This window comes from Heloderma suspectum, chromosome 3, assembly GCF_057233095.1.
Source record: "Heloderma suspectum isolate Gila_16-S chromosome 3, 16-S_ref, whole genome shotgun sequence".
NCBI classification, from domain to species: domain Eukaryota; kingdom Metazoa; phylum Chordata; class Lepidosauria; order Squamata; family Helodermatidae; genus Heloderma; species Heloderma suspectum.
The window spans coordinates 34255933-34499725 of NC_139460.1; the positions used below are offsets into that span (position 1 = coordinate 34255933).

General features: G+C 42.8%; 3 protein-coding genes across 13 annotated transcripts; 1 reads left to right on the plus strand and 2 right to left on the minus strand.

Moving 5' to 3' along the window:
- The first annotated feature begins 5037 nt into the window (after nucleotides 1-5037).
- TNFRSF19 (TNF receptor superfamily member 19) lies at nucleotides 5038-86910 on the plus strand. 3 transcript variants are annotated; one of them, XM_084842881.1, is made up of 11 exons: nucleotides 5038-5082; nucleotides 37237-37359; nucleotides 40148-40246; nucleotides 43378-43488; nucleotides 54374-54552; nucleotides 57052-57137; nucleotides 79739-79903; nucleotides 80647-80772; nucleotides 82063-82165; nucleotides 82825-83219; nucleotides 84947-86910. In XM_084842881.1, the coding sequence occupies exons 3-10, from the start codon at nucleotides 40181-40183 to the stop codon at nucleotides 83210-83212; spliced, it is 1224 nt and encodes a 407-aa protein (XP_084699007.1). In that variant the 5' UTR covers nucleotides 5038-5082; nucleotides 37237-37359; nucleotides 40148-40180; the 3' UTR covers nucleotides 83213-83219; nucleotides 84947-86910. The 3 variants fall into 3 exon arrangements, with proteins under 3 accessions (XP_084699007.1, XP_084699009.1, XP_084699008.1); XM_084842883.1 differs by lacking the exons at nucleotides 5038-5082; nucleotides 37237-37359 and adding exons at nucleotides 22203-22463; nucleotides 22754-22867; XM_084842882.1 differs by lacking the exons at nucleotides 5038-5082; nucleotides 37237-37359 and adding an exon at nucleotides 22207-22867.
- A 56756-nt stretch (nucleotides 86911-143666) lies between these two features.
- MIPEP (mitochondrial intermediate peptidase) lies at nucleotides 143667-225228 on the minus strand. 9 transcript variants are annotated; one of them, XR_014789009.1, is made up of 21 exons: nucleotides 224886-225228; nucleotides 222010-222183; nucleotides 219360-219448; nucleotides 217621-217707; nucleotides 215995-216058; nucleotides 215295-215477; nucleotides 211336-211492; nucleotides 206739-206787; nucleotides 206230-206290; nucleotides 204250-204302; nucleotides 197176-197329; nucleotides 195208-195285; nucleotides 193218-193422; nucleotides 190361-190470; nucleotides 174339-174413; nucleotides 168863-168980; nucleotides 166712-166831; nucleotides 158796-159050; nucleotides 151807-151928; nucleotides 149707-149780; nucleotides 143667-144380 (listed from the first exon to the last, which is right to left on the minus strand). XR_014789009.1 is itself a non-coding variant. In XM_084842884.1 (19 exons), the coding sequence occupies exons 1-19, from the start codon at nucleotides 225078-225080 to the stop codon at nucleotides 144283-144285; spliced, it is 2148 nt and encodes a 715-aa protein (XP_084699010.1). In that variant the 5' UTR covers nucleotides 225081-225228; the 3' UTR covers nucleotides 143668-144282. The 9 variants fall into 9 exon arrangements, 5 of the variants coding, with proteins under 5 accessions (XP_084699010.1, XP_084699012.1, XP_084699011.1 ...); XR_014789007.1 differs by lacking the exon at nucleotides 168863-168980; XR_014789010.1 differs by lacking the exon at nucleotides 158796-159050 and having other exon boundaries at nucleotides 168897-168980.
- Nucleotides 225229-229765: 4537 nt separating this feature from the next.
- Nucleotides 229766-233833, minus strand: LOC146349525 (uncharacterized). The gene is made up of 3 exons (XM_084842890.1): nucleotides 233659-233833; nucleotides 231765-231827; nucleotides 229766-230819 (listed from the first exon to the last, which is right to left on the minus strand). Exons 1-3 carry the CDS (start codon nucleotides 233822-233824, stop codon nucleotides 230023-230025), a joined length of 1026 nt encoding a protein of 341 aa, XP_084699016.1. The 5' UTR covers nucleotides 233825-233833; the 3' UTR covers nucleotides 229766-230022.
- Nucleotides 233834-243793: the final 9960 nt, after the last annotated feature.

Sequence of the window (243793 nt, forward strand, 5' to 3'; positions counted from 1 at the left end):
GAAAACAGTGCCCCTGATGGCTGCAGAGTAATTGTATATGTGCTTCCTTCACTGATTAGATTAAAAGGAGTTGCTGCCATGGAACTAAGGAAACATGCAAAATGTCTACCAGACTGCCAAGTCACTGCCCAACCCACAGGAGTCCCTGTAAATTGGCCAGTCTGGAGCCTTGGCAGGAAATATGGCCTTCTGTACCATGGCTCTTGCAGTCCAAAGCTGGCTAGTCTTAACTCAGGGCCCCATCTACACGAGCCATTTACTCCGGGGCTGCTGCGATTCAAGGTCCTTCAGGACATATGACACAGTTGCCACTTCGCAGCCTAAACGTGGTTTTCACCTGGAAAATGCGGATTTCCAAAGACGCGTTTTGCTGCGATGTTTTTGGTTTGCTGCAGGTTTCCCATGGTTGGGAAGTGTCTTGTCTCTTCCCCGAACCAACTTCGCATTTTGTGGTGGGCGTGTGGTAGGCATGCCTAGTGCTTGTGTCACTCTGTGACGCCCCTTCACTCCTCCCCATTCCTTTGCGACTGCGCAGTTACAGAGGCACGGGGACGCGTGCTCATTTCTTCAACCACACCTTCGCACACCTTTGCAGCTTCGTATCCTCGCAATGGCTGCTTTGGAGCCAGTGGCCAAGGTCCGCAGGGTCTCAGGGGAGCAGAAGGTCTAAGACCAAAACAGCCACTAAAACCCAAAGTGTTGCACGCCCACCCTCACATGCCTGCACAGCGGTGCATTTAAATATAATGGGGGGGGAGGGCAGCGTGACTGCTGCAGTTTACTTCGCTTCAACAGCTATGTGTCAGGGCAGTGGATTTTCCTGTTGGAAAAGTCCGCAGTAAATCGCGCGTGTACTGCAATAGAGGCTAATTCGCAGCTGCAATGCTGCGCAGTTACGACAGAGTGACGTTTCAAAGTGGTGCCGTGTAGATGGCCCCTCAGTCTCATAGCCAGGGATCTTCTGGAGGTTGCCCTTCATTCCCCAGAGTCAACTTATTGTTCCCTTTTTTCTGCCCCATCTGAGTACAGCCCCAGAGCCATTGAGTGCTTTGTACTCTTTGTTCTGAAGCCAATAATTGCCCTTACCAGTTTGCTTTTTGCTTGGGCGCACAGCATGTTTGTGGGTTTTATCTCACCTCTAAGATTATCCTGGGGTTTGCATTGTCTCCAAGATCATTCCTCATGATCCTTTCCTAGCACTATGCCCACTCCACTCTGGTGCCTAACCCACATTTCCAGGGCCAGAGTTCTCCATTTCTTTTCTTGAACCACCTTGTTGCCTAAAGATACTGGGTTGCCTTGTACATCCAGAGAAAAACTCTTGCCCCCTGGTAAGGTGCCTGTTGAATCTATATTCAGACTCCATACATTGAAGTGACCCAGCATAACCTGTGAGTTCCTTACTTCCATTCTCAGTACCTAGCAGGGGACTTGCAACCTCCGTATAAGTTGCTGGGTTTTTAGTCCAATGGTAGTCAAGCTGGGAGTTTAGAGCAGCTGGAGCCAAAAGTCTTGAGTACAGTGCAACCATTTAGCCACCTTTTAAAACCCTTTTAGTAATTATTAAATAGTTCCCTCCCTTGACTCTTTTCCCCAGGTTTTCTCATCTCTCTCCCTGATCTTTTCTTTGGTGTAGTCAAGTCCAAGGAGAAGCCCATGTTTTAATGCTCTCCTTTCTATTTTTGTACCAAATCGTGGTACCTCTGGAGTTCCTAAGAACAGCTAATCCTCCATTCGGTCTCCTGATCATTGCTGTAATTGTGTCACAACCACCGATGGCTATATATCATCCATTAGCTGTCCCTGAACAACTTGGTACTCAAGGCTGCCTAAGCAGCTTGAGGCTTTCACCCCATCTGATTTGTAGCTAAACCTGGGACCTGAGGGTAGCCTGTGCGTGTGCCCACAGAATCCTCCTAACTGTCTGGGACCAAGTGGAGTCCTTTGGCTTCTCTTTACTCTGCTTCTGCTCTACTTCTTTTCCTTTTCTATTATAAATCTAGCCATTTTGCCACATACGCACACACACGCACGCAGCCCACCATATTCAACAGCACTCAAGCTTTATCCTTGGAGCCCCCCAATCTGTTGCCAGGCCATTTTCCAAACGCCTCTTTCCACTCCTTATATGTTAAACACTAACTTCTCCCAATCGCCACCATTCTCTATCTCTTTGTTAGAACTATTTGAACTAGGATACAAGTCAATGTTCTATGGATTTGGCATAACAACCAAGCTGGTGTTCTCTTTTGTAACACAAGTCATATCTCTGTGTTTAAAAATAAGGTCTGTAAAGTTTGACTTGAAAGGTTGTTTGAGCTATTTCCCCCCACTGTAGAAGTAGCTATTCCCCACTTTGTTGATGCACTAAGGGATGTATGAAACGACTTACCTGGTTCATTTCGTACATCCGAGGGGGGGGCGCACCATCCCTCCCCCTGAAATCCTCAATGGCTGGCTCCGCTCCGTGGCAACTCCACGGAGCGGACAGCTGGGGCAGCCCGCAGCGACATCCGGCTGCTGCTGGGCTGCGCAGGGACGCAAATGGTGGCCGCCATAGCCGCCGCCATTTGCGTTCCCCCTTTTTTCTTTTTTTTTTGCCGTGATAGGCTATGTAAATATTTACATAGCCTATCACGGCAAAAAAAAAAAAGGGGGGGGACGCAAATGGCGTCCCTGCGTTAGCTGTGATAGGCTACGTAAGTATTTACATAGCCTATAGCTAAAATGGTGAAGTGAATTCGCAGAGCAGCGCAAACGGCAGCAGGTGAGTGCTCCGTTTCGTGCGCCTTTCGCGGGGCGGGGGGGCGGGGAGTTTCGTTCCGTCACGGGTTTCGGGGGGCCGAATGCACTGGCATTCAGCATCACTGAGATCCATGGTGGAATTCTCCACCATCCCTACGGCACTATGCATAAATCTGCTGTTGTGTACACCACAACTTTGGAAAAGGTCCCTTCATGTATTATAATATATGCACATGTGAGTTCACCTATGTGTCTGAATGCAGGATGCAAAGCAACACTGTCCACTTTCTCTACAGAACTTTATAAATCTCTATCATGCCCTCAGCCATTTGTTTTAGCTAAAAAGCCCCAGATGCTTCAACTTTTCCTTGAAAGGAAATTCCCCGAATCATTTTTGTTGCTGTGTTCGGCCTCTTGTCTAGCTCTACAACATCCTTTTTGAGGTGGAACAAACAGAACTGTACATAGTATTCCAAATATGATCTTACTATAGATGTGTATATAAGGATACTACAACACCAACAGTTTTATTTCCAATCTCTTCTAATGATAGTGAGCATAGATCATACACTTGGTGTTCTCTTTATCTTCCCTCACACCTGGTGGGATGTGTTAGGCATGCTGAGAGGTAGGCCTACTTGGCAAGCCTCATGGCTAAACAGATATTACAATTGAGGGTTCCTAGTCCTACATCCAAATCCAACAGTCTTAAAGGACCATCAATTTATGCAACAGACTATGCCTCATTCTGTAGGCTATACTGTTTATTTAGAGCCTCGCATGTCCACTGTGTGGGAAGGAAAAGGTTTATTACTTAAATAATTTTTTCCCCCAAAGAAAGAGAAATAAGTGCAGCTTTTTTATGAGTTTCCTGTCCTTGGGCTTATTCATGTCGAAATGAGCACCTTCATGTCAACATGCTGTTCCTGGTGCAAGAAGGAACAGATGTGAAAATTCTATTCCACAGCACACATGGGAGAAACGCAGAGACAAAAAACATGAACTGGTACTTGCATCTCAATCACATGCAAAGCCACTCTCTGCAGGAAGGAGAGAAAATAAATCAGCATCTAGCCACAAGATCAGAAAGGACAGGCAGATTAGGGAAAAACTCAGTTCACGCAGAAGTATTAATTAACCTTCTTGCACAAGTATTGCCCCAGTAGCAGTGATAAACAAAACAATGCAATGATTCCTAGGATCCTGTTCTAACCATTATAGTTCATCCAGTTCATGTTAAGGCTGCATCTGTATGCATATTTACTTGGGAGCAAGTCCCAATTAAATCAATGGGACTTACTTCTGAGTAGATATACATAGGATTGGGCTGTAAGCTTCTCTTTTCGAACTTAACGATTTGTAGACTTACTAACACTTTTTTTTCTCTAAAGTTTCTTCAGTAGTTGAACTGAGTGTGGGAATGTGTGTGTTGTACGGGGGGGGTATTCTTTTTTTGGTTTAGGTGGTAATTTCTTGGCAGCTGTTACAAATCATCCTACAGGTTTATAATTTAAGTGTGTGGGGGAAATTTTGATTTTGATCAGACACAATGCTGGTAAATACCCTTACCCTTAACGTTATTGCACAAGAACATTTAAAAGGCACTGTCTCTCTTTCATGGCTTCACATGAAAATTCCAAATAACAGAAACTTTGAAAGGACTTTCTTGCAGTGTTTACAGCAGCTAACTCAATTAAAAACCACACAGACTCTTGTGCAGTTCAGCTGTGTTTCCCCACAGGCTGTATTACAGCTCTCCAACCAGTCCCACAGCATTGAATGATGTCATGGGATCAGTTCAGTGAGATGAAAGGCATAAAGCGGAACCCGCTGGCACTGGGGAAAGCGTCCAACACACAATCCGTGACGAGCACAGCTTGAGAACAAAAAAAAAAAAAAACAGAGAAAAGGCTACAGATCCAGCCATTCAACTCCAAGAATTATGTATTCCCCCCACTCATGACAAAACAAGGGGGTAGGTGGACCTATAGTGATGAGTTTTTATTAAACGTATTTGAGAAAAGGGGGAAGGAAGAGAACAGAGCACAACTACCTGCTAAAAAGAAAGTTCTTTCTCTCTCTAGTCTCCAAAGCACAGCCTTTGATGTATGGCAACAGATCACTGATCAGATTACAGGCATTTGGTCTCACTGCTCGTCTGCCTTTGATCTGCATGCTTAATTTTATTTTCCTGGATTTGAAGTTTGCCTGGGCTTGTGCTGACATACTTTTTTTTTTTTTTTAAGAGGAGATGAAGGCATTTAATACAGAAGCTCTGGCAGAGTGAAATTTAGTTGCAGAAAGAGTGGCTATTGGATAAGCGGCAGCATACACGAGGTACAGTATTTTTTATTATTTCATTTTAGTTTTACGGTGTACTGAAAGGCTATAGGGTATTGTTTTTAATGGAAAGGCTAGTTCGGGAGACTGATAGATTATATGAAACATCCACACAGATATTTGCAGCTTAAGATAGGTATCTATCTCAATGTAGGAAATATTTTAGCAGATTCTTATTTGCAGAATCTATTGTGCATTATTTTATTAAAACTACAGCTATTCAAAGCATGGTTCAGAAATCTAAATGAAACTACTGACAGTAGCTTTAGGATTCTTAGTAAGCTCTATGTTTTCATTACGCAGTTGGGGGTCCTTGTTCTTTCAAAAAATGACATAGCTAAATATGTATATCTTAAGATTTGTTTAGATTCACATAATGAGTATATAAGCAGCTCAGATCTTCAAATGTATGCACTCTTGTAACCTCTTTGAAATAAACTGAATGTTTTATATTGAAATTATTTGAGGATCATGGCCTATGGTTTCAACCCTGTGTCAGTTCTCTCAAACTATACTCCTAGGGTTCCATTATTATCAATGAAACTCACCTCTAAGCAAATGTGTTTAAAATTGAGCTGTTTGCCTCAGCGAAGTATAAAGTATATCTACAAGACAGAGTGCAGTACTATTCCAACACTGGTAACCATGTTCACTCTAAATCTTATTGAGTTTGATGGAGCTTACTCAGTAGTAAGTATGTTTAGGATTCCAGCCTACATTACATATGCTATATTTTGTTGTAGGATTGCTGTGGATTCAACCCAAATGTCTGTGTGTTCCCAAGTGTGCACAAGGTCAGGTTCTCCAACTGACTGAATTGTCAAGACAACACCACATGTAGATGGGGAAGCTGGAAACACTAAACTCAGTTGGAAAACCCTTGCATATATACAAAATCTGTGTGCACAGTGGTGTTCTTACGCGTGCAAGAAACTATGTGTGAAAATCTCTAGGATGTAATATGCATATAATCTGTCTAATTTATGGCCATGTTCAAATATGCATTCATTAAAAACCTGGCATTTGGGCATTAGCAGCACAATGCTATGCACATTTACTCAGAAGTAAGTCCCTCTGTGTCCATTTGGGCTTACTCCCTAGTACGTGTTTTTAGGATTACAGCCTAAGGATCCTCATAGATAGTAAAAAGTAATATTATGTGCCTTCTATTTGTAAAGAAGATTAACCCATGCTTTTAAAAAATCCACTATTTGGGGGGTAATGTTAAACAGGAAAAACTATGTATGCTGTATTATATGCTTGTTCATAACTTCATCAGGCAATGTGTATATATATCCACACATGCACTGAAGTTGTTTTAATAAGGGACTAACAAAAATTAAACAAATCCTAGTTTTTACAACCAGGGGGACAAAAATATTAAATTTCAATCGGTTCACAAACTCCTGTTTTAAAAAAAAAAAAAACCAGCTAATACCCAGAACATGTTAACTGAGGATTAGCTGATCTTAACATATTTTAGCATTGAACATCTGTTCAAGGGTTTTGGTTGTTATGTTTGAAAATCCAGCCTCTCAATATGAGATCATAGCCATATTTTTTAGGACCCATAATCTTCTACCATGAGACCTCTGACTAAACATCCAAATACTCTGAAGAATATTTATTAACTTAAAGGGAAGATTACGACTTTTCAGAAATTTGGTCTGTAGTGCTGGTGCTGCGTATACCTGAAAACCTGACACTAGTGGGTCAATATTCTAATGAACTCAGCACATACATTGAACTGGAATTTATTTACGTCCCCAAATATTTGTATAAGAAACCTAAAGTAATGACTGTCAACATTTAAAATGTCTTTTCTTCCCCCTTTTTCTTAGAATAAAGCCACAGCTTACAAAAGCGTGTTTTACTATTAAATCTCCAAATATTCCTTGCAATTTCTTCCATATCAGTTCTATTATCACAGTCATGTGATCAGCATAACTACTACCTTCAATTTATGCACTCATAATATTTACCAAAGTATTTATTGAAGGAAACAGTGTAATCAGTTCTAGAATATGTGGCATGGTGGTCTCTTTGGTAAGTTTATTGCTTCTATTTTGTGAAAGGATTATTCTTCATTTGTATAATAACCACAAGTGAAATTATTTAGGCATCTGTACATGACTTCCATCATGTTTTGATTTATCAACCTTAACTTACCCAGTGAAGTCATGTCAATCCACTCACCCACTTCTTAAATTAGTTTTCCGTAAGACTGCTTTTGGCTATGATTAGGGGTATGAATATGTGGGAAGGTGATCTTTACATTCCTATAGCTTTCTCTTTAACATCAAGAATCTACCCTTCTTAACTTTTATAAGATTTACAATGTCCAACAGTATGTGTCTAACTCCTATCACAATTTTTGTATTTTAGGTTTGTAGTGATACCTTATGTATTTCTTTATGTATTTCAATTTCCTTTAAGTATTTCAAATATTTCTATTTTTTTCCAAATAGAGATTTCTTGAAGAAAATAAATATTTTCCTCCTTCAACAACTTTGCCACTCTTCTCCTCTTAAGAGGTCTGTTAAAATTTGCCCCATTTCATGTCGTCTCTTTAAATTTGTTATTATTAAAAACATTTTAAACAGTTTTGCAGTCTCCTACAAAAACTAGCCATCAGAAGTATTGATATAATGAATAAAAATAATTATTATAAGATTGTATAATAATTTGTTAGGTTGCAACCCTAACACACACAATTGCTTCAGGGTCCTACAGCTATTCTAATACATATAAGACATCACGGTAAATTTTTGGCACTGCGAACATCATGGCCACAGCTCTATACAGAGTTGCGCACCCTCAAGTCTGTTAATTTTAATGGGCCTAAATGTACCTAACTCTGAGCTGAATTGTGGCCAGTAATTTTCATACATAAGTAGTCTCACTGCTATCACCAGAACTCTTATGTAATAAAAGCTACACAGTTATTGTCTTCAATATTAATCCTAACACTGGACACAAAGAGTTACAGATGTTTGATTTACAGGAAGAGATGCCTAAACTTGATGGAGATGAATCATGCCCTGCTTAAAATGGCTAAAAAGAGTGCCATTTTGTTGTACTGAATAGAGTGTTGGACCAAGAAAGCCTGATTTCAAATCTCCAATCAGACATGAAAGGTCACTGGGTGTCCATGGGCAAGTCACTCACGCTCACCTATTTTTTTAAAGATATGTATATACAGCCCTATAACCATTTCCTCAGGGTAGCTTATAACAAAGTTAAAACAAATTAAAATACTTGCAAAAACTCCATAATACATATTAGCACAGCATAAAAACAACACATTTAAATTTAGAACAGATTTAAAGCAAGGGCAACTTAGTAAACTAATAGATCCTCCTCTCTGTTTCCATAGTAGGAGTTCCATCACTGAAAAGGCCCTTTCTGCAGTAGTCCCTTGTCATACCTCACTTGGCAGTACCACTCAAGAGAAGATCTTAAGGTTTGGATAGGTGCATATGGAGACATCCAATCCTTCAGGTATCTTGTCCCAGGCCATGAAGGGTCTTAAAGGTCAAAACTAGCACTTTGAATTGGGCATGCAAACAGACAGAGTAAATGGAACTGGCAAAGCAGTGGTGTGATGAGCTCATACCACCCACCCAGTCCCAATCAGCAATTTTGCCTTGTCTACTTCACAGGGCTGTTGTGAGAATAAAATTGGATGAAGCCAGTATGAACCCTGAGTTCCTTGAAGGAAGGGCAGGATACAAATGTGATAGATATACCACTATGAGAACTGGATATGTATACAGAATGACCAGAAGCAATGCAAAAGGCAATATCAAAGAATAAAATAACTGCAGCATTCTGCCATATTAAAAAAATCCAGTGGTTTAGCCTTTAATGGGCCTGATTCATAAAGGATTTAATATTAATACCTGGCACTTATAATACTTCAGACTTTCAAAGCACTACACAAACATTCATTAATCCTCTGCATAAGGTTTTCAACAAAAATTACTTCAAGAGACACATGAACATATACTATTTATTTACTCAGCAGATGTGAGCAATTATTGATTCCTTTCTACAATCAAACTGTCTCAGGTAACACCATAAACATATTTTAGGACTAGTAGAAGTAAAGATTACTAAAAACACTTGGTAATATAATATTGTCATCAGTTTCCAACAGCTGTCATAACAAGTGCAGATCTGTCTTTAGAGCTGTCTCAGTCATCGAGCTATGGAGATGATATTCCAGATACTTTTGCTTTATTATAAGGTTCAGTTCACCTAACTTCCCAAACAGATCCTTTTATCTTTTTCACCGGTGATTAAAATTAGGCAATAAAGTGGAATAAGAGAGCATGTAAGCTTTGCTGTTACACAGAACTCTCTACCAGTCATAACAGAAAGGTAATTAATTTTCTGCAACTTATCTAGTGTTTTCACATCCACTGGTCTACCAGTGCACACTGTTCTGAATCTTAGGTAATCCCTCCATTTTCCAACTTCAGGGATGACTGCCATTATTTATGTTGCCAAAACAGCACCACACATATGTAAGAGCGAGGTATCAGCAGGCTGGAGAAAACTCAAAGGTTTGCAGAAGTACACAAAACATCTTTATGACCCCCAGCCCCTCCACCAAACATCCCAGTGAGGACTGAGCATGCTCAGTGGCCACACCATTGTTGAACAACTGTTGGGAGAAAGAAAACAGAAAGCCAGAGGAAATGGAATGGAGTATTTTGAAAAAAGGCCCAGCTGGCACCCTGAACAGGAGAACTGCACACTGTAACATTTTGTTGCAGGTCCCACTTAAAGAGGTTCTAAATCATAAATATTTGCTCTTGTGCATCTACCTGTGGCATATTTGCAGTGTCCCTGACTCATTAAAAATAACAAAATGGATTCAAAGAACTGTGAGTGGAATGAAAATAGTCGCTCGCATTCTTCTGCAAACTATTGCACAAGCACATCAGGACAGTAGCACAGTGCTGTAAGTAAGTTCTATAGCAGTTCTCATATTTGTTCAAGAGGAAGAATATGTTCAGATTTGATCCCACTTTCATTGCACAATGAGTAAAATAACAAATGCAAGACAACTTCCTCATGTGAAAGGGTACCTTTGGATCTATCCCACCCAATATGAGTTGGGGTCCTGCACTGACATATCTGTGGGTAACTTTGGGCACAAGCCTATGGGTTGCACCCTCATTAGACGGAAGCCTTCAATCTCAGGAGTGGGAGGAGGATGGAGGCTATTCTCGACTCTCCATCCTCCTTTGTACATTTTTTCCTATAGATGGGCCTTTGAGCCCATCTAGTGGAGGTGTGCTGGCAGGGGCTGGAGAGGCCTCAGGACTTCACATATCTAGGCCTCTCCTCTCCCCACCCGCCAGAACACCCCCTTTTCCCTCCCACTGAGGCTGCATTTGTGATCTCAAGAAGCAGCTGGTGTGGTTCTTTCCGTGGCAGTTGCAAGTGGGGGATGAGTGGGAGGGATTGGATTCAGAATCCCCCTTTCAAGGTCATAACAGTGTCTACAGCCTTGGAGGGGGGACTCTGCAGAATCTTATGGTCCTTGGGGCACTCCCCCAGAACCATAGGATTGTACTCTCCATGACCTAAATAGTTAGGAGACTTCAGCTTGGATTCTTAGCCTAATAGTATCTGCTCCAAGATTGTTACTTGTTACCTGAGCTCATTATTATTATTATTATTATTAAAGATCTATAAAAGCTTCTCTCCAAAACAGAAACATTCTTTTAACTTTGTTTAAGATTCATCATTTAAATAGGCATTGCCCTGAGATACTATTATGCCTGCTAATAAATTACTACATAAAAGGAAGTTGATAGTCAATTGCTAGGCATAAGAGTTAAAGTAGGGTTGACAAACTACAGGTTTGCAGGATGTACTGATTTTTTAATAAAATCCCACAGTCCATCAGGTGCAAAATAGATGCTGGGGGAGGCAGTGGTGTCAGACAGAGACCTAGAACTAAGGAACAATGTGCTTCTGTGTGCTTGCTCAGCCCAATAATTTCTTTTCAGTAGTAGAACTGAGCACACAATCCTTACACACAAAAATCCACTCCTGCTTTTCCCCCAAAACTTTTCATGCAGCCTAATTAGGGGAAGAAAAAATCCATTTGTTTTTTTGCTATTAAACCACTGGGAGTCAGAAACCCTGGCAATCTATTGCAAATCACCCAGAGATCTATCAGTAGATCCCAGTCTACTTCTTTCACACCCTGAGTTAAAATATTATTTGCTGGGCATAAAGACAAACTAAACTAAAGTATGTTTAATCTAATGTGTAGGTTTGTTTTTGCGTAGTCTCATATGTTAGAACCCATTCATTACTGCTTGTTCTGGAGAAAAATAGGAGATATGCATAAGGAAGCTATGAAGACAGTGCAAATGGTCAATCATTTTGGTAAAAATTGGTCATCAAGGGAGTGAGCTTGGCCTGTTACAGTTACTTATATTTAATCCTACAAATATAAAATGCATCATACCAGTGACCTGGTACTCAAAAGAAATCGTCTGTAGGTATGCAGTAAATGCATACATACCGATCATCAGAAAGTAAAAGAAATCAAGGTCATTACATTTAGGAAAGGGTAGAAAGAAGAAACTAATAATTGTTCCCAGGAAATATGCAGGTTAAGAAGTACAAGATATGGTGTTGTAAACTGGAATGAGGAAGTAAGGCACAGGAACAAGCAAGGCAGTCATGCCTGACACATCAATGATATTATCTGCAAGGAGAACATTTTTTAGATAAAGAATGTTACACACAGGGGAAGTTCTGTCTGAGCTATGAAGGGATTAGATTCTAATCATTAGAAGAAGTGACTGAAAATAATGGAAACAGACAGATTAGAAATAAAAACTGAAATCATATACCTAGGACACAACAGCCAGAACAAATTGAGACCCTTTTGCAGATATAGACAGATATAGACTTAGGTGCTAACAATCCAATCTTGCACAGTTAGTTGCAATTAATCTTATTACTTCAGTAGGTTAATGCTCCATTCCCACTTACTGGGGATAAGCCCCATTGAATTCAATGGGACTTTCTTCTGAGTGGATTGCACTGTAAGTCATGCCTAACTGCGTAGGATCAAGCTGTTAATGTGGAAGACAAAATAAATGCATATTCAATAAAAAATTTAGTTGTATTATCTAGAATTAAACACAAACTGATTAAAGTCATTATGTGTGAACAAATGCCATAAAAACATGCAGCTCATGCCTTCAGAATAGGGAAATTGACAGACAAGCATTGAAGTAATCAGAGAGAGATCAAAGAGATGAATTAAATGAGTGGTTTTTGTGCTGTCCTCCAGAGCAACCTGTGTGACCTTTGAAATGAAGCCTAACCAGAAGGGAGTACTGTGTGCATTCTAGGGCATATTCTCAGTTCACATGGAATAGTGGCAAGGCATAACTGAAAGTAGCATGTGATGGGGAGGGGCAGGGTGAGGCAGAGATGGTGATTTAGGGTGCATTGCCTTCTGCACTGTTCAGGGATTACATGGCAAGCAAGTACAGGTTCCTCAAAACACAAACAAAAGGAAGTACTTCTTCACACAGCACATAGTCAAGCTATGGAATTCCCTACCACAAGACGTAGTGATGGCCACTAATTTGGATGGCTTTAAAAGGGGGTTAGACAAATTCCTGGAGGAGGAGGCTATCAATGGCTACTAGTCCTGATGCCTCTGTGCTACCTCCAGTATCAGAGGCAGTAAGCCTATGTACACCAGTTGTTGGGGGAAATGGGCAGGAGGGTGCTGTTGCACCCAAGTCCTGCTTGTGGGTTTCCTGTGGGCAGCTGGTTGGCCACTGTGTGAACAGAATACTGGACTACATGGACCCTTGGTCTGATCCAGCAGGGCTCTTATTTATTTATTTAAAATATTTCTTGGCCGCCTTTCAGGGAAGAAGCCCTCCCAAGGCGGCTTACAATAAAATATATAAAAACAGTTAAAATACTAAAAGTTATAAAAACATAAAAACAATAAAACAATAAAAGCCAACAATAAAACCAACAACAATGTTAACAGCAACAATGTTAACAGCAACAATAGCAGTCATTTCAAGAGAAGGCCACGGTAAAATAATATGTTTTCAAGGCCTTCTTAAAGCCTTGAAAACCTCCTGATGACTTCCCCCAGCGGTTTCATGTAGATGTTAAAAAGCATGGGGGACAAGATACAACCTTGTGGCACCCCACAGGCTAATGGCCATGGGGTGGAACAGAAGTCCCCGAGCACCAACTTCTGAGACCACACCTCCAGAAAGGACCGGAACCACTTTAAAACTGTGTCTCCCAAGCCCAATCCAGATAGGTTATCCAGAAGGACACCATGATCAATGGTATCGAAAGCCACTGAGAGGTCCAGGAGAACCAACAAGATTGCACTCCCCCCATCCATTCCCTGGTGTAAGTCATCAACCAGCGTGACCAAGGCAGTTTCGGTCCCATAACCAGGCCTGAAACCTGAATGGAATGGATCTAAATAATCAGTTTCATCCAAAATGGCTTGGAGTTGTGAGGCCACCACACGTTCCAGCACCTTGCCCAAGAATGGCAAATTTGACACAGGGTGGTAATTATCTGGAAACATAGGAACTAAATTTGGTTTCTTCAGCAAGGGCCTCACCTCAGCTTCTTTCAAAGCTGTGGGGATCTCGCTGTCCCTCAAGGAGGCATTTACCATCTCAGAGGTACAGATATCCAGCCCAGCTCTGGCAGATTTCACAAGCAAGGATGGGCAAGGATCTAAAGGGCAAGTAGTAGGCCTCAGTCCTCCAAGCAGTTTGTCCCCATCCTGAGGTTGCACAAGCGAAAAGGTATCCATAACATGACTAGATGGTCCACCAGCCCGTTCCATATCAGACTCTGTCAGAAGAATGTCAGTCTTCTTACATTCTTACGACAAGTTAAAATGGAAAGGCTAGAGCATTTGAAAGCCATTAAATACAGGGTTTCAAGGCATTCCTATAGCAGCACGGAGTCCCATTTCTCAGGTTGAGACACTGGCAGTGCAATCAGAGCCACGTGGTTGCTGCTGCTCCATAATGAAAGGCCTCCTTCCAGTCCATTTCACCAAACACAGCAGGCGTGCAGAAACTCTTTTAGCTCAGGAGCCAAACTCTATTTCAGAGAAGGGGGTGCACAGTCCAGTAGAGGGCGGTGCTGAAAGCAAAATGGCAAAGGGCCAAAGACAAAAGGGGCAGGGCAAAAATAATAGCATAGTTTAGCTTGAAGTCCTTACTGCCAGTAACTAAGTCTCAAGGGGGGCATTTCAACCTTTCAGAATGGGGGGAAATTGCACAAAAGCCAGAAAACCACCGAATGATTGGTGGTTGGAGGGAAATGGTGGGGCCAGTGAAAGGGGGTGTAGGCCACTGAGGAACCCCAGAGGAGCAAATTAGGACCCCAAGAAGACTGGAGTGGAACCCTGGGCTTGATGTTCTGCACCCCTGAAATGGAGGGTCAGTGAATGCTCTTCTCTTGACACAGGGTTAGATCTGGATTAGCACACTGTCTCAGAGATTTTCTCAAATCACCTTAATGTCCATTTCCATGGGCTGGCTGACACTCAAACTGCAGTTTAATATATGATAATTCCCATATCATGCAACAAGAGCCATGGTGTATGATGGAAAAGATTCCTCAGTCAGGGTTGTTCCTAAGAAGATAATATTTATTTCAGCCATAAAATACTTGACAAAAACGTTGTAGATGGCCCTTTATTTCATGGCATTCAGACTGTTCCAGAAACATGAGAAAGCCTTCTGTACACAATAATTTGAAACAAGAATATCGTAGATTAAAATTAGAATGTCCTAGACAATCGGGGGCAGTATTTGTAGAAGGCAGATGGCATACCTAGTATTTGATGACTGTTACACTGCAGTTGTGGCGAAGGGGCTTGTGTAACTCAGTGAAGCCATAAGCCATGCCGTGCAGGTCCACCCAAGACAGACAGGTCATGGCAGAGAGTTCTGACAAAATGTGGTCCACTGGAGAAGGAAATGGCAACCCACTCCAGTATTCTTGCCAAGAAAACCCCATGGAACGTATCACAAAGCTAACAGATATGACACTGGAAGATGAGACCCTCAGGTCGGAAGGTGGCCAGTATACTACTGGGGAAGAGCAGAGGGTATTTCCAAGTAGCGCCAGAATGACTGAAGCGGCTGGGCCAAAGCCGAAAGGACACTCAGCTGTGGATGTGTCTGGTGGTGAAAAGAAAATCAGATGCTGTAAAGAACAATATTGTTTAGGAACCTGTTTAGGAACCTGGAATGTCAGATCAATGAATCAAGGTAAGCTGGAGGTGGTCAAACTTGAGATGGCAAGATTGAACATCGACAACTTGGGAATCAGCGAACTAAAATGGACAAGCATAGCCGAATTTAATTCAGGTGACCATTATATCTACTACTGTGGGCAAGAATCCCTTAGAAGAAATGGAGTAGCACTCATAGTCAACAAAAGGGTGGGAAAAGCAGTACTGGGGTACAATCTCAAAAAGGATAGAATGATCTCGTACGAATCCAAGGCAAACCATTCAACATCACAGTAATTCAAGTCTATGCCCCAACCACTGAGGCTGAAGAAGCTGAGGTTGACCGGTTCTATGAAGACCTACAACGCCTTCTAGAACTAACACCAAAAAAAGATGTCCTTTTCATCATAGGGGATTGGAATGCCAAAGCAGGAAGTCAAGAAATCACCGGGATAACAGGCAAGCATGGCCTTGGTGTACAAAATGAAGCAGGACAAAGGCTAATAGAGTTTTGCCAAGAGAACACGCTGATCATAGCAAACACTCTTTTCCAACAGCACAAGAGACGACTCTACACATGGACATCACCAGATGGTCAGCATCGAAATCAGATTGATTATGTCCTTTGCAGCCAAAGATGGAGAAGCTCCATACAGTCAGTCAAAACAAGACCTGGAGCTGACTGTGGCTCAGATCATGAGCTTCTTGTTGCAAAATTTCAGCTTAAATTGAAGAACGTAGGGAAAACCACTAAACCAGTCAGGTATGACCTAAATCATATTCCTTATGAATATAAAGTGGAGGTGAGGAATAGATTTAAGGGATTAGACCTGATAGACAGAGTGCCTGAGGAACTATGGACAGAGGTCCGTAACATTGTTCAGGAGGCAGCAACTCAATCCATCCCAAAGAAAAAGAAATGCAAGAAAGCAAAGTGGCTGTCTGATGAGGCTTTACAAGTAGGTGAGGAAAGAAGGGAAGCAAAAAGCAAGGGAGAAAGGGGAAGATATATCCAAGTGAATGCAGAGTTCTAGAGAATAGCAAGGAGAGACAAGAAGGCCTTCTTAAATGTACAATGCAAAGAAATTGAGGAAAACAACAGAATGGGAAAGACTAGAGATCTCTTCAAGAAAATCAGAGATATCAAGGGAACGTTTTGTGCAAAGACGGGCATGATAAAGGATAAAGAAGGCAGGGACCTAACAGAAGCAGATGAGATTAAGAGGTGGAAAGAATACACAGAGGAACTATACAGGAAAGATGTGAATGTCCCTGATAGCCATGATAGCGTGGTCACTGAACTTGAGCCGGACATCCTAGAGAGTGAAGTCAAGTGGGCCTTAGGAAGCATTCCTAACAACAAAGCTAGCAGAGATGACAGTATTCCAGCTGAGCTATTTAAAATCCTAAAAGATGATGCTGTTAAAGTGCTGCACTCAATATGCCAACACATTTGGAACACTCAACAGTGGCCACAAAACAGGAAAAGGTCAGTTTACATTCCAATTCCAAAGAAGGGCAATGCCAAAGAGTGTTCAAACTACCGCACAATTACACTCATTTCACATGCTAGCAAGGTTATGCTCAAAATCCTACAAGCTAGGCTTCAGCAGCATGTGAACCGAGAATTACCGGAAGTACAAGCTGGGTTTCGAAGAGGCAGAGGAACTAGAGATGAAATCACCAACATTTGCTGGATCATGGAGAAAGCAAGAGAATTCCAGAAAAACATCTATTTCTGCTTCATTGACTATGCTAAAGCCTTTGATTGTGTGGATCACAACAAACTGTGGCAAATTCTTAAAGAGATGGGAGTACCAGACCACCTTACCTGTCTCCTGAGAAACCTGCACGAGGGTCAAGAAGCAACAGTAAGAACCAGACATGGAACAACCAATTGGTTCCAAACTGGGAAAGGAGTACGACAAGGCTGCATACTGTCGCCCTGCTTATTTAACTTATATGCAGAGTACATCATCAGAAACACCGGGTTGGATGAATCACAGGTCGGAATAAAGATTGCCAGGAGAATTATCAACAACCTCCGATATGCAGACGATACCACCCTAATGGCAGAAAGCAAAGAGGATCTAAAGAGCCTCTTGTTGAGGGTGAAAGTGGAGAGTGCAAAAGCTGGTTTGAAACTGAACATTAAAAAAACTAAGATCATGGCATCTGGCCCCATCACTTCCTGGCATATAGAAGGGGAAGAAATGGAAGCAGTGACAGATTTTATTTTCTTGGGCTCCAAGATCACCGCAGATGGTGACTGTAGCCATGAAATTAAAAGACGCTTGCTCCTTGAGAGGAAAGCTATGGCAAACCTAGACAGCATAGTAAGAAGCAGAGACATCACCTTGCCGACAAAGGTCCGTATAATCAAAGCTATGGTTTTCCCAGTAGTAATGTATGGCTGTGAGAGCTGGACTATAAGGAAGGCTGAGCACCGAAGAATTGATGCTTTTGAACTGTGGTGCTGGAGAAGACTCTTACGAGTCCCCTGGACTGCAAGGCGGTCAAATCAGTCAATCCTAAAGGAAATCAACCCTGACTGCTCATTGGAAGGACAGATACTGAAACTGAAGCTCAAATATTTTGGCCACCTAATGCGAAGAGAAAACTCAATGGAAAAGACCCTGATGCTGGAAAGACTGAAGGCAAAAGGAGAAGGGGATGGCAGAGGATGAGATGGCTAGACAGCATCACCGATGCAATGAATATGAACTTGAGCATGCTTCGGGAGAGAGCGGAGGACAGGAAGGCCTGGTGTGCTATGGTCCATGGGGTCACGAAGAGTCGGACATGACTTAACGACTGAACAACAACACTGCAGAGCTACAGAATGCTATTCATCACTCCAGATAACCTGGCTTTGGCTCTTCATATTTCCTCTCAATTGTCTGCACTACAGTGAGCGAACAGCACCATTCAGGCCGTTCTCTGACCTTTAACATCTCACAGTAGGCTTATTATCACATATCCCAGCAAACTTCATGACTCCAAAGTGCATTAGTGTTAACTTAACAGCACTAAAGTGCACTGTGGCTTATTCATTAACACAAGCAAGTACAGCAAGAAACACTCTTGTTAAAAGCATAGCAGTCTTAGTGGTGATACCAAAAGTGTTTTTATTTAATATATTACAGCACAATTGTATGCAAAACTTACTCAGAGGTAAGCCTCACTCTTACTGTGTGCAGTGGGCCTTATCCCAGGTAAATTTGCATAGGCTTGCTGCATTAATTATACTTTACATTGGTTTTTATTTGGAAACTGCCTCAGAGCAAGGGAGGAGGGAGGGACTGGTAGTTAGCTAATACATAAACTATTTATAGTTAAAGCAGCCCACTTCATAAGAAAGACTTCCCTCATTACTTCTCCCCATTTCAGAGGAACTCTTATCAGCTATCTCCCAAACCTGTAAAAAAAAAAATTGAAATCTCTCAAGGGCGATCAATAGAAACAGCATCCTCATACCCAACTTAAATAAATCTGTGGTGCAACCACCCTTGCAATATTGTCTAGAGTTCTGGTCACCGCACTTAAGAAAGGATATTTTAGAGTTGGAAAAAGTGCAGAAAATGGTAACTAACATGACGAAGGCTTAAGAATCTCCCCTGAGGAAACATTACAATGTCTGTTTTAACTATTTTATTGTTTTAGATTTTTAAATTGGTATTAGCTTGCTTAATAGTTTAATATGTTTTAAAAGAGATGATGCCGGAAGATGAGCCCCTCAGGTCGGAAGGTGTCCAATATACTACTGGGGAAGAGCAGAGGGTATTTCCAAGTAGCGCCAGAAAGAGTGAAGCGGCTGGGCCAAACCCGAAAGGACACTCAGCTGTGGATGTGTCTGGTGGTGAAAAGAAAATCCGATGCTGTAAAGAACAATATTGTTTAGGAACCTGGAATGTCAGATCAATGAATCAAGGTAAGCTGGAGGTGGTCAAACATGAGATGGCCAAGATTGAACATCGACATCTTGGGAATCAGCGAACTAAAATGGACAGGAATGGGCGAATTTAATTCAGGTGACCATCATATCTACTATTGTGGCCAAGAATCCCTTAGAAGAAATGGAGTAGCACTCATAGTCAACAAAAGGGTGGGAAAAGCAGTACTGGGGTACAATCTCAAAAATGATAGAATGATCTCAGTACGAATCCAAGGCAAACCATTCAACATCACAGTAATTCAAGTCTATGCCCCAACCACTGATGCCGAAGAAGCTGAGGTTGATCGGTTCTATGAAGACCTCCAACACCTTCTAGAACTAACACCAAAAAAAGATGTCCTCTTCATCATAGGGGACTGGAATGCTAAAGTAGGAAGTCAAGAAATCACCGGGATAACAGGCAGGCATGGCCTTGGTGTACAAAATGAAGCAAGACAAAAGCTAATAGAGTTTTGCCAAGAGAACACGCTGATCATAGCAAACACTCTTTTCCAACAGCACAAGAGGCGACTCTACACATGGACGTCACCAGATGGTCAATATCGAAATCAGATTGATTATGTCCTTTGCAGCCAAAGATGGAGAAGCTCCATACAGTCAGTCAAAACAAGACCTGGAGCTGACTGCGGCTCAGATCATGAGCTGCTTCTTGCAAAATTTTGGCTGAAATTGAAGAACATAGGGAAAACCACTAAACCAGTCAGGTATGACCTAAATCATATCCCTTATGAATATACAGTGGAGGTGAGGAATAGATTTCAGGGATTAGACCTGATAGACAGAGTGCCTGAGGAACTATGGACGGAGGTCCGTAACGTTGTTCAGGAGGCAGCAACGAAATCCATCCCAAAGAAAAAGAAATGCAAGAAAGCCAAGTGGCTGTCTGATGAGGCTTTACAAGTAGGTGAGGAAAGAAGGGAAGCAAAAAGCAAGGGAGAAAGGGGAAGTTATATCCAACTGAATGCAGAGTTCTAGAGAATAGCAAGGAGAGACAAGAAGGCCTTCTTAAATGAACAATGCAAGGAAATCGAGGAAAACAACAGAATGGGAAAGACTAGAGATCTCTTCAAGAAAATTGGAGATCTCAAGGGAACAACAACAACAACAGCTGTTGGAGAGAGCAATCCTATGGGGATCGCAAACCAGGGGTGACCACCTATCCACTGCAGAGAGGGAGGAGCAGTGAGGAGTACAGCTCCTCCACGCTCCCGCTGCCCAGCTTTCGCGGCTAGGCAGACAGTTTCAGCTGTGTAGCCACAGGACCTCGGAGCATAGGGTGGGGAGGCTGGACCACACATTGGAAGTGTCATACTGGCATTTCTGACCTCCTTACCCTGCCCCACGCCCAGGAATGCCCCATTTCCGCTGCTCTGCTCTTACAAGCGCAGAACACAGGACTGATCCACACTGCCTACAAGGCAGTGCAGAAGGGGGTGGAGTTCAGTTCTCCTATGGCTGTCTAGCCACTGACTAGCAGCTACAGGATTGCACCCTAAATTATTTTTTATGCTGTTTAAATTGATTTTATCTGTACCCCACCCCGAGATCTTAATGATATAGGGCGGGATTTGTTTGTTGTTTATTCATTCAGTCGCTTCCGACTCTTCGTGACTTCACGGACCAGCCCATGCCGGAGCTTCCTGTCAGCCATCGCCACCCCCAGCTCCCCAAGGTCGAGTCCGTCACCTCCAGAATATCATCCATCCATCTTGCCCTTGGTCAGCCCCTCTTCCTTTCGCCTTCCACTTTCCCTAGCATCAATATCTTCTCCAGGGTGTCCTGTCTTCCCATTATGTGGCCAAAAAGTACTTCAGATTTGCCTTTAATATCATTCCTTCAAGTGAGCAGTCTGGCTTTATTTCCTGGATTATGGACTGGTTTGATCTTCTTGCAGTCCAAGGCACTCTCAGAATTTTCCTCCAACACCACAGTTCAAAAGCATCTATCTTCCTTCGCTCAGCCTTCCTTATGGTCCAGCTCTCGCAGCCATAGGTTACTACAGGGAATACCATTGCTTTAACTATGCGGATCTTTGTTGTCAGTGTGATGTCTCTGCTCTTCACTATTTTATCAAGATTTGTCATTGCTCTCCTCCCAAGAAGTAAACATCTTCTGATTTCATGGCTGCGGTCAGAGTCTGTAGTAATCTTTGCGCCTAGAAAGACAAAGTCTGCCACTGCCTCCACATTTTCTCCCTCTATTTGCCATTTCTCAATCAAGCTGGTTGCCATAACCTTGGTTTTTTGGAGGTTTAACTGCAACCCAGCTTTTGCTTTAAATAAATAAATAAAGTCTGGGACTGTTTAGCTTAGAAAAAAGCCAAGTAGGGAGAGATCTGATAAAGGCGCACAAAATTATGCACAGCGCAGAGAAAGTGGATAGGGAGACATTTTTCTCCCTCTCTCATAATACTGGAACCTGGGGTCATCCCATGAAACTGGACAAACTTATGGAGGAGGAGAAGGCTATCAGCAGCTACTAGTCCTGATGGCTACATGCTCCCTCCAGTATCAGAGCCAGTGAGCTTATGTACACTGCCCATCCTGGAGAACATGGGCAGGAGGGTGCTGTTGCACTCATGTCTTGCTTGTGGGCTCCCCATAGGCAGCTGCTTGGCCACCGTGCGAGCAGAACGCTAAACTAGACTGATCCCTGGCCTCAGTCATCCAGCACAGCTCTTCCTATGTTCCTAACGCTGCCTCCCGCTGAGGTACTTACAGGGCAAACAACCTCGACGACTTTCCCCCGCTGGGCCGTCGCCTCCTCGACTTTTGAGCGCGGCCGCCACCTGGGAGGATCACGTGCTGCGGCGGCCAGTGATTGGCTCGAGCTTCCCGGCCGGGATGGGTGGGGGAGCGGCGGATGGTTGCCTAGGTTACGCAGGGGTTGCGGGGCAGAAAGAGAGGCGGGGGGGGGCCGGATGGCTGGCGAGTGGCGAAACCGGAGACGCGGCGTCGGGCTGAGCGAGGGCTCTCCCAGCGGGGGGCTGGTGGGCGACTGAGCTTTTAACGGTCACGGCTACCTCACCAACTCTAAGCTTCCTCTCCCCTTCCCCACCTTTTTTTTTTCTGGGCGGGGTTCTTGTGCTGCTGTCCCCGCCGCCGCCGCCACTGGAGAGCCGAGTGACGGACCTGGACGGTGAGGCTGAGGGACGCCGCCTGGAGCTAAGCCGGGGAGAGCGGAGAGAGACGGGCCGTTTTGCTCTATGGGGCAACTGGCGAGGAGAGGGGTCGTCGGCGGGGATTGGGGCGGCTTAGGGGCAGGGGAAGGCGTGGGGGAGTTTTGCCCTGGCTGTGAGGAGGAGGAGGAGGCGAGCTATGCTGGGAAGAGAACGGGGCGCTGATGTTGGGATGCTGATACTGGCAGGAGAGGGATGGTTTGGGTACCAGGAGGAGGAGACGACTGAGGGCCGTTTCGACCTTGTTAAGCTCATCCGCTGAGAGACTTTTCTGTGGTGGCACCTGGCTTCAGAACTTCTACCCTTGGGAGATTCGCCTGGCCTCATCGTTATTAATGAACAGCAGCAACAACGGCTTTTTAAGGTCTTTATATGCTTTTCTGGATTCCACTTCGTGTTGCTGTTTTTATTCTTTATTTATATGGTTAGTGTAATGTTTTTGTTTTATGAGTTTTTAGTATGCTTTTATTCCACCACCCCCACATCCCATTTGTCTTGTAAGCTGCCTTAAGAGTTTATATATAATGGGAAAGTGGGGTATAAGAGTACGATGCTGTGCATGTTTACTTAGAATTGAGTATCCAGTGGGGCTTATTCCCAGGTAAGTGTGGATAGGCTTGCAGCCTGTAGCACTTTAACTAAAATGGCATACATTATGCAATTGCAAACCCTGATGTGTCAATAAGTGTACCCTCAAGGACTGTACGCTCATCTGGAACCTCCATAAGAAAAGGCTATATAGCTTCGAATAAGTGGAGGAGCTGTTGTTCTCATGCCTTGCTTCCTAGAAGCATTGGCAGGCTACTATTAGATACTTTGGATCTGGTCCAGCAAGGTTGTTCAATCTTAACTCCCTGATCTGTATGATCTGCATGTTTGTAAACATGTGTTCATTGCATTGCCGCATTATATTTTAGGTGTCTGCTTTAAAAGTTGTGCAGCCCAACCTTGTGCATATTTTCTCAGAAGTAAGACCCACTGTGTTTGCTGGGCCTTACATCCAGGTAAGTGCCCGTTGGATTGCAGACTTTGATGTACAAAGTGCAAATGTGAAAAGTGCAAATGTGAAAAGGGAGTGTATGAGAAGTTCAGGGTACATAATCAAGATACTTTCAGATGGATTAGTTACCTCTTAACTAATCCATGTTGTACTTACAGTAAGGTATTCAAAAGAGACTTAACAAGGTGGATTTTCTTACCACCACCTTTGCAATAGTTGGTGGGTGTTCTAATCCAAATTTGTGGTGAGGCTGAAAAATATGCAGGACTACTTAATGCAGGACACGTGGTTGTGTCGCTCTGTGTGTATTTCGAGGGGAGGTTGGTTGGGGGAACAGTCAAGAGATGCAGAAGGGGGGTTGACAAGGCTGAAATTTCAGCCCTACCACACAGTTATTGTTCTTGTTTGTTTGTATGTTTTGGTTGGTTCATTATTAAAGTGGTAATGCGATGTCATTTTGTGCAGTATTGGGGATGCATTTTGGGTCAGAGGAGAAACTAGTCTTCCAGACCTGCTTTTCAGGGGTAAACAACTTGTGGCCTTCTGGATGTTTTGCCCTACAACTCCCACCAGGCCTAGACAGCATGGCCAATGGTGAAGGATGATGGGAGTTGTTGGTGAAAACATCTGGAGGGTGACAAGTTGTCCATCCATGGCCGAATTGATATTGGTTCTTCTTACTACCTTGCCTAATGTAATAACATGTTATGTGAAAGTTAAGAGAAAAAGTGTGGCACAGACACTAAGGATCACCCTGAAATCCTAATGATACATGAAGTTCACAAACCCAAAATAGGGTGCAAGTTACTGAAATGCCCATTGTTAGGGGAATGTTTTGTGGCACAGAGAACCTCTAAAAGTAGGGGAGTTGCTATAATCTTGGCAGTTGTTCCAGTGCCAGGTTTCCGATGTTGTTAAGGATGAGAATGGCAGATCTCTCACTGAGGTTGAGATTGAACAGGTCATTAATGGCCTTAAATCGGACAAAACACGTGGCATAGATGATTTTATTGTTTAATGTTACAAAACATTTATATCTTCCCAAAGCCCAAAACTGGCACTTTTATTTAATAAGATCATGAAACAGGGAAAGCACCTGACTCATGGTCAGAGACCAGAATATTGATTCTTCCACAAGATGGTAGAAATTTACATTCCCAATCTTGCTGATTAATCAAGACTCCAAAGTTTTTACTGCAACACCCTAGCAAAGAAATAGAGTAGCAGTCATGTAATGATTTGTAATAACATTCAAATTACTGATAATAACATTAAATGAAGATTTATGCCAGGATGGAATTTAACGGGCAATATATGCAGGTCAAATAAATGAATTCATAAGGCAGAGGCCTCCACTGGCAGTGGTTTTGGTGGACCTTGGAAGGCCTTCGCCTCCATGGAATGATGGTACCTGAGGTATGTTCTGATGTGAATGGCCCAGGCTTCCATAGAGCAGTTGGTGCAGAGTATGCTACACCCAGAGCTATGGTGGCAGCCAATAGTCCAACAGTCTCCATGATCAGTTGTACCACACAGGGGTGCCCTCTCTCTTTCCTGCTGATTCAGCCCTTGCACTTGAACCCTTCCTATTGCTTTGTGGAACAACTCTCAATTTAACATAGAGAACTTTGAACATAAGTTCAATCTGTATGCAGACAACATAGTCGTATAACTTACTGACTCAAGCGCAGACCTCCCTATCTTGATAATTGAATTTGACAAATTTGGTAGTATCTCCAGCTATAAACTAAATTGTAATAAATTGGCAATAATTAATGTGATCATTTCAAAACACTACAGAAGCATATCCATGTACTATACCCTTTTCAATGGTCTGATAAATCCTTGTGACATCGGGGAGGGTGTGTGTTTCTCCTACCTTGCAAGAGCTTAACCAGTTGAACTATGACTGTTATTCCCTAGAAGGGATTTGAAGAACTGGTCTGAAAAAAAATCTCCTGCAGTAGTTAGAATGGTTGTATTCCCAAAGCTTCTGTTCTTATTCCAAGCCCTTACAACTTATTTGTCAGAACAAAACTTCCCAAGGTGGCAGCGCTTGGTTATCTATGTTGTGTGGGCTGGAAACCCAGGCTATGCAGGAGTACACTCAAAATATCTATAGCCATAGGGGGCCTTGCTATTCCCTTTTTGACTGGATATTATATGGCTGTGCAAGTTCACACCATTCTCACCTTGCATCCCTAGTAATTGTAGCCACATTGGAAGTTAGTTTAATAATCTCCACTTCTCTCTCTTTGGATGTGGTGGTGTTAAAGAAGAAGAAAAGACCTCTTATATGCCTGGATTATCCAGTTATATCTTCTACTCTTTGATTTTGAGATGGGTGGCAACAAAAGCTCTTTCCTGGGTTCACACCTTTAGCTTTTCTAGTAAAATATCACCCTGAATTGCAACACCAGAATACTCCTCAGTATTTTGAGGTTTGGAGGAGGAATTGAGTAAATACATCAAATACTTGATTTGTTCAAAAGACCTTTGTACCATTCAGTACATTACAAAAACAAAAAAGAGGAGCTGGAGTGTTTACCAATACTTACTGAAGTAACCCCATATCAAAGCCCAGGGAACTAACACATCAAGTTAAGGAAGCCAGAACTCTGGAGAGTCAACAGTCCTTATGATAATGATTCTTTTTTGCCACGTCTGAGAAAAACGAAAATATACAAAGGCAATATAAGTGCGCACACCTTTATTGGTGGGTCACGTTTGTGTAACTAAGTTCAAGAGTTGAGGCTGTATCCAGTAGATGTAGAAGGTGATTGTAAACGAATCCCACCCAAAACAACGAATCCCACCCAAAACATCCTTTCTTTTTTTGAGAATGTCTATCTGTGCAAAGGCCAAAAATAAAAATCTAAACCTTCCTTCCTGGGGAAAGGCTGTTTTCCAGATTTTTTTTTACATTTATTTATATCAGTTCTACCTTTTCTTACTATGTGTGACATATGTTTTAAGACACAAAATGTTGATAATGAAGTAATGCCATTAATGCAGCTGTCATTTCTAATTTAATATTTCAATAAATTTCACAACAAAGGATGCTGAACACTCTATTATTTGTGACTGTTGTTGGAAGTGATGAAAGTTGTGTGGTTCTTCAGGGGAAAAGGCATGAGAGGCATAATTGAAGCCAGCAAGGAAAGCCATGATGATTTGCGTGAAAGACTTGTGGAAGTTCCTCAAGGTGAACTGAAGGTCCATAAATCAAACAGCACAGTGGAAAAGCAGCTAGTGGGGTTCTCTGGAGTGAGACAGTGGTGGGGAGGAGGGAGCATGCAACTCGCTGCTCCTTCCACTCTGCCGCCTGATTCACACACACACACCCTCATGGGAGGGCCAGCCCTGCTACTCTAGGTTACAAATATACTGCAAAACCAACTAGGGCCTGAATGGCCAGGGTACATGCAGACTGTGTATGTAGCCACTCAGGTTCAACTGATCAGCTTAAATCCAATTAGTCTCAGTTGCATGTACACCACAGTAACATATGTGCAGAATCACAGAGATTGGGTATGGATGTGCCTGTTATTACTTTCAGTCAGAGTCTGTGGATAAAAGCAATTCAAATAGTACCTGTCTTACAGAGTTTAATAAGATTATACAACTTGGAGGATTCCGACTTTTGATGTCATGTTTGGGAGCCATTGGGAATCTGATGAGTGGATCTGGTATTGAGGAAGTCCTGGAGCTGGTGTGTGTGTGTGGTGCTGTGGGTCATATAATGGCAGGCAAAGCATACTCACATGCTGCCCATGGCCACTTACCAGTATCAACCACAGTAAATGCTTTATTAATAGTAAAAGTACACCACAGTACACTACAATATTCCAGAGGTGAGAACTACTAGAAAGCACACATTGTCTTCACCCTCAGACATTGATAAACACACCACAGCGAAAACCACTAAAGCAAACAAAGAACTGTCCCCTGAATCCATCAAAGCAATGGATTACAAGGTAGTAATCAAGAAATTTTTCTTACTTTTTGAGAAATCTATTACAAAAGAAATACCAGTGGAGTAGATAAATTCTTCAATACTTGTACAAATCTTATCCAACAGGCTTGAAGAAACTAAAGAAACTGAGAAAAAGTAGATTTGGGTTGTGTACTCTCACATGGTTGATATAACAAAGGCATTTATATGGGTCCAAATGCCTGGAAACTGGGAATTACATTTTGCAGAGTCTTGAACTAATGCGTTAATTTTTCAAGTGCTGGACGCAGTCATTATGCCAAACGTGCCAGACTACATTCAGCAAATGATAGAACTTAAAGACGAGTATCCAGAAGTAGACAAAGCATTCCAGGAAAGTAAGGTGTCAGAACAAAATGTGGTCAGATATGTTCATAGAGCAAATGCTCATGAGATCACCAAAAAGCCAAGAAGAGTTGGCAGATGGGTGGGGATGATGGGAAGCCAACAAGCTCTATGGATTATGAACTGCTCAACATGCAGCAAAGTATATTAAGAACCCCTCTACAGAAAGCTTAACATTGCATGTCTCCCTCTAAGTGTTGATGCTGTCATGTACCACTTGTACACGGTGCTGCTTTCCACCCAGGGGAGAGGGCGTGCCTGCTGTCTGCTGGTGCCGCGTCACAACCACCACTGCTCTCCCTGTGGACTTCTGCTGGGCAGACCACCAGTCCCTGCAGGACCAGGCCCCCAGGTACTGAGCCAGCTGTCCTGACTACTTCCACCTGTCCCTTCCTGGAAGGGCTATATAAGCTGGCTGGCTGAGGTGGCCTGGGAGAGCCAGTATCTGCAGGAGAAGCCACCACCAGGAAGGGAGGGAGGGAGGGAGGGGGGCGCGCGTGTGCGCGCGCGGGGACTCCTGCCTGGCAGTATTTGTAAGGGGGATGTATTGTTCTGATTTTTGTTTAATTGTTGGTGGGAGGTGGGGGGGTTGGGATTCTGTTGTGTTTTTAGGGGTGGGTAGCCTGCCTGATAGGCAGGAGCTAGGGGCATGTGTCTACTTGATGGAGGCAGGGGGGGGAGCATTGGGGGCTAGAATGTACAGAGGTTGGGCGGCAGGCACTGGCAGAGCGCTAGGGGCAGGCCATGCCAGGTAAGGAGAACAAGGGATAGATGTGTAATGTCTGGACCTGGGAAAATGTGACATATGGATACCATTTTTGTTGTTCTGGTTGTCCTTTAATGTTTTAACATTTTTACAGCTTTAATATTGATGATTTAATTATATTTTTAAACTTTTGTACAGTTGTATTTATATTTCTATTTATAGGTTTTAATTGTAGCAGTTTTAACGTTGTAAGGTCACCTTGAGTCCCAGTATTGGGGAAAAGGCGGGATATAAATAAATATAATCATCATCATCTGTCCCTGTTCCGGGCCTGTCCAGAGCCAAAGGATGGCTGGGGGAGGCGTGACTGCATCTTCTGGCCTTCATTTGCTGCTCTGCGATGCCGGGTCTGTTACCCAGAAAACATCTGTCATCCATGACATGATCCAGGATGAGGGTGCAGACCTGGCATGTGTTATGGAGACCTGGCTGGCTGAGGCCGCTGCTCCAACTCTTGCGGCGATGTGTCCAGTCGGATTTTCGTATTTACACCAGCTGAGGGCTGGGGATCGGGTGGGGGAGTGGCTGTTATCTACCGGGAGTCCTTGGTCTTCACCAGACCCGCTCTCTGGGAGACCAAGGTTGCTGAGTGTATCTACTGGAGGTTGGGCCTGAAGGGCAGTTTGGGGATTCTGCTCGTGTACCGCCCACCCTGCTGCACAACTGAGTCCCTGGCCGAGGTGCTTGAGGTGGTCTCTGATGTGCGTGTACAGTCCCCTAACTTATTGGTGTTGGGGGACTTCAGTGTACATTCAGAGGCTGTCCTCATGGGGGCACCTTGGAACTTCATGAAGACCATGGCTTCCTGGGAGCTGCACCCTATTCCAACTGGGCCCACCCATGTAGCTGGTCATGCGCTACACCTTGTGTTTGTTTCTGGAGAAGCAGGGAGTGATCTGGAAGTCAGGGGTATATCCACCTTGTCATGGTCAGATCACTATCTGGTGATGTTGGACTTCTCAGTTCCACAACCCCTCCCCAGGTCCTCCTCAGGCGTCTTATGGATCTGAATGGATTCCTGAACACGTTTGGGGATTCTCTGGAGCACACCAACAGCCACTCAGTTGAGACCGTGGTGGGTGGGTGGAATGCCGCAATCACTAGGGCATTAGATTGGGTGGCTCTGAAACGCCCTCTCCCCCTGAACAGGGCTCGGACTGCACCATGGTTCAATCCACCATTACGAGCTCTGAAACAAGAGGTGAGACTGCTAGAGCGCCGGTGGCGGAAGTCTTGCTCCAAAGACAATCAGACATGGACTAGAGCTGTATCTTCAGCCTATCACGTGGCGGTGAAGGCAGCAAAAAAGAAATATTATGCTGCCTCTATCGCATCCGTAGCGTGCTGTCCCAGGAGGCTGTTCCAAGTGGTCCGGAGCCTGGTCAGTCCAGTTGCTCCATAACCACTGGAGCATTCTAAGGCCTCCTGTGAGGCCTTGGCAAAGCACTTTGCAGATAAAATTGATCGGATTAGGAGTGTTATTCTGTGCGCCGTGGATACAGTTAGCGAGCAAGAGAAGGTCTGTGGCAAACCGGTTTTGTGGGATTGGTTCCAGCTTCTTCCTTCTGATGGAGTGGACAAGGTGCTTTCATCTGTAAGGCCGACCACCTGCTTACTTGATCTTTGCCCATCTTGGCTCATTATGAGCTGCAGAGAGAGGCTGGGTGAGGGGATCAGGGTGGTGGTGAATGCCTCCCTTGAGGAGGGAGTGATGCCATCAGCTCTCAAGGAGGCAGTGATAAGACCGCTTTAAAAAAAAAGCTCTCCTTGGATCCCCAAGTTCTGAACAACTTCTTCCCAGCTTCGAATCTGCCATTTTGGGGCAAGGTGATTGAGCGGGTGGTGGTGATGCAGTTGAAGGCACACTTGGAAGAAGCCGATTATCTAGATCCATTCCAATTGGGCTTCAGGCCTGGGCATGGGACAGAAACGGCCTTGGTCGCCTTGGTGGCCTTGGTGGATGATATGAGGGCTTTGGATAGGGGCGAATGCTCCTTCCTTGTTCTCCTCGACCTCTCAGCAGCTTTTGATACCGTAGACCACAGTATCCTCCTGGATCGCCTGGAGGGGTTGGGCATTGGAGACACCGTATTACGGTGGTTCCAGTCCTTCCTCTCCAGCAGGTACCAGAGGGTAGCACTGGGAGAGGAGGTTTCGGACCCGTGGCCACTCACTTGTGGGGTGCCACAGGGTTCCATCCTCTCCCCGATGCTATTTAACACCTATGTGAAGCTGCTGGGGGCTAGCATCAGGAGGTTTGGGATGTGGATCAGTATGCGGATGACACGCAGCTCTACCTCTCATTCAAATCTTCACCAAGGTTGGCCGTAGAATCCCTGTCCAAATGTCTGGAGACAGTGAGTGGCTGGATGGGGAGGAATAAGCTGAAGCTGAACCCTGACAAGACTGAGGTTCTTTTGGTGGGAGACAAGAGGAGGTTGGGGAATGTTGACCTGGTGTTGAATGGGGTACGGCTACCCTTGAAAGACCAGGTCTGCAGTCTGGGGGGTCATTTTAGACTCCCAGCTGTCCATGGAGGCCCAGGTGTCAGCTGTGAGCCGGACAGTGCTGTACCAACTCCATTTGATACGGCGGCTGCACCCCTTCCTTCCCGACCATCTGCTCCCATCAGTAGTACATGCCCTGGTCTGCTCTCGTCTAGACTACTGTAATGTGCTCTATGTGGGGTTACCCTTGAAGATGGTTCGGAAGCTGCAGCTGGTACAAAACACAGTGGCTCGCCTGATTAAAGGCAGCCACTAGCATGATCGCATTACTCCGGTGCTGAAGGAGTTGCACTGGTTACCAGTTGTTTTCCAGGCCAAATTCAAGGTGTTGGTTTTGACCTTTAAAACCCTATATGGTTTCGGCCCAGCCTATCTTAAGGAGCGCCTCCAGCAACACCAGACAGGCCACTCAACAAGATCAGCCTCGGATGGCCTTCTCTCTGTCCCATCAGCCAGGACAGCTAGGCTGGTGAGGATGAGGGAGAGGGCCTTCTCTGTGGTGGCCCCCACTCTGTGGAACTCCCTCCCTAGGGAACTCTGCCATGCCCCCTCTTTAATGAGCTTCCGCCATGCATTAAAAATGTGGTTGTTCAGGCAGGCATTTGGGGTGGCTTAGGATATTTTTAGAAATATGATGTTTTAATGTAGAATTTTATTGTTTTAAAACTGTTATATTGCTGTACATTGCCCAGAGTGGCCAGGTGACCGGCCAGGTGGGCGATTAAGAAATTTAATTAATAAATTTCCAGTGTTTAGTATGGAAAACACTTGGAATTTACAACGTGTTTCCAGAACAATGGGGAAGGCAACGTTTACATGGATATCTTCATCCAATAGCCACACAAAAAAAGAACCAGCTCCATAGAAATTACCAAAGACAGTTCACACCTGCCCAATAACAGTAGATGATGTATGCTTGCAGTAGATGATGTATATATGAATTTTATGGTTTTGTTTGTACTATGGTTTGCAACCATTGCAGTGGTAGCAACTGCACAAGTGCATCACTAATTTTTACCAATGAGGAGAAGGACTAATCAGTAACACCGATGGTGAGAAAACAATGCATATGTATATTCTCATTAATTGCTTCAGTGTCAAGATTTGCATATTATAGGTTGTAATGACTATTTCACTATAAAGTTCAATGAGCATATCAACTTAACACCTATATCTGCCTTTATTTTGCTGTGATCAGACATTAGATATATAGTGGATAGCTTGATGCTTCATAATGAACACTTTTTGAACAGTTCTTTTATGACAAAGGCAATTTATGTTTGAGTTTCATTGAAGTATATGAAAAAGAAAAACCATCACAGGTCTTGGGTATTTAATATAGAATACTGCCCTGAATAAAGTGGAAGTGGAATGAGTTTGGGTGGAATTCATTTACGGTTAGGCCTTGCCTATGCAGTAGGTATACTGGATTACTGAGATGCTGATTGAGAGACAGTAATGCTTTTGTTTCCAGCTGGAGAAGTTTCTTCGCTGGCATCTACCTCTTGTTTTCTTGCAGCTGTATACCTACCCTGGGTTACCCACCTGAGTTGTTTTTGGTTTATTTAGTCCATTGTTTTTTCCTTATGTTAACTGTACTTTTTGACATGTATCTTTAATAATAATAATTATGATTTAAAAGATCCTCATTATGTTAGAGATATACTAGAAGGTAACATCAGAAATTGCATACAGTAAAATTATGCTGTTATATCTAATCATGCAAAAGTAACAAAAGAATTGCACAACAGGAGGTTTACAGAAATGTTATAGAAACGCAAAGCGGTAATTTGAATCAAAAGTTAGTTCAAACACAATTAAACCTATCCAGGATCTTAATCATACTGTATAATGAAGAAACAGTCCAGTCTTAACAGCTAATCTTTCCCAATCCCAACAGGAGTCTAGTCTACTAGCAGTAGTAGAGAACTAGACATGCTCTCTTGAAATGCATTGAATCCTTCTTAATCAAAAATGTTTGCTAGCAGATTTCAATAGAATTGAAATTGCTCATAGTGAAAGTATAATAGGGCCTTTGCATCTACTGATAAATGATTGCTGTTTTGTCACCTGACTATGTTACTGAAGATCTAAAGAACTGCATAATTCGTTCATGTGCCTAAGGGTGGGGGGTGGGGTAATTTGTGTTTTCTAGAAGGCACCCCCTGCCACTTGACATGCTTCTTTTGAAACTAGGGGATTTTACAAAGTAGTCTCTCTGATGTGACATAGGGGTTTGGGGGAGGGGGAGATTAGAAATCCTGCTGGGCATGCCCTTGTTTTTGGCCATCCCTAACATAGCTCTTTGTATCCTGTGTAGTGTGTACTGTTAGAACTTGAAATCAGGGTGCTAGTACTAGATATGAATCCGCCCAGCTGCTTTAAAATCCTTGGAGAGAACAGCAGCTTGGGGACAATTTTGAGTGGAAAAATAGCCAGTCGTTAAGCAGCCTCTTCTCTCTCCCCCCCCCCCCCCGCTCCAGCTGATCCTCCACATAGTTTTCAGCCTCCTTCAGACACTTGTGACTTTAAAAAAAGTTAGGGGAATGTATGCACAACTATATTTCACATGTGTCAGCCTAATAGCTGCTTTGAAATTAGTCTTCGCTGCATGTTACTTAGAAGTAGAAATGCAATGGTAACAAAGCAGTGGAAAGTTGTTAGGCTGAATAGTCCTTGGCCAGGCAGGCAGGTTGGATTAAGATTGACTAGGGTTGTAGTTTTTTGTTTCCATAGTAGTAGTGTGTGGAACTTCAGTTTTGCGGGAGGGGAAAGGAATGAGGGTGGGATTTGAACAAGTCAGCTTTAATCATACCATTCTCCACGCCACTCCTTGAAGCAGGGTGTTGTCTTTGCTTCATACACTTTAGAGCAAGGGTGAGCAACTTGTGGCCTTCCAGATGTTTTAGCCTACCCTCACCACTGGCTGTGCTGGCTAAGGGGATGGGAGTTGTAGGCCAAAACATTCAGAGGGCCACATGTTGCCCATGCATGCTTTGGACATTACCACCTACATTGATAATAACTTTACATCCTATTCAGTACTGTCTTCTTTGCATGCAGTGCAATGTAGAAACAAGTAGTTTGAGGTTTTGAATATTTTAAACTTTAGAGGAGACTTTTATTTTTTTTAAATCACGCCATTAATGTATATGTACATATGAATAATGTGATTTTTTTAAATTTTGTCATATGTTTATACTGTTAATAATATAGGCTCTGCAGTGTTTTAAAATACTTAAAACATTTTCCTCAAAGCGGTATAATGGCTTGAAAGATAGTTTATCCTAAGACTTACTGAATAAAAATGAGAAATGGATCCCTGTGGAAAGGGGGGAGGTCTTCTACTTCATACAGTCTGTCTGGCTAAAACAAGAGGTATTGTAATTTGAATTATGATGTTTACATAGAAAAACAAATTTAATATTGTCCACTTCAACATGCAGACTGATGTATGTTTTGGGACTTCCATATTCGCAAGCAGTGAGAGGATCATATATCCCTGTCCATATTCACATTAAAATGACTTTAATACTTTAATAATAAGTCTCACCCTGGTTTAATTTACTCGGTAAATTTTACCTAAAGATAGAAGTGTTCATAAGGCACCTATCTGCTTGTCTTGCTGATTTCTATTGAGTGTAAATGAGCACACAGACATTTACTTTGATGTGATTACCCTACAGTAGGATTGGAAAGATTTAGCACAAACACCCATTATGTTCCATTTTATCCTTTGCTAAATGTGACTTTATAATGAAGATTTCATCTTGATGGAATTGTCCCCTAGGGTTGTCTTTGTATTGCTGAATAAAATGTTATTATAAGTATTAATGTCTTATAAGTAGAAAGAAAATGTGTATATCTGTTGAATTTGTGGAGACACCAATTCTGGACATACTTTTCTCTCTGTATACACAGGAAAAGGATAGACTGGATGGCTTGTGTCCAGCTGACATCAGTACAGTGCCATTTGATAGCAGCAGAGAACAAATTTGCCCAATAGCAGCCTATTATTAAGTGCAGTAATGTCTGTTTTTAAGCCAGAAAAGTTTAAACTGGAGACAGAAACAGGAAATATGCAGTTGGCACAGTTTTGTTTCTTTCAAGACTTGCTTCCAAGCGACTCAGTCAGTTATTTGTATGCTCCAACTCCTTTAATTCTTAATCTAATTTTCTGTGTGAAAAGCACCATATTATTCCTGCATATTCTGGTCCAGAAATCATATTGTATGCTATGTTGGATACTGTTTCAACATATAGTAGCTGAGCTGTCTCCTGGAATGTTTTTTTGAATTGGACAATTCCTATAAAACTTTTGTGATTTTAAAGAAAAGGTTCAGATGAGAATGTGCAACTGTGCAAATTGAGACTGTACAAGTTCTCTGAAACATAATATCCAGATGTTCACAAGCTCCTTTTTGGAAGTTCTAGCAATCGTAAGCTTCAGCTCAGAACCTTTTGATGAACTGCACTATCCCAGAGGTTGAGTAATTCTTCACTGTATAAATGAGGCAATTAGCTTACTTGCAGCACAGCAAATGACCACAGGTACTGGTCCAGTATAGAATCATGCAATGTGAAATGCTTGATTTTTGAAGGCTGATTCTGAGTTTTAGCATATGAAATTCCAATGTTGTGTTTGGCAATGTTAGCAGAAAAACTTTAAATTTGCTATTCAATAGGAAAAATACTCACCAGTTGCATAAGAAAGAAATATCAGTAGAAAAGCTAACAAAAATATGTGTGGTTTTAGAATAGTGTGTACACATAGCTTTTAAGGTTAAGTAAACTTACTTTGTATTATTTTGGCTGGCTTTTGTTAACCAGGGATAATTGCGTACAGCGGTGGATCCTTATTATATTTATATCCTGACATTGGTTGTTGCCCAAAAAACTCAAGGCAGATAACACAGGAAGTCTAAAATACAAATGTATCAAAGCAGGCCAATGAAATGGAGCTTGCTCTCTCCCCCTTCCTTCAGAGCTGAGGTCTCCAAAGTGGTGCCAGCAGGCGCCTCTCTTGGCGCCTGCCAAGCTCCCTGGCCCTTCTGACTTTTATTTCTAATTTTTAATTAATTGTTTTTAAACTTGAAAGCCTGGCATACAGCAAAATGAAATGTTGCCTCAAGCACCATCTTTATTTGGGTTCGAAAGGGTGGTTTTGTGTTTTGAAGCTCAGCCCCCACCTCTGCCTTATACTGAGGTTCTTGGGGAAGTTACTTTTTCTTTTAGCCTCACCAGTTTGCCTTCTGGTAAACCGGTGTTTTGTGATTGGCTGTGCTCACTATGGCAGCCATTTTATGAATGGGCAAGCCCCATGGTAGCCATTTTATGAGAGCACCCACAACGCTCTCTTAAAATTCCAAATGTGCTCACTAACCTGGAAAGGTTGGGGATCCCTGCTGTAGAGTGAATGACCAGTAGTAGAGACTGAGAGAGGAGAGGCCATGTGGCATTTAGGTTAGGCAGGCCTATGGAAGGAGCCATGTCTACCCATCTATCTGCTATCTGGAAAGTGTGTGAAGGAATATAGGTATTATTTATTATTTTAATTTAACAGGTGACTCTTAATATATTGTTAGCCAGTCCAAGCCTTTGGATGGGATCAGGTAGATAAATGTATAATAGGCAGATTTAGTTGCTACTGTATATACCGTCTGCCCACAGTGAACTTTTATGGAAGGAGTTTGCCTTTCTTGAAGTTGAATTATGTTATGTTATTTATCTGTTATTTATTTTATTTCTATACTGCCCAATAGCCCAAGCTCTCTGGGCAGTTCATAAAAATTAAAACCACATGTTATGTTATAAATAGGCACACAAGTTCTGAAAATGTATGACCAATGTGCTGCATTAAGAGGATTTTATAAAAGGCCTATTGAAATAGAAAGCTAGGATAAAGGAACACACCAGAACATGTTATAATAGTGATTCACTTTATTTTGCATTACGTTTTGCCAGTTGCATCGGTAATAGTAATAGCCCTCTGGCAGTTGGGACTGGTTTATCCAGAAATAAAGCACATTGCCATGTGAGCTATGCACATGGTTCTCCTTATGCAGAAATGAGATGGGAAACTATTTGAATAGTCCATGTGGGGCTTGTGTTGTATTTCCAGGTTCATTGGAAGTGACTAGTCCTGCTCACCTTGAACCCAAGGGCCCCAGGTCCAAACAGGAGGAGGGAGATGAGTGACTGAATTATCGTTCAGGTTACCACCCACTCAATCATTATTTGCCTGGTACTTTCTTTAAGCCTTGATTATAATAAAACCTAATATATCCAGTTTTTAAAGTGCATGGTTAATTACATAGTGAAGAGGCTCTATTACATTAATTGTCTTTAATTTGTTCACCATTTTATTACAGTGTAACTAGATTTACAAAAAGTAAGTGCTGTATAGTGGCCAATAAATCAAGGTAGAAAAACTGCAATTTTTAAGAAATACACCATTCCTTATGTAGGATCACTAATAGACTTAGGCAAAGTTAAATATAACAGCTCTTTTTCATAATAAGCAAACTTAACAATACATGGTCAAATTGTTTTGAAATGAAATGTTCATGGCCGAAGCAAAACTTGAAATTAGTAGCTATTTTAAACTGGAAAGAATACAATGTAGGAAATTCCTATTTTTAAAGGTTTGATTCATGACATTGCTGTTGAGTGTATCACTATATTTTTAATCAGTTTTTCCCAATTGTCAAATATAATGTAAGAAAAAAAGTAATTCATCCAATTTACTAATTGGATGGCAGCCACTGAAGGTCACTGGCTTCTTGGAGCAGGTCCAGGTAATAATATAAATGTCCTGTACTCCTTCAGATTCCCACAGAGTTGTAGGTCCTTTCATCCAGTGGAAGATGAGCTAACTAAAGTTAACATCACAATGAACTAAAGTCCAACTGTGATTGTAGTTATAAGGAGTCCTAAACCAAATTAGGAGGATTTCTAAGGAGCTTTCCTCTTTATCACCCCAAAGACACACACACATGCACACACACTTGTTCCATACCAAATTTAACTGAAATGTCCTTTGTTGCAACCTGTTGATTAATAATTCAGCCATGAAATAGGTCTCTAAACGTATGTGAGTTGTTCACTCCTGCTCAAAAATGTTTCAAAATCAGAGAGTAAAAGCATTAATTTGATGTTTTGTTTAGATCCACAGCAAGTTATGTTTCACTTGTAGTGGAAGTTATTCTAGGCTAGTTGGAGTTCAGGCCAATATACGTTTGGTAACATGTGAAGATGTCATATGATGCTGACTTGCAAAGTGGAGTGAAACAAGATAATGGGTTTCATCTTGTTACAGTTAACAGACTTTAAACAACTATATGCTGACCTCTAGGTCAGTAATTAAAAAGGAAAGGTTCTGTCCTCTCTCCCTTCCTCTAATAAGGGTGAGGACAAACATGACATTGCAAGAATGATCACAAGAGGTTCTTCACTGGCTATTTTAAGTCACATTTGCCATTTGTATTATAGACATACTGTATGTATCAATAACTAGTCAAATGCTGGATCAGTAAGTTACTTCCGAAGCCAAGAAACTGTGTCAACCCTCAGTCATGCCCCTTGTGCATCAGGCAGACAGTCCATTTTTATGTTTTAAAATTTATGAGCATGGTTTATGTTCAACAGGACTTTCACATTACAATTCAGATTCTATTCCAAATCAGGAAAGATAAAGGTTCTATACTATGTTGGGTTTAAGTTCAGGTTTAGTTTGATTCCTTGTCTAAAACAAACAGTTTATTCTTCTTCCTGTAAATACTTTTTCTGCAGTAAACATGAAGAGTAATTCCCTTTTGATGCATTCAAGACCCAGTTCCTGTGACTGGATTATAGCGTGCTTTGCCATGGTTCAGAGTTTAGTAACTCTTGAATGCTCTTTGGCACCCAAAAGAGAGGGCCTGTTCTCTTTGAGGTGGCAAACCTGTGTCTCGAGGTTTAACACATAACTAAATGGCCTTCTTTCAAAAACATTCCCTAGACATAGAAAACAAGCACACCAGAGAGAAGATTAGGTTAAAAACCCTTCTTTCTGTCATCTAGTTTACTTAGAGATTTATTTTTATTTTCGCATGGAGCATTCAGTGATGTGATCTCTTGGTACAGCCAGGCACAGATTTAATTTGCCACCTAAGTGAGAACTAGACTAGATTCTCAAGAGGTTGGTGACTGTGAATTAGGTGCTCTGTATCCCAGTTGTGTCCCTTCCCCCTGTCCTGTTCCCAGGGGCAGCATGTCCATATAGGCGAACTAGGTGGTTGCCTAGGGCGCCTAGTTTAGCGGGGCACCAAATTCAGGGGGGGAATACAAAAAAAACACCCCCAAAATGAAGATGTCATTATTTCAATTCCCGTGCATGCACGGAGGGAACATGACCAAGGCTGTGGAGATGAGCAAGTGGGTGTCGTGGGACTAAGTCAGGCTGGCCACCAGCCCACTTTTGGGACCCGATCCTCAGGCGACATGGGATATCCTCCTGCTCTGCTGCTGCTCCCAGTTGGAGGCAGGGAATGAGAGGCTCCCCTGAGAGCAGCTACTTCCTTTGCCTTTGGAGGGCTAGCCAAGGGGCTGGCGGCGCCTTGTTGTCCATGTCCTCCCAAGGATGCAACTGGGACCTATCTTCCAGGGCTGCGTTAGTCTCCTTTGTTGTTTTTATCAGACCCTCTGTGCTGATACAGAGCTTAGTAAAAAAAGGGGGGGCACGTTTTATTATAAATGATCATATTTCGGCTTCTGAAGATGCAGGGGGGGTTCCCTCTTCATTAAACAAAAAATAAGGGCAAAATGTTTCCCAGTTTACCAAAAAAGCAGCCCAGATCTGACCTTGGGGGTGGGGGCGCCCATTGCTGGCAGCTAGTCTAGGGCCTTTCCTACCTGTTCCTCATCATTGTACAGGCCTAGTCTGTACTGAAACAAGATATAACATTGCTAGTGCCTCATTCTACCTTGTGTAGTGTGGTCACAATGTGCAGCTCCATCCTAAACATTTAAAATGATATTTTTTTTGTTCACAGATATAGTACTTTCTTAAAAGAAAGATTTCAGGAATGGATATGAAGAGGTCACAGTGGCAATCTTTCATACTGAAGCTGCTGATACTTCTAATATGTTTTGTAAGTAGTTAACACTCCTTGCTGTGCATTTTGAATTTATGCTGCAGCATGTTGCACAACTACAGCCTCTTGTACTTTTAATGACTAAGCCACCTGATATGGGTAGTTATTTTGTGGCTCAAGGGCAAATATATGGTATACCATGGGGTTAGTATTGCAGGGTTCTATTACAGTAGAAGAATTACTCTTTGCTTAAATGTGGAGCTGCTGTGGTGTCATGAGTTCTTGTTGATTAATCTGTGGCAACTGCAGAATAACTGGCTAGGACTCATTAGATACTCTGTTTAAAAACTGAGTGGGTTAAAATGATGTGGACAAGCCAGTTGGTTACCAGCAAACCCAGTTGGTGGAGAAAAATCAAATCTAACAAAAGGTTTAAGTTAACTAACTGCGTTGATTGAAACATTCGAAGTATTACATCTTTTATCTTTACAAAACTTCCTTAAATACAGTATTCTTGGTGTAAACTCCAGGGTGGTCACCGTACCTTATTCTGGTCCACCAACTTGAATCTTGAAGTTTACAAATAAGCACACACGATTCATGGCAACATAGAGTTGCACATGGCAGAAGACAGGTGTAGGCAGATAGATCTAAGAAGTTATCCAAGAGTGCTGTCAGGTTTGATCAATGAGACTGAAGTCTCATCCAGTTTGAGTGGCAGCTTGAATCGATTGTGAATTGTACAGCAACCTTTCATAAGCATGCAGGCCAGGCCAGGTGACAGGGACACACATTTCTTGCCTTGGTCACACATCCTGACTTTGACTTATTGTGAAAACCATTGTTATTCATGGCATCTGCATGTCATGACCTTTTAATGAAGTGTGTTTCATGAGAATCGGTCAGCGGGAAGGGAGTAAAAAAAAAGATGACCAACTAACTCCCGACTTTGAATAATATATATAAGATTAGCCCAACACAATTTGATGCTTAGCAGAGAGGCAGCTAATGTATACTAACACTGTTGTAATTTTTTTCTTTTACTTTTTCTAAGCTTTTTTAATATACATTCATTAATTTGCATATATCTGTAGCAATAAATACATATATATGAAAATACAACTTACTAGCAATGATACATAGGCTTCAACAGAAGCAGACCAAATAACCAAATAAGTATCCATTTGAAGGTGGTGTCTATATGCCACCTGTTCAAATGTTGAAAGCATTATAAGGTCCTAAATCCATTTCGTTATAGGAGCTGAGTGTTTAACCTCCCAGTGTTGTAATATCGATCTTTTAGCTGTCAAAAGTCACGGAGACCTTTAATTAATTTATGCGAAGCAAGTGAATAATTTAAAGGAGCCTGTACATCAGTGAATATTAAAGACTGTTCCAGTACAAAATGTATCAGTATAATAACCTCCTTCCCAAAAGAAGCAACTACTGAACATTGCCAAAACATACATTCAAAAGAAGCATTAGCTACATTTCACTGCCAGCAATTAGCCAAATTAGACAATCCCTTATTAAAGAGATGTTGTAGTGTCCAGTAGACACACAAAATGTTTTTGCTGAATAAGATGCAGCCTAAGATCCATAGTCGCGACAGGTATAGATGCCAAAGCAGCAATCCACTGATTAGGCAGAATGGGACAATCCAATTCTCTATTCCATTCCTGCTTAAAACCCTGTATATCATATTAATTCACCAAGAACAAGCACTTACAGACTTGGATAGTGGGTCACTTTGCCTGAATAAGTGCTTCCAACAATGCACAGAGACTCTGATGCTGTAAAAGCGGCCAGGCCAAACCTATAGATTAAGAAATGCTGCAGTTGCGAGTATGCCATTCAGCCATAGCTGGCAAGTCATATTTGGCACACAGGATAGAAAATGACAAGAACTCATCATCAGCACCTGCCAGTTGATCAAAGGTAAAAATTGCCTTACCTATTCATGTCTGCCACAGATTTAGGCACCCTTTACCTCAACTTTTGGGTTGCTTCAGGAGCACTTGCAGTACAGCATATAGTACTGCAGCACCCACCCTCTAGAATGCATTTCCAGGTCATTAGACAGGCTCCCACAGTTTTGATGTTCAGACCCATCTCTTTACACAGGCTCCCTAAAGTGTGACCTAGCAGCTATGGTCTGTAGCATACAGGGGAAGTTTATGTGGATCAGTTTTTATTAATTACTGTGTAGTTTTACTGTTATGTTTTTATTATTGTTTTGATAGTAATGATATGGTATGTTCACTACTTTGATAACTCTATGGAAAGTGGTATATAAATTTGAATAACAAAATAAACATTATTTTTCAAGGATCTTGAAAATTAGGTGTACCTGTCCCATTAACATGAATAGGATTTACGCACACAACTAAGAATTCAAGTCCCGTTCATCTTAAATGTATGTTAGGTGTGTGTAAGGCTGCAATGCTAAACAGACTTACCTTGGCATACAGCTCAGTGAACACAGTAGAAATTATTTCTGACTTGGGCAGAGAACTGAGCTTCATGACTGTCTGGATTACCTGGCTTAATCCCATATAATAATATATTTTGTCATGTTTTATGATCCATCCTCTTCCTGTCTCTTTTACACAGTTTCAAATACTAGAGTGTAACGTATTATTAGTTTTGTTTTAGTAGTTTTTAAAAAGGTGTTTCACAATTTATGTAGTCCGTTGATTTGTGGAGCTGATGGAATTTTGATATTTGTATATATTTACATTAGTTTAATAATAATGAAACAGATTCCCTTGTTGTGCCTAGTAGATGCAAACATACTTACTTTAGAGGGGAGAGGAGAGGCCATTCAAATATGTTCCATTTAAATTAATGTGATATACTTCCAAGTGAACATTTTTAAACTCTGGGTGTTAGCCATATTCTAAGATATCACAGTGGCATATTGTCAGTTTGACCAAGCCACAGAATGAATTAAACATATCTAACATAAAAGGATCATAAAACTATTTCAGTTATAGATGGATCTAAGGTCAGATGTTGTTTCGGTAACTTATTTTTAGAAGATTCAAGCTGCAATCCTGTACACCTGTATTTGGGAGTAAGTCTCACTGAATTCAATAGGACACTTCTGAGTGGATGATTGCACTGTTAGACGTTTCAGATGAATAAGATGCTAAAGCATGACTTTAATTATTTTCTCTTGTTTTTAGTCAAATACTGTAATTTGTGAAACAGGAGATTGTAGAGAGCAAGAGTTCAGAGACCATGATGGAAACTGTATGCTGTGTGAACAGTGTGGACCTGGAATGGAACTGTCTAAAGTATGTATGACTGCTCTGTAAAGTTATTCCTTTGATTTTATCATTTTGGCAACTATTATAAGTAACTTGAATACTTTTCTGCAGTGTGTATATGTATGTATATTGAGCTACTCTTGGAAGTGAAACAGCACTTCTAAATGCAAAATAACTGTTTTGGAAACCTAATTACCTTTGCAGAGATACCCACTGTCGCTGGAAAAGTAATTTCATATAGCTATAAGGGTTAAAAATATTGTTATGAATGTAATATTTAGAAGTAACATCTAAGTCTATTCCTTTCTTTTAAAAAAATTACTGTGTGGTTCTTCCATTCTTAGCTGTATTCTGCTCGAGGAAAAAAAATACAAACTGGAGCTTTGTGGTTTCTGGGTGATTTGAAAAGATTTGCTCAAAAAATCCATCAGCTTAAAACTTACTAAGGGATTTTAGTCTTAAAGAACAATACACCCTTTCTTTACCTCACTTTCACTTTTGGTTAAGATGCACAGCTTTTCAGAACATTTCTGTGTGCCATAATTGCATTTAATTACCTAGGGAGGTAGTGGGCTCTCCTACACTGGAGGCATTGAAGATGAGGCTGGACAGCCATCTGTCGGGGATGCTCTGACTTGGATTCCTGCATTGAGCAGGGGTTTGGATCTGATGGTCTGTAGCCCCCTTCCAACCCTACGATTCTATGATTCTATTATTCTAATCATTCTTCTGTGTGCTTTGTGACACATGGAAAAACAATAAGTATTTTTCATGCTGCAACACATACTGTAATCCTTCTGATATGTAGTGTTGGGGTGGGGTTGGTTATATATATGTTCTTTTAAAAGTATAACTAAAATATAAACTATATCTATTCTAAATGTTATATTGATTGGCTAACAAGCAATAAGAACGGTTAAACAGTTAAACAATTAAACAACATATTGAAATAGCAAATCAAACATATTAAATCTAACATATTAAAACTTGAGAGCATAACGTTTATAAGACCAGGGAAAATAAAAGGGGTTGCCTGGCACCTAAAAGACATAACAGCTGGAACCAAGCAAACCTCTCCTGCAAGAGTATTCCAAAGATATGCTGCCACAGCTGAGAAGGACCTCTCTCTGGTTGCCATCCCCTAACCTGCGAAGGTCAGGAACACCCAGTGAAAGGCCTCTGATGATGACCTCTCAGTACATGGACAGGTTTATGTGGGAGGAGGTGGTCTTTCAGGAACCAAGTCATAAAGGACTTTAAAGATAAGTACCAGAACTCTGAATTGTACTCAGAAACAAAGTGACAGCCAGCATTGTTGTTTCAAAACTGGCAGGTTGTGGCCCCCTGGACCAGTCCCAGACAGTAGTCTAGCAGCTGTACCTTGGACTAACTAAAATATCAAATAGATTTTCAAAGGCAGCCCTATCTATTACACATTGCAAAAGTCTAAACTGGAGGTTATCAGGGAGCTGATTTGTGGCCAGGAGATCTCTTTCCAGGAGGGGTGCACCTAGCACACCTGTCTCAGATAATGGAAGGTGCTTTGTGCAACAGAAGTCATTTGGGTATCCAGTAAGAAAATTGGATAACTCAGCATCCCCACTCTGTGAGCCTGAACTTTTAGTAGAACACAGTCCCATCCAGAACAGGCTAAATCCTACCTTCCCAGTGAGATAAAAACAGCCACCAACAGTTATTGCTGGCAAAAGCTTTGGGAGCTCTTGGACCACCTTTGAAGAAGAAGGCAGTAGTAATAATTTATTATGGTCAGTTGACCAGCAAAATAGATTTATTCTACATTATACAAAATCCATAGAAAATAACAATTATTAAACCGAGGAAGAGCACATAGCACAAGTTACACATAATAACTTTGAAGAAGAAGGCAAATTCAGGGCCAATACCCACTCTCAACTCTAATCTCTGTATGAGGGCTGGACTCCATGCTACGCTGCATTAGCATCTTGAAAACACAATGTAACATTGACTTATCCTAGCCCTACAGAGCTTGGAACTGGGGAGCGAGGTGGAGTATCAGCCCTGCAGTAGCATTCTGCTTTGGAGATGCTCAAAGAACTTCAGAAGTACAATTCAGCTCAGAAGTCCGCAACATCTTCCCTAATTTGTTTTGATGGAGATGGGGCAACAGATTATGCATGTAGTTGAAATGCATTTCTGGGCATTCGGCACACCTTTGAAGCTCAGCATTTCATGGACAAGCCTCAGCCCTTCTTCTAAGAAGGAGCTCAAGAGCACCTCCAAAACCTCAACCGCAGAAACTATTCCCAGTCCAGTTCCAAGTACAGGAGAACGACTGGAGCTCGCTGCACGTTAGTATGGCAGGTGTATTTGTGGACGCTGCTGGACTGTGAAGTAATTGTGTGTAATTCCTCCATCAAAAGAAGTTAATATAATAAAATATCTCCTTACATCTTGCTTTGTAGTTCTTACATTATATAAACTTATTTTCAAAACCTCAGCAATTCATGGTTAAATATGCATATGTTGCAAGATTCTACGCAAGAACCAGTGGATCAGAATAGATATTTGGCAGTACTTTTTAGTAAATCTGTGTCAGTGAGGAACATTCTTCCAAGTTAGTGCAACTATGCTTTAATGTTGAAAACAGGTTGTTAGGCAACAGATTAAGTAACTCTTCTCACATCCATCCACAGACATAGCGAGTCTCCTGCAGGTCTCCTTATGTGTCTTCACATTTCTATAGTATAATTACAGAGCAATCCTGTGCATATTTACTCAGAAGTAAGTCCCACTCTGTTCAATGGGCCAGGTAAGTATGTATATGACTTCAGCCTTAATTTTGCAGCATAAAACTGGTACTGTTATCTGAAGTGGACCTCCGCATGTGCATCTCTCTACGTAAAAGATGTGAAGAATTCTGCTGTGCACTCCATGCATGTTGCTGATTCCCACAGGGGTGGATTTGAAATGCTTATGTGTATGGTTTCCGTATAAAATCACCATAGAATCACATTTTCTTTTTACTTCCTCTGTTCTTCAGTTGAATCCCCATCTTGAAAGACACCAAGTTTTCAAATAATGAATTTATCTCCCTTATACTGATGTTTGTGCTGTGTTTATTTTTTAAACAAAGGAACTGTGCCTTAAGAACATCTGAAAATGTTTAGATGAATTCCTGATCCTGAGAATGTACCTTATTTGTAACAATGGACACACACACACACACACACACACACACCAGTGAATGGGATTTTAAAACCAGCAGAGTTCTCAAACTCAGGCATACTGACAGATTTGGTGGACAAATGGTCCAAACCTATTCCTTCTCTCTTAAATGTCATCATGATTTTTTTAGGAAACAGGTCTCTTGTATTAGGCAGCGTTCATAGAGTTCTTGGCAAAAGCTGTTGAGGAGACATTGGAGTGGTGACTCAGATTAGATTTTCTTATGATTGTCTGACTATCTTTTGTGAAAGCCTCTCCCTTGGCTGACTATTGTTTGTTATCTTTATCTTTGGATGGATGGTAAATATTAGCTCTTCAGCTCCTGATGCCTTGGAGCAATGTTGCTAATTAAAATGTTAACTGCCAACGTTGACTTTAGTCCAGCAATCTATGATGTTTAGATCTCCATGAGTGGAGTCCTCTCCTCCCATTCTTTACATATTGCTCCATCTAATAGTGCCTGGGTGGCCAATGCCTCTCAGTTTAGAAGTGAAATCGGGCCACCCAAAAGCAAGGTAGTGGTTTCTTCATATTCGGTGGACTCCCTAGGTATGCAGAAGTATATACATTTGTAAATTTTTAAAAGAGAAAAAAATGTTTTCAAAAGATCAAAATGGACCTGTGAGCTTCTAGAATCAACAGAATACTGAGGGCGTGAGATAAGAAAATATTTGAGTAATTCATCTTGCCTGGAGAGGTTCACATTGAATGCCAAAGACTCAAACTCATATCTTTGCTACCTTTGGTAGGGTGAGGCAGGAGTGTTACATGCTACTGCCCAGTTTTCCTAAAAGCCTGGATTTCTGAAGGACAGCTCTTATGTCTGATCTAGGGAGACAGGGGTGCGGAGGTCAAATAAAACAAAACATTTTTTTTTTAAATGGTATCTGTAGAGGCTATGGAGTACCACAAGAGTCAAAATTAGCTTGCTTTGCTTGTAAATAAGCTAATTTTGACCTTTTGGCAATCTGTAGCCACTGCAGGTGTCTTCTCTTTTTTTTTCAAAAAGATTTTTAAAAAATGAATTTGGGTGATAGGCTGGGTGGCGGGGGTCACGAGTTGCCCACGCCAGCTATACCCATTTGCATGGGCATAAGTGCCATTAAACTCAGAAGGGCTTACTTCTGAGTAGACATGTATAGGGTTGCAGTGTAAAGGAAACAGAGTTTGGACAGACTGTGCAAGTCTGTCAATTAAATCTATGGTTGAGAGCAGTTGAACCATGGAATTTTGAAGCTGCTGGTGGTGGGAAAAGGTAAATTGGAGGGGCGGGGGGGAGAGATGGGAAATTGACATACTTGAGAGTCTTACAACATAGGTGCCTATCTTAAATTAGCCATTTTGAAGCAAAAGGGAAAGTGGGAGGAAAGCACTGGCAAATGCCAAAAATTGGCAGATAGAATTTTCCAAGGTGGAGCCTTGTCCCAGTACTTACATTCTTGGATAAAGCACTGTTGAGGAAGGCAGTAATGCGGTTGGCAGAACAACATTTTCTTTGGAGGGAGGAAAGTCACTCTGTGCATATGTGAGGGAGCGGAGAGAGGTGAGGGACAAGTGGTACTTGCTATGTGCGTAGGGAGGAGCTTCTCCATGTTTATTTTGTGTTTGAACTATTTTATATAACAGATAGCTAACTTACAGAATTCACTATAACAGTCATTTGCTTAAATAGCTTTTTTCAAGGGTTAGAAAAATTCATGGATTTCTGATCTTAGCTCTAACTACTTAGTTCCTTTTTTTATTACAATAATTCATATCCCTCTCAGGATACAAATCCTTCCAATGATTGCCCACATCAGTCTCTGAAGAAAAGCTCATTGATAGCTCCTGAAGAACTATTTTATTTTGTCCAATTCTGTCCTTTAGACACACATTAGGTCATCTTGTTTGCTTTTAACATAATAATCCCTGAAGAGTAGATCAGGAAACTGGTTTATTGTATGCGCCACTTAAAACATATCTTCTGTATCTTTGGCAAGTCTTTCAAAGAGAACTATTTTGAAGCAATTACTGGATAACATTTCTTGTCCTTCAGAATTATCTCTTTCAAACAACATACTTTGAAAATTACGTCTAGCTGCAGAATGTACATTTCAGAGTTCTTTTTTAGGAACAAATTGCTTCACATAGTCTTACCTTTAGTTCAGCTAGCATTTTAGGGAAGGATGTGGGAGATGTGGCTGCCTTTAACATTTTTGTCCATGATATCATCCCTATTTACTACCATTTGCCAGCTCAGTATAAATGCAGATATCCCTTGCATTTTATTTTGAGGATACAGTCTTGTGTAGCTATTTACAGAAAATAGTTTACAGTGGTGATATTAGCAAAAAGGAAACCACATTGACAATGGACCTATAGCCTGTCCTTAAAACTTAAGCCACATGTTACAATTGTCCTACCAAAAATAAATGTACAGGCAAGTGTCTAAGTATGGTATGAGTTTTTCCCAATAATATGTATATATGTACTTTATATGTTGCCTTTCTGCCAAAGAATGGCACTCAAGGTGACCATATCAAGGGGACAGCCATAGATGGAGATGTCTTTTCTTTCCCAAAGAGTACCTTCTGGTAAGAAAATTGTAATGTATGAAGCACCCAATATTGGCTGTTGTACATAGAAAGCAATTGTATGCAGGAAGCGGACATACCATCACAATCAAAGCTGGGAAGGGGGACTTGGAAGCAGACAAGATGGGTTTGCTGCCAGGTCCCCTGGAATGTGGGCTGGGGGGCAAGGGGGGAAAATAACTTATGCACAGTAGCCTGTTTGCTCAATTGTGTGATGGGGGCACAGTGGTCTATTTTTAAAATAAGCTACTGTGCGTAGCTTATAAGCCACAATGTCTTAAAGTGACATGTGAACCTAGCCACTGAGTCAGATCATGGATCCATCTACCTCAGTATAATCTACACTGACTGGCAGCAGCTCTCCAGGGTTTCAGACAAGGTCCCAGCCATATCTGAAGGTGTAGGAACTTGAACCTGGAACCTTCTTCATGCAGAGCATGTGCTCTGTCACTGACTTACAGCCCTTCGTAATTTCCAGGAAGGAATGATGTGTGGAGGAGAGAAGGTGTCTGTGTGTAAAAAATAATCAGGTTGTTATAAAACCTACATACAGCAAACTAGCTTGCGCAATATTTTGTCATGTTCTTTTAACTTAAGAACTTTTAGCTTCTTAATTATTAGGCATCATTATGACTGCCTGTTATGTAACTCTGCTCTTTTCTTTGCTTGTTTCTTCCACAGCAATTTCTGTATGTATCTCATAGCTATAAAAAGGAAAAATGATCTCCTTCTAAGTAGTTAAGGGGAGGGAGCAATCCTATGTCCCTGAGACAGCACCTGGGAAGTCATAGGATATTTCAGATTCCTGGATCTGAGGTCGGAGATAGCGCTCTGATCTTGGACCCAGGAATCCATGCTTCCCTCCCCCTCCCATCCAGTGTGGAGAGAACTGCACCAGCTGTCTCTCCAAGGTTGCAAAAGTGACCTTGGAGAGGAGGTGAAGGGGGCATTTCTGTGGGCAGGGAGAAGAGGGGACTGGACAGGCCAGCTTACACAGTATCCCCAGGCCTCTCCAGCCTCCTCTCCCCCTCTGCAGCGCCCAGCTAGATGGGCAAAAAAGCCAGTCTAGGTAAAATGAAGAGCAGGAGGTGCGGCGGGAGTGATGATCGCTTCTGCTGCACCTTCCGCTCTGCACTGGATGCTCGTAAGCCTCCAAATTTGGAGGATTACGAGTATCAAGGGCAGATCTCATAGGATTGTGCCCTAAATCACTCTTTCAAATTGGAACCAATGATGTACTTAATTTGGGTATCTTACGTAGAATATGTGCAAATGTAAGGGAACAAATGTGTACCCATGACATTTTATAAGTAATAACAGTATCTTTTGTAGCATATTGTTAACATGGAACAAAACAAGTTTTCAAAGGTAACTCTTGTCTGTTACTCATTCACAGTCTCAGTTGTTTTATGTGACCAGTTGTGTTTCATATCTAAAGCTGACTTAATTTATTTGAGAAGTTCCCATTGACATCAACAGACTATGGCTCAAGCCGATAATGTGCAGGAGTAGAGCTGAGGGTAATATTAGTTGGATAGCATCACTGATGCCATGAATATGAACTTGAGCACACTCCGGGAGAGAGCGGAGGACAGGAAGGCCTGGCGTGCTATGGTCCATGGGGTCACAAAGAGTCGGACACAACGACTGAACAACAACAACATTAGTTGACCTTTATTCAGGACAGTGGTTGATCTAGTTAGAACATAATCTATAATTTCTTATAATCCAATATTATAGCTCTGAAGAATTTGAACTGAGCAATTATATTTTCTTTTAACAAGCAGGCATCACCTGTAATCGTCAACTAATCAACAACATACCTACGTATTCTTACAAAAACAAAAGTGGGTGCCAAAAGCCTCCCAATAGGCACTAAAAGCCAAATGAGAGGGACTTTCGGCTTCTTCCTAAAGGCAAAGCAAATCATTATGTCTTGCACAGGGCCAGTATAGAGTTAACTATTGCAAGAAAGAGACTACACTGGATTGGACTGGCTTTGGCAGCAGAAATTTACAAAAATAGGGAAAAGATTTCCCAACAGAGTAGGAGGATCAGGACATAAGGGGAAGGCTCAGAGATCGATTCATCTCGAACGGGTTCTGGATTGGTATCCAACCTTAACATGAAAGAGAGCTGTAACCTATGAACTGGCATGTCAGAAGAAGATAATTGTGTTATTATTTGGGTGCATACTTTTAAAATACGATTTATTTATTTATTTATTTATTAATCGCCCATCTGGCTGGTCACCCAGCCACTCTGGGTACAGCATATAATAAAACAGTTTAAAACAATAAAATTCTACAATAAAAACATTTTCTAAAATACCCCACCCCAAATGCCTGCCTGAACAACCACGTTTTTAATGCACGGCGGAAGCTCATTATTTGCTTCGCAACAATTCCATCTTCCCATTTTCTCAATCAAATGCCTACCCTAGTCTCCATAAACTCTCTCTTGGCTAACTATAATTGTGTCATTGTTGGGACAGAACTGAGGTGAATCGGTTAACAGCTGGAGAGGGGAGTCTGTCTCTCCTATAGAACTGAGTCAAAATTAACATTCTTACCCCTTCCATGAAATCAGCTCCCTTTCTGGTGATATTTTCCACCTTTTTGAGCAACAGTATAAAACTGTTCATAAGGGGGAAGATGATAGGAAGAAGGAATGTGTCTCACTTGATGTCATCATGTTTGCTACTCGACCCCTCGTTGGTTGGGTTGCACAGCGAAGAAGCCTATTCAAGTTTTAAAAGTGGCACTCAGTGGTGTAGCTAGGACTGGATGTTAGAGCAAATCCAGGGCCCCCTTCAGAGAGTGGCAGATGATGGGGGCCATGGCAGACCAGCCTGGAACAAGCCCCTGGGCCAGCACAGGCATACTGGGGTGCACCAGGGCTCAGTATCCTTTCTTCTTATTTTTAAAGAGATTTTGTAGTTGGCGGTAGCCAGTCAGGCATGTGCATAACATCTACAGTTGTTCATTTTATTATGTTTAATATATATATATATATATATATATATATATATATACATATACATACATATACAGAGAGAGAGAGAGAGAGAGAGAGAAATATTTTCTATAACTACACAAATGTATTTAGCATCACAGCAGCAGAAGCAAACTCCCATTTTATTCCTATAGGCAACAGCAACAAAATGTTTATTGCTTATAGCCATAGGCAATTGTAAACAACCTGTAGACATGATAGTGCTATGATTTAAGCAAGTGACACTGCTCAAAGTATTTGTTTTTGAGGTTCATCACATGAGGCTGAAATCCCACATCCTTACTGGGGCTTTCTGCTTCCGGATTCTTTGCAGGATTACGACTGGCTCCTTTATACATGCGGTCATGTGGTTTGAACTGAGGAAAGGCCTTCCTCGGCAAGTTCTATATGTTTCTGTACATTTCATTTTACAGCCACTAGATGGTGCTGTGCTAATAGCGCTTTGCCATTTACACACAGCTGATAGAACGGATTAACATCCCATGTCGCTTTATCTTTAATCTCTTTGAAAGCGGGATAAAGGAGGGAAAGCACAGGAGACATCCTGGAGGTTGATGATGTCATGTAAAAGACCCACAAACGTCTGTGACTGGCCAGTTGCAAGCATGGAATAAATCACTCATGTAGAAATGCTCTTTATCAGCCTCCCCCCCACACACATTTATCCATAAGTTAGAAGCACTTGGGGTTGGAGAAGAAAAATGTTAGTTGTGTGGTTCACAACTGAAGTAATACACATGGCCATCTAATGGGGGAAGGGGATAAGACCACCAAGCCCAAAGTCTAAAATTCCCTAGCCGTACCACTGGTGGCACTGAACCTTCCCTAGCCGTACCACTAGGGAAACAATGGGAAACAATGGCTGCAAGACAGACATGAAAACATGCAAGAAAGAGAAAGTAAGGTTTTGTCATGAATCCTCCCTTTCCCGCAAATTGCAGCTTAAATGAGGCTACACCTACATCAACCTGCCTGTCTACTGCGATCCTGTTCAGAGACCATCTTCCAGGTGTCTACCCACCCCAGTCTGAATTGAGGTGGGTGGAGACAGGAGCTTATCAATTGTGGCACTTCACCAGTGGAATTCTCTAGGAAAATTTTGCCTGGTGCCTATGTTAATGCCTATTTGACACCACGACTTTTTGCTGTCTCAGACTTTTAAATTTGATGATATTGTGTGCTGCTGTTTTTTATTCTGCTGTTTTATTGATGTTTTGTTATGTATGGTTGTATATCTCTATGTAAAGCATATTGGAAATATTTTGAAGGGTGGTATATAAGTTCCTTAAATAGACTACTCTTGTACACACTATTTTTTATCAAATAACACAATTACTATGATATATATAATACTATAGATGCACATAGGGGACTGTAGCTCAGTAGTAGAGCACATGCTTTGCATGCAGACGGTCCCAGGTTCAGTCCCTGGCATCCCTAGAAAAGAATCCTGCCTGAAACCCTTGACAGTTCTGGGCTAGACGGACCAAGGGTCTTGCTCAGTATAAGGCAGCTTCCTATGTTCCTATTGAACGCCTCAAAATCATGAGCTGCAATTAAACAGTCTATGAAAACATAATAATAATCCTTAGTATTTGGGTTTTTTTAACATTTTCTTTGAAACCAGACATTTTCTTTTTAATGTTAAGCAAAGTGTTACTGTTAAACAGAGGGAATAAAACAAATGTTCTGAACAGTTGCTGTTGATCATATAATTTTTCAGCAAAGGCATGAACCTTTTATATCAAAATTCTAATTTTGTCTGAAAATATTCACGTATTCCAGCTTCTAAATTTTCACAAAATTAAAATATGGGCAGCTCAGAAATTCCCATAAGCTAGTAATAATGTAGCAGTGGGAGTCCAGGGAGCTCTTTATCATTCAAATGCTCTGTGGTTTCTCAAATAAAGTGGATGAATAAGTATTGCTTATAGAAGTAAGGGAGATTATTAGTAGTGGAAGACACATTTGAACTTGCTGAAAGGATTGCTTTTGTCTCTACACAGTCCTTATTCTTAGAAATAATTACACTGGGTCTTCATTTCATCCTTGCAGTTTCTCTTTATTCATGCTTCTGAATTTCTGAATAGTGTGCTCTTGCTTGTTAATCCCTCCAGGAATGCGGCTTTGGATATGGGGAGGATGCCCAGTGCATGACATGCAGGCCAAACAGATTCAAGGAGGACTGGGGCTTTCAGAAGTGCAAGCCATGTTTGGACTGCGCTCTGGTAAATCGATTTCAGAAAGCCAATTGTTCTTCAACTAGCAATGCTGTTTGTGGAGACTGCTTACCAGGGTGAGTTTTAAAAAGGTTCTCAAGAAAAGTACAAATAACGTATCTGCAGTCTTAGTACAACAGTTTGGATTTGGAAAGTCTAGTTATCTTAGTCTTTGCTGGCTCTGCCATGAAGAACTGATTACTTTGCATTTCTGCTGATGAAAATTAATAAATCTTAAAGTCTAAAGCACTAATTCTTGTCAGTGATTAATACTTTGGTGCCTTAAATTATTATTTAATGAATGATTATTTCAGAGCTACAAAATCCACAAACTGAATGTACTCTTTCTTCCCTGTCCCATTTTAAAATAGTAGAAAAACTCAAATTACTCAGATAAATTTAAAAATACACAAAATTTTGATTTTCATGCTTCCATGCATCCATATCTATGCCCTGGCCATTTTAAATGTGTCAGATATGTGGAGCTACCTTTGAAAAGTGGATATCTCTATTGTTTGGAACGAGCACAATTACAGGCCAAGATTCCCATATGTGGGTGAATGTGGGACTCTGGGTAAAAATTTGGAAGAGATTCCATATGTATGCTGCTTGAAAAAGTTGTTTGAGTTTGCATGTAGACACTAGGTTTTTTTTTCTTTTTTGTATACAAAATTCAGAAATTGGATTTATGGCTGAGCTGAAATGGTACTGCATGTTCTCCACTCTGTTCACACATGGCAAAAAATTATTGGGCCATTATGGTTTTGGGGAGCTGGCGGGGCGGGGGAAGTTGGGAGGTGCAAAACTCAATGGCAGCAGTGCTCTGGTTGATGGCTGCCATTTTCCACCCTCAATCCCTTCTCCAAGCCATGCTGTCTTGGGCCCCATCTACATGGGGCTTTTACTCCAGTTTTACTCTATTCCTAAGTCAATAGTGTCAAATGACACACACTGCTAGTCTGGCATTTCTTGCCCTAAATCCACTTTTATTTTTCAAACTCACTTTGTTTCAAATTTTCCTGTCACAGCAGCCTCGGTGCTGTTTGGGAGTCTGTGTGACCTCAGCTGGCTTTGGTGCAGGCTGGAAAGTTGCATGGGAAGAGCAGAGGGGTAAAATTGTCTACCCGGAAATAGGGGTATATGAATTACTTACCCCATTCCGATCTGGGGCATCCACAGAGGGGGGGAGGCAATCTGTCCCTCCCCCCAGAATCCTCCCTAGCTGGCTTCCCTCTGCGGCAAGTCCGCAGAGCTGCTGGCTGGGCCCGCCTGCAGCCGGACTTCCTGCGTCCCCCCCTGCATTAGCCGTGATAGACTACGTATATATTTACGTAGCCTATAACGGCAAAGAGCAGGGATGCAAATGGCGGCCGCTACACCATTTGTGTCCCTGCTCTTTTCGTGATAGGCTACGTAAATATATATGTAGCCTATCACGGCTAACGCAGGGATGCAAATGGCGGCTGCAGACTGGGGCAGCCATTTGTGGCCGCAGACCAGGGGCAGTGGATGGACCGGACAGCCAACACCAGGTAGGGTCCGTCCCGGGACAATTTCATGGGGTGGCGGGGGGGGGGGATTGCTCTGTTCTGCCACGGACTCCAGGGGGCTGGATTCTAAAGAATCCGGCCTCACTGGAGTCCATGGTGGAATTCTCTAACATCCCTACCCAGAAATAACTCATTGCCTTCAGTTCCACTTTGCTGAGTACAGGAGCAGCCCTGCTGCTTTGAAGCTGTGCTGTTGCAAACATGGGCTCAGTCGCTGCCTCTCGCTTTAAATAGTCATTGAGCTTGGGAGTGGGGAGGGGAGTCAGCCCTGCTGTTTTGAAACTGCACAGCTAAGTAATGGTAGATGCCTGTTGATTTGAAGTTACGTAGCTAAGAAAGGGTGGATGCCACAGCGGATGCTTTTCATGAACATGTACTTCATTGACAATAGTGCTAGCTGCTCTCCCTCCTTGCCAGCTCCGCGCTGTCTGCTCTCAGTGCATCTTGCACTCCCGTTCATTCTGCTCAGCCTCTGGGCAGCAGCTGCTGCCTGTTTGCCTACCTGCCTCATAACTGTGTGTGCGTATGTGGAGTTTGTCATGAACTGCTACTTGTAAGCAAGTCCTCCATTGCACTTCATTGAACACGAAAGGGAGGGGGAGCAAGCCTCCGCTCATTGGCTGGCCCGCACGTATACAATTGCTGACATTCATTTCTACTTCCAGCGGGATTCGCCCACCCCAGCCCAACTAATGCTGCTTCAGTTCCACTTTTCCCGGAGAGGCGGAGGAATACAGCACCTCGTGTACCATAGAAAGAGCTAATTCGATTCTGTGGAAATGCAGATTTTGCCCAAATCGCTTCACAAAGCATTTCCGTTTAGATTGACCCTTGGTATTAATAGATCTGAATTTTATCTTTCAGCTCAGACTCTGACTTATTTCATGATCTCACTTATTTTATTTCAGAACTGTCCTTCTGTTACTTTTTATTATAACTAGGAAATTAGGCCCTTGTGTCCTGCTGTGTTAAGAATTTGTAGACTAGATATATGAGACATTTGTGATCTGTTCCTCTGACTTCCAGATTTTATAGAAAGACAAAGCTTGGGGGCTTTCAGGATATGGAGTGCATTCCTTGTGGTGACCCACCTCCTCCATATGAACCACACTGTAAGTGCTCTTGATATTAAAACAGTATGACACCAGTTTTAGACTTCTTTTTCTTTTCTTTTTTTTAAGACATAGCTAATTTATTTCGAGAATTTGAAACTGATTTGTTGACAAAAGTACCTTACCCAGTAACGCAGGTGTTGCACCGTAAGCTACTCTTTTACAAAAGAGGTAAAGAAATATTTGAGGATAATGTACAACTCCATTTACTAATAATTGGTACAATAACAGGGGAAATGTGGTATGATCCAAAGTTTAAACTCTTTTAGTTTATATTCAGATCAGCAAAACATGTGCTTATATCTCTCTGGCTGTAATCGCCGGCATTTAAACTGCTTAACTTTAGGAGAATTGTGCCCTTATGTATTATATATGGATAGTTACAGCGTGCTTAATTTCTGAATTAAGCACACTTTCAATACAGTCCATATAACTACAGATGCAACACTTGCCAGGTTCAGTCATGCACACAAGAGCGATATCAGTACGCTTGGCGAAACCCCAAGCAAGTTCCAGAAAAGCTCTATTTTAAAAAAGCATGAAAGGTGGGGAAATCCCCAAAACAGCACAATGGGAACAGAGGATACTCCATGGCCCTGATATGTTGACAGATTGTTGGGGAGAAGGGTGGGAGGGGTATGGAATATTGTGAAGGAGGCCATGGCTGACTGGGACAGTGAACAGGAACATGCCACAGTACAACATTTTGTGACAGATCCCACTTGTAATGGTTAATAACACTCAGGGATATGCAGTTCAGGACCTGCTGCCTGCCCCCTTCAAATGTTGCTTAAAGTTTTCCATACATCTGTAGTTAATTATGTTTAATAACAAATTCTGGTATCTATTTTTCTAATATTTTGGTGCTGTTACATAACTAATTTATGGTACAGTTCTTTCTAGTTTATTTTTATTTATGTCTAGTTCTGGCTTATGAAATTTTGAGGAACGGTGTATACTGGTGCTATTTAAATAAGAAATAACAGAATACTAATTATATGGATAAAATTCTGGATTATTAGTAGAAATACAATGTTCCAAATTCCTGCAAGTAGGTAGACATTTGTACACTGCTAATTCTGTATCTTGTACAATCAAAGCGGCAAATATTAAAACTTATATGTCTATACAAATTAATCACAATCTGTATGCTTTGGCATATTTTTATTTGCTTTTGAATGCTAACCTGGGGCCACAGACTTCCTGAGCTAAAGTCCCATAATATGACTGGGACATTAATGAGGACCACAAAATGCTGGTAGCAGTTGATTATTACCCAGTGGACTATAAATTTCAGGGTTCTCTTTCATCTTCTCTCTGTCTGCAGACCTTTTAAAACAGAGTTGTGGTTTAAATATTTACTCATGAAAAAGCTGGTTGTGGGTTGTTAAAAGACCATCAAAGTTGAAAGGATTCTGTAATGGACAAGTAAGGAGTGTAAAAGGCCAGGAGAATTGTAATCGCTCTTGGGTAAACTTTACAGGGTAAACACTGAATTCTGTGTCATTTGATAATGGCAAATTATGCTTATACATAAATTCATTTTAAATACCAAGTTCAAATAAATCTCCTTTTGATTGTACAATGGCAATGCAAAGTTCGATTTGTTAAGCTGAAATTACTAGAAACAACACTGAATGAATGTATGATATATTCAGCTATTTCCTTGTTGCGGGGGTGGCGGGGAATACAACTTTAAAAATAAAGGTAAGAAAGTATACAAACAGAAAAATTAAGGTTTAGACTAAGTAAAATGAATGTATCTTTCTCCCAGATGGGTCTTATCAATTTTTTAAACTGTAATGAAAATCAAATTAATTACATCAAATAATAATTGAACAATAGAAAAGTCCTGGCAACTTTTCCATTTCAGTTAGAAGCAGCTGGAACTAATCAGATGTAGGAAAATGTAAGATTTGCCCAAAAGGCATCCTACAGATTGCTGTACTATCAGGGTTTTTTTCTTATATCCTATTAAGCATGTACACATGTTTTGAATAAGTAGTCTTCTTTGTGAACAGAGTTTCACCTTCTACTTTGAGAAAGACGTATTTTGAATGCCACTGAAATTCTAAGGACTGTGTTTGTTTTGTTTAGTATTCCACCCTTCCATCCAAGCAAGGAAACATAAAGCAAAATTGAGGGCATTACAGCCATGGTTCTTAATCAGCCCATGCTGACTTTTAGCAATGTTGCCATGGGCTCAGCCAGTCATGTGATTGTCACTGGCTGCTGCTTGCTACCCACTAGCTTAGCCCAAATCAGTTTTTTGCATCACAAACTCTTGGGTGACTCTTTTGGGAAGTGCACCTGGATATGTGCATTGGCCTGACCTGTGTTTCTAGGGAGGAGCTGCTGTTGTTTGTGCCTGCCAAGCTCCCTTCTGCAAAAAGAAACTTGCTGCCAAAGGTTGAAGAGTGGTGCCAAAGGACTCCATGCATCTGGCACCTTTTTAGCAGCTGTTTGGCTAAGCTTAATTATCCTGGTATTTAGTCCTCCCAATTCAGGAATGAGGATTATATAATTTATACAATAATATAACTCATACATCAAAATTATTAGGGCTAGAGTATTTGTTTTATACATTTTTTTTAACAAGGACAGATAGAGAATGGTGGCAGATTATCTAGAAAATAGAAAAACAATGCCTCTAAGTGCCAAACTAGATAATGTTTGCCCTTGTGTAGTTGATTTTCTTTAACAAATAGCTGACATGGGGCAGAGTGGGTGGGTGCTAAGCCAGATTCAGACCATGGCATTCAAGGAGGGGAGCTTTAACCTTTGCATCTGCCACAGTCCCAATAGGCCTGTGAACTGCCCAGAGAGCTTCAGCTATTGGGCAGTATAGAAATGTAAAGAATAAATAAAATAGGAATCCCCTCTCCACTCGCCTGCTAATTGCAATTGGAGGAAAGCTTCCACCGGTGCCAATTGGTCTGTACACCCTAGACATCTATTGGATGAATTTATGGATAACTAACACAGATTTTTTATTATTATTATTATTATTATTATTATTATTTCTATACCTCCCCATAGCTGAAGCTCTCTGGGCGGTTTACAGAAGTTAAATACAATATAAAAAGTTTAAAAGCCATTTACATAAAAGCACACAGACAATATACACAAACAACATACAACTAAAAACAACTTTGAACAGTCAATCATAACTAAAGACACATCCCAGATCAATTAAAACTTATTATTATTTATTAAAATAAGCCCCTCCCTTCCCATGATGTAATCAGCCCCCATTCTGCCCACTTAAAGAAATTCTCCCTGCAAAGAGAGGCATGAAGCTCCGTCCTCTTCTCTGCATGGAGAAAGAATACCATTACCCCCTAATGCAGAGACCTTTAATTACAAAGAAGACCTGCCAAATCCAGAAACTCCCTTATATGTTAACACTATTCAATCTAATATTTAATCTCAGTTGCCCTGGGAGTGGGGAGCAGAAGGGAAGCGCACTCTAGCTTCTGCCATCAATCAGGGGACCTCTGGAAGGTTGCACCTCTGGCTTCCCTAGAATAACATCAAGGCAAGGGGAAGGTTAGCCTGACCCCATCCATCGGCCAGAGAAGGAGCAGCTGCAGGGAACTTGCTTCTCCATCCTTGCCAGAAAGAAAACTTGGCTTCAACTGCCTATAGCCCTGGAACTGCAAAAGTAAGGGAAAAAAGCACTCTGGACCCGTCCATCAGCCAAAGGAATAAGAGCCAACAAATGCTGTTCAAGCAAGAACACCAACAAGGGAAGATCAGTTTGGCCTGAACTGCACTTAAATGCCTGCTTATAGCGTATCCTCTTGTTCTGTCCTTAAAAACCAGATCTCACTCCTCTTCATTTCCCCTCTACTCCCCTTCTCTTTTATATGTTGTCTTCTTTGTTCGTAATCCTGAGGGCGGGGCAGTCCTCTGTTTTATTGATGTGAGCCAATTTGAGAGACAATAGATTTGTCTGAAAAGTGAGATAAAATACATCAAATCACTGGAGGGCACTTGCTTTGGTCCAGGTGCCAGATTCCCCACCCCCCACCCCCAAGCCAGCAGGCTGGATGATATCAGGGGGAAGGGCCTCACCCCGGAAGCCCCGCCCTTCCCATGATGTAATCAGCCCCCACCCTGCCCACTTTAAAGAATTCTCCATGCAAAGAGAGGCATGAAGCTCTGTCCTCTTCTCTACATGGAGAAAGAGACTAGGCTTTGTAAATTAATTTTAGGGCTCTCTGCCCTGTAAGCTAATTTTTAAAGCATTGGTGCGACTAGGCTCTGTAAATTAATGTTAAGGCTTGGGTGCAGGTCTAGGTTCTGCAAATTAATTTTTAGGGACTCCTATCAGAAGGACAGTTGTTCATTCAGATCATTTTACTTTGTTTGCCCTCTTTATTATGCATTCTCTGTAAAATATAAAACATACCCCCGAAACTAACTTTTTAACTCAACTATCAGATGCAACTTTTGAGCATTATGTGCAACAATCTTTTGGTATGAAAATAGGCTTAATTTCCTGTCTTTTGCTCCAGACTTTACCCAACATCCCTTAATCCTGGGAGTATTCCATCCCCCCTGGACCAGCATTTATGAGTTCCATCAATATATTTCCAGCCCAAAAGTGTTTTGTGGCCAAATTAGTTTGGGAAATGCTGCTTAGCAAGTTCATCATTATAGATGTTGCAATCCTGTTGTTTTATTAATGAGTCAGTTGTAGAAAAATTGTTTGTGGAAATAACTGAAATGAAACCATTGCTTTTGGTCCAAATCTTTCTATTGACTGTGCTGAAACTGAGTCTGGGATTCTTACAATGGCTCCATCAGGAGTAGACATTTAGGACAGGGAACTGATATATGTGAACCAGCACTAAGTTCAGTATGTCTATAGCTTCAGGAGAATGAGTTGTTAGCATGTTCTCAGAAGATGTGATGAAACCCTTGAAGAAGGGCCAAGGAGAGGATTCTGAAAATGGATAAAACTGTTAATAAGCCCTCTGTTAAAAAAAAAGAAGAAGAACAGACTCAATCAGATACATACAGAAGTAGACTGTTTGGGAAAACATCCTCTTAGGGTAAGTTTAAATCAGTTGAGAGCGCAATCTTATGCATGTTTAGAGAGAGAAAGTACTACAACACTCAGCATTCTCCAGCCAGGCAGCCCAGGCTGGCTTGCCCTAAAAGGCTCAAGGAAGAGGAAGATAGAGTCCTAGCTAAAGACCATTCTTTTGAACCAAGATATAGGCATGTATCTCGTGTAATGGACATGTTGGGTAAAAGCTCCAGTGAAACTGTTAATTTGAATAGATCATCTAATTGATTCTAAGAGTGAGTCTGCATTGGTTTTTAACAATGTACATGTTACTGAACTGGATGACAGACATAGTAAATGAAATAATTCATGGAATTTCAAGGGTTGCTGATTTGGAACTATTTAGAAGGGGTTTTGAGTATGAGAGTTTATCCATCTACACAGAAGAGGAGTAGGGAATACGTATCCTTCAAAAATCAAGGTATTTTCAGTAACTTTGAAGAGAGTCATTTTATTGGGAATACTTTCAAAAATGGGACCCATAGAATCTAGACCATTGTTAAAGCACGATATGCAAGCTTGTTGTCCTGATCACACAAGAGATAACAATAGAGTATATTGCAGGCATATTCAGATAAATAGATTTGAAATTGATCATAATCAAACCTCAAGTTACTCTGAGAAGAAGTGGAGATGTATGGCAGATCCTGACTTTTCAAGGAATGTTTGCTGGTGTCAAGATAAGCAACATACAGACTGCCGTGTGTTCAGGCATGATAAGATTATGGAAGATTACAAAAGAAGAGTTTCAATCAGAATCCTAATTTAATCTTCATCCCTTTGTGGAAATGGCTATGTTAAAAAGGCATAGAAAACTATACTACAATATAAAAAAAAGGTAAAGGTGTCCCCAGCCAGTCGTGTCCGACTCTAGGGGGTGGTGCTCATCTCCATTTATAAGCCGAAGAGCCAGCACTGTCTGAAGACGTTTCCGTGGTCATGTGGCCGGCATGACTGAACACTGAGGTGCATGGAATGCTATTACCTTTCCCGCCGAAGCGGTACCTATTTATCTACTTGCAGTTTCTTGCTTTCGAACTGCTAGGTTGGCAGGAGCTGAGACTGAAGACGGGAGCTCACTCTGTCATGCAGCACTCAGGTATCAAACTGCTGTCCTGCCGACCTCCCGGTCTGCAGTTTAGCGTCTTAACCACTAAGCCACCGCAGTCTCATACTACAATATACCCACCCATAAGATTAAACATTAATTCATAGGTTCATACTCCAGTTGTAACAGATGAAATTTTTGTTACTGAATTTGAGTCATATGTTAAGACAGCATGTTGATTATCCACGTCTGTTTAGGTTCAAGAAAATTCATTTTCACTTTCCATACTATCTTGGAATATTATAGGCTAGAATTCCCACTGTAGGGATAGGGATTTCTTGCAGTATATAAGAAGTAATACATTTGTATTTAAGAAAAGTGGATGGCAGAGGCAAGAATGTATTTATTTTATTTATTTGCAATATTTGTATACCACTCCATATCTAAAACAGTTTGTGGAGCAGTGAACATAAACAGTAAAATAGTAAAAGGATAAAAAGATTAAGACACCATATTAAAGGTATGCTTTTTAAAAACAGAATGCCAATAAGAATCATGGACGATCAGTTAAGAAATGCTTCCTGGAATAGTGCTATTTTCAGGAGGCACTGGAAGCGACCCAGTGTTGGTGCCTGCCTGACCTCCAGGGGCAAGGAGTTCCAAAGAAAGGGGGCCACCACACCAAAGGCTCTTCTCCTGGTGGACTCCAGTTGGGCCATAGGTCCATGTGGCACCACCAGGAGAATGCGCTCTGATGATCTCAGTGACTGGGTAGGTTGGTAAGGGAGATGGCGCTTTCTCAACTATCCTGGTCCCAAGTTGTTTAGGGCTTTTTACTAGAACCTTAAACCTGGCCCAGTAGCCAATAGGCAGCCAGTGCAGTTCCCTCAGCAAAGGATTTGCATGCTGAAAACAGGCAGCTCCCAGTAGCAATCGAGCTACTGCATCCTGCACTAACTCCAGCTTCTGGAGCAGCCTTAAGGGCAGCCCCACATAGAGAGCATTGCAGTAATCCAGTCAAATATCAAGTATACTCTGGTGGTTTTAGCATAAGGAAACTTGACATGGAGAGAGAAAAAGGTTTTAGAAAGCTAAAACAATAATATTAAGCATTTTGATAGTGTGAGGTTGACTTCAGAACTATTCCTGATTAGACTATGAAATAAGCATGTTAAACAAGTGAGATCAACTTGACAATTTGGTTTAATTCCAACATGCTACAAATGTATTTAACTACAGGGTTTTTCTGATTTCATCACACCCATCCACTTATACTCTTCTTTGCTATCTTACAACAATTATAGAATATGTAACCAAAATTAGTACATGTCATTTTCAAAGGTATCATTAAGACAATTAATTGCAACTAAGAAGAATTCTAACAGCATGACTTATCTTCACTAACAACTTCATTAAACATTAATATTGTTTCATTATGGGAGAAATAGCTTTCATATTGAATTATTTAGCCATATTTGCCATATATTACTATATTTCATTTCATTTATTGTATTTCTATACCACCCCATAGCCAAAGCTCTCTGGGCGGTTCACAAAAATTAAAAAACCATGAAAATACATTATATAAAGTATAAAACCATTTACCTAATGACATAGAACAAATAGCACACACAACAACATATATCTAAATCACTTTTAAACAATCAGCCAGGGACAAAGGGACTCCTCATATGCTGCCAAATGCCTGAGAAAAGAGGGCAGTTTTAATCTGGTGCCAAAAAGATGACAGTGTCGGCGCCAGGCAGGCCTCATCAGGGAGATTATTACATACATATGGGCCACCACCGAGAAGGCCCTCTCTCTTGTTGCTGCCCTCCAAGCCTCCCTCAGAGGAGGCTGCTGGAGGAAGGCCTTAGATGAAGAACATAGTGTATGAGTCAGTTCATGCCGGGAGAGGCATTCCATCAGGTACTGTGGTGCCAAGCCATGTAAGGCTTTATAAATCAAAACCAGCACTTTGAATTGGGCTCAGAAGCATATAGACAGCCAGTAGAAGCAGGCCAGAATCAGTGTTATATGTTTGGACCTTCTGGTCCCTGTTATAAGCCTGGCTGCTGTATTTTGCACAAACTGCAGCTTCTGAACCGCCTTCAAAGGCAGCCCCACGTAGAGAGCATTGCGGTAATCCAACTTGGAGGTTACCAGAGCATAGACAACTGAAGCCAGGTTATCCCTGTCCAGATAGCTGGGCATAACTGGGTCACCAACCAAAGTGGGTAGAAGGCACTCCATGCCACTGAGGCTACTTGAGCCTCAAGTGACAAAGATAGCTCCAGGAGGACCCCCAAGCTACAAACCTGCTCCTTCAAGGGGAGTGCAACCCCATCCAGAACAGGTTGAACACCTCCATCCGGTCAGGAGGACCACCCACTAACAGCATCTCAGCCTTGTCTGGATTGAGTTTCAGTTTATTAGCCCACATCCAGTCCATTGTCGCAGCCAGGCACCGATTTAGCACATTCACAGCCTCACCTGAAGAAGATGAAAAGGAGAAATAGAGCTGCGGTCATCAGCATACTGATGACAGCACACTCCAAAACTCTGGATGACCGCACTCAACGGTTTCATGTGGATGTTGAATTGCATGGGGGACAAAACCAACCCCTGTGGAACCCCATACTGGAGAATCCATGGGGACGAGCAATATTCCCCAAGCACCACCTTCTGGAGCCAGCCCTCCAAGCAGGAGTGAAACCACTACAATGCAGTGCCTCCCACTCCCAGTTCAGACAATCGCCCCAAAAGGATACCATGGTTGATGGTATTGGAAGCCGCCAAGAGATCAAGGAGAATCAACAAGGGCACACTTCCTTTATATTAATTTGTTTAGAAGAGAGTATTTTATAAAAATGCTAAGGTCATGAACAGGAGCACTAATGCACATGGATCAGCTTCACTATTCATTACAGTGCTGGCAAAAGTTTATTTATTTATTTATTTATTGCATTTATACCCCACCTTTTTTCCTCTTGCAAGGAACCCAAGGCAGCTTACATTATCCTCCTCCTCTCCATTTTATCCTCACAACAACAACCCTGTGAGGTGGGTTGGGCTGAGAGTCTGTGACTGGCCCAAAGTCACCCAGTGAGCTTCCATGGCCGAGTAGGGACTAGAACCCGGATCTCCCAGCTTCTAGTCCAACACTCCTGCCACTACACCACACTGGCTCTACATGCTCATCCCTTCAGGCAAAGCCTATGCTAGCCAAACCCCAAAAGCACAGTGTGGATTTAGGAACACCAGTAGCACTTTGGATTGCACTGCTTGTCTGATTTCTATCTAGTTGGCTTCACCTTGCTTGTTCCGCAATGTTGCCATTTGTTGAATGTGCCATTGGGATTTGTCCGTCCCCCCCTTGTTTGTGTGGCATATGCTTCCTTCTTCATTAAGGAAACAATGGAAACAACTTCACACCATTATAATTGCATTTCATTCTGTAATTTTTCTTCATAGTGACCACAAGTCAGAAAATTATTTTAAAATAGCTTAAGCATTATGAGATGTAAGCATTTCTTAATGAAGTAGAGGGCTGGTGGGTGGGTGTGCGTGTGTGCGCGCATGTATGTATATACTAGGGATGAGTGAAACTTGCAAAACTCTCCTTGGATTGGCTCAGAATTTTTCCAGCTCTGCCCTCCTCGCCCCCACCCAAATGGCTTGGGAACATTACCCCACTCCCTATCCCCTGCCTGCCCCCACTGCCTCCCTCCAGAACCATCCCCTGAAACATCAATTTTCCTTCCCTAGTCAATTGGCTGGTTTCAGGGGGAGCAGCAGCAAAAGCTGAGAGGGAAAGGAGGCTTTGTTCATTGGTGGTTTTACTCTCTCCTGAGAAAGGTAAAATGAAATTTGGCAAAACCATTTCTACAGTAGGGACTTTGGGGCTTACTAAATCAATAGCAAGACCTAAAACAGCCTTCAAGAAATGTTAAGAACATAAAAAGAGCTGTGTGGGATCAGACTAAAGGCCTATTTAATCCACCAGTCTGTTCTCACATTGGCAAACCAGATGCCTATGAGAAGTCCACAAGCAGGACATGAGTGCAATAGCACCCTCATGTTCATATTCCCCAGCAACTGGTATAAAGAGGCATATTTCATGTTCCATGTAGGGAACAGTTGTGCACAATCGGGAGGACTGACAGCATAGTTTAAGATAATTTTCCAGTTGTGCATTCCTCTCTGTAGCCAGTTGCACTCTTCATATCAATCCAAACACACTTGAGAAGCTTGTAATGCCTAGATTACAACTAATGCATCTGCCTGGCCCTCAGAGCTATCAGGCAGAAAGAAGTGTGAGAGAGCATTGGACAGAGACAACATGTTTGTATCTGTATAATTAAAACCTGCTGTTCAAAACATTACTACTAGTTTTTCCATCCTGTATAACTGAGTATCTAAAATCATGATACTTACAGTATTCTCATATTTCTTTAAAGTGAGCATATGGCTTTACTGGCACATGCCAACTAAATATACGCTAAGATAATGGGGGCCTGATTAAAGGAGCTGAGCAGATACATTGCTGACCATAATTTGGCCCTTGAGCATTTGTTTGGTAAACTCTGCTTCAAGATCTGCTTACATTCCCTCTATTTCTGGTTTTATTTTTCATGGAAATGGGGGGGGGGATTTCATTTTTACCACAAGTACTGATTACAGTGTATTATTATATTTGGCAAAAGAAGATCCTAGACTGACTTAATATACTGCGACTGAGTGTTAGTTATATCAGCATTTCTTCTACAATGTTCCAGTTTTTCTGAAATGTGAAGAAAAACAAGGGCTTATTTATATGATCTAGGCTACCTAGGGTTGTTTACTCAGGACAGTTATCCTGAATTGTAAACCCCTCTTCACAGGGACAAAAATTATGCAAATAGGGCACATTTTCCAAGTCCAAAATTTTAAAAGTTGCAGGCTTTTCATCAGATAAGAGGCTGTTGAGTGTGTTTCAGTAACCTTATCAGTGACAACAGCAGAGCTGGGCTGGGAAGCTGCAAACCCCTCAGTGTGATACACCCTCCTATCATAAACCTTGCCACTCCACGTTATTTTTACCCTGTTGTGTTACAACTTAAGACCCAAAATTCTAAAGCCATTTTCTTAGAAATAGATCCTTATTGATTTCAAGCAAGCACACATTTAAAGTTGCCCAATTGTTTGCCCCATCATCAAGATCCTCCTTCAAGATCTAGCTATGTAATGGAAGCCCAAGAACACAACAATCAGCGTTTCTCTGTCAACAGAGCTGTCTTATTTGTAATACATTACACTGATTCTTCCCCTGCCCCATCCCCCTCAGATTCCTGTCTAGACTGCTCCTTCCCTGGAGCTCAGAGGTCTCCTGAAGCACTGCTAAAACAAGCAACTACCATCATACCTTTGCCACTCATGTTTTTGTCTTATTGACTTGACTGCTTCTTCCCCTTCAGCTTCTCTTCCTATTGCCCTTGAAAGTGCTGTCTCAGTGTTTTTTTCTCTGACTGGGCCTCACCCTCCTAAAGAGACTCCAGATGAGTCAAAGCAGCCCAGCAGCCCAGGAATCATTGCCCCATTATGTCTTTCAAGCAGTTTGCATTCTCAGTATTTGCAAGTCAGCTATATACATGTTTATTCACTCTACTTATTAAAAGTTATCTGGATGGAGGAAAAAGGAAAGCTCTGAAGATGAGAGAGATGTTCTACTGTTCTGTTTGTAAAGATCATGCTTCTTTCTGATTTGGGGTGTACGTTGCCTTTTGTGTGGCATTTGAATGTCTTACATTATACATTATGCTGGCAAGTTTCCAAAATGAAACTCGTCTTGAGCTTGAATATCCTTCCATGGACATACAAGCCTCCGTTCCATTTCTGATCAAGATACTCATAGAATCATAGAATAGTAGGGTTGGAAGGGGCCTACAAGGCCATCGAGTCCAACCCCCTGCTCAATGCAGGAATCCAAGTCAGAGCATCCCTGACAAATGGCTATCCAGCCTCGTCTTGAAGGCCTCCAGTGTGGGAGAGCCCACCACTTCCCCAGGTAATTGGTTCCATTGTTGTATTGCTCTTACAGTCAGGAAGTTTTTCCTGATGTTCAGCCGGAATCTGGCTTCCTGTAACTTGAGCCCATTATTCCGTGCCCTGCACTCTGGGATGATCAAGAAGAGATCTTGGCCTTCTTCTCCGTGACAACCTTTCAAGTACTTGAAGAGTGCTATCATATCTCCCCTCAGTCTTCTCTTCTCAAGGCTAAACATGCCCAGTTCTTTCAGTCTCTCTTCATAGGGCTTTGTTTCCAGTCCCCTGATCATCTTTGTTGCCCTCCTCTGAACCCTCTGCATCCTTCTTAAAGTGTGGTGCCCAGAACTGGACACAGTACTCCAGATGAGGCCTAACCAGTGCTGAGTAGAGGGGAACTAGTACTTCCCGGGATTTGGAAGCGATGCTTCTATGAATGCAGCCCAAAATAGCATTTGCCTTTTTTGCATCCACATCACATTGTTGGCTCATATTCAGCTTGTGATCGACAACAATTCCAAGATCCTTCTCGCTTGTAGTGTGGTTGAGCCACGTATCCCCCATCTTGTAACTGTGCATTTGGTTTCTTTTTCCGAGGTGCAGAACTTGGCATTTATCCCTATTAAATGTCATTCTGTTGTTTTCTGCCCAGCGCTCCAGTCTATCCAGATCACTTTGAATTTTCTTTCTGTCTTCCAAAGTATTAGCTATCCCTCCCAATTTTGTGTCATCTGCAAATTTGATCAGCATTCCCTGCACCTCCTCCTCCAAGTCATTCATAAAAATGTTGAAGAGCACTGGGCCCAGGAATGAGCCCTGCGGTACCCCACTTGTTACCTCTCCCCAGTTTGAGAAGGTCCCATTGATGAGCACTCTTTGAGTCCGATTCTGTAGCCAACTGTGGATCCACCGGATCGTTGTTTCATCTAGCCCACTTTGAGCTAGTTTGCTCATCAGGATATCATGGGGCACTTTGTCGAAAGCTTTGCTGAAGTCGAGGTATATGATGTCTACAGCATTCCCATGGTCTACAAGGGAGGTTACTTGATCAAAAAATGAGATCAGATTTGTCTGGCAGGACTTGTTTTTGACAAATCCATGTTGGCTTCGAGTAATCACTGCATTGTTGTCAAGGTGCTTCCAGATGGATTGCTTTATGATCTGCTCCAGAATTTTCCCAGGGATTGAGGTCAGACTGACTGGTCTGTAGTTCCCAGGTTCCTCCTTTTTACCCTTTTTGAAGATAGGGACGTTAGCCCTCCTCCAGTCATCTGGCACTTCCCCCGTCCTCCATGATTTCTCAAAGAGAATAGACAGCGGTTCTGAGAGTTCTTCTGCCAGTTCCTTTATGACTCTAGGATGCAGTTCATCTGGCCCTGGAGATTTGAACTCATTCAAAGTAATGAGGTGTTCCTTGACCATATGCCTGTCGATCTCAAGCTGCAATCCTGCCCCTTCAGCCTGTACTTCGCCTTTGCCAGGGGGGTCATAGACCCTCTTTTGAGAGAAGACTGAGCCAAAGTAGGAATTGAGCACCTCTGCCTTTTCTTTGTCATCTGTTATCGTTTTGCCATCCTTATTTAATAGCTGAACTACCATTTCTTTCCTCTGCCTTTTACTATGCACGTAGCTGTAGAAAGCCTTTTTGTTGTTGTTAACATCCCTTGCTAACCTCAGCTCATTCTCAGCTTTAGCCTTCCTGACGCCATCCCTGCAATTCTGTGCTATCTGCCTGTACTCTTCCTTTGTTACTTGGCCTTCTTTCCACTTCCTATATGTGTCCTTTTTTGTTTTCAGGTCATCCCTAAGCTTTTTGTGAAGCCACATTGGCTTCTTCTGTTGTCTTCCACCTTTTCTTCTTGTTGGAATTGCTTGTGATTGTGCCTTGAGAATTTCCTTTTTTAAAAGCTCCCACCCATCTTGGACTCCTTTTCTCACTAGCATCGCTTGCCATGGGACCTTACTGATCATTGTTCTGAGTTTATGAAAATCAGCTTTCCTAAAATCCAGGAAAGGATGATGATGGTGTCGAAAGGATGTCTCAACTCCAGGAAGTTTTGGATAATACTGATTATTTGGATCCATTCTGATCTGACTTCTGCCCGAAGAAAGAGCCTTAGTCACCCTGGTTGATGACTTACACCAGGGGAGGATGGGGGGAGTGCAATCCTGCTGGTTCTCCTGAACTTCTCAGTGGCTGTTAGTGCCATCAATAATAGTATCCTTCTGGATCATCTGGGTGCAGTGGGTCCGGTAGACATGTTGTTATGATAGCTCTGGTCCTTTCAAGGGGGACAAACTCACTTAGTGGTGCTACAGACTTCTGTTCTGCTTTATGGAACCAGGTTACTTGAAGGATTGTCTACATCCATATGAACCTTCCCAGGCACTAAGATAATGTACAGAGGACTTGCTTACAGACCTGTCAGCAGGATTAGTCAAGTTTGTTGGGAGTGCTGGTTTGAAGTGTTTTATACTTCTCTTAGTTTTACTATTTTAGATGCTAGTGTTATGTTAAAATCTTTTTATTGTGACTTCATTTTCAAAGACAGCACAGAAATCCTTGAAATGAAATAAATAATTAAATGTGTGGCTTTTTTAAAAAAAATCTTCCTAAATTCATTCAAATTACAACTAGAACTCAGGTTTATCCATCCTAAAGTATATATATATTGCTCAGATTAATATATACATTGCACATAGAGGGATTCCCATAGGGCAGAGTTGGGGAGCCTCCAGACCATGGGCTGGGCATCCCCATCTGGCCCTTGTCCTTATTGTCAATTAGAGATTGGAGATAAGGGGCTTCCCCTCCACCCTCCCTCGCTGCAAATGAGGCTTTCAAAAAGCTTCCATTGGTGACAATGGAGGCTTTTAAAAAGCCTAGTTCTAAAGTTGAGGAGCATTTTCGGTGGGGGATCACTGTTGGGGAAGGAAGGGCTAACCCTCCTCTTGCCAACCCTGCGACCCCTCCCCCACAATCAGGCCATAGGACATAACCGATCCCTCTCTTATCTCATTGCACAGTCAGCACACCAGGCAATTATAAGAACATAAGAAGAGCCATGCTGGATCTGACCAAAGACCTATCAAGTCCAGCATTCCGTTCACACAGTGGCCAACCAGTTGCCTGTGGGAAGCCCACAAATAGGACATGAGTACGATAGCACCCTCCTACTCATATTCCCCTGCAGTGGGTATACAGAAGCTCACTGCCTCTGAATCGGGAGGCAATATATAGCCATTGTGACTACTAGCCATTGATAGCCTCATGAGAAAGCAAGGTTTGTGCAGGCCTCTGATATCCAAGCCTCCCCACTCTGCTTGGCCAAAGAAAATGGAGCGTCATTCCTTGGCTAAGCAGAAAAGGCAGGCTGGATGGGGATATGGGATGTATACTGAGACCCCCATTCTCCCTAATGGCCTTACATACACACCCCGGTGCATACACACATACACTAAGGACAGAGAGAGAAATTATCACTGTTATGCGGTATGAGGATCGCTCCATGTGCAGGGAATGATTGTACCAGTAGCCTGTATTGTTTAGCTTTACTTTTTGGAAAGGGGAAATAAAGTGTTAATTTCAGCTACGGCATTTAAGAATGTCAGTACTTCTCTTGAGAATGTCAGTACTTCTCTTAACCAGCATTCTGCACAAGTTAGTACTAGAACCAACCTTTCATCTCTTGAATCAATCCTATAATTAGCATCCTTCTTTGCCAGAGGCTAAGTGAGTGTTTGTTTTAGGTATAGTATGTCTGCAAGATATTTAACTTAATCATTACTTTTTATTAACAAAGAGGTAGCTGCTCAGTTATCAGAGTTAAGTGAACTTGAAATTCTTCTGAGAGAATGGGATAATGATTGACCTATACTGAGTAGATGGTCTTTGTGGTCTGTCTTATATATTTATTAATGCAGCTGACCCTTAAGGCCACTTACACTACTCATGCATTCATGCTTTGAATTTAGAAAACAACATTTGATGTTAATTAGTGACTAATCTGCTAGATACAGCTCATTAAATAACTAGATTGCATGGATCTTATCTACATATGTTCTATTGAGCTTGTCCATTGTGCTCAGAGTTCACGCTGTCAGCCTCAATAAATGAAAATAAAGTTTCAGCGGCATCTCATTTTTGTTTGTGTGAGAAAATAATACGCCTCAGGAAATATTATTTTGCCCAGGCTATAATATCCTATTTTCTACCTCCTCAAGCCTTTGCCTTTTAGAAGTTCTGATATAGGGTGAAATCCTGCTGGCCCCACATGCATATAGCCCTTCCCTCCCTCAAGGGGTTGCTTCCACGTTGAGCTGCTGATGCACTGCCAGGTATGCAGCATTGCTGCCAGTCTGTACACTCAAAGGTGAAACTTTCAACACCTCCCTTGGCAGCATGCAGCAGCTTGTTCTTCTCTAGGACTCCAGTGCTCTGGCTAACCTTGGAAGAAGCAGGAGTAGAGCAGTATGCAGAGCCCTGAAGAACAAGCTGGTAGATGCTCTGGGGAGATGGGAAAAGGCCTTGCCTTGGAGTATATGGACTTGCAGTGATGGGGAATGGCCAGTGGTGTGCTATTGGCCTGCATAGAGGCAACCCAACAGAGATGGGGAGGGCTGTACTAACATCTATAGGGCAACTTTGCATGTTATTGTGTGTTTTGGGGGCCAGAAGTTTGCACCCATAGTTCTAATATTTTGTGTTTCAAAATACAAAATTTGGCTATGTTCAGTCTGTATCAAACCACATTAAATGATCACATATACAAAGAATTCAAGCCCATTTATGTGGTTGAATATAAGACGGGGTGTCATGTCAAGAATTGGGATTACTATGATTTGATACCAGTGCAAAGTGACTATAGAACATGTGGGACAGCCAAATGGTGGTAATTTATACTAGTGGTCTTGATATTAAATGCTGCTGGTGCAGTGGTATTAATAAAATACAAATAGATAAATTATTTCATCTCAGAATATGTGGATTGTTCATACTTCCAATTGTAGCTCACTTGTCTGTAGAAATTAGGAAGGCCCTATTCCCCTGATCTCGGCAATTTAGCAGAGTCCTGAGAACAGGGAAGTGGTTGTAAATCACTATTCTTACCTTAGGAATAAGGCCAGCCCCCACTTGGTAAACCCCTCATGTGAACAAGAGTTAAGTGGAGATAGAATCATAAGAAGGTTCACAACAAGACCTAAATCACTGGTAGAAGAATATTATAGCCATAGGTACACCACGTAGCTCCAGTCATCAAGATCATGCAGTACATTAAAATTCTTTAAAACCAAGATACATCAACATTTGGAGTTACGACTATAATGAGTAATCATTACGAAGTAGTGTTTTTTTTCTTGTCAGGATTCTGAAACAAAAAATAAATTCTTATTTTCTTATAAAAATCTTATTTTTCCCTTTCTAATGAAAAACCTTTTAAATGTAATTTAGACTTCTGAGTTCGCAATAGTGCACATTGAAAAATGTGGTCTTATGTAATAAATTGTTGGATTTAGTCCATAAGTGGCTTTTTCATGTGAAATTATTATGAATACTGGAAAATTCATAGTAACATAGGACTGGGCAGACATGGAAAAAAATAAGAAAAAAATGAGTGTTTTTTTGGTTGTTCTAATCCAGTGTCTGGGTACTTGGTATAAATTTGCTGGGAAAATTCAACTGTCTTGTATACTGGCAACTGCTTTTATGATACATATGGGATTCATATGTTTAGAATTACCACAAATATTGCTCACCCTTCTGGGCAAAAAAAGGCATTTATACTTACATCAAGATTACACAAAGGTTATTGGTTCACAGATGAAAGAATTTTTATAGAAGGTAATCCAGGAAATACTTATCTACTCTGCAAAATCTTTGTTAAACAAAGACATAAATGTTGTATATACAAAGTGGAAGATTGGAAATGACAGTATTGAAGATAAAATGTTTTCCATCAATAATGCATCTACTAGAGCCACAACTTCGTCTAGTTTGTCCTCTTGAAGCAAAGATGTGACTTTTTTGAAATAGTATTATTTCTACATTACAAATATTTTAACATTCTTTCCACCATTTCATTGGTGATATTTCAGTCAATTATTTAGGGCACAGTCCTATTCATGTTTAGACAGAAAACAGCCCTACACCTCCCAGCGGTGCCCCAGCCAACCATGCTGGCTGATGCATGCTGGAAGTTGTAGGACTATTTCTGTCAAGACATGCATACGATCACACTCTTAACAATATGGAAAAGATAATCTTGAAAATTCTTTTTTTTCTATGATCTCTATATAAGCCTAAATATTTTTTATATCATATCAGATTGTGCCACTTTTCTTACGGAATCAAATTGATACACTATTCATAATAATTAAAATTGTAAGTTTCAAGAAACAGGCATGGTCCACAATCCAAAAGAATGAAAATGTGATTCCCAATTGTTGTTGTTCAGTCGTTCAGTCGTGTCCGACTCTTCGTGACCCCATGGACCATAGCACGCCAGGCCTTCCTGTCCTGTGCTCTCTCCCGGAGTGTGCTCAAGTTCATATTCATTGCATCGGTGATGCTATCTAGCCATCTCATCCTCTGCCGTCCCCTTCTCCTTTTGCCTTCAGTCTTTCCCAGCATCAGGGTCTTTTCCAGAGAGTTTTCTCTTCGCATTAGGTGGCCAAATAGCTGGGTATAAACGGACAAAGACCTGTACACACCTTTGCTTTTCTGTGCTGAGCTCTGGTAATCCCACGCACTCTGATCTCCTCTGTAATTGCTATTGACTTTGCCAATAAGGAAGTGCTAAGGCTAGGGTTATGAACTTGAGCACACTCCGGGAGAGAGTGGAGGACAGGAAGGTCTGGCGTGCTATGGTCCATGGGATCACGAAGAGTCGGACATTACTTATTTATTTATTTTTTCATTTCATTTCATTTCTATACCGCCCAATAGCCGAAGCTCTCTGGGCGGTTCACAAAAAAGGCTTAACGACTGAACAACAAGACTAGGGTTAAAAAAAGTTAAATTTACATACTTATACCTCAAAATGAAGCATGCATATTTGTAATCAATTCAAATCATTATGGCCTACTCCCAAATATGCTTACTATCAAGGGGCAGTATGCAGTCACACACTAGCACTAGTAAATCACATTGCACTAGTAGAACATTAACTGGCGTGACGAGTTTTCTGGGGAATCCTGTTGTGCAAGCTGCCACTATTGGCATTGGGCTAGAGGTCCCTTACACTAGTGCAATGTAATTGACATTAACACTAGTGTCCAATTGGATGCTATCCACTGTGTTCAATTTTGATTGGTTTTTCACCCCAATGTCTCACTTTTGCCTATCAAGGTATTGTAACATCACTGCAGTGCTGGAGTAACATTGGCTTAGATCCTACTATGTCCCTCTACACATGGATGATGCCCGTCTGCTCAAGTTCTCTAAGCAGAAGGGCACCTTGTGGATCTAGCTTTCTCTGCTGGATCCAATTCATCAAAGCTCTCTGGGTGGTTCACAAAAATTTAAACCCTAAAGTTTTAAGTTGTATCGGTGCAGGCATTGGTAAGCCTCATTGTCTTGTTAGCGTCAATGTGACTAAACGGTCTTCAAGTGCTGGTGCACTGCTGTATCCAGTTTGTGGAGGCTGTAAACTTTGCAATTATGCCTGGAAAGTTTTGAAGGAAGAAAAAAAATGGGAAGTATAAATGTGAAACTTCGTTGTTATTATTATTATTTTAAATTATAAAGAGGACAACATTAATTCTATACTGAGGACTCAGCATTTTCCTACAATATGGGTGTTTTGTTTGGACAACTTGAATGGGATGCCGTGTTACAGGCATGCTGTCTTATTAATCTTTCAAGTCTACAATTTGTCTAATTAATTTCCCTTTTTTTCCGCACCTTCCATATATCCCAGTCACCCCTCCCCAATTTTCCCAAAAGGGAGATCTGTATTCTTCACTTACCGCCAGTTTGCCTTGAAATGAAGACAGCTTCTTGCTTCCACTGATTATGTTTTGTAGATTTAACATAACTGCTTTGTTTTACAAGTTAGATTGTATAGTGATTTTACCATACTTTGGCAGTGCTTAGTCTCCTAAATGGCTATTATGACTGCAAAGATAATTTCCCACAAAATTATAGTCTTTCAGTCTTGTCCAGGCATGCTTGTGGGAATGGACAAATGTTACATGTTTTCGGAAGCTAATATGTTTGGGTTTTCTAATCGTTTGTCATATCAAATGTTTGTTGTTCTTTGCCTGTGAAGTTGTCGAATTGATGTGGACTTCCGTAAGCACTGAAATTAAACTGTGAATTGTAAAACTAAGAAATAAAAGCTCGTGTCTTTTTTTTCCTTTTTCTTTTTGTGGCATTGAGTGCATATAATCATGCCACTTTTGAGTTAAAAACATGATAGTTTTTTCAGAGTTGAAGAGAGTTTGAAATATCGCACTCATTCCATTTTTACCTTTGCTAAATGGGTTTTGCAAGTTTTTGTAGTTTCAGAGGCGTAGTTGTAGAGGTGATGACAGCCCTCTTTAGACATTCATCATACATAATGAATGCATGTAGGGGGTCACTGTACATACACATGGGGGCTGTGTAGACACATGATTAATATGGATAGGTCAGGTGCGAAGCTGGCTGCCATGATGGTGCATTTTTTATTATATCCCATAATAAAACACCTATATCCTGATGAATGTCTAAAGAGGGCTAATTAGTCAAAAGAAGTCTATGTATCTAACATGGGAAACAATGCCTCTGAGACGTCTTTCAACAATCTAAAAAAATCCTATCTGTCCTGTGCCTTAAACATTTCCAGCCCCTGTTGTTTTTGGTATGCTGAAAATAGTAACTCCTTTTATTTCTCTCCACACCCTGAATGTCAAAGTTCATCAGCATTTGAGGTTGGCCAAAAGTCTCTGGATGGATTCCTTCTGAGGACATTGATCTCCATTTCCAGCTAAAGACAAAATAACGCTCAGAACATCCCAAGTATTTTAATAAGTTTCCTTAGCATGGAAAATATGTGTGTTACGTGGATCAGCTGTGTTGCCCATGAATCCTTCTAGTTACTTGTCTGCATACAGACTTCCACATTTCCAGAGCAAAAACATTTTCTGCCTAGGATTCTGTTTCTGAATAAACTAATGCATATTATAGCCCTGCATCTCTGTTTCAAAGCTTCTTCCTTGTTCTTCTTTGTTGTTAAACTTTGTGGCAAAATATTATCTGAACCAGTTTTTAAAATGTGATTTAAAAGTTAACCTTGTGTTAATGCTGACTTGTGATCAGAAAAGTTATGCAAAACATAGTCTGGCAGACTCTCTGCTTAACTGCTTAATACAGTAGATACAAAAAAAATTATACTATTAATCCTAGTTGCTAAACTCATTTGTTTCCCAATTAATTAAGTCAATCCAAACCAGGAATGCAAAACAATTTTATTCTGGAGGACTTATTCAAACATAGTTTGTTTGCTTGGATGTAATGGCAAACGACGGTTTTATCAAACTAGGGAGTTACTTATAAAGCTGAGCACATGAGTAGAGGAGGGAGCATAGGGCTCACTTCTGATACATCTGAACCATCCCTAAATAATATTGAGGGACCTTTCAGTAAATTGGGCCAGGAGGTTCTGTGTGCTACAGAGTTGGTTTAGTGAGTAAGAAATTTTAAACGTGTTTAAAATGAGAAGAGTGGAGAGGAAGAAAAAATCTTACATCTGCCTATCCCATAGGGTTTGTGCTGAGAGGTTTCTGTTTCTACCGGGATGTATCCAGACGTGCTATTCTGTAAGCAGAAGTGCCTGTTCCATTTGTGGAAAGGTCATGGATCCAGCAGAGGCTCCCACTAGAGGGAGGAGCTGTTTTCTTCCGATTCCCCTTCCCCCTGCAGTGCCTATCGCCACCTCCCACACTGTTCCAGAGGGCCCCAACCCTCTGGTGCAGATTTTCAGAGGGCTGTAGGGGACATTGGCAGAAATCATCTCCCCCACTTCCACCCACAGGAGCATTCAGTTGGTGGAGTTCTCCGTGCAAGTTTGGATCCAATCAATTGTATTTGCTATTTCTGCAGTTGCTTTGTGTCTTTGATGTTTTGTAAATTCTTGATTTGGTTGGTTTGACAAGTAGAGAAATTCTGTTACATGGACTTTGCATAATTTGACTCCACAGCAGAACATAGGTTTCATGGAGGTGGTTATTCGTGGAACCCGTTGCAGGCTTCTATAGAATTGGGTTGCCAGTTATGCTAAAACATCTTTGCCCAGCACAGCATTTAAGAATAAGCTATATTAAACATATTCTTGTCAAGTTCCTTGATAGAGGTGTAGTTCCTTAAAGAATCTGACTTTTATGCATTAAGAGCTTCTAACTGTATTTCTCGGATAGTCCGTGCATCTGGTTTCACACCATTAAAACGTGTACACACTTTTTTGTATTTAGGCACTACAAAAGTGAATTTGGTAAAAATTCCATCAACTGCTTCCAGCCCACGAGACACTGCACTAGCTGCTGTGATATGCGGTGCACTGGCAACTGTACTTTTAGCTCTCCTCATCCTATGTGTTATCTATTGCAAAAGGCAATTTATGGAAAAGAAACCAAGCTGTAAGTTTCTCATACTATATTTTTATTTAATATTGTTGCCTATGTTATCTTCACCTTGAGACCGATCACTTTGTCAACAGAATATTCATAGCAAGTCTCTTTTGCACAAGGAAAGAAATTATTTGAGCCTTGCTAAGTGTAATTTGGGGCTGATAGGTAAAACATTCTCCCCACCTCGAGCAATTACATCATAGAGCAGAATTGTGTGGAAGATGGTCTTGCAAATGAGTTGAGCTGAAGCCATTCACAAGACCATAAAGATCTGCTTCACAAGTTGACTACCCAAACATCTTATTATGTTGTGAAAACAGTTTTCTGAGTCAATACTGAGACAAAGGGTAGCAGATGGGCCAAATGTCTCTGTCAAGCAACTAATAGTAAACTATGCCTGGTTTTTCCTCATTGGGAAAAGAAGATAGAAAAAAGACTTCTTACTTTCAGCTCTAATCAGACCTGGGGACCACGCTGGACCATTAACTTGAAAGAACTTCAGTTTTCTTCCTCCGCAGATGATTTCTACCTATTACCCCTAGTCAAGATTCTAAAGCAATCTGATGTAAACTCAAAGCAGAAAGTTCTGAATGAAATTATATGCCTTTTATTTTAGCAGAACAGAACCTCTGAATAGATGCTCCAAACTTTACTTGTACGTGAATGTGAAATGTTAATAGCTAAGATCAGAGAATACTGTGAACACTAATTGGGCAATTAATATCCAGTGTCAATCTCTTCTTATTCTGAAGGGTCTATGAGATCACAGGATGTTCACTATGAAGGCTCTGAACTTTCATGTTTTGACAGACCACAACTTAATGTATATGCTCACAGAACATGTTCCCAATGCCAGCGGGACCCATCACAGTTGTGTGGTAGGTATAATTAGCTTGGGGAAGCTTTATGGGAGCAGGATTAGTCTAAGTAGCAGGGGTACAAGAGATGCAGTTGCATTTCTGTATACTCTTCCATGACTTTGAAGCCCAGCTCTTCACACCATTCGTCATCCTGTAAAGTGCGTAGTGCTGCCAGGGCTATTGGTATGTTTTTGCCATGCTGAACCAACCTGAGGATGGAACAGCAGCTACAGTCTTCCTTCCACAAGAAGCAATTCGTTGTGTCTCTCCTTCAGTTGTAGGAAGGAGCAATGTGACCATGGTGGTTGGTGTCCATGGCTTTGCCCTCATATCAGCCATATGACTGCCAGACTATTTTTCCGGGCTACTACACCTGCCCTGCTTGTACATTGATTGTGGAGTATGTGGGGAACCTGAATTCACAGACTTTGCCAACAGCCTGTATTCAATTAGTTGGATAGTAGCTTTGCTGCTGAGTGATGATCCCTTAAATATAAAATGGGTTTAGCTACTACAGTGCTAGTAGTTCTAGTTATGTCAGTGTACACTTTGAATATTGGAGTGTAATGTATTCATTGTTACTTCTGTATTCCATCCTTTCTCTCAGGACCAAATAGTGGTGTAATGCAGCCCCTCCATGCATTGGCCACGTGCCATCATGCATAGCATCATAGATGGAATAACATGTGGGTGATTTAACAGGAAACCAAAATTAGAAATGTAAAAAGATTAAGATGTGAAGTGTGACTAAGGCTTTAAGCACACATGGGGCTGGAGCTGGTATCGAAAACCTACACGTTGTGAGATGTAGATGTGAGCCTTCACTTGTAATGTGGAGTTCCCACACATATGACCAACTGTGTGTAACTCATGAATGCATGATCCTCTCTGCCAAAAACAAGGTAAAGAAAAAGTAGTGGATGAATCATATAACTAGGGCCTATGCACGTGCAAGCATATAAATGTGGGTCTTGTTGCACATAATGTTTCATGCACAATAGTCAGGCAGGAGCCAGAGGCTGACTCCTGTGCCACACTATGCACAGATAGTATGCTCAGGGGCATGTGTGAACTCGCCCATAGTCATAAGAATCACAAATTGCCTTTCTAGAAAACACTGTACATTTTGAAGGTTTGAGAAGATTTTTAGGACTGGATTGCTAGTATTAACTGGCTATAATTTTGCTAATGCACATATTACCTGACTTTTAAGCTAGATTTGAAACACTATAATCTTTTAACCTCTAGACTAACATGCAGTAAGTCTAGATGTGTACTGCTTGTCCAGATAAAAATGTTATTTTTTAGGTCCAGTGCATTTGATTCCATCACTGTGCTGTGATGAGACATGTAGCCTGGAACATAGCTGTCATAGCTGCCCTTTTCACTCTCAGACTTCTCTTCATGAAAGGTAATTCAGGTTTTTTAATTGTGCCCATTTATTAACTATTCTATCTGTTAGTTAATTCTAATATTTATTATGGGATATGTTTATTACAGGATATACTTATTCCAGCAGAGCAAAGTGAGAAACTTTGAACTGCTGACAAATGGTTTTTGCCACCTTCATGGGAAATTCATCTTTATGGCATGACCAATATTACTTTTGCATCCAAAAGAGAATCTGAATGAGGGGCAGTTTTTATGGTTTGAATTCTAACATGTTGCACAACTCATTATGGGTATCCATATTCCCTTCTTTATTGCCTTTGAAGTCACTGAGGCAATTCCCTAGTGCTTGATGCATGTACTAATTTGAACTGGGGAGTTGCTTGAAAAAGTGCCTCTTCCAAAAACCAGAGTTAAAGGGTCCATCCAGATGATCATTTTAATGCTCAATAAATATGCAGTACTCGTTTGCTTGAGGTGGGGAAAGGTGACATTTTATCTTAAGGTAGCACTTCTGTTGCAGGGATGTTGCATTTTTACTACACATACCATTTGGTATTTTCTGCTACCCCACAAATGAAATAAGACCACTAGTTCTTACTTCAGTTCTTTTTTCTTGATTTGTAATGTTGCCTTTGAACCTTGTTAAAGTTGGCTCTTATTTCCCATGACATTTTGCAGGAATTCAAATTCTGTTGGAGAAATGATTCCAGCATTCCTTGGTTCTCTTTCACATTCTACCTGTGGAGATCTTTCGGATGCTTGGCCCCTAATCCAAAATCCAGCTTGTTGTGATAGCATTTCTTTCTGTGAGTCATATCCTGAGCTAATGGGTGAAGATGAAAATTCTTTCAGCCTAGAAACTGAAAAAATAGCCTTTGCGGATTCAGATAATGAACGGGATCCAAGTGTACTCACATCTACGAAGTGTCATTTTGAAAGCGTGACAGAGGCAACTGAACTTCCCAATAAGACTTACTGTATCACTGCTTCATTAAATCAGTTCATCGCTGCTGAACCACTGTCAGCAACAGAGTATGACAGAACAGCTAGTGATTCCCCAAACTGATGAACAGGTAAGAACAAAGCAATGAATAGTTGTCTAGCAGATAGAGCACTATGCAATATAAATTAAATTTTGCAATATTATCTGGAATATTTTGTGTCTTTGTTCACTTAAATTGGTGTCTCAGAGATCCTCAACTATTAATTCTGACTTCTTTCTGTATGAGTTTTACATGCTTAAAAAAACTGAAGATTTGCACAAACTGAAACAAGATCCTTATTCTTTTACTTGTTAGTATGTTTCTTTATAGTTCTGTGTCAAATTCAAAACACAATCCAACTTCTAACCCACTTTCAGAACAATTTGCAGTGGAAAAAAGCCCACAAGCTATAAGAAAGATAATAGCACATTTTGTTTTTGTAAAGTGTGGGATCGACATGATTTACAGTACAATTCTATACATGCTTACTTGGAAGTAAGCCTCATTGAGTTCAATGGGATTTTCTCCTAGATAAGTGTGTATAGGACCACAGCCTAAATCTCTCTCAAAGGTTTGAGGGTTGAAGATGGCTAACTTCGGTTTACAGAATTAAATTCGATCTGTTACCGAACCTCATGCAGGTGTAGCTCCATGCTCAACTAGAGGATTACCATAGGTCTCAGTGGAATCTTTTGGCCTCCTTCCTCCTCCCAGCCAACCTTCATACATGCACAGATTGTAGTACGCCAGCCATTACAACAAGAGACCAGGACACACTGCCCATAGAGCAATTTGCCCGCCTCTCTCCTTTCCAAAGCTCCAACTTACAAGTTATTCCTGCTCCAGAAAATGACTTTAATGCTCTTGAAAGGTATAACATCTACCACTATTTAATTTTGGATAGTTCAGATTACTGACCTTGCTGTGCATGTCATGACAATCTTTTAAAACATAATAGATGAAAAGAAATGGTCTCCTTTTGAATATGGTTTTTAAACCCTTACCTTAATTGTCTAGTTTGTACAGCCATTGTTAAGTTTAAAGTTTATGGACCCAATCCTGTCTAGCTGCATACAACTACTCACACATAACAACTAGTGTCTATGGATGAGGACATGCATCCATATATGTGTATCAAAAGATAAATCTAACTAGTCTGGATGACTGTTGCTTCCACATACTTTGCGTGTAAATTCCCCGCTAAATAAAATAATATTGTGTTTGCTATTTTTCAAATGATACTGCTGTTTTGGATTGCTGCTTTTTAAATATACTTCTATACTATTTCTGAACTATAGTAGCGGTAAGTACAATACATTTATATTCTTAAAAAATATAGGAATTGTATTTGTCTGATACTTTCAATAAGACAGTGGCAAGATGGCACTCCTTGCAGCCTTGAGGAGGGCTACTGCTGGTATGACTCTCTGGATAATCTGGGGGGGGCAGGGGGAGGACAGCGGGACATGGACAAACTAGGAAACTAACATAAACTGATGTAGTCATCAGAAGTGGAAATCATGACGCTGTGAATGTACAAAGGCAGCTGGGGAAGTGCTACATGCTTATTTTGAGGAAGAAAGACTGAAAATATTATTTCCAGTGTTTCTGATTAGATTTGTCAAGAAAAGGATATCCTTCCCTCTCTACAAAAATATAATTGATATGCAAACACTTGTGTTCCCAAAAAGCTTTTGGGTTACAGATGATGGGTGGCAAGAGTACCCTTTTATAATCGTAAGATATAGAATGTGGCCAGGTGTAGGCACATGGGTTCTTTGTATCTGAGTAACACCTGCCATCTTGCTTTCTTTTAGGAGTCTAAAGGACCTTTCCTGGCAGCTCTTAAACTGAATGCTTCCCTACATGCCTCTCTTCTAATGCTTGTGAATGGAATGCGGCCTGGATCTCAATCTTACAAGGTTTCAGAAACAGCTGAAATAAATTGGCAGCATTTCAAAGCTCTCGGGCAGTTGCATTTTGAGGCACAGCAGCTGTATGGGAAAACTTTGAGGAGCAGCATGGTAAAAGACCAAAGTCAGATCCATGCTAGTCTCTTTTTTGAACAACAAACTTCAGTGTCTCATTGAGACACAATCAAAATTTGGTGGACTAATCTCAAAGCTAAGTAGATTATGTAAATATAACAAGTGATAGAATAGTATTGTGTGTGGGGGGGGCTAGCTACTAACAGCAGCAGGTGTGTGTCAGGGTTTTGTCCATTATTCTGTTGGCAAAAGGAAGCATTTAATAGGATTTTCAACAAGCTGTGCTGAGTCAGTGTAGAATGTTCGAAAAACCCAACACTGCAGAGAACTTTTTTTTAAAAGGAATAAATTCCAGTTTTTATGGTTTCTTACCCTTGTTTATTGTGAACTTGGAAACTTTAGTGTCTGTCTGTTACATTACAGTATGCATACATGTTTGTGTGGGGAAAACCTGCTGTGAAAATTATAAGACCATGCTACAGTGCTTTTTGCACAACTATTTACGGTGCAGTCTTATACATGTCTACCCAGAACTTAGTCCCACTGTGTTCACTGGTGCTTATTTCCAGGTAAGTGTGCATAGGATTGTAGCTCTAATATGGCAGAAATTTTCCATTAAGATTTATTCCTGCCAAAAGATGTTAATTCCAATGTTCAGTGAAATATTTCTCCCATACAGTTTTGCATTTATATGATGGTGTACTAAAACTCTTGGCACTATCCAGCCAAAGTTAAACATCTTTAAGTGCCATTTATTTCAGTGGGAATGTTTGTTTAGTTGTAACTGTCATAATATCAGTGGGATTTAAGTGTTTACTTTTGTCTACATTATACCCTGTATTCTTTTTTTAAGTTTGAAACAAAGAAATGAGACTTAGGCTGTAATCCTGTACCTGCTTACCTGGGAGTAAGCACCATTGAACTCAATGGTACTTACTTCTGAGTAAGCAGGTATAGGATTGCACTGTTAAATGTTATACTGAGCAGTAACTGCATTAGAATTATAAATTAAGTAATTAAAGGCTGAATTCCTATGTACACTTATTTGGAAGCAAACCCCACTAAATTTAAAGGGAATTAGTTTCAGGTAAACATGCATAGGATCAGGCTGCTATGTTAGAAAACTCTTATGAAATTCCTGTTTTTATACACTAGAGAAAACCAGTAAATAATTGTACACTTCTTGCATGAAGAACCATATATTTGTGTAAAGTTTGTAAATAAAATAATCCAATGTGCATTTCAGTATTCTTCAAAACTGTTGATAGAATATGTGTATAGACAGGAAGGCCTGGCGTGCTATGGTCCATGGGGTCAAGAAGAGTCGGACACGACTGAACGACTGAACAACAACAACAACATAGACTACTGTATACCTATGAAAACTGCTTTCAGAATGTCTTTTTGTCATATTTGTCCACTAAGGAGTATGTTTCCCATTGGAATTTACACTACGTGTGATTAGATTTTTCCATGAGCCTACACTAAGATCAAATGTTAAAAAATGAAGCAAGAAAAGGATTTTAAAATGTGTATATTGTGTAAATATAGTTTACAAAATGTTTGATTTAACCAAATTGGTCTTGATTATATTGCCTATGGCAAGCAATGATGTATATGCCAATAGAAAACATCAGAGACATTTTTAGAAGATCTGTTTTCAAACATAAAAGTTTTCCCGATATTATTTTATATGCAGGAATTCAAGGTGGGGTGTAAATTACAACCTTGTGTACATGTTTATATATTTTTCTATTTGTTAATAAATAGCCATTAAAATATCATTGGTGTATATGTGTGTTTCAAAGTATAATCTTCATCTAAATGATTATGGGACTCCTCAGGCAGGCTGTTGTAAAGCAGAGTATTCTATATAGGAACTCTTCCGTCAGCCATCTTGAAGAAATTCTGCCTCTTCTCAGCCCATTTTTTATTTCTTAGCCTATCTAAGAATTGTTCATGCTTTCTTTGTTGCTGCTTCCACGTCTGGGGTGAAACAGGGAGGAGAAGGGAGATGTTTGTATCTTCTGAGTCAAGATGCACATTATTCCTCAAAAGGAAAAATAGCATCTGTGTCAGAGATGTACACATCATACACATACACACACACTGGAAGGGATAATGGAGGAAGCAGGAGTCATTTGTGCTTCCTTTGCCACTCTGGGTGATCATTTGAGACAGCCCTGTATTTCTATTTCTTCAGCTGTGAGCCTTCAACCTCTTTCCTCATCTTGAACTTGAGGAGGACTCATTTCCTGTCACTAATCCTTCTCATACAAAAGGAATGCAGATAGTGATAGAACTATGCATGAAATGGTCTGAGAAGTAGCACATTTTGGTCCCCTTGAGCATGCAGTATCTCTGCCAGTGAGCAAATGTTTACTGGCAGGTTTGGGGTGTGTCAGCATGTTCACCATGTGGCTTTCTGAGATCAGGTGCAAGAATCAGGAGGACATAAATGCCTTGCTGTGGTTTGAAGGTGGCAGTTATGAAACTACTCTTAAAGAAAACATTGGACCCTGAGAATTGGGATAACTCTGGATGTTTCTGGATGAGACAGATTAGATCCATTTCAGAGACTGCTTTGGTAACCAGGATTGATGAACTACTCTGGGAACTGAACAGGGGGAGTGTGTCCCGGTTGGTTCTACTGGACCTCTCTCCAGCTTTCAATACCATTAACAATGGTATTATTCTGGACTGCCTGGCTGGGATAAGACTTGGAGGCACCGTTTTACGGTGGTACCAGACTTCCTTGGAAGTGCAATTTCACATGGAGGTACTAGTGGATGCCTGTTGGATGCAGTGGTCATTGGGCTATGGTGTTCCCCAGGATTCCATCTTCTCACCCATGCTATTTAACATACACATGAAATCACTGGGAGAGGTTGTCCAGAGTTCTAGGATTTAGTCCCATCGCTGTGCTGATGACATCTAACCTTTCCATCTAAATCCAAGGAAGCGGTTCAAGTTCTAAATTGGTGTTTTATGTCAGTAATGGACTGAATGAAGGTGAGCACATTGAAGCTTAATCCAGACAAGACAGAGGTGCTCTAGATCAGTCAAAAGGCAGATCACAGAAAAGGGATTTAGAGACCACTCCTATGGTTCCTGGGAGAGTGTCCCAGGGACCATAGGATTGTCCAGAGTCCGCCTCCCAAGGCCATAGATCTATAGCCTTGGGAGGGGGACTCATAGAATCATAGAATAGTAGGGTTGGAAGGGGCCCACAAGGCCATTGAGTCCAACCCCCTACTCAATGCAGGAATCCAAGTCAGAGCATCCCTGACAAATGGCTGTCCAGCCTCATCTTGAAGGCCTCCAGTGTGGGAGAGCCCACCACCTCCCCAGGTAATTGGTTCTATTGTCGTATTGCTCTTACAGTCAGGAAGTTTTCCCTGATGTTCAGCCGGAATCTGGCTTCCTGTAACTTGAGCCCATGATTCCGTGTCCTGCACTCTGGGATGATCAAGAAGAGATCCTGGCCTTCTTCTCTGTGACAACCTTTCAAGTACTTGAAGAGTGCTATCATATCTCCCCTCAGTCTTCTCTTCTCAAGGCTAAACATGCCCAGTTCTTTCAGTCTCTCTTCATAGGGCTTTGCTTCCAGTCCCCTGATCATCTTTGTTGCCCTCCTCTGAACCCTCTCCAGTTTGTCTGCATCCTTCTTAAAGTGTGGTGCCCAGAACTGGACACAGTACTCCAGATGAGGCCTAACCAGTGCTGAGTAGAGGGGAACTAGTACTTCCCGGGATTTGGAAGCTATGTTTCCATTAATGCAGCCCAAAAGAGCATTTGCCTTTTTTGCAGCCACATCACATTGTTGGCTCATATTCAGCTTGTGACTCTTTAACTTCTGATCTCCTTCCCCCACCCCCTTGCAGCTGCCACTGAAAGAACTATGCCACTGTTTTTAGAGGTTGCAAATGTGACCTTGGACTGAGGGAAAAGGGGGTGGGGAGGAGAGAAAAGTGCCCAGGGTACAAGAAATCCTATGGCCTCTCCAACCTCGGCTCCACTCCCAGCAGCGCACCATATCTAGAGAGGCTCTAGAGGAAAATGTCTTAAAAGATGGAGAGGTGAAAATTGCCTCTCCCCCCTACCGACAGAAGTCCTGGCAGGGCATTAGATACTTGGAGGCTGCCTTCTAAGGGAAGGCTCTTAACCTGTCTTGGATGAGGTTACACTAGCCTTGAAGACTCAGGCTTGCAACTTGAGTGTACTCCTGGAGTCAGCTCTGAACTGGTATGCCCAAGTTTTGGCACTGGCCAGAAGTGCATTTGCATAGCTAAGGCCAGTGCATCAACTGCACCTGTTCCTGGAAATGCCCTAGTTACATCATGTTTGGGCTACCTTTCAAAAGCGCTCATAAACTTCCACTGGTCCAGAATGTTGCAGCCAGTCTAACAGGGCCACTTATAGACAGCCTGTGACACCCTTGTTACAACAGATTCACCGGCTGCCAGTCCATTTCCAGGTACAATTCAAGGTGCTGGTTATGACCTATGAAGCCTTACACAACTTGGTACCAGGCTATTACAAGTACCACATTCTTCCATATGAGCTTGCCTGGTTTTGGCCATCACTGAGATATTTGGTAGGACCGCAAGTGATGGCCTTCTTGATGGCTGTTCCCAGGATCCAAAACTCCGTGCCAAGGGAAACCAGCTTAGTTCCATCTTTGTTCTCTTACTGCTGGCAGGCAAATATGTTTTTAATCAGACATGCTTTTGACTTTTAAGCTGTTTGTTGAAATAGGTTTTAACTGGTGGCAGCGGTTTGTTTCTTTTTTATGTATGTGTTTTTAATTGATTTGCTTTTATGTTTTAATTATAACTTTGTATTATATTTTATTGCTAGTCTCTTTGAATACTATTTATAGCAGAAATGCAGGAGATAAATTTAAGATAACTAATGGCTGGTCACAAATGTCCATTTCCTGGGCATGGTATGGGACTGTTATTGAATGAAACTGATTATCTGGTCCATTTCTGGGTTTCTGACCTGGTTTTGGCACTCAAGCTGCCCTGATCACCCTGATGAATGTCCTAGATGTGGGAGAGGGACAGAGGAAGTGCTACTCTTCTTCTGGATCTCTCAAAAGTCTTTGGTTATAGTATCTTTCTGAGTAGACTGTCTGTGTTGGAGACCGAGGACACTGTATTTGGAAGTTCCATTCCATATAAGCCCTTCTCCCATCCTTTGCAACCTTCACAAGAGGGTTTTGCTTAATATACCTTCATATAAATAAGCACATCTCATAAGAGATTATACATGGTAGTGCCAAATGGCTGAACATCCTTCCTAAGAGGCATATATATCATTGGAATAATGTTAAGTCTATTGCAGAAGCTCTGTTTCCAAATCATTTATGTGCACATGCACTAATGGAGCTTATGTCAAACATGTGAGTAAACAAGATCAATCCAGCCTGAGTTTGCATATGCATGTACATCGCATAATGACTTTTGAATCAAATGGTGACTTGCATGTCTGAAACAGCCATCACATATGCAACACTATAAGCAGAAGTTTCCTATCAACTCACATTGCCTCGAACACAATATTTTGCACCCTGAAAATGTAAAGTTCTCACATGGCATTAATTGAAAGCAAACTAATTACTATGTTGGCTGTGCAAGGTACAGCAGCAAACCATTAATGGGATACTTGTTGTCCAAGATGGGTTCGGCATAGTTAAAATGTCCCCTTTGTTGTGGACACTTTGAGGTCTTTGCATGCCAGGAAGTTTCTCCAAGCAATATCTCCCCTGGATTAAATTAATCCTCTCTTCCCACCCACCCCTTCCTCTGAGCACTATGACTGGGGTTTAGATTACTACCTGAAACACATTCCAATTCAGTCACTGCTTTTAAAAAAGAGAGAGAGAGAAAAACAAAGACCCCTTATTAGAGCTAGTGTGTGCCCTTTACGAGAGAATGTGATTGGTATACTTGCGTAACAAAGGAGCACAATGCTCCCTCTGTGTTCGCAGGGCACAATTTAATCCACCCTTGGTTTCAGCATGAGTGCTGGCAAACCGTCCTTGGCCTTTGCAGTGTACAGGAGCTCTTTTGATTGGATCCTGCAGTGCAGCCCCATCCATGAAATGGAATAGTTGCAGGTGGATTTGCCAGCAGTCCTGCTGTTTTTCACATCAGCAGTAAATGATGGGATTGGATTAGAGGAAATGTTCCACAATAGCGCAGCGAGGGGGCGGGTGGTGGGAGCTGCTTGAAGGCATACTAAGAATAGGGGGAAGTGGCACAATTTCTCCAATACAAGGGATATTAAGATTTCCCTATAAAGTGCTTTTGATCATTTCATTTCATTTATTATATTTCTATACCACCCCATAACTGAAGCTCTCTGGGCAGTTCACAAAAATGAAAAACCATTAAAAAAACCATTTACATTAAAAAAAAAAAAAACAGTCCACACACACTCAGACAACATGAATCTACAAACAATTTTTAAACAATCAACCAAAGACAATCCAGGATATGATTGTTGTTGTTGTTTATTCATTCAGTCGCTTCTGACTCTTCGTGACTTCATGGACCAGCCCATGCCAGAGCTTCCTGTCGGCCATCGCCACCCCCAGCTCCCCCAAGGTCGACCATCCATCTAGCCCTTTGTCAGCCCCTCTTCCTTTTGCCTTCCACTTTCCCTAGCATCAACATCTTCTCCAGGGTGTCCTGTCTTCTCATGTGGCCAAAGTACTTCATACTTCATACAAAGTACTTCATACATGTTTAATCATACTAGGATATGATTAAAAACTCATTATATGCTTCCAAAGCCTTGAGAGAAGCAGGCAGTTTTAACCTGGTGCTGAAAGATAACAATGTTGGTGCCAGGCAGGCCTCCTCAGAAAGATCATGCCATAATGGGGGGGGCACCACCAAGAAGGCCCTCTCCCTTGTTGCTACCCTCCAAGCCTCCCTCAGACGAGGCACCTGGAGGAGGTCCTTACCTACTGAATGTAGTGTACAGGTCACTTTATGCCAGAAGAGGGCACTCCATCAGGTGTTGTGGTCTCAAGCCGTGTAAGGCTTTATAGGTCACTCTGATCACTCTGTTCCTTCACAGGGTAGGCATGTGCTCTAATCAAAGGAAATGTAATCTCTGCCTTAGTTTGCAAGTTACGCTTTTCTAGTACTTCAATTGGAGCAGCTCAATCTCAGAGTGTTGGAAGAGGACTTGGAAGACACAGGTTCAAATCCCTGCTCAGGCATGTTTCTCACTAGCTTGCCCTGGGTCAGTCGTACTCTCTTAAGTTGATTTAGCTCACAGCATTGTTGTGAGGACAAAATGTGTATGTGCAGGCAGGGGGAGAGCCATGTATGTCTTCCATGACCTGGTGCCCCCCGGATGTTTTGGACTACAAAGGAAGCAGCTGCCTGCGGGGGAGCCTCTCACTCCCTGCTTTCAACTGGGAGCAGCAGCACTGCTGGAAGATATCCCATGTTGCCTGAGGGAGGACCAGGTCCCAAAAGCGGGCTGGTGGCTAGCCTGACTTAGCCCCACGATACCCACTTGCTCATCTCCACAGCCTTGGTCATATTCCCTCTGTGCATGGCAGGAACTGAAATAATGCCATCTTCATTATTTTATTTGTTGTTGTTGTTTTCATTTGTATTTTTTTCCCTTGAATTTGGCGCTCCGCTTAACTAGGCACCCTAAACAACCACCTAGTTCACCAGTATGGCCGGGATGCCCCTGGCCATGGCTTCCCAAGGAATGTGACCATGTGATGCAAACATTTCCAAACATTTCCAAACATTTCCAAAGAACAATATTGTTTAGGAACCTGGAATGTAAGATCAATGAATCAAGGTAAGCTGGAGGTGGTCAAACATGAGATGGCAAGATTGAACATCAACATCTTGGGAATCAGCGAACTCAAATGGACAAGCATGGGCGAATTTAATTCAGGTGACCATTATTTCTACTACTGTGGGCAAGAATCCCTTAGAAGAAATGGAGTAGCACTCATAGTCAATAAAAGAGTGGGAAAAGCAGTACTGGGGTACAATCTCAAAAATGACAGAATGATCTCAGTACGAATCCAAGGCAAACCATTCAACATCACAGTAATTCAAGTCTATGCCCCAACCACTGAGGCTGAAGAAGCTGAGGTTGATCGGTTCTATGAAGACATACAACACCTTCTAGAACTAACACCAAAAAAAGATGTCCTTTTCATCATAGGGGATTGGAATGCTAAAGTAGGAAGTCAAGAAATCACTGGGATAACAGGCAAGCATGGCCTTGGTGTTAGGGATGGCGGAGAATTTCTCCCCGAAACTTCGGGGGGCCGAGCGCCAACGTGTTCGGCCCCCCGAACAAGTTTCGGGGAGAAATCCTCCGAACCCCCCCCGCCCCCCGCACCCTCCCCCCGGGACGGGACTTACCTTCACCGAATGTCCCTCCCGGTGGCGGGTCCGGCCGGCGGTTCGGCGGGTGTTCAAGCGGGGCGGGAGCGGCAGCCGGTCTTTCGACCGGCTGCCGCCGCCATTGCAAATCAAAGAAAAAAAAACAACACCCCCTGATAGGCTACGTGACGATTCACGTAGCCTATCACGGCTAGATTTGCAAAGTCAGCCGTGATAGGCTACGTCAATCGTCACGTAGCCTATCACGGGTGACTTTAAAAAAAAAAAAGCGCTTACGGATAATGGCGGCCCCCATAGGGAGCCGCCATTCCCGTTCCTTATTTGGTCGCTGTAGTCTACATAAATGCTCCTTGGGAGGAAAGCTATGGCAAACCTAGACAGCATAGTAAGAAGCAGAGACATCACCTTGCCGACAAAGGTTCGTATAATCAAAGCTATGGTTTTCCCAGTAGTAACGTATGGCTGTGAGAGCTGGACTATAAGGAAGGCTGAGCGCCGAAGAATTTATGCATTCGAACTGTGGTACTGGAGAAGACTCTTACGAATCTTACAAGCCTGGCCTGAAGGGGGTCAAATCAGTCCATCCTAAAGGAAATCAACCCTGAATTCTCATTGGAAGGACAGATACTGAAGCTGAAGCTCAAATATGTTGGGCACCTAATGCGAAGAGAAAACTCCCTGGAAAAGACCCTGATGCTGGGAAAGACTGAAGGCAAAAGGAGAAGGGGACGGCAGAGGATGAGATGGCTAGATAGCATCACCGATGCAATGAATATGAACTTGAGCACACTCCGGGAGAGAGCGGAGGACAGGAAGGCCTGGTGTGCTATGGTCCATGGGGTCACAAAGAGTCGGACATGACTTAACGACTGAACAACAACAACTATAAATAGAAATACGACACATCTCACCATGGTGGGGAAGACTGGCCAGGTGAGTTGTTTGCAAGCTCAGTCTACTGCCCAGGTGCTAACTGTGGATGGGCAACTTCAAGGCCCCTCCCTGACCTCCCTTCTGATGGGTCTTCATCTTTAAACCAGACTTGGACTGGACAGCCCTTCATATCTATGCTGCTGGTTTTTCCTTTGGTTTAATACTGTAATTTAAACTTTTAGAAGTTTCATAAACGTTCTAAAAGTTTAAAACTACAGTACTAAATCAAAGGAGAAAACAGCAGTAGTGGAAAGATTAAAGAATACTAATTACAGATTTAAAAACAACAAAAAAAGAAGAACTAAAATGCCTGAGAGAATAAGGAGGTTTTCACCTGGTACTGAAAAGTCCACAGCGTAGGCACCAGGTGAGCCTTTCTGGGAAGGGCATCCCACAACCCACGTGCCACAACTGAAAAGGCCCTCTCCTTAGTAGCCATTCATGCCCTGTAGAGGACTGGACACAGAGCCCACAGACTGAACGCAATGGCTTGAATTTTTCTCAAGGTCTGAAATGTTTGTTTCTTGTTAAGGCTTCTACGCTTTTAAACTTCATAAGCTCTTTCCCTAATTGCAGCTGACCAATGGAGAATCAACAAGTCACGTTTAAAATTGAGCAGTCATCTTCTGACAAATATGTGAACTTAATACAAAGGCTCAGAGAGACATTCTTTCTGATTTCAAGTACATTCATTACAATCATTCAAATTTTAAAGGGACGAGAACAGAGATAGCTTTAGATTTGATGGAGCTGAATAGTGTCAAAGCATCCAAAAAGGTTCAAAGGCATAATTTGTGCAGGGCCTGTGTAAGAAAGGAGGTTTTAGAAAGCCCAAGAAAGAAACCTCGCAGCCTTCACCAGACAGATAAAAAGGGGATTAGAGACTCTTGCTGTCCTTTGAACCTCAAAAACATCATGCTGGGAAACAAAATGAGGCAGGATGCAAACAGATCTCAAGTTCAAAGCTTCTGCGGCACTGATTTGATTTCACTTACACATTTTTATTAATTAATTGCATTTATGAATGATAGCAATGACATAATGGCTCTGATCTTGAGATATCCATGTGCAACAGAATGTTGCGTGTAAGTAGAATTGTGCAGGCGAAAATGGCATGGCCTGGCCTCAGATAGTGTAGGAGCATGTATACTCCTATCAGCAGCTAGATATGGGCACATCAAGATTGAACATGTACATCCTACAAGAAGCAGCTGAGCGCTAATGCATCCCGGCCTTGCCCACATACAAACAACATCTTCTAGGGAAGAGTAGCTGATGATCCATTAACAGCACAATCCTACACATGTTTACTCAGACGCAAGTTCCATTGAGCTCAACAGTGCTTGCCCCCAGTAAGAGCGTTCAGGATTGTAGCCTAAATTATGTACTGTACGTGGGCCAGAATAAGCATGCAAGATTATTAACGAGGACGGGGCATTTTTGCCATATTACACCTGTGCTTTCTCAGCTGCACTGGCTCCTAGTTTGTTTCCAGGCCCAATTTAAATAGACAGCACTAACCTTCAAACGACTTTGGACCAGTTTACCTGAAAGACTGCCTGCTTCCATATGTGCATACCTGAACATTTTCTTCAGAGGACCTGCTCCAAGGGCCCCCAACCAAGTGAGATGAGGCAGACAACCATTAGTGAGAGGGCCTTTTTGGAAGTGGCAGCCTGATTATGGAACAACCTTCTCAATGAGGTTTGCTGGGTGCCATCTTTATGGTCTTTTCAGCACCAGGTGAAGATCTTTTTATTCATCCAAGCCTTTTAAATAATTTGTGTTGTATGGTTTGGGCCTCTCAGTTTACAATCTTAAAAATCTTCTTTTAAAACTTAACAGTCATTAAGAATTGCATTGTTTTCTGTAAGCAACCCTAGAAAGGTCATTTGAACTAACTCCCAACCCATCACAATGGACCAGTTTGCAAGTAATGACAGCCCATGGATTAAACAACCCATGGGCTGCCAGGGAGAGGGCAGACACACCGCCTGCAGTGCATTCACCACTTCCACTTTTACTCAGCAACCCACGATCTGCTCCTCTGTAGGTTGCATGGGTTAACCGCTGGGTTGTTTGCATGTCACACTCAGCAACCTATGAAGGAGTGGGTTGCTGAGTTAAACAAAAGCCCAATCTCTCCGACTCGTGTATGACAACTAGGGATGTATGAAACTCACCTTTTCGCGGAATCTTTCACGGTGGGGGGAGGAGGTGCTCCGTCCCTCCCCCCGGAATCCTCGACAGGGGGGAGGCAATCCGGTCCTCCCCCCCCCCGGAATCCTCGACGGCCGGTGGATTTGGCAGTGGCGGTTCCGGTGGCGGCAGTTCCGGTGGCGGCAGCAGTTCTGGTGGCGGCGGCGGCAGCTCTGGCGGCGGCTCTGGCGGCTGGTCTCCTGGCCGGCCGCGGCTGGGCTGCTGCCACCGCCATTGCCATCCTTGCAGCTGTGATAGGCTATGTAAGAATTTACGTAGCCTATCATGGCTGGGTAAAAAAAAAAAAAACCCAGCGTATGCAAATGGCAGCAGCTATGGTAAACGGCGGCAGCTGCAGTAAAACCCAGCGTACGCAAATGGCAGCGTAAGATAAAACGGCGAAAAAAATACCGTAGTGGGCGCTATTTGCGTTCCTTTATTTTTTGCCGTTCTAGCCTATGTAAATATTTACGTAAGATAAATCAGCGAAAAATAGGCAATGCAAATGGCGGCTGCTGTAGCCACTGCCATTTGCGTATGCTGGGTTTTTTTGTTTTGTTTTTTACCCAGCCGTGATAGGCTACGTAAATTCCTACGTAGCCTATCATGGCTGCAAGGACAGCAATGGCGGCAGCAGCAGCCCGGCCACGGCTGGCCAGGAGACCAGCCGCTGCTGCCACCGGAGCCGCCGCCGCCGCATCCGCCCCAGGTAAGTACCGCCCCGGGGGGATTCCACGGGGGGGCGGGGGGGCTGGAGGCCGTTCCGCCACGGATTCCAGGCGGAATCCGTAGTGGAATTCTCTGCCATCCCTAATGATAACCCATGGGTTGCTTTACCCATGGGCTCTCATTATGTGCAAACCAGGTCAAAATATTCAGACAAAAGAAAAGTCAGGACATTATTAATAGATACTGGTACCTCTTGAAAGATATACCTGGATGTCAGGGTAGCCCTATGTTTATGTATAAATGGAAACGGAACTGTAGATATATTGGTGCATAGTGCTTGCAGTCCTAAGCCCAAATTTGATTGACAGAAGAACACTCTTAGGGGAAGAAAGGCAATTTTTTCTGTGGTCATTGCAGCATCTGTGTTATCTGCTATGAAGGCAAGAGTTTTGTTAATCCTATAGATAATGCACAATATTTCTATCAAGGTTTCTTTAACTGTAATACTAAAGGAGGTACACATGCTATCATATGCCCTTGTAAAAAATATATATGTGGGAATTATTAACAAGAGCTCTCAACATCAGGATCTGTGCACATAAAAGCTGCATTAGAAACCAGAGGATGCAAGCCCCTCTTGTTCAGCATTTCCTAGAATGTGGACATAATCTGAATGATTTGAAGTTCTGCTGTGTGGGAAAGGTTGAAGCTAAGGGCAACAGCTGCACCATAAACGTCTACAGAAGAAGCTGTGTTGGACTTATACTTTAAAGACTGAATCTCCAGTTGGCCTAAATAAGGAAATGAACTGGATGGTTATGTACTAAAACAAATCGCCAACAACAGTGCTATGCATATATTTCGTATCTTTGGCCATTAGGTGTTATGAAAACTGGTGAAGTTTCTGTAACAACTTTCTGATAATAGGTTTTTCTGGATGGGTGCCCTTTAAGGAACCAACTGTGGTTCTATGAGGCTCCATCCTCCACACCTGTGATTGAAGCCTAGCATTCAAAGAAGGGATTTAAGCTTTCTTACTTTTATGGCTAGCTTAGAGGTTCTTGCAAGGGAAACCTCCCGAGTGAGTCCAGCAGCTTTTAGCTTTGGATATTTGTGAGTATGCAGTTTTATACATGGGATATTATCTATTTCAATGTGTTTGAAAGTGTTGATTTTTCTTTCATGAATTTGTTTTCAGGACTACTGCAGTTCCTTGCCTTTTCCAGAACTAGATATTCATCATGGAGCTTAAGGCCCCTTTTCAGTTTTTTACTATTCAGACATACATTTGCTCTTGCATGTGTATACATGGGTAGTATTCAACTGCACCCTTCCCTGGGCAGCCCAGGCTCACCAGCGGTGGCACACACCACCCCTACTGCGGTGTAGCACTTCTGGCGGGAAGCACCCAAGCGAGTGGAAACGCTCGTTTCCAGAAGGGGCAGGTCGCACCCCTCCCGGAAACAAGCACTTCCACTCATTGGGTGCTTCCCCCTGGAGGCAGTACATTACAGCTGCCAGAGGTAGGGGCCGTGTGCGTGTGCTGCCACTGGCGGAGCAGGCCATGTGTGTGCCACACCGGTAACCCTGGGCCACCCAAGGAAGGGCATAATTGGATACTACCCATAGTTTTTGGTTTGGCAAGGTCCACGAATGTATGTCTGAACTGATGAGTGTTTTACACATAATATATTTGAATGTTTTATCTTATATTCTGGAAGCAGATATAGATAGGTAAATATTTGTTCTTATAATTACAGGTGGCAATACTGCAGTGTCCTATATTGTCTGTAGATGTGAGAAAATAGGAATGAAACATGCCTGTGTGTATATAAGCCTTTTTATATATATATTTCATATACCTTTTTACATCCTAGACCATTTTTATATACTAGACCATGAAGAAGACCTTAAGTTGAAATGCATTTGGTCATTTTGTGGTATTTCAGGAGATTATTGCACAACTGAATTGTAGTCTCTTCCATGGTCTTTGAATGTATGTTTTTAGTCTGTAGAAATAAAATAATATTATCAGATGTTAGGGGATATTATTTATCTTCACCAGTGTGCTTCTCCCAACTGGTTTAATGCTTCCTGGGTTTTGTGTTGGGATATGTTTCCTGATTGTTTTTGTTAACCCAGCAACAAACCATGGGTTAACCGCTAGGGTGTTTAGCCCCTAAACAACCCAGCAGCCTGGGTTCGCACGTCACACTCAATATCTTATGAAGGAGTGGGTTGCTGAGTAAAAAAGTGGCAAATGCACTGCAGGCAACGCACCCACTCTCTCCTACTCATGCATGACAGCGCATGGGTTGTTTAACCCATGGGCTTTCATTACGTGTGAACCAGGTCAGTGTATTCATGCAAAAGAAAGGTGAAGAAGGAGATAGATCTTAAGGTGAGGTTCAATCTTAAGGTGAAGTTCAATCTGTGCCTTTTACTTTGAAAACCTTGGTTCCAAAGCTTTCCACCACTATGATAGGAGTTCATCCACGTGTTCAAAAAGAATTCTTTCTACATCCTTCCTGGAATTGCACCACTTTAGAATGAAAATGGAGGTCTACACGCACACTCATTAAAAGAATTTTCTATCTGTAAAGAATGGTTCCATCCTGGCCTTCTTTCTGTCACTAGTGTAAAGCCAACCTCCCCAAGGGTGCTAGTAGTCTGGGGGCAAAACATACTGCAAATTGCAATTCTGGGTAGCGCTGGCTGATAGGAAAGCCCCACCCATTGGGAAGCCTGAAAGAAGCCTGACTTTTTAAGTTGCTGCACCAGCAGATGAGGCGGGTGATGTGCTCCCAGCTCCGCGGAAGAAGAAGCGGCTCAACTTAGCCCGGCCTGTTCTGTGCCTGCTCCATGCGCCATCTGAGTCCAGGCCGGAGCAGAGCCAGGGGGAGGTGCTGCTTCCCAGCCTGTGCACTTGCCTTCAGCAAGTAATAATAATAATAATTAAGAATAACAATAATAGTTGTTATTTAAAAATTATTGTAGGTTGTCTGGAAAGAAAGCACTGCTGCAAATAGAGATGCTTAGGGAAGGGAACTGGGGAACCAGCAACAATGGGGTGATGATGAGGAAACCAAAGATCCCAGCCCTAAAAGGAAAGGGGCAGAGGGAGCTTCTCTTTTCTTGGGGCAGGGGGAATATGGTTGGATGTGGGTGCCAGGGTGTCCTCTGAGAGAGAGGGGGGAAAGAGGAGCACCCTTCTTGAGGAGGGGTCATTTAAAGATAGGAGGATGAGGAGATCAGGGGCACGGGGGGGGGAGGCTTGCTGTCTTCCAGCAGACATTATTGCCATTTATTTCTTTTTCGGGCGGGGGTTGATGGTGTTCTATTCATTAGTGAACCATATTGCACCACCCTCAGATTCACTTGGGGGATGGGGTGGGGGACAGAGGAGGGCCTGTAGGGTTTCCATGGCAACTGCGGGGCCTCTTCTCTCATCTCTGGGAGGCCGCATTTCCCTTATCCAGGTAAGGTGACAGCCCCACTGCATCATTCACTGACTTTCTCTTGCCACTGCCACCTCCTCCGCCTTCTTCTCCATTGTATTTATTTTTATATCAATAAATTTTTCTCTCATTAACTTCCGGTCATGGGAAGCCTTTCCTGCGCACACGCAGCATCTAGAGTGCTTGAGGGGGAAGATGGATAAATGCGGTGGTGGGCACTATCTTTGTTTCTGGGAGAGAGGCTGTTCTTTTTGAAGGGGCAATGGCAGGTCGAGCCATCTTTGCTTCTGCCCGGGTTGGGCTTTATCATTTTTAATGGAGGCAGGAGAGGGAGAGAGAAACCGACCAGCAGGAGCTGCCATCTTTGTTTCTGGAACAGACGCTTCACTTGTTAAAAGAGGCTATTCTTGTTAACATACTGTTTGGCTATTAAAGCTCAAGATTTGAACTTGTTGGAACTTCCAACATTTTCTGCATGTCTACACTGCTTAAGCTTCAGTTTAAAAAAAAATGAGCAAAAATGGTCTGGTAGATCTTGACTAATAAGCCTTGCACAACCATATTGTTATATAGATGCTAGCATTCTGCATGCTGAGATTTTTTTTTTTTTAATATGGGGAAGCATTCAGACATGCAATTCCACACCTACACTGTGAAATAGTAGAATATGACTTCTCTGAACATTAGACCATCTCTATTCAAAAGAAGTTGGAAAGGAAACATTCCAGAAGAAAATCTGTCTGCCAGATGAAGTTCCCGAAGACACAGAAGTTTGTTGATCAAAGCTTGTTCCATTTATAGTCAGCTGTCTTCATTATCCAACTCTTACATTCTTTTCTTCCTCAGCCATGCACCTCCTTTTACAATAAGTAGTGATTTAAAAAGAAATGGGGGGGGGAGAGGAAAACTGGATGAAGAGGTCACTCAGTACCCAAATGACATGCAGTGTTTTTTTTTCACAAGCAATGAGTTCAAACATGTTACCTTTCATTTCTGCAAGACAAAAGCATGCAGCGCAGATTACTCAGCTTTGTAGAAATTAAGTGTAATTGTACCCGGAGGCCTGGAAATCCCATAAGATGCTGTAACACACACAGCCTGCTCTTTGCAGAAACACCCCCTTTCATTTCTTTCTGGAAATCGCCACTTTGCTTCACCTCTTTGCATCTCCTACATCAGGAGTGGGGACATAAGGATGTGGGGCCAAATCTGGCCCTCTTGGGATCTCAATCTAGCCTCTGAGGGTTTCCAAAATGGCCACATATCCTTTGTTTGCCCCCCCTTCCCCCCAACCACTGATTGGTTGGTGGTTTCCAGGCTTTTGTGCACTTTTTCCCCATTCTAAAAGCTTGAAATGCCTCTCCCAAGGTTACATTAGTGAGTTAAGCTACAATATGCTATTTTGGCCCCACCCTTTTTGCTTTTGGCTCCACCACTTTCCCCTTCAGCCTTGCCCACTACTGGAAGGTGGCCCTGAGAGCTTCTCTGAAACTGGATTTGGCTCTCCATCTGAAAGAGGTTCCCCATCCTTATCCTACACGTTACCCTAAAAAAATCACTACTAGCTCTTATATAGTTGCTGAGATCTACCTCTAATTTTGTTGAGTTACCTACACCAGGGCTGACCTCACCATTAGGCAGAGTAAAGAGGCTGCCTCAGGCAGCAGGTGCTGGGAGGTGGCTGCAAGGTGTTGGAGGAGGAAGCTGTGAGCCAAGCAGCCTGCCCTGTGCCCTCTAAGCTAGCCTTCGGCCTTCAGGTGCAGTGGAAGATGCTGTTCCATTGCTAGGGCAGAAGAAACAGTCCAGTCGGGTTTTGTACATGGAATAGGAGAGGGCACCATTTTGTTCTCCACCTCAGGCAGCAAATTGCCGTGGGCCAGCCCTGACCTATCCTGTAGTGAACTGAGCCAGGAAAGTCAAATAGGATTCCTTCATTGTACTTTGAGAGCACAACCATCTATATATCTACTCAGAAGTAAGTCCCATTGAATTCCCAGGTAAGTGGTAAGGGATTACAGGATGAATGGAAGGGGACCAATTTAATTAATGTATTCCTTGTTCTCTCAAGTCACACTTGCACAGTAAGTGCCATCAGAGGGGAAGACAAAGAAGGGCAAGTACCCACTAACAAAACTTCCTTCCTCATCCTCCCAGCATCACACCCCAGGTAAGGTCACAGGGGAGTTGTAGACCTTTTTTCTGTCCAAACATGCATAGGATGCACCCTGAATTTATTAATATTGTATTTTTACTGCCTGAAACAGGGAAAGGCATTTGTTGGATTTTCTGCCTCATATGCCAAAATCACTTGTGCGTCTTTAGATACTATGTGCCATCTTTTACTTGGGAAGGGGGCATTATTTGTTGCTCCGCCTCAGGCAGCAAAATATCTTAGGCCAGCCTGAGCCCAGTACTTTGGCAGAATATATAAAATGGCTTTTAAGTGAGTAGTTCAGCACCCACTTCGCTGATCAAACATTTGGTACATTCCGCTTCAGTTGGAGCTAGTCAAGTTGGCTTCTTCTGGCCATTGGGCAGAAGGTATAAGCCAGTATTCCCCAACATGCTTCCCTCTAGATATACAGGCTGGGAATGATGAGAGTTGTTATCCAACACATCTGGAGGGCACCAGGTCGGGGAAGGCTGGTCAAAGCAAAGGGGCCAAAATGTTCTGCCTGAAGAAAGAAATGAGTTTGAGGTAACAAGGAAAAGAGGTTGACCAGAAAGTCTCAGCTGCTGCTAGGGTTATAATATTTCCCTACCCAAACAGGCTTTCCAGGAATAGTCTCCTCCCATCGCAACTTCAGTTCAAAATGGTGTCCTCTCAGTTCCGCTTCTGCCTTCTAGTTGGGGTGTTCTGGAGCAAGAACACAAAAGGTGGGAGTGGCAGAAGTGTAGCACCGTTGCAAACAAAGAAAAGAGAGGTGAACCTTGGGGTGTTGAAGTAGTAACTTATTCATACATATTTTTAAACCTCCAAAGGTTGCCTTGAGGACTGTGGAATTTCCCAATATTGAAGGGAAACCTGAAGTTCCTATCCAGGTTTTTGAGGGCCCTTGGGCAAAGCACCCTCAACCGGCCCCTCCCTCAGTGAGGCCACTTTCTCTCCTCTTCCTCATCATTGCCACCACTTGCTTGCTTGATAGGCAGAGAGCCGGTGAGCAAGCAGGCAGTGGTGCCTACTCCTTCTCGCCAGAACTGCTGCCTGGGCCAGAGCGAGAGGCAGCTGAACAAGTCGGTTGTAATGCGGAAGAAGAGGAGCAAGTCCAGGGGACTTTGTCAGTAGGGCCCTGCTGGGCTGTGGCCCATCCGCAGGCGCTGAACGATGCCTCCCTTTGATGCTGGCCCTGGTTACTGTTGCTGCTGCAGAACAGCATTGCTTGAAACACGTCAAGCACAAATACGGGTCTCTGGAGTTTTTTTTTTTAAACAAAATGAATTCTTTCTCAGTACCTCAGGGTTTGCCTGTCCTCTTGATATTCTGGAGTTCCTAATTCAGCAAAGCTTTGCGCTGGAGAAGTGTTGAGAGGAAAAATGCACCATGCTGTCAGCCGGGCCAGCTCTACCATTAGCAGACTGAAGCAGTCACCTCAGGCGGCAGATGCTGGGAGGCAGCAGGAAGATGTTGGAGGAGAGACCTGTGGGTCATCCAGCCTGTGCTGCACCCCTAAGTTGGCCTGCAGCCATCAGGGGCAGTGGAGGATGTTGTCCCATTATTAGTGTTGAAGACAGAGCTATCTGCCAGTCCAGTTGGCTTTTGTACATGGAATGGGAGGGGATGCCATCTTGTCCTGCACTTCAGGCAGCAAAAGGTCTTGGGCCGCCACTGGCTGTCAGGGCAGTCAATTATTCCAGGTTCAATATAGAGTAAAAGGACATGATCTTGTGAAAGGGATCCTCCCTTTCCAGATATGTTTAGGCCGCTCTATATCCTTTTGCACTTTAACACTGCCTCAGTTTCTGGATTGGTTGGATATGATGTGTCCAGGGTTCCCTTATAATATTCTCAATTACCTCACTGCCTATCCTGTTTGCCTCATGCTGAACTAGCTGGATTGTTTAAGTGGCCCATTTCTCAAGGCAATTTGGTAAGGCAGGTGCATCATGCTTGTTATCCATGGTTGCCACTTGGGGGTAGGTCAGAGTTCCTATACCTTTAACTGGTGCAGAACAGGCAGAAATTCAACAGGTGAGACTTCCTATCACTACATTCCAGATGTTTCTGTTGTGGAACTCTATTATATTGCTGTTAAAGGGACACTTTTCTCCTTATACAAGATTTAGTTCTACAAAATAAACCAGGTAGATTCCTATTACTGTACTCTAGTTGGGAAAAAACAATTTGCATTTGCATCTTTAGTAGTAAGTGCCTAGGGATGATCACTACACTGAAGAATGAGTCCAATGCACTAAGAGCAATGGCTACAATCCCAGTCCACACACACACACACACACACACACACACATTTTGAACAAGTGTAAAGGCTTTCTATTATCTTCACTGGCAGGCTATTTCCTGAAATGCCGTCTGAAAGAGACAGAAGCATTTATCATTTATTGCATTTACAAGAAATGCAATAAATTTGCATTTGCTCTTTTTTGCCCAAGACACCTAGGCATTTTATAAATTTAAAAGAAAAGAAAGCTGTCATAAAATATAAACCAGAAGAGTGGGCCATTGGTGGTTTCTTCAGGAGGTGATGGCAAGAACATCCTGGCCTGGTCTGGCCTTCTCCTCTCCTGCCTTGCCCTCAGATCACACCAGCCTTCAGTTTACACCAGCCTGCCCCAACCTGATGCCTTCCAGATTTTTGGACTTCAACTCCTATCAGCCCCAGCCAGCATAGCCAATAGACAGGAATAATTAGAGTTGTCATACAAAACATCTGGAAGGCACCAGGTTGGGGAAAGCTGCTGTAATGTAGATCCAACCCAAAGGCTACCCCAAATATTACTCACTTGGGTCCTTCACCAAGCCTTATTTTGTGCACTTGAAAACATGAGCTTGGCCTGTTTTGGCTTACTGAAAAAGCAGTGTATAAACCCAACATGTCCTTGTTGGTAATAGTTGAGAAACAATCCTTCTGTCCCCTCTGTTTAGGGAGCCTGATTATTTTATCTAAAGGAACTCTATAGTTGTTATGTCTCTCTACCACCCACATGGTGTGGCTTTGTTTCCTTCTGTGAGTTCTTCAAGGGCAATCTCAAGAGAACAGAGCTCAGTTGTTGTTTTTCCAGCTTCTGCAATGCCACTGTCAGTATGCATTCAAGATGACTGCATATTTCAATGTGCAGTGGGAAGAATTAATCTGAATACACCATTAGCTTATCCTAGCGATGGGTGAGAATTTTGTTTGGTTGGTTTTGGTAAGAAAAGAGATTTAAAACAAATCGAATGTAGGAGAAACTGAAATGGGCAGATTTGTCCATCCAGGCCCAGGACTTTGAGTGCTTTGCTCTTAAATGTCTGGTTTTGGACCCCTGGGCTGTTAACCATGTTAGTGCTTAATTGGGGTGGCCACCTCTTTTTTTCTGACATCTTTAACAGCTATATGGCAGGTAGGCACTTCATGGTCCATGCTGGGAATAGCTGTACCTATTGGATTTGACCAGTGCTAATGCTGAGAACGTCGCTCTACCACCCACTGAGAATTTTGTTTCTTCCCGAGAGAAAGAATGTGAGATTTTTTAAAATTTTATTTGTTTATTTATTTATAACATTTGTATACCGCCCCATATCATTAGGATCTCAGGGCGGCATACAGATAAAATCAATTTAAACAGTTTAAAACAATAAATTATTTAAATAGCTAAAAACATATTAAATAATTAAGCTAGCTAATACCAAGTTAAAATCTAAAACAATAAAATAGAACAGCGTGCAAACTTAAGGAATCCAATTAGCTCTCAAAGGCTTTGGTAAAAAGCCATGTTTTGACTTGGCAGTGAAATGAAACCAGTGTCTGCACCAATCGGGCCTCTCCTCTCCTTTCCCTCTGTTACAGCCTCCTGGAATGGCTGCTGGAGGTGACAGTTGAGTGAGGAGCCTGGTGGAGCTGGTGTTTCAGCAGAGCCGGCAGAAGGGCCCTGGGATCACTCAGAGGACTTCCATGACATAAGTTATGTCATCTAAGATAATTTGAGACCTGGCACAGTGGCACACCTCATTTTAATAATCAAGAACAGGCTGCTAGCCCTTGGGCTGATTGACAGTCATAAGCTCCCCAGTATCCAGTTCCCAGGGATTTCAAACAGTGTCTCTTGAGTCCTTAGCAATAGTCACTAAGCAATCTTTTGAAACCCTCGAAGTAAATACTAGTATTCCCTTATATACACAATATGCCTTTAATAAATTACTTACTTAATAGTTCATCTTATCCCTAGAGTTGGTGCCCATCTCACGTCTAAGCCTCTCATACGAAGCCACTAGGCAGGTTTTAAAGTATTCTAACAGAACTGGTGGCAGCGGGAAAGGGTCACCTTGTGGAACTCCGAGTCACAATGGCAGAGAGTTCCTTAGGCCCTGAAAAATTAGCATTTGCTATATATAAGAAGCCCCATAGGTGGGATTGCCCAGTGAAGGAACAGTTCCCCCATAGGTGGCGGCGGTGCTGAGGAGAGGAAATCCCTCATATGACTATATGGACCTTGGGCTGGTCCAGCATGGTTCTTCTTATGTTCTTTGTTTGGTGCTCCATTAACTAAATGAAAATCAAAAAATGGAATGTAAATTCATGAAAGATGAGTCCTCTTCAAGCATTCCTTTCTGTGTAATTGCTTTGTGGAGGGGGAGGGGGGTCCCGCACACACCATCCCATCCCCTCCCTGCCCTTTCTCCCCACTATCTACACATAAGGGGCGCATCTGTAATGGAAACTTGCCATATACGCATAGGCTCGCCTTGTGATTTGGAACCATGGTCGTGAAGGGCTCTAAACCACAGGAATGAAAGCCCAAGCGCATATAGCAGGCTTTATTTATTTAATTTTGAATGTATTAAATGCCTCATAAAATAAATTTGTCTCAGTGTTTACAATTTAAAATAACAACGATAATAATACAAATAAAATGCCAATACAATAAAACACATCAAACTCATAAATGTGTCAACATAGCCTAAAATACAATATTAGGTATAAGAGGTAAAACCACACTGCAAGGACTAAAATAATGAAATCCCCAAATACTAACATGTTTTAAAAAAATACTTTAAGGGTGCAGTCCTATGACCGCTAGTCAGCGGCTAGACAACCGTAGGATAGGTTGGTTCCTGGGAACCAACCTTGGAGCCTGTGCTCCAAGGTTGGTTCCCTGAGAACTAACCCCCACCCCCTCAGGACTTCCCTACTGTTTTCCAGTCCCCTCCAAATCTCTCTACACTGGCTTATCAGGGTCAAAAAGGGTTGAGATACTGCCATTCCACCAAAGGGCTGCACTCACACTTCACTCCATTCCCCTCCCATCCTACAAATTTGAGCTTCTCAAACTCCATAGGCTAAAATGGGGTGAAAAATTGCACCTTTCAAAACCTACAAATACCTTATACTTCTGGAGCAAAGCACATACTGCCCCCTTTCCCTTACCTAAGATGACAAACTGTTTCCCAAAAGACACACCATGTAAGGTGGGCGGGGGAGGGGGGGCAGACAACATCTGCCAAACTGCTGGTGAGCGCTTGTCAAACTTTAAACTCCTATAAATAAGCTATTTGAATTGAATTGAATTGAAGGGGGTGTGCCCTGAGTACTCCCAGCCGCTGTGTGGGCAGGAAGTTTCAGTCTATTTCCCGCCTCCCAGCTGAGCAGAGCAGAGCAGAGGAAGCTGATCCAGCTGGTCTAGGGACTATAGAAGCAAGCAAGCTCCCAGAGAGCGAGCGAACAGGGAGAGCAAACAGGAGTTGGCCAGGGGAGGTCAAGGGGGAGGCCCCTAACATTTTTTTAAAAACTTTTAAAAATTTATTTTTCTTGTAACACATGCTTCCATACCAGTGGGACTCTGTTGTTAACCTCTAGTGAGTAGAGGAGCAGGCACAGGCTACTCTAGAACAATCAGAAAGCTAGACACAAAAAGGGAAAAGAGGCTATGGAAGGACAAGCCTCTCCAGTGGTGGTGACCTGCAAGGTGTGTGCCATGTTTGTTTTCTTGCCTGAGAACAACATGGCCTACACGGGCAACAAGTACAAGTTGATCAAACTGTTGAAAGAAAAAGTAAGAGGACTGGAGCGGCGAGTGTCGGTGTTCCAGGGAATAAGAGAACACGAAGAGTTCTTGGACAGAATAGTGGAACTACAGCAGCAAAGTGAAGAACAAAAGCTAGAAGAGCAACAGCAAGCTGAGGCAGAAGAGGAAAATGCTGAGGTGAGGAAAAATGAAGTAGAGGGTACTCCTTGGAAAACGCTGACAGGAGCAGAAGAACTAGAAGCCACTCTGCACCAGTGGAAGCAGTGGAGCTATGGAACCGTTTCTAGGTACTGGAGGAGGAGACTGGATGCCAGCCTGCAGCGGAAGAATTACAGGGGAACCTGCATGAGAGCGAGCAAGAGGCTGAAGGACAGCCAAGCAGAGGCAATGAAACCAAGGCTTACAACAACAAGAAGAGAAGGGTAGTAGTAGTGGGAGACTCCTTGCTGCATGGGATCGAAACCCAAGTATGTCGTGAAGACCCATGGACTCGCCAGGTATGCTGTCTCCCAGGAGAATGGATTAGAGACGTGACTGAAGGGTTGCCTACACTCATAAAGCCCACTGACAGGTATCCCTTTCTTCTCATCCATGTGGAAACAAACAATACCACCAAGCGGAGCTACAAAGAAATCACGTCAGACTTTGATGCTTTGGGAAGGAAACTCAAGAATTTTGGGGCTCAGATAGTTTTCTTGGGTGAATGACTGGCTATGAAGGTGGTGCCGGTGAGAGAGATTTGGATTCTGGGACCATGGGCTGGAAAACCTGGAAGATGGACTGTTGGCAAGGAATGCGTTGCACCTCACAAAGGCCGGGAAGAATGTGTTTGACCACAGCATGAAGAACTTTATCAGGAGGGCTTTAAACGCAATCCTATGGGGAAGGGAGATGTAAAGTTGGGGGTAACAATGGATGAAGGCTCATGTACCACAATGAAGAGAAGAGCTCTAATAGCGCCCAATAATAGTCTTCAGACACATGTAGGAAGAAAGCCAGACTATGAAGCACATGGGCTTCGATGTCTATATACTAATGCCCAGAGTATGGGAAACAAACAGAACAAACTTGAACTCTTAATACAGGAGGGAAATTATGACTTGATAGGTGTAACTGAGACTTGGTGGGATGACTCTCATGACTGGCATACAGCAATTGAAGGATATAACTTGTTCAAAAAGAACAGGAGGAACAGAAAGGGAGGTGGGGTTGCACTATATGTTAAAAATACATATTTCTGCACAGAAATATGGGAGGATGAGCTTGGTAGCTCATCCTCCAAAATAAATGGAGCAAAGAATAAAAGGAACATGGTGGTCAGAGTCTACTACTGGCCACCCAATCAAGGAGAAGACGAGGATGAATCTTTTGAAAAGCAAATAGCCAATGTTTCAAGGAAGCATGATGTAGTAGTAATGGGGGACTTCAATTTCCCCAATATTGGTTGGGAGACAAATTCTGCAAAACATGGCCCCTCCAGGAAATTCCTGACTTGTGTGTCGGATAACTTCCTCCTACAGAAAGTAGAGGAAGGAACTAGAGGATCGGCTATCTTTGACTTGATCCTACCCAACAGAGATGACATTGGGACGATCTACATTGGGCCTGCCATCGCAATGAATTCGGTGTCCCGTTGGGTTAAACGCTCTCGCATTAAAACGTGATTATTCACACTCACCCATTTTCCCCGTTGCAGTGCTTCATTGAATGCACAAGCTCGGTTCACACTCAAGCGCTGTGCTGTTTTCCTGCTGTTTTCCTGTGCGCGCTTGTCTGATCTCGGATGCTAAGCGGGGTCAGCCCTGGTCAGTAGTTGGATGGGCGACTGCCTGGGAATCAGGCTTCCTGCACTGAGCAGGGAGTTGTTGTATCCCTTCAAATGAGACTAAGTTTTACCCCCTCCTATCCCCTGCTCCAGATTTTTTTTAAAAAATTAAGGCGCTATCCTCGCAGAATCGGGGCTTCTCCGATGTTTTTTTTCTAATTGAGGCATGATCTTCGAAGCTTGGAAGATCATGCCTCAATTAGGAAAAAAAAACATCGCAGAGAAGGCCCGATTCTGCGAGGATAACACCTTAATTAAAAAAACCCAAAACATCCAGAGCGGGGGATAGGGGGTAAAACTTAATCTTATTTGAAGGGATACAACAACCACCTGCTCAGTGCAGGAAGCCTGATTCCCAGGCGGTCTCCCATCCAAGCACTGACTGGGGCTGACCCTGCTTAGCTTCTGAGATCAGACAAGCACGTGTACATCCAGCCCTTTGCTTGTTGCTGAGGAAACGGGGGCTGCTGAGGAAGCTATGCGATCGGTAGCTGGAAGAAGACATGGGGCCATCGAGAGCTGTGATTGGACAGGAGGGAAATACAAACACCGCCGCATATGGACAGGCGGAGGAGGGGACTATGACTGGATATGGTAGCGAAGGCGGAAAATCAGAGCACATTAAGGGGAAATACTGGGCTATTAGGGTATTGAAAGCGGGAGCATGGAAGTGGGAAATTCCGGTTCTAATTCGAGGTGGCTACTGCATAGTGTGAAAGGCGGGTGGTGAAACCTCTTTGGAAGCGGAAAAAGGCGGTAAGTGTAGATCCAGCCTTAGTAGATGAAGTAGCACTTACAGGAACTCTGGGGGAAAGTGACCGTGTTATACTTGAGTTCATGGTTCTAAAGGAAGCAAAAGCTGAGTGTAGCCAAACGTGTACCCTGGATTTGAGGAAAGCCAATTTTAATAAACTCAGAACAATGATAAAGTCCCATGGCAAGCGACTCCAATGAGAAAAGGAGTCCAAGATGGGTGGGAGTTTTTTAAAAACGAAATTCTAAAGGCACAATTACAAACCATTCCAACAAGAAAAAAAAGTGGAAGACAACAGAAGCCGCCAGTTTGGCTTCACAAAAAGCTTAGAGATGACCTCAAAACAAAAAAGTACACACATAGGAAGTGGAAGGAAGGACAAGCAACAAAGGAAGAGTACAGGCAGGTAGCACAGAATTGCAGGGATGGCGTCAGGAAGGCTAAAGCTGAGAACGAGCTGAGGTTACTGAGGGATGCTAAAAGCAACAAAAAGGCTTTCTTCACATACATGCATAGTAAAAGACAGAGGAAAAAAATGGTGGTTCAGCTATTAAATAAGGATGGCAAAATGATAACAGATGACAAAGAAAAGGCTCAATTCCTACTTCGGATCAGTCTTCTCTCGAAAGAGGGTCTATCACACACACACACACACACTGCAAAGGTGAAGTACAGGCTGAAGGGGCAGGATTGCAGCTTGAGATCGATAGGCATATGGTCAAGCAACACCTAATTACTTTGAATGAGTTCAAATCTCCAGGGCCAGATGAACTGCATCCTAGAGTCATAAAGGAACTGGCAGAAGAACTCTCAGAACTGCTGTCTATTCTCTTAGAGAAATCATGGAGGAAGGGTGAAGTGCCAGATGACTGGAGGAGGGCTCATGTTGTCCCTATCTTCAAAAAGTGTAAAAAGGAGGAACCTGGGAACTACAGACCAGTCAGTCTGACCTCAATCCCTGGGAAAATTCTGGAGCAGATTATAAAGCAATCCATCTGGAAGCACCTTGAAAACAATGCAGTGATTACTCAAAGCCAACATGGATTTGTCAAGAACAAATCCTACCAGATGAATCTGATCTCATTTTTTGATCAAGTAACCTCCGTTGTGGACCGTGGGAATGCTGTAGACATAATATACCTCGACTTCAGCAAAGCTTTCGACAAAGTGCCCCATGATATCCTGATGAGCAAAGTAGCTCAAAGTGGGCTACATGAAACAACGATTTGGTGGATCCACAGTTGGCTACAGAATCAGACTCAAAGAGTGCTTATCAATGGGATCTCCTCAAACTGGGGAGAGGTAATGAGTGGGGTACCACAGGGCTCAGTCCTGGGCCCAGTGCTCTTCAACATTTTTATTAATGACTTGGAGGAGGAGGTGCAGGGAATTCTGATCGAATTTGCAGATGACACAAAATTGGACAGGATAACTAATACCATTTTTGTTGTTTATTCGTTCAGTCGCTTCCGACTCTTCGTGACTTCATGGACCAGCCCACAACAGAGCTTCCTGTCGGCCGTCACCACCCCCAGCTCCCCCAAGGTCGAGTCCGTCACCTCCAGAATATCATCCATAGCTAATACCATGGAAGACAGAAATAAAATTCAAAGTGATCTTGATAGACTGGAGCGCTGGGCTGAAAACAACAAAATGAAATTTAATAGGAATAAATGCCAAGTTCTGCACCTAGGAAAAAGAAACCAAATGCACAGTTACAAGATGGGGGATACTTGCCTCAACAACACTACAAGCAAGAAGGATCTTGGAATTGTTGTAGATCACAAGCTGAATATGAGCCAACAATGTGATGTGGCTGCAAAAAAGGCAAATGCATAGCTTCCAAATCCCGGGAAGTACTAGTTCCCCTCTACTCAGCCCTGGTTAAGCCTCATCTGGAGTACTGTGTCCAGTTCTGGGCACCACACTTTAAGAAGGATGCAGACAAGCTGGAGAGGGTTCAGAAGAGGACAACAAAGATGATCAGGGGACTGGAAACAAAGCCCTATGAGGAGAGACTGAAAGAACTGGGATGTTTAGCCTTGAGAAGAGAAGACTGAGGGGAGATATGATAGCACTCTTCAAGTATTTGAAAGGTTGTCACAGAGAGGAAGGCCAGGATCTCTTCTCGATAATCCCAGAATGCAGAACATGGAATAATGGGCTCAAGTTACAAGAAGCCAGATTCTGGCTGAACATCAGGAAAAACTTCCTGACTGTTAGAGCAATACGGCAATGCAACCAATGACCTAGGGAGGTAGTGGGCTCTCTCGTACTGGAGGCATTGAAGATGAGACTGGACAGCCATCTGTCAGGGATGCTCTGACTTGGATTCCTGCATTGAGCAGGGGGTTGGACTCGATGGTCTTATAGGCCCCTTCCAACCCTACTATTCTATGATTCATTTCTTGCCCCTTCTATCTCCAAATTGGAACAGACAACCCTTCAACCCACCTCTCATACACTGCTGAGTTCCAGATCAGCGTGCTGAGTTATTTCCTCAGCATAATGCATAAGTCCTACTCCCCTGCCCCATTTCTTTTTATAATGGCGGAATGTGATTCAGCCAACTCGCCCTTAACACTGGGCCTCTCCAGTGGCCCTAAAAGAGGGCCCACTGTAAATTTCAGTGGCCACCTGAGACGGTCAAAAGATTCAAATCTATGGTGGTATTTAGTCAGTAGAAGAAGTGGCAAAAGGCAATTCTTGAGGAAGAAAAGAGAAATAATACTAGAGAGGCATAGAGAAAGAAATGGGCCCCATGCAGTTTATATGTTAGAGTTTGGGCAATTTTAGGTTGTTTATTCATGGTATTTTAAAAAATACACTTTTAATCATGTGTCTCTTAGATGTTTATTATAAATGGGAAAAAATGAGCTTGGAGTCTATTTCCAGCTTTCATTAATCCTTTCATAAGACTTCAGTCAAATTGTGTTGCTTTCTCTTGTTGTTTTAACCTTTGTTGGCACTAAGAGCTTTAATTGGCTGCTCGTTTGGCTCTTTCCTTAGAAGCTCATGCGCCATTACAGGCAAATAGCCTCTCTTCTGATGCCAGTCAAAACAGTTGGCTTTTTGAAAAGACAAAACCATATTACCAATAGCTTCTGCTTTCCAGCACAGGGACCTTTCATAGGTTATCCTCAGGGCTGCTTCAAGTTACAAGAAGCAGCAAAAGACCTGGGCCCAATCTACATGGAAACAGAATGAGAAGTGCTTTCTGGTTTCTGTCAGGGGCACATGAAGCAAGAAAAGCAGAGTGTACACTACCTAAAACCCCACTTTAACAGGTCACATAGCACTTGAAATCCCGATACTTTGGGGGGGGGGGTGGAGTAGAACTGAATGTCATCAACCCCGTAGGTGCTGCTTAGCAAATGAGAGAGGCTTGTTCCCCGCCCCTGTCCATGCTCCCCTGCTCAGGGGTGTTTACTGGAAGCGCTGAATTAAGCCTCTGTAGTTTACCCCACACCTCTCCCCTCTCATCCACCATTGGGATATTGTGAAAGATTAAAAGATACTGCGCTATTGTGAATGGGAAAAACAGGCTACATAACCTGAGTAGGTGAAGCAGCTACTGCACCATTGTGAATGCTTGCATTCACTATTGTCAATGGAGAAAACAGGCTATGTACTGTGAATAGGAAAAGCAGCTACTGTGCTTTTCTGAATGATCAAAACAGCGCTACTGCACTATTATGAATGGGAAAAACAGGCTACGTACTGTGAATGGGTAAAGCCGCTACTGTGCTATTATGAATGGGAAAAACAGACTGCATCCTGTGAATGGGTAAAGTGGCTACTGCACTTTACTACATATTGTGAATGGGAAAACAGCACTACTGCGATAAAGTGAAAGAATGAAACAGCAAGAAGTAGCATTAAGTGGGAAAGAAAGCCTGTGCCCAAAAGTGCCCTAGTGTGAATGGGGAAAAAGAGGGAATGGGCAGCTCCACCCCTTGGCCACATCACAGAGGCATGCCCAGGATTTAATGTGGGGGGACAGGGCACACTGCAGCGGAACCACATGGGAGCCACATTTAAGGGGAAAAGATGCATTAAAAGGTCTTGCCAAAAATGTGCCTTTTCCAGGGGAAAGCTGCTGGGTTGCTGCAGATTGGCAACAGTGTCATCTGTCGCAAACGACCCTGATGTGCTCTCGCTCCATGCTAAATCGGCTGTGTGGATTGGAACTTGGTTGTGTCAGCAGCATAATCAGTGTTTTGCTGTCCAACCATTCTTGTAACATGCAAGAAAGAAACGTACATATCTTAACATCCCTAGCCAATGGTGCACCTCTTCCTTCCTTCAAATTCCTCATCAAAACCAATCTTTTCAGTGAAGCCCCCTGCCCCGCTTTGATACTGAGCTACAACAAAGCCTGGGTGTATGTAACTACAACAATTACCTTCACCTCTTCCATCTTTTCCATGCTGTCCACGGTCAAATTTTATATTGCAGGCTCCTTGATTCAAGGGCCTGTCTGTCTGTCTGCTTGCTTGCTTGCTTATATTGTAAAGCACCAAATACGCTGGCACTAAATAATTTTATGGTAATAATGTCCTCCCCTCTCCCCAAGAGATGCATATGTTCCACATGCCCCTGGAGCCTTATATCTCCCCAGGCATTGCCTTTTGCACATGAGTTGCAAGGACCCTTCAGATACATGAATTCCCTTTTGCACATTAAATAACTACTTTTTAGTGTTTCTTGCAATGTACAGTCAGGGCCAGAAATATTGGAACAAGGATAACTGTTTTGGCAGTTGGCCTCTGTACACCACCACATTGAAGTTGAAAGGAAACACACCCACATGGGAGCGAAGTCAGGACTTTCAGCTGTAATTCAAGGGGTTGGACAAAAGTGGAGCACTAACCATTCAGGAAGTACAGCCAGTGGCATACACCCCCCCCCCATCGTTGGTGGCTCATAAGTAATGGAACGAATGGCTGACAAGCAGCTGCATGGCCAGGTGTGGCCTGTTTCCTGGGCACCCCATGACCAATCAAGCAGATAAAAGGCCTGGAGGTGGTTCTGAGTGTTACATTTGCATTTGGTAGCTGTTCACTGGAACTCCCGACTGAAGGCAGCTGCAGTAAAGGCCTGGCAAAGCATCTCGAGGGAGGAAACTCAGCATTTGGTCATGTCCATGGGTTCCAGATTTCGGGCAGTCATTGACTGCAAAGGATTTTCATCCAGGTATTAAAGGTGATCCTTAAGTTTGAAATGATGTTGGTTTGTTCCATTACTTATGAGCCACCAATGATGGGTGTGTGTATGCCACTGGCTGTACTTCCTGAATGGTTAGTGCCCCACTTTTGTCACACCCCTTGAATTACAGCTGAAAGTCCTGACTTTGCTCCCATCTGGGTATGTTTCCTTTCAACTTCAGTGTGGTGGTGTACAGAGGCCAACTGCCAAAACAGTTATCCTTGTTCCAATATTTCTGGCCCTGACTGTAGTACCTAGTGCAAACATCAAAGCTGGGATCTAAAGATCTGCTTGATGCATCCTCAAGGGCTGGTCATGACCAGTGGGATTTTTGACACTTTTATTTGAATAGCATAAGAACATAAGAAGAGCCATGCTGGATCAGACCAAGGGCCCATCTAGTCCAGCATTTTGCTCACACAGTGGCCAACCAGCTGCTGGAACAAGCAGGACACAAGTGCAACAGCACCCTCCCACCCATGTTCCCCAGCAACTGGTGCACATAGGCTCACTGCCTCTGGTACTGGAGGTAGCACATAGCCATCAGGAGGAGAAGCCATTCATAGCCTTTTCCTCCAGGAATTTTCCAACCCCCTTTTAAAGACATCCAAATTTGTGGCCATCACTACATCCTATGGTAGCGAATTCCATAGTTTAACGATGTGCTGCATGAAGAGGTCCTTCCTTTTATCTGCCCTGAATCTCCCACCAATCGGCTTCATGGATGACCCGGGTTCTAGTATTTGGAGAGAGGGAGAAAAATGTCTCCCTCTCCACATTCGCCACACCATGCATAATTTTGTAGACCTCACCCTCCTTTTTTCCAAGCTAAACAATGCCAGCTGTTGTAACCTTCTTTCATAGGGGAGAAGCTCCAGCCCCTTGGTCATTTTAGTTGCCCTTTTCTGCACTTCATCTGGCTCTACAATATCTTCTTCTTTTTAGGTGTGGTGACTAGAACTGTACACAATATTCCAAGTGTGGCCGCACCATAGATTTGTATAGGGGCAGTATGACATTGGCAGTTTTGTTCTAAATTCCTTTTCTAATTATGCCTAACAGGGAGTTTGCCTTTTTTACAGCGGCCGCACACTGTGTTGACACCTTCATTGAGCTGTCCGCCACAACCCCAAGATCTCTTGGTCAGTCACCACTAGCTCTCAGATCCCATCAGGTTATACTTGAAGCTGGGATTTTTTGCCCCAACATGCATCACTTTACAAAGATTCCACATGGTATATCACACACTGTTTTTGAAACTCTTCTCAATTTTCGATTTGTTCTGCTATCTGGCATTGGAAAAAAATGAAGCCCAACTCCCTCTTGGATATGCAGAATCAGTTGCTGTGATCTTTAGATCCCACCCATAATTAATGTAGAGTGCATCCAGACCACCACTTATTCTGTTGCATTTCATTTTACTTTTATTTATCACTCTGCAGATACATATGTCTTATACATGCAAGTTTCCTTCTTCTGGAATTGCAAGCTCAGGTTCTTGTTTTATTTTTAGTAAAATTCTTAATAAAAACTTCAGTCAAAGAAAAACATATGTTCAAAATATACAGCCCAATAAGTATTGTGTAGTTTGCCCTATAAAGGACTCGTTGCAATCAGAATGTGACTTAACACTGGTATAAAACCTTTGAGTGAAGGACATTTCCAAGAGGCCCCCAGGATGCTGAACGTCGCTCCCACCCTCTTAAACAAGTAATTCAGCAATTGGGTGTCATACCACAGTTAAGCACTACAGCTAACTCAACAGGAAGTTAAGGTTTTTCTTGAATTAACTACAGGTGTAACCTGTTATCCTTGTCACACCAGCATTTAGCCATCAATCAGCAGAGAAGAGAGGCGTCCATTATTTAAAAGGTCCTGTTTAGTGAGCTGCTCTTAGAATTGCAGAAAGAACAGAGACTGAAATCTACTAAACATGGGCATAATACTCTTGCATAGATCCCATTTATATAACAGGGCTTGCACAGATGAACTTTTCATGAGATTGTGCCCTTGGTTTTGTTTGAATCTCTTACAAACTCCACACTTTAACAGCTCTACGCATTCCAGATCTGTTGGGTGAACTCTATTAGCTCTTTTAAAGCTGAAACATCTACATGACTCATCTGACAACACTTTGGCAAGATTAACTTGATCCCATAGCTAGGGTAGCTGTGACTGTGCACTCAACGAATTGTGCCAACAAAATCCTGGGTGAGGAGGGGCTTGAGTCAGTCGCAGTGCTGCCTTGTCAGTTGCAATCCTTTTTATAAAACTACTGCCAATATTATTTACTCACGAATAGACCCAGCTTTGCACGGGTGGGAATAGTCCTTAATTTGATACAGAGAGGCCTTCAGGAAAACTTACACAGCTGGCAGAGTTGGAAGCACTGTACCCACCCCATCGGAGTGGAGGCACACCCACTGGCACGCCTAGGCACGGCCCCTGCCATGGTGCGCCCAACAGGTCCCCTGAGGGAAGGGTTTGTCCACTCAATTCCCCTAAAGGGAGGCTACCCCAGAAGGGGGGGGCAGTCATATGACTTTGCCCCTCAGCCTACCAATCTGCCCAGGCTTTGAACCACATCCTGCCACGCTATGTGCTGGTTAGGGAAATCTGCCTCTAGTGGCTGAAGAGGTTACTGCAGGCTTCAGTCATGCGGACACATTTACATTAATTAAGGGTGCAATCCTATGCATGTTATGCTCAAAATCCTATAAGCTAGGCTTCAGCAGTACGTGAACCGAGAACTACCAGAAGTACAAGCTGGGTTTCGAAGAGGCAGAGGAACTAGAGATCAAATTGCCAACATTCGCTGGATCATGGAGAAAGCAAGAGAATTCCAGAAAAACGTCTATTTCTGCTTCATTGACTACGCTAAAGCCTTTGATTGTGTGGATCACAACAAACTGTGGCAAATTCTGAAAGTGATGGGAGTACCAGACCACCTTACCTGTCTCCTGAGAAACCTGTACGAGGGTCAAGAAGCAACAGGAAGAACCAGACATGGAACAACCGATTGGTTCAAAATTGGGAAAGGAGTATGACAAGGCTGTATATTGTCACCCTGATTATTAATTTATATGCAGAGTACATCATGAGAAACGCCAGGTTGGATGAATCACAGGTCGGAATTAAGATTGCCGGGAGAATTATCAACAACCTCCTATACGCAGACGATACCACCCTAATGGCAGAAAGCGAAGAGGATCTAAAGAGCCTCTTGTTGAGGGTGAAAGTGGAGAGTGCAAAAGCTGGTTTGAAACTCAACATTAAAAAAACGAAGATCATGGCATCTGGCCCCATCACTTCCTGGCATATAGAAGGGGAAGAAATGGAAGCAGTGACAGATTTTATTTTCTTGGGCTCCAAGATCACCGCAGACGGTGACTGTAGCCATGAAATGAAAAGACGCTTGCTTCTTGGGAGGAAAGCTATGGCAAACCTAGACAGCATAGTAAGAAGCAGAGACATCACCTTGCCGACAAAGATTTGTATAATCAAAGCTATGGTTTTCCCAGTAGTAATGTATGGCTGTGAGAGCTGGACTATAAGTAAGGCTGAGCGCCGAAGAATTGATGCTTTCGAACTGTGGTGGTGGAGAAGACTTTTACGAGTCCCCTGGACTGCAAGGAGGTCAAATCAGTCCATCCTAAAGGAAATCAACCCTGACTGCTCATTGGAAGGACAAATACTGAAGCTGAAGCTCAAATATTTTGGCCACCTAATGCAAAGAGAAAAGTCACTGGAAAAGACCCTGATGCTGAGAAAGATTGAATGCAAAAGGAGAAGGGGACGGCAGAGGTTGAGATGGCTAGATAGCATCACCGATGCAATGAATATGAACTTGAGCACACTCCGGGAGAGAGCGGAGGACAGGAAGGCCTGGTGTGCTATGTTCCATGGGATCACGAAGAGTTGGACATGACTTAATGACTGAACAACAACAACAACCTATGCCTGTTTAGACGGAGAAAAGGCCTACAGCTCCCAGCATGCCCCAGCCAGCCATGCATGGCTGGCTGGGGCATGCTGGGAGCTGTAGGCCTTTTCTCCATCTAAACATGCATAGGATTGCGCCCTAAAATTAATGTGTTTTAAAAACAAAAATAACCCCAAGCTGCACAGCCCTAATATGCCTGTCAAGTTTCAGGTATCTAGGGGTCTTGGAGCTATGGGGTGGATGGCAAGATAGGGCATCCTCTTTTATTGTTATAGATTTAGAGCACTTGAGATCCCATTCTATAGGTGCTCAGGGCTGCTTACAAGAAAGTATTAAAAACAATAAAAATATAAACACATTATTACAATAGACAACAATTAAAAAGCATCAACACAGCAGAGTAGCAACATCAGAGCAAAGAGATAAAACAACATCCAGCAGCGACTGACTTTAGTACTCAAACGCCTTCTTAAATAACCAGGCTTTTATTGCTCACCAAAAAGCAGTCACATGGCCTCCATCAGGAGGAACTGTGCTGCTGCCCTGAAAACGCCCTGCCTCTTGTGCCCGTTGGCCTCACTACTGAAGGTGGGTGAACATGGAACAAGGCCTCAGATGTTGACCAGAGAACAAAGTGACCTTCAGTTATATTGGGAAAGTAGGGTTATTAGGGCTGTATAAATAACGTGCTTTAGAACAACAGAACTGTACAGCAATAGGATTATCCGATGGGTTGTATCCAAAGTTAGTCTAAATTAAGTCCCATTTGTTCAATGGGTCTACTCTAAGTAGGATTAACATTGGATAAAACCCAATATGATCCAAACAGTCTGCAGTGTCCTGTGTTGAAAATGGCCATCGTTATGATGAGGGTGGGTTAGCGGGAGAAGTATTACAAAAACCCTGGAAAGATGGGGCAGATCCAAGCCCACAACAAGAGGAGGCTTAAGCGGGTTTCATTGCAGAACAGCAGGGTCACAAATATAGGCAGTTCATATATATTTGACATCATTTAATTTTATTAAATATGAATTAAATATGAATCAATTCATATAGAGACAGGGGGGAGAGAGGCTAAAAGACAGCTGTAAGCCTTCACAAAGATTGCTTTCCTGCCTTCATGTCTCCCACAGCCCCTAAAACTCTTGAATAAAAAATATTTTCAAATGTTTCATCTGAAATGCTGTATAATATATGTAAAATCTTAGCCCTTGATCTTTGATATGTCTTGAGACCTTTTTGATTCATAAGTAATAACAGCCAGTAAAGAAACTTCAGTGCAAGCATTTCTAGGCTTTCTGACAGATTTAATTAATTTACTGACAAGGGCAAAGAAAGCTGTTGCGTGTCAAGAAACTTAATGAAAACTGGATTATGGGCCGTCTGCTCTAGGGAGGGTTATAGTGATGCCTTTTATACGGAAGCAGGAGAGAGCGGGAGGCCTTTGACCCTTGCATTCTTTTTGCAAGGCCTGGGCTTCTCTAAATGGCTGGAGAGGCAGCCTCTAGCTTGGAGGCATCACTTTGAAGACAATGCAGATGTTACTTCTGTGTAAATCAGAACAGGACCTACCCCATCAGGGGGAGGCCGTTGTATTCCCCCACCTCCCCAGCATGCTGGTAGAACGTATTAACAAAGATGATCAGGGGTTTGTTTGTCCTTTTTTTCAGAGAACGGTCCTCTGTTTTGAAGGGCTGTCAGAGGACTATCCTCTATTTAAAGGTCTCCTCCATTTGAAGGGCCATCCTGTCCAGTTCTGGTTAGAGGATAAAGACTCATAAGGCCTGTTGTCCCTCACCAATTAACTCCTGGACAGCAGGCTGAACGGGCAGGTACACAGGTCACCCGGGTCACAGTTTTTCCCGCACGATGGTGAGATGTACTGTATTTCTATTTAAATCACAATAATTATTTCTAAATTTGTATTCATATGTATGAATATGTAATTCATACATATGAATTAGCATGCCAGTTTTATGCAAATGGACATCCTCTTTTGCTCTCTTTGTTGGTGATGCATTTCCTCTTTTTTGGCAATTCAGAAGGGCTACCCTAAGAGTAAGAGTGGGTGTGGGTGTGCGAAAGAGAAAGGGAGGGGGAGAGGATGACCAAATGCAACATTTTGCTCCAACAGATCTCACATGCCTTAGTTCCAGCTTTTGGGGTCGCTCAGTCAAACAGCAGACGACTGCACTTCCGGCATGGATGGAGACAAGCTATAAAACCTTAACAGCCAGTTCCAGAGGATGGAAAGCTGTGTCTGCAAAACACACCTGTGCTTTATGTCCCGCCCCCGCCGCCTTCATTTCTGTTCAGCATGTTCAAAAGCAAGCAGCAGGCTGCTCTGCCAGGGGTTCAGAGAGCAAGCGAAACCAAGACTCGCTTTGAACCCAGCAGCAATTCTTTCTTCCGGAGCTGTCAGGAAGCGGCAGACCTGTGCAGTTAAAACAGAAAAGGTATCATTAGCATTCCCTCACTCTCTGATCTGTCTCTCGCAAGGTGCAATTGGTTTATACCTTGGCATGTAAATGACTAGTTACAGATGTTTTGAACTGCTGACATCAAAGAACTTGCCTAAAAGAACATCAAAAGAGACTTCTTCAAAATTAGTACTAGGATGAGATGCTCCCCTTCTTTAATGTTTAAAGGAAGGATCAGATCCGTGGCGCTGCTGCTCTGACAAATAAGAGGTTAGGGTTAGAATTAAGCCTGCACAACGTGTGAGTCACCAAGCCGAACAGAGCCCACTGGTCACCCACTATAGTTCATCAGGGGCTGATAAACATCCTGTATTTGCTGCCTTGCCTGGGGCTATGAAAGCCTCGTGGGTGGGAGAGGTTGTCTTGTCTTGTCAAGAGCCACAAGCCACAGTGTGCGGCATTTGGCTGGGCGGATCACAAGTTATGCAGACCTGCTGCAGGCCTTATCCTAACTCTGGTTAGCACAACAATGTTGGGGCCTGGCAATCTGATCATATACACTGGGGTGCAGAACCTCAGACCCAAGGGCCAAATCTGTCCACCTGGGACCCCCCAGAAGTCCACACCCCTTTCCCTCCCACAACCAATAATTTGGAGGTTTCCCAGCTTTTGTGCAGTTTTTCCTCATTCTAATAGTTTGAAATGCCTCTCTTGGCAGTATGAGCTTTAAGCTAAAATATGCTGGTACTTTTGGCTCTGCCCCTTTTGCCCTGGTCCCACCCACCACTGGAACATGGCCCCCAAAAGCTTCTGCAAAATGGAATTTGGTTCCAGGGCTGAAAGAGGTTCAAGACCCCTGATGTACATCCATTATCAATGTGTGGGGCCTGCAACATTTTACTGTGGTGCTGTATGAACCAAGCTGATGCCTTCAAGATCCCCTACAATGGCACAGAGGATGCTGAGGCAAATTTCTCAGATTGTCACCTCAAGATTATTAGTGCCCCAAGAAACTACTTGGGTTGCTGTTCTTGTGCAGTCTCCACCCAAGTGAACACAGAACCATTGCTAGATGGGAGCCCGTTCTCCGCTTTAAAAGTCCTGCACGTGTGCATGAATTTATATATTAATATTTGGAAATAATATTTTATATTGTGGCAACCTTTTAGGCTTGGGATTGCAATGCAGGAAATTCTCCACTTCCTTTATACTGATGCCATTGTAGTTATGTCAGTTCAAGCCCTCACGGCATCATCACAGCTACATCTATATCTGACAGGGTTAATATTCTAGTGGGTAGCGTTTCAGTGGATTGTGGTTTCTCCTTTAGTTAGGGCTGCCAGGTTTAATTGGTTTATTTGGTGGTTTGAATCAACAAAGCTAATTTGTGAAATCCAATTTTAACTTATGCAGCTCGGAATTAAGGGCATACTCCCCTTTACTTAAGTGAAGTCCTGTACCCATTTACCCCTGAGTAAGCCACATGAGACTAGGCTACTTTTATTCTCGTTTATTATTGTTATGGGGCATAGAAAATAAAATATTAAGATTACTTTTCCTTCTGACAATGTGTGGTAACTTTTGCTCATTAAACTGAAGGGGTTTTTAACACTTTATTTAGGGGCAAGGAGCCTGTTGCCCTCTAGAGGTTGGCCAAGGCTGATGGGATTTAGAGTCCAACAACATAGGTATGGACACACGTTCCCCACCCCTGCTTTAGGATCTCAAAATTACCTGTTCGGGAAATATTTATTTGTTATATTTATATCCCAACTTTTCCTCCAAGGAGCCCAAGATAGTATACATGATCCTCCTCTCCATTTTCTCCTGACAACAACCTTGTGATGTAGGTTAGGCTGAGAATCACTGACTGGCCCAAAGTTACCCAGTGAGCTTCATGGCCAAGTGGGGACTTGAACGCAGGTATCCTCAGTCCCAGGCCACCACTCTAACCACTATAAAACACTGGCTCTCAACTAAAATAGATTTAGATTGAATCAATGAATTAATCAGTTAAAAAGCAGTCAGTTAATCAACTGAAATATTTTAGCTGACTGCCAGCCCTACCTATAGTTTTAGATTTTAATTCAAATGATTTCATTTGAATTAATGCACGATCCTTTAATTAAGGCAGCATAGCATACTAGACAACCAGTGTGGTGCAGTGGTGAGAAGGTTGGACTGGGAGTTGGGAGATCCAGGTTCTAGTCCCCATTCAGCCATGGAAGCTCACTGGATGACATTGGGCCAGTCAGACTTTCAGCCCAACCTACTTCACAGGGTTGTTGTTGTGAGGATAAAATGGAGAGGAGGAGGATAATGTATGCCACCCTGATTTCCTTAGGAGGAAAAAAGGGGGAATATTTATTTATTTATTTATTTATAAATATAATATAATATAATATAAATGTAATAAAGAAATAAATATTGCAGGTCATGAACTTTCCCTCAAGCAAGTTTATAATTAAAACAAAAGTTTTCTGTCTGAAGCTAGATTTTTGTTGTAGGATCCAAAGTTCCTGGATTAGATCTAGGGAGTGGCTCATTCCTGTCACTGTCATGTGCACTCCTTCCTGGGAATATCTGTATCTATATCTGGGGGGGGGGGGGGCAGGGAATGAAAAGTCTGGCTATAGGCAGAAATATGTTTATGTGTTAATAAAAGTTCTGACATGACTTGACAAAAGGCCAGAAAAGGAGAGTGACAGGAAACCGAGGAAGGCATAACTCTCTGGACCCTGTGTTTTGAGATTTCCCAGTAGAGGCTGGTGGCTCTGATGTCAGTGGGGCGGTGAATCTGCTCCAGGTTTCAGTCAGAACTCTAAAGGATCCAGTTCCTTTAGAGCTCTGACTGTTTCTGACTGAAACCCAGAGCAGATTTACCGCCTCGCTGACGTGGGAGCTACTGGCCTCCAGTGAGATTTCCCCATCATGACTGAGACCGTAGCTGATTCTGATTAAATATTTTGCAGGTATTAATCTATGTTTAACTTCCCTATCATTAGGACTGAAGCTAGGGTTCCCTCCCCTCCAATAAATAAGTAATAAATATACTTTTTAAAGGGTCTCTGTGTTCCCTTAGATCTTTTGATACCTTTAGCTGTATTCAGGCATTCGGTACCCATGGACAATGAATGCATGAAGGGACTAGCAAGAAGGTGTGAGTGAGACCTGCTCCCTTATAAGCCTCCGCACACACCAGTTGAGTCCCCTGGCCAGTTCATGTTCACTGTCAGCTTTCAGTGGGTGTATGTGCATACTCCCTCCATGGTGATGGGATCCTGATGGAGGGAGAGAGATGCCCCCCTTCAGAGTGATGCTGAACATGTGGCAGCCGGGCGGCATGGCTGGCACACACATCTAGGGGGTACGGCTCCCTCGTATGTCCTTGCTAGCCTCTTCCTTTGTTCTCTACCTGCGGGTACAGAATGCCTGAATGGTTTTACTCAGAAGACAGGCTGCCCCCATTCTCAGTGTCCACTTTTACAGAGGACGGTCCTCTAACTGAAGGGCTACCAGTGGACTTCCCTCTGTTTCGAAGGCATCCTTTGTTCAAAGGGCTGTCCAGTCCACGTCCACTATAAAGATAACGACCCATCGGAAGGAAGCGCTGGGCCTTGAAGCTGCCCATCCACAGCACCTGGAGGGCAGATTGAGCAAGGCACGCAGTTCACCTGGTCAAAGTCTTCCACACAATGGTGAGATCGTTGTACTGTGTTTCTATTGACATTCTAATAATTCTTTCAAAATTTGCATCTATACAGATAAATTAGCGTATGCAACTTTTATGCAAATCGGTGTGCTCTTTTGCCCTCTTTTTTGGTGATGCATTTCCTCTTTTTAGGCTACTTATAAGTGGCCATCCTACGGACTAACTAGCCTGCATAAAGATTTTTTTGAGTAGGAAACAACTGGATCTTCATTGTGCATGTAGCATGTTTCCTCTGAGGATAGGTGTAGAGGTTTCCCCCAATAAGTGGATGTTGTTGTTGTTCAGTCGTGGCCGACTTTTTGTGACCCCATGGACCATAGCACGCCAGGCCTTCCTGTCCTGCGCTCTCTCCCGGAGCGTGCTCAAGTTCATATTCATTGCATCGGTGATGCTATCTAGCCATCTCATCCTCTGCCGTCCCCTTCTCCTTTTGCCTTCAGTCTTTCCCAGCATCAGGGTCTTTTCCAGGGAGTTTTCTCTTCGCATTAGGTGGCCAAAATATTTGAGCTTCAGCTTCAGTCTCTGTCCTTCCAATGAGCACTCAGGGTTGATTTCCTTTAGGATTGACTGAGGCTGCAACAAATCTATGCTAACTTACCTGGAAGTAAGTCCCATTGACCTCAATGGGATTACTTCTGAGTAGACATGTATAGGATTGCAGCACTGTTATTTGTTAGTAGCAGAATTTATAGACCGCCTGTCATGGCAGGCTTTTAGAGGATACCAGTCAGGCAGCTAGACAAGTCCCCATCGACATACAAAGCCAGTGTCATGTAGTAATTAAACTATGTTGTTGTTGTTCAGTTGTTAAGTCGTGTCCGACTCTTCGTGACCCAATGGACCATAGCACGCCAGGCCTTCCTGTCCTCCGCTCTCTCCCGGAGCGTGCTCAAGTTCATATTCATTGCATCGGTGATGCTATCTAGCCATCTCATCCTCTGCCGTCCCCTTCTCCCTTTGCCTTCAATCTTTCCCAGCATCAGGGTCTTTTCCAGTGACTTTTCTCTTCGCATTAGGTTGCCAAAATATTTGAGCTTCAGGTGTCCTCTGTTTGAGGGGCTGTCCAGTCCCACCCTGGTTTCAAGTCAAAGGACTATAAGGAGGGAGAGCAGCCAGCAGGGGCCTTGAAGTTGCCCATCAACACTTCGCACCTGGACATCAAGCTGAGCAGAGGGCACACAGGTCACATGGTCCGTCTTCTCCACTAGGGTGAGAAGTGTATGCATTGTATTTCTATTTAAATGACAGTTATTATTTCTAAATGCTCACCTGAACCTATAAATTTGCATATGCAAATTGTAGGAGAATAGGTGTCCCCTTGGGTCATCTTTTTTGACAATGCATAAGTGACCATCCTGTGATGGGTGGAGCCATTTCCCCTTTCTCCCCTGCCTCTGTGTTTTACTTAACCTGGACTCTGCAAGCAGACTGGTGGCCAGCTGCAAAAGAGGACAGGGGCTGAATCTACACATAGCAGTTATACCATTATCATACCATTATCATAACTATAGGTGCCCACTGGTGTCATGTGTACCAATAGTTATGATAATGGTATGATAATGGTATAACTGCTATGTGTAGATACAGCCAGGGTTTCTCTTCAACAGCTGTGTTTTGAAGACATTTCAGCAGACACTGCTCTTCTCATCTATGGGGCAGACTCCAATGCTGCTGATTCTGGCATGTGTGTGGCCAGCCCCACCAATTCTGCTCTGCAAGCAGCCCCTACAGCTTGCAGAACAACAATCTAGCGCTTCTGGGTGCAAGCCCCAAGACGAGCAGAGGCACTCATTTCTGGAAGAGGACAGGTTGGAAGAGTTTCTTTCCGTGGATGGAAGGGCTCCAGTCACAGAAGGTGCCTCTGCCTGATTTTGGGGGACCTCCTCCCTTGCACCACAGCTCATGCTATTCAGCATAGTTTCCCAGTCCTCTGTGTAGCATTTCCAGGATGGTAGTGGTTCTTCCATGGGAAGGAGGGGTTGGGGAAATCCACTTCCGCCAGCCCAATTGCACCCGTCTACCTCTGGATCCAACTCCTGGCAAATAATGACCATTGGAACATAAGAAGAGTCGTGCTGGGTCAGACCAAAGGCGTATCTTGTCCAGAATCCTTTCCCACATTGGCCAACCAGATTCCTATGGAAGCAGGCCAGAGAACAATGTTATTGGGCAACCTATATAAATGCCATAAATACATACATACAAGAGTCCTGAAGCAGGGCATGAGGGCAACAGCCCTCTCCCACTATCATTCGCTGGAGCTGGTATTCAGAGGTACACAGTCTCTGAACCCAGAGGTAGGGCTGGCCCTACCATTAGGCATAGTGTGGCAGCTGCCTTAGGCGGCAGATGCTGGGGGGCAGCAGTGGTAGCCCTCTGGCCATTTCTCCTGAGCCTCCTGGCCATTTCCCTCTGTTGGAGGACAATGCTGTGTGTGTCGTACAGCCTATCCCTGACTCCTTAGCCTACCTGTTGCCCTCAGGTGTGGTGAAGGACGCTATCCCATCAATAGTGTTGAAGGAAAATGCAATTGCCATGGGGTGAGCACCATCTTTTGCTTTGCTCCAGTCAGCAAAATGTCTTGGGCCAGCCGTGCCCAGAGGTAATATATAGCCCTCTGTGGACATCTTATTTAGCAGCTTCTGAGATTTTAGCAGGTATTTCTCTTACATTTTCAAGCACACCTCTTGCAATCATAAGGGCTAGAAACTTGCAGATTCATAGGAAGATGGATTGTGCAGTCAGCTGCGCATTCTGGCTTTTCTGTGTTCCTGCACAATCAAGGTACAGATACATGCAATGCATTTCTTCCAGAACACCAAGTTGAGTACAGAGGAAGAGAAAGAAAAGGAATGCTGAGAGCAAATTCTACAGAATGCATGCTGCCAATTCAGCTTCTCTATTCCGTGAATGGAACGTTGTCTCTCACCAGAGGAAGTCTGCCATATCAATGTCACTACAGTGTAGCTCTCTTTCCATGACCTGTGATTCAGTGCCTATCAGAACTGTTTGCTTGGCTCAGCTTTTCTTGCTGGGGCTGCATCTGTACTGGAACTACTTCTTTAAATTGAAAATTCGGATTGGTACAGGTCCAGATGCCAGCAGCCAGGATGCAGGCTATGAGAGAGAAGGGCAGTTTTGAAACTACAGCTGCAGAACAGGACATGCAGGGATGATGGAGTGGCTAAACATAACAGACTTTTACTGTAACTAGTAAAAGTCTAGTCTTTCTTTAGTTTGCACTCCTGTTGCTGCTCAGCCTGCAAAAATATATACAGGTGCTTGCTTGATTTATGCCCTTTCTAACAGGCCATTCACAAAGCATATAAAGCTAAGCAGCTGTTTAAGTCTTTGCCATTGTTCCTATTAGCTTTGCAGCTGTATCAACTGATGGCAACAGAAGGAAATTCTAAGATATCTCAAAAAAAAAAGGAAGGAAGAAAGGAAGAAAGAGGATCCAGCACAGAAATGGAGAGCTTCAAAGCTCTTCTGGCATTTTAAGAACAGCAACTGCTTTGAACGACTGCATGAATCATAATATTCTTCCACATGTTATTACACATATATAATTAATTTATTACAGAAGTGCTTTGAACCCTCCTGCTCTGCACTGCTTCCTAACAAGAGTCCAATTTATGAAACCCTGCCACCAAGCCAGAAACCGCTTTTTGTGCATACTGAAAACATACGCTCAGAAAGAGTTGCAGTGAACTCAGTGGGCTCCTCTCGCCTGTAAACATTAATCATGGAAAAGATTTGCAGGATCAAGATACCTTCCACTTTCAGAGCTGTTCCACCAGCAAAACAGCATGTAGGATAGCCAACTGACTAGGGGTGGGGAAAATGTCTTGGACTGCTTTGTGCATTTATTAGCAGTTTGATGTGCAGAAGCCAGCAGGTGCAACTCTTCACAGCACAGGAATAAAGATTATCAACTGCTAATGCCCGCACATCAAGCTGGTGATAAATGCACCAAGCTGCAGTAGCTGGTTGAGAAGTTGGCAACCCTAGTAGCAGGTGATAGGAGGAAAGTGGAGTGAATGCCTATGACCTGCAGTGTGGTGCTGTTGCCAACAAACGGATCAGCTTTTGTTGAGACTGTTGTCCTAGCCAAAGTCATTATTATCTGATATGTAATAGCACTGATGTACAAAAAAGATAAGGCCTCATAGAAGAAGGTCGAGAAAGGGCAGGAGTGGAAGCAACTGCTGGTGAGGGTGGGGGGATTGCTTTTATTGACTTCTAGCCATTCATGCAGAGATGGTTTACACCCAGCACAGGACCACCATGCAAGGAGAACAGGGAACCAATTCCCCCCCCCCATCTCTTGTGTGTCAGACCCCATGTAATTATTAATCCAGAGCATAGATATGTCTGATCAGTTCTATACATGATTAGTTTTACCGGATTACTCCCATCAATATTTTAATGCAGGGATGGGGAATATGTAGCTCTTCAGATGTTGTTGGACTGCAACAATCCCTGTTTTAATGGGTATTCTAAAACAGTGACACCAAAATTAGTACACACAGCATTGCTGTAAATAAGGGCTAGGGAACGTGTTCCTCTCCAGATTAGGGATGTACAGATTGTGTAAAATGCGTTCCATTTGTGTTTCGCAGATTGTCAGGTGCCTTTCATTCTGCAGTCTACCCATCAACAGAATCTGATTTTTTTTTTAGTTCCTGAATTTGCGTAAATGCGCATTCATGCAAATTCACAGTGCAAAAATATGCAAATTCACCAAAATGTGCAAACCCGCCCCCAAATGTGCAAACCCGCCCCCAAATGTGCATTTTCACGCATTAACCTATGGGGAAATGTGCATTTTTGGCTGTTTTTAATTTTTGCATATTTTTCAATGACAAAATTTGTACAGAATAGGAAAAGTTAGGAAAACAGTCTGCAAGTCAGTGGAATCCACCTGACAGGGTAGCCGGTCTGCTGCGGAATCCACCGGTTGGAGTCATCAAAATCCGAACTCATTTGGTTCTGTTGTGGATTTCTCCTACATCCCTATTCCAGATGTTTTGGACTGTGTTCTTGTTGTTGTTGTTGTTGTTCAGTCATGTCTGATTCTTCGTGACCCCATGGACCATAGCACGCCAGGCCTTCCTGTCCTGCGCTCTCTCCCGGAGTGTGCTCAAGTCTATATTCATTGCATCGGTGATGCTATCTAGCCATCTCATCCTCTGCCGTCCCCTTCTCCTTTTGCCTTTGATCTTTCCCAGCATCAGAAAAGTATTTTCCAGCGACTTTTCTCTTCGCATTAGGTGGCCAAAATATTTGAGCTTCAGCTTCAGGATCTGTCCTTCCAATGAGCACTCAGGGTTGATTTCCTTTAGGATGGACTGATTTGACCTCCTTGCAGTCCAGGGGACTCGTAAGAGTCTTCTCCAGCACCACAGTTCGAAAGCATCCATTCTTCGGCGCTCAGCCTTCCTTATAGTCCAGCTCTCGCAGCCATACGTTGCTACTGGGAAAACCATAGCTTTGATTATACGAACCTTTGTCGGCGGTGATGTCTCTGCTTCTTACTAGGCTGTCTAGGTTTGCCATAGCTTTCCTCCCAAGGAGCAAGCGTCTTTTCATTTCATGGCTACAGTCACCATCTGCGGTGATCTTGGAGCCCAAGAAAATAAAATCTGTCACTGTTTCCATTTCTTCCCCTTCTATATACCAGGAAGTGATGGGGCCAGATGCCATGATCTTCGTTTTTTTAATGTTGAGTTTCAAACCAGCTTTTGCACTTGGACTGGAACTCCCATCATTCCTCCCCATTGCCATGCTGGCCAGGCCTGATGGCAGTTTCAGTCCAGCAATATCTTCGCCACCCCTGCTGTAAGCAATACAGGCCACTCTCTTGAATCAGGTAATCTGATGATAATTTTTCAAAAGAATGAATTATGCTGTTTGCAGTAGCTAATTGTGAATGTGGTGGTTAAATGACAAATTTGAGTGGACAAATCTGAGAAACTTATGGGCATTGAGGTGCAAATCCCACTTTCCCAAAGGGCTTGAGTGGGAGAGGTTCCTGGCGGGTGTACTGTGTTTTGTTTTTTGTTTTTATGTTTGATATACTCTGGCCTCACCCTCACCCATCACCCGGAGGAGTGAGGGCCACTGGGGGGGCTGCACCTCCTGCTTCCCGGGAAGAGCATCACTACAGGGGGAGGCCAATCTGGTCCTATGCTTCGGCCAGTGAGGGAGCAGCTGCAGGGGGCTCGCTCTGCCCCTCCCTGCTAGGAAGGTCATGCAGCTTTCGGTCGACCCCGAACGGCTTGTAACTTGGGTGAACCACTCAGGGGAGCCACAAGGGAGCAGAGGGCCTGGGTTGTGGTTTTAAAGAATTGTTGGTAGGCTTTGGGGTTGTTTGTGATTTTAGGGGTGGGGTGCCCACCTGATAGGTGGAAGTGGGGGAGGCATGTGTCCACCTGGTGGAAGCAGTGGGGGGAGCGTTGGGGGCCAGAACATACCGAGGCTGGGCAGCAGATGCTGGCGGAGCACTAGGGTCAGGCCATGCCAGGTAAGGGGAACAAGGGAGAGGTGTGTAATATCCGTCTCCTGTTCTGGGCCTGTCCAGAGCCGAAGGATGGCTGGGGGAGGCGTGACTCCATCCTCTGGCTGCTGTGTAATGCCAAGTCCGTTGCCCTTAAAACGTCTCTCATCCATGACATGATCCTGGATGAGGGTGTGGAACTGGCATGTATTATGGAGACCTGGCTGGCTGAGGCCACTGCTCCCACTCTTGCAGCCATTTGCCCGGCTGGATTTTTGTATGTGCAGCAGCTGAGGGCTGGGGGTCAGGAGGGGGAGTGGCTGTTATCTACCAGGAGCCCTTGGTCCTCATCAGACTCCCTCTCTAGGAGACTGGGGTTGCTGACTGCATGTACTGGAGGTTGGACCGAACGGCAGTCTTGGGATTCTGCTCGGGTACCGTCCACCCCGCTGCATGACAGAATCCCTGGCTGAGGTGCTTGAGGTGGTCTCTGATGTGCATGTGCAGGCCCCTAACTTGTTGGTGTTGGGGGTCTTCAATGTACATTCGGAGGCCATCCTCGTAGGGGCGCCTCGGGACTTCATGGAGACTATGACTTCCTGGGAGCTGCACCCTATTCCAAGTGGGCCCACCCATGTAGCCGGTCATGCGTTAGACCTTGTGTTTGTTTCCGGAAAGGTGGGGAGTGATCTGGAAGTCGGGGGTATATCCACCATCCCCTTATCATGCTCAGATCACTACCTCGTGGGGTTGCACTTCTTTGTTCCACGCCCCCTCCACAGGGGTGGAGAACCCATTAAGATGGTCCGCCCCAGGCATCTTATGGATCCAAATGGACTGTGCTTGGGGATTCTTTAGAGCATGCAAACGGCCCCTTGGTCTAGACCTTGGTGGATGTCTGGAATGCTGCAATCACCAGGGCATTAGATTGCGTGGCTCCGAAACACCCTCTCCCCCTGAACAGAGCTCAGATTGCACCATGGTTCACCCCATGGCTGCGAGCTCTGAAGAGGGAGGTGAGACGGCTAGAGTGCCGGTGGTGGAAATCTCACTCCGAAGACAATTGGACACGAGTTGGAGCTGTAGCTTCAGCCTGCCACATGGTGATAAGAGCAGCAAAAAATAATTTTTATGCTGCCTCTATCACGTCTGCAGAATGCTATCCCAGGAGGCTGTTCCAAGTGGTCCGGAACCTGGTTGTTCCAGTTGTTCCAGAACTAATGGAGTATTATACGGCCTCCTGTGATGAGTCTGCAAAGATAAAATTTGCAGATAAAATCGACCAGATCAGGAATGCTATTCCGTGTGCTGTGGATACAGTTAGTGGATACAGTTAGTGAATGAGGGGTGGCCAGTGGCAGACTGGTTGTGTGGGATCGGTTCCAGCTTCTTCCTTCTGAAGAAGGGGACAAGGTGCTTTTATCTTACCTGCTTACTTGATCCTTGCCCATCTTGGCTCATTATAAGCTGCAGGGAGAGACTTAGGGAGGGGATCGAGGCGGTGGTGAAGGGCTCCCTCAAGGAGGGAGTGATGCCATCAGCCCTCAAGGAGGAGGCGATAAGAAAGAAGCCCTCCTTGGATCCCCAAGACTTGAACAACTTTAGCCCGGTATTAAATCTGCTGTTTTGGGGCAAGGCGATTGAGCGGGTGGTGGCTTTGCAGTTGCAGACACACTTGGAAGAAGCCGATTATCTGGATCCATTTCAATCGAACTTCAGGCCTGTGAATGGGACAGAAACAGCCTTGGTCGCCTTGGTGTATGATATGGGGAGGGCTCTGGATTCTCCTTGATCTCTCAGCGGCTTTTGATGCCATTGACCATGGTATCCTCCTGGACTGCCTAGAGGGGTTGGGCATAGGGGACACCATATTACGGTGGTTCCGTTCCTTCCTCTCTGGCAGGTGCCAGAGGGTAGCTCTGGGGGAGGAGACTCCAGACCCTTGGCTGCTCACTTGCAGTGTGCCACAGGGTTCTATTCTCTCCCCGATGTTATTTAACATCTATATGAAGCCACTAAGGGCTATCATCAGGAGGTTTGGGGTGCAGTGTCACCAATATGCGGATGACATGCAACTCTACCTCTCATTTAAATCATTGTCAAGGTTGGCTGTAGAAACCTTGTCCAAGTGTCTGGAGTCTGTGAGTGGCTGGATGGAAAGGACTAAGCTGAAACAGAACCCTGACAAAACTGAAGTACTTTTTATGGGAGACAAGGGGAGGTTGACCTGGTGTTTAATGGGGTACAGCTACCCCTGAAGGACCAGGTCCACAGTCTGGGGGTCATTGTAGACTCCCAGCTGTTCATGGAGGCTCAGGTGTCAGCCATGAGCTGGGCAGCGCTGTACCAACTCCATCTGATACAGCGGCTGCTCCCCTATCTCCCTAACCATCTGCTCCCATCAGTAGTTCATGCCCTGGTCTCTTCTCGCCTAGACTACTGTAATGCGCTCTATGTGGAGTTACCCTTGAAGAAGGTTTGGAAGTTGCAGCTGGTGCAGAACGCGGTGGCCCACCTGATTAAAGGCAGCCATCGGTGAGATCACATCACTCCAGTGCTGAAGGAGTTGCACTGGTTACCAGTTGTTTTCTAGACCCAATTCAAGGTGTTGGTGTTGACCTTTAAAATCCTATATGGTTCCAGCCCAGTCTATCTTAAGGAGCGCCTTCAACAACACCAGGGATGCGGCTCAACGAGATCAGCCTCGGTAGGCCTTCTGTCTGTCCCATCAGCCGGGACAGCTAGGCTGGTGAGGACTAAGGAGAGGGCCTTTTCTGTGGTGGGCCCCACTCTGTAGAATTCCCTCCCTAGTGACCTCTGCCATGCCCCCTCTTTGATGAGCTTCTGCCGGGCTTTAAAACCTGGCTGTTCAGGTGGGCGTTTGGGGTGGGTTAGGGTTTTTTAGAGCAATGTTGTTTTGTTGTGTTGTTTTGTTCAGTTGATTATGTAAATTCATCGTATTTCGTGTTATTAGTATTGTACGCCGCCTAGAGTGGCCAGATAGCCGGCCAGATGGGTGGCTAATTAATTAATTAGATTATGGAAGATTCTGTCTAATGCATGCACAAGAGGTTGGAATCTGTATGCCATTTAGGCAGCCTCTCTCCTCTAGCTATTTGCACAATGCTTTTTCAAAAGCCATAATAAACTATAATATAAACATCCAGTTGGCAATAAACACCTTTTACCACTGCCTAGTATCAATTATTCTGATATCATAATTTATTTTTTATGGAGGATTTTAGTATGTTATAAAAGTTGTTAGTTCACCTGTGTTCCCCTGAGGCTCCAATGGAAAGTGTTACGACAATTTTCCTTCTGAACTGACACTGAGACATGCTAGTGCAAAAACAGACGTATCCTTTCTAAAGACCTTAAATCGTAAGAGCATGATTAAAGGCGCAATCCTGTGTGGAGAGTCAGCAGCCTCCAGACTTGGAGGCTGCCAAGTATCCAACGCAGGGCAGGAGGACAGCGGAGGCAATCTTGGCCTCTGTGTTCCAGCCACCCTGTGTTTCTGCTAGATGGGCGATTTCACTCATCTAGCAGCGGTGCCTCGGAGGGGGAGGGAAGGGGGCTGAGGTGGCCACGGGATAGGTCGTAGTGCAGCTGCCTCGGCCTCCTCCGCTCCCCACCATCAGGAACACCCCCTTTTCCCTGTCTCCGCACTCTGGCTTCTGAGTGCAGAGGGGTAGCCGGTGCGGTTCTCTCCACACCGGGTATGAGGAGGTGAGGGAGGGGGTGGGGAGTGCGGTTTCCGGCTTCCAGGTCGGAGCCCTGCCTCTGACCTCACAGGCAGGAAACTGAACAATCCTATGCCACCCCCCACCCCTGATGCTGTCTAGGAGCCATAGGATCGCTCTCTTAGCCATTTCAGTCCATTGATTTTAATGGTCATGTTTCAAGTACATGTTTGATCATTCCCCTGAACTCAGTGGGGCTTAATAAAAGCAGCAGCAAAACATCCTCCATAGTACAGTTTACATACAGTGTCTAGAACAAGGGTCCCCAACCTTTTTGAGATGGTGAACACATCTGGAATTTTGAGAGGGTGTTGTGGGCAGGGCTTGCCCATTCATCAAATGTCTGCCGTGACCGCACTGCGGTCACGAAATACTCATTCCCCAGAAGTAAAATTGCTGAGATTAAAAGAAAAGGAACTCACCCCAGAACCTAAGTACAAGGCTGAGGTGATGTCTGAGCTCCAAAACAGAAAACCACTTCTTTGAACTCAAATAAAGATGGCGCTGGAGGGCAGCTCAACATACCACCCTCCCAGTTAAAAACAAAATTAATTAAAAAAAAAAACACCTTAAGAAATAAAACAAAAACCAGGCGGGGCAGGCAGCCTCGTGGGTGCCAAGAGAGGCATCCATGGGCACACTGGGGCCCCCGGGTGCCATGTTGGAGACCTGTCTTCTAGGAGATCTCCTATCCACACAGCTTACTGGTCCAGACCTTGCCCTGCACCAAGATGAGGATAGGAACTGAGGCTTCCAGCTACCTCCAGTAACTTTCAGACCATTCTGTGGTCTCTACAATATTTGGTGTTGGCCAACTGACCCATTCTTACCTGTTTCTTCTTCTGCTGCTGCTTTATATGTTTGTTTTTTTTCATGTGTGGCTATTTCTTATTGCCCTTATTTTAATGTTCCTGTTATTGATTTTATTATTATTGGACTATTATTTTATTTTATGTATTCTTATTAATATTCTTATTAGTTTTTTATTTTTATTATTATTGGGTTTTTGTTTTTTATTGGTTTTTTCATGTGTGGCTATTTCTTATTGCCCTTATTTTAATGTTCCTGCTATTGTTGAACTGGGTTGGAATTGCACCCAGCAGAGTTGTTTACACCGGAAGAAGCGGGTGGGGATGCTGCCTTTGCAATTCCTCTGCTAGGTGCTGGTCCCTTTCCCCTCATTCTTATTGGAACCCATTTTTATCAGAAACCATATTAAGGAACCCTTTGCGCCAAATGGCGTTATTGTAAAAAATGAACTAAAAAACTATAAATGGCCTTCTGAAATCCTGAAAGTGAGACAATCTGACAGAATCAAGTTCCACTGTACGGTTATCACTTCCACATGGCACTATTTGCCAGATGTGGTTGGGGCAGTGTAGACTTAGTACTACCAGAAATCTGTCTGATGAGATTACAGTGTCAGGGATCTCTGCAAATCCATATAGAACATTTGTTGGAGAAATCAAAACCAGCTAATATAGTGATGGCATTTGAACAGGTGCGAGCATTTCTAAAGAGACGAAAGAGAGACACGTATTTTAGAATACTCCTTTTGAATGAGACAAAGAACTGTGGTGAAACAGTGGACTGGCAAACCACATACATGGTTTGCCAGTACACTGGCAAATCGATAGGGCACGTGCACCCCTATTGGTTCTCTTGGACCTCTCAGCGGCATATGATACCATCAACCATGGTATCCGTCTGCATCGCCTGAAGGAGTTGGGGGTTGGGGGCACTGCTCTTCAGTGGTTCCACTCCTTTCTCTCAGGATGGTTCCAGATGGTGTCGCTCTGGAATAGTTGCTCCTCAAAAAAGGAGCTGTTATGTGGAGTCCTTCATGGCTCCATCCTACCCCTGATGCTGTTTAATATCTACATGAAACCGCTGGGCGAGATCATCAGGAGATTTGGGGCTGGGTGTTCAGTATGCTGATGACACCCAAATCTATTTCTCCTCAGCATCTTTATCCAAGGAAGGCATGACTCCTCTGAATGACTGCCTGAAGTCAGTAATGGGCTGGATGAGGGAGAACAAGCTGAAGTTGAATCCAGGCAAGACAGAGGTGCTCATTGCGAAGGGTTCTAATTCAGGTATTGAGGTATGTCAACCAGTTCTGGATGGGGTTGCACTCCCCCTGAAGGAGCAAGTTCGTAGCTTGGGGGTGCTTCTTGACCCAGCCCTGCTCCTGGCAACTCAGGTGGAGGCAGTGGTGAGAAGTGCCTGTTATCAGCTTTGGCTGATATGCCAGCTACGCCCATTCCTGGAACCTGTGGACTTGGTAATGATGGTGCACGTGCTGGTAGCCCCTAGGCTTGATTTCTGTAATGCGCTGTACTTGGGGCTGCTTTCACATTTAGTTCAGAAACTCCAACTGGTACAAAATATGGCAGCCAGGTTGGTCTCTGGGGCACCCCATAGAGACCATATTACACTGATTTTAAAATCTTGACACTGGCCGCCAATTTGTTTCCGAGCAAAATATAAAGTTCGCGTTCTTACCTTTACCTTGGTCTAGGTCCCAGGTACCTTAGGGAGCATCTTCTCCCCTACGTCCCAGTCCACCGCCTAAGGCCCTCTGAGGGCTCTCTGCTGCGGCTGCCCAATGTGAGACTGGCAGCCACACGCAGGAGGGCCTTTCCCTTTGCCGCCCCTCAGTTGTGGAATGACCTGCCAGTTGAAATGCATCTGCTGACCTCGTTGAAGGTTTTTAAGCAGGCATTAAAGACTCTATCATTCCAGCAGGCCTTCCCTTTTTAGAATTCTGGTTCCTTTTGTTGACTCTTGTATACTGCTTTTATGCTGTGTTGTTTTTATTGTTGGATTTTTTTGTTAATTTTTTTTTAACTTTGTACGCCACCTAGAATATTCGTATATAGGTGCGTTGTAAATTGAATGAATAAATAATAATAATAACATGTTTGCTATTTAGCCACCTTGAGTACCATTTTCTTGGTATAAAGGTGGGGTACAGGTTAAAGGCACAATCCTACACATGTTTAGACAGAGAGAAAGTCTCACAGCTGGGAGTGCTGGGAGTTGTAGGACTTTTTTTGTCTAAACATGCATAGGATTGTGCCCTAAATCAGTCTATCAATCAATAGCTTCTCAATACATATTTCTTTCCTAGATAAAAATTAATTGAATTGACAAATCTCTTTACAACATCCTTGGTCACCTGCTGTGCCAAGTTTGCAAGACGCTTCAAGACAAACGCAGAAAACAGTAGTTTGTACCAGCTAAGACTTCCACACCTCAAAGTATAAGATGAGCCTCCAGAAGAAGGTGTGGGCAGTTAGTAAGGAACGCCTGAGTTCTGTGTTTATGTGTTATTAAAAGAAAGCTTGAGTAACTCTCCTAGTTCCAATAGGGAATGATAGAAAGTCAAAATGTTTTACTTTTGTTGTTCTCCAAGAGCAAGGAAAAGCCCCAGGTAATATTCCAATAAGTGGCATTGTTGCTTTTCTTTATCATTATTGTAAGCTGCTTTTCATGGGCATCTTAACAGTTTAGAGTGAATTTTACCATTTATAAAAATTTTCCGCTTACAGGATGATAAAATCTGTTGTGTTAGCCAAACTAAGTGCAGAGCGTTAACACAATGAATTACATCTTATCTGCAGGAGCGGCTGGCACTGTGGTCAAAGACTTTTAGATTAGAAACACAAACAGTCCAAGACAAAGATGGCTTAAGGATGGCATTGTAACAATTGAAAAGTGAATGCCTTGAGGATCTAGGGTTGGATCCAGATTTCGGTGCATGGAACCGGGCTGATTGAAGCAGACTTACCCACACCTCTTTCTCCTTACATCAGCCCCTCTAGCCCCCCTGAAAAAGCTACCTAGAGGGTCTTGCTGAATGTGGTGGGCTGTGGTATAGGGGATTCCTCAGAAATGTGGGGAGGCACCAGTGAAGTGGAGCTCACGGAATTTGGGGGGATTGTCCCCTGTCCCCCTTAAGAACCAGTGAGTGACAAGTTGTGAAAATGTATTTGTAAAGCTTAAGACTCCCCTAAAGAAACCTTAAGCTAAGACCTTTAGCAAAGACACTTACAGGAGCTTGGAATAGTTCTGGGAAATTCCAGGGAAGGAATAAGTCTTCTCCTCCTCACACGGATTGATTTCAACCAGTGTTCACCTTCTGGCCTGCAACTCTGCTAGGCCCGCAAGGCAAACAAAACATACAATTACTGCTTTCATTCCCTTTCTGCTACTTGATGTTTTATGCCTATTTTCAAAATTGCATTACTTTTTGCCTCACTACTAATTTCCTTGCTTTCTCCCTTTTTCATCCACCTTCAGTCTTTGGCTTTGTCCTCTAATTCTGCTGCAGAAAAAGTCTCAATGTATTTATTGTGCATGTGGCGTTTTCTCCCTTTTTGCTGGGGACGACTCCAGGAGTAAGGGGGCACTCCAGGAAAAAAGAAGTACCTTCTCACTCAAGTTCCCATCTCCACCAATGTTTTCCCTCCCTTTTATTTTCTATATTCTGCTAAACACAAATGTGCAGCATTACCTCTCACGGTGCATCAAGCCACCATGTTGCTCAACAAGACCAAGTTTTTGAGGTTTCGTGTGTGTGGTGGCAGGCTGTTTGTTTATGGTATTTCTATGGGGCCCTGTAACAAAGAGTTCTCACACACGCTGAACTCATTTACAAGACCACATTCTACCAAATGGAATGGCAGGGGGGCACGCGCACACAAAGCCTCACAGGGTAGTGAGAAAGATCTTAGTGTTTCTGTTCCAAAAAAGTTTTCCTCAACCTGCTTTTATATTCCCACTTTTTTTTTTTATTTGCCAGTCTAGAAGGGTCCATGTTGTCCTGATGCCTCCATCGTGTCTGTCACAGTCACAGGCTAGCAGCTTACGGCAGTGTTGCTTGATAATGCTGAGACACTTGGGCACCTTTGTGACCATTTGGCCTTCCACTGCTCACCCAGCAAGCATCTGCACGCACACGTCTTTTCAGAACCAATCTTGGCACCTCCGCCCCTTTTGTTTTCAATAGAACTCTCTTTGCAGTAGACACTGTTGCCCTTTGTTTCCTAGGATCATCTTAGTGTGCTTTTGAGAGTAGTCTTTCTGGCAACCACTTTGACCAAGTCCCACTCAGTGCCCATCTGCGCACTCCATCATTCCATGTTCATCAAAGCCCTATGGAACCCTGTTGTAGCCTGGAATACCTGATCTTCCCATGTCCCACTTGGAACTCCTAAATGAGCTCTTGTCCTGGCACGCCATCCGGTCATGTTCCTACCTGGTGGGTGTCCTACTATGGCCTTCAGATACCTTGGCTTTTCATTTTCTGGATTTGGCCTACTGCTTGGTCTCAGCAAACTAAGGACAGATAACTCCCCCTTCTTCCCTCCGATCTTCAGCTCATCACCATTCTTGCCCCTGCCCTATCCACCCCCTCTCCTTCCTGCCATTACAGTGGGCAGGACAGGGAACAGCAGAAAAGTGAACGTGTTTGGGGATAAAGGGCTAGACGCTAGTCACTGTGAAGATGGGAATCAGTAGAAAATGTTTCATGCATTTGGTGGATGCATTTCTTGAAATAATACATCCTAGCCTACTCTAAAAAAGGTAAAGGTGTCCCCAACCAGTCGTGTCCGACTCTAGGGTGCGGTGCTCATCCCCGTTTATAAGCCGAAGTGCCAGCGCTGTCCGAATACGCTTCTGTGGTCATGTGGCCGGCATGACTGAACACCGAGCTGCACGGAACGCTGTTACCTTTCCTGCCGAGGCGGTACCTATTTATCTACTTGCAATTTCTTGCTTTCGAACTGCTAGGTTGGCAGGAAGCCTACTCTAGTCCATCCTAAATTATTGTATGGTATAATTTATGATGCATTTTTGTGTCTCGACTTGTTTGGGAATGAAGATTGAGGTGCCTGATTTTACAGTAGGTCTGTCACCTTAAAAACAAACAAACTGGCTCCTGCTCCCAAGCCTTCAACAGCAATGGGACAAACTGGTGCATCTGCACTTCCAACCCTGCGAAGTAGGGCAGGCTACAAGACACCCTTTGTCTATATTCCTATATTGTTTCTTTTACAACCAACGGTATTCCTCTGGTCAGCAAGTCAAACTGACCAACCAATAGCCTGGGAGAACCTGGCCATGTATCCTCCAGGTGGTTTCTCTAGTACCTGCTCAACCGGAGGCCGAGTCAGTCTGGAAGGGGGATGCCTGCCTTCCCTACCTGATGCCCTCCTGACATTTTGGACTCCAACTCTCGTCAGCCCCAGCCAGTATGGCTAATGGTCAGAAATGCTGGAAGCTGAAGTCTGGAGGGTACCAAGCTGGGGAAGGCTGGGTATATAAATGCAGATTTGGGGGCTCTCAACCTGTCCATGCCTGGGATGTTCTTTGTTCAAAGATATTTCTAGAAAAAGGGACTGCGGGTGGGGTGGGGAGAGAGGTTGGAATTGGGCAGTATAAAAATGCAATAAAATAAATGAAAAATAAAAATACAGACAAACATTAGCAGTTGATAATGTTTAACTTTATGCTGTGAAAATCTTTATTTGCTGATTGCTGCATAGTCAAGTGGCTGTTAAAAGTCAGTCAATTTGTTATTTTCTTTTTCTGGCCAGCGGGTAGCTGTAGCCTAAAAAACTCTTCCATTCTTATTTGTAATTATTATTTGCTTCCTATTCTTTTTAAATCATGGTAGAAGAAAGTTGTTGATGATGTGGTCACTTATGAGCTCCCCCTTCCCCCATGTGTTCATCAATGACATGAGGGAGGAGTGAGATTGGGCCTCCTGGCAGCAGTGCGTTACATGCACATACAACTATATGTATGTAGACTTCCTCCATGCGCTATGGGGAACCCTGGTCAGTCTGCTGTATGCATTAAAGGGTCCCTAATGTGCAGCCCAGAAGGTGTGGCCAGCAGACATGATCCTGCTCTCTCCTCGATGCTCACATTCATTAAACACATATGGGAGGAAGTGTTGTTGTGTGCATATCCCTATACTGAGTAAATTTCCAAATATGTGAATGCTTTGCAAAGCATGCCTGTTTTGAAGCCTAAGCCATGATCTTTCTCTAACAAAAAAACCAAAACCCACAGTTTACTCTTCAGGTAAACCATTTATTTTACACAAGCATTTTCACAAGCACTCCTTAAGATATGGCAATGTGATCCACAGACGTTCCATGTACACTGGTTTAAATGTCTGGTTTAAAATAACATGTAATTTTGTTTATTATTCAGAATCCATAAAGAATGTTTCAAAGTCTTGATCTAAGTCTGAAACAAGGGCATCCACAAAATCTTCCACGGATGGACGCTTCTGAAGCATACCTAAGGAAAACAACGCAGAACGTTAGTCAGAAATACTTTTTTTTGGACCATGACAGCTGCTTACAGGCAGCCCTAAACTGGAAGTAATTTGTGCCACACTGAAACACTCCAATATAGCTGTGTGAAGAGCTGCTGCCAAGAAGAATGGAATCGGCTTATGAGGAAACTGATTTAGAAATGCCAGATGAACAATCAGAAGTTTACAACTCCCTTAACTATGAAAATAGTAACAACAACAACAACATCTATTGGAAAAATTCTCTCTCTTTTTAAAAGGAAGTTTTAAAAAATCCACGAAGCTGGAAATACACCCCAGAAATATCAAGGATCTCATATGGTCTTATTACTTACATTTCTGTTTCAGTTTCTCCTGATCTCTACAGCCTAGGGATGCAAAACCTCAGGCCTGGGGGCCAAATAAAATATAGCCCTATTCAGGCATTCAATGCCTAACATGTGAAGGGGAGAGTGGAGATGCGCTTTCTGGCCCTGCTGCTGATCCCAATGCTCCCCATGCATTGGGAGGGCAAAGGTATGCAGCAGGGAGCAGGCTCCCCACTGCAGACTTTGCCCTCCAACGTGTGGAGGGTGGTTAGAACATAAGAACGTACCAAGAGCCCTGCTGGATCAAACCAAGGGTCCATCTAGTCCAGCATTCTGTTGACACAGAGGCCAGCCAGCTGCCCATGGGAACCCCACAAGCAGGACATGAGTGCAACAGCACCCTCCCGCCCATGTTTCCCAGCAACTGGTGCACATAGGCGTACTGCCTCTGATACTGGAGGTAGCATATAGCCATCAGATCTAATAACCATTGATAGCCTTATCCCCCATGAATCTGTCCAATCTCCTTTTAAAACCATCCAAACTGGTGGCCATCACTACATCTTGAAGTGAATTCCATAGTTTAACTATGTGCTGTGTGAAGAAGTACTTCCTGTTATCTGTCCTGAATCTCTCACCAATTAGCTTCATGGGATGACCCTGGGTTCTAGCATTATGAGAGGGAGAAAAATTCCCTATTCACTGATGGAGGGGTCAGGGCCAGGGAACACACCTCCACTCTTATGATAAAAATCATGCGAGGTTATAATTCCTGCATAGGGCTTTTGTGACTAGTGAAACAACAAACATAGTCAACATTATCTTTGCCCTCTGAAGATTCATAGATCTTTTAATCTTAGGACCAATTTTCACTTAAAAAGCAAATTAGTTATGCATATAACTACAAAATACATGTCTCCCCTCAAATTCTAAGGTATACATGTGCCACATTAGGTGCGTGCCTCTTTAAAGGAAAAGAAAAATGGAAGTGGTGAGCAAGAAAGGCTTGGGACAACACTTCTATATATAGTATAAGGAGCTGTTCATGAGTTGGTTTCCTAGCTCACTCTTATCAGTGGCTCTCAAAGATGTCCAGAAGAGTCTTTTTCCCAGCTCTGCTACAAAGACAAATTTAACTGGAGGTGCTAAGGAATCAACCAGCGACCCTCTACATGCAAAGCATGCATTCTTCAACTGAACCATACATTTATTTCTACAAGCATGCACCCTTCACATACAGCAGTTGTTATCATGCCTGCTCAGGATCCTAGGCTCCACACATGTCTAAAACCTACTTTTCCACATTCAGGGAATAAGCCTCTCAAAAACACAAATGATTGGAGGAAAGTTATTCTGGTGCTAGGGGAATCTCTTCCCTCTGCAGTCCTGTCTCTATTCTGTTGGAAGACAGGCTGCTGTTAGTCTGATAGATCTCACGCAGAAACTAGCATGCTACCAAATCAACAGGAGCACAGAGTAAGTAACGTTAAGAGTTTTGGCTTACGTAGCACAGTGCCCTTGTAAGTATCTGGGAGGGAGAACCAAAGACAAAGGTGAATTATTGGAGGTGTCCCAGAAAGGGGGACACCAGATGGGGGGGGGGGAGATTAAGAAAAAGAAAGTAGAAGATTTTAACCTATCCTAATCTGCTGAAAAGCATGTCATAGGGAGAGGAAGAAGAGATTCTCAATGGCAGGGTAAATCCAAGTGGACCTGATGTTCCTAGGCCATGACAAGGTTTTACTGGGTGGAATCACAGGGTGCAAGAAGCAGGCCCCCAAACCAGAGTTTCCAGGAATGGACTGGGCAGACTAACTGCCTGCTGGTCCACTCTCAAGGGGCAGGCAAAAGTACAGAAAAGGGCCACAACAGGCACATAACTGGAATCTTCAGGAAGAAAGAAAAGGTCGTGGGCAGCATAGGGGCCAGCAGGACCTTTGTCTAGCAAGGCAACACACAAAGAGCACTCGCAAGTGACGACAAACCACAAGGAACAACACACAAAGAAGGGGGATGAAGAACACTGGGTTCAGGGGTCCAAGGCCAGTTACAGTCCTGGAAAACAAATACGAACTGAAAGAGGGATTTCAGGTGAGCAGTCGGGGGAGGGTGACTCTGCGCTTTTCTGAACAGAGAGTACTTGGCGCTAGATGGTGTTAGTTGGAAGGTCCCAAACGGCATATATCAGAAGGCATTTTGTAAGCGTGTACTGGTCTCTCTGGCTTGATGCTGTATATATGTGTTTTTTTTACACAGAGATAACATACTGTCTTTCTCACAGAAAAATATACAGTCGAACATATGCAAGTGTGGATTTTCATGTTCTTAACTTTTTAAACATTAAATTAGGAAATTTCCAATATTATTCTGCACTGGAAAAATAAAGCACTTGTAAACTTTTCTTTTCTTTGAAGTGAATCACTCGGTCAGAAATGCCAATATAAATATAACCTTGCTGTACTCTTTACTGTAGGAATACCTTGTACAATCACTTAATATTCTTACATGCCTCAGACTATTTAGTTTCCATGGGAATAATAATAATAATAATACAAGCCGCATTTAGGAAAATTGAAATCTTCTACTGTGCCCTTTAATAAGTTTCTGCAAGAGCCAACTGGTTTGATTAGGTATTTTTGCATGTACAGTAACAGTTCCGAAAAAGAAAAAAGAAACACCCAGCCAGGAAGAATGAGAGTCCAGATCTTGAGGCAATTTGAGGCTGTTACTAAAATTGTTCCTTGCTAGGATCTCAGCACTTCATGATTTTAATTAAGCTTAAAATATGTTGCTTTGCAAGTGTCAACAAGAACGCCCATAAAGACAGTTGATGAGTTGTGCAAATTAAAACACACATACAGACTCCTAAAGAACAGAATTACAAAGTAGTCAAATAATATTTTCAAAGTACAAGAGGCATTTTGAAAGTTGGCTATACTCGTTACCTTTCCCTTCAGTGGAATAAAAGTGAACTGGAGGATCAGCCTTTGGACAAGCGCATTGGCAGATGCCACAAAAGGAACTGAGAGCCAAATGAAGACAAGAACTAAGTTCAGACAAAACTTCCAGACTCAAAACCACTCTGCAGCTGCAGAGGTCACATTGCTGTTGCCAGACTGGTAATTACAGGTAGTTATGGACAGTGAGCACAACCTTTGCTTGTTCCCTCTCACTCCACCTCCCTCTTTGCCTCTGCATTCAGCAGACTGTTCTCTCTTCCTCACTCTCTGTTAGGCCTTTGACCACCCAGGATTCTGTTTTCTGTACTAAAACATCTCTCCCATCACCCTCTCAAACTTCCCAAAACCTGAAATGACACAATGAGAACACTCCCCGATTGCCCCACAGGGAAACACTGAGAGCAAAGAGTAGCCCACACTGTAGCCATATTTACAAAAACCATCTCTGCAGCCATAAGAAATGGAAATTTCTGTCAAACAAACTCGGACTGAGGTTGTATCAAATCCAAAATGTACCAGACCAAAAAAAAAAAGAAAAAAGTTCACACCCTTCAAAGCAACTTGCTCTTTGTTTGGGAACTTAAGGATCAAATTACTATAATAACAGCAGACCTGTGTGGACTATAATGTTTAAAGTATGTGATATATACAGAAGACATAGCTTTTGAGTTCCAAAAGAGATCTGACAAAGACAGCTGCCATTTTTAAAGCTGTGAATTTATTTCAGAAGCATAGCCTGACTAATTCCAACTCAGTCCTTCCCAAGCCTACGGCAACTATAGAAACCACCTCCTTTGAAGTCCTACACCTTCCACATTACAACACTAGGGTTAACCACACCTTTTCTGGAAATGGCTGCCCCCAGCCTTCAACCACATTGCAAACACTGGGGCAAAAAGCTGCTCTCTTGTTCTTTTAAACTTCATAATTATTTTGGTTCCGTTAGCTTGATCTATTAAGTTAGCGTTTATTGTTGCTTACAGCTAAGGCTAAGACACCCATTACACTATCAGAGTGGCATATAACCTTTAAGTGAATATTCAGTTAACATGTAACACGTAGTTAAAACTAATGAGTAAAATTCTGATTATCAAAATATCCAGGAGCAATTAGGGGTCAGCTCCCATATCCAGCTTTCTCTACTAGCAGACAGCTGCATTTCCACCTCACAATTTTTATTTTATTTTTGAATTTATATCCTGTCTCTTGGTCATATTGGATTCATGCATGTGTGTGCCTGTCCTCTGTGGAGGAAGGGAGAAGCAGCCAGCCATTACTACAATGGTGCAGTACTGGGGGCTACCATAAAATGGAAGGAAGTGAGGAAAATCACCTCCATTCTTTTGGGAACTTACCACTATTCTTCTGGGGGCTAAAGGAACCTGAGAACTAGTAGTAAACATGTCATGCTTCCTAATGCTGGTGTGTATCAACAACAGGGGAGGAAATACAATATCTGAAAGCATCCTATACTGTGGCAGCTATGTACTGTAACAACTGCTATTCATCTATAAAGAAGAGCTTAAGAATTGGATGTCTGTATTATGTGCACCATTACTTAATGTAATTTACTAAGGTGTAATTTAAAAAGATGCAATGTGAAATATGTTTAATTTGCAGGTGGCATTTAAAGTACCCACAGCAGTCTTTGAGTTTTTTTACATGAGGCATTTATTGTGCACTCATCATTCCCTAATCACGCTTGTTTATGGAGCGTGATCGGGGAATGATGTTGTTGTGTTTTCAAACTGTACTTTGGGCAAGTTTTTTAGAGCAGGGAAGATGTGGTATTATTTGTGAAAGCAAAAGAAAATGCTTTTTCCACTTGTATAATTGTGCTACTCCTCTATACCACAATGCCATAGAAGTTATACAGTGGAAAAGCAAGAAAGGAAACACTCTTTGTGTAGTGCTTGGATTTCAATTCTGTGATAAAACCAGATACAGTGTATTAACAGCCTTGTGTAGAAAAGTTCTTTGTCCAAAAGTGTAATGGGGAAAAGCAGTCAGGGGGAATAAAACCGTGACAATATTTATATTACCTTGAACCATCAGCATGGGTTCTTTTCCACCACCATGTGCCAGCATTTCTCTGCGATAACGTTCACCCATTGCCCTAATGGAAGAGATGATGGTATTATTATTATTTATTATTACTACAGCCACCTGCAATCACAACAAGTTCAGCTTCCTGTCACACCTGTCTCCAGGTTCCTTGCTGAGCTGATTCAGATAAAGATCTAATGAAGTCTGCCACTTTAAACTCACATGCTCATTCCAATAAAAAGTATAAATACAGTTATACTAGAGCATGCTAAGCTTGAAAGACTAAAGGTGTAACCAAAGTATGATAGAATCCTACCCTTTGTCAGTGCTGTGTTTTAAAACCCACTCGTCCCAGATAGTGCTTTAATTGTGCTAAGTGGGAAAGGTATAAGAGTTTTATATCATTGCTTCCAAAATGATAAGAAACTCAAAGACTCACATTTCACTATAAAATACTTTTTCACACTAAAATAGGCAGTCAGAGCCAGTCTCAACATAATAGTCATGTAGTTTTTGGTTTTAACGATTGTGGTGTCACTCATGGATACAAAGTTCTGTAAGTGACAGTAATTTATTTCCCAGAAAAATTCAGGATGGGTTAATGAAATTAAAAAGGAAGAGATGACTGACAGGTACATCATTACGTAGGAACTGCATCTCTGTAAGGAGATAGGCATACAGGCCAGAGCATGTTCCCATGCAGTGGAGGCTGGTGGCTCCGATGTCAGTGGGGCAGTGAATCCAACTTGGATAGCTCATTTAGAGTTCTGAGTGAAACCTGGAGTGGATGTCCCACTGACATCAGTGACACCAGCCTCCACTGTTCCCATGTTATGTCAACTGTAAAGATCCCACTCTGCCTTCAGTCTGGAAAACATATCCTGCAGGCAGGCAAGGATCCTTTGTCTCACAGTAGGAAGAGGGCCCCGGACATTGGCTTCAGACCTTTTTTCAAGCTCCTCACAGAATTCTCTATTTGCCTGAAGCCTTCATTAATATGAGGCATTTCCCATCTATGTGGGGAAAGCTCTTCACCAAGCACACAGTGATGGGCTCTAATGCAATGAGCTGAGCCAGGCATAATATGTTTCATGATTAATGGAAGTAGAACTAGCCTCTTCCTTCTTCAGAGTTCTAAACGCCCACAGAGTAGGGGGGCCAGTTCCACACTGGACAGGCTCCCTACAAGATTAACAACTGCACCAGAGCCTTTCAGCAGGTGCAATTTTTGTGATCATAGTGTTGCAGCAGCAAGCAACTATGGAAAGCTCTGGAGGCCTCCTTTGAAAGCATACAAACCGCCTTCTCCTATATACACATCAATCCTTGAGATCATCCAAGGAGGCCTTATTTGTCATCTGACGGCCAACAGTGTGTTGCCAGGTAGCAGCACATAAGCAGGCCTTCTCGGTAGTGGCACTCGCCCTCTGGAACGCTCTCCATTGTGTGGTTCGAGAGGCAGAAAGTGGTGAGCTTCAAACACCTCTTGAAGACACATTTGTTTATTCAAACTTTCCCTGATTTGAAATCAACTGTGACACTGCTCTCTTTTACTATTCTTCTAGTAACATTTGTAATGTATTTATTATTTTATATTGTTTTTACATTGGATTTTATATTGTATTATATTATTTTTATGTAAACCGCTTAGAGATCCTAAGATATCAAGTGATATAGAAGTAGGTTCAATAAATAAATAAAGTAATACAAACGGCAAATCTCTGTATTTTGCAAAAGCAACAACAATCAAGCAGGAGGCACTATCATCAATGGTTCTGAATCACTGACAATGAAGGAGAAAACTGTTCCATCTCTGGTACTACCCCTCCATTTTACCCCACAGTCACCCCCCATTGTACTTCAAAATGACAATAGGCACAAACTCTGTCTATTTACAGCAAGCGACAGGAGGAGGGAAAGCAAATCTGACACCACAGTTGCAAATCGCTAAATCTAGATCACTCAAAATGCTACAATAGGTACAAGAGCAGTGGTACAGATACAACAAGAATGCTGGATGGTATCTGAAAGTTGCATAGCACTTAAGATTTATTCTTTTAAAAAGCTTGCACGGTGGTCTGCATTTTATTTTGTACCTGTTGAAGGGATCCTGCACAAAACAGTGTTTCCATACCATGGATGCCACAGCCCTAGACATGAGGTAGGAATAATACTTGGCGCTGTAACCCACAAGATGGCTGAATCGGAGTTGCCAGGCCTGTATGTGAGGGAGGCAAAAAAATGGAGGAAAATGTGGCATTCTTTAGAATGTTTGTTTTGAAACGAAAGCTACGGTTTATAAAATGTTAGATTTAAACAATATTTATTTACTTTATTTATACCCCACTTTTCTACCAAAAATAGTGCTCAAAGCGATATATAATTGGGGGCGGGATTACCCTTAAATAACTTTTTAAACAGAATGTTAACATTTTAACTACTCTAATCTTAAGAATTTCTTAAGTTAATAAACAGTGCAAAAAGAAGTGAATAATGATTAGCATGAAAATGCAGGTGTATTTCATTATATCCACATTGTTTCTTTTGTGGGATTAAAGAAAAACCACAGTTTACATGTTACAAGTGCCACTGTGTTTTGTTTTCCATACAGGTAACATGCAACGTCGCACCTGGAACAGGTAAGCCTGCAACAGTCTGCCAAAACAAAATTACTGTAGAGACATGTCCTTGCTATTTCTTAAAAACACCTTCCCACATGCCAAAATACAAGCTCAGAAGCAGGTGAGATACATACACAAAATGCTGTTCTTCACTGGTTTGTTGGTGTATTTATAGAAGATTATGATCATCTGCAATTCTTCTGCTATTTGTCCATAAACTGTCAGGACTTTATGATTCATTCTTTGATTCTTCTTCTAACTGCTGCTATTAAATAGCACCACGTCGTGCTATTAAAGTTAATATCTCTCCAATATAAGGGGGTTGTGACTTCACAAAGTGAGTTCAGCTAAAAGACCCATTGGATTTTCCAAGTTTCCACTGAAACCAAGTGGAAACAATGAAACTGGCACCCTAAAAAATGCAGAGACTTTGGTGCTTTTTGAACTGCTTAATGAGGAACAGAGACTGGAGTGGATTTACAGAGATTACTGGTAGAAATTACTAGTGGATTTTCTTTTTATAAAAGCCAAAAGCACCAAAACCAAAATAAGTTGGCTGTTGACAGCATTTTAAGAAGCCTGTTTTCAGTTGATTTTTATAATAATTTATAATACATTTTAATAAGGATTTATAACAGGGAAAAATCATATATACAAACATGTCTTATGTATCATTTGGGTTTCTTTCATTTCAAGTCAGCTGGGTCAGTACTGGCCAGTTTATCCAGATGTTCTTTTTGTAAAACAGAATAGACATTTAAACAAACTTGTTCCCTAGCTGATGCATAGCACAATCCAATTACTTAGAAGTAAATCAGACTATGTCCAATGAGGTTTACTCCCAGGTAAGTGTGCATAGGATGGCACACTTTTAAACTAAGTTTTAAACTAGAATACAACAGTCTCTCTCAAGTAATTGCTGGGGAAATGCATCCATTGTTCCTACCAAGTAAACTATTGCTCATGCTCTGCCACCAAACATCTATATACTTCTGTAATTGTTTGCAGGCTATACACTACATGAAATGAAAAGGGCCTTGTGGCTTTCAAATTAAGCACAGAACAGTTACCAAGCTTCAAGCTATATCCTATCTCCTTCTCTAAGTTGCAGTCCAAAAATAAGTTCAGCTTCAAGTCAGATTATTCTACATATAGTGGAAAAGTACTTTGGCAGAAACATTTGTACTTATCTTCTTTTTTCTTTTGCCTCTAACTAGTCCCTTTCCCATAATCTACCATACAGAACACATTTAAAATGTATTGGGAGGCCAGGCTGAAGCAATAAAACACACTGGTTTTCATTCTAGTCTATAATAAGCTTTTCATCTAAGGATATGAAGTTTCAGCCTGAAAGATTACATCCCTTCAATGAACAGAATCCCTTCACATGCCTGTAATCCAAATATAGACCTACATACAAAAATGTGTAGAGATAAGAACATAAAAAGAGCTGTGCTGGATCAGACCAAAGGCCCATATAGGCGAATGTTCTATTCTCACAGTGTCCAACCAGATGCCCATGGGAAGCCCACAACAAGACATGAATGCAACAGCACCCTCCGACTTGTGTTCCCAAATAAATAAATAAATAAATAAATAACATATACCTCCTGACTGGTAGCCATTGATAGCCTTGCCCTGCATAAATTTGTCCAATCCCCTTTCCAAAGCGTCCAAACTGTGGCCATTACTAGATGCTGTGGTAGTGAATTCCAGGATTTTACACCACCAGAAGCCAGGACTTCATTCTCTGAGAGTTCACCCCTTCCAACTGCTAGGTATGCCAAATAGGCATGAATTGACTTTTAATTACCTAAAATTACCTCCTGCATTGCTAAAATAAAGACTAGCTAATTTCTCTCTGTGATTCACTGGCAAAAGCAGCCTGTGTGATTTAACCAAGATGGAAAACACCCCTGTGAATAGCTGGACTTTATATTCCCCAAAATGGAGGATACAACATTTCCTCACCCTTCCATCCCAATGTAACCAGGGGCAGTATAGCCCTCTTATAACCATCTCATCACCTCCAGACTCCTCCCCACTACACTACACCTGGGACTGACTAGTCTGGATTAGCAGACAATGTAGCTTCACCATCTAGTTATCTTTCCACCACCACCACCGCCACTCCCCGCTGTCTTTTTAACATCTTGCCTGAAGAAGAGAGCTGGGGATCTCGAAAACTCACACAATTTTATTCTACTTCCTTTTATTTGTCCTGAATCTCCCAGTTTACTCGGGAGTCTTTGGTGAGGAATCTTACCAAAATCTTTTGGAAGCCCAAGTAAACAATGTGTACTGGATTATCCTTATCCATAGATGCTTTTCCTGCTATTTCAGTTCGTTCTCTCTCTCTCTCACCTCTCTTCCCTTCATGCTGATATTCCATTGTGCCTCCCCAGTCCCCAGCTAACTGGGGCTGGAAACAGCACTGGTGGAGAAAGACTGAGGATGAATCTGACTTCATAGGGGTTAGAACCCATTTTAGGGTCTGTTCTGTCTGTGGTGGTCATGGGAGTGAAGAAAGTGTTCTTCTCTGCCACCATTCTGTCAGCAATGTCATCCAGCAGAACTGTTTTGAGTAGTAAAGCGATGACTACATTCTCAGTTCCAAAGTAGTGAGGGGCTCTCACTGTCACAAGTTTGCAGAACACTGATAAAGTCGCTCACATGTACTCAGACATGGTCTCTATCTTGAGAACACGGTCTAGGGTGATGATTGAGGCAGCCACTTATCCAGTTTTGATGGATTTCATCTTCAGGTCCCACTACTCCAGATAATTATTGGACAATCTCCAATATTCTGTTTCTTAGCAAGGTCCTAGAACATGGGGTGGCAACTCAACTCTGGCCTTTCTTGTATGAAGATGATTATTTGGATCCTTTCTAATCTAGGTTCAGGCCCAGTTTGGGGACAGAAACAGCCCTGGTTGCTGACCTACACCAGGAACTAAGACAGGAGGAGCATGTCCATGTTAGTTCTGCTGAACTCTTAGTGGCATGTGATACCACCAACCATGGTATCTTTCTGGGATGTTTGATCAGTAAGAGAGTTGGGGTACTGTTTTGCAGTGGTTCCAATCCTACCTGGATGAATGTTCCCAGAAGGTGGTACTATTGCTGAGCCCCTTGGTCACGTGTTTATCTGGTTCCTCAAGGCTCTATTTTGTCTTCTATGCTTACATACATACATAGAATAAAGAATCTGGTGGCACTTTAAAGACTAACAAATTTATTATGGCATAAGCTTTTGTAGACTAAAGTCCAATTCATCAGATTAGTTATACTTAGAGTAGACCCACTGAAATTAATGCAGCCTATTGATTTTAATGGGTGAACTCCAAGTATGACTATATCTGGATCCAATCCATTATACACATGGGTAGAGAGAATAAAAATAAAAGTAGTAAGGGTATTTCAACTCAGTATTTCCAAATATTCTCGTTTAAGCCAGAATCTCAAATACGTTTACCTGGTATCAACAGAACTTGTTTCCAAACAAATAGGTGTAAAACTTGGTTGTGATTTTCCCTGTCCCATGCCAGATTTTTGCACCACATAATACTAAGAACAGTAATATATATTTAATCCACTTGAGCTGTAGCAATTACCTCCTACAGCTCAAAACTGGTTTCAGTTACTCTGCAACATACAATGTTTTCAATTTAATCTTAGAGTTCACACCATTTCACAGACCTTTATGAAGACTATACATCAATATATTCAAATGTAAGCCAATATTTAAACTTTACAAGTTTGCTCCATTCCAACACATCCTGTTAGCACTACTAAGACACGTACATCCCTAAGGAAAAGGGGAAATATGTTTATACATCAATATAGAGACGAGATTAGAGGCCAGCTAATAACACATTTCAAAAGAACATGGCTGTGAATCAATACCATATTCTGAAGTAAAATAGAGACTTCTAGAGGAAGATTAAATAATAGCGTTCTGCTAGGATTTGTAGCAGTCACCTTTTAACCTTGAAATGCTGCTTTTGATGAAAATGTCTAATATGTACAGACACTTACTTTTCAAATTAATTTCATCAATGTCACTGCATGATCTCATCTTTTTAACAATTAAAGTAACCCTCTAATACTTCAAATTTCCCTTTCAAACACTCCCTCCAGGCTATATACACAAAGAAGTAGAACAAACATCTTCCTGAAGGTCATGCTTCTAAGTTGGAAGCCAGTTGATGAAGTTTTCAACTACATTATCTGCTCCTGTAAAATATGTAATAAGTCCTGAAAAAGCTGCAGGAAAACATTCCAGGAGTTTATTAAATAGTGGTGTGTTCTATAACATAGCCCAGGGGTTATGATAACATGCCATCTGCAGGTCATGTTCCTGCTTGTTTTTTTATATAGTATAACTTACAGAAATGAAGGAGCATGACTGATCTATAACATTAATAGTTAAAGATGCCTGCTTCTCATCAACATACCATCAATCCACTAATGATTATCTTGTCTGAAGATTTTCCAAAAACCCATACATGATTTTTATTAGAAGGATGTAAAGCTAACTGCTCTCTTGTGGCCAAGAGTCTTAAATAAGACACACATTTGCTATATTCTGGGATGATAAAACAGAATTTTAAGGGCATTACTACAATTCTCTACATTCTATTTAGCACACAAAAACCTTTGATGCAAACTGCAGCCATATGCTATCAAAAGAGGTCAGTTAAAACTTTAAACCTGTTAACATCTGTGTTTGTCAAAAGTTGATGGAATTATTATAAAAAAAGTTAGAGAGCACTAAGTCAAATCCTGATCTACCATTTGAAAGCAGAACGATCTTGCAGGGACAGTACAGCTGAAGATAACATTGCAAGGACTCGGCCACCATCTTAAACTCCTCCTAGTGCCAGCCAAGTCCCACTCTCTCTCCTGGGAGAGGTCCGGAACTCCATGCCTCTCCCAACACAGAGAAGAAAAAAAGAACAGGGGGAGGGACAATGACATCACATGGCCATGGGCTTGGCCATGCCCAATGACATCATTCAGCCTGCAGAGGGCCTGGTGGGGACAGTTCAGCCCCCACCTGAAAAAGATTCTGTATCCCTGCTTTACAACAATGCATAGCCCCCTTCTGGATAATGAATAGTATGCACTGTTTTGATGCATGGAAATGTTTTGCTATTAGTCTACTCTACTGTTTTGATTAAGGAATTGGCATCATGACAGTAACCATCTGTACACTGGCCTACGTGTCTGCAACAGCAACATAATATCACGACAAAGCCAGTAGAGAACTATGCTTGTGATACTGCGCTAGCAAAGGCATGTCCTGTTTCAGTAAATCTTGGGTTTGAACTATAGAAAGATTTGCATTAATATATAAACTGGCCCTGTTATGGCAAATATCTAGCAAGAGGCGCCTGTAGGTGCAAATAAGTTTAATCTAGTCCATAAGTATCCTTCCATCATGTTTCAAACTCAAAGAAATTAATGTATGCTATGCTACAAAAAGTAGGAATGAACAAGATGAATCACACCAGACATACACGCCTTGGGCAAGTGAACCAAGGCACATGCTGTAAAAGCAAGTTAAATTGCAAGTAAATAAATGATAACAGCCAAGGTTGCTGGCAAGGAACTATTCCCAACCCAACGATGGCAATCTGTTAGACCCTGAAAGTGAAGCAAAACCTATCCATTGAGCCACCCACCCAGAAAGAAAAGTGGTCTCCTAGGATCCCACCCTGCTCAATGTTCCATTAGACAACAACAAAACTGCTTCCTGGGCTGTAATCTGGAGACAGGTTGTTTCTGATGCTATCACTTTTGCTTATGTGAGTGCATGTGCAAATCACTCCCATGACAAAGGGGGCAAATAGCATTCTTAAATGATTGCAACATTTTCTAATCCCCTGTGAGTCACTTTGTTTTGTATGTATGTGAAGTTTTTTGCAATTAGTAGCCTATTCTCCCTGATGAAATCTTGTATGCAAGTAAAAAGCTTGCATGTTTAATAAGGCACATTCCCTTAACTATTTTATAACCCCCAAATGGTGATAAATCTTAACTATGGGGATTCTGTCTTATTCATAAATGTCCTGTTCTTCCCAAAGTCTGCTCATTGGTCATGATGGCAAAACTGAGTCTCTAGTTTCAGAAGCATTATGCCTCTGAATAGATGAACCTAGTTAGAACAGGATGGCCAGTAGGACATGCCCCATCTCTGCCCTTAAAACTTTCAATATTTTACAGCACACATCTTCCGAAGGCAGTGTTTGCAGAGGACAATCTTATAGTGCTTCATGAACGTCTGTACTTAATATCCAAAAATATATCCACAGATTATTTCACCTAAAGCATGACCTCTCAAAATTGCTACTCCACTCAGGGAATGTGCATTAATACCCTGTGTGGGTTCCCTGCGCAGATATTTGTAAGGTAATAAGATTGAGTCACCTAAAATAACATGATACAGGAGAACATCTTACCTCTTTCAATAGAATGGATGCTAGAATACTGAAGGGGGCTACCATGTGTGCTGACAAGAGTGGTATTACAGCTCCAGGCAGGAAACCTGTGTACTGTGGCTAGATTGGTCAATATCCTTTGGCATTATTTGAACAGCTGAAGGGGAGTCTTGTTCCTGGCCGGAGTAATGCACTCCTCCTTGATAACGCTGTCAAAGAACTCTGGAAACAGCACCTCTGGACTCTAGTGGGGGCCAGAGGGAATACGAAGCTGACCTGTTAAGACAAAGGTCCCCCAAACATTCAGGATCCTTGGCATCAGGCAACAGTGTAAGAGCACTCACTGCCTTTGTTAGGAGCCCAGCAATGTATATATGGTAGCAAACAGCCTACCCTATGCTGGTTCTGTAGGTTGTGGCTTCTCCCAAATCTCTCCCTGTCCTTATCTGAGGGGCAGAAACTTTGAAGTCATCACCTTGCTTGTCTATGAGGGATGGGGGTGGGGGCTAAAAGGCACTTCAGTGGGGGTACCTAGAGCCAGATGCTTGGACAGATGTGCCACTCCACTTCCTAGAAGTTGTCTGGAAATGAGCAAAATCTATTGCTTTTGTCACTGGGTCTGAGCTCCAAAGAGGGAAAGCAGAACTGGATGCCCTACTTCTAAGGAATAGTTATGCCCGTGGTGTTGAGTCATCCCCTTGATGTGGGACTTGGCTTTGGTTTTGTGCTGTTCCTTGTGCTTGGAACTAGTGTGAAATTCCTCTTCCCCTTTTTTTGCATAAAAATGAGAATGGCTTACAGAACACTGGGCTGCATAGCTCTCCCTTGTGATTTCCTTGCTCACCTAGGTGGAGATGGTACCATACCATATGGGAGGGAGAAACAGTATCTTGTGGGGTTTCTTATCCCTCCTCCAACAAAATACAAGTAAGGATTTTGAGCCACCTCTGCAGATGAAGTCAGGCAGGAATCCTCCAGGCTTGCGGTCTGGAAGAGGCACCGTCTCTGACAATGGCTCCTACTCAGGAGACAGGCCTTCTACAACATTTTGAGGAAAGCTGCCATGCATTTTACTCTATTAGGAACTGGGGTCCACCCAGAGTGGCCTGTTCTGCTGCACTGAGGCCTACTCCTTCCACTCAGTGGCTAGGCTGGGTATGCTGTTCACCCACTCTGGGCTCCCTAAGTCAGTACAGAGCAAAGCCCCTGATCACAGAATCATAGAATAGTAGGACTGGAAGGGGCCTACAAGGCCATCGAGTCCAACCCCCTGCTCAATGCAGGAATCCAAGTCAGAGCATCCCTGACAGATGGCTGTCCAGCCTCGTCTTGAATGCTTCCAGTGTGAGAGAGCCCACCACCTCCCTAGGTAATTGGTTCCATTACAGCAATACGACAATGGAACCAATTCCCTAGGGAGGTAGTGGGCTCTCCCACACTGGAAGCGTTCAAGACGAGGCTGGACAGCCATCTGTCAGGGATGCTCTGACTTGGATTCCTGCATTGAGCAGGGGGTTGGACTCGATGGCCTTGTAGGCCCCTTCCAATCCTACTATTCTTAGGGAGCCCAGAATGGGTGAACAGCATACCCAGCCTAGCCACTTAGTCGAAGGAGTAGGTCTCAGTGCAGCAGAACAGGCCACTCTGGGTGGACCCCAGTTCCTAATAAAGCAAGATGCATGGCAGCTTTCCTCAAAATGTTGTAGCAGGCCTGTCTCCTCCTATCATGGAAGGAAAGACTTAACACCTATGGACAGAAGCCTTCAAATCCCTCCCAAGCCTGCCTTGACTAAGAAGGAGATAATACATTAGTATGTTATTTTCCTTTCCTTTAAAAATGTATACAAATGCCTTCTACCAAAAGGTCTACAAGAAACTTACTGCCTATTGCTGAGATAGGGCTGGCCTGGGCATGTGGGGGAACCCATTCCTCTCAGAGGGGCAGTGTCGGTGGAGAGTTTGACTGGGGTGGTACACCCAGCCAAACTGCAACACAGCTGTCCTGAGGCGAGGTAAGCTCATGGGAGACAGAAACCTCCCATGGAGCAGAAGGTCAAAATTTTGCTTGTTCTTGATTTTCAAAGGAAGAGTAGTTGGAGGAAGTTTCTGTCTGTGGCCATATGGGAGAGCAATCCCAGTTAGCAGACTGCCCTACAAGTACCAGGGGCATAATTCTTTAACTTTCATTTATATGTTTGGTGGTAGATAAAAGTGTGCTATACATTTAAGGCCTCACTTTTTTGTGTGTTGTGATTTCTTTTTTAGTCTCTATTTAGTTTTCAAGATGTCTTCTAGATCAATAGATGAGTTTTCATAAACTTACATAAGCCCGCCACCCCCAAAGCAAAAAGAATTTATAATAATAACATTGCTATTGCCTTTTAACAGTGCAATTCTATGCATGTTTACTCCAAAGTAAGTTGCACTGTATTCTATGAGGCTTACTCCTAGGTAAGTGTGCATAGGATTGCAGCCTAAAATTATACAGGAAGAGGATATTCTGAAGTCAGGAATTGGAGAGTAAAAAAGATAAACAATAAAAAAGACCCCCGAGATGATGACAAGTGAGTCAAACAAGAGATTAAAAGTTTCAATTTATAACACTTCTGTGTTTTTATTACCAAGCCATAAATAAACCCAGCAAGACAAGGGATATAAATATTTTTGTAGTAGTTTATATTGGAGAAGAGGAAAGGAATTTAACATGCAATTAACCACTTAAGGGTTTCTGGAAAGATACCATATGTTCCTTGAATTACTGATGTGTGTATATATAATACACACATGTGTGTGTATGTGCACATGTGCATATACTGTTATATATACATATCCCATTATTGTGCATCAGGACTGACAGCAGTGGCTCTTGGGACTTGAAGTCTGCCATTAAAATTTATGAGACTGTTTAGTCACAGCTAACTTGTCCCATTGATTTTAGTAGAACTTGGGTGACTTACTGTGCAAACCTCTATGTGTCTACTCAGAAGTAAGTCCCACTGAGCTCAGTGGGATGCACTCAAATATGTATAGGATTGCAACCATAACCTTCTTTAGTTTGGGATCATTATCTGTAGTTTTCCTGTTTAAAATGGAGGAATGAAAGGCTTTTTAAAAATAACAACAACCAAGATTCATGTGCTGGTATCAACTTTTGCAATGGTTTTGAAGTGAATGTTGAGTTTATGAAACCACTCCTATAAAGCAACCACCACATACTATTTGCAGAAAATTCCACAAAGGGGTTTATTACACATTCATTTAATTTTCTTCTTCCTACACTGAAGTCTCTTAAAAATCTGGCTTTAGAGTATACTTTAAGATGACCCAGTTGAAAGTTAATCCAAGGGTATACAATTTGTATAAACAAATGGGTTTTCCATTTTGGCCAAAACAGCAAGTTACAAGCATTCCGAAGCTAAGGGATGTTTTCAAGAGTGATTCTAAAATCTGAATTTTTGAATTTCCTGTGTTTGTAAATTGAATTAAAGAACCACATTGACCACAACATACATTTGATTTAAAATTACCCTCTTCAGCTTTCTACATAACATTAAACAACATTCAGAAGTTCTGCATTACAGACAAAAAGTGTTCTTAGCATTGCTTGTATAAAATGTATGTAAGCTAATGGCTATATTATACCTATAGGAAGTTATAAACAAAGCACAACCCAAACATTTTGAAGTGGTAACTAAATACCTTTTCCTATGCTTTACAGCAAGCCTCCATAATGGTTGGGATACAAAGAGCCACTTTAGTCCTTGGTGACACCCAATTAAATGTTTCTTCCCCCCATCCCCACATTTTGAATGGCAGATTCCCATCACCTTTCCTGAGGTTGTACCACGGACTGCCTATGAAATTCTGCTCAAAGGACATTTGTCATATGCCATGGGAAACTTCTATTTCATTAAGTCCAAACCTTCCTTGGATGCACAGAAATAACTGTGTGGTTCTTTGAATCCAGACCCAAGTGTGTTTCCCTAGACTGTACACACAGCAAGCTAGCCATAGGTTGAGGTTTGCAATCCACTCAATAGCCTACTACATACCACATGTCTGCAGTCCATCTGGCACTACAAATTCTGTCCACACCCACAAAGACATGACAGGCTGCAATACAAGGCTGACACTGACCCAAGCAATATGCCTGCTGATTGCCTCAGGGCTGAGGACTCCCAAAAGCATCAGGGTTGTTTGAGTGATTTAATGCTGCCCACCACACCTGCCTTGTTGTGGCGAAGGGGCTTGCGTAACTCAGTGAAGCCATAAGCTATGCCGTGCAGGGCCACCCAAGACGGACAGGTCATGGCAGAGAGTTCTGACAAAATGTGGTCCACTGGAGAAGGAAATGGCAACCCACTCCAGTATTCCTGCCAAGAAAGCCCCATGGAACGTATCACAAGGCTAAAAGAGATGACGCCGGAAGATGAGCCCCTCAGGTTGGAAGGTGTCCAATATGCTACTGGGGAAGAGCAGAGGGTATTTCCAAGTAGCGCCAGAAATAGTGAAGCGGCTGGGCCAAACCAGAAAGGACACTCAGCTGTGGATGTGTCTGGTGGTGAAAAGAAAATCCGATGCTGTAAAGAACAATATTGTTTAGGAACCTGGAATGTCAGATCAATGAATCAAGGTAAGCTGGAGGTGGTCAAACATGAGATGGCAAGATTGAACATCGACATCTTGGGAATCAGCGAACTCAAATGGACAGGCATGGGCGAATTTAATTCAGGTGACCATCATATCTCCTATTGTGGGCAAGAATCCCTTAGAAGAAATGGAGTAGCACTCATAGTCAACAAAAGGGTGGGAAAAGCAGTACTGGGGTACAATCTTAAAAATGATAGAATGATCTCAGTACGAATCCAAGGCAAACCATTCAACATCACAGTAATTCAAGTCTATGCCCCAACCACTGAGGCCGAAGAAGCTGAGGTTGATCGGTTCTATGAAGACCTACAACACCTTCTAGAACTAACACCAAAAAAAGATGTCCTCTTCATCATAGGGGATTGGAATGCTAAAGTAGGAAGTCAAGAAATCACCGGGATAACAGGCAGGCATGGCCTTGGTGTACAAAATGAAGCAGGACAAAAGCTAATAGAGTTTTGCCAAGAGAACACGCTGATCATAGCAAACACTCTTTTCCAACAGCACAAGAGACGACTCTACACATGGACGTCACCAGATGGTCAATATCGAAATCAGATTGATTATGTCCTTTGCAGCCAAAGATGGAGAAGCTCCATACAGTCAGTAAAAACAAGACCTGGAGCTGACTGTGGCTCAGATCATGAGCTGCTTCTTGCAAAATTTCAGCTTAAATTGAAGAACGTCGGGAAAACCACTAAACCGTTCAGGTATGACCTAAATCATATCCCTTATGAATATACAGTGGAGGTGAGGAATAGATTTCAGGGATTAGACCTGACAGACAGAGTGCCTGAGGAACTATGGACGGAGGTCCGTAACATTGTTCAGGAGGCAGCAACGAAATCCATCCCAAAGAAAAAGAAATGCAAGAAAGCCAAGTGGCTGTCTGATGAGGCTTTACAAGTAGCTGAGGAAAGAAGGGAAGTGAAAAGCAAGGGAGAAAGGGGAAGATATACCCAACTGAATGCAGAGTTCCAGAGAATAGCAAGGAGAGACAAGAAGGCCTTTTTAAATGAACAATGCAAAGAAATCGAGGAAAACAACAGAATGGGAAAGACTAGAGATCTCTTCAAGAAAATTGGAGATCTCAAGGGAACGTTTTGTGCAAAGACGGGCATGATAAAGGACAAAGAAGGCAGGGACCTAACAGAAGCAGATGAGATTAAGAAGAGGTGGCAAGAATACACAGAAGAACTATACAGGAAAGATCTGAATGTCCCTGATAGCCATGATAGTGCGGTCACTGAACTTGAGCCGGACATCCTCGAGAGTGAAGTCAAGGGGGCCTTAGGAAGCATTAGTAACAACAAAGCTAGCGGAGATGACAGTATTCCAGCCGAGCTATTTAAAATCCTAAAAGATGATGCTGTTAAAGTGCTGCATTCAATATGCCAACAAATCTGGAACACTCAACAGTGGCCACAAGACTGGAAAAGGTCAGTTTACATTCCAATTCCAAAGAAGGGCAACGCCAAAGAGTGTTCAAACTACCGCACAATTGCGCTCATTTCACATGCCAGCAAGGTGATGCTCAAAATCCTACAAGCTAGGCTTCAGCCGTATGCGAACCGAGAATACCGGAAGTACAAGCTGGGTTTAGAAGAGGCAGAGGAACTAGAGATCAAATCGCCAACATTCGCTGCATCATGGAGAAAGCAAGAGAATTCCAGAAAAACGTCTATTTCTGCTTCATTGACTACGCTAAAGCCTTTGATTGTGTGGATCACAACAAACTGTGGCAAATTCTGAAAGTGATGGGAGTACCAGACCACCTTACCTGTCTCCTGAGAAACCTGTACGAGGGTCAAGAAGCAACAGTAAGAACCAGACATGGAACAACCGATTGGTTCAAAATTGGGAAAGGAGTACGACAAGGCTGCAGATTGTCACCCTGCTTATTTAACTTATATGCAGAGTACATCATGAGAAATGCCGGGTTGGATGAATCAGAGGTCGGAATTAAGATTGCCGGGAGAATTATCAACAACCTCCGATATGCAGACGATACCACCCTAATGGCAGAAAGCGAAGAGGATCTCAAGAGCCTCTTGTTGAGGGTGAAAGAGGAGAGTGCAAAAGCTGGGTTGAAACTCAACATTAAAAAAACTAAGATCATGGCATCTGGCCCTATCACTTCCTGGCATATAGAAGGGGAAGAAATGGAAGCAGTGACAGATTTTACTTTCTTGGGCTCCAAGATCACCGCAGACGGTGACTGTAGCCATGAAATTAAAAGACGCTTGCTCCTTGGGAGGAAAGCTATGGCAAACCTAGACAGCATAGTAAGAAGCAGAGACATCACCTTGCCGACAAAGGTCCGTCTAATCAAAGCTATGGTTTTCCCTTTAGTAATGTATGGCTGTGAGAGCTGGACTATAAGGAAGGCTGAGCGCCGAAGAATTGATGCTTTCGAACTGTGGTGCTGGAGAAGACTCTTACGAGTCCCCTGGACTGCAAGGAGGTCAAATCAGTCCATCCTAAAGGAAATCAACCCTGAGTGCTCATTGGAAGGACAGATAATGAAGCTGAAGCTCCAATATTTTGGCCACCTAATGCGAAGAGAAAACTCCCTGGAAAAGACCCTGATGCTGGGAAAGACTGAAGGCCAAAGGAGAAGGGGACGGCAGAGGATGAGATGGCTAGATAGCATCACGGATGCAATGAATATGAACTTGAGCACGCTCCGGGAGATAGCGCAGGACAGGAAGGCCTGGCGTGCTATGGTCCATGGGGTCATGAAGAGTCGGACACGACTGAACGACTGAACAACAACAACCACACCTTGCCACTACCCAGGTGGAGAGGGAGGAGGGGAAAGATTCATGTTTTTTTGTGTCACTGTAGAGGAATGCATGTGAAAGTATAAGCCTGTGTGTGCATGTATGCGTGTGTGCTGTGGGCGTCTACGAGAATATGGAGAAGACAGCACTGGAGAAGAGGAGCAAGAGAATGAATTTTCATCATCTACCCGCCTTCCTCCCCTGCAATGCTTTGCAGTCTCAACTTGTTCAAATTTCTTTTAATGGGGCATCACCAAATATTTTTAAAGCAAAACCACAGAATTTAAAAAAAAACCCACCAGATTCTGCTTGTGCAGTATATGGGAATGTTTGCAAATACACTTCACTAAGAAACCCATATAGAATATTCAAATTAGGGATTTTAATGTTCCATTCCACTGAAAGAAGATGGCCTTATTCTGTCTGTTAATATGAAAAGGACAATAGCTATCTAACCTTCATTTTGCCTTTAAAACATGAATTAGCATGAAACATGGTACTCACGGTGTTAGGAACGTAGGGCAATCCATAAAATTTCTCTTGCGTTTCCTTTAAAATTTCTGTGGTTGACTTCTCTAGAGGATGTTTCCCATGGTATATTTGGTCCAAGACAGCATAAAAGACCTAGACAGATAATATATATATACTTGGCTGTGGCTCAGTCTTGCCATTCAGCATGTGGTTAACCAATCCAGACATGCAGCAGAATAAAATATAAAATTGAAATACATGAGTTTCCTTTGCTTTACTTTGACAGCATAATATAGAACAACATGTGGAATGATTTTATTCATACATTCAGTATTCTCAAGAATTGTATATACACATGAAGCACTATTTTTCAAAATGGAGCCCCATACTTTCATGCAATTGTCAGCCTGATCCTTAAAAGAGACTATGTTGCTGCACCAGCTGTGTGTATAAATGTGTCTGTGCACTCTTGTATTAAAAAAGCATCTTCCCACTTCCTCAGGATCCTCAGTTCTGCACTGGTGTTACCGAAGGACACATGGGCAGATCCAAGGCTCCTATTTCTAATTTCTAATTTTATTCCAGTGTAAAATTTTAATCAACACCTGGGTTTAACAGGAACCGGTCAAGGAAGAAGAGAAGGGGAGGAGACAGATATAGATATCCCTCTCCAGGTCCCTTTCAAGCTACTCTTAGAATGCTGTCCCCAAACACATAGGCTGGAGGATCTGACCTCCCTTCATAGCCCTTCTGGTGGTCTGAGTGGAGAGTAAAATTTTGTAAGTATATGTATCTAAAACAAAATGTAGCACTATTTCTAAAGAGAGGACCAATCTACAATAGTTTATGTTCCATGTACTTCTCTCTCCCAATGAAATCAGCATGATTGGATTGCACCTGGGTATTTCAGATTTTAATGATGTCTTTTCTTGGCTCAAAACCCCCCAATTTTGAGCCCTGTGCTCTGTGGACTTTGGCATAGAACATTATAGCATGATCTTGCTAGAACAAGCCACCCACTTCTTTTGGGGTTTAATGTCAGAGAGGCTATAAAAACTCAAATACTTTCATCATGCTTGAAAAAAAAGCTAATATTTCTGACATGAGAAATCTGAAAAACAAAGTGTTTCATATAACTGACAGTGGAAGAAATATAAGGTTTGCTGTATTAAAAATCTGGTGAGAGATCTGTAAAAGTTGAATTACTATGAAGCTCCACAACTGTTATAGATATACCTGTGATTTTGCCCCAAGGCTACTGTATTCTAGTTTTTGGTGGAGCAAAACTTAATTGCTTCAGATTGCAGAAGGGGGATCATATCTGGAGTGACTTCCACATATTAAAGAAAATACGCACATAAAAATATACACATTTTGCACATAAAATATAACCCAACGGGGAAAAAGTTAGACTAAATGCAACTCCCCATCTGAAGCAGCAGTCCAGAAATGACTCCTATAATGTGAAAAAGAAGATCTAAGTGTCTCTATCCTGGATTTGAAATTCCACATATTCCCAGCCCAGCTGTGGGTTTGGAGAGAACTGAAGGGGAAAGAGCAAAGAATTTAAAGGCATAATTATCTAAGCCTTGATATCCTGAAGTGGCTTGGAGGAGACAGACGTTTAACCACAATTATGTCCTTGTTCTCTGTAGGATGAGGTGGGTGACCTAGGCATAACTTTTAGTCACCCTGCAATTTCCACTGAAAGCTTGGTGTTGAAGAAATTGCTATGACTGCTAAGAGAGAGAAAGTGACTATGTCATTATGGCTCTTGATGTCACCATAGGAGGCGCAATATCTTCAAGAACAGTATGTTCAAAAAGCAGAAAACCTGAAACAAGTCCCATGCAGGGCAATTTTCTTCTGCACTGGGGCCTCATGATAACTGAGAGCACCTTCAGTTGGACTGAGCCCTGCCATCTCTGCCTCACTGTTCATATAGCAAGGGCAGAAATAAGAGGCCTTCTATGTGCTTCCTCAGCACCTCTGAAACTCTTGGTGGTTCTCTAAAGGCAGAGACTAGGGGAAATTTGCAAGGCAATGAAAGATCCTTTTCTTTGAGCTAGTATTTACTTGCTGATTACTGTTCATAAAGGTTTCTAGTCTAAATAGAAAATTAAAAAATATTACACACAAACATCGTGTGACAATCAACCCCAAAGCATAAGCAAGAAAACCCACAGTCACTGAGACAAGGGTGAATCTTGTGATTAACCTCCATGTGGATTTTCTGAGCAGTGCTGCCTGCAATATTCACATGCATGCAGCCCAGACTTCAACAAGCAAGGACTGGATTGACCTGAAATGTGAACAGATACATTTAAGGTAGATGGCATTACCGTACATCATGTATATTTTATCCCGCTCAGGCATTTCAGATGTATTTTCATCAACATGTGAAAAAGAGGTGATTTTCATACCAGCTGCCTTCCGTACCCACTGAGACAGTGGGGAGTATCCAATGGTGGCTCAACACAAGCACTAATGATATTGTGCTAGCATAAACCAATGGTAGCACAACATCATTAATGCTTGCTAGAACAAAGGGAAAACCGGGAATTTGCTGCCAAAAATTCCCACCAAATTCAGTGGCACCACTGAATTTCGGCAGCAAACCACTGCTTTCTTCCTTCGCACTAGCAAATGCTAATGCCATTGCACTAGCATTGGTTTACACTAGTACAACGTCATTATCACTAATGCTGCACCACCACTGGATACTACCCAGTAGCTCTAATAATTTAGTTAGGGCTCAATCCTATGCATGTTTAGATGGGAAAAGGTCCTACAATTCCCAGCATTCCCCAGGAATCAATAGTTTAAAACCTATTTTAATCATTTGAGAGCTATAATATAAACCAAATATATTTTCAAAACAGCAGAAAATATATAATGAAAGCCTTATTCAGTACTTTGTTGCAAATGAACAGGAATTTTCCTTTGGATGGAAAAAATGGAGGGCTGGGGGATTTATTATGATTAAGGCTATATGTTATTTGCATAATTCATCTAAATGGAATCAATTGTCATTTAGAATGTTCAAATGCACTTCCTCTTTAATGTAAATTAGATTTGGATTTGTAAAAAAAATTCTACACATAGGTTTAGCTTGTAATTTTGCCAAAATGTGTTCATTTATTATAGATTTGTTCTGGCTTATGCCTTTATCTGGGTCTTTACATCTAAAATATAAACATTTCCGAAGGATTATGTTGCTCCTGTTTGAATGATTAGTTTTTGAAAAACACATGGCAGCTTAACAAACCTTTCAAGTCCACTGCCAGAATTAAACTGGGCCTGCTTGCTCTTGCTCTGCATGTTTATGTTCTAAACTGGTAGTTTCCAAAACATTTTACTTAAGAGACCCACTAACTAAAGTTGCAACAGTATGCACACTTAATTGGGAGTGCATCTCATTAAATTCAGAGGGACTTTATGTAAAACATATTCTCTGACAAGGCCCCCAGACCTATTGGCCCCATCCTCTGATCCAGGTGTTACAAACAAAACATCTAGATTTAAGGGCCCATCTACACACTACGTTTAGAGAGAAAAGGCACATAGGGCCAGTGCAAATATAACCCTGGCTCACTCTTTACTATGGTTAAGAAAACTGGGAGCTAGCTGTGAAAACACATCCTCCACCCTGCCTTAACTGCTGTTCAGGGAAATGTTGGCACCAACTTTAACACTAGTTCAGCTAATCAGATTTTCCCTGATGCCAGGATCTCAAATCCACTTTAACTGGTGGCAACTTTCCTCTTATCTTGATTTGAAGCAGAAGGGGAGATTTAACTTGAGAAAGGGGAGCAAAGTGGGTGAGAGGTGGAAAATGTGCTCCTGAACCTGCCTTGTTGTTGTTGTTCAGTCGTTCAGTCGTGTCCGACTCTTCGTGACCCCATGGATCATAGCACGCCAGGCCTTCCTGTCCTGCGCTCTCTCCCGGAGCGTACTCAAGTTCATATTCATTGCATCCGTGATGCTATCTAGCCATCTCATCCTCTGCCGTCCCCTTCTCCTTTTGCCTTCAGTCTTTCCCAGCATCAGGGTCTTTTCCAGGGAGTTTTCTCTTCGCATTAGGTGGCCAAAATATTGGAGCTTCAGCTTCATTATCTGTCCTTCCAAAGAGCAGTCAGGGTTGATTTCCTTTAGGATGGACTGATTTGACCTCCTTGCAGTCCAGGGGACTCGTAAGAGTCTTCTCCAGCACCACAGTTCGAAAGCATCAATTCTTCGGCGCTCAGCCTTCCTTATAGTCCAGCTCTCACAGCCATACATTACTACTGGGAAAACCATAGCTTTGATTAGACGGACCTTTGTCGGCAAGGTGATGTCTCTGCTTCTTACTATGCTGTCTAGGTTTGCCATAGCTTTCCTCCCAAGGAGCAAGCGTCTTTTAATTTCATGGCTACAGTCACCGTCTGCGGTGATCTTGGAGCCCAAGAAAGTAAAATCTGTCACTGCTTCCATTTCTTCCCCTTCTATATGCCAGGAAGTGATAGGGCCAGATGCCATGATCTTAGTTTTTTTAATGTTGAGTTTCAAACCAGCTTTTGCACTCTCCTCTTTCACCCTCAACAAGAGGCTCTTGAGATCCTCTTCGCTTTCTGCCATTAGGGTGGTATCGTCTGCATATCGGAGGTTGTTGATAATTCTCCCGGCAATCTTAATTCCGACCTCTGATTCATCCAACCTGGCATTTCTCATGATGTACTCTGCATATAAGTTAAATAAGCAGGGTGACAATATGCAGCCTTGTCGTACTCCTTTCCCAATTTTGAACCAATCGGTTGTTCCATGTCTGGTTCTTACTGTTCCTTCTTGACCCTCGTACAGGTTTCTCAGGAGACAGGTAAGGTGGTCTGGTACTCCCATCACTTTCAGAATTTGCCACAGTTTGTTGTGATCCACACAATCAAAGGCTTTAGCGTAGTCAATGAAGCAGAAATAGACGTTTTTCTGGAATTCTCTTGCTTTCTCCATGATGCAGCGAATGTTGGCGATTTGATCTCTAGTTCCTCTGCCTCTTCTAAACCCAGCTTGTACTTCCGGTAGTTCTCGGTTCGCATACTGCTGAAGCCTAGATTGTAGGATTTTGAGCATCACCTTGCTGGCATGTGAAATGAGCGCAATTGTGCGGTAGTTTGAACAATCTTTGGCGTTGCCCTTCTTTGGAATTGGAATGTAAACTGACCTTTTCCAGTCTTGTGGCCACTGTTGAGTGTTCCAGATTTGTTGGCATACTGAATGCAGCACTTTAACAGCATCATCTTTTAGGATTTTAAATAGCTCGGCTGGAATACTGTCATCTCCGCTAGCTTTGTTGTTACTAATGCTTCCTAAGGCCCACTTGACTTCACTCTCTAGGATGTCCGGCTCAAGTTCAGTGACCGCACTATCATGGCTATCAGGGACATTCAAATCTTTCCTGTATAGTTCTTCTGTGTATTCTTGCCACCTCTTCTTAATCTCATCTGCTTCTGTTAGGTCCCTGCCTTCTTTGTCCTTTATCATGCCCGTCTTTGCACAAAACGTTCCCTTGAGATCTCCAATTTTCTTGAAGAGATCTCTAGTCTTTCCCATTCTGTTGTTTTCCTCGATTTCTTTGCATTGTTCATTTAAGAAGGCCTTCTTGTCTCTCCTTGCTATTCTCTGGAACTCTGCATTCAGTTGGGTATATCTTCCCCTTTCTCCCTTGCTTTTCGCTTCCCTTCTTTCGTGAGCTACTTGTAAAGCCTCATCAGACAGCCACTTGGCTTTCTTGCATTTCTTTTTCTTTGGGACGGATTTCGTTGCTGCCTCCTGAACAATGTTACGGACCTCCGTCCATAGTTCCTCAGGCACTCTGTCTATCAGGTCTAATCCCTGAAATCTATTCCTCACCTCCACTGTATATTCATCAGGGATATGATTTAGGTCATACCTGAAAGGTTTAGTGGCTTTCCCTACGTTCTTCAATTTAAGCCGAAATTTTGCAACAAGAAGCTCATGATCTGAGCCACAGTCAGCTCCAGGTCTTGTTTTTACTGACTGTATGGAGCTTCTCCATCTTTGGCTGCAAAGGACATAATCAATCTGATTTCGATATTGACCATCTGGTGACGTCCATGTGTAGAGTCGCCTCTTGTGCTGTTGGAAAAGAGTGTTTGCTATGATCAGCGTGTTCTCTTGGCAAAACTCTATTAGCTTTTGTCCTGCTTCATTTTGTACACCAAGGCCATGCCTGCCTGTTATCCCGGTGATTTCTTGACTTCCTACTTTAGCATTCCAATCCCCTATGATGAAGAGGGCATCTTTTTTTGGTGTTAGTTCTAGAAGGTGTTGTAGGTCTTCATAGAACCGATCAACCTCAGCTTCTTCGGCCTCAGTGGTTGGGGCATAGACTTGAATTACTGTGATGTTGAATGGTTTGCCTTGGATTCGTACTGAGATCATTCTATCATTTTTAAGATTGTACCCCAGTACTGCTTTTCCCACCCTTTTGTTGACTATGAGTGCTACTCCATTTCTTCTAAGGGATTCTTGCCCACAATAGGAGATATGATGGTCACCTGAATTAAATTCGCCCATGCCTGTCCATTTGAGTTCGCTGATTCCCAAGATGTCGATGTTCAATCTTGCCATCTCATGTTTGACCACCTCCAGCTTACCTTGATTCATTGATCTGACATTCCAGGTTCCTAAACAATATTGTTCTTTACAGCATCGGATTTTCTTTTCACCGCCAGACACATCCACAGCTGAGTGTCCTTTCGGGTTTGGCCCAGCCGCTTCACTATTTCTGGCGCTACTTGGAAATACCCTCTGCTCTTCCCCAGTAGCATATTGGACACCTTCCGACCTGAGGGGCTCATCTTCCGGCGTCATCTCTTTTAGCCTTGTGATACGTTCCATGGGGTTTTCTTGGCAAGAATACTGGAGTGGGTTGCCATTTCCTTCTCCAGTGGACCACATTTTGTCAGAACTCTCTGCCATGACCTGTCCATGTTCATGGATCACTGCCTTGTTGTGGCGAAGGGGCTTGCGTAACTCAGTGAAGCCATAAGCTATGCCGTGCAGGGCCACCCAAGACGGACAGAACCTGCCTACCTCTTTCTTAATTACAGTCAAGAGGGAACTGGACTTATGTCTGCACCGGCCCACAGAAAGATGTTAAATCTCTTCTACTAGAGCAGGGGTGAGGAGCATGTGGCCTTCCTGATGATGTTGGACAAGCCAGCATAGCCAAGGGTGAGGGATAATGGGAGGTGCACTACAGCATCTGGAAGGCTACACATTCCCCATCCTGCCACTAGAGATTTGCTTGAGCTTTTCCTAGATGCATTTGAGGCCTTTTTGTTTAGGCTAGCATTTTATTGGCAAGTTTTAGCTTTTAAAGTCTGTTTCTATTTGCATGTGTATTATTTTTACATTGCAACTGAACTAAAACTTTAAGGATTGGTCAGTCTTACAATTTTAAATAAAGAAATACGTATATGTTGAACTACATTAAAATCGACAGTTTTAAAGTAACTTTCATTCTGAATATTCAACAGTTGTACCGATGTGGCAGAGAATCTGCATCACTGAGTTATATCTTTAAAATGATACTGGGCTAACCTAACATCTGTTATAGCTTCATTGTAAAGTTAAACTCACGTGGAACAAATCAATGTACCTGAAGCTGCATATCAGCAGCAGCACAAACTTTTTTAGATTCACAGAGCCTTGACACCATGTTTCTGGGCAGTGCCTTGAATAAAAAAGGAGAAAAAAGTTGGCAACAGTTATCAGTTTAATGAACAAACAAAATAAAAGTCAAATGAAAGTGAAACGGTTATGGATTTAATTATAAGCTGGAAAAGGACATAAGAGGGGTCTCAATTGCTCCTATCTATCTCACCATCTCAGTTTCTTTATGCAAGGGCACTTGACTTTGCTTTGTCTTGCTACCCTCCTTCTTCTGAGAAGGGAGAGGATTGGTCCAAGTGGTAGGGCAGTATCCAACTGTGTCATTTAGCAAACTCAAATAGCGCTAGTGGAGTTCCACCAAATCATTTGATTGCAAAAGTGGTTGCAGGTTATGTTTGTGCAACCGTATGTACAACGTGCTGCACAACAGGTTATAGAAGTGTAATGCACAACCACTTGCGAAACTGCGTTTGAGCAAATGTAAATTTGGTTGGATTCTCTTCTTGTGCATAGTTTAGAACCTAGTTTCTACTAGTGCTATGTCATTTGTGTTAGCCGAATGACACAACTACCCATGGCCAGGTGCTTTCTTAGGACAAGGAAATGGACTAGCAATAGTTGGATTACATGAACAAAATTACTTCTTCCTCAGGAAGGGGAAAACTGCTCTCTCCTTTTTCCTTAAAATGACAGGGAGGGGGAAAGAGAAGGGGAAGAAAGGCACCCAATAGAAAGAGATATAAGCGGGAAAATAATCCCCAATAGGTCACTCCAGGGGTGGGCAAAGTGCAGACCAGGGGCTGCCTGTAGGCCCTGCTGCTCCGCAGTGCAGCCCCATATATATATATATATATATATATATATATATATATATACACACACACACATACATACATACATATACACACACACACGCACACAGTCAGGGCCAGAAATATTGGAACAAGGATAACTGTTTTGGCATTTAGTCTCTGTACACCACCACATTGAAGTTGAAAGGAAACACACCCAGATGGGAGCAAAGTCAGGACTTTCAGCTGTAATGCAAGGGGTTTGAATGGGGCGCTAACCATTCAGGAAGTACAGCCAGTGGCATACACCCCCCCCCCCATTGTTGGTGGCTCATAAGTAATGGAACAAACCAACATCATTTCAAACTTAAGGATCGCCTTTAATACCTGGATGAAAATCCTTTGCAGTCAATGACTGCCTTCAGTCTGGAACCCATGGACATGACCAAGTGCGGCGTTTCCTCCCTCGAGATGCTTTGCCAGGCCTTTACTGTGGCTGCCTTCAGCTGCTGCTTGTTTGTGGGTCTTTCTGCCTTCAGTCTTGTCTTCAGTAAGTGAAAAGCATGCTCAATTGGGTTGAGATCAGGTGACTGACTTGGCCATTGAAGAACATCCCACTTCTTTGCCTTGAGAAACTCTTGGGTAGCTTTTGCTGTATGTTTTGGGTCATTATCCATCTGCAATATGAAGCGGCGTCCTATCAGTTTGGCAGCATTCGGCTGAATCTGAGCAGAAAGTATAGCCCTATACACTTCAGAATTCATCCTGCTGCTTTTATCAGCAGTCAGGTCATCAATAAACACCAGTGACTCAGTTCCACTGGCAGCCATACATGCCTATGCCATAACACTGCCTCCACCATGTTTGACAGATGATGTGGTATGCTTTGGATCATGAGCTGTTCCTTTCTTCTCCATACTTTTCTCTTCCCATCATTCTGGTACAAGTTAATCTTGGTTTCATCAGTCCAAAGAATCTTATTCCAGAACTGGGCAGGCTTTTTCAGGTGTTTGCTGGCAAAGGCTAATCTGGCCTTTCTGTTCTTGAGCGTTACCCGTGGTTTGCATCTTGTTGTGAAGCCTCTGTATTTACATTCATAAAGCCGTCTCTTGACTGTAGATGTTGACAATGACATGCCTACCACCTCAAGAGCGTTCTTGACCTGGCTAGATGTTGTGAAAGGGTTCCTCTTCACCATGAAAGGGTTGTGAAAGGGTTCCTCTTCACATGAAGGGTTCCTCTTCACCATTCTGTGGTCATCCACTTTAGTTGTCTTCTGTGGTCTTCCAGGCCTTTTGCTGTTGCTGAGCTTGCCAGTTAATTCCTTCTTTTCAGGATGTTCCAAACTGTTGTATTGGCCACTCCCACTGTTTTTGCTATCTCTCTGATGGGTTTATGTTGTTTCCTCAGCCTAATGATGGCCTCCTTCACTTGCATGGACACCTCTTTGGACCTCATGTTGAGAGTTCCAGTGAACAGCTACCAAATGCAAATGTAACACTCAGAACCATCTCCAGGCCTTTTATCTGCTTGATTGGTCATGGGGTGCCCAGGAAACAGGCCACACCTGGCCATGCAGCTGCTTGTCAGCCATTCGTTCCATTACTTATGAGCCACCAACAATGGGTGTGTGTGTATGCCACTGGCTGTCCTTCCTGAATGGTTACTGCCCCACTTTTGTCCAACCCCTTGAATTACAGCTGAAAGTCCTGACTTCGCTCCCATCTGGGTATGTTTCCTTTCAACTTCAATGTGGTGGTGTACAGAGGCCAACTGCCAAAACAGTTATCCTTGTTCCAATATTTCTGGCCCTGTGTGTGTATTTCTCCCCAAATGGCATTTATAGCAGCTATAGAGCACCAAAATGGCCAAATTTTGTTTGTTTGCAAGAGTGCTTAACCACCAAATTTCGGCATCACCCCAGCAATTTGGGGCCACACCCCAAACTCCATGATGCCCCTCAGACTGTGGCCCATGGGGGGCAAAAATGGCCCCCAGACCTCCCAAATTTGCCCACCTGTACTGTAAATGGTAGGGTATTAAAAAAAATGCCCTGCTTCCTTGGCTACAGGAATACAGTTTATTTCACTTTCTGGTAGTAGAGGCTGTTGCGAGTTGAAGATACCTTTTGCCCCAGTGGGAAAGCACCCTGGAGCCTCTCTTATGGATAGGCATTTGCATGAACACACAATTATTGAGCACATATAAATGCTGTAGTTCTCTTTTTGGCAGAAAACCATACCCTCCTCAAGATAAATTTACAGGTAATATATTCCAGTCACACACATTAACACTGTTTTTATGAGAGAAGAAAGTATCTGTTGTTACCTATGAAGAGAAAAAGAAAAAATATGCACAAGAGAAGCGTCTTTCTACTTCATTTGATATGAAATAGAACAGCCTTCTCCAACCTGGTGCCCACCAGAACTACAACTCCCTGATTCCTGACCACTGGCCATGCTGGCTAGAGATGTCAGGAGTTGAAATTCTAAACATCTGAAGGGCACCAGGTTGGTGAAAGATGATTTAGATGAACTCTGAAGATGCAACTATATGCAACACTGCCAGAAACACTGGGTTTGAAAACAGTATCCTCATGTCTAGTTTTCCCCTTCTCCTCCATAGGGTGCAGTAAAACCTACGCTGTGTCCCAATGTCATCATGCTGTGTATTTCACTACCCCTAGTGACATTAAGGCACAAGATAAGTTTTACTATACGTTATGGAGGGGAGGGGGAGAACTGAACATGGGCTGCCCTGTGTTTCTTATAATGTGTGGTTCTGGCCTGAGTGTTGGTGTGACCAAAGCCTCTTAACAAGCTTCTCTAGCTTCTAAAATGGAACACAGATGTCTGGCATTTACAAAGAACTCTACAATCAGGCCTGAAGCTTTACAGTTGAAGTGTCTAGGAACTGTTACATCAAATTTACATGGGTTCTGCACCAATTATGAGATCTAGAAAAACAATACTGATGTTAGTAGAACAATTGGATAAACGTTATTGCAAATTGAGACAAATGTTATTGATTAACTAGATAGACTCTGGAACTGAACAATCGAAATGAAATGCTCCTAAATTGAAAGGCTGCTTCACGTAGTAGTTAGCCAGGCAATATCTATAATTTTCCCATCCAGAAAATAGTAATATAGTTTTGAAAATTTAGGAACATTCAATGTACAAAGCTGTAATTTTCAGTAGCACCATTTAACCAACATATATTTATTCCACACTGAAGTAAAATTGCTATTCTGGGATATCCCCCAGATTTGGACCCTCTGATCAGAAAGATTTTTTAACAAGGAAAAGAGATCTCCCCCAAAACTGTAAAGAATGTAAACATAAACATGAAACACAGACATAAATGTTAGACCGCACACAGGCCTAATCGGCACTGCAGAGATAAAAGCAAGACAGGTGGACGCAAGACTCTTCTTTCAATTTCTAATGAAAAAAAAAAGTGAAGTTGAAAACATAACTTACTTTGTCAAGCTGGTAATTACTACTTTGCCTGTTAATCCTTTACTCCTATGGATGCCACAGCTGTAGCCCATAATGGTCCAGGTGGCATACCTTGCTTAACACTGGAGGGAGGGGATGGATGGGACGGGACCCAAGAAGCTCAAAGAACACTGTATCATTATGTCCTCGCCTGTAAATTAACTCACACTATTGTGTGACAGATCTGCACATCCCAAGGTGATCAAATCTTGTGGTAAATATGAGGCTATGGATTTGATGTTGCCTTCCCACTTTTGGAGACAGGAGAATTATCCCATACTGGGTGGAATAAACTATAGCCAGGTCAGGCCATCATGATGCAAGCCTTATTGAGTTTCCACGGCCTTCAGTCAATCTCCTTTGCCTCCCTCCCATATTGCAGCAGCTCCAGTTCCTATTCAGAATTCAACATTATTATTTATTTAAAATATTTGTAAGCTGCCTTTCATGGTAAATGCCCTCTCAAAAAACAAGAGTATACAGAAATGAACCTAAACTATAAAATAACAATACCAATCAACATAAAATAATTTAAAAGCTGCAGAGCCATAACACCATAAAAATACCATTTAAACCAGCACAAGTGTGCTGTGATGGGAGAAGTAAAAAACTCAGCGTGAACTGATCTTGGGTTAGATCCAGGATCTGCCTTCCATGGGTGGGAAGTTTACAATCATGAAAGGTGCCTCTGCCTGATTTTCAGGGATCTCCTCTCTCTCACCCACACCACAACTCACCCCATTTAGAAGGTGCCCCCAACCCTCTGTGAGGCATTTTAAAGGTGCTGGAGCAGCTGCATGAGGAGCAGGGGGTGGGGATATCTGCTTCTGCTAGCCCAGCTGAACATGTCTAAATCCGGATCCAACCTCTTGAGTATGTACACTTCCTGCCTACATCACTAGGAATGCAAATGAGACTATATTTGCAATCCTGTGCATACTTAATTGAAACTAAATTTATTAATTATATTTTTTTAATCTGCCCAATAACCAACATTCTCTGGGCAGATTACAAACAGTTATATTAAAATTCCATACACATAGTTAAAAATATAAAATACAATACAAATATTTTTTAAAAATACAATACAAACCGTACAGGAATATATAAAACGGTCATACAAATCTAGAACTAGGTCTCTGAAATGCCCGAGAGAAAAGAATGGTCTTGGCCTGGAGCTGAAAAGTTAACAATGTAGGCAACAGGCGAACCTCTTTGGGGAGGGCATTCCATAAGCAGGGTGCTACAACTGAGAAGACCCTCTCTCTTGAAGCCGCCCACCTGGCTTCCTTCAGCGGGGGCACCCAGAGGAGGGCCTCCAAAGATGGCCTAACGGTCCAAGCAGGTACACATGGGAGGAGACGTTCCTATAGATACTGTGGTCTCAAGCAGTTTAAATCTCATCAAACTTAGTGGGTCTTACTTTTGAACAAAGATAGATACGCTTGGGCTGTATGATTCTGTGAAAATTCATTTTCATATGCCATGAAGCTCACTAGATGACCTTGGGCCTGTCACAACTCCTCAGAAAAATCTATGTTGTTCTGAGGATAAAAGTGGTAAGGAGAGACGTGTATGCCACTTTGAGGAGGGCAGGCTAAAATATAACAAATTAATACAATATGATTCTGAGACTCAAAATAAAAAAGGATACCCAGAAATGTTCTGGGCAAATAATTTAGATAATTTGCAAATTTGGTAAGTGAATTGTTAAATTGTTTTGTTCAACTGGTGTCTATATGAAAAAACAATAGATTCTACAAAGTATATCATTTTAAAACTTGGCTTTTCATCTAGTCTTGGTTCTTTTCTTTTAAAGAAGAATGAACTTCAAAAGACAACTGAACAATGCAGTAGGGACATAATACAGGTTTATAAAATTATGGAGAGAGTGGAAAGAACTTTTAACACTATATTGCAGAAGTCAGCTAATTAAATTGATTGGCAGTAGATTCAGGATAGGGAAAAAGTAAAAGTAACTTCTTCAGGCAATGCATAATTTATTTATGGAATTCAACACTGCAAGATGTGGTGATGGCCATTAGCCCAGATGACTTTAAAACAGGATAATACAAGTTCATACAAGATACATCTATCAATGACTATTTGCCATGCTAGCTAAAAGGCAATACATCTACTAATATACAGTGGATAAACCACGGGGAGAGGCTTTTCCTTTTATTCCCTGACTGTAAGCTTCCTGTAAGCATCTGGCTGGCCACTAACGGATGCCAGAAAAGCAAAAAGCAAAGGAGCAGACACAAATGATGTTTAATTCAATGAAAACAATCCCAACACGTTCCGGACTCACAGGTCCTTCTTCAGGGCAATTTAAAATGTTTGGGAATTGTTTTTATTGAATTAAACATACTTTTTGTCTACCCCTTTGCTTTGAACTTTTCTGGCATTCCTTGTGAGGTTCCCTTTTTGTTAGCTTTGGCTGATAATGGAAACAAAATACTGTCTTGATAGACCTTTGGTCTGATCCAGCAAGACTTGTCTTATGTTCTAAACTCCCTTCTGCCAAGCCATGACCTACCATGGTCATTGAACACCTGACAGATTCCCCATTTGCACATCTGATACCATGCTATAGTAGAATTTTTTTCCTGCACATAAAATGTAAACACTGAGAAACTTGGCAACAGTGAACAGATTCATTTTATAGGGCTCTAATTTTTAACACGATTACAACAAAATTGGCTCTCCCAGTATAACTTTAATTTTTCACAGTTTTATATTTTGGCTGTTTCAAATCACGGGCTGTCAAATGTTATCCTGTTTTAAACAGAACAAAATAGCAGAACCCTGCTAATTGGTATTTTGGTAAACCACAATCCCACAAAGCTTCAGTGAAATGGAAATCCAGGTTTGCAGTTCACTGGAGCATATAGCAGGGAGTTTTTTGTTGTCAGGGAATGGGCAACAGAAGTAACCCTGCACTTCTATTGGATACTAGTGGGGGGAAAACATTACTCCTACCTCAGTTAAAGCACCACTGTAGCTATTATTGCAATTAGACACATTTGCAAGTTGACTGGTTGCATTCCAAATGTGCAATGGTGGCAGTTTTCACTGACAGAAGATTCTTTCCATATAGGAAAGGTACTGTGTATGAAGCAGCACACAGGTTCTGAAAGGATGGGCTTCTACAACTCTCCCCCCTCCACCCATTTTCTCTTATGAGAGTATGTTAACACAAGCATACAATCGCTTGCTAAGACCAATATTTTTGCTGATGGTTTTGGGAAGGGCATTTAAGGAGCTATGTCAAATAGAGGTGACAAAGGATTACGTTTTAGACTAAGTTATACATTACAAACTAAACACTCACTGGGGCCAGATCACATTCACTTGAGAGTCCATAAAGAATTCAAATGTGAAAACTGCGGAACTTTTATTAAAAATATATGAAATTATCATTAAAATTAGCCTTCTTACAGACAACTGGAGGATGACCTATGTAACACTGGTTAGCTGGTATTAAAGTTGGCATTATTTAATCATTGCTGAGGATGAATCAGCATGGTTTCTGCAAAGGGAAGTCCTGCTTCACCAGCTTTTTAGTGTTCATTGAAAATGCAAAGAATATATGTATACAGGACCAATATCGTAGACATGATCACTCCTTATAATAGCAAACTTAGGTTCTGAGTGCCAACACGACTGTAGATAAAATGGAACCACGTACAAACAAGAGGAAGGTATCAGCATGTTCAGGGGAACCTTGAGATTTGCAGAAGTACAAAAGAAGTTTTAAAAATCAAACTTAACATGGCAGCCTCCCCACCCCACAAAATAAAACCCAATGAAGACTTATCATACTCAGTAGCCACAGAACCTTGGAAAAGAAAACCAGGGGAGTGCGGAATGGAATTAGATGGTTGGCTGGAAGTGACTGCTGGTGAAGACGGGAGCATGACTTTGGCAGCCTAGAAAGCTTCACAATGCTGGCAGGTGGGCAGGAGAGGCCAGCTGAAGGAGAAGAACACAGGGGGGTAAGGCAGGAGTAGGCAACACGGCACCTCTGCGCCCTCGCACACCTTTCTTGGCACCCACCGTGGTGCACTACCTTTCCTACATTTTTTTTAAAACAAAATTTCTTACTGGCAGATGCAATTGCCTCAAAACAAAGTTCCCTCAGACACCTTTTTTGGTGCCCGCTGAGGTACCCTATCCCTCCTACATTTTAATTATTTTTTAAAATAACATTTCTTATTGGCAGCTGGGATTGCTTCAAAGCAAAGTGAGGGCCTCTTGTTGCTCCCATCTTCTTTTCCCATGAATATCTCTGGCCCACACGTAGGGCTAAGAAACATTCTTAGGAAATGAAGATGCCAGGTGGCTGCAGGCTGATGCTTTCATTTGCAGTGCACCCATTCTCTGGTGGTGCCCAGGACAGTTTCTCAAATAGCCAAATGTGTCCATGAGCCCTAAAAGGTTGCCTACCCCTGGTATAAAAAGAAGAGTGGAAGGTGGGCAGTTACATCTATGTATCTCTTCCTCTGTTGCTCTTTGCTGAGTGAGGGGGGGAACAAAATAGTAAGTAAGATTCAAAGTAAGTAAATGTAAAGTGAAGTACATGGAGAAAAAAAATTCTTAACTTTATATATAAGCTGGTGGGGTCTGACCTGGCTGTGACTACCCAGTGGATAGCTCAACAAAAACATTAAACATAGTGTGCCATGCCACTGAAAAAGGAAAAGTTGGGAATTATTTTAAGATCAAACCAGTCCATACTCCAGGAAATAAAGCCAGACTGCTCACTTGAGGGAAGGATATTAAAGGCAAAACTGAAGTACTTTGGCCACATAATGAGAAGACAGGATACCCTGGAGAAGATGCTGATGCTGGGGAAAGTGGGAGGCAAAAGGAAGAGGGGCCGACCAAGGGCAAGGTGGATGGATGATATTCTGGAGGTGACGGACTCGACCTTGGGGGAACTGGGGGTGGCGACGGCCGACAGGAAGCTCTGGCGTGGACTGGTCCATGAAGTCATGAAGAGTCGGAAGCGACTGACCGAATAAACAACAAACTGTAATAACAGTTTATAAATCTATGTGGTACATACATTTGTAATGTTGTGTACCATTCTGGTGGCCTAATGTCAAAAAGGCTATGATGGTATGGAAAAGGTACAGAAAAGAGTAACCAAAATGGACAAGGGGTTGGAGCACTTTCCCTACGGAATGCTCCAGCAATTTGTTTAGGGGGGGAAAAACAACAAAGGAAGGGGACATGCAATAAGTTAAAACAATATGGAGAATAGTATGAAGACTACGGATATAGTTCTCTAATAAGCAAACTGAAAGCCCTTAGGAAGTGGTGTAAATGCCGCTTCATAGGGGAACACCGTGGTATAGGTGGGGTTGGTGGGACAACACACTACTGGAATGCTCCCAGCCCATCCCCAGAAAGGTCAGCTGGTGAAGGTGTTCTACCAGTGATGTTCTGCCAGCAGAGGGGGAAATGAAGCATGTCAGAGGCATGAGTGAGGAGATCCTACATCCTCAGCCCCTTTGTTGCCCCAACACACCCCAGGAACCCGTACAGGTCTATATCATGCACCCACTGGATGTCATATCTCCACTGGAGGGGTCCTCCTCAGAGGAAGAGTTGGAGGCCGCAGAAGACCAAGGCACCCCAGACCAAGGTGTGCCACCAGACTCAGAGGACCCTGAGCCCTCAGTGAAGATGGTTGCAGGGTCATCCCTGTCAGGGGAAAGGGACTCTGCCTCTGAGGCTGAGCAACCCCCTGACCACTAGGAGTGTTGTCACCTCAAGCAATAGGCTAGTAGGGCTCCTGTGCAAAGGAGTGCTCGCCTCCAGAAAAGGTCTCCTCAGAAGAAAGTGCCTCCTCAGGAGTAAGGCTCTGGAAAGGGAGGCTTGACTACTGCAGCTGAGCTGAGTGGGGCCCAGCAGTCTTTGGGCTTAAAAGCCTTCACTGAAAACACAGCCAGCAGTGGAACAACTTGGTCCATTTAGCCTCTGCCGTGTACCTTGCCCTGTGAGTGATGCTCTGTTCCCTGACCTTTTGGACTGCCTAACTGCTTCTGGACCATGTAATGTTGTTCAGTCGTTCAGTCATGTCCAACTCTTCGTGACCCCATGGACCATAGCACGCCAGGCCTTCCTGTCCTCTGCTCTCTCCCAGAGTGTGCTCAAGTTCATATTCATTGCATCGGTGATGCTATCTAGCCATCTCATCCTCTGCCGTCCCCTTCTCCTTTTGCCTTTGATCTTTCCCAGCATCAGAAAAGTCTTTTCCAGCGACTTTTCTCTTCGCATTAGGTGGCCAAAATATTTGAGCTTCAGCTTCAGGATCTGTCCTTCCAATGAGCACTCAGGGTTGATTTCCTTTAGGATTGAGTGGTTTGACCTCCTTGCAGTCCAGGGTACTCGTAAGAGTCTTCTCCAGCACCACAGTTCGAAAGCATCAATTCTTCGGTGCTCAGACTTCCTTATAGTCCAGCTCTCACAGCCATACATTACTACTGGGAAAACCATAGCTTTGATTATACGAACCTTTGTCGGCAAGATGATGTCTCTGCTTCTTACTATGTTGTTTAGGTGTGCCATAGCTTTCCTCCCAAGGACCAAGTGTCTTTTAATTTCATGGCTACAGTCACCGTCTGCGGTGATCTTGGAGCCCAAGAAAGTAAAATCTGTCACTGATTCCATTTCTTCCCCTTCTATATGCCAGGAAGTGATGGGGCCAGATGTCATGATCTTAGTTTTTTTAATGTTGAGTTTCAAACCAGTTTTTGCACTCTCAACAAGAGGCTCTTTAGATCTTCTTCGCTTTCTGCCATTAGGGTGGTATCGTCTGCGTATCTGAGGTTGTTGATAATTCTCCCAGCAATCTTAATTCTGACCTGTGATACATCCAACCTGGCGTTTCTCATGATATACTCTGAATACAAATTATGCAGAGTACATCATGATTACATTATTATAATTATAAATTATAATAATTTAAATTAATAATAATAATAATAATAATAATAATAATAATTAAATAAGCAGGGTGACAATATACAGCCTTGTCGTACTCCTTTCCCAATTTTGAACCAATCAGTTGTTCCATGTCTGGTTCTTACTGTTGCTTCTTGACCCTCGTACAGGTTTCTCAGGAGACAGGTAAGGTGGTCTGATACTCCCCATCTCTTTAAGAATTTGCCAGAAGTTGTTGTGATCCACACAATCAAAGGCTTTAGCGTAGTCCATGAAGCAGAAATAAACATTTTTCTGGAATTCTCTTGCTTTCTCCATGATGCAGCAAATATTGGAGATTTGATCTCTAGTTCCTCTGCCTCTTCAAAACCACGCTTGTACTTTCGGTAGTTCTCGGTTCACATGCTGCTGAAGCCTAGCTTGTAGGATTTTGAGCATAACCTTGCTGGCATGTGAAATGAGCGCAATTGTGGGGTAGTTTGAACACTCTTTGGCATTGCCCTTCTTTGGAATTGGAATGTAAACTGACCTTTTCCAGTCTTGTGGCCACTGTTGAGTGTTCCAAATGTGTTGGCATATTGAGTGCAGCTTTTTAACAGCAACATCTTTTAGGATTTTAAATAGCTCAGCTGGAATACTGTCAACTCCGCTAGCTTTGTTGTTAGGAATGCTTCCTAAGGCCCACTTGACTTCACTCTCGAGGATGTCCGGCTCAAGTTCAGTGACTGCACTATTATGGCTATCAGGGACATTCAGATCTTTCCTGTATAGTTCTTCTGTGTATTCTTTCCACTTCTTCTTAACCTTATCTGCTTCTGTTAGGTCCCTGCCTTCTTTGTCCTTTATCATGCCCGTCTTTGCACAAAACGTTCCCTTGAGATCTCTGATTTTCTTGAAAAGATCTCTAGTCTTTCCCATTTTATTGTTTTCCTCGATTTCTTTGCACTGTTCATTTAAGAAGGCCTTCTTGTCTCTTCTTGCTATTCTCTAGAACTCTACATTCAGTTGGATATATCTTCCCCTTTCTTCCTTGCGTTTCGCTTCCCTTCTTTCCTCAGCTACTTGTAAAGCCTCATCAGACAGCCACTTGGCTTTCTTGCATTTCTTTTTCTTTGGGATGGATTTCGTTGCTGCCTCCTGAACAATGTTACAGACCACCGTCCATAGTTCCTCAAGCGCTCTGTCTATCAGGTCTAATCCCTTAAATCTATTCCTCACCTCCACTGTATATTCATAAGGGATATGATTTAGGTCATACCTGAATGGTTTCGTGGTTTTCCCTACGTTCTTCAATTGAAGCCGAAATTTTGCAAGAAGCAGCTCATGATCTGAGCCACAGTCAGCTCCAGGTCTTGTTTTTACTGACTGTATAGAGCTTCTTCATCATTAGCTGCAAAGGACATAATCAATCTGATTTCGATATTGACCATCTGGTGATGTCCATGTATAGAGTCGTCTCTTGTGCTGTTGGAAAAGAGTGTTTGCTATGATCAGCGTGTTCTCTTGGCAAAACTCTATTAGCCTTTGTCCTGTTCATTTTGTACACCAAGGCCATGCTTGCCAGTTATCCCGGTGATTTCTTGACTTCCTACTTTAGCATTCCAATTCCCTGTGATGAAAAGGACATCTTTTTTTGGTGTTACTTCTAGAAGGTGTTGTAGGTCTTCATAGAACCGATCAACCTCAGCTTCTTCAGCCTCAGTGGTTGGGGCATAGACTTGAATTACTGTGATGTTGAATGGTTTGCCTTGGATTCGTACTGAGATCATTCTATCGTTTTTGAGATTGTACCCCAGTACTGCTTTTCCCACCCTTTTGTTGACTATGAGTACTACTCCATTTCTTCTAAGGGATTCTTGCCCACAGTAGTAGATATAATGGTCACCTGAATTAAATTCACCCATGCTTGTCCATTTTAGTTTGCTGATTCCCAAGATGATGATGTTCAGTCTTGCCATCTCATGTTTGACCACCTCCAGCTTACCTTGATTCATTGATCTGACATTCCAGGTTCCTAAACAATATTGTTCTTTACAGCATCGGATTTTCTTTTCACCACCAGACACATCCACAGCTGAGTGTCCTTTCGGGTTTGGCCCAGCCGCTTCACTCTTTCTGGCACTACTTGGAAATTCCCTCTGCTCTTCTCCAGTAGTATATTGGACACCTTCCGACCTGAGGGGCTCATCTTCCGGCGTCATATCTTTTAGCCTTGTCATACGTTCCATGGGGTTTTCTTGGCAAGAATACTGGAGTGGGTTGCCATTTCCTTCTCCAGTGAACCACATTTTGTCAGAACTCTCCACCATGACCTGTCCGTCTTGGGTGGCCCTGCACGGCATAGCTTATGTCTTCACTGAGTTATGCAAGCCCCTTCACCACAACAAGGCAGTGAACCATGAAGGGGCCATGTAATGTACCTGACTGGTTTACTGTGTTACTCTTGCCTGTTAACTTGACTGCTCCTGCTGTTGCCTGATCCTCACTGCCTACCTGACCGACTGTGTTCTGACCTCTGCCTGGATTTAGACCACCTCTGTTGCAGCTTGAACCCCATTTGCTAACTACCCGTAGGCTTGAATGTTTGCTAACTCTACTGCATTTAGAGTTGCTACAGCCACAGCAGGACAGTCTACACCAAGGCTGGCCTAGTTGGACCCTTCCCGCTGGAATCAATGGGAGGGGGAAAAACTCATCTTACCTCCCACCCTACCTACCTACAGTGAAATTGCAGGGCACAGGATCTGACAGCTGTTCTACCAGTGGTTCTCCCACCAGGCCACTATTAATGTAAGGCTGGATTGCTCTTAAGGTTGCAATCCTATACCCACTTACCTGGGGGTAAGCTCCATATAACTTAATGGGGCTCACTTCTGAGTAGATATGCATAGGATTGCATAGTAAGGATGAATAGAAAATAGAAATATATTTTTTCTCCCTCTCTCACAATACTAGAAGTCAGGGATATCGAACGAAATTGATTAGTAGTAGGTCTAGGACAGACAAAAGTCAAGTACTTCTTCACACAATACGTAATTAACATGGAGTTCACAAGATGTGGTAATGGCTACTAGATTAGATGGTTTTAAAGGAGGATTAGACAAAGTCTATCAGTTACTATTACCAGAAGCTGGGAACATTGAAAGGGGACAGATATCTGCTTTCTGCCCTGCTTGTACAATTGCAGGAGGAATTTGGCTGGCCACTATAGATAAAAAGGATGCAGGACTAGGTCGGCCCCCAGTCTGATCTAACAAGGCACTTCTGATGTAGAACAAGGTTTCTAGATTAAGACCACTAGGGGTATGTAGAGGATGTCAAAATTACTCATTTGCTATGTAGTTTCCAAACAGTTATTCTGGTTTAAAACCTAGCCCCACTTTTTGTTCTACAACTAAGAATCCTTGATGAAAAGCTTTTTGCATAGGTTTTAGAAAAGCTGACATAATTGAGAGCACTAAATCAAAGCAGCAATTGTCAGTGAACATAAACAATGGTGAGGGAAGCAAGTAGGATTGGCCTTCCTTCTAAGCATATACAAGAAGGTTTTCTTCAGACAGAATAGACTGCAAGCAACTAATATTATCATAACAACCAACAGATCTACTCTCACACTCTGATTACTCATATTTATATTTAAAATTACAGGAAATAAAGTCTTTGGTATCAAACCCTCTTCAACCAATTTTAAAGAGAAAAATTAGACAGCTGTGTCTAAAATAGTTTTTAAAATATTCAAAAGAAACACACATTCAGAAACATGACAGCAAAAGAGCAGATTCAGGCTTCAGTCCTAATCCCACATTACAGCTCATCCTGTCTGCCCTTCAAGGCTGAATTAAAACTGACTCAATTGCTTCCTGGTACACAATGATTTAATGCCAAATATGTTCAATCACAAAACTGACCAGGAACATCTAAAGAATGGGACACACACAGTGCCTAGCTCCAGATTTGTGAACTAACAAGGTCTGTCATGGTTTCTGGAAAAATATGAGGTAGCATATTATATTCTAAGGTTGCAATCCTAGATGCACTTGTTGTTGTTGTTTATTCGGTCAGTCGCTTCCGACTCTTCGTGACTTTATGGACCAGCCCATGCCAGAGCTTCCTGTCGGCCATCACCACCCCCAGCTCCCCCAAGGTCAAATCCATCACCTCCAGAATATCATCACTGGATTCAGTGGGACTTATGAACTCAGTTCCATAATGCTAGACAATGGGGCTGGCAAGGTATTACTGCTTTCTCGGCAACACAAACATCTTTGTAAAGTCAACGTTAAATGCTTAGGTGCCTGGGATATTTCCAGCTCTACTAAATAGTACTATACAAATAAATTAATTGAAATGTTCTGGGAAACAGCCACCCCAAGCTGATCTTTCTATCAACACATAGTTCTATATGACTGATCCTAACAAGTGATGAAAGCGCCTTATAAAACATGGAATATCTTAAACCCCCACCACTGCATATAGGATTTATAAGTTCCCAGTACTCTAAAAAATCCTATAACACACAGAAGAGGTAAGGTAATTATTATTTCTAAAGATTCAAATGGAGAGGTGTTTGTTTGTTTTTTAAAAAGACAACCACTGCTTCTCTCTGTGTAATGTTTTGTCTCTAAAGGGGAGCAAGAGGTGTGAAGCACATGCCAAAAAAATGTCTGTTTACCTAATGCAATTGAACTGAATGTGTTTTTTTAGGAACCCTGCCCCCACCCCCTTTTTTGTTTATAGTTAGCCTGCTTTTTAGTTATCCCTACCTGACCCGTTTTATAATGCCTTGCAAATTGGTTCACCACTCGATAATCATTCGCAAAGTACTCCATCAAGATGGAGGGAACTTCAGCAAAGTCAGTAGAACATCTTGTTCCTGTGGAGGATATGAAGAAGCATTAACATGCAGGCAGCCGTAACATTTACATACATTCTTCTGTCTTCCCCAAAGCTCCTCTTAGCTTTCCATTTGCACTTTTGATGAACTGTGATAAATAATTCATTAAGTAAATATTTCATTTCTGTAATGTTATTGTACATACTGGCAGAATGTTAAATTATAATACTACATGTTTTACTGCAAATCACAAAGTAAAACACAATATTTGAACAGCTGGGTGAGGCACCCTATATATAAAACCATGTATCACACCCTTTATAAATGTAAGCCAGGCTGCAGCCAATCTGGCCCTACATTAAACACCACATCTTTAATTGCCTTAACTCTAAACCCAATTACAATAAAAATATCAAACTATGCTTGAGAATTTAATCCCGCTTACAAATATTGTCATCCCCATCTGTCTGATGAGCTCACAGTTACTGTTCACACTTGCTTTTTTTAAATGTTCAAGATGTCAGTCACTTGAAGGTTTTTTAAATACTGCAAAACACATGATGATGAAATACTTTACTATTAAAAACTTCATTCCTCAAATTCAGCCTTTCTTTCCTTGTGACCTGCAAACTTCAAGCCTTTCCAGATTATAAATTTCTTGATTATAAATATCTAATCATTACTATTTGTTGTATGGCATGTAGACATCTTTCCGCAGGGAAGTTCTGTTTTGGGGATTTTGCATTTTCTCAGCACTTATTCAAACCATAATAGATTATCATGTTAGTTTTTGCCTTGGGTAACAGGACAATTGTGGCTTGGGATGCTGTGTGGAACATGAGTGTCATAAACATCTGCTGAATAGTGCCAGATCGGGGGTAGGTGACATAGAACATTTCCCATTTGCAGCACTGGGGCACACATCTCCCATGTTTTGCTTTGGGATTTTTGCTTGTCTACGAAAAAAAAAGTGAGCCAACTGGTAATATTTCCCCCACCCCCATCCTCTACAGCAAGGCTACATCATGCATGAGCAGGATATCACTGGATCAGTGATTTAAGGGTGGAAAATATCCAAAACCTCCAAAAATGGTTTCTATTATTTGAATACGCCCTTACACTATAATAATGTATCACTGCCACAGAGGATGCTTTTAGAGCAGCAGCCAATTTATCAAGACATAATCCTTGTTCCAAACTTAGACGCAATGAAACTATGCTATTTCCAACCAGTTGTGCTTGTGTTTACTCCATCTGTAGAATCCTCTCCCTGCTCCTGGCCTCAGACATCTATCAATTCGGTAGACATTTCTTGGGACATCAAGCTGTATTCATGTGTCTTGGATTTTAGCTGCCTTTATTCATCTCTACACAGCCTAGCATAACCAGTCTGGGCAGACTACCTGATACAGTCTAGGGCTTGGCCACTTTCAGCTCAAAATAACCAAATATCTTTGCAGGCCAGCAGCACACAATCAGAATAATCTCTTCTCCAGCATCTGCATCCAGTTTATCAAGAAGAACATTTGAGGAAAATGAAAAGAAATCTGCTGGCCAAATGGGGACGCAAAGGGAAAGAGAAAGGATGGCAGACTGTGAAGCCAATGAGAAACAGTTTAAGGATTTGTCTGATGGCCCAAGAGCTCACTGAAATTCTGGTCCCCAATGCAAAAGACAGGACTGAAACTGGGAAGCAAGTCTTCCCCAGGAAGAAGCTGTCAAGTTTGCTAGCCCTATTTATTTGAGACTGGAAAATTAAGCAAGTCCTGAATGCTAACACTGAAAGAAAATATTTTGTTCTCTGAAGAAAGAAAACTCTAGCAATGTCAGCTTTGGCTTCACATTTCATTAACTGTACAGTAACTTTCATATCCAATTTGCAATTAGCATATTTATTGACTTCCTCTGAAGTGTTATAGCATCACAGCTTATATCTTTAAGACAAAAGGGGCAGTTCTTCCACTCAAGGAAGAGAGTGGGGGAAAACAAAATCAGGTAAGCTAGGCAGCATGGCTCTTCCATACTCTGTCCTGTGAATTCCTGCTGATTTACGGTGGAGGGACAGCATTAGCTTGAGTCATCTACTAAGCTGTAAGGAAGGGAAGGAGACAGTACAGAGTAGATTATTCAAACCAAACACCTCCTCCTATGCAAATGCCATCCTTCTCTATTTCTGTTCCTTTCAAAGGAAGAAAGAAAAAGCTGTGCAGGAGGGAAGATGATAGGGTGGCATAATCACCCAATGGTACTCCTATTGCTCTTTGGGTTTCAACCTGCTTTCACCATATCAAAGCTCCAAGATCACCACCTACTACTGATAGGCCCCAAGAATTAGGGCAAATTTAAAGATCTACTATCCCATCACCTATCTAAGAAATTAAACTGATAATTATTTTAACACTAGCAAAATCTCCATCATTAACATGGACAAAAGCGGGATGAGGGCTAAATCCTACCTGCGCTTCGTATTCCACCCATGTAGAATTAAACCTAGGCCTGCACTGACCATTCTACTTTGTGTTTTGTATTCACACTAAGGCATGATGTACGTTGGGAAATAACTTTTATATAATGTAGAACATAATTTGGAATGATCAGTTACACTATTTAAAGGCCAGTAACAAATAAGACTGTAAAAAACTTCTCTCTGCTGCCTTAAAAGATAAAACTAAAACCTCTGTCTACAGCACAACCTAATATACAATGTATAAACTATGAAATGCTTGCTTGTGAAAAGTGAAGCACTTATTTGACCTTTAACTAGTAAAATTACACTTATTGCTTACCAGTAACATGTTGGTATCGAGTTCTTCCCAGCATAGAATGCATAGCATGACCCATTTCATGGAAGAGGTTTTCCATCATTCCAGGAGTTAGCAATGTTGGTGAACCACTAGTGGAATGGGGCAAACTTAGCATAAGGACAACAACAGGAAGTTGGTATTCTCCATTTTTCTTAAGTCTGCCTCCACGTATTGTAAAGTGGCAATCCTATTTAAAATAAAATTAAAAAATATCGCAGAAAAAGTGTTTTAATACTTTGTCATACTAATATCATTTTAAGACATCTGTACAGTTTCAAACAGTCACAGAATTTGCTTACAATTCTAGAGTTATCTGAAATCAAGTTGTTATATTGTACCAGAACAGATGCTGAATGAAGACTTATATACTTGGCTGAGCAAAATGAGGCCTTTGGTTTAACTTAACCATTTAGCATTCTGTTTTTAAGTTCGTCAGTTTATTGTTAACATGGTAAGTCAATTGAACACTGAGATACCAGAATAAAATCTAGTATACACGTTCAGGGCACAATTCTACATTCAAAATTCAAGTGCTGGTTGGCTACTGTGTGAACAGAATGCTGGGCTAGATGGATCCTTGCTCTGATCCAGCATGGCTCTTCTTATGTGCAAGTACCAGCTCAACCCTTGTAGTCATTATCAACAGGAATGGGAGGAAAATACAAAATGCAATGAAAGATAATACCACTTTTGAGGATTTGGAGCAATTCCTACCCCCACCCCCTGCAAATCCCCACACCCAATTCCACACCATTCAGGACAGTCCTTTGACTACAGCATTCTTTAAGGGGGTGCAGGCAGGACAAGGGGATGGAAAAGCCCACTTCCATGAGCTTTCTCAGGATCACAGGATCCTAAGAAACCCTGGATCTCAGGATCCAAGACTTAAGCCCCAATCCTTTGCATACTTACAATGAATTAAGTCTCATTGAACCCAATCAGACATGCGTCTGATAAATGTGCATACGGCTGTCTCAACAGCTACTATTTATTTGTATGAAAAGTCTTTCCCTATTTTTCAGAAGAGGACAGCAACAAACTCTGGCATGATATGTATCAGCAAGATGTTGCTTCAATACTTTTCATAGAATTATGAAATGTATTAATGTAAGTAAAAGCTGACATAGGCTTAATGAATTAAATCTGTTTTATTAAGTTGTTTTCTGGTACGTTCTCTTGAATCTACGGAAAGCTTTCTTTTACAATAAATAGCCTGTTACTAGAAACTATTACCTGATATTATCAGGGGGTTATTTCTTCTACTTCAAACGCATGCATGAGGTTTGCATCTAAATTATTGACTATGGAAAGGGATCCATGATCCACTGATGTTTCCGAACACAGGATGGGGAAGCCAACGCTTGCCCGCATGGATGTGCCTTAACAGAACACAATCAATGGCCACAATACAGCAGTCTGAGTGCAATCAAACACAGCAAAGAACTGTAATTGTGCAACATTACTCTAACATGCAGATAAACAGACACTTTACATTAAAGAGTCCTCCCAACAGGGGCATGGATTTTGGTGTTCTCTGGATTATGGCTATGTGAAAATATTTTGTTAGATTGCTTCCAAAACAATAGTCATTGCAATTCATCATATTCTTAGGAACTGGTCTGATGAGGCAGAGAAAGCATTTCAAATTATTTACTTTAAAAGCAGTAGAAAAACAGAAAAGCAGGGATGGGGTGGGGAGACACATTCTGATAATAGTTTGTATCACCGTGGTATCTAAATGTGCTTATTGAACATATAATCCTGACAAAAATGCAAGTGTTTTATTAAAATAGCTCCAGAAGTTCTAAATTTTATTCAACATTGGTCTTATACAGAGAAAAACAGTGTTTTAATTCAAGTTAAGTGTGGTGTCCCTTTTTTATTTTTTAATTTAAAATATTTCCCTTGACTGATTTATGGGGGCGGGGGGAGGATCATATCCTTTATAACTTTATATTGTCAGAATTGTTACCTGATGAGGCTTGTCTGGCCTTTGAAAGAAATCACAGTAGATATACCCCAGTAATCCTTCTTCTTCGTGGACCACTGCCTAAAAATAAAAGGTGAATGTTTAAGTAAAAGATCCAATAACCTATAATGTAGTGGTGGTTTTATAAAAACAAACAAAAAACTTCTCCAAATGTGACACTTCTATACATTTTTGATATTGAAAACACATGTCTACTCAGAAGTAAGCACCACTGAGTTCAAATGCACTTATTCCCATGGAAGCGTGTACAGGATTGCACCCTAAATTTGCAAGTCTCGTACACAAGAGCACTAAAAGTTCCAGTACACAAATTTTGCAGTTTATCCAAATTGATGACTCATGAAGTAATGTATAAATAACCAACACCTTTTAAGCAATATTTCACATGTTAAATCTGTTTCAAACTGTATATCACAATTAAGCATAGTGGGCGTAGATCAAGTAGGAAGCAGTTATGAAAGATTAGCCAGGAATAGTTAATCTGCTTTACAGAGATTTGATGAATGACAAGAGAGGAGATGAAATAAAGCCCAAGAATCTATGTGCACTTGGATCTGGTAAACCAGACATTACCAGAGGGGCCAGTTCCATGCCATTTTTGTCCCAGATCTGCTTTCCTCTCTTGATCTGGCAACACTCTTTAAGGAGGCACTATGAAATCCTTCTGTGTTGCCAGAATAACGAACTTCTGCCTATCTGCCATCTGTTCTTTCCCTTTGGCCCAAGAGCCCAACACATTTCTTCTTTCTTTAAAATAGGAATAAAAGCGATAAGCTTGAAGCACTGATGTATGCATATCAACTAAAGCTTGCGAAAGCCTTTGCACATTTAAAGGTAAAAGGTAAAGGTGTCCCCAACCAGTCGTGTCTGACTCTAGGGTGCGGTGCTCAGCCCCGTTTCTAAGCCGAAGAGCCAGCGCTGTCCGAAGACGCTTCCGTGGTCATGTGGCCGGCATGACTGAACACCGAGGTGCACGGAACACTGTTACCTTTCCCGCCGAGGCGGTACCTATTTATCTACTTGCAATTTCTTGCTTTCGAACTGCTAGGTTGGCAAGAGCTGGGACTGAAGACGGGAGCTCACTCCTGTCACGCAGCACTCGGGTCTCGAACTGCTGACCTGCCGACCTTCCAGCCTGCAGTTCAGCGTCTTAACCATTAAGCCACCGCGGCACATTTAAAGAGCTTTATAAAATGATGGGGTTGGATCTAGATTAAGTTAGTCATATTTTAGTGCAGGGGTGTCAATCCTCTTTCCCATTAAATCTGTCAAATTAGTAATGATTAACTTAATGGGATTTCAATGGGAAGAAAGAACGACTAAGGGAGCAATCCTACTGGGATAGGTGGCTGCCTCCGAACTCGGAGGCGACCGCCTATCCAACGCAGGGCAGGAGAAGTGTGGAGGGGACCGTCCCCTCTGTGCTTCATCCACTCTGCATTTGTGGTTAGACAGCTGATTTTGTCTAGCTGCAGGAAGTTGGAGGGTGGGAAGCAGCGGCCAGAGGCCATGTTGGATGTGTCATACCGGTTGTCTGACTTCCCTGCCCCCAGCAGCCCCCAGGAATGCCCCATTTTCGCTGTTCCGTGCTCCTCTTCCGAGCACGGGGCCATTCTGCGCTGCCTACGAGGCAGCGTGGGAGGAGGTGAAAGTCTGTTCTCAGGGAACTGACCTATCCTATGGCCATCTAGCCGCTGACTAGCGGCCATAGGATTGTGCCCTAACGTAATCTGGATACAAGCCACTCTTAACATAATGAAGATATTCCAGAAAGTGAACTGAAGTAGTGAGTTGCCACCAATGCTGTAAATGAGCACTGGGGGAGGGAACACGTTACTTCAGAAAATTTCTTCCTTTTGGAGCATTGTACACCTTGCTCAATAGCAAATTATGTTTACTGGCTATCTTTATTATATTTGTCTACGATGTACAGGAATGACAAATTCTTACCAGTTTGCGAACATCCTCACACCACACCTCTCCATTCTCAGGCTGTTCAGCATAAAGAGAGATTCCTAAGAGTTTATTGAACAAGATGTTCAGTCCATCCATACATGCTCCAAGAGAGAAAAAGGGACAATATAGGCTGGGTTCAATATTATACCTAAAACACAGAAAAAGTAAGTCACAAGAGTGTCCCACTTTAAATGTTTTATAGTATTCAATCAACATATAAATGGATTAAACATCAAAACACATTTGCTAGAAGTACTGCAATTGCTAACATTCAACAACAAGGCTGGAAGTAGACATGATGAGAATTGTCTGGCTGCCACCAAAAGCAAAATATATACAAACTATATGCAATGATTCCATTGCAACTCCAAGTTTCCTTGTCTCATCTCAATGGCTGCTGCTGCTGCTGCAGGTATAGGAAAGGAAACTTAGAGCATACTGACATTCATCACACATTTTGTATCACTAGATGTGGGGGGGGGGGAAGAGAACAAGTCATGGAGCTCCTTTTTTGGACAACTGCCACTTAAGAACATAGGAACAAAAGAACAGCCACGCTGAATCAGACCAAAGGCCCACCTAGTCCAGCATTCTGTTCACACAGTGGCCAACTAGCTGCCTGTGGGAAGCCCACAAGTAAGACATGAATGCAACAACACCCCTTCCCAAGAAAGCATGTATTACAAAGAATTACGTACACATGCACATTATATAGTAGAGGCATCTGGCAGTGTTTTGATTAAGACTAAAAGGTCTTTCACACTAACAGCGCAGTCCACATACGTCTACTCAAAAGCAAGTTCCATTGGGTTCAATGGGACTTACTTCCAGGTAAGTCGGTATAGGATTGCAGCCTGAGTGCAGAATTTAAAAACCTCTGAAAAGCAGATCCTCCATCTCTGTAGTTTGGAACCAAAGATTTAGGATATCAAAGTGAGCCAATGTATTTAATCTCTAGAGCTTAAGTGACTTGTGGCAATGCCAGCTATAAAACTATGTGCTTGGAAACTGTGACAGTGCTGAGAAAATACCTGTGAGGAACTTAGCAACAAAACTATCCTTTCTCCTGGATTTGTAAATTAATTTAACAATACTATCCTTGCCAAAATGTTATAGTGTGTGTGTGTGTGTGTGTGTGTGTATGCATGCTATTATCTACAGTAACTAGAGCGGCGCTCTGTTAATACTATGGAAATATTTATAATGTGACTGTTCCAAAGAGCGCTCTGTCATTGGTCTTCAACAGCATTGCACAACATAATACACAAATATAACGATTCGTTGGAGACAGACAGACATGATAGACAGACAAAGGAAAAACAGGGTTCCATGTTGCTGGGATCCCAAATAGGTCCTCATCATAGTTACCATGTTTTACCGTTTTTCCACACAAAGTAACAATCTAGCAGTTAACTGTTCTTCAGGCCAAGCAAATTAAGTGAGGTTTAAGCAGGGGTACCTGCAGGGGGATTGTTTTTCTCCTATATTTAGAAGTGCTTTCATTTCTCTTATAGCTGTGCAAACAATTTTCATAAACTCTTATGTGCCACTGGAAAACAAAGAGAGATGGAACTAGAAGATATTTAGCAAATTGTTTCCTGAAAAACTCTAGACACACGATTCATTTGTTATTCTCTGATCTCTCTTCCCTTTTCTGTTCCCATCCCTGTGTCAAAATGTCACATGAAAACTCTTTGAGCCCATCTCACCTCTATGCTGCTAGTACTCAATAAATGCCAACAATTATTACTATCAAGTGCAGCAAACAAATGAACCAAGGAAAAGAGGTGAACCCCTTGCACGGAGCATTGAATTAATTTTAAAGGAGAATTTAGGCACATTTTTCTGATCAGGCAACAGCGGATTGTTAGGCAACTCAATTGTGCCATGATGAAGAATAGCACACAGGATACAGCATGCCACATACTTAAATGTGTGATATTGCTGATAGCTATATAAGCACATTTCACCCACCAGTTTCTTTCCAAGTGTCTACTTTCTAGAGTAAAAACTGTGCATGTTACATTCAGATTAAAAATAGAACAGAATGTTTTCCCCCCTGCATGATACATAAAAAGATGACTGGGAGACATTTTATTGTGAGAAAGCACAATACATGCACTAATAAAGTTGATTAAACAAAGCGGATATTGATTTGTTTGATCTGAAACCTTGTTTTATGTCAAAGGGATGAGCTGTGGGGGCGGGGATCCAAAGACCTCAATCAAAGAGCATTCGGTTTACCAATATTTTAATATCAAGACACTAAGCCAACCACTTTAAACAAGAAGATAAATGGCACAGTATTTGTTCATTATTCTTCATGAACAGTATGACTGAAACAGAAAAGACGGTGTTGCTAAAGATAAAAAGGTATCGTGATCCATTATAAATAATTATTTCTAAGGCTGCATGGCATATAAAACTGCACCTTTGGAAATAAGACTCTCCTGTGTATCATGATTGCCATCTTCTATATTCAAAATATTTTTGATAGACCTAGTCATTTCAATATAATTAAGGAATGAGCATTCAGAACAAATTATGCACTTGGTGAGATTTTTTATAGCATTCCTTAGCCGCAATGTATAAGAAGACAGTATTGTGTTGTCAGTAAATGGGAGAAATGTAATTTTATTACCCCTAATAAATCAAATGTCTTTGGGTTTGTTAGAATATTCAGCATATTGGGGGGGGGGGTGTTAAACAACCAAAACATTGCAATACTTTAAGCCAAAGAAATGACTAATTTAATATCCTTTCTAATGTTAAGTATGTGTCAGAAAGCTATACTGACACTTACAGTTGAGTTATAAACATATTTACTCATTTATTTATCATATTACTTTGTTTTATACTGTAGTTTTAAACTACTAAAAGGTTTATATTTTCTTTTATTGTGATGTATTTTATGGTTTTAATTGTTGTGAATGGCCTAGAGAGCTTCAGTTATTGGGTGGTACAGAAATGTAATAAATAAGTAAATATTTTATATCACCACCATTTCTCCATGGAACTGAGGGGGCTATACAAGGGATTACTCCGTTTTTTGCTCACAATCTGTGTAGTAGGTTAGGCTAAGAGATAGTGACTGGCTCAAAACCACCCAGGAATCTTTATGGCTAAGAGGTGTTTTTAACCAATTTCCTCTCAATCCAAGACCAACATCATATTCACTTCATACGCTGGTTCTCTCAGGTATGCACATTTTGGATTGTAGCCCTCAACGGTGACTTGAAGAAAGAGACAAACAAGGAGTACAAAACCTTCAGCTGCAATTCTTCCTACACACCATTGCCCATATGAAAAATTCACACAGTGTCTCTCTCTCCTTACTAAGAGCTTTAGGGCGCAATCCTATGTATGTTTAGACAGAAAAAGATTCCGTCTAAACTTATTGGCTAGAAACGTACTGGCAAAAACTTATTGTCTAGGCATGCTTCATCTAGACAACCAGGTATATTTACTCTGCAGCCTGATACTTCTTAGTAAACTGGCATAGGAAGTCTCACTGAAACATTGCAATCTTAGTGGGAAGAACAATAAGGAAGCAATCCTATGGCCCCTAGATAGAGTCGAGGGTAGGGGGGCATAGGATATTTTGGATTCCTGGATCCAAGCTTGGAGACTCTGTGTCAAGGGCTCCTTGGAGGCCTCTCTCAGTCTAATCCAGTAGCCAAGTCCAGACACAGACAAAGGGATTCCTTTCAAAGCTTTATTCTTCTTTTACAACTTAACAACTCTACAGGTAGCAACTAGATCTGAGCAGCAGAGTACCTATGCCCTAAGTTGAAACAGTTGGTCCCCGTTTGAAAGGGAATTACTGGCAGACCCCTGAACTTAAGGACTAGGGAGAGTCCCTCCCCTTTCCCCTTGGATCCTCTGGGCGCAGCCTTTGTTTGCGCGCCAACCGGGCACTACGCCTCCTTTCCGCGCCCTCCATCTGGCGCCGCTTTCTGCGTCTGCGTCGCGCATCCACCAAGTCTGCTATCTGTGCTCGGTCACTCCCTGGACTGCTTTCTAATCTAGGAATGCTGGTGGGAGGAATCTCCGTCAGCTGTGGGCCCTGGGAAAGAGGAGCACGCTCCTCTCCCAGGAGCGACAGCTCTTCCTCAGAATCAGAACTACTCTGGGATTCTATGGGCTCAGTGTCCACCCTGACACTCTGCTCTGACCGCGGATACAGGTACTCAAGCCCCCCTCCCTCGCAGCCGGCACGGAGAGAACTGCACTGGCTGCCTCTCAGGGGTCACAAACACAACATCCAACGGGAGGTAAAGGGGGCGTTCCGGTGAGTGGGGAGGGGACTAGAGAGGTTGGCTTCCACAGTATCCTGAGATCTCTCCAGCCTCCTTCCCTCCCCCTCCACAACTAGACAGATGAAAAAGCCCGAGTTCAGAAGCTTACGAGTATCAAGGGCAGATCACATACGATTGTGCCCTAAAAATCTTGTAAATCCTCCCCTTCCCCCATGGCACAATTTATCACCCAAGTTTATGTGCAGCCCAATTCTATGCATGAAGTATGCATGAAGATCCTTCCAGACAAGTTTTATTATGCAATCGTACCGCCATTTGCAGAATTTTACGGAGGGGGCAGCAGGGGTCTAGACAATGTCATCATCAATTTGTAGCCATCCTGTGTTTTTCCACCACTTCTTCCATCTTCTCTTCTATTTCTTACTTGTTTGTGATTGAAGCATGTTCTGGCAATCACTTTTTTCTCATCTATTTGTTGCCAAAATTCTTTCTCCTAAATGCCTTGTCTTTTTAAAAGGCATTTATTTAATTGTATTTATGAAATGTATACCGTCTTTTTGTTTTAAAAAGCCCTCAAGGCATGGAAGTACACATATTTCAGACTTCTACATCAAGCATTTTAAAAGTGCACCAATGTGTACATTTTGTCTGTATAAAGATGCAGCTATTAAAACCTATAGCGAAAACAAATGGCACATCAAGACAAAGCATTCTTTTATCAAATATATTTCTAAGCATGAAATGCAAGCTATACTCCTACTGTCTGATGGTAGATCATTTTGGAGTGTATTTTATTATTTTAATTACTGGTATGATATTTTATTTTAATAAATGAATATAAATAAACATAAGAGGCAGTTCATTTTTCCAAAAGAATACTCGACAAAGCTGTGCAAAAAAAAATCATTAGTGGCAAATTGATACAAGAGCTCCTCCTGGTGTTTAAACTTTAGAAACATTACTGTTCATAGGTTTGGATCCAAACATCATGTGACACAAATGGAAAGCACTTGTTCTGAGCCAGTAGGGTTCATCTGTTTACTCCCTTTCCCAACTGCAACACCCTGCAGCCTCTGAAAACTGGCTCTAAGGAATCAAGGGACCCTTCATAGTGGCTTCAGGGATAGCTGAAGGGGTGGGGGGATTGGTAAACCTGCTCTCTGCAAGCACAGGGGACTTCTGGTTCTGCAGTGGGATAGTTAGATCCAAGTCCTACTACTGATGTCAAACATTAAAACTATCAATAGAATCGGGGCCAAAGACATTGGGGAAATGAAATATTTTTCATGATGTACCAACTCAAATCAGTGACAATATAGCAACTTTTTATGCAGGGAAAGAATGAAAGGTATTCAAGATCTTTAAACTAACAGAAGTGGTGGTGCCACTCACATTATTGCTGATATATTAAGCAAATGGCTATACATAAAGGGAACTTAAAGACGTATTGAGACAGCTATATAAAAGAAACTTCCATAAGAGGTAGCAGGTACAAGACGACTTAGCACAGTCAGTTTTTAAGCGATACAGATTTTGAGTAAAAGTTCAAACATAATTGTTTGGATCCAATTGCTTTGCAGGCAGAAGAAAACTCTCGCTGTGCAAGGGGGGATCCCCCTGACTTTTGGCAATTCCCCCTTCCTCCTGGAGCCCACCACAACACATGGCATTCCATTCCTTGTGTCCCAAGCCTCAAGAGTAGATTTTCAGGGGGCTGCAAAGGGAAGGTGGGCTGGAAAAGCCCATTCCATGCTCTATCCTGTTCATGGAACAAGTCTGAAACCAAGACATTGTCCTTATATTCCATTCATTGCAAAACATTACTCAGACATTCTATTGGGTTGGATCTAGACTTATAATTAGCAGAAATGTGCTGAAGTCAGAGGAAGAGGAGGAAGACCATTTTTGGTGAGCTCGCCTTTTCCCTATAGCTCTCTGTGCCTCCTGAAAATCTGCTTTGGAAAGTTGGGCAATTCTCTAGAGCAGCATGGACTGCAGGGGTAAATTGGCAAAAAATTATCTCCCCCACCCTAGCAAGGATCCTCCACTGAATCTCAGACTGTTCTGGATCCAACCCACTATTTCCAAGGAAGTATACTTAACATAGCTTTTGTCATTATTTTCTTGCTGTACTGAATGATCACTTTCACTGATTCCACAAGTTTGTTATCCAGTGGTATAGTAATAAACTAATCATAGTATTGTTTTATCCCAATAGCACAAGGTATCCCAGTGTTCCTTTAATGATCTACACAGCTTTGTAACTGGGAATACCTCACCATATTTAATATACACATGTTTTAGCTGGTTTCAGCATGATGAAGATATATTGTATGATGAATATTTATGATGAGTACTATCTGGGAACCCACTGGCAGATTCTAATTTGGACAGATTAATTGCTGGTATATCCATACCATTAATGAAATCCAACAAATAGCAGAGGAGTTTAAAGTCTCATTTTTCAGAAATTATCAACACAATTTTGAAGAAGGGTGATCAAATAGTTTTTTAGCCGCACACCTCTGAAGAGAAAAGAAAACTACCATACGGCTAGCTCTAGAGCAACAGAGGAAAATGTATACATGGAAAGCTTGTGGATCCATGTGTGGTTCTGATGCAAGTTGAAACAAAGACACACACACACACACACACAAACACACACACACACACCAATACAAACAGATAAAAGTACAATGATTTGCTACAGGGGAATACAAAAAAGTAGATTCTTAGTAACTGAAAACTCAGAAAAACTATATCAGAATGCAAAAAAAGAGCTAGAAGCACCAAAGACCATAATACTTACCTCTCAGCACGTAGGACACCACTATGGTATGGATGATCCCAAGGCATCAATTTCTGAAAAGCAAAAGAATCCAAGTTTTGAAGAATAACAGAAATCAACTGAAACAAGTCAATTACACAGCTTACCATCTGTAAATAAGGTTGTTGTTGTTATGTTTTAACATGAACCTTAACACTGGTGATGAAGTAATACATTTAACAAACAACTTTGTCAAAGTTTTCAGTTGTCAAGTGTGTTCCTATGTACAGTATCCACAGGGTAATAATCCTGTTTGTTTATTTATTAAATTTATTTAACACCTAATTTTTCCAGGCAGTTTAGAAAAAAAATACAAATAAGATTACAATAAAATCAACAATATAAAATAATAAGGGAGCAATCCTATGGCTGCTAGTCAGCGGCTAGACGGCCATAGGATTTCTGGTTTTCCGGGAACCGACCTTGGAGCCCGCACTCCGAGGTCAGTTCCCGGAGAACTGACCTTTCCCCCCTTCTGCACTGCGGAACAGCCCCGCACCCCATGCTCGCAAGAGGAGTGTGGAGCAACCAAAACGGGGTGTTCCAGGGGGTGTTCCGGGGTGGGGAAAGCGGAAATGCCAGTACGATACATCCTACGTGTCATCCGGCAGCCTCCTCCCCTGCTCCCCATTCCCGCAGCTAGAGAGCCACAGGAGAAGCGCCGAGGAAACAATCCCCTCCATGCTTCTCCTGCCCTGCATTGGATAGGCTGTCGCCTCCAAGTTCAGAGGTGGCCGCCTATCTCCATAGGACTGCGCCCTAAATGTGCCAACTCAGCATAGTATACAATATCAGGTATAAGGTAAAACCAGATTGCAGGGACTAAAATATAAAATACCCAAATACTAAAACATTTAAGAAATACTTTTAAAACTTTAAAAGACTTCTTAAAAAATGTTAAAAGCCCAGGAGAACACAAAAGTCTTAGCCTGGTGCTGCAAAGATAGCAGTGTTGCAGAACTATTCTGTTTGGGCTGACTTTTGGTTGTCGCAGCTAAGATGAGCGACAGGTATGCATCATTGTCTTTTGTCTTATAGGGTTGTTTGTGTCAGGAGATCTGGAGCTTGAACTGGGAACTTGGTGGTCTGAGGCTGGAACCTAGCCTAATATATTATCTAGGGTTATATGTACTCAGAACCCAGAACACTTTTCAGGCAAAGAAGGGAATAGGAATATGCATCCAGTGCAGTTCTCAAGCAGTATAAGACCTCTAGACTGGCTGGGTCAAGTATGAATTCCAGGTTCTTTGCCTGGTCAATATGGCAGAAACTTGGATCCAGGTCAAGACCCCAGCTGTTGCAACTGAGTGCATGGACCTTGAGATGAAGACCTAGTGTCCAAATCTGCTTCCATGTATGGCTGCCAATGGGCCAATGTCACACTGACAGATTTAAACTACTGTTACTTGCGCTGCATATTCAGGGCAAGCAAGTTAAAGGTTTAAATAATATGATCTAAAGATTGCCACTTGTATTCATTTAACAAAATTTTATTTAGGGGCACTTGGAGTCCCAAATTATACATCATGAGGCAGAGCTATTAGAATAGTCATGTCACAACACAGTGATTGGTAAAGCCATGGTTTGTGAACAAAAGCACTGGAGTCTGCCAATTTATAAGTTAAATGCATGCGATTTTTAAAATCTGACCTCTGCTCTTTCAAGCTTGCATAAACTAATTGAACATAATGTTTAACACACATAAGGGAGCACATTACATTTTCCATCTTAAATGTTGGCTACTACATAACTCATTGTTTTTAAACCAATATCTTCCTTTCAGCACTTAGTTTCCCTCAGAGAAAAGAGACTTGAAAACTAACCCTGCATTAACATGAAGCCAAAAGAAAAAGAATGGTTAGATTGCATCAACATATCACTGAAATTATAAAACCTATTTTCTCAAACTAGTATTCAACTCATTCAAGTTATGAGAAAAAATAAATACATAATATAACTTACTGATTTGATAGGATTAAGTTTCATTTTCATACCTTCCATCATTTCAAAATCCTTTAGAGTTCTACAAAATAATTTTACCATTAAGTTTTGTTAAAGAGCTTTTCAAAAGATAAGCAATACAATTACTATAAAATTATTTGTCCATTCTACAAATATAGATGTCACTCAAGCAAAAAATTAACACAATGTGTCAGGATGAGCTGTGTTTCTTTTCTGTTCTTTTAGTCTTTTCCAGAAAGGGATAATACTGAGCAATATTGAGAAATGATCTGCTGCTTTTCCCTCTTTCCATCACTAGAAAATAATTAAGTACAATTCCAATCTTAATCTGTAGCTGATTAGATTTAATTTTTTTACAAAATTGTATATTACTTTTACTCAAGACTTACAGAAAAAAATTAAATTCATTCAGAAATCTAAGAATATTTTCATAATTTACAACAAGATTTTTGCTTTGAAGAAAGGAAAATGTGTCTATTTAATAAGAATAAATGAAAAAATAGACTCACCGACTGAATAACTTATCCGAAAGCTTTACAAGAAATTGCATTACTTTCTCTAAAAAAAAAAGAACAAAACCAGAATTAAACAAAAAGTTATTGGTGCTCTAGGCAAACAGAACATTTAAAAACTAACAAAAATAGAACTGCAAACTTCATTTAAAATAAACTAATCTACTTAACAATGCATAATTCAGAAATTTAATGTAAGCCATAATTTAAAAAGGCTGAGTGTAGTAATCATCTGTTTTGGGTTATCAAAGAAACCATAAACAAAATTAAACTTGCAAATACTGATGTATATTTCTGACTCTCTGAAGATATTGATGAACAGCCATTTTGAGTCTGACACAGACCACAGCTGGTCATAAATTAATAAGCAGAGAAGGATACTGCAAGATTTATTTTCTCCACATTAAACCTGACGGATAGCAGTTAAATCACAATGTATAAGTTTGAATGTTACATTACTAGATCATTCGCTGGAACTTTTAAACAATGGGAAAATATTGGACAGAGCAATTTCAATGTCTAGTAACAATCAAATGTAAAAAATATTATTGAACAATCAACATAACAATGCACAGAATATGAAGCGATAACATTAAATATAATGATTTCCTCACCATTGACTGTAATGGCTTGGGATGATGGCTGGGGCCATAGCTCAGTGGTAGAGCACCTGCTTTGCTTGCCGAAGTCCCCAGGTTCAATCCCCAGCATCTCTGGTTGAGTTTTATGGAATTGGATTCTAAAACATCTGGAGGGGAATGAGCTTGTGGGGGGGAGGACCAGCTGCACCAGATGGACCCTGAGCCTGTTTCTGCCCTTGGCCCTGCCAAACGGGTACTTAAGGTAGGGCTGCCAGAGGCTGCTTGGGAAGGAGCTTGTGGGGAAGAGGACCAGGTGCACCAGGTGGACCTCTTAGCATTGCACCTGGAGACGCATGGAGGAGCGTATGAAGACCCACCCACCACCTCTCCAGAGATACCAGCAACCAGACATACTAGCAGCAAACAGCAGCAGTAGAGGGCAGCACCTTTAAAGACCAGGAAGAAAGGGGCAAACACAGATCTTATCTGTGCCTTCTTAGCTGCTGCTCTCTTTTATATTCTTTTATACTGTTTTATATTTTACATCTTAACATTTTAATATGTGCCTGGGAAGTCCATTGAGCAACTCAGGAAGTTGGGGAGGTGCCACCATAATTGTGGTCACGGGTAGTGGGAGGTATAGCGTTGGGGGATTAACAGGCCAGCTGAGGAGAAGAGGGGCTACACACCTTATGGCTATCCCCTCTTCTGGTTCTTCCCCCAACCTGATGGCTCCTGGCTGCCTTACCAGTTTGCCCTCGGGTCTGGTGGTGCTGCTGCTGAATGCCAGGTCGGTCCAAAATACAATCTCCCTCATCCATGATTTGATTGTGGATGAGGGGGCTGACCTGGCATGTATTACTGAGACCAGGGTGGGGGAACTGGGAGGGGTCACTCTCTCCTAGCTGTGGCCTCCTGGGTACTCAGGAGTGCAGCACCAACACCGACTCGAGGGTCGGGGAGGGGGGGCTGCCGTGATCTATAGGAATTCAATCCCTCTCTCTAGGCTTCCTGCTCATTCGAGTGCAGATCTTGAGTGCTTGTATCTTGTGCTGGGTACCTGGGACAGATAAGGGATTCTGTTGATGTACTGCCCACCCTGCTGCCTATCAGACTCCCTGCCTGAGCGGACGGAGGTGGTCTCGGACTTGGTGTTGAGGACCCCTAGGGTGATGGTCCTGGGGGATCTCAACTTCCATGCCGAGGCCGCTGTACCCGGGGTGGCTCAGGACTTCATGGACACCATGACAACCATGTCATCAGCCCAACACATATAAAAGGACACACACTAGATCTGGTTTTCTCAACTGGGCAGGAGGATGGTGATCTGAAAGTGGAGGAATTAACATTTGTCCCTTTGTCGTGCTCAGATCACTTCCTGTTGAGATTTAGACTCTTGGCAGCCTTTCCCCTCTGCAAGGGTGGGGGACCTATTAAAATGGTCCGCCCTCAGAGGCTAATGGATTCCAATGGATTCCAGAGGGCTCTGGGGGATTTTCCTGCTGGTATGGCTGGTGCTCCTGTTGAAGCCTAGGTCGCTCTGTGGAATGCAGAGATGACTTGGGCGGTTGACAAGATCGCACCCAAGCGCCCTCTCCCTCTGAGCAGAGCCCGGCCAGCTCCTTGCTGTACACCTGAGCTGAGGGCAATGAAGCAAGAGGGGAGGTGGCTAGAATACAGGTGGAGGAAAACTCGTGCCGAGTCTGACCGAACACAGGTAAGAGCTCATTATTGAGCCTACTCTGTGGCAGTGAGGGTGGCAAAGAGACAGTTCTTTTCCACCAGCATTGCATCTTCTCAGTATCGTCCAGCAGAGCTTTTCTGAGTGGTTCGCGGCCTGTTACATTATGGACCAGGGAGAGAGACTGTGGAGCCCTCAGTTGCATGCTGTGATGAGTTTGCACGGCACTTTGAAGACAAAGTCGCTCAGATTCATCATGAATTGGACACCACGATTAATGCAGTTCCATTGGTAGAGGCATTCAGAGCACCATCTGGTCCAGTTTTATTGGATGAGTTTCAGTTATTGAGGCCTGAGGATGTGGACAAGGTGCTTGGCCAAGTCCGATGGACCACTTGTGTGCTTGACCCTTGCCCTTCGTGGCTTTTTAAATCAAACAAAGAGAGGATGTCTGGCTGGATCCAGGAGGTTGTAAATTCCTCCTTGAGAGAGGGACTTTAAAAGAGGCAGTAATCAGACCACTCCTGAAAAAGCCTAACCTGGACCTGGAGGATGTTAACAATTATAGGCCAGTGACCAACATCCCCTTCCTAGGCAAGGTGCTTGAGCAGGTCATTGCAGGACAGCTCCAGGCACTCTTGAATGAAACAGATTATCTAGATCCATTTCAATCGGGCTTCAGGCCTGGTTTTAGAATGGAAACTGCCTTGGTCGCCCTGTGGGATGACCACTGCTGGGAGAGGGACAGGGGGAGTTCGACCCTGTTGATTCTCCTGGACCTCTCAGCAGCTTTCGATATCATTGACCATGGTATCCTTCTGGATAGGTTGTCTGGGTTGGGAGTTGGAGGCACTGCACTGCAATGGTTCCGCTCCTACTTGGATGGCCGATTCCAGAAGGTGGTGCTGGGGGATTATTGTTCTGTGCCATGGCAATTGTGCCATGGGGTTCCACAGGGCTCTATTTTATCCCCCATGCTATTCAATATCTACATGAAACCACTGGGGGAAATTATCCGGAGGTGTGGGCTGAGGTGCCATCAATATGTGGATGACACCCAGCTCTACCTATCTTTCTCATCAAACCCAGGTGAGGCAGTGGCTGTTCTGAATCTGTGCCTGGGCACAGTAATGGACTGGATGAGGGCCAATAAACTGAAACTCAGTCCAGACAAGACGGAGGTACTGTTGGTGGGTGGTTCATCTGCCTGGCTAGGTGATATTCAACCTGTTCTGGAGGGGGTTGCATTCCCCCTAAAGGGTCACGTTTGTAGTTTGGGGGTGCTCTTGGATCCAGAACTGTCACTTGAGGCACAGGTGAACTCAGTGGCATGGAGCACTTTTTATCAGCTTAGGCTGGTATACCAACTACGCCCTTATCTGGACAGACATAGCCTAGCTACAGTTATCCATGCTCTGATAACTTCTCGTCTGGATTACTGCAATGCGTTATATGTGGGGCTGCCTTTGAAAACGGTCTGGAAACTTCAGCTGGTCCAAAATAGGGCAGCAAGATTGTTAACAGGGACTGGCCAACGAGCTCATATTACACCAGTACTTTTCCAGCTGCACTAGCTGCCAGTCCATTTCCGGGCCCAATTCAAAGTGCTGGTATCAACATTCAAAGCCCTTAACGGCTTGGAGCCAGGTTATCTGAAGGATCGCCTCCTCCCATATGTGCCTGCCCGGACCTTAAGATCATCCTCAGTGGCCCTTCTCCGTGAGCCCGTCAAAGGAAGTGAGGCGGGTGGCTACTAAGAGGAGGGCTTTTTCTGCTGTGGCACCCCAGCTGTGGAATAAGCTCCCTAGTGAGGTTCGCCTGGCACTTACATTGTATTCTTTCCAGCACCAGGTGAATACCTTTTTATTTTCCCAGGCATTTTAGCATTTTAGCTTTCTATACTTTTAGCTTTGCTGTTTAAAATCTGTATTTTAAATCCCTGCATTGCTGCTAGGTTTTATTCTGGTTGTATTATTATACTGTGGTTTTAATGTTTTATATATTTTATGTTGTTTATTGTGTGCTCTTTGGTTTTAATTTTTGTGAACCGCCCAGAGAGCTTTGGCTATTGGGTGGTATAGAAATGAAATGAAATGAATAAATAAATAATAAATTTTACTGACACCTGCTTCCATGTAGTATGTTTAGCATAACAATGTAATTTACTTAAAATGTTGACCAATGCATGAATTAGAATCAAATGGCACTAAGAGGGAATCCACTGTAGCCAAAGTGTGTTACTAATCATGTGTACAATCTGCACAGCCAGCGTTTATCCTCAACGACTTGCATAATTCACATCTTCTCCTCCTTAAATGCAAATTTGTATTACCTGGGGTTTTGACCATTGTTCCCCGAAGAGCCCGATGAGCAAATGTATCATATCCAACTAACTGGGCAAGAAGGTTTCTGCTGGTAAGAAGTTCCTCTAAACAGTGCAATTGTTGTGCATTTGGGTAGAGAAAAACCTTGTAGGCAACTTCACGTACCTAATGTTAATTCAAATGAAAAGCAATGAACAGACAGCTATCATAGCAAACTGGCATGACCATTAAAATAATGTTTCTATTACAGGGTTAATATTGTATCACAGGGGTGGGGAACCTTTTTCAGCTTAAGGACTGAATTCCAATCTGGGAAAAGTGGCCCAGAGCACTGGCCACGAGCAGGATTAAAGTATGATTCTTACTGATTTTAAACCTAGTCAGAAGTAAGCAGGATAACCCTACACATTTATTCAAGATTAAGCAGGACTTATCATTTCCCAGATACCAAGCCTCAAATACCAAGCAGTCTATTTGCCTATTACTATTTCTTAGTAATACTTATGTACCATTTAATATAGTAAAATCTCTAAGTTGTTATGTCTACTCATAAGGAAGCAATACTTGGTCACTCAGCAGTACTTTCAAATAGCATCCCAAACACAAAGCCTCTGCATGTCTATTCAGAAGCATGAGTAGCATGTCTACTCAGAAGTAAGCAGGGCTGAATCACTCAAATGCTTTTAAATAGCATCCCAAATACAAAGCCTTTGCAAGTGGGCAAGCTCCAGAAGTAAGCAGGACTGAATCACTCAGCAACTTCCTCCCCAGACCCCACCACCTCTCTCCTGCAAGGAAAAGCTCTTACTTCAGTCAGCAACTGATTGGAGATAAGAGCAGTTTCCCCCTGAGCAAGGGAGGCTTTTTCAGTGCCCAGCCAAAAAAACACATGTGAAAACACCGGGGAACACTGCAAAAACACTGGGGAAAACTCTGGAGACATATCAAAGGTAAGAGGGGGCAGGGTTTTAAAAGGGGGCATGTCCATCAGCAAAGGCTTCACTGCCTGGATAAGAGAGCCACATAAACTAGAGGTTTCCTGCCCATCGAATCACCTATTAGTAAATTAAGAAAAGGGACAGCAAGAATATTCACTTTTCTAATTATTCAATATACTTCTAAAGCCTTCCCCCCACTCCCATCATTAGCTATATCAATTTTTGTTTCTTTTTCAGTCGTTCAGTCGTGTCCGACTCTTCGTGACCCCATGGACCATAGCACGCCAGGCCTTCCTGTCCTGCGCTCTCTCCCGGAGTGTGCTCAAGTTCATATTCATTGCATCGGTGATACTATCTAGCCATCTCATCCTCTGCCGTCCCCTTCTCCTTTTGCCTTCAGTCTTTCCCAGCATCAGGGTCTTTTCCAGAGAGTTTTCTCTTCGCATTAGGTGGCCAAAATATTTGAGCTTCAGCTTCAGTATCTGTCCTTCCAATGAGCACCCAGGGTGGACTTCCTTTAGGATGGACTGATTTGACCGCCTTGCAGTCCAGGGGACTCGTAAGAGTCTTCTCCAGCACCACAGTTCAAAAGCATCAATTCTTCGGTGCTCAGCCTTCCTTATAGTCCAGGTCTCACAGCCATACATTACTACTGGGAAAACCATAGCTTTGATTAGACGGACCTTTGTCGGTAAGGTGATGTCTCTGCTTCTTACTATGCTGTCTAGGTTGGCCATAGCTTTCCTCCCAAGGAGCAAGCATCTTTTAATTTCATGGCTACAGTCACCGTCTGCCGTGATCTTGGAGCCCAAGAAAGTAAAATCTGTCACTGCTTCCATTTCTTCCCCTTCTATATGCCAGGAAGTGATAGGGCCAGATGCCATGATCTTAGTTTTCTTAATGTTGAGTTTCAAACCAGCTTTTGCACTCTCCTCTTTCACCCTCAACAAGAGGCTCTTGAGATCCTCTTCGCTTTCTGCCATTAGGGTGGTATCGTCTGCATATCGGAGGTTGTTGATAATTCTCCCAGCAATCTTAATTCCGACCTCTGATTCATCCAACCCGGCATTTCTCATGATGTACTCTGCATATAAGTTAAATAAGCAGGGTGACAACATGCAGCCTTGTCGTACTCCTTTCCCAATTTTGAACCACTCGGTTGTTCCATGTCTGGTTCTTCCTGTTGCTTCTTGACCCTCGTACAGGTTTCTCAGGAGACAGGTAAGGTGGTCTGGTACTCCCATCACTTTAAGAATTTGCCACAGTTTGTTGTGATCTATACAATCAAAGGCTTTAGCGTAGTCAATGAAGCAGAAATAGACGTTTTTCTGGAATTCTCTTGCTTTCTCCATGATCCAGCGAATGTTGGCAATTTGATCTCTAGTTCCTCTGCCTCTTCGAAACCCAGCTTGTACTTCCGGTAGTTCTCGGTTCGCATACTGCTGAAGCCTAGATTGTAGGATTTTGAGCATCACCTTGCTGGCATGTGAAATGAGCGCAATTGTGCGGTAGTTTGAACACTCTTTGGCGTTGCCCTTCTTTGGAATTGGAATGTAAACTGATCTTTTCCAGTCTTGTGGCCACTGTTGAGTGTTCCAGATTTGTTGGCATATTGAATGCAGCACTTTAACACCATCATCTTTTAGGATTTTAAATAGCTCAGCTGGAATACTGTCATTTCCGCTAGCTTTGTTGTTACTAATGCTTCCTAAGGCCCACTTGACTTCACTCTCGAGGATGTCCGGCTCAAGTTCAGTGACCGCACTATCATGGCTATCAGGGACATTAAGATCTTTCCTGTATAGTTCTTCTGTGTATTCTTGCCACCTCTTCTTAATCTCATCTGCTTCTGTTAGGTCCCTGCCTTCTTTGTCCTTTATCATGCCCGTCTTTGCACAAAACGTTCCCTTGAAATCTCCAATTTTCTTGAAGAGATCTCTAGTCTTTCCCATTCTGTTGTTTTCCTCGATTTCTTTGCATTGTTCATTTAAGAAGGCCTTCTTGTCTCTCTTGCTATTCTCTGGAACTCTGCATTCAGTTGGATATATCTTCCCCTTTCTCCCTTGCTTTTCGCTTCCCTTCTTTCCTCAGCTACTTGTAAAGCCTCATCAGACAGCCACTTGGCTTTCTTGCATTTCTTTTTCTTTGGGATGGATTTCGTTGCTGCCTCCTGAACAATGTTACGGACCTCTGTCCATAGTTCCTCAGGCACTCTGTCTATCAGGTCTAATCCCTTAAATCTGTTGCTCACCTCCACTGTATATCAATTAGCTATATCAATTAGTGGAGCATTAAAAAAGATAGTATTTACACATTTAAATGTCATCCCTATGGACCAGGTGTAGAGTTTCATAGACAAAAATGGACCCCAGAGGATGGACCATAATGTCATCATCTCCCACATCCAGTACTCAGAGGTCAGCTCATGTATAGAATGGAGACGTTCCAGAGGTTACCAGGCCCTGGCTAGTTACTCCAAAACAGCTGCAGGGGCTAGAAACTAGCCCTTAGTGCTAGGAAGTCAAGCACATGTCTTTGATTCTGAGGTTCACATGCGACAATGGCAGACCTGTGTATTAAACTCAGATCTGTTTTAATCATGTATAAAGTGTGTGTGGGGGGAGATTTCAGAGTAAACATATGAGAAGACAAGAACTTTTCCCCTACTTGCCACTTACATCTCCAAAGCCTCCACCCCACATGGGAAGAAGAGTACAGGAAAGGAAGCCAGTGGAAGGATTTTCCTTTTCCCCACATATCCTTTTTGATCTTAAAATTAGACCCACTCCACCTTATACTTGATTGCAGCAGACCTAATTCAGAAGCACAGGTTTACAGCTAGTCACATGTAATTTGGACCTGACTCACGTATGAGACAGCCTTCTTGGTTATGCTGCCTGGGCAGTATTTTTTGCTCACTGTAAAATGGCACAGGTAAAGGCTATCATTTATAGAGGTATTTCCACATATTGGTAAATTAATACCTACACTGCATATATGGTGCTGTAACGTATTTAACATATACATACCAGGTCATCTGGACTATCTGCATTGAGACCACTGATTTGGGCGTAATTGCCTTCAACTGCAAAGTTATGGCGAATATGTTCTGGTAAAATATGCTTCTCAATCTTGTTTGGAAGATGAGATCCCGTGAGAAATTCATTACATAAATCCAGTATTTTGACATTAAGATCTACTGCCCTCCTCCGCTGCAAATGGGAAATACACAAAATAGATATGTCTTTCAAACATCATTTCAGTAACACTTTCACATTTTCAGTATGTCCTAGGACAGGGCTGGGGAACCTGTGGTCCTCCAGATCTTGCTGGACTACAACTCCCATCATCTCTGATCATCGGCCATGCTGACTGGAGCTAAGGGGAGTTGGAGTGCAACAACATATGGAGGGCCACAGGTTCCCCAGCCCTGTCTTAGATGTTTATGGCATGGCAGCAACAAACTGGTACAGTAATCATTGTGGATACTCCAATACATACATAAGCTGCTTGCGAGATGAAGATGTTTACAAAACTGAGGACACGGTATTTAGGGTATCTTAGATTCAGGGCTTAATTCCATACCACTGCAATCAAGGATTATGGTATTCTGTAAATTTTGATTATGTTTTTTAACTGGAAGATACTATTCGGGATAAGGGGTTAAATTAGAAATAAGTTTCTAGATGCCTCAGCCAATAGTCTCTCCCTTATAGTGGAAATAATTACCTTTTCTTCATCCAAATGAATACCACTGATCTCAAAATCAAACATGAAAAGTTCTGCTACTCTCCTAAAAGAATAAAATCCCATTAAGAGAAAAAAATGTCAGAACGAATATTGCTATAGTTTCATCATTTTGAAGATATGTCACATTTTGCAGACTATAATGTTACAGACCAAGCACATATATGTCAATTTAAGGAATTATCACTGCAGTCCTATACAAGACTACTCAGAAGTAAGTCCCATAGAGTTAAATGGGATTTACTCCTACGTAAGTAAGCATTCCAGCCTATTTATCCTTTCTACTAACAGGATCATAAAATAGTGTTATACTTATGACGGTAAATCTGCATTATAAAAAGCAGCAGCTTCAAAATCTGCTGTAAAATCTGTATTTTAATAACTGTTAGATGAAAGCTCATTTAATATTATGCCACATGCTTCCCAGTTCTATGCATGTTTACTCAGAAATAAGTTAGACTGTGTTCAATGGAGCTTACTCCCAAGTTAGCATGCACAGGATGCAACTTTTATCGTTAGATAAACTGTACACACACACACAACGCATATTGCATATTATTACCTAGGAAATGGCAGATCAATGTATAGTTTAACTTTAAAACTAATAAAGATATACTCAATCGCTGGGGTGACAAACTATACAGTTTGCTCACTGACTGCCTGATGCTGCTGCATACAAGTAGTAATAGCTCAGGGCAATGAAACATCTTCCTTGTGAAAATATGTCTTTCTGTGATATAATTGACTTATGGAAGTAATTGCCTCAGGGTGTTGTTCCAGCTTTTAACTAAATTAGGTAAAGGAATAGAAACTAGGTCTGTCAGTAGCTTCAGGCAACCTTCATGTTCAAATATAAAACAAATGTTTGCATACTTTCATCTCTTCTGACAATATATGAATATTGTCATGCCTTGTTTGCATATTTCTTTGCATAACACTGACCACTGGTCTCGGTCAGCTATGCCAACTGACAAGAGGGCAGGAAACATGGAGATGTATGGTAAGAAGAGAGTAGAAACAAGATGCCAAGGCATGCCGTAAGACAAAAAAGGAAGCCAAAATAAATCGAAGAGGGCCAGGATAATCAGAGTGTTAGGTATGCCAAGTGTGACAAACTATTAATAGACAGCCACAGAGTTTTGCAACAATCTCTTCAGTTTCAGACAAGAGTAAATTCTCAGTCTGGATTGAGCTGGAAGCATGGGACATCTATCAAAGAAGAAATCTGGATATATTACAGATGTATCTCAAGACGTGTAATTACACTTGTAAGCGCAGACTATCAGATTATTTTAGTCCGCTTGTAAAAGACTGGAATAAGTCATAAACTGACAGGTATTATATACTCTGAAAATGGTTTCACACTGTGTTGAACGATCTATATTATCATAAGGAAAGGGTAACACAACCTGGTGCTCTCCAGATGTTTTGGACTACAGCTCCCATCAGCCCATCAACATAGCCAAGAGCCAGGAATTATGGGAGCTGTAGTCCAAAACATCTGGAGGGCACCAAGTTGCCAACCCCTGTCAGAAAGTATGCTGATCTATTTAAACAGTCTGAGTATTATAAGCAAATCCCTACTGTAACAGAACTAACAATGTGTACCTTGTTTCTGGATCAAGGGAAGCCATAACATCTTGATCAGCCAACAATTTTCTCAGACTTTGACACAAATCTACATCTGTATTTAATCTAGAAATATAAAGGTTAAAGGACCAATTATTAACAATACAATCATTCACTTTTAGGTTTACTAGTACTGTATTTTCTGACATATAAACTAAAGGCACAATCCTGGCTGGAAAATGATAGGAGTTGTAGGACTTTTTCTGTTCAAACATGCATAGGACTGTGTCCTAAGTCAACATGTTTTCAGAAACCTAGAATGCTAATGTAGCCATAACCACTGGGAAGTGGAAAGGAGTTGTAGTTCAGTCACTAAGTATTCACAGTACAGCAAGGTACATATAGGTAACTTATTAAGATCCATGGTTATGAAGATTTCAGCAGAAAATATTGTCCTAGGGTGCTTCCACACTATGCATTTAGTGAAAAATTGCCATGCTTCGCTCATTCACTTTTCACGGGGCATCCACACAACACTGAGATCCAAATATTGTTCGCCTGTGTTTTCCCTGTGATTCTTCCATCTTTGCTCAGACCGCAGAAACTCAGGCCTTTCTTTGGAAGAATGGAAGAGTAGCATAGGTGCAGGCAGCCTTAGTGCTACTCTTCCATCTATCTACAGGGCCAGGGTTTCGAAATGTGCAGTGATATATCAGGAAGACAAACCTATTGTCACTCAGCACACTTTCACTATTACAGTGCCATTTTTTCAGACCCATTAATTTTTAATGGATCTTCTAATTAGTCCTAAAATGCTTTTCTAGCTATTCTTTTAAAATTAAAATCTTTATGCAATACTTAAAATGGTATAGCGCTAATTTGAAAAATGTTTTCCTTAAACAGACTCCATGGATTTGCATGGGTGGAAAGAAAGGTTGCACCCCTGAAAGCAGATGAGGCAACAAATTATTTGCTGGTCGTGGTCCTTCGCCCACCTCTTCCCCGCAACAGCCATTTTCAGGAATGCACACTCCTCCTTTCCCCCAAGCAAACCAATGAAAACATTATACCGACAAGTTTCTCTCTCTAATTATACACTTCCTATCTACCCCTCCAATCCAAATCAAAAGTTAAAAGTCTTTTAGATTTCATGGGCAATAATCAGGTGATCACACTTAAGTGAATAAATAACGCACAACCCTATGCATGTTTAGACGGAAAAAAAAAATCCTACAACTCCCAGCATTACCCAGCCAGCCATGCTCTCTGGGAGATGCTGGGAGTTGTCGGACTTTTTTCTGTCCAATAGGATTATGCCCTAAGCTTTTAAAAAGGATTTCTTGGGTTTTTCTGAATGGCATGAATTGGACCTTCAAATGAATTGGACCTTCTCCTTTCCAACCCATAGGACTATGTCAAATTCACTGGTGTGGATGGAACACAGTGAGATATACATACAGGAAAAGCAGAATATCTCTCATGGTGTAGAACATCAACTGTTATTTCATATATAGCTTACAGACGAAGAACAATGATTAGTAGCACTAGGAGATACCAGTCTGGAGGTAGCTCTAGTGGCTAGAAATCGTGTATTTCAGGTTGGGATATTAGAGTTGTACCTATTATAAATTAAAAACATTTTTACCAGATTTCTTAACTTAGAAAAGAAAATCTCTTTTTTCCATAAAGACTTCAGAATACATGGGAACAATAAGAACATTGTGATCATTACAACATTCCTTAAACAGGTAAGTTGTAATGTACTGAATAAAACATACTTTTCCACCATGGTACCAATGCTTCTGCAGGCATCCTCAGCAGCTTCTCTGAAAGCAAGGTCAGGATGGGCAATTTTCACAAAGTCAGCCTGATGCAGTAGAAAAAAGAAAGTACAATAGTGATAGGAATATTTTGCTTTGACATTTAAAGGAAACCTAGAAATTCTAGCTAACTTCACACATATTTAAACTGGCAGGTGAACTGTTTTGCATAGAAGCATATTGTTTTCATAGAACTATAATTCTGCTTAACATGACATTTTCCCTACACAGCCTCAGGAAAAACACATGTACATATTGACCTGATTCGCACATAATGCCAATTTGTGGGTTGTTTAACCCATGAATTGGCAGGGCAGTGCTGGAGCAAATGAGCATGCTGCCTCCCACATGCTCACCACTTCCACTTTAACCCAACAACAAACCAGATGCAAAGCAGAAGCAGCAAGAAGCAGCACACTCACTTGCTCCCATGTGGCCCCAACAACTCATGGGTTCTTGTTACATGTGAACCTGGCCCTTGGGTAACATTTTCATATAAGCATGTACATAAGAGCAGGAAACAGCAAATTTGGGGAAAACTCTTTTTTGCACTTAGTTTATCCTTTTATATCAAACTTTAGTTTGAGCAGAGCAGAGGAAGCTGGTCCAGCTGGTCTAGGGGCTATACAAGCAAGCAAGCTCACAGACAGTGAGCGATCAGAGAGAGCAAACACGGAGAGCAAACAGGAGTTGGCCAGGGGAGGTCAAGGGGAAGGCCCCTAACATTGTTTTAAAACATTTTTTTTTAATTTATTTTTCTTGTAACACACACTTCCATACCAGTGGGACTCTGTTGTTAACCTCCAGTGAACAGAGGACAAAGCACAGGCTATCCCAGTACAATCAGAAAGCTAGAAGCAAAAAGGGAATAAACTATGGAAGGAAAAGACTCTCCAGTGGTGGTGACCTGCAAGGTCTGTGCAATGTTTGTTTTCATGCCTGAGATCAACATGGCCTACACATGCAACAAGTGCAAGCTGATCACGCTGTGGGAAGAAAAAGTAAGATGACTGGAGCAGCAAGTGTTGACCCTCCAGGGAATAAGAGAACATGAAGAGTTCTTGGACAGAATGGTGGAACTACAGCAGCAAAGTGAAGAACAGAAGCTAGACGAGCAATGGCAAGCTGAGGCAAAAGAGGAAAATGCTGAGGTGAGGAAAAATGAAGTAGAGGGTACTCCTTGGAAAAGGCTGACAGTTAGGAGCAGAAGAACTAGAAGCCACTCTGCACCAGTGGAAGCACTGGAACTATGGAACCGTTTCCAGGTACTGGAGGATGAGACTGGAGGATGAGACTGGAGGACAGCCTGCAGCAGAAGAATTACAGGGAAACCCGCATGGGAGCGAGCAAGAGGCTGAAGGTCAGTCAAGCAGAGGCAACGAAAACAAGGCCTACAACAAGAAGAGGAGGAGGAAGAGTGAAAGACTCCTTACTGCGTGGGAGTGAAACCCAAGTATGTTGCAAAGTCCCATGGACTTGCCTGGTATGCTGTCTCCCAGGGGGACAGATTAGAGATGGGACTGAAGGGTTGCCTATACTCATAAAGCTCACTGACAGGTATCCCTTTCTTCTCATCCACATGGGAACAAATGATACTGCCAAGCAGAGCTACGAAGAAATCACGTCAGACTTTGAAGCTTTGGGAAGGAAACTCAAGAACTTGGGGCCCAGATAGGTTTCTTACCCATCCTTCCAATAGTTAGAAGGGAAAGAAAAATACTCAGGGTGAATGACTGGCTAGGAAGGTGGTGCCGGCGCGAAAGATTTGGAGTCTGGGACCAGGGGCTATACTTCCTAGAAGATAGACTGTTGGCAAGGGACGGGTTGCACCTCACAAAGGCTGGGAAGAATGTGTTTGGCCACAGCATGAAGAACTTTATCAGGAGGGCTTTAAACTGAAGCCTAAAGGGGAGGGAGACATAAAGTTGGGGGTAATAATGGACGAAGGTTCCTGCACCACAAGAGAGAGGACAGCTCTAATAGCGCCCAATAACAGTCTTCAGACTATTATTGCAGGCTCTCCCACACTGGAGGCATTCAAGATGAAGCTGGACAGCCATTTGTCATGGATGCTTTGACTTGTTCCTGCACTGAGCAGTGGGTTGGACTTGATGGTCTTATAAGCCCCTTCCAACCCTACTATTCTATGATTCTAGTCAAAATTACTAAATCCATCCATAACTAGAAACCTAACCCTACAAAACATAGATAATCTACTGTGGAAGTATTAGAATCACAGAGTTTCTTAACCATTTCCCCTCTGGAAAACCAAACTGGTATTCTTGTCCTAAAGATGAGGAAAAGTCCCACTGATTTCAATAGAACTTACTTCCAAATAAATGAATCACAGCCTAATGTAACACATACACAAGCTCACTGTTCACTACAGTTGGCACTGTAACAATTTTTTTTAAAGTTACCTAGAAGTTAGCAAGAGCTATTCTATTCTATTTCAGTGGAAAATCTTATTCAGTCTAATCATCCTTAGTTTCAGTAGCTTATAATATTGCTATAGTTCATGCACAGTTACAAAAACTACAAAATCTAGAGATGTACCAATAAGCATCAATTAACAAAAGGTAATTTCAAAGTTACAAAAATGTCTTACTAGATCTGCTACTCTACACAAGGCATCTGAGAGCTGATCAAAGATCATTACTATCTCCTTCCCAGGAGGTGTAGTACATGCTTTTTGTACTAGGCGTTCTGTTTCTTGCAAAGATTTTTCTTGAGCTTCTTGAAAACCTTCTGGACAATTCAACTCTGTTACACCAAACAAACCCTAAAACACAGAGAACAGGACCAACATAAATAACAATTGCACTGTACATTTTCTTTTTGTTATATATTCTACAGCATGAGAATGATTATCACATTTATGCCCTTTTGTACATTTTCAAAATTATCGGACGGAACGGTCCTATGGCCCATGGACATTGCCTAAAGGGCCACAGGATACTTCGGATTCCCAGATCTGAGGTCAGAGACAATGCTCCAACCACAGAGCTGGGAATCAGAGTTCCTACTCCCTTCCCCCTTGCAGCCGATGCAGAAAGAACTGCACCAGCTGCCTCTCCAAGGTTGAGAATGTGACCTCGGAGAGGAAAGGGGACGTTTCAGTGGACAGAGAGGGGAGGACAATGGGGAGGCCAGGATATGAGCTTTCCTGAGGGGTCTCCAGCCTCCTGCCCTCCCCCTCTGAGGTGCCCCAGCTAGATAGGCAAAAAGTCCTGTCTAGCGAAAATGTAGGGTGGGAGGATGGGGAGATGAAGATCGCCTCCACCACTCCTCTCACCCTGCCCTGAACTCCTCTGAGTTCGCAGGCTTACGATCATCACAATAGGACTGTGCCCTAAAGAACCATATTCTTTAAGGCTGCAATTCTATACACATACCTGGAAGTAAGTCCCATTGAACTCAGTGAGATTTACTTCTATGTAGACATATATAGGATTATGCTGTTGGCGTTGGACATATACCCATTACAACAATTTGAAAGGAAAAGATAGTTACATGTATGAAACTCTTTCAAAACATTTTTGCTGATTTGTTCACCATTTCAATGAAGTGGCAATATATTTTTTATTAAATATATTTTTTATAAAATTACATTTCCAGTATCTAAAGCAAAATAGCCTTGTGTTCCTAGTTGATTGACAAGAAGGAATTAGAAATGGGGCCTGCAACAAATGTTGCAGTGTGGAGTACTCCTTTTTCTGGTTACTTCATTCCATTCCTCTTCCCCCTGGTCTTCCAGCTTTTCTCCTCCTTCATTGGCCTGTTTCTCCCATCCCTTAGAATTTTTATTCCTAACATTTTTTTGCAAGCCAAGCTTGCCAGCCTCCCTCTTGTGCACGGATTCCTCTGTTTTGGCTACATAAGAAACTCAAGAGACTTGACTATACGATTAGTAACTATGATGATGATGATGATGGAAACTGATTTGGGGTCTGTGAGTGACCTTTTACATCAGATTGCCATAAACTGCCTTCACTTAATGCTTGTCCAAAGAAACAGAACTCTTGAAGAGTCACTTATTTGCAAATACAGAGACACTGTTAAGCCTAGGGCTGCCACCTTTATAGAGGGAGGGCTCCTCTGCATTCCTGGCAAGTTTCACCTACCTTTCAGGTAAGCCATAGGACTGTACTAGGAGAAGCAGAAAGCACACTTAAGGGGGAAATAGCCATGTTTGTACTATGCCAACCAGAAGTGAAATGACATGAAGGGGAGCGAAACTGTGCTGTGCTGACACACCCACCCAGAAATATCACAGTAAATGTCACAACCACAACCCCACAGAAATGCTGCAGAAATGCCCAAAACAGGGATCACACCAGTGGTTCTTTGCAATTAATCTTTGAAAAAATTAACAGATTTTCCTTGTTGTGAAAAAATATGGGACAATGTGGGTGTAAATCACAGGGCCGCTGCAGGACCATGATGACGTTGTGTGGAAAGCTCGCAAAAAACTTGCAAGCAGGGCAAGGTGATTGTACATTAAAAGCCTTGTCTGATCAAGCCCTGGGTCAAAATCACATCACCCAGATTTGAGTGGATAAATAAAATTTACTGAATACATATGTCAGGAAAGTGATAGAGGTGGCAGGTACGCTCTTGCACAAACAAATAATCAGTGTGTGAAGTTTTCCCTGGCGGGAAGATGCAGTGATGGAAAAGCTTTTCCTGCGGAATTTTTGCCTGACATAGAACCCCGCCAGGCAGAAAAAAGGCGGTAACCTTATTAATGAGGATCTATTTTGTCACACGTCGCCTTGCCCCGATCCCAGAAGTGTAGCTGGAGCTCAGCGAGGAGAGCAAGGTACTGCAGCCAGCATAATGTCAGAGTTTTGAAAGAAGCTGAAGGGTGGGCGATCCAGCACAGAGATAAAGGAGTACTTCTTCACGTTGCACATAGCCAAACTGTGGAATTCGCTACTACAAGATGTAGTGATGGCTGCCCACAACTTCTAAGTAGAGATGTACTGGATTGTTGAACCCTCTCTCAGCCATAAAGTTTACTGGCCGTGGCCCTGGGGCAGTCACTGTCTCTACCTCACGGTTACAGGATAAAGTGAGGATTTATTGTGAGGATGAAGGGTGGCGGTGGCATTAAATTACCACACATTCCTTTAGCTCAGGGATGGGGGGGGATGTGTGGCCCTCCAGATGTTGTTCAACTGCAACTCCCATGATTCCTCACCCCTGGCTATGCTGCCTAGGGCTGATGGGAGCTGCAGCCCAGCAACCCCTGGAGGACCCCACGTCCCCCACCCGCGCTTTAGCTCTTCGGAGGAGCGGCAGTGATGAAAATGTAATAAATAAAATTCTGCCCGTGCTCGGCGACCCCTGCTTTTGCATCACGCGCTCCGGGCCTTTCCAGCCTTGGCACCGACAGAGGGCCGTGGGCGCCAACCAAGCGCGTCCTTGACCCCACCAGCAGGGACGCGCTCCGCGGGGAGGCCGACCCGGGCCGCCTCTCACCGTTTTCTTCCCCGCCTCCCGTCTGTGCCGCTGCTGCTGCGGCTGCTGCTGGGCGCTGAAGGCGGCGCCCACCGGGGACCAGCTGGTGCTGACCCGTCTCGTGGCGGCAGCGCCACAGCCGCCGAGTGGGCCCGGCCCCGCTCGCCTCAGGCCGCTCACGGCAGGCCGCGCCACCCGCCGCCAGCCGGCCAGCATGGTGGCGCTGAGCCGCCTGCCCGCCGCACGCTCGCTCGCCCGCCCGGCCGGCCTCCCCAGGCTCGGCTCTGAGGGGGGAACTCGCGCCGCGGGGAGGCGCCGGGCTCGTTCCGGGTTCCGGCGACGGCCTCTTACGCAGCCCGGTCGCGAGGAGGGGCCTCGGCGGGGCGGGGTGGGGCGGGCCTTCCCGCCTTCCCTCAGGTTCCCCTTTCTTTCTCTTCGAGGCCGCCTGCGCCGCGGCGCCCCAGAGAGGGAGAGGCTCGCCCCGCTGTGACGGGGGGGGGGGCTTCTGACCCAGCCCGCCTTTGCTCCGGTGTGACGTGCGAGGAGGCCTAGTGATCCGTTTTCGTGTCGCTGGGCTAAAGTCACGTTGCAGCGAGGCAGTTTCTCCATCAGCCTTCCCCAGCCAGATGTGTTGGACTCCAACTCCCATCATTCCCAGCCACCCCTGGGAGTTGGGGTCCACCATAACTGGAGGGCGCCAGGCTGGGGAAGGCTGCCCTATATATTCTGCAGAATAAGGTGGTAGAGTCCTGAGTTAGAGTGGACTGGCTGTACCACTTGGTGGGAGGGAAATGAGGTGGAGGAATGGACTGTACCACTATTTCAGACTGCAGGGGAGGATTATATTTTGGGGAGGGCATCTGATGAAATGGGCTATAGGCCATAAAAGCTTATACCAGGATAGATGTGTAAGTCTTTATGGTACCAGAAGACCCTTTGTTGTTTTTACAAATAGAAAGTAGGGTAGAACCTTTCGCGCTGCTATTACTTATATGTTCCTTACAGCTACTTACAGCACAGATGCGCAGAAAATAGATCTGGATCTACAGATGTTTCTCATGGTGATTTGCAGTAGATGGGCAAGGATTTCTGACTCCCAGTTGTTTGACGGTAGTGACAACTAAAAACCTCCCCGCCCCCCAGTTAGGTTACTGAAAAAGAACACTGTGACAGAAGCCAGAAGTGGGGTTTGTGTGAACGGACTTGTGAGCTTGGTACCACTCACAAATTCCTGGGCTAAGCATGTGTTAGAAACAGGCACCCTCCTGTTTCTTAATTATTAGCATATTTATTAGCAATGTTTATTTATTAGCAATATTTCAGTACCTCTTCTCAGTTGTCCAAATCCTGTAGTGGTTTACAAAAAATACAATAAGGGTGCAATCCTATGCCTATTAGACAGAAAAATGTCCCCAAGCTGGCTGGGGAGCGCTGGGAGTTGTATGACTTTTTCTGTTTAAACATGTATAGGATTGCACCCTATTTTGCACCTGGCTCCTGCTGGTGTATCTCAGGGTTCTGGTGAACAAAGAAAGTAGATTCTGCAAGCCTTCTGAAGGCTGCCCACCCAGAGAAAGGTGGTTTATTTGCTTGCTTTTTACACAATGAAATGTTTAAAATGCGTGTGTAAACTTCCTTCCAAGCAAGAGGTGCAATGCAGCTTGATTTAGTCCAGCCTATCTGGAGGGTACCAGGTAGGGGGAGATTAGAGAGTGTTGGATTTGAAGCTGGGAGAACCTAGTTCAAGCAGCCTTCCCCATCCTGGTACCCTCCAAATGTTTTGGAGATGCTGTAGAACTCCCAGCATTCCTGACCATTAGCTATGCTGGCTGGAGGCTGATGGGTGTTGGAATCCATAACATATGGAAGGCACCAGATTGGGAAGAGCTGTATTACAGTTTAGAAAAGGAAATCCTTAAAAAACGATTTAAAAGTTGCTTTCATATCCCAGTAACTACTGTACGATTAAGCTCAATTATTTGTACTACCCAAGTCCCTCAAAATGTTTCTTTTTGTAGACACAAGATACGTTCGAACACAAAGTTCAGATCACAGGTATTTCTGCTAAATAAATTAACCTAGTATCTTTCCTGTATTCTTGCACTTGCCATAATTGCATTGTCATTAGAAAAGTTCACTAGTATGTAGTTTGAATGTCCTACTTGGACATGTCCTACTTTCAGCAACTTGAGTCACTACAGCTATTAGATCATTTTGGCTTCTATTACAGCAAGAACGTGAATGCAAATAAAACCACAGTGTGTGGTTCTTCCTTAGCTCCACCCAGTCTAGTACCTAAGTGCTGTTTTCTTGCTTGTTGAGCAGTAAACAGAAGTAAGGTTTTTCATCATTACTTTTATCTTCATCATAGGGCATTTCACAGCGTAACTGATATTAAAGCCAGCTCATTAAAACAAAGGTTCCTAACCTTTGGATAATGCCATGTTTGAGTTGGCAATATTTCATTTTAACTGAGGTATTTGCTTTGGACCTATTTATTTTGATGTACAGTTAATCTGGACTTTTATTTGTTTGTTTGTTTGTTTGTTTATTGCATTTATATCCCGCCTTTTTCCCTCCAAGGAACTCAAGGCGGCATACATAATCCTCCTTGTCTCCATTTTATCCTCACAACAACAACCCTGTGAGGTAGGTTGGGCTGATTCATAAAACCTTGAGGATTACTTCATTCCAAATCTTGGAAGGAGCAACAACAACAAAAATCACAATATAATAGGAAGTGAACTCACGTGGTTCCCAATCCTTAAAACCATTACATGCTTGATTTCACTGGATCTTCAGGCACAGGGCTAGATACCTGAATAAACAAGAGTAATCTGAAAGAGTAGTCGGCTTGAGAAGGATACTGTACCTTTAAAAGTTGTATAGAAGGGGAATTTCTATAAGATGTAGTATAAGCCTTCAGTACATTGTATTAATGTTGAAAGTTTTGCCCTCTGGATACTTTCAAAGATACAGGAGCACTCTCGAGCTGGACTTGGCAACCCTAAGTGCTGTGGCATTTGAACCTTGTTCGTTAAATTTATATTTCTTTGTTTGTAATCTCTGTATGAATATGTCCAATTTATTCTCCCAGTTGCCAACTATAGTTTCTCTTTCCTCTCCAAGGTGGTTTGTAATTAGCTCTTTCCCAGTCAAATGTCCATGGAGACTCCCATTTTGTACACTCAGGAGAAAATGCACATTAGAGTTGCTAGGTTGCAACCCAGAAAATTATTTTTAGTTTCTCACGTGGTTACTGGGTCCTGACTGTCACATTAGGGTTGCACTCCTACTCCCATTCCAGTCCTGCTAAAGCAGCCTTCCCCAGCGTGGCGCCTTCTAGATGTGTGGACTATATCACCCCAACCAAACATGGCTATTGACTATTCTGGCTATGGATGATGGGAGTTGTAGTTCAATGCATCTGGAGTGCACCAGGTTAGGTAAGGCTATGCTAATGGCAATGGCACTTCTGTCTTGCCCCATAGCAGGCAGGGAAAGGGAGTGAGCAGCAAGTCTTCGCAAGAAAAGCAAAGTAGCGTCAATACATTCCCCTGCTAGAGGAGTATGAAAAGTAAAAATAATTGCCTGGGTTGAAATCTGGCAGCCCTCGTCTACACCTCGTGGGTGTAGAAACAGGACCTATTCATGGAAATTTGACTTTGAACAATTACAGATGACCATGGCTATGGCTGTAGACCTAAGCAGGCATTAGGAAATAAGCCCCATTCAACCCAGGAAGCTGCTTCTGAGTAAACCTGCTTTTCAGCTTCTAGACCAGGTCAAACTGGAATAATAGCCGCTTTCGTGAGAAGCAGAAGCCACTCCGCTTCCAAAAACCCCCCTGGCCTGCCAACTTGTAGCATGTAGTTTGAGTTGACTGTCTGCAACAGAGTTGAACTGGAAGTCACAGTTATGCCTTCGAGCAAGCAAATGTACCCACTTAAACCTGGAATCATGATGGTCCATTCTAAATCATTCAGTCAAGTTCCCTCTTCTCAGCCTTGTTCTATGGCATGGTAGTGATCTGATTGCTCCCCTCTCCACCGGTTTCCTACTTCCCTAATTTTACAGGATCCAAGTCCAGAATATGGATATACGAGAATTTCATTTCAGTTTGCTAATCAGTAGAACTTTCCCTGTTCACAACCACTAATACAAACAGGAGTGCATTTTTCTGTGGAAGATCACACATTCTCAACTTTGTAATCACATTTGCAAAATGCGTATTTGGGGGGAAATGCGCACTTTAAAATGCACTAAAAAAAAAAAAGCATTTTACGCTTTAGTCCATGGGGGGAAAGTATGCATTTGGGTGCATGCTTGTAAAAAAAATTGGTACTTCTCCCATTTGAAAATGTGCACTTTTTCCTGTTCAGAAAAAAAGACATTCAGGAGCAGGAAAAAGGCAAACTGAGCTTTGAGGAGGAAATCAGAGAACCACACTGAGCTCAACCCATGCTGGTTCTTCCATCCCTAGTCCAGAAACACTGTAGCACATTAGGGAAAAGGCCTGAAGACAAAAGGGCAACAGTATCAGTCAGAGCAGGGGAACCTGGATTTGTTTGGTTTTCCTTCACAGAACAGAAAACCTGAAGGTAAAGTGCTCCAGACCACATGGGAACACTTGCCTGGTGTCATTAGACCCAGACTCAGAGTAATCACTCGCTTTTAAATTCACATTGTGGGTGGGATGGGGTGGGGAATAGGATAAACCTATGTTGCTCAGGTCACGATCTGACATCTGATAAAAATGGACATTGTTGCATTCAGTCATAGCCAGGCGTGGACATACAAAAGTGGATTGTATGATTTAATCCAGGTCAAAAGCTATTCTGACAAACAGTGTGGAAGCCTAGTCTGCTCAATTAAACAGCAACCATCCCTTTATCCCAAGGTAAGATAAATTCCCCACCCATAGGCAGAGTTTTGCATAAACTGTGACATATGCTAGTTAGTCTCGATTTTAGATTTATTCATGAAAAATAGCAAAACATACTGGGAATAACAAAATAACGTGCAAATATTGTTCAAACAATATGTGATTGGCATGGCGTTGTGAATATGCCTTTGTGAGCTTTGTCTCCATATCAACCTTGATGTGAGAATTAAGCAGCGGTATATGCAACTGACATCACATTAAAAGAAAAACACCTCATACTGAGAGTGGTATGGGTGCTGTTGTATCTGAGGTACTAAATAGAAGGAAGCCAGTGAAGACCGTGTCGTCATCTGGGTCTGCGAACAGCCCATTAGAATTCTCCCTTCCGTAGGTCTGCAACCATATCTGATCACCTTTATGAAGCTCCAAGATGGTTCCTCCTGAGGCCTGGTCTTCAGCACCTTGGTACATGTCTGCGGTGTGGAGCATCCTTTCCCCATTTTTAACCAGAGCTACCCTGACATTCCTTGCGAAAACAGTGATGTGGTAAGTGAAATAATAGACACCAGCAATCTGGCAGGTGAATACCCCAGTGCCTGTGTTATAATGGTTTAAGCTGTTATACATCACTTTGTCAAATTTGATGGGCACATTTAAAGGGGGAAATTTAGTGGTAAGACCTACACTGAAGGCACTCCTGGGGATAACTGGGATACCCCCAAGGTTTCCCTTTTCTCCTTGGTCCCCCTTCCAGCCTCTTTCTCCCTGAATTCCTTTACTGCCCTTCAGTCCTGGGCCTCCTATCTCTCCTTTCAGACCAACCTGACCCATCGGTCCAATGGGACCCCTTAAACCAATTTCACCTTGGACTCCAATTTCACCTTGAATTCCTTTTGGCCCAATTGGCCCAGGGTCACCTTTTATACCCTTTCGTCCTTGTAGTCCTAGCTCACCCTTTTGACCTTTGTCACCTACAGGTCCAGGTATCCCCTTTGGTCCAAATTTCCCAGGCCAGCCTCTCTCCCCTTTATTTCCTTTGCTCCCCTTCTCTTCAACTCTGCCATCAGCTCCTAAATGGAGAGGGGGGGGAAAAAACAACATTTTTTTTAAAAAAATTGCCTGATTATCTAATTGGCCAATTATGTCAGGTACTTTGGGATGTGGCCCCATCCAGTGCTGGCATGCAGCTCCCGGCTTGCTTGCCTAGAGCCAATTCAGAGTCAAAAAATGTTCCCCATCCCTGATCTAATATCTGATTGTTGGATGTGTAGGTGCAAGATAACAGGAGAAGGCATTCCTGTATTAGCTAACACAATGCTAGTAGCAAATGAGGTCAGGGACAGCCTTGGATTTTTTGGATCCAAAGGGGAAAGGGGAAAAGAGACTTTCTGCAGCTGCTTGATGTTGGAATTTATCTGTCAGATGGAGCAAGGCCAAATAAGGGGCCATGGATCCCAAGGCAGACATGTAGAAAATGGGAGCATACCAGGCTATTTTGACCATGATCTGTTTGGTGCAGCATCTGTGAGCTGGTGGGAGACAGTGACCTCAACTCTGCAGTGCTGGTACTATTTAATTCATTTGACATGGCTGCAAACTAGGTGTCCTCCCATATAGGGAACCATTCTGTACTGAAAAATATGCCAGCTGAGGGGCTTTAGGATTTGACAGCAGCCCCACTATGCCAGTGCAATGCCACTGCAATGTCAGATACAAATCTCCATCCCACTGAAGTCACAGCAAGTAGTTGAGTTGTGTAACCCATTCAGATTACTGGTAGGTACCGATTATTCATGGGTGGGTGCCTTCAGTGTTGTGTGGTCTACTCTCCCCCTTTCTTTTAAAAACTAGAATCCCTATTGTCTACTGATGTGTTTTATACTCATAAAAAATTAAAAAGAGACTCCGCCATGTTAACAACCACCCCTCCCACATTGCCACAAAAGAGCATAGGATATGGTAGAACCAGTATAGAAACCCCACATATTTTCAGTTAAACCACTTTTTGCTCTCACCTGGTTCTCCCTTATCTCCACTTCTGCCATCTGTGCCTGATTTTCCTGGATGGCCTGGTTCACCTAGCGGCAGCAAAAGACAATATCTGTTCTGTTAACCATTGTGTACTCAAAAAGGTGGTGCTTAAGTCATTCACTACTGGACTTCAAAAACTTGCTTTTGCATCCTGCAAGAATACACAATTCTGTTTCATCAGAGAGAACTAGAAGGTAGCACAGGTAGTGTCACTTGCAAGCAGTACCTCTGGTTAAGCAGAGCGTGTAGGTCAGCCTGTCCCAACCTGGTGCCTTCCAAATGTTTTGGACTTCAACTCCAGTCAGCCCTAGCCACCATAGCTGATGTTCAGGAATGCTGGGAGTTGTAGCCCAAAACATCTGGGGGGCACCAAATTAGGGAAGGCTGGTGTAGATGTATTATGTAACCCATTCAAAGTACTGGTAGGTTCATGGATGTGTGATTTTTTTTTCTTTTTTGAACCTAGGATGCTGACGTTTGGCATGGCTGGCTGGGGATTGCTGGGAGTTGTAGGACTTCTGTAGGGAGTTGTACAACTTAGGGTTGTACTCTAAGTAATGTTAATTATTTGGAGGGAGCAATCCTATGCGGATCGACAGTTGCCTCCAAACCCAGGGGCAACTGTTTATCCACTGCAGGGCAAGAAGAGTGTGAGGAACGGATCTGTTCCACACTTCTGCCGCCTTGCTTTCGCAGCTAGATAGCTGATTTTGGCTGTCTAGCTGCGGGACCTCAGAGTGTGGGGAGAGGTGGCTAGACGACACATAGGAAGTGTTGTACTGGCACTTATGACCGCCCCGCCCCTAGGAACACCCTGTTTCCCCCACTCCGTGCTGCTCTTACGAGTGTTGAGTACAGGGCCGATCCGCGCTGCCTACGAGGAGGGGAGGGAGGGGGTGGAGGTCGGTTCCTGGAGGTCGGTTCCTGGCACACTGCAACTATAGCGCAGAGAACCCGACTTACAGAAAACAATCGGACTTTAAGCAGTCTCAGGAAATCTAGCCGCGGGACCTCAGATTGTGGGGAGAGGTGGCTAGATGACACATAGGAAGTGTTGTACTGGCACTTCTGACTGCCCCGTCCCCAGGAACACCCTGTTTCCCCTGCTCTGTGCTGCTCATATGAGTGTTGAGTGCAGGGCCGATCCGCGCTGCCTACGAGGAGGTGAGGGAGGGGGTGGAGGTCGGTTCTCCAGGAACCGACCAATCCTATGGCCATCTAGCTGCTGAGTAGCGGCCATAGGATTGTGCCCTAAATGTGCCAGTGTGTTTGAAACCTGCAGTACTGACTTCAGTCACTAGGTGGCAGACGTCCTTAACATCCCATAGTTTTGCAGTTGACGCCGTTTGAAGCAAGGGGGTAGCACTCCAAGGAACAGAGTTATACAGATGCCCCTCACCCTACTACAGGGCAGCCCCCCCTCAGAGGAATTGAGTGGACAGAGGCTATAGGGGTCACCATGGCAGGGGCTGTGTTCACACGCCCCAGAGGGCATGACTTCACTCGGGTGGGGTGGGCACAACATGCCTGACTCTGACAGCTGCATAATTTCACTTGAAGACTTCGTTGTTCCACAGCAAGGGCTATTCCAACCTGTGCAAAGCTGGTTCCATTTTCTAGTATATCAAAAAGCAAGTATGCTTAGCCAGGTTCTCTTAAGGGCTAAGACATAAGATAACCTGTGCTAAATGATCCCAGGTGTGCAGCTTTGCTTAAGAATATGTGAATATAAAAGTGCCTCGGATCAGATGAGGGTCTACGTAGTCCAGCAGCTTTAGGTCAAGAGCTGAACGTTTATCCTTGTAGAAAGTGCATTTATGCATCCTTCAGAACTACTGCTATAGACATAAACAGCAGGAACTTTAAGTAGTTTGATACCTGTATCTCCTTTTTCTCCCTTTGTTCCATCTCGTCCATCCCGTCCTGGTAAGCCATTATGTCCCGGACTCCCAGGGATTCCTGGAAACCTATCAGTACAACTGTTCTGTCTTTGTATTTCTTCTGTGCCGACTGCGACGGCCAGCAGAAAAATCCAGAATTTCATCCTATCTGATTTCAACTGAAAGAATCAATATATTTAAAAAAGTAAAAATCCAGCAACTAGCACATTTTGCAAAATAAATGCCAAGTCATAATGATAAGCTAGAGATGTTATGCAACATCACCTTTATTTTAAGTACGTTTTGAGAGTACAGGACAATGCTCAGATAAATATTGAGTGTTAGCCCAGAATTTCAATCTGCCACAAGATTACATGGTGTAACTATTTATATACCAGTGTAGTCGTTAGAGTGTTGGACTGGGACTGGAGTGACCCGGGTTCAAGTCCCCACTCAGGACTTGGCTGACTGGAGAGACCCGGGTTCAAGTCCCCACTCGGCCATGATTTTGGGCCAGTCACCGAGGGGGGGAAGCCTCTCTTATTGGTTGAACAGCCCCTGCCAGTCAGGTGACGTTCACTCCAACCCCCCACACCACCAGGAAGTATGTTCTGTGAAGCGATTTTTACTGGTGCAGACAATCTGCTCGTGGAACCCTGCTCACAGCAAAGCTGATTCCTTTAAAAAATCCAGAACTCCTCCTTTAGCTTCTCCTTCTGTTGCTGGGGAAACACAGCCTGGGGCTCTGTGGAGGGTGAGGGAAGGAAACTGGGGAGCACTGGGGATAGTTCGTATCCCCACCTCCCCAGTCCCCTTCCCACCCACAGAACTGCCCCCTTTCCCTCCTCTTGGAGGTCACTTTTGCGACCTTGGAGAGGCAGCCGGTGCGGTTCTTGGTGTGGTTTTCTCAGGGAGCTCAGACTCCTGGGTCCGAACTCAGAGTGGTAACTCCAACCTCATATCCTGAATCCGAACTATCCTATGGCCCCCCAGACTCTGTTTAGGGGCCCTAGGATTGCTCTCCCCAGCTATCTATTCAAAACAAATATCCTGAACAAAGAACTGAAAAGAAGAAACAGCTAAAATACAGTTCTACAGCATGGGAAAAAACAAACTTAAGACAGTCTAAAAACTTGGCAAATCAGAAAAGTCTTTACCAGGTGTTGAAAACTGAACAAGGAGGGGCCAGTGGAGTTTTCTGAGGTAGGGAGTTCCATAATCTGGGTACTGCTGGCGGAAAAGCCCTGTTGTGCATCCCAGCCAGCCAAACCTCTGATGATGGTGGGATGTGGAGAGCAAGGCCTCTAATGAAGGGTGCAGTGGGACTCCAGTAGGAGAAGGCGGTCCTTCAGATACTTTGGTCCCAAACCACTGAGGTTGCTCACATTACACTGCCATTGTAATCCACCATCATTGTACTCATTTGTCATTGTGCCTATTTCCATATGCACAAGACATTGCAATGCAGAAATGAGTTTGCAGACCTGCTCCTGTAATCTGCACACCATTCCCCACACAGAGGCACCTGCTTTTGGTTTCCATATGCAAAAAGCATTACCCTTATTGTGCATCACTATATATATTGATGATCACTATATTAGGACTACTGCCTTTAACAACACTGTAGCTGCTATACCACACTGGCTGTCATAACAGGACTCAGGAGTGCAGCCACTGTCCCATATCCTCTTGAGAGAGAAACGCAGTCCCACTGACATTTTTGTTATGAAAGCAAGGGGTTCATGCTGCACAAGGAAGCTGCTTCAATGGTGGTCCGATATCATGCTCTAGCTAAGGGCCTATGATTAACATTTCCCCACAATCAGAATGATATTGTAACTTTCCAATTTTTATTTTTTGTACATTTGTTCAGTTTCATCACCGTAGCACATATAATTCCCAAACTACTAAAATGTCCAGAATTTCAGAATTCAGCGAATGCTAGCTGTGTGGCTAACTGGCTTATAGCTCAGTGGAAGGGAATGTGCTTTGCATGCCAGTGGTCCCGGGCTCCATTCCAGGCACCTCCAGTTAAAAGGATCAGTTAGCAAGTGCTAGGGAAGAGTCTCTGCCTGAGACTCAGGAGAGCCACTCCAGTCAAAATAGACAATGATGGTTTGGGCCACTACCATGTGTGATATGAACACCACCTGCATTGGGAACAGATTCAATATGCACCTGCACATCTCATGGGTAAAAATGTTTACTGTACTTAATGAATGGATAAAGATGAAAGGTATGTTGCCCATCCTCTGAAAGGCTTCAGCCTGGTTGTTGTTGTTGCTGTTGCTGCTATATGAAATGCCCATTGCTCAGAGCAGCTTACATGTGGTTCCCAATTAGATTCAGGATCAGGCCTGTTTAGCTCCAGGGCAGCATGGTGAGGTCCTCTTTGGAGGCTCTCCTTCAGGTGCCCCTGCCCTATCTGAGATAGCAGTCAGAGAGAGCCTTCTCAGTGGTAGTGCCCCGTTTGTGGAATTCCCTCTCCAAAGAGGCCCACCTGACATCAAGACTGTTAGCCTACTGGTCAGTGGCATAGTGGCAAATGTTGAAGTGCAGGCACTTGTCATGACAATCCCCATAGCCACGCCCCCAAGGAGAGTCCAAAATTAGGGAACAATATATTGTTGCTGGGAGAATTCATTTTCCCCCAGCTACTATGAGAATTGCAGGTAATCTCAGGGGAGGGGAGCGGTAGATGACATCAGCATCCCTGCTAATCAAAAAGTTCCAGTACTGCATCTCTGCGAGCCCCGGTCCCACTATGCCACTGCTTTTGGCACCAGGCAAGACGTCAGCGGTGGTGCCCCGTTTGTGCAGTTCTCTCCCCAGAGAGGCCAGCCTGGGACCAACTTTGTTATCTTTTGGCAGCAGCCAAATATGACTTGCCAGCTATGGCTGAATGGCCATACTTGCAGTTGCAGCATTTCTTAGTGTCTAGGTTTGGCCTGGCCGCTTTTATAGCATCAGAGTCTCCGTCATCATCAGAAGCACTTATTCAGGCTGGTCAGGCAAAGCGACCCACGATCCAACTCTATAAATGCTTCTTCTTGGTGAATAAATATGACATACAGGGTTTTAAGCAGGAATGGAATGGGGAATTGGATTGTCCCATTCTGCCTAATCAGTGGATTGCTGCTTTGGCATCTATACCTTAGATGGATCTTAGGCTGCATCTTATTCAGCAAAAACATTTTGTGTGTCTACTGGACACTGCAACATCTCTTTAATAAGAGATTGTCTAATTGGCTAATTGCTGGCAGTGCAATGCAGCTAATGCTTCTTTTAAACATATGTTTTGGCAATGTCCAGTAACTGCTTCTTCTTGGGAGGAGTTATTATATGGATAAATTTTGTACTGGAACAGTCTCTGATATTTGTTGATGTACACACTCTCTTAATTATCTACCTGCTTCCTGGAAGCATAAATGGATTTTCTGCACCCTGTTGAGAGCTAAAAGACTGATAGAACAGCATTGGAAGGATAAACACTCACCTCCTATAATGCAGACCTTATAATGCTTTCAACATCTGAACAGGTGGCATGTAGACGCCACCTTCAAATGGATACTTATTTGCATATCTGGTCCATTTTTGTTGAAGTCTATGTATAATTGCTAGAAAAAGGTACTTTCATATCTATGCATTTTGTATGTATTCATTGCTATGGATATATACAAATTCATATATGTATATTCAAAAATCCTTTTGGTACCAAGGAGTTTTTTATTCTCCCAGGCCTTTTAAAGTATTGTAATGTATTCTTCCCCTTTTGGCACGTTGTCATATTTTGTGTATTTTACCTTGTTTTATAAAATGCCTTAGGAACTTCGCTGAAGGGTGGTATTATATAAACCTTTTAAATAAATTTAATAAGAAAATAGTATAATAGGCTGCAGGCCACTTTCTAGTTGTTCCATTAAGGGCAACTTGTGGCCCTCCAGATGTTTTGGCCTACAACTCCCATGATCCCTCACCATTGGCTATGCTGCCTAGGGCTGATGAGACTTGTAGGCCAAAACATCTGGAGGACCACAAGTTGCTCCCTCCTACTTTAAGAGGAAAGTCCAGAGCTCAGTGGTTGGGCACATGCTTTGCATGCCAAAGGTCCCCGGTTCAGTCGCTGGTCTCTCCAGGTAGGGCTGGGAAAGACCATTGTTTGAAACGGTGAAAAGCCACTGCCATTCAGTGTGCGGAGACAATGCTGAGCTAGATGGATTAATGATCTGACATGGTATAAGGCAGCATCCCATGGGTAGTATCCGATGTTAGCTTTACTTAGAGTAGACCTATTTAAATAAATGGTGCTTAAGTTAGTAATGACTAACTTAAGTACCATCCATTTATATGGGTCTACTCTTCGTGGGGCTAATACTGGATGCAATCCTATGTTTCTAACACACGAGAGATTTTCTGAATCTATAGGGGACACTTATCCCCTACACATTCACTCATATCGTTACCGATATAGTTTGCATTCAAGTCTTACCTTTCCGCCACTGCCTAGTAGGATACTGTTTTCAGGCATCTTGTGCTTACATGCAAAGACTGTAGGTGAAGGCAAAACAAGAGCAGCTATTTGGTTGGTTACTAAGTTCTAAAAGCTGTTATTCAGTCTTCAGACACGTTCAATGATTAATATAGAGGTTTATGCCAAGATGCTGATTTGGAATGATCCTAGCACTTAAATATTAATCACCAGCATATGATGCTTTGTACGTTTTCCAGTCTAACTCCAAAAGTCCATTGTTATGAACAGCACAGCATTGCACCATGATGCACCCACCCAACAGATTCTGATAGCCTCAAGGTACTCAACAACAAAGCGCTGCATCTTATTCAGCAAAAACATTTTGTGTGTCTACTGGACACTGCAACATCTCTTTAATAAGAGATTGGCTAATTGCTGGCAGTGCAATGCAGCTAATGCTTCTTTTAAACATATGTTTTGGCAATGTCCAGTAACTGCTTCTTCTTGGGAGGAGTTATTATATGGATAAATTTTGTACTGGAACAGTCTCTAATATTTGTTGATGTACACACTCTTTTAATTATGCTTCCTGGAAGCATAAATGGATTTTCTGCACCCTGTTGAGAGCTAAAAGACTGATAGAACAGCATTGGAAGGATAAACACTCACCTCCTATAATGCAGACCTTATAATGCTTTCAACATCTGAACAGGTGGCATGTAGACGCCACCTTCAAATGGATACTTATTTGCATATCTGGTCCATTCTAGGGTGACCATGTGTCATCCTTTCCAGAGGTCAGTCCTCTATTTGAAGGCATCCTCTATAGCAGTGGTCTCCAAAGTGGGGTGCGCACACCGCAGGGGGTGCGCACAAGACAATCCACTGGGGTGTGCAAGCTGCCTCCCGCTGCTCCTACGAGCTGCCGTTGTGTGCAAGGAGGGGGTGGCAGTGGTGGCGGTGGCTGAAGGAAAGCGGGAAGGAGATTAGCCCTTCCCACTCAGCAAAGCGGGAAGGAGATTAACCTTTCCCACTCTCCTTTCGCAGAATGAAGCCAAGAAGGAAGTGGGCGCTTTCAGCTTCCATCCTGCCAAAGGTGAGCAGGAAGGGTTAACTGCCCAGGAGGTTAACCCTTTCCGCTCTCCTTTCCTCTCAGCTTCCATCCTGCCAAAGGAGGGCAGGAAGGGTTAACAGCCCAGGCCAAGCCACCAGTCAGCCAAGGAGTGGGGACTGGGGACTCTGCGCAGGGTGTGGGGCTGGCGAGCAGGACTCTTGGCTGTGGTGCAGGCAGGAGCCCAGCCAAGCATGGCTTTCCCCTCCTTGCAAGGAGACCTTTCCCCTCCTTGCAAGTTGACAGTGGTGCCCTCGCTTGATCGTCAGCGTACAGCAATGACTTGTGCACAGTTAAGTGGTTTCACAGTTTATATTAATACTTTTTTTTGAGTGAGAGCAAAAAGGGTTTTTGTGCCATTAATAAATAAAAATAAAAACTATTTAAAAATATTGTTCATTTCATCTTTATCTCATCCTGTTTAATTTTTATTTTTTGTGTATGTTTCATAATGTACACATATATTAGTACAGTAGTACATGTATATATAAATAAATATACATATATGGGGGGGTGCCTAATTTTGTTTTCACTGATAGGGGTGTACGATCAAAAATGTTTGGAGAGCACTGCTCTACAGGAGCACAGGAAGCGGCCTTATACTGAGTCAGACCCTGGGTCCATCTAGCCCAGGATTGTCAGCACTGACTGGTAGTGTCTCTCTCCAGGGTTTCAGGCAGGAATTTTCTAGCCCTACCTGGGATTGAACCTGGGACTGAGCAGCACACTTTAAGAAGGATGCAGACAAGCTGGAGAGGGTTCAGAGGAGGGCAGCGAAGATGATCGGGGGACTGGAAACAAAGCCCTATGTCGAGGAGAGACTGGAAGAACTGGGCATGTTTACCCTTGAGAAGAGAAGACTGAGGGGAGATATGATAGTGCTCTTTAAGTACTTGAAAGGCTGTCTCAGAGAGGAAGGGCAGGATCTCTTCTCGATCGTGCCAGAGTGCAGGACACGGAATCATGCGCTCACGTTACAGGAAGCCAGATTCCGGCTGAACACCAGGAAAAACCTCCTGACCGTTGGAGCAATACAACAATGGAACCAACTACCTAGGGAGGTAGTGGGCTCTCCCACACTGGAGGCATTCAAGATGAAGCTGGATCGCCATCTGTCAGGGATGCTTTGACCTGGATTCCTGCATTGAGCAGGGGGTTGGACTCGATGGTCTTGTAGGCTCCTTACAACCCTACTATGATTCCGTGACTCTATGATTCTATTACTTTTGGCATGCAAAGCAGATGGTCTGCCACACTGAGCCACGGCCCTTCCCATGCACTGCCTGATCCAAGGCCAGGTTCATGATAAAGCCCCCTAAGAAGGGAGAGCAGCAGGGGCCTTGAAGCTGCCCATCCACACTTAGCACCTGGACAGAGGCAGAGCAGGCAGACCGGCCCCCTTGTTACGGACTTCCTCACTATGTTGAGATGTATTGGATCTCTATTTAAATTATAGTTGTTATTTGCAAGCATTCCTCTATGCATATAAAGTAGCCTATGCGAATGTTAAGCCAATCTGTGTCATTTGTGTATTGTGATATTTGTGTATTGTATATTTGATCTATCAATGTATTTGAAGTATCAATTTGTGTATTGTGTATTGATGTATCAATATTTGATGTATTGTGTATTTGTGTATTGTGTATTTGATGTACTGGATTCCTATTTAAATTATAGTCATTATTTGTAAGCGTTCCTCTATGTGTATAAAGTAGCCTATGCGAATTTTAAGCCAATCTGTGTCATTTGTCCTCTTTTGGGGGTGTTGTGTAGGTGGCCGCACAAGCTATTGCCCCACAGCAGTTGGTCCCTTTGCTGTGTGTGCGTGTGTGTATGTGTGTCAAACAGATCCCTGCCCATTTTGTTAAAAGGCTGTGTGTGTGTGTGTGTGTGTGTGTGTGGGTGTGGGGATTATGTGGTACCACAAAATGGAAGAGGTTGCTTACGTTGATGATGCCAACAGAATGATATCATGCAGAATATTAAGAACATAGGAACTGACCTTCTGGATCAGCCCCAAAGCAGCCAAGCAAGTGGGGAGGAGAGGCTCCAAAAGGCCTTCAGACAAGTCACTGTTTGACCAGGGGGGCAGGGGAGAGAAGAGAGGCCCCCAATTGGCCTCAGTGGCAGTGCCTGAAGCCAAAGTGGCTCTTGCCAAGACCACTGCTCTACTCAGATACAACTAAGTCCAGTGCCACCACGGTCCCCAATCTTTTGGGGCTGGTGGGCACATTTGGAATTTGGAGGTTTGCGGGTGCTTTACATGATGTCACCAACCTCCAAGAGCATTTCCCGTGGGTTTTTTTTTACCTCTATCCTGCTTTTTAAAAGATCAGAGATAATGCAGTATTTAAATGTAAATCTGCTTTAGTGGCCATGTGAAATTGCACAGTTCCACTATAACCACGCACCATGAGGTAAATATAGGGTGGCTCCATATGATAAGCTACTCCCTCATGGAAGAAGGGAAGTCTGGGCTAGTCTCCCCCACTCCCTCCCCTCTCTCCTCTGCATAAGCTACCTTGCAGGGTTTTTCTGTAATGAAGGAGACACGTATGCTGCTCTGAGCTCTTCGGAAGAACAGCAGGATAAACATATAATATGGAGTTTATGTTACATATTCTGGGTAGTCCTCTGACTGGGTAAATTGGGATGCCCTTTCTGCTACCTCAGTGGAGTCAGCAGGATGAGGAGAAAAAGAAAAAGCATAGCAAATTCTGACAAAGCATCCCGCCCTCTCAATATTTTCTCTCCCCACTCCCTCCAGTTCTTTGATCAAGGAGAGAGAGGCAGTAAATTCTGAGGAGGTGACAAAGAGGCTGCAAGAACCTGTGGAGAAAGACAGCCTGGAAAAAGCAGCCCATGTAAGGGAGTTGATCTTAATCCTGCAAAGAATCCGAAAGCAGAAGCCCCAATAAACTGTGGGATAAAAAGCCCCATGTGTGGACCTGGGTCTTGAGTTTTGCCCATCAACAGCACTTGGACAGCTGACAAAGCAAGGCACACAGGTCACCTGGTCAAAGTCTTCTGCGCTATGGTGACTTGTACTGAATTTTTAAGACCATAAGAAGAGCCATGCTGGATCAGACCAAGGGTCCATCTTGTCCAGCGCCCTGTTCACACAGTGGCCAACCAGCTGTTGACTGGGAACCCACAAGCAGGACATGAATGCAACAGCACTCTCCCACCCATGTTCCCCAGCAACTGGTGTACATAGGCTCACTGCCTCTGGTACTGGAGGTAGCACATAGCCATCAAGTCTAGTAGCCCTTGATAGCCTTTTCCTCCAGAAATTTGTCCACCCCCCTTTTAAAGCCATCCAGGTGGGTGGCCATCACCGCATCCTGTGGTACTGAATTCCTTAGTTTAACTATGTGCTGTGTGAAGAAGGACTTCCTTTTATCTGTCCTGAATCTTCCACCAATCAGCTTCATAGGATAACCCCACTGGGTTCTAGTATTTTGAGAGAGGGAAAAAAAATGTCTCCCCACATTCTCCACACATTGCATAATTTTGTACACCTGTCATGTTTCCCCTCACCCTCCTTTTTTCCATGCTAAACAATCCCAGCTGTCGTCACTAGGGATGTACAAAACTCACCTGTAACGAAATTTGATTTTTGGGGGGGGAGGCGCTCCGTCCCTCCCCCCGACATTCTGGCCGGGGGGGAGGTGCTCCATCCCTCCACCCCCGAATCCTGGCCGGCCGGGCCGCAAATGGCGGCGGCTGTAGCCGCCACCGTTTGCGTCCCTGCAGTCAGCCGTGATAGGCTACGTAAACATTTACGTAGCCTATCACGGTATTTTTTAAAAATCTAGCCGTGATAGGCTACATAAATCTTTACGTAGCCTATCATGTTTTTTTGTTGTTTTTTTACTGGAAATGGCGGTGGCGGCAGCCGGTCAGAAGACCGGCCACTGCAGCCACTGCCGCTGCCGCACCGCCACCGAACCGGAGCTGCTGCTGCCGCCGCCAGGAGGATTCACCCAAGGTAAGTCCCGTCCCGGGGGGGCAGACCATTTTGCCACCAATTTCGAAAGCATTCGGCCTCCCTGAGATTCATGGCGAAATTCTCTGACATCCCTAGTCGTCACCTTCTCTCAGAGGGGAGATGCTCCAGCCCCTTGGTCATTTTAGTAGTCTATTTAAATTATTATTTCTAAATTTGCATTTACACATATACATTAGCAGATGTTACACAAAATGGTGTCCTCTGTTTTTGGTGATGCATGTCTTTTTTTTTTTTTGGCAATTCACAAGTAGCCACACTAACTACAATTCCCATCACCAACCAGCATGGGTACTTGAATCACTGCGCCAGTGTATTCCTACTTCTTACGCCTGATTCATTCCATTCAACCATTTTTTAAGATGGAAAGGTCTCCGCCCTTGAGGTAATTATCCTCAGTTTTTGCACGGATAGTATCACCTCACTGTATTATTATTCAAACCATTAACATTTTGCTTATGACAATGGGATTCCCTCAAGGAATCTTTGGAGAGTAAGCAGACTCTTTCAGACTCTTTCAGCTGTCACTTGGGAATATGATT

Bases quoted from the DNA above. Each gene is read 5' to 3' on its own strand.
- TNFRSF19 (XM_084842881.1), top strand. From the start codon at position 40,181: ATGGATATGAAGAGGTCACAGTGGCAATCTTTCATACTGAAGCTGCTG. The intron at 57,138-79,738 runs GTAAGTGCTCTT...TTTTGTATTTAG, and splicing joins TCCTCCATATGAACCACACT to GCACTACAAAAGTGAATTTG. The intron at 80,773-82,062 runs GTAGGTATAATT...GTTATTTTTTAG, and splicing joins GGACCCATCACAGTTGTGTG to GTCCAGTGCATTTGATTCCA.
- MIPEP (XM_084842884.1), bottom strand. From the start codon at position 225,080: ATGCTGGCCGGCTGGCGGCGGGTGGCGCGGCCTGCCGTGAGCGGCCTG. The intron at 204,303-206,229 runs GTAAGTTATATT...TTTGCTTTTCAG, and splicing joins AACTTAATCCTATCAAATCA to AAATTGATGCCTTGGGATCA. The intron at 197,330-204,249 runs GTAAGTATTATG...TCTGTGTTTTAG, and splicing joins GGTGTCCTACGTGCTGAGAG to GTATAATATTGAACCCAGCC.
- LOC146349525 (XM_084842890.1), bottom strand. From the start codon at position 233,824: ATGAAATTCTGGATTTTTCTGCTGGCCGTCGCAGTCGGCACAGAAGAA. The intron at 231,828-233,658 runs GTATCAAACTAC...TGCTGCCGCTAG, and splicing joins GGGAGAAAAAGGAGATACAG to GTGAACCAGGCCATCCAGGA. The intron at 230,820-231,764 runs GTGAGAGCAAAA...CTCTCCATTTAG, and splicing joins TGGAGATAAGGGAGAACCAG to GAGCTGATGGCAGAGTTGAA.